This window comes from Carassius gibelio, chromosome B19 (assembly GCF_023724105.1).
Source record: "Carassius gibelio isolate Cgi1373 ecotype wild population from Czech Republic chromosome B19, carGib1.2-hapl.c, whole genome shotgun sequence".
NCBI lineage: Eukaryota > Metazoa > Chordata > Actinopteri > Cypriniformes > Cyprinidae > Carassius > Carassius gibelio.
In genome coordinates, this window is record NC_068414.1 from 12285689 (window position 1) to 12574046 (window position 288358).

Below are 288358 nucleotides of genomic sequence, written 5' to 3' on the forward strand. Positions count from 1 at the left end.
GCAGAGCGGACCGTCACCATCTTGGCAGCGCGTCACCGCGCGACTCTCCCGGACAATCAAAAATGGGCAAAAAATGCAGGAGCTGGTTGCTGAAGCCACGCCCACCTAGCACGACAGCGGCAATCCACCTGTCACTCAAGTGGCCACGCCCTTAATTCAAATTAATTCTTAATTTAATTCAAACTAATGAGTTATAAAAACAAATTCACCCCCCTAACAGTTGTCATGAAAAGCAAAATTAACTATATAGACCAAAATTATTTTTTGCACCAGACTATAAAAATGTTTTTTTTATGCTGTAAAGTTGGCCATTTTAACATGGGGAGTCTATGGGATTAACTCCCTTTTGCAGCCAGCCTCAAGCGGCCAGCCGATGAATTACAGTTTTAGTCACTTCCTTATTGGCTTCACGAGAGAGAGAAGTAGGTTGCCGCTCGATTGGTACCTATAATGTACATAAGTGTACCTTTTAAAAAAGGTACCGCCCCAGTGACAGCGTGAAAATTCGGTCAGTATGTTTCTGGACCTGTAAACATTGCAGGACAGTTGCTGTCTATGGAGGGTCAAAGCTCTCAGATTCCATCAAAAAGTGTTTCTGAAGATGAAAGAAGGTCTCACGGGTTTGGAACGACATGAGTGTGAGTAATTAAGGACTTCGGTAAAATAGTCCATGTGACATCAGCGTTGTTTACATTCAGCAGAAAGGGCGCTCATGGATGAACATGAACAACGCTGATTACATTAATTACGTTCTGGGGTCCCCTCCACAATCGCAGAAGACGGTAACTCAGGGAGAATATATATATTTGATATCATATTGAGACTTTTGTCAGCAGACTTTACAGATCTGAGCAGAAATGCTCGGGAGAAAATCTGAGAAGCAGCAGATCTGCACAGAAGTCTCCGTTAGTTCATTTAATCTCATTTCTGTCTGTAAGACAAATTTCTGACAAATCCCTGATATAAACAGAAAGCACAACTAATAATTATGCTTTACAGTATTCCCGTATCCTGGGAGCGCTCTGCGCAATCACTAAGGTAATTAAAGAACTTAAAGGCTGTCATTTGATATCAACAGCTTTGCAGACTCAACCCTGAAAGCACTTTGAGTTATGAACTTTTAAGCGGAGTTCGCCAAAGATGCTCACACAAACTTCAGCTATCACCTATTAGTGCCCCGGATTTGTGCCATTAGCGATTTTCCGCTCCGCATTTAAAAGCGTTGCCATCACATTTGCTGCGGAGGTGCTGAAGTTAAAATTAGACCGTCGAGCTCTCTAATCCCAACAAACAGCGTTTACTGTGGCACCACAAGAAAACATATCTGGCTTTTCAAATAACTCATTTATTAAGCTTCGATTAGATTAGGTTTAGAGTAGACACTGATTGAAAAACTGCATCCAACAAGCAAACCGTTCTGAGCTCCTCTGCACTTCTGTTTATATATTTCTGTCTCTTCAACTTTAGTAAGTGAAATTTCAGCCACATGACATGACCTTGCTGTGAGGAACAGCTCCACAAACGTCCAGACCAAGTAACATATGAACTCTTACCAGTCACTGAGGGAAGATATTCTTCACTTCCACAACTAGCTAAACGAGAAGGTGCTCTGAGGCATTTATCAGTCCTTTCACTGAGCCAACAACACGATGGAAATATTCAACAAGAGTCCCTCTCCTAATAATACCACAGAATATTCTTTGATTTATGAAATAAAATAGTATAAGGATGAGCAGAGAGAGGAGGGTGGCCAATGACTGATATATTTGATATCACACTACTTATTTAAAGATAGTAAAAACATATGCATAACTAACTTAATTTATCTGTTTTAAATGTAGAACTTGATAAAAAAGAAACATTTATTTACATGACAACTGCAATGAATTCATAGAAAAGCAAACGTTAAATTTCCGTCAAATAACTATGAAATGGTTATTTAAATACGTTTAAGCACACGTGTTTAAACTCGAGAGAAAGCAATGTAATTGTTGTGGGAAAAACACAAAAATAATTTTTTTCGATGTTTCTCTTCTCCGCCATGTTTAAAGTTTTATGGCCCGCCCAACTTATAAACTCGTTCATTAAAATGATCTCAGAGTTTTCCAGTTGTAAATACAACTTGAGAGGCCGAATATGTCCCATTTTTTGACTGGAAAACTCATTTTTATGATCATTTTGATGAACTGTTGCTCTGTGCGCTCATGTGCTGGTGTGTTCTGTGATGTCAAAATAAAAGTCCTCGTCCAACACATTGGCCAAACTGATCTCTCTCTCTCTCTCTCTCTCTCTTTGTGTTTCTCTCTCTCTCTCTCTCGATGTCAAGTATATATAAAAAATAAATAAATAAATAAAAGTGAAAATAAGTCGCATGCAATCTCAAAATAAAAAACTGTTTCCAACACATCATCCAACCTTTTTTTTCAATAATAATAATACAAAAAATTCCCAAATATCAGGATATTTATCAGTAATGTTTGAATAAAACAATCAAGTACTCTCTAAAATTAACATGGTCCGCTTCCAACACATTGGTGAAACACGTTTTTGCTGATGTCAATCATTTTAAAAACTCAAATATCAGCCAATTTATTTGCCCAGGAGATCAATCAACCACTATTTTTATGACAATAAATAAGAGTGAAAAAAGGGTGTAAAAAAGAGTGCAGAAACACTTTATGCATAAAACAGAGGGATTACAAAGCTAAATAAGCTGAAGCTAAAGAAATTAAATTGGTTGTTTAATGTTTAATTTACTATACGACACCCTTGTTGTCTGATTCCACTGCCGATTTGACATTGTTCAAGTGTAATCTTGATCTACAGTTTTGACTACTCTACTTGCTTATTAACGACATAGAAAACAGACACCCAAGGGCGTTACCAAGATGGCCGCCAAGTACAATGACATGCCTTCTAAGCATAAGGACAAGCTCTTTAACAAATCTTCAGAGCAAACTCTCTAATTGAGCCGTCTTTTTGTTCCCATTGAAAACCAAGCACCAGTTTGTGCATCTGACAACAGTTATTGATTTAACATCATTGAACTCTAAAGGCTCAATGAAGGTGAGGAGAATAAAAGTGGCGTGTTCCCCTAGAGCCGCTGGACCTCACTGATAGGACATCTAGCACAGCAGGGGCATCAATGATTAAGGCTCGTCAAATAAACATCTCGCTTATCTTGTTTTTGCCATTGATTCTGTCGGCCTCTTTTAGAGCCACTGATCCCAGAAGCAGCCTACAGATGCACTTTAAGGACGGTCTTTTGTACATTTGTCTTATAGTGCTATTTGGTTTGGTTGTATTTTGTGTTGGTTTAGTGACACGCTGAGCCAATATATGTACAATTATACATTTTATACATATGTACCATTACACTCTTTGATCAAAAAACATTTAAACTGACTGTAAAGACATTTATGGTGTTAGAAATGATTGTATTGTAATGTACTTTTTATTCATCAAATAATCCGGTAAACAACTATTTCCATAAAAATATGAAGCAGCAACACTGATAATATTAATAAATGTTTCTTGAGCAGTAAGTTGTCATATTAGACTGATTTCTGAAGGATCATGTGACACTGAAGACTGGAGTAATGATACTGAAATATAATTTTTTTTATTTAATTTGAAAATATTACTGTTTTTACTGTACTTCTGATCAAATGAATAGTGAACATTAGAGACTCAAAAACAATTTTATGTTTCAAAAAACATAAAAAATCAGCCCTTATAATTTTGAAAGGTAGCATAATTTTAATATAATTATAGATTATATATATATATATATATATATATATATATATATATATATATATATATATATATATATATATATATATATATATATATTTATTTATTTTTTTTATTTTTTTTTTTATTGTCTGTGTGTGATTTTTTATGGTTTTAGTAAATGTAACTATTTATTGATATTTTATTGGTGTTTTTTCCTTCTGCATTTGCACCTTTTTTACAGCAATAAACCACTCAAGACTGTGCATTACAATCATTTTACCACAGTCACATCTTACCTTTATTGTAATGCACAGCCTCTTGTGGCTTGTTGCTTTAGACAAGAATAAGGCATTATAATGAGCGAGTTGTGAAACTGTTGTGTGTAACAAACAGTAGCTGCATTCCTAAACAGTTGGGACGTCTCCCAGCGTTCCTGGAGAAGGGTGAGACAGGCGCGTGGCGTTCCCCTCCTCCTCCTGCGGGCTAGTGAGCCACAGCACTTCATAGCTCATTAGTGCTGAACAGATGCTGGGGAGAAAGTTGGCACGCAATAAGCCCTCTCTTCATATTGCACTGATCTGTGAGAGATAGCTCGCGACTGAGGGATGCCTCACGCTGACAGTTGGCAGACGAAGTTAATCAAAATGGATTAAAAAAAGAATAAAGGAGAGGCAACAAATCTGACATCCTCGATAGGGTATAATAATGAAATAAATTATCATATTCTGACAGCACTAAGTTAGCGCCCCGACAACCACGAATAACAGGCTCCAAATAAATCATTGATGCATTGGGAACAATTAAAGCTAAAGAAAGACTACTAAGAAACTAGCAACAAAACGTCATTAGCAGTTACACCAAAAACACGGAAACAGAAACATAACATTCAGAAGCATATACAGTGGTCATAAACAGATTTGAACACTTAAGCTGCACTAAAAACATGCCAATATCATTGAAATAGATATCATACTATCAATATCTGCACATAAATGATGCTAGAGGGAACTCTTCTTCCTTTTTTGCATTGTGTGTAAAAAATATTTTTTTTGGAGTATATATATCATATTTAATAACTGTATATTATATGCATTTAACATGATATATATATTTTAACTTTTGTAACTTTTTTTTTTCGAGATGAAGACTGACATTAAAGACAACACACTTAATTGAATGTACAGTTTGGCCGTCATTAGACAAAAACATCCAAAGATAGCACAAAAATCTAGTTTTTGAGAGAGTTGTGTAATATATGCATCTATTCTGGGTAACACTGTGTATACAAACATTCACACACACACACACACACACACACACACACACACACACACCATAATGTCAAATTCTGTGAATAAGTAATTATAAAAAATAAAAAAGTGCTCAGTACATCTACAGCCTCTTTTAGTATCTTTTTTCCCTCAGAAAAAAAAAATACAGTCACAAAAGCTGTCACATTTTCAAAATCTACACATTTGCACCTTATTCATGCCTACAGCTGCAAATTAGTACTATAAATGTCCATATTACTATCTAAAGTGTGCTTATGAGTCCTAAAAATGGTACGTTCCTAAATGTCCCTTTTGAAAGGTTACTGTCCCGCAGTGACAGCTGCTGTGCCTTCTTCTCAACAGTGTGAGGACCAACAGCAATTATTAGCTTTTAATAGGACAGTAGGACAGTACACATGTCCTCAACATAACAATGAGTTACGTTTCAGTTTATGACAAAAACATCTGGTAGACCTCAATAGCAACTCGGACCATTCTTGCTGTCATTTACATGGCAGTCCCGCCTGACACCCACCAACAATTTGTCCAAATTTACACAGCGATGGGTGTTGAGAATGAACAGCTGGTAGCAGCCTGTGCTGGAGATGCTGAGCTGATAGCACTGACATCTACACTCCCACCAAGACACCTCGGCTATCCAATCTCCCTTACCATCAACATCTTATTACAATAAAGCCCTAGACCCCAGCCGAGGGGGGAGGGACGCATGGGAAAGGAAAAAAAGATGACCTGAAATGCCCTTTTTATCTCTCCATAAGGAGAGAGACTGATCCTTCAATGGGGCTAAAATACTGGGAGAAGAGAAAATACATAATTTATCACCATATTATCGGAATATCCAGGCGGGCTAATAAAGAGACTGTTCCTTGTCTTATCATGTGAAGTGGAGGATGGGGGAGGGATTATCAGGCTGGAGCAGACTGCCGGCCTGGAATTCTAATGGTAATAATGGGGTCTCTGATGGTATATCTTCCCCAGCTTATCAAGCCCATTATCTGCCCTTATCGCCACAGTCATCGGGGCAAATTAATGGAGCTCTTTCAGTGCTCTCGCTTTATCTGCCTCGCAGAGGGCACGCCAGAGAATGGAATAGGCAAAATATGAAAATCCAGGGTGAATCGCCAGGGTTCAGATAACAGGGCAAACTCTGTTCAATTGGGAACAAAATGTAAAAAGAGAAAGGAGCGTCTCTAGCCATAACAACCTCTTTGTCCTTTGCTATGAAGCAGGTGGCTGGTGAAGCTGAGCTCTTTACAGGTGCTCTAGCCCACAGTCATTTCAAGAAGTCTCCGCTGTGTGCTAATGTTTCAGATCACTCCAGAAATATGTGGGACACGTCTGCAGATTGAGATATCACTACAACCGCCTGCTGTATAATGCAGACCTTGAAAAGCAGAAAACAGACGTGATGAGAGCTGATATGCCCGGACTGCTAAGCAGACAGTTTCATCACTACAGAAACTCCAGCGCAATATGCCGAGACTGAAAATAAATAAGGTGCTCTGGAGAGCTGCCTTGTGCTACATTTCAGTAACACTTGAAATTTCTCACGGTGTGGACCAAAGCACTTTCTCTGTATGATGCACCAACAGATACACTTGCAGATGTCTTTCAATGTATGCATTATTAAAAAAAAAAAAAAAAAAAGTTTTACTATTTTCAATGGTTAAATGTTATTTGTATTATTTCTAGCTTATATATATATATATATAATTAGTTAACTACAATTAATTATAATGGATGCACTGGATTAAAAGTCGCCAAACCCATAATGCACATGCTTCTACTTCATTCAAACAATGCAGCCGTTCATTCAAACACATCGAGAGTTTCCAAAGATCTCAATTCTGTTTTTATAGGCTATATGAAATAAAAGAAGAAGAACAATTAATCACAATTCTGATAAAGGCATCAAACTATAAAAGATCAACGAGCCTTTGAAATTTCTGATCCACATCGGACTGATCGACAATCGATATCAAAAATTTAACTGAAACATCAACTTCAGCTGAACCTTTAGAAACTACGGAACTGCTATAAAACAACCTGTCCTGTCATCCCAAAGAATGCACGAGTTAAACCCGCGATGGTAAACTCACGTTTGAATTGCTTGGGGTTGCTCTGCTTCCTCCGGGACATTCCTGCTCCGCGCGCTGGACTCACTCGAGATTACAAAATGAAACCGCGATGCATCCAAACCCAGATAAACGCGCTGTCTGTAAGCCCCGGGTGCAGTCTGAGTCCAGTCAGGGGTCGCTGGTCTGGTCGTGGAGAGGGTTAAGTTGCACACTGACAGCGCAGAGGAGCGCGTCTTCGGCTTTTGTTGCAGGAGGTTTGAGCGCAGCGGTGCGCCGTAGAGCTGCAGCACTCACACACTGACTCACACTGTCCACACACATCCACTGCACTCTAGATTTCACCAGCTGTTTTCTCTGTCCCCTCGGGATGTCCAGCTCTGCTGAAATATATGTAACTTCCCAGATTAGTAGAAGTTGGCTTGTGCACGAATGCAGTCTTGCCCTCTTAATTACAACCAGTGTTTATTGTTTTATTTATCATAGTAGCAGGAAAAATTAAATACAGAACAACACAGTGTAAAAGTTTAAATGAAACGGATTTACATTTACTCAATAAAGAGGCTGTGTGCAAAATTGCATACTTCCATACTTAGTGTAAAGAGCATATGCATGGCTTGAGCAGTGGTCATCTGAGTCCACACTTGCCAAAGACTGCTGTCATAGACTCATCTGTGGGGTCCTGCAAAGCCTATTTGGTACAGGACAGGAAAACTAGGATTTGTGCAACCCTATAACCTACAATAGGCTGTGTAAGAATGAACAGCAGCCATCACGTTTGTCATGTCCCTGTTTATCAGATTACAAAAGAAATAAAACAATTTTACATAAAATATGAACATTTTTTTTTCCTGAGCTGATTTCTTGCTAGATTAAACATGCATGTTGCACTATTACACACAAATAGGCTGTTTGCAGTGTTTTCTGCACAGCATACAAACAGTGTTCAAGTATCCCATTCTAAATGCATCACTATTTGCACCTGATTTTGATGCATTCTGATTCAGAAAGGGGTAAAAAAAGAAATACCTCCGGAACTGTTAATGAATGTGACTTCAGTTAATTTATTTGATATTCTGTATTAGTTGCACTCTGCTTTTTTAAATATATTGTGCCCTACACTCTCCAAAATCCTCCAATAGTGAGTTTTCACAGCAGTGCCACAGAAAAACCATTTTTGGTTCCACAAAGAACCATTCAGCCAACAGTTCTTAAAATAATCTTTAATATTACATACTGTATATCACTTTTGGTGGTACCATTTCAAAAGGTACAAATAAGTACCATTAAGATACTTATACCCTTCAGGTAAAATATATATACACTATACATGCACCCAAATGTGTACCTTTTGAAAGAGTACTCTCCCAGTGACAGCTTTTGTACCCTTTTTCTGAGAATGTCTGACTTTTATATTCCTGTTGTATTGTAAAACACTTTTGCTGCTTTTGAGGTGGGATACGGTTAAGGTTAGGGACAGGTTTGGTGGTAAGGTTAAGTTATATGTAACTACAGAAATTAACCACTGTTGTACTTATAATGTAAAAACATTTATGTACACAATAAGTGTGCATTGTATTAATTAATTTAAATGTAAGTACATAGTTAAAGACCATTCAATAAAAAAATGAATATATTTGAGTCCATCATTGCCAATAAGGATCCTTTATTTTTAAGAGTGTAAAGTGTTCTATATACACAAACACGCTGAATTCCTCCATAGCCAGAAGACACATTTCTTAAAAACCAAATGGCAGAAAAGTCTGTAAGTCTGTCACCAAAAACAGCCCCAGTCTTGTTTGTAATTTGATGCATTTTCAGACTATAGATGCAGAGATTTAGCAGGATGGGAATCATGTCTTCAATCTAAAGGATTTGCACCTTTCTTTTATGGGAGATATCAATAGAGAATTGAGTTCCATTGAGACGCGGGAGCGAGCGTGACAAGGGCGGGGGCGCGCCGCAGATGGATTAATTATGAGCGAGCATAGAAAGCAGGCTTATCATCACTTAGCACAGGAGACAGGCTCACACGATCACAGAGCACGGATAAGACGGGAACAATGCGATGCTACCTCACAACCCATCGCCTTACTTTTTTATAATTAAAAACTAACATGCAATTATGCCGTATCTTGCTCAACCGAGAGGGCGATGTAAATAACTGTGCTGTAAAATGATGGCAGGGAAAGACAGTCTATATAAAACACAGAGGACGCAGTGACCTCTGTGAAGCAGAAGATACAGAACGGGTGAAAGTGCATCACAGCCTCTTCACTCCTAAAACTAAAGCTTCTTTAGTGCCTCTTTCAATAGGCTTCTGTCAAGAATCCTCAGTCACTCTATAGATTGTTTTGTGTTGCTATACTGTTCTTTAGATGGTCGTTTTATTCTTCAGATCAAACCATTTCTGGATTATTTAGAGCATAAAAAAAGTTTCCTTTGTATAACTGAAAACTGTTCTCTTATGGTATCAGGCTTTAAAACACTTAAATATGCTTAAACTTTTATTTTGAAAACACATTTGCATTGTGTTTAAAAAATATTTGTGTTCTTTTTGATTAATTTTAAGTGTAATTGTTATTCAATATTACATTTAATGTTAATACATTTTAAACATACTCAACTTCATCATTACAAATAAGTGATATATTTTAACACATAACTGTAAAAAAAATACTGTGATTTTAACAGTAAAAAACTGTGAAAATGCTACAGTACAATCCTGTTAAATGGATAACGGTAATTTCCTGTAAAACCCAGAATTCTCTGCATTGCATTTAAAATTTTGTTTAAATTTGATGTCTTTTTTTTTACATTTTTCTTCTTATTTTTATGTTTATTAGGGTCTTATGTTACATATAATGTCGTTCAATTAATGTTTATTACGTATTTCAGTTTAATGAGTCTCACCATGATGGTGTTTAGTGCTTGTGTGAATGATACTGTGCACCTTCTGTGTATTTTATTATTTAAGAGCTGTTTGTGATGGGCTTTGTTTCATCACGTGAGTTTCTCATCACCACCTGCTTTTAATGATTATCAGTCTATTACAAAAGTACAAAACAGATTTCAGTACTTCAATACGTGGGTATATTAACATCATATCAGTTAAATTATGGTATTAAACTGTAAATTTAAGGTAAAACGGTGTTACCATATTTTTTACGGTATAATACTGGCAACCACAGCTGCCGGTTTTTTACCATATATTTTACAGATTTTTTTTGAATAGAAATGACATTAAAGAATATTCAGATTTCTTGTAAATGCTTGCCATTCAACAGTTCACTTTAACCATATTTCAGAAGTATCATAAAGATGCGAGATCATAAAGAGGTCCCATAATAAATTGCAATTAACACACAATTAAGTGTCCAAAGACAATACATCCATTCACAATTATGTCCATATTTTAGTATGCCATTTCACAATTATGTATATATTAAAGTATGCTATTTCTCTAAGAAGTTCTCTTTTTAAGGATACTTAATTTTCACTTCTGGAATGTCTTGCTCTCAAGAAACTTCAGCAAAACACTTCCTGTTTTGCATATTTCAGCGCCATGACAGTTCAGCTCCACCTTTATTTATCAAAAGCTACAACAGATTCATTATTAAGCAGTCCAATGAGACTTTAAAGCTGGAGGTGAGTCTCAAGCTGAAGCCCTCTATTTTCAACAGCAAGCCAGATCTGTTAACCTTCATTATATTCAGGGATGTATGAGCAGGTATAAACTTATACTTCCTTTCGGCATCGTCTACAAGAGTTGAAGTGCTTGAACTTGAACTCTACGATGCATTAATTATTCAAAATGGTATATTTGTAAGATTTTGAAAGTGTAGAAATAGAGGCGTTTGGTGCTTCACCGCTTTCACTATACATATAAGGAGAACATAAGGGTTAAAATGCAATAATTCATGACGTTTTGGATGTAACATCATGTCCTAAATGGTTAAAATGGCTCTTAGCTACCCAACAAACGAGTCTGAGATCTTTCTCCAGGAACTACAGAGGCAGGGACAGTTCTGGCTTCTGTCATACGGTTTTGCCGCGTTCATCTCCATGCTTTTTTTCCCATCTCTCTGAGAAGATTGACTCGAGCAGGCATAATTCATCCAGTTACTTTATCTGTCTTGTCTGAAGCCCTCAACTCCTTGCACCTGCCTTCCATCACCTTCACATTTCTGAAGACCATTAAAAGGATATCTGATAGAATTATAGTGTGAAATGGGGTAGGGTGAAGCCTGCGTAATGGGTTTTGCATATGTTTTCGCCTCTGGCGTGAGATATATTTGAAGTTCATTTTTAGTTCATTTGATAAAATAAATTGGCAAAACATCATCCCCGCCAACCTTTTACCCACCTGTGTGCTATCCATAAAGAGAAAAAATACATCTAAAATGGCCAAATCTGGCTAAAATAACTCAACTCCTGCAAGTGTGCTCTACCTCCCCCTAAAAAACAAAGCAGAAGATTATATTTACAGTAAGGCGAGCACATTTAGTTTGATGTATTTGTCTCTATTGCTCCAACATTGTCTGCGAGGGATATTTGGTAGACAATGTTATCCTTTCCTTCAAATTGAAGGCATATTATGTGAACATATGGGTCTTTGGTGATAAGCAGTGAATGGCAAAAGCTGCTTCCTTCTACCTCTGATGTTTACTTCTGTGGTCTTACCACATTTACTCAGTGCAGGGGGTGTAGGGAAACTGTAAAGGCTTGTTTCAATTAAACAGGAAACAGATGCGCCGGCAGAAGGTGGATGTTGGGAAACCGACGCGGAGAGGAAGAGGAAGAGGAAGCGCGACCGGTCCTGACAGGTGACGTCCAGTCAGGTGATGTCAAAGTTATCTTTAAAAACAAATGAAATTGTCATTACACGGTTCGTAGCGACGCGGATGTCGACGGGGCCTGCGAATCTCTCCCCTCCCCACGGGAGCGCCCGGTCCGCTTGTGTTTGCTGGATTAATAACTTCATTTAAAGGCTCCAGGCGAGAGGAAAGTTAACAGGGACAGTGGCTCAGGTTTTGCACACCCTCAACGAGCCATGAAATTACTGCATGCCCCCTGAAAACGCCTGCTGATGGAAAGGGAAGTAGCAAGTCCTTGGGGCCCTAAATCAGTGGCTGTCACACATGTACATGCCACACACAAACACACACACACACACTGTGGTCCTATCGCACATCGCTGATTCATGAGGAGAAAAAATAAAAAGAGTTGGTTGTTGCAATCTTGGATACTAAAAACGCTGCATGCTCTGAATCATTTTTGAAGTGAATATTATGTTTTGGTAAAGAACGATCACGAATCACATCTCTTTAATATTTCAGCTGTTTCCCCTTGACAACAGAGAGATCCGAAGGAGATCAGATGAAGATCTCATTTTCACCAACTAAAAAAAAAAAAAAGTCTCCAAAAGTCAAACATTCCTCATACAGTAAATATATATTTATATAATTTAATGGCAATTCAAGACTAAATGATCTGAGCTGTGCTAACAACGTGCATTTTATAGCATTTAAACTAGAAGTTTGGGGTTGATAAGATTTATAAATGCTTTTGAAAGAAGTCTTTTATTGTCACCAAGGGTGCATTTATTTAATTTAAAATACGGCAAAAACAGTAATAATGTGAAATATTATTACAAATTCAAATTACTGTTTTCTATTGTGATGTCTTTTAAAATTTAATTTATTCTGGTGATCAAAGCTGAATTTTTTGTATAATTACTGCAGTCTTCAGTGTCACATGATCTTTAGAAATCATAATAATATGCTGAATTGTTGCTCAAGAAACATTCATTATTAATATTAATGTTGAAAAAAAAAAGTTGTGCTGCTTCATAGTTTTGTGGAAAACCTTTTTTTTTTCAGGATGATTTTATTAATAGTTATATATTAATCTTTTGTAACATTATAAATGTTTTTACTTTCAATTTCAATTAAACTGGGTTTATCTCTCATTCCAGATAAAGCAGATAAAGAGGGCATCTGAATTATGAAAGAACCACATTTGATCAATATATTTTTGAACCCTTCTGATCAGTTTCTCCTGTGTTTAAATTGAAATCAGGACTTCTGGGATAGTCTCTTGCCTCTCAGATTCATCAGAGTCATCTCATGTTTCATTCATGACTGATTCATATTAGGTAATGAAAGACCTTTAATATAGGCTACATTAGTATACACTTCTGAGCTTTAACATGTGTCTGTGTTGTGCAAATGCCGCATGCATCTCCTGGATGTATAAACGCACGGTCCTATTTCGACTGAAAGGCTCACACTAAATGAGATTTTACTGACTGACCACAGAGAGAGTGAAGCGTCGGGCTCGTCATTATTGAGACATCACTTTAACAGCCTTTTGATAATTGTTATATTTCACTAGCTGCTAATGAGAATTAATTAATTGTGCGAATGCTACTCCAGAAAAGCATTATTAACACTCGCTTCAGGTCAAATCCAGAGGGGTTTCTGTGTGTCTGTAAATGAGAGCTTAATTAATTTAGGCCCTGCCTTAAGAATTGATATGAATTGTTAACACTGTATGTGGCCTCATTAATATGCGTCCCATTGGGGGTGGACTGCTAATCATCACACATACTAACAACCTGACAGAGTGTGTGTGTGTGTGTGTGTGTGTGTGTGTGTGTGTGTGTGTGTGTGTGTGTGTGTGTGCGGCCGGCCCTTGCACAGCCACGCTGACATTAGGTAATTAATCATTAAGAGAACAACAGTTGCACAGATAAATTCAGCCCCTGCCACGCCGCGCTGGAATATAGTCTTACACATCTTTAAACTCAGAGTCTATATAGGGAGACATTTAAACAGCACTTTTAATGTTTACATAACTAGTTTTACATATAGGGAAAATAATATAGTACAAAGAATTATCTTTAAAGTACCTAAATATATCTATTATAAATGCAAAAACATTCAAAAATGTAAAGTAAACTAAATATATGCATAAACAATTCAATTCAAGTTTATTTGTATAGCGCTTTTTACGATACAAATAATAATAAAAATGGTTAATGCATCAGCTAGCAATGAGCAATATCTTTGTTACCTTTGATAAAAATACAGCATGAAGATTAATAAAAGTCATTTTCATTGTTAGTTCATGTTAACTATAATGGTAATATTAACAAATTAATCATTATCGTAAGGTTTTACCAAATTTTATATCAAATACTCTGCATGCAAATACAATTAAATGTATGCATTTGGTTAAATAAAATCTCAGATTGGTCTTACGTGATTTAATTCTCAGTATTATATACTGTGATTTGAATAGGGATGACATAAAAACTAAATATTGGGAATTTAAGGTTAAATAATTCCACTCACATATAGATGTGAGTGGAATTCTACTTCATAAATTATTAAATAACATCTCCAATGTTTATAATAAATAATGCATTAATAAAAGAGATGTGTGCACAACTTTTTTAAATTAAGAAAATAAGCCATGGTAAATAATCTTTTAACTTTAAGAAAAACTGTTTATTTCGATGATTTAGATTATTATAATAAACCAAATTACGAAAGTATATATTGTCAATTTTATCTTAATGCTGTCTTCAAGAAGGAAAAGACAGAGGACGCCTTGAACAAAACTGAAAAAGATTTCAAGCACTTGCATGTTTATTAAAACTGGTTTCCCATGCAGGCGGTTTACACTATAAATCTGTTCATCAAAAATGAAGCTTACATAGATTGTTTCCTGACTTCCTCCATTTGTCATTGACATTTTCAGCTCAGATGAACTTTGGCCCATTATCGTTTCCAGTGAGACAGGTGCAGCTTAATGAACGCTCCCACTGTTTAATTAGCTCCCTGCGGGACAGCAGACAGGATTATCAAATGAACAACTCCATAATTACTATCCGTCAAACGCTCACTTCCTCTCTCTGAGAACATCCTCTCCTAGCGCTGCCACCGCAGTAGCATCCAGTGCATGGAAGCAGCGATGGGGGCAAGAAGAGTTGTCACGGGGGGGCGAGGAGGGTCCAGAGTCCTTCACAGAAGTGACCTGCTTCCTCATATAACACCCAGCACCTGATCATTAGGGGTTTGAGAATGGCACGCCACCATTACCATCCCAATATGCAGAAGGCAACATGTCAATTAGCTGCTGAGAGCTTTGAACTGAAGGCAGAGCATCAGTGTAGCGCTGGTAATTAACTTAAACAGTAATTAGGCTTCTGTCAGAGATTGCCGTGTCATAACAAAAGATAAAGACAGCTGTTAGCGACGAGGAGACAAAAGAGTGTCATCTACATATACCAGGATCTCTAATAGAGTCATGAAACATCCATCATTGTGTTGCTTCATGGTCTGTATCATACAATGAATATCTTTATTTCCCGTTTGTTTTTACTGCAATTTCAACTCTGATCATCCGACTCATTCTATTGCTCTCAAATAGCAGATTTTTAAACACTTGTTTCATTGCAGCAAAATATGAACTCGAAGGGCATTTATTTAAAAGAAAGAAAGATTGCGCAAGCACAATTTTTTCACATAAATAACTTTAAAATAAATGTATATTCTGTTCAAAATTAAAAAAATAGTTAATGTGATGAACTACACTTGGTTAAAAATAAAATACATTTTTATGAAAATATACTAATAATATTCTTAAGTGAAGACTGAATGTAATGTTTTTGGAGACTTAACTGCGTTATTTACAATTAACCTAAAAAATATATTTAGTTTAAATTTATATTAAATGCAATAAGTCTTTAGAGAGTTTTTTGACACACTTAAGTAGTCAAGTACATCTTTATATGTGATTTCATAATTCTTTTGTCTTTAAAATATGGGAAAACGTTTTAGTATACTAAAACATACTTTGTCATTTCTGAACATTTTATGTCACGTATGCCAATAATCACACATTTGTAATGATGAAGCTTTACAAAAAGTTGTGAAAAACTGAAGCGAGAGAGGAGAAAAGAAAAGAAAACAGCGATCAATCAGAGCTACGATCAATCAAAAGATTATTAAAACATTGAGTTAAAATGTACTTAGCAGTAAAACGTTTAATTTGACATTCTCACAAACAGCACTTTGTAAACATGCATGCAAATAAATTAAGGCTATTGTAAGTGTGGCTTTACCGTTTTTTTGTTGTTGTTGTTGTTGTTGTTGTTTTTTTTGTTGTTGTTGTTTTTTTATCATTTAAACCCTGACAAATTATTTTCATGCGTGAGAAGTGTCCTTGTACTGTATTTCTTTAACGTGGATCCACTCTGTTAGATCTTTTGCTATAACTAATGCAGTTCAGTTCATTATCAAAACCTTTTACTTACTTCTAGCAATTTTGTTGCTAAATTTAGCAACTTTTCAGACTACACTATCAACATTTTATTTTTTATTTTATTTGGCAACTTTTAGCAACTTTTGAGAAGTGACTCAAATGATAAAAAGACAGATTTTTCTATCTACACTCTCAGAAAGAAAGGTACAAAACTGTACCTTTTAAGGTACAAGTGGCCGTCGCTGGGGTGGTACCCTGAAGGGTACAATTTTGTACCTCTAGTCAGAGGTACAAAATTGTACCTTCCATCTTTGTACCATTTAAGGGGCAATTTTGTACCCCAAGGAACAATTTTGCAAAGAAGGCAAAAAAAAAAAGTATACCTTATTAAAAGCATCCTCAGGATACGGTCTAACCATTTTGATTATTTTGGTGTCTGTGTGCATGCATAAATAAATAAATACCTTGGCTAACAAATAGACAATTTTATTTAGAAATGTTCTTTTAAAAAGATTTCATTACATCTCACAACAGCAAGCATGTCAAGAAAAAACTAGCTATTCAATAAAAAATTCAGAAAAACTCAAACAAGTAAAACAGCCTTATTACACAGGCTACATCAAGAACTGCACATTTTGACGTTTGCAGCAGTTTGTCTTCAGCAAGTGTATCTTGTGTTAATAAATAACTTGTCATCAACGTGGTACGTGTCTAATGCCTGGTAATCAACCTCTTCACCTGGCAAGAGGACAGTCCATTCATTCTCACATTTCACACAGTATGAATAAAAATGACGACAAAAAGAAACCGGAATAAAAAGCTTGCCACACAATAACCAGTCTGTGTCTATGTTAAGAATGTACTTAATCTGAAAAAACAGTGGAACAGCTTCTGCATGCAGATGACCCACAGTAAACACATCTTTTACACAGTATTTGACATCATTAAGCACTACTTCTGTTACTCGTTGAAGTTCTTTGCCTTCAAAATTTACATGGCTGTACTTCTTATTTGCTTTCACTGAATGCTGTAGAGCCACAGGCAAAGATCAAAATGGTGTGCTCACACAACATCCAGCAACTCTCTCATATTCGCCCAACATATTAACAGAAGACAATTCCCAACATTGTCTGTGTTGATGTCGATTACTTAAAGTGGATGAAATGTTAACAAAATTTCTACACGTGCTGGCAACCTGTTTAAAATATTGATGTTTTCCTTCAAATCTTAAACACCATAAAGAACGCAAAGATTTGCCTGGCAGATTTCGATCCCATCAACTTTGATGACTGCAGTGACTCTTCTTGTAAACACAGTTTTCCAGTCAGTGGTCTCCTGTACTTGAACAGTAGGATATGGTGAGGATGGTTCACTCTAAATGACAAAGCACAAAACAGATTCTGTATCAGTAAAATTTTCTCAGCAGTTGACTTAACTGATGGAGAGAAAAATTGACATGCATAAAGACTAAGATAATTAATATTCACTCATTTGCATTTTGCCAAAATACAGTTTAAGGATTGCAGAGAAATGTAAAACTATATACGCACCTCTCCAAGCACAATGAAATGTTCAAGTTTCTCTCTGAACAAGGCTGGCAACATGAGAAGTGCTGCTTTAAAATCAATTCCTGGAACATAAAATGTGATACACAAACAAATATGTAAAAATCTATCAAAAGGCAAGAATTTAATAGGCTTAATAAAGTGCTAAATAGAGTTTAGGACCAAGATGGTCTTCACAGAGAGATTCTTCTCTAGCTTCTTTGTGCAGCTTTGCTAGAGGGGATTTCCCTTGAGCGAGCCGTAGCACGCTTGATGTAATGTGTCCAAAATGTTCTCGAAAATGGCGGCTCAGTTGAACACATTTATACAGGAAACCAATTTCTTGATAAAGCTGCAGTTAATTGAAAGACAAGCATAAGTAAATCAGAGAATTGTATACAGTTTTAGTGTGTTACATGTTAATGAGATTTTGTAATTTCATAATTATAATTTGCACACTAACCCCTGATGGACTCTTCAAGAATGGATATTTGTTGACGACATCTTCAACAGTCATACCAATAGTAATCTCCTGCCGCCTCCAGGCAAAGGTCCTCCTCATTCGATCTTCAACAATGTGAGTCTCTGGCTGTGTCCTTCTATATTGGTCCTGCAGGACTTTCACATGTCCCTCTATTGATGTAGCATCCTCTCCAACAGCATTAATCTCCTTGTGCATAGACAAAAACAAAACAGATAGAATTTTATTTCTAGAGATGCACCGAAATTTCTGTGCTGAAAATTATTGGCCAAAAATGCCATTTTCATTTTTTGGCCAAAAGAGAAAATGGCCAAAAATATGAGCTGAACATGTACACAGGTTTCACTCTCTGTCTAGCTGCTGTCACCGAACAGTGTGATGCTCCACTCAATATTTTGCTCCATAAAAATGTATTCCACTTGTGTATCGCTCCAACGAAATAACACGCTGACAGGAAATTTCTGTGCATCTAGAATTTTCTGTTTTGGCCAAGAACTTTTATTTTGGTGCATTCCTAGTTATTTCTAATTTTGGGCCGGAGAATAATGAAAATTTTAGCATTTTGTCACTTAAAGGGTTAGTTCTCCCAAAAATGAAAATTATGTCATTAATGACTCACCCTCATGTCGTTCCAAACCTGTAAGACCTCCTTTTATCTTCGGAACACAGTTTAAGATATTTTAGATTTAGTCCGAGAGCTCTCAGTCCCTCCATTGAAGCTGTGTGTACGGTATACTGTCCATGTTCAGAAAGGTGAGAAAAACATCATCAAAGTAGTCCATGTGACATCAGAGGGTCAGTTAGAATTTTTTGAAGCATCGAAAATACATTTTGGTTCAAAAATAACAAAAATTACGACTTTATTCAGCATTGTCTTCTCTTCCGGGTCCGTTGTGAGCGCGTTCACGACGCTGTTGACTTGTTTTCTTGTGCACCCAGTAACAAAGAAAACATGTCAGCAGCGTCATAACGTCAACTGTCACAGCAGTCAGTCGCACTCACAACGGACCCGAAAGAACAGAGAATCCTGAATAAAGATGTATTGGACCAAAATGTATTTTCGATGTTTCAGAATATTCTAACTGACCCTCTGATGTCACATGGACTACTTTGATGATGTTTTTCTTACCTTTCTGGACATGGACAGTATACCGTACACACAGCTTCAATGGAGGGACTGAGAGCTCTCGGACTAAATCTGAAATATCTTAAACTGTGTTCTGAAGATGAACTAAGGTCTCACGGGTTTGGAACGACATGAGGGTGAGTCATTAATGACATAATTTTCATTTTTCGTTGAACTAACCCTTTAATTTGAGAACAATACACTGGTAACAAGTGTAAAAATATTAATATTATAAAAATATGCTCTCACCAAAGGCCTTGTAATTTCTTTGCAACTGCTTTCTTCAGGTTGCAGAGACTTTTTTGAATGACCAAACTTCTGTTTAAGTCTTTTCACTTCTTCAACTTCAGCCAAAGGTGTCCGCTCAAATTTACTTCGGAACTTCAAAAAATGCAGGGAAAGCTGTTGATGGGCTGATATTACTATTGGCAAAAGAGAAAGTAATATTTAGACATTGCAGAGTTGCAGGTATACATAAAATAGCACAAATACGGTAAAGTAACTGTTTCAATACTGAAAAGACAAATAATTACATTAACAAACAAAAACACTAACTTCAGAATTTTATCAAGTTTTATTTAAAATATGTGCCATACCCATTACTTGATCATCTTAGTTGTCAATTCATACACTGTGGTAACCCAATAAATAATTATATAGTAAACATAAATGGTGATGCACCAAAAATGCTGGGCACACTGGGCTGAGACTGTACACTCTCCATGTAAAAGCTTCTGTTATCTTATCTGCTCAAGTTGTATTTTCTGTTGATATTTTTGACAAAGAAAATGGCAGAAATTTTAGAGCACCTCTAATACATTGTTGCAGATCCAAGAAATTAATAAACTAAGCACTAGTAAAAGTACAGCAAAGCAAAATGTAGAAGCATGCATGGGAAATAACCTAGCTACTTTTAAGATTTGCTTTAAGAATAGCTCTCTGAAACAAATTAAATATTATTAAACAGCAATTACCTTGCTCCAGCTCTTGACTGGCTTTCTACAGGCACAGGTTCAAGAGTTAATGTCACTGTCTCCTTCATCTCCTTCATCAATCTTTCATCATTTCGATGAAATTTTGCTTGTTTTTTAAATGATCCCTCAAAGAGGAATGAAATCATTGACTCAGTCAGTCCGATGTCAACAGTCTCTCCATCCACATCATTGTCTATAACATAAAAAAGAAGTATCATTTAATTACCCATCAAACTGAAGCATGTACTAAACCAGTGTTTTTGAAGCTTTTCCTATTAACATTAATTGGATAAGAAATCAAATACACTGTTGGATAAAATATATTGATATTCTATATATTAAGTATGAGTAAAAACACAATGCATTAGTCTCCAACCCTGCTCCTGGAGAGCTACTGTCCTGCAGATTTCAGCTCCAACCCCAATCAAACACACCTGAAGCAGCTAATCAAGGTGTTCAGGGCTACTTGATAATTACAGACAGGTTTGTTGGAGCAGGGCTGGAACTGAAGTCTGCAGGACGGTAGCTCTCCAGGAGCAGGGTTGGAGATCCCTGCATTAGTGTTCAGCGCTTAATCCATGATGTTCACGTTCCCTCATTTGGGATATGAATAAAAAGACTGCAGAAAAATAAAATCTCTCCGTGAACACACGTTACCGAAAAAAACATTTTAAAAGTGAGAGAGACACCTCCCCCGCTTACAAACATCTTAAATTAACGTTACTGTCATGTTTGTAACGAATAAATATTCGCTCAGATGCTGTCCTTTTACTTAATTAATCACTTGCTTTGCTGTATCTAACGTTACACAAAATGTTTGTGTGATAAGGAGTGCGTTGGGCAACTCTCCTGCTGCCCATTACAAAATGTTGTCATACTCGCAAAGGCGGGAAAATTTGCCTCAAAATGTAAAACGTCAATCACTAAGTAGCTACCGTACAAATGGTAATATTGCAAATATATTCCGTAGTGGCCATAGTTATTATTATTTAAGCAACAAGGTATGAGAGGCGGATAAAAAAAAGATCACGGATATCACCGGGAAAATCCTCAAGTACACACTTCAAACTTTTAAAAAATGTAACAGCATAACGTTACTCACCTCCTCTCCTCTTCAGTGACTTCGATACCAAATTGTATTAACGTAGACTAACCATGTTCCGTACACTTTTCGCTATTCACCGCACGCCAGTGACCACTCCTCCGTTGTAAAAAGACATACAAGCATGCTTGTGTGCTCATTCTCCGGGGGAATACCTATTACACAGTCTACACTTTGATTGATGTCTTTAGGACCAATAGTTTTTGAGAAAACTGGGGAAAAGTACCACCTCCGCAAGTGTACGGAAGATGATAGGGGTTAACGGTGTTCCGTACAGGCTTATAACGATGTTCCGTACAGCGCTTATTACTTGATTTTATCGGCGAAAATGGACATTTAACCTATCAAAAGTGAGCTGTTTATTTATTTTAACTGCAAGAAAACATAATTCCAATAAATATCAAAGATTATTACCTTTTTATTTGATCAAAATACAAGTTAATGGCTGCTTTAATAAAGGGCGCATGCGAGTTAGGCATGATTGTGTCGTGATATTAATTATGACATGTGAGTTAAGCATGAACTATGTGAAAGGTTAGAGAACATAATTTCCTTATCTTTCTGAAGATGCAGAAAACGAGAAGGGCACTGATTAATAAAAAAAAAAAAGGTTAACCAATGTGAAAACTTCATAAAGTAAGAGATCTCTGCCGCCAGTCTCAGGTGAGGGTGACTAAGTGGTTATCGCCCGCAATCGATGCTTAAACACTCCCATTTCAAAGCATTTATTCAACAAAAAGTAATATATTTAACAATTTGTGATAACATAATATTCATTTAATAAAGGCTGTAGTACTGTGAGAAACATGAGTGGAATAGAAATGTACATTTTCGCTGCTCAAGTTGTCTTCCTCCCAAGCTGAAGTTTTGAAGTAAATCTTCCCCACTGTCCATTTTCAAGCGCGGTGGGCGCAACGAGCAAACTTACTCAAATATTACTGAAACAAACAGCGGATTGGTCTCTGTTTAGATCGGGAGTGAAAGAGAGAAACATAAGGATGACACAGATATATAGTTTATGTACGAACTGTAATTATTTATTCTGCAATCGGCGCTAAAACGTCACCTGTACGGAACATCGTTTTGTACGGAACATGGTTAGTCTACGTTAACTCCTTTATTAATTTAGCTGTAGACATTCTAGTCAGCTCCATCCTGCAGGCCAACGAACGTTAACTTACACCAGCCAGTCTGACGCAAGCATTTTTAGCGGGCTAGAGCAGGGGAACATCAAGTTCAACAAAATTAACCGAACACTGCGTCCCACGTGTATAAATAAGATTATATAACATTATTCCGCATTTACCTGAGAAATATTAACTCCAAAACAGACTCCGCGTTGAAAACCGTGCGAGGTTCCGTCAGAGCACGTCCGCATCAATCGCCTAAACTGAACGGCTCAAGCCAAGCGAGGGAAATTTTCTTAAAGAGACATCAACGGTAACGTCTGCATGAGCACGTTTTGAATATAATTACTTGAGTATAATTAAATCTTGCCATTCCGCATTGTCCTTATTCCAAATGTCATTCAGCGTCTTAAAAATGTAATAATTCAAAGGTCAAAATTTAAAAGTTTTAAATTAATAAAAATAAATTTAATAAAAAAAGCTTTTCTGACTACTATAATATTACAACAACAACAACAACAACAAAACCTTAACAGTTATTCAAAAGATTTAATTTAATAATTTCATTAGCTTTATTTTTTTTATTATTATTATATCTTATATCTATCTCATTTTACAGGTGGGGGACAAGTACACTGTTTGAAAATGTATTTTTTACATTTAAAGAAATGTAATATGTATTGATGCTATCATGAGTTGAGGCACATTAAAGTAATAAACAAAAAAAAAACAAAAAAAGAAAAACACATAGGCCTACTCTAATTGAGGCTAAACTTTAAAAAAAATATATATATATATATAAGTAATTCCAAGGTACAAAAATGTACCTTTCACATCTGTATCCCAAAAGTTGTACCTTTATAACTCATTTTGGGACCATAATTGTACCCATAAGGACCTACTGTGTACCTTTAAAGGTACCATTATATTTTTTGTTCCCCTAGGAACAAAATTGTACCTCCACAGTACCTTTTTTTCTGACAGTGTAAATTAAACTAAATGTGGAAAGCAAAGAGTCCTAGCAGGACACACATCATGTGTAATAAGTTCCCTGCTATTTTCAATTGTTGAGTTTAATAATAATAATCTAATAATTGTTCATTTATGATACACCTTGTTAGCAGATTGTACCTGTGAGTGTTGATCAGTTAGTGCACTTAGAAAAATATCCATTTTCCGTTGTAACCTTTAACTCAAAAACACAAAATTTAATGCGTATTAATTTAAAATTCAGGTAAAAACCTATGGGGAAAACAATATAGAAAATGTTATCTTGTTAACATACAGTAGTAGATTGTGCTCTATGTTGCATATTTGTCTTAGAGTGTAGCATACTAACTTACTAACTAACTAATACACTGCTTCAAACTATAATTGTTCAGAATGTATAGTTTTACTAGTTGACTAGCTAATAAAAAATCTCAAATTGTTTCTAAAATGTGTAAATGTTAAATTGCATTTAAAAATACAGTTTTTTTAATGCTTGCACACTTTTTCTAAATTAACATATATAACATATATGTTTAGCTTTGATTCGATGTAGTGACACAATACTGTGCTGAGATAACGTAATGACCTACTTGCAAAATGACATCATAACGCCATTATCAACTCTAAGCAACTAATCACCCTTCCTTTAGCAACTTCCCCTGAAAACCTTGGGAGGAACAAAGCTCAGTTGGGAGGGCAATGAAATTCATTCATTTGTATGTTTTTATTTTTGGGTCACTGTATAAATACTTAACTGAACATTACTCAATCTTGTGTGTATGTGTGTGTGTGCTCTTGTTTTTGTGACATATCAGGACACAACTTTGTACAATGGCAAGGTGCAAACATATAGCTATCCAGAGTGTGCAACATAGCAATAGTCAAAAACAAAACAAAAATAAAATAAAAAAAACTTATGGAAATAAATCAAATTTATTTACAATATACAAACAAATGTATGTTTGGTTATGCAAATGTCCAGGCCCAAAAATACAGGTGTAATTCAATCTCTCTATACAACCCTTTTCTCTTTTCCTCCACCTGGATTTGCGCATCTTCTCAGTTAACAATGGCTCTGTGTAAGTGAAATCACGCACCTGATGGAATTTACCGCTGAATAGAGAACCGTCTTTATTGACGAGATGCGCATTTACGATCGGCCGATCGTGATCGGAGAAGCCCTACTATATAAGGATGGTATATTTTTGCCGGCATTTAGTTTGTATGTGTATCGGTGGAAAATGTTTTTAGTGTGCACATGCCCATGCTCAATCCCTTTACAATAAAAGTCCTAGGTCACAGTCAGTCACAGTCACCCTTTCACACTGCACGTTGGACCCCGCATATTGCCGGAACATTGCCGGGTCGCCTTCTGTGTGAAAGCAAACACGTCCCGGGATTGATTCCGGCATTGAACCCGGGTTGGGGACCTAGTAACATTGCCGGGTTCAACCCGGGACGAGCGCTGTGTGAACAAAAGCCAGATCTAATGCCGTGTCGAAGTGATGACGCGCGACTCTTTTACCAGCTGTTTTGAAGGAAGATCAACGTTTGCGACTTGCATATGTGCAAACTTCAATGAAGCAGAGATCAGTTAGGTCCTCATTTTCCGCGCTGACGCAGAGATCGTTCGCCAGCTTCAGTGAAAGTATAACGTGCCTTTTCGACTCGTACATTACACGTCACGCCCTGTTGTCACGTGTCGTTACGGGATCTTTACGGGTTGTGTGTGAAAGCACGCACATATAACGGGTCATCACTGGCAGTGACCCAGGAACAATTGCCGGAACACTTTACCCGTGTATTTGCCGGAATGGCAGTGTGAAAGGGGCTTATGACACCGGTATTACAAGGAGATGGTGACTTATGAGGACATAACCCATGTTCCCATTTTTCAAAATGCTTATAAGCCGTACAGAATGAGTTTTTTGGGGAAAGTAAAAATGCACAAAGTTTCCTGTGAGGTGTAGGATTGGTGCAGGGTCATATAATATACAGTTTGTATAGTATAAATACCAGTACGACTATGAGATGTCCCCACTTTTCACAAAAACAAACGTGTGTGTGTGTGTGTGTATTTATATATTTCTTTTTTTTTTTTTTTTGCAATGACAGCATTGCAACGAGACATGAAGAGACTTTAAGAAAGAAAAAAACAACACATTGAATGTGTCCTCTTAATTTTAACACTCGCCCCTCCCCAGATCAGTTTGTTCGTTGGTTTTGTAATTAAAAGGCCTCGAGGTATAAGAAAGCATGTGGCTCATTGTGGTTTTGCCCTTTTTCAGTATGGCTGTGTCTTGTAGGAGATAAACGCTGAGAAGGAAAATATGAGAGTAGCTAATCTTCAAATCCGTGGCATGCGGCGAGGTGACTGTGATAGAGGGAAGGGCTGCCGTCGATCGGGGAGCTGATGAAATGGAGGGGAAGCAGATGGGGGAATCTCACAGTGTGAGGTGAAGAGAGGCCGCTCTTTCAAATCAGCAGCAAAGAGAAACATGAGCAGACACAGAAAAACATGCAGAACACTTCATCAGCAGCTGCTCATAACCCAAACACCACTGGACCATCAGTCTCTCCATCTGCAGCTCATGGACAGCATCTGTCACAGGCTGTTAACAACAACAGTTCACAAGAATCCACTTGCTATGGAGGTCTGATGGCACTGCATTGGAATGGATGATAAATCTGTAAGGCTTCAATATTATATGAGAATTGAAAAATACAAAACTTACAATAACATGCCCACCTCAAAAGGACAATTTGTACAAATTCAGAGCTCGAACATCAGACATGTTTGGCTTCACACTTTTTATGCTTTGAAACACTGCAACCCTCAGGAATGTCTTGTTCCACAAACATTTATTGTAAGTTCAAATGCAATTAATTGCAATTTTTTATTTTTTCTGGTTGGTTAGTCGTTTTGTTCAATGCTATCTCACTATCTCACTTTTTAGTAAATTGGTACTAGTAATCAAGAGTTGTCTATAAATCTTAACCTGTTTGAACGCAGAAATATTTCACAGAAAATTGAGCTTTTCGGTTTATTTGGTCCTTGTAAAAGTGTAGAAATTAAATCAAATAATTTTTTTTGCCCATGCAAAAGCCACTGCCATGATGCTAGAGTGTTGGGTAAAAACATTGTTAAAACCCACTGAAATAAAGTCCCAAAGTATGGTTTTGGAGATCTGCTACACTGTTACACCAGATCAAGTACCGAGGTATATGAAATACATATAACACTGCACATATTACATATATAAAATAACCCCATATATAACATAAATCATCTCTTAACAGATCTATACAGGTGGAGCTGGGGAAGGTGGAGGTTTTCTGAAGTGTGCTGCAATGTGCTACAGCAAGCGGTAGATGAGTATTTCAGCTTATTGGCTGCTGATGTGAGAAGAAACCAATCAGCTGCACCATGTGATGATTGCAGACTGCATTAGCATCTGGCCTGCCCCATCTAGTTTCATGACAGAATTTTGTATTAATTCAATATTACAGGTTTTAATATTATGGTAACTTTTTAATGGCATGTTAGCTAACACATTCATCTCCTTTGATCATGTTAGTTTATCGAAATCATCTGCTGAAGTTTATTGCAGATGTAGATATTTACATATATTTGTATAACTACGGCTGCAGACACACAGTCAGCCTGCTTTGAATGTTCACAGATCGGCTTTGGCCATTCCAGTATGGTGGACAGCTTACATATAGTTGTAACGTTCGGCCCTATGAGTCGATTTAGAAAGATGAGACGGACAACAATGTTAAAAGTGAAAATCAAATATGTATTTACAATATCCTCAGGAGGTGTAAAACAACACCCTAGAAATCCTAGGCTGTTAAAAGCCTTTCAGATCCATACCATTAAAAGTGAATGTGAGAAGTGTCCACTGGTATATATACAATACTAAAAGACTGGTAATCCAATAAAGTGAGATTCTGAAAAGGTAAATCCTCAATCCAGCCTTTGACTTTAATATATATTGAGCAGGTTAAAACACAGTGTCACATAGTAGCCCATTCAACAGACACAAACTAACAAGTCACCTATATAAATCATTGAGGAGTGTTGCTAGAGTTTATTTTTTTATTTTTATAAATGTTGCTATGTGGTTGCTTGGATGTTACTGGGTTATTTATAATCAACATGGCTGCCAAAAAGCAGACCTCTTTAAATGGAAGTCAATGAAGACAGTCAATAAACTGCTTTTGTGTTGTAACAGTTCACTATATAATGCATTACATTCATAAAATAAACTATACCTTGCTTTTAATCTTTCACATGTAAGCCATGACACAATATTCTAGTAAAACTTTGTTAGGGTTTCCTTTGCTATTCTGCTTTTATTAGATTATGATTCATTTACTTTAAAGGACAGGTCACCCAAAAATAAAAATTCTGTCATCATTTACTCATTCTCATGTCGTTCCAAACCTGCATGAGTTTCATTTTTCTGTTGAACACAGGAGATATTTTAAAGATCGCTGGGAACCATATAGTCACTGACTTCCATAAAACATCATGAGGTTAAATAAATAATGACTTTAATTTTGGGGTGAGTAGTCCTTTAAAGGGGTCATCAAATGCAAAATTCACTTTTAAATGTAGCTTGAACATAAATGTGTGTTGGCCGTGTTTGTACGCATCCACCCTATAATGATAAAAAATCCACCAAGGTTTTTTGTTTTTTTCTTCATCCATAGATATTATATCCCATTTCTTAAATCAAGCCTTTTTCAGTTTCTCGGCAGTGTGATGTCACACAAACCCAGGCCACTCCCACAACCTTTGATTGACACTAGGGTCTTACCTTAGACCTGCTCTGAGTGACTGTGATCAGTCCACCATTGTTTCACCGCTGGAGCAGGAGTAGATCGAGGTGTTCTGTTGTTGGATGTAATAATCACATAGCAGTCGTCATTTACTCCCGACATCTGAGTCGCTGAAGACGCAATGGATTAGCTTTGTTTTTGAAGGGAATGTGCCCCTGATCTACATAAATGAGTCTGTTTGCTCAATTAATTTGTGATCTAGCTTCACCTCTGGGAAAAGTGAGTAAAAGGTTATTTTATGAATCTTTGCAATTCGCCTTTCCTAATAATGCGCTAGTTAACAAGTTCTGCAGCTAAAGTAATCAGTTTCATTAGAATGGCTCAGAGGGGCGGGGTCAGCAGAGCTCATTAGCATTTAAAGTGACATGCAATAAAACAGCTAGCTGTTAACAGAGCTGTTTTTGAGAGGGATAAAAAGGGTGTTGTTACACTACCATTGAGAAATTTTAACCAAAGTATTTTATAGACTTTTCATTAAGATCCTAATAATCATATCAACTTGCGGAAAATGGGCATCCAATGACCCCTTTAAGTCAATAAGATTTTTTGCCAATTTTAATATCAATAAAGTCACACTAGCAAATTTCATAGCATAAAAATGTAATTGTCTATGGTCAATAGTGTTGTGATGTATAAAGTGTAGCTCACACAGAAATACTTTCAAACCAGCTTTCTGTTGGTCAACATGGAGAATTCACATGATCCACTTGAACCTGGAGTGAAATCTGTGTTTGCACCTCTTCTCAGCAAACCACATCATCCAAGATATCATTCACATACATGGCATAAATGTCAATGACAAATTAGGCAATCAAGTTTAAAGCTTAACATTAGGGCAAATCACTAATTCCAGTTTGACCAGTATAGTGGTGCTTGCTCTAATAAGCCCAAATAATAAGACAGGAAACTCTTTAAAATGCAAACTCCTTGATACTGATGAAGTCTTGGCTAAAGAATGACATCAGACTAAACAAAGGTTCATTAATGGCAGGCTTGCGATGCGCTTCCTCCTTATCAAGTTAAGCCTGGCAAGAGGACTGATAAGAGACTAATGCAAATTCACTGATAAGAACTGAGTGCAAATATTTATGATGTACCTTCAGAACGACGCGTACGTGAACCAAAAACAAGAGCTTTCTTTGTGTGGTCTTGAGAGGCGAGCAGAAGAGAAGTTTAGTGGATGCTCTTTCCCTGCAGCCACTTTGTGTTTTGTGTGTGCATGCTTTCTGTGTCCTAAGCCGCTCATTTAAGGAGGGTAATTAGTTACTGTAATTACAGTGATGTCATTGGCTTAATTGTTTTTGAAAGTGACTGTATGCCTGTAAGAAAAGATTGCTGGGCCCTTTACAGGATTTGAGTTGGAAAACGTTCACTTCAACACCAAAGTCGTGTTTTTGTGGGATCGACTAAACAAGCTTTCTCTTAAGGAGAGATATGCATGAGAGAATCGGTTCATTTAGACTTATTAGCAAGCGGAATGTGTGTTCTTGGATTAGAAACATAAAATAGACCAAGGTTTGAAGGAATTAAGTGTTTTGAGCATTAAAAGTCTGCCGAGGCGAGAGCGAGTCAGTGGCTCACTGCTCCAGCGCTACAACAGACAACATAACATCATTTAACCTTTACAACGCTCGTATTGATTTGTTTTGTGTTTATCAGGCCTGCAATCAGAGCTCGCAGCTGGCTCTGATGGTGGGTGATTGGGTTAATTGAACGGTTGCGAGAAGACAAAGAGATCCACCGTCTTAGGGTTGCCAAGTCTGGGGTTTTACTACAGAATTGGGATACTTTTACCCAACTTGTTTTTGAAGTGTGCAAGTTCAAGTGATCTCTCTGAAACGCAAGAGGGAAAACTACTTAAAAAAACATGATTGGGCTAGTTTTGATTAGCAAGTAGGCTGGTTTTGTTTCAAAGACCCTGACCATCTTAGCCTAGCCTCTGAGAGAAGGTGAAGAAAGTTAGCAGTAGCGGTTAGCAAAGTACATCCATTGTAACAAAGCATGACTGTTTGGTCGCTTATCCAACATTTTATTTATTCCATACGATTTAACCAAAGTGGTTACAATATAGCAAAAGTGATTCAAACAAAACCCTACATCTGTTTTCCCTCTCCAGGAAACTTCCTCCAGGACAAAATTGGGAAGGTGCGTTTTAATTAAATCCCTTTTGCAAATAACGACTGACCATTATAAATCATTTGGTATCACATGTTTTACTATTTTACTCTTCTCTCTGTGGTGAGCGGAGTGAAAGGCCTTTTCAGGTCTAGATAAGTGTTAATAAATTACCCATGTTTCCCCGTTAATGGCTGTCAGCCTGCCTTGGAGAGATATCATTGTGTGTCATGAATATTTTGATGTTGTGATTAGATCAAAAACGCGGTGAATTCCTAAACAGCTCGACGCGGCGCCGCTGATCAGAAATGGCTATTTCACCCAAACAGATTATAGTGCTTGCATATCTGCAGATAGGGAATAATTAAATGAACCCAGGCCTGTATTCCGCTGTAATAGCCGTGCTACTTTAGCCTATCCCTGTGATCTGGAGACTGCAGGAATACGCACGTGTTTCTGAGACTCAATGCACCTTGGCAGCTGAGATAATGACTATTCTGATGCATAAGCAATTTGTATTTACTGGAGGAGGGGAGAAAGAGGAAAAAACACAATTCTCATCCCTGTGAGACATTGATTAGATACTTGCAGCCATTTGTGTATGGTTTCGTTGCCTGTCCTCATTATTTGTGGAAGATTATCATCGCGCAGCATGCGTGCACACCACTTGATGTTTTAATTGACAGGCACGACAAAGAAAGAAGTGAGCCGGGGATCTGAACAGCACTGCAAGACTATTTTTGTGCATTTATACTGAAATATCACATTTGCACCATACTATGCTCACTATTTCAGGTTGCCAAATAGAGAAAGATAACATAAGATCTTTTTTGTGTCTCTAAATAGCAATAAAATAAAGTTAAAATCAAACTGAAACTTTTGATGTAGTGTCATGGGCTTTTTTCCAGAGAAAAACACCTCAGTAATCTCATATGTCTCCTCTAAAGTTTTGAAAGAGATCTCAACAATTTGCCAAGATGCTAAATCCTGTAATCAAAAGTCTAAATGGCATAAAGATATCAATATGAACTCTGTGCAAACCGCATTTATTTTTTGTAGCTCAGTTTAACAATTGCTTTATCTGCAACTGTGGCATTGAACCAATTTTACATAAGGCTTTTATGGCTCATATATGAGATAACTGAGCCAACGTGGAATTTGGTGAAGTTGCTGGAATCTATACAACCAAAAAGTAAGATGAAATTTGAATAGTTTGTAAATCTGAATCATTGAGATGTTTATAACAGACTACTTACATAAAATGCATGATTATCAGTTGCCAATTTATATCTCCCAATAATATGTCTTGATATTTAAATACTAAATTCCTTAAAGGCCTTCAAAATTTGCATATAATGACATCTCCAATAATTTTCCTAAACTTTGAGAGTACTACAACCTCAGAGCAGTCAAATCACAAATTAGATTTCTTCAGTATCTCAGTCGTTTGTCGTAATCAGCAATGAGGTGAAATACACTGATATTTTTGCTTGGGCTAAATCTCCCGCCTCCCACAGTCTCAAGAAATTGTAGAAGAAACATCTGAGACGAAGATGCTTAAAAACATCTGAGCAATAAAAAATTAAATCCTCTGGGTTAATGCAAACACGCAAACTTTAAGAGATTAAGAAGTGTCTTGTAAATGATTCAACTTTCTAAAGAAACTTATTTTTAATTGTTAATTACTTTGCCCATATGCCACTCATATGCATTCACTTTAATCCATATGGTATGTGCTTTATAAACAAATATGGGAGTTATTCTGTACAGTCTACGATGGGCTGATCCACTCTGAGCAACAGAAGACAACAACAGCAAACTTCTAATTGTGCATGTGTGGAAAGAAACCAGTAATCTGTGCAGATGGCTGTCAAAATTGATGAATACCTCAAAAGAGACGCGTCAGTCGAGATTGGCACTACAGTATGAGACCACAATGCGGTGCCCCGCTCACTTTGTATGCTATTTCCCGCTGAAAATGAGGAAGGAGAAGTTGGAAAACATCTGGAAAAGCAAATCCCAAATGGCATCGTACGAGATTCTGCACTTGTCAGTCATCAGCCGTGATGGCGCTCTCTGGGTTGACAAGCTTTCATCAGAGAGGACGCTGTTTATCGCTTCAGCAAACTGACGCGTGGCAGCTGTGTACTGACTGCTCAAGGCACTCTGGGCCATTCGTGCCGGGACACTGAGCTGTTACTTTGCACAAATGGAGTTAATTTAAGGATATGGGGGCTAATTTAATTAGCACTGTTTACTGAGGCAAGCATTGCAGCTTCTATTGCTCATAGTTAGCATAGCATTAGCATCTCGCGCTGTTTACGAATGATGCCTCAAATCAAGTAACTTAGTTTGGAGCTTTTCTAAGATGTCAAACACACGGCTTTGTATGAAGGGCAATAAAACAGGCAGGAAAATCCCAAAACATCAACTTTTACGTGAGAACAGGTCATTGGTAACGTGAATGAGCGAGATTTCTGGTTGCTTCAAGTTATTTTACCTGTACTAAAACAACCCAGTCTTGTAATAGTTTTATTTTAGGTAACATTTTATTAAATAGTTTTCTCGTTTAGTGCGGCTAATGAATCGGAAATTTCACACATTCAAAGAAAATACTGTAATATTAAATACTGTAAATATCTTACTTTCGTGTTTCAAAATAAGTTGGATAAAACACTCACAATGCCCTGGCAGCGATCCAACCGGGTCACGGGTTTACATTATAAAAACGTTGTAGGAACATTGTTTTGAAATAGTTTCTAAAACGCTGAAATCGTCGCGATTATTTACTATTTAAAGGTAACAAAAATGTTTCCACTAACTTCCTTTTACCCAAAATATGACGTCATCTGAATGTTTATGTTTTAATATTCCAAGAAAAATTATCAGTTTTCTTGTCATGATTATAACGTTATTCAAGTACAAATTATATCATAAGGACGCTTTGAGAATATTGTTCTCTCAACATCATGTGAACGTAGGCTATATCAAGTATTAATAAAATTATTAGGCAGACATTAACAACATTTTGTCTTAACTGTTTAAAAACATTAGTGAAAGCTGTAAGGCCGTTCCCTGTTAGCTGGGGGAATAAAAAGCATATAGCATTGATGAAGTAATGATCTGAAGTTTTCTTCAGGAAATGTGAAAAATGAAGTAGGCTATTATTGCAAGTGTTATGTGTAGAGAAGAACAGCTTGTTACTCTGTCAAGTGTAGACTTGTAATGTGTGATACCGATAATTCTCTGCGAGTATCTTGAGCTGTAAATTCAGACAGATGGTTCACACAGAGTTCAGGGTCACTTGCTGATGTTTAATGTATCTTTCTCTTCTTCTAAGTCGTTCGTTCCCTTCCTCCCTCTCTATTTCTGCTTACCGTCTTATTGTATGGCAGCAGGGTTACTATTTTTAACCTTCCTCTAAAGACCCTTCATCTGAGCACTGAGATATGACTGGGGTGACATTTTATGGAGTCAACAGTCCCTTATCGAGGGCTGTGTCTTAAGCTTTTCTCTCCAGGGTTTACCAGCACTGAACCGCTCTGATCGCACCGCTGATCTTAACACAGGAAGACACTGATATGTAGAGTTCTGAGCCACTTACTCACATCCAACTTTCAGGGTGACACATGCTCGTTTTGCAAAAAGAAAAGTGTTGGAAATAATGAGGGATTATGACCATGCAACTCTATGGGAACATTTAATGTCATTTTTTTGCAAATGGTATCAACTGGAGTCTTCTCCTAAAAGTGCTTCTGTGAATCTTCTCTTATTAATGTCAGTTAATTCTAGTAATAATTTATATGTAGTTTTATCTATAAATATTAAATGCCCAAATACTGAGCTGTAAGGTATTATTACAATATAAATATTACTATTATTTCGAACTCTAAAAGTTTTATCTCTACTAAAAGGGCAGGTTTTTGTTCACTTCGGTGACATTCGAAGGTATATGTCTTGTTAATGAATGCATTCTGATGTTTGTTCATTTGTGAATGGACCAGCTTGCTGATGTTTTGATTCTTGACCGATTTAGTGATATGCTAAATGTCTTTCAAAGAAGATCTTGGTGGTATTTTGGAACAAGCCTGCTGGATGTGTTTGAAAAGCATTTCTAGCATTTATCGAGTAACACTGAAAAGGTCCTTGTTGATTTGAAAGTGATATGTGAAAATATCATGTCTCCTTTGGAAAGCTGTCAAGGTGTCTCTAAGATTGTGTTTATCAGACGTGTCTTTGCTTTTAGTAAAGAAACTGGTTGGATGTTGGAGGAACATTTTTAGACAATAATGAAGAGATGTCAACAATCAGTGGAGGGATGCTCTTCACTACAGCAGAGGGAAGAAACGGACAGCACAGCAAGGCTGACATCTAGTGAGCAAAAGACACACGAGCCTACAATTTAGAGAGAGGACTGGACAAAAGAAGGCCTTGTCTTGACTTTGGCATATTTTGGCACACCGAATAGCAAAAATTTGATACTCCCTCAAAATTTAAAAATAGTATGTTCCTGAAACAGGACATACTAGATCATTTTATTTCACATCTGGCAGATATTTTATAGAAAGTCCCTTCTTTTCTGTTAAAACATATACTGATCTTATTTTTTGAGTCTAATAGTACAGCTAACATTCAAATTAATTGTTTGAATATCATCATCTGTTATATTTTTAACAGAAACCCCAAAGTAACATGATGGGGGAGAAAATGAGAAGGGAGTGAAAAGTGTATTTTAATGACTTTGTGTTCATTTATGAAACATTATGCTCTCTGACAAAAAGCTTTGTGAGAAGCAAAACTGGTTATTGTAAAATTAGGTCGGAGGCTAAACTAGCGAAAGCAAAGTTTCTAGTGGGAACACAGCAACACAAATGTAATTTTGCCTCACATCAAATTTGTCATATATATATATATATATATATATATATATATATATATATATATATATATATATATATATATATATATCAAAGTAATTCAATTACATTTATTTGAAATACAAAATGCTATTTTGTATTTAAATACAGTAGTTTCAAAATACATAGTAATACTTTTTGCCAGTGAAACTCTTTATTCGACTGCTGATTGCCTGTATCAGCAAGTATACAAAAATACTAAAAACAAACAAGAAAAAATGACTAAGATAAAAAGTATTTAAATACAAAATACATTTGACTTTTTCCGAAGGTATTTAAAATACAAAATACAAAATAGTATTTCAAATACTGCCCATCCCTGATAGTCTATTAAGGAAGCTGATACCTTTTGACAACAATTTACGTACAGGTTATTACAAATTCCTGCAAAGGGAATTGCTGCTGTTACACTTACAGTTTAGTGTTGAACTCGTCTCTGGCTTTTAAGGACACTGTTTGTGTGTGTTTTACAGGATCTCGCGAGCTAACAACAAAAGCGCTAGCACAGCCAGCTAACGTTAGTGAAACACCGGTGTCTTTAGTCGTTTTATTTGGAAACCTATCAGTGATGGACATCGGAAAGAGTTTAGCTGTACATGTTATTACAAATTCCTGCAAGGGGAATTGCTGCTGTTACTCTTACAGGACAATCACATCCTTGTGTAGACTACTGACCAAACATTTAATTCAAATAATCACTTAATCTTTCATTTTTGGCCACCTTTCTACTATATGATGACACAGCCTTTATAATTTCTTCAACAAAAAAAGCACGTTGACATCAACCCCTACACAAATATACCATGGTTTTATCATAGTAAAACTGCTTAATTTCCTATGCATGATTTCTGAATGCTTGAGAAAATAAATTAGAGTCATAATAAAAAGATATAGACAATGTCGAGAGCTACAATTGTCATTTGTAAATAATACAATTTATCCATTTATTTATTTATTTTATTTACATTTTATCAAAATTCTATTTTCACCCCTATAATAGGTACTTTTTGTTCTTGTGGTTGTTGTTGTTGTTGTTTTCATCATATTTGAGGAAGGGGGGCACAACAATACAATCCTGCTTAGGGCATGCATTTGGCCTGGGTCACTATGAACATTATACACAGTGTACTTGAAAAGCAATTGATTTATGGAGCTAGAAAATTAAATGATACAAAAAAAAAAAAAAAAAAAAAAAAAAAAGATATATACTCCAACAGCTTTTGGACACAGAGAACATAAAATCCGAAACCATCTGTTTGCTTCCTAACGGATTTAACCCCGTGGTTGGACACAACATCTGTCACCCAGCGAGGGGCACGTGGGCCGTTTGAATAGAGACAGATGTTGGTTTTTCAAGCCCTGATGTCTGAGCTCATCAATCCTGGGGCGTTTGAATGCAGTGACCCCTCTGACTGTAATGACAGTGAGACCCCACGGTCACAGCCTGTGTTCAACAGAACCAGTGTATGTCTCTGTTATAATACACCCGTTGCACTGTTTCACAGGAGTCCTGGCTCCTCTGAGAAATGTAGAAAGATAATTATAAAAAATATTTTATGTTAATAGGCCGTTATTAAGTTAAAATGTGAACACAACAGGAATGCATAACATTTTTAATTATAATCATAACGTGTTTACAGCAAGCATGTTTCATACAAGAGGGCAGACAAATAAAAACCACTGAATTTGTACATTCAAAGCTCGTTTGCCTTTGATAAAATATTAAGAGTGACAATTCAGTCAATGTGTATTGACTCCCTTATGTATAGAGTGCTTATAATACTATGATACTTTTATAAATAATATGAACAATTCTATAACATTAACAATTACATTTAGTCATTTTGCAGATGCTTTTATCCAAAGCGACTTACAGGGGGAAACATATAGCGATTCTTCTTAAAGAGGCAAACAGACACGGGAAGTGCTTGTGATACCAACTTTTTGACATTGTTCAAGTAAGTACTTGCTAGAAAAAGGAATAAATATATCAATAAATAAATAAATATATATATTTATGATGAAGCCAAGTAGTTTCAAAAGAGATGAGTTTTTAGCTGTCGCTTGAAAATAGTCAGAAATTCATCATTCCAGATAAGGGTGGGAAGATCATTCCACCAGCCAGGAATGGTGAAGGAGAATGTTCTGGAAAGTGATTTTGAGCCTCTCTGTGATGGTCCCAAGAGGCGTCGCTCACTAGCGGATCTCAGACTTCTGAAAGGGATGTAGATACTGCATACTGAATCATTTGTAAAGGTCTAATTGTGCTTGATGTAAGTCCAGCCTGAAGGGCATTGCAGTAGTCCAGCCTAGAAATGACAAGGGCCTGGACAAGAAGTTGTGCAGCATGCTCTGTTAGGAAGGCTTTGTGATGTTATACAATAATATCAGTCAAAAGTTTGAAATAATTACGTTTTTTATTGTTTTTGATAGAACTCACTTCTGCTCAAGGCTGCATTTATTTAATCTAAAATACAGTAAAAATATTGTGAAATATTATTATAATTTAAAATAACTGTTTTCTATTTGAATATATATTTTAAAATGTAATTTATTCCTGTGATCAAAGCTGAATTTTCAGCTTCATTACTCCAGTCTAATGTCATGTTATCCTTCAGAAATCATTCTGATATGCCTTTCTAATATCTCGTAACATTCAAACGTTTGGGCTAATAAAGTGTTTTTATTTTTATTTTATTTATTTATTTTTTAAGATTTGCTACATTTACTTAGAAATTATGAATTAAATTTATCAAAAGTTAAAGACATTTATAATGTTACAAAAATAAATGAATTAAACAAACAAATAAAGAAAGTAAATATTTTACTGTTTGTGTGTGTGTGTGTGTGTGTGTGTGTGTGTGTGTGTGTGTGTGTGTGTGAGAGAGAGCGAGAGAGAGAGAGAGAGAGAGAGAGAGAGAGAGAGAGAGAGAGAGATGATTAGAGGGGGCCGGGGTGGTTGGTTTGTGGTGGTAAATGCCCGGCTGTAACAACACACATGACCGATCGGAAAGGCCAGAATTTGGCGTGGAGATTACAGTCAGAGCAGCAGACGATCACGCTATCGATTAAACCCGATATCGAGTTTATTTCCAGTCACGTTATTTGATTGGGTCAGACCTCAGCTCGTGTCATGATGCTGTAGATCAGTGTGTAGCTATATCTGTCTGGATTAGGCTTGTTTAACACTTTTAAACTCTCGGAATTAGCGCTTTCACGTCGGATCATCGATAGATTAGTGTTGATCTCGTCTCGGGCTTTTAAGGACACTGTTTGTGTGCGTTTTACAGGAGATCGCGAGCTAACAACAAAAGCGCTAGCATAAGCACAGCCGGCTAACGTTAGTCAAGCACCGGTGTCTTTAGTCGTTTTAGTTGGAAACCTATCAGTGATGGACATCGGAAAGAGTTTAGCTGCTTTAATAATTAGATAAATGTACATTTGGACTCCTAGGTTCATTAAATGAATCGATGAGTTGATATTTGTAGTTTAGCACAAGCCTGTTAGCATTAGCGACTCCTTTGTTGAGAAAACTGGGATATCAATCACTTAGCTTTTTATTGAGGGGAAATTTTTTATTTTATTCAGTCTTAGTGATTGTTTTATTGTTTATATCGTTCTGTTGTTTATCTAAGACGTTCGTTTGACTGCAGCATCAGTGTTTTATTAAGATAGGAAATGTTGAACAGCTAACGTTAGTGTCTCTTTTAATACTCGCCTAAACAACACGGATTTTGTGTATAAATAAGGATATTTAAGATACATAGTAGCATATCTTATCGAATAAAGCTACTATGGCTTACACTTCGAGCTTAAACCAGGTTTGTTTGCTGTGGACACATCTACTTCTCATATTCATGGGTAAGACACGTTATTTAGCTACTCAATATATCATGAAAAATCCTTATGTTAAGACAATTTCTGATTATGAAAAATTGTGTCTGTATATATTTAATGCTAAACAATGTTGTTTCATTGACATCACAGAGCAGTGCTATTTCAATGGTGTGCTGGTATCTCATGCACATACATTGTGGTTTCTCTAATGGCTAAATGGGGTTTGATTTAATTACTGGCACAGAATCGTAGCCAAACTCTCAAACACACTTTAAACATGTAGAGTAAATTAAATAACATGGCCTTTGTGTTTGAGATCAGATCCGGCTGAATGAAAGGAACAAAGACTTCTATTGTGAAAGCATGTTTATCTGTCTCTGTGATTGAATCCCATCATCTTGACTGGAAAAAAAGAAGAAAGTTTATCCTTTGCCCTTTGTTCTCATTGATTTACCCCTCCACCTCTCTCTATTTTGACCTGATAGGGAATTCTCAGTCCTAAATGCTTTGGGGAATTCTGTTTGTTTGTATGTTTGTTTGTTTGTTTTCAAAACCCTTCCTTTCACTTTTAATTTGGTATGGAAATTTCCCTTTTTCTAACCTTCAAAAAAAAAAAGCATACACTGATTTGATCATGTTTTCATTCTTAGTTGTTCCAGGATTATCTGAATTATTTTCTAACAAATTTGGCAAAAACCTCATGTCACCCAGCTGGATATCATTACCTGGGTCACATTTGCATCAGCACAATTCACAACAAAAAATTCATACACAGAAAATGCAAATTCACCAAATTTAAGATTGTCTTTCACTGACCCCTGGCCATCCTTATTCTTGCAGTTGATTATTAAATAACTAATTTATTTCTATAGTGCCCCTCTAAACCACAATGTTAGAATTAGTTTTTTTTTCATAAATGATTTCTTCTTTTTAATAGCTTGTGAATTATCTTAAAGACCAGTGCATCTGTTCCAGTTGCCAGATCTGTTGCTTGCAACATCACAACTGACCTATTGATATAGGCGAGCTGAAATATCCATCAGTTGTTCTACATTTGTTTGGCAGCGACCAGGTTTGCATGTGTTTCCCCTTCCCTGTGCTCCCATCATGCAGTCAGCTGCTGTTAGCAAACCAACATAAGGGAGGGAAACCCCAACAGATGATCGGCCAGCTCAAACAACACATGCCCTTCAGGGCTAACGTGGTCATGCATACAGAAAAGTAGTCTATTGTGAAAAGCATGCCTATAGAATACTGCACGAATAGAAGAGTGCCATGCCATTGGGACATAGTCAGATTTAATCGCCCTCGGTTCTATTAGGTCATGTTATGTTGCTATTAGATGGTTTATTTTGATCAGACTGTATTGATGTTGGATTTTGGTTGAAGGTGGCATACTAGAACATGCCAAAATAGTTTGCAGATATCACTTATTGACCATAGCAGTTTCGTCAGTTAGTCTCTCGATTATTCAGAGCTCCCTCATAAAATTTGGAATTGATATGAAAATACAAATTTAATTGGTTAGCATATTTTGGATAATGTAAATCCCACTTTTTTTTGCATATGGTGGTGACCAGATTTCCTAAAAACATATTCTATTTCTAAAATAAGGTGTATCCCAATATATCGCCTGGCTTACAGTATCGCAACCCCTGTGTTGTCCTGCGTATCGTATCGCCAGATTCTTGTCGATACACAGCCCTAGTGGCCATACAAGACTAAAAGCCCATGCACACCATGGACCATGACTACAAAGATAACGATAAAGAGATAGTTCTAAGAATCATTCTCAATATTAAAGAATAGCAGAGTCTACACAACAGATAAAACGATAAAGGCACGGACAAACTGGATATCGCTGGCATTACTTTCAGATTTTTTTTTTTTCAGCTGATGAACCATACAAACATTGACCCCCAATCAGAATCCATCCTGCTGTAATGAGCTCAAGAATTTAAAGTGGCATATGAGCATGTGCTTATAATAAATGGACAATATCGTCAGCAGGTATGACGCTAATATTTTTATTTTTATAGTTATCTTTCTTAGGGTGAATTGGCCTTAAGCCAGGATTTCAGTCCAATCCCTTTGTTGATAATAAGTGTTTTGAGATTTTCTAGCATTATGTCTTTCAAGTTTAGCAGTTGAAAAGGTTTGGATAAGCCGTGGCTTCGATCAGTCAGAACATGTAAAAATATTAGCCGAGGGTTATGCAGGCCTGATGTTCATGGCTTGATCTCTTAAATGCTTTAAAATGGTTATGCTGTTGGCTTTATTACAATGTAGGTTCAGCTGCATTCCTTTGTTAATTTTGAAGTGAAGCATTGTATCTTCTCAATTGTTGTGGGCGTTTGAACCAAATTTCGCAACAATGCGGTAAGCATTCTGGGTCAGTCTGTCACACACAAATGGGCTGTTTTAATATCGGTTTATAATGATTTCACATTGTTCCTACTTGCGTCCATCTGTAGATGAAATCTCAACCCTTGGTGTTCAAAGCCCTGCTGCTCACCAGATTAAATTTAACGGATCAGCTCCTTGCCCCCCTTTAGGTTTTCATGTACACATTATTGCTTTCTGCAGCAGAGTAGGGACATATGCATCTTCATTTCTTATTTTTTTTTCTGTTTTTACAGGAAACACAGTTTCATCGCAGCACAGCGAAAACGTGTATGTATCAAGCATGTCAAATGGTGAGTCCTGACTTCAGGTTTGATTTACAGACACGTGCTATATATCTTGTCTATCAACCTTCAAAGCAATATAGTGTTGATGACTGTTAACCAGAGTTAGTTTCTGAAGTCCTCAAACACAGCTTTTAAAGAATTGTATGTACCTCTGCAGATCAAAGGAATGTAAGACTCATAAATGCTCATGATATTTGGCCCAGATTAGTCTGCACATGTTACCTCTTGCCTAACTACTTACTGAATGAATACTTGCTTCTCTTTTATCCTCCCCATTTTATTAACAAGCATGTTGTTTTCCAAGAATTGCTTTGAAAGGGAGTCCTGGAACTATATTAGTGTACATCAGAAATTTTTTTGACCAGTATCCACTCACCACCTATAAACATTTCAAAACATTATTTCCCATTCTAGAGATAAAAAAAAAACAGAGTGAACAAAAACGGTGTGTGCTTAATTATTATGCATGTTAATATTCTGGTCTTAATCACCCATTATGTGTTGAATGTGCTTAACCTTTGTTTTTGTGGTCTTCTCCAGCCTGTGGAGATGTAGCGGAGCAGATAAGGGCGTCCAGTGGAGTGATCACCAGCCCTGGCTGGCCCTTTGAATACCCTTCTCACATCAACTGCAGCTGGAACATCAGGGCCAACCCTGGAGAGATCATCACCATCAGGTAACACCTCGCCACAATACTGCAATATTTGCCCTTCCACTGACGCAGTCAAGATCTGATCAAGTTTCTTCACAGTTTGCCTTAATGACAGGCTTAAGAGTTGTGGTCGTACTGATTCCCGCAGTGTTGGTGGAGTCTGATTCTCTGTACCAATGCACGCAACTGTGTTTGCTAAAACAATCGGCCTCTTTAGATACAGATGCAAAACTTTCTATTTATTTTTGTCACTTCTTTAAAAGCGATCTTTAAGGCAGAGCAGCATCTCTTGAATTATCAAGAGGTTCGGTTTGTAGTTTTGAGTTCTGTCTTAGTTTAAAGGAATAATCCTGTGGGTTTTTTTAAGCTGCTGCCACCTCAAACTCCCTTTGAAGGCTTTTTTCTATTTCTATTTTTATGTTGCACATCTGCTCTATTCTTGCGCTGCCTGTTAGCTTCAGCCAGAGTGTTTGTTTGCATCTTAATCCTAGAATGGTGTCCATGGTTACTGGCACAGAAATAGACCAAATGGGTATTTTTTTCCACGGGATGTGATTTTTGTGGTAAACGCAGCAACTTGCTAATTCAGCAAATGGGAACTGTCTTAAAAAGATTGGTTCAGTTTTCAGTGAGACGCATGTACCACAAGTATACCTTTCTTTTTATAGGTATTTAGTTTGGTGGAGTTGATACTACTTTATAACATTCAAGCCTTGATCTATTGATTTTTGAGGCATGTCATGCAACAAGATGCAATCGTGTGCCTAATGTTAATGGACTCTGGTGACCGGGATGCTGTTTTTCATACCGTCTCGTGCCCATACCCAATGTTCCTTTAATCAAAATCAGTTGTATTTTTAGTTTTCAGGACTTTGAAATTCAGAGCTCGCACAGATGTGGTTTGGACTGGATCTCCATTGGAACCTACAAGAACCTGGATGGGTACCGGGCCTGTGGCTCGACTATTCCTGCCCCATACATCTCCTCTCAGGATCACGTGTGGATCAAGTTCCACTCTGATGACAGCACGACTGCAAAAGGCTTCAGGCTCTCTTACATAACAGGTAGACCTGCTATTTATATCCATTTAGATACAGCCGTATCAGTACGGATGCTGTTACGCACTTGTCTCACACTGCCATGCGACACTCGTAAATTCTCTCACTCAAATTGTATTTGGTTACTGAAAAATGACCTGCTTTTCAAGAACACATTAACGTTATTCTTGAATTGGGTTCTTTCTAAGGCAAGCAGCACTGTTGTTATTCGTTAAAATTAGAGGGTTTTGGAAAAACTGGACAATGATAAAATGGGATTAGATTTCACAGACTTGGGTTGAATAAAGAAAGAAAGTCATGTTTAGAGACCAGAATTTGGGAGTTTGGCTATTTTTTGCTGACTATAGATATAAAAACTCATACTTTTTGCTGTTGCACATTACTATCCTCCTCTCAGGGTTTCTGCAGCTTTTAAAAAGTCCTAATTTGCCCTTAAACAAATTAGGGCCTTAAAATGCCTTATATTGGAGCAGAAAGTCTTACATTTCTGAAGTTATGGCATAAAAATACTGACAACTATTTTTCTTTTTTTGAAGTGCTTGCAACATTTTAAAGTACAAATATCTAAACATCTTTAAATCAAGATGGATTTACTTGAGATCCAAATTGAGCTTGTTTTTATTAGGCCTTGTTTTCTGAGAAATTGAATGAAATTTGAATTAAGCAGATTATTACATTTACATTAAGTCATTTAGCAGATGCTTTTATCCAAAAGTGACTTCCAAATGAGGACCATGGAAGCGATCAAAATCAACAAAAAGAGCATTGATAGAAAAGTGCTATTATTCAAGTGTATTTGTATAGCGCTTTTCATGATACAAATTGTTGCAAAGCAGCTTTACAGAAAATTAAGTTTCTGCGATATATTTAGTAGTATCTTATCAGTGGTGACTGTCAGTTTAAGGTATAGTTCACAAAATTTTATGTCTATCTGCTTACCCCCAGGGCATCCAAGGTTTTTGTTTTTTTGACTTTTTTTCTCTTCTGTGAAACACAAAGGAAGATTTTGAACTCAAACTGTTGCAGTCTGTCAGTCATATAAGGGAAGTGAATGGGAATCACGCAAACATACACAAACAAAAGCTAATTAAACCTTGCGGCTCGTGACGATACAGTGATGTGTAAAGACATGAAACAATCAGTCTGTGCAAAAAACTGAACACTATTTATATAGGTTTACCTCTGATTCACCGCAATGTCCGAACTGTTCTGAGCATGTTCGCGTCGTCTTCTTCAGCCAGTGCGTGACGCATTGTCGTCTTGTTTTACAGCAGATCGCAGACTTATAAGTGCATTACCGTCACCTATCTCTGAAATGGACCATTGACACTGCAAGCCAGTGCAAATTGATAAACAGAGGTGTGACGTGTATTATTTTTGGCTCATTAAAATATATTCTTGCTGCCGCGTTCTGAATTAATTGTAAAGGTTTGATAGAACTGGCTGGGAGACCTGCTAAGAGAGCATTGTAATAGTCCAGCCTGGACAGAACAAGAGCTTGAACAAGGAGTTGTGCAGCATGTTCCGAAAAAAAGGGCTTGATCTAGATGTTGAATAAAAAGCAATCTGCAGCACCAGGCAGTATTTTTTAAAAATCAGATTCTTCTGAGCCTGTTGGCAGATATTGGACCTTTTTAATTATATACGCTTCACTTCGATACATTTCTCAGAAAACAAGACCTTAGAAAGGCGTTTTTGTGTTCTAGTAAAGCAGTTTTGGTTTGTAAAATTGAAAGTTGTATTTTCAAACATTGAAGTGCTGCTAATACAGCTTATTGCATTCTCCTTAGTCTTACATATAGACAACACATAGTTCCTTATAAATTTTCTTCCTTTTGGTCTTTAAAAAAACACGTACGTCTCTTAAAATGGGTAATCTCTTTGTGTAATCTATAGGGAAATCGGAAGAAGCCAGCTGCAAGCCTGAGCAGTTCCACTGCGCTAATGGAAAGTGTATCCCAGAGTCCTGGAAGTGTAACACCATGGATGAATGTGGCGATAACTCAGACGAGGAGCTGTGTGTACAGCCTAATCCCTCCTCATTCTTCTCCTTCCAGCCTTGCGCCTTCAACCAGTTCCCTTGTCTCTCACGCTACACCCGTGTTTACACCTGTCTGCCAGAGTCGCTCAAATGCGACGGCAGCATTGACTGTCAGGACTTGGGTGACGAAATCGACTGTGACGTGCCAACCTGTGGTGAATGGCTGCGCAACTTCTACGGTACTTTCAGCTCGCCCAACTATCCTGACTTCTATCCTCCTGGCAGTAACTGCACCTGGCTGATTGATACCGGCGACCACCGTAAGGTCATCCTGCGCTTTATGGACTTCAAGCTGGACGGCACAGGCTATGGCGATTATGTTAAAGTCTACGATGGACTAGAGGAGAACCCCAGGCGTCTGTTGCGTGTGTTGACTGCGTTCGACTCTCGAGCCCCTGTAGCAGTGGTGTCATCTTCAGGCCAGCTTCGGATACACTTTTATGCTGACAAAATCAATGCGGCTCGAGGGTTTAACGTTACATATCAAGTAGAGGGTTTCTGCCTGCCGTGGGAAATCCCGTGCGGAGGGAACTGGGGTTGCTACACTGAACAACAACGCTGTGACGGCTACTGGCACTGTCCCAATGGCAGGGACGAGCTCAACTGCAGCAACTGCCAGGAAGACGAGTTCCCATGCTCGCGAAACGGTGCCTGCTACCCACGCTCTGACCGGTGCAACTACCAGAACCGCTGCCCGAACGGCTCTGATGAGAAGAACTGCTTTTTCTGCCAACCTGGAAACTTCCACTGCAAGAACAACCGCTGCGTTTTTGAAAGCTGGGTGTGTGACGCGCAAGACGACTGCGGGGACGGAAGCGATGAGGAGAGCTGCCCGGTAATCGTGCCCACACGAGTCATCACTGCCGCTGTAATCGGGAGTCTGATCTGCGGCCTGCTGCTGGTCATTGCTCTGGGCTGCACATGCAAACTCTACTCACTCAGGATGTTTGAGCGCAGGTTAGTGAAGATACTTCGCCAGACTAGAGCTAAAACAGAAATGGATAGTTCAGGGAAAATATTTATTATGGGGCTGTCAATCGATTATATTAATCTGATCACTCTTCAAATGCGGACAATAAATTTCCCACAAAAGATCATTTAAACCATTATTGTTACATGAGAAATTCATGAAATAGATATTATTAAAAAACAAAATGAAAGATTTTTTTTTAAATTAATGATTTTTTTTTCAGGTTTTTCTTTTTATTAATATTTAAAAAATATTTGAATAAAATTATAATTAATGAACAAACTGCCAGTAGAAGTAAATGGTGGAAGTAAATGTCTTAATGAGTAAGTAAGAGTCCTCCATTCATTTGAGTGTTTCAAACAGCTTGATTCATTTAGAAATTGTTCACACAACACACAACAGTTCTGTCGCTTTAATAGGTAATATTTGCGTTGGCAAAACATCGCTTCAGTGACATCGCACTCATTGCTTCTGTGATATTGCTTGGCTATATCCAGTGTTTCTCACAGACTTACACTCTTTGTATGGTGGCACTTCCCCACAGGATATTTATATAGGTATGCATGTTTACTGCATTAAACCTCAGTTGATTTTTATGGTGGTCTGAATGAAAACCGCAGAGAGGCTGACTGAATTTGGAGAATTTGGAGCAGCAGAAATAGCCGTTTCCCCGGTAAGGCTGTAATCAGAGCAGGGCTGTGCTCAACAAATGCTACTTTATCAGGCATTATAGGAAAGATGAGATGAAAATGACATCAAAACTTTTCTGAAGACAGTTGGCTTTAAATATACATTCATAATAACACCTGCCCTGCGTTTTGATTTTGAAACACGCATGGATACGCAATGAAATCTAAGCCTCCTGGAAAATCTGTTCGAGGCGGTCAGTTTTGATATTGTGGCAGTCTGCCACAAATAAATCAATGTATGGAAAACGCTGATATTATATGATATAAATTTAAGACAAAATCTCATACGGGATGGGCATGTTCTCCCAATCTCTTGAATTTAAAGGCGTTTAACTGCATTTTAGGCTGCATCATTTGGTGAGTTGATGCATGTATGCATCACCAATAAACTGTTTAGATAAGATGACATGCATAGGGTGGGATGTATATGATAATTGCATTTTTTTTTCATTGTTAATTAGATTAACTTACTAAACCAAAAGCCCTAATTTATTAATTTGATCAGTTTATGCTTCTGTGACTGTACCAACTACCAGTTAATGGGTTTGTTGTTCTTCCAGGTCCTTTGAGACTCAGCTCTCTAGAGTGGAAGCCGAGTTACTGAGAAGAGAAGCTCCTCCATCGTATGGGCAGCTGATTGCTCAAGGACTGATCCCCCCAGTGGAGGATTTTCCTGTCTGCTCTGGAAACCAGGTAAGAAGACCACAAGACCACACCCGATTCAGATCATCAGCTCGGGCTCCATGAACTCCTGTGTCAGATAAGGCAGACATGCAAAATGTGCAGAGCAGTGGTTGAAGAGGAACAGGACTGAAAACCACTGGTCTAAATTTTAGTTGGCGTATTGGCTAGATGAAAATGTATGAGCCCAGACAAGCCTTCTCTATAGTAGGCTTGGTAAACTTGCATCAAGGTGCTGACCTTGGAATATTTCCAGATCGTATGGAGCATGATGGCTGATCTCCATGTTTAGGGTGACCTTGGGTAACACTCCCTATTGTTCTTGCTTTCAGGCATCTGTTTTAGAAAACCTGAGACTGGCAGTTCGCTCTCAGCTGGGATTCACCTCAATCCGGCTCCCCACCACAGGACGTCACGGCAACATCTGGAGACGCCTGTTCAATTTCACACGTTCACGGCGCTCTGGTTCCCTCGCGCTGGTGTCTGCGGACACAGAAGAGGGTGCTGATGGCAGCACCTCAGCTCGTGAGCCGGAGAGGCTTGGCTCTCGCCGTGGACTCTTGCCCTTGGACTCCGACGATACGGACACTGAGAGTGAGCAGCATCCCCGCAGGGATGTCCCAGGAGCTGCTGGAGGCCTGATGGCCCCTCTGCCACAGAAAACACCCCCTACAACAGCAGTGGAAGCCATCGTCTCGGTGTCTGCCAGCTCGGCTCCACTCGTCAGCCGGGAGAGCAGCATCTCTGAGAGCATCTCGGAAAGTTCTGGAGTAACTGGATCCTCATGTACTACTACTGCTACCACTACTTCCTCAAGAAGCCCCTTTAGCAGCGCTCTTAGCCGGGTCACCCGCAGCCTGCGATGGATTCGTTTCTCTTTAGGGCGCTCTGGAGATGGAGGGTCAAGTGGCATTGGGCAGAATCACAGCCCTCTGCGGCAACTGGAGCAAGGAAGTGTGGGTTGCACTGGGGTTGGCATTAGAGGCGAGGATGAGGACGACGTGGAGCTCCTCATTCCCGTCTCAGATGCAAGCTCCCTGGACAGTGATGAGAGCTCCAGGCCGCTGCTGGAACAAGGCCTGGACCAGGCCTTCGGGCCCCACCTGACCCCCGCTGCGGTCTCTCTCAGAGGCCGGCTGGTGGGTAGGGATGGCCCCTGTGAACACTGTGGAATTGTCCACACGGCGCGGATCCCGGACGCTTGTCTGGAGGCGACTGCTAAAACAGAAACTAGTGACGATGAGTCACTGCTGCTCTGTTAAGACTCAAAGGAACTCCCTGACTCGATACATGACCCATATGACTCTAAAATGCCCCTGCTTACAGCTTGCCATTTCTGTTATCGCCCCTAGTGGAGCGGAGGTTTGATTGTCTTCAGACAAAACGAAGAGCTTCAGAAATCAGGTACTTTTAAAGAGAGGTCTGTAAAGATATAGAGTACAAGAGCTCCCCAGTCCCACTGTCCCTTCCACTGTGCAATATTAGTGTTTGTTGATGTTTACCAGGACAAAGTCTATTTTTCTGAAGAGTCAAACTAAGCTCACGTAGAGTCGAGAGTGAGCCGCTCTGCTGTTCTCAGTATGGGAATGCAGCACGAACAGATGTGTCTATCCTGGACAGTGTGGGACATCAAAAGACTGAACACATACAAGCTCTCTGAGAGATTTGTTACCTAACCTTTAATTTATTTGTACTTTTGATGTCAGACTTTTATTTTATTATTTTTAGGAATGGTTGACCCAAAAATGAAACGTCTACTCACCCTAATGTTGTTCCAGACATGGTTTCTGTTGTACAGTTATTGTGAAAGGTGTCCTAGCAGCTCTTTTCTACGTTGTGCTAGATTTGGTGAGAGATTTTTTTTTTACCATTAACTACAGTCATGCAGAAGTCGTATGGGCTTATTTGAGGGTCCTCTTTTGTTAATGGTTTTGTTCTACCCATGTAGTTTCACTGTGTGGAAAAGAGCAGCTTGGACATTCTGCAAAGTAGCTCAAAGTTTGTTTAGGGGTTTGTTAAATACTCCTAAATTAAAGTAATTTTATATTTCTTGTGATAAAGTCATACAGGTTTGGAACAGCTGAGTAAATGATAGCATTATCATTTTGGGTGAAATTATTCTGCTTGCAAAATTTGGGAGATCAAAGAGCGTTTGGTACGTTTGTCTACTTCAGTGTGAGTTTGTGTCCCTGCTGCAGTGGTACTTGGTGCATTACCTGCGATTATGAGCATGGGACATTTATTTATAACTTGATTATAATCGGAGAGGGAGCTACTATTTTTAAAGGATATTGCATTGTATAACAGCCTCTTTTGTTTGTTGTATTTATTGTTTTGTAACTGTTAACCTTTTGGTAACCTTACTGTTTTGGTACTGAGGAATCTTTGTGTGTGAGTGTGTATTTATTATTGGTTTTCATTTCGATAGCTTTTACTTGAAAAGCATGTCCAGCTGTCTTCTGCTTATATATATAATTCTATACACACATACACAAACTTGCAAAAGATATATAAATAAAGATGAAAATATAAGTCTTTACTGCACTAAAAGAATTAAAGTGTTCATCCCTCTTGTGTTGGACTTGTTTTTCTTTTTTTGTCTTTTAAGTGAGCCAAAGCCAGTTTACTTTTCTCCTATCTAATTGAGGCTTAAAATATATGTATTTGTCGAAAACCTCTAACTGTATCAATATCTAGAGTAAAAAATAAAATCTATTATAAAAACGGAGCACTTTCCAATGCCTTAATTTGCAGTGCCACACAGTGGCCATTCTTTTGACAGAACCATATACCATTAATGCGTTAGTTCACCCAAACATCAAAATTATGTAATTAATAACTCACCCTCATGTTGTTCCAAACCCGTAAGACCTTCGTTTAACTTCTGAACACAGTTTAAGATATTTTAGATTTAGTCTGAGAGCTCTCAGTCCCTCCATTGAAGCTGTGTGTACGGTATACTGTCCATGTCCAGAAAGGTAAGAAAAACATCATCAAAGTAGTCCATGTGACATCAGAGGGTCTGTCAGAATATTCTGAAGCATTGAAAATACATTTTGGTCCAAAAATAGCAAAAACTACGACTTAATTCACCATTGTTTCTCTTCCGTGTCTGTTGTGAGAGTTCAAAATAAAGCAGTTTGTGAACGAATCATTCGATGTAACTGGATCTTTTTGAACCAGTTCACCAAATCAAACTGAATCGTTTATAAAGGTTCGCGTCTCCAATACGCATTAATCCAGTTCTTATTCGGTAACATCGAATATGCATTACATCAGTGAAGATCCATTTTTCATAAAAACTCTCGGACTAAATCTAAAATATTTTAAACCGTGTCCCGAAGATGAACAGAGGTGTCATGCGTTTGGAATGTAATGAGAGTTATTAATAACATAATTTAGATTTTTGGGTGAACTAACCCTTTAAAACTATTTTACACTTAACAAAAACATATCATAGCCACTTCTCACTATTCCTGTGAGACAATGGATATTGTACATCTCAGTATACATTTGGTGTAGTTTCCATAGCTTAACGTTTGCAAATGTGGAAATTGCAGAATAATGTTTTTTTTTCAATTAGAATGCCCTTTAGTATATGAGAAAATGATTGATAGAGTAATCAATTATCAATATAATCATTATTTGCAGCACTAGGCATTTTTCATAAATTACGAGAAATCAATTAGCCAGCACTAACAAGTAAGATTAGTTAAACATTAAACAATAATTGATCTGCAAGTAAACAAACATTTTATTTTATTATGATTTATTCATTTTTAGCTAGATCATGTTCAATGCTGCAGTTAAACGGTTTCTTTACTATTCTAATATACTATCTAAAATATGAAAATGACTGATACTGTAATCCAACTGTGCAAACAAGTAAAAATTTTTTTTTTTTTTTTTTTTTTTTTTTTTTTGAGAAAACAATGTGTATGTAAAATGTGTAATGAGATTACTTTTTTAAACAAATGTCATCAGGGATTTTTTTAAAACTATTTTTATCATTTTATGTTTTACAATATTTCACAGCTGCAGCAGTGGGGAAGATGCATGAGATGTTTAATTAATGCCCACATTTAGGAATTGCATAACTAAATTTACAGTAGATTCAGTTCACAAACAACTGAGAGCCATGACCTAAATATGGGTTTATGGATCTGAGGGCAAGTAAACAACTGAAAGCCTAAAGCAAGTCATGGCATGTGATTGGCTGCATTAGCCAAGCCCACCATAAACACACAAAACATGTCCAACAAAGGAATAAAAGAACATATACAAAAACATAAACAGATATCTTACATATATTACAGGATTAATGGAAGAAAACATGAACGCACTGGTGGAGGAGCGACAAGCAATCTAAGGTTAATCATAAAATATCTCAGTTCACTAACACTATACTGAAAAACTATATGACAAAACTGAAACAAATCTAAAACAAAAATAAAAACCAACAGTGTGAAATCCAACTAAACAACATCAGGAGCTCAAAACCATTATGAAACTGTGTTGTTAGTGTTATTATCTGGTTAACCTGAAAAATAATAAAAAGAAACATTCATTTTATTCAAGTAGTTTAGTTTGTGACATCTAATTAGAATTGTAATATCTTCATGGATCATTTAGACTCATTTACCTGTCATTTCTGATGTCACCGGCTGAGACTGAAGGAAGCAGCATCTAGATGGACAGAGACAACCAGACTACAGCTTTAAAACAGATAAAAACATAAAAAAAAAATTCATAACACAGGCATGACATTCAAATCAACAAACATATCGCAATTTCTTATCAGTGTCTCGCTTGATTGTCTTGGGCTGTAAATGATTTCCATCAAAATCCCACAATGGTTTATTTTCAATAGTTAGGTCTTAAAGGTCTTTTATTTTTTATTTTTTTTTTCTTGTTTTCTTCTGCTCTTAACATAAAATTTTTCATCTTGTCACCCGGAGGTTTCTGAAGAGCATTTCTGAAGGGCAAAGTTGGCGGATCTGGCGGAGACCAAAACCACTCTCTCTCTCTCTCTCTCTCTCTCTCTCTCTCTCTCTTTTTACCATTTATTTATTTTCTGATGTAAAGCTGGGCATTGGAGCCTGTCTCTAGTGGCCAGTCAATGAATTGCAGTTTCAGTCACGTGTTGGATTAGAGAGAGACTGGAAGGTTTAATGCTTAAAGGGGGGGGGGGGGGGGGTTGAAATGCTCGTTTTCACTCAATCTCCTGTTAATCTTGAGTACCTATAGAGTAGTACTGCACCCTTCACAACGCCAAAAAGTCTTTAGTTTTATTATATTCATAAGAGAAAGATAGTCTGTACCGATTTTTCCCGGAAAAACCCGAGCGTCTGGAGGCGTGACGTGTGGGCGGAGCTAAAGAATCACGAGCGCCAGTAGACTTTTGCGTAGGGTGACCACCTGTCCCGCATTTTGCGGGACAGTCCCGAAATTTGAAGCTTTGTCCCGCGTCCCGCAAGTCATAAGCAGTGTCCCGCATTTTAATTTCGTCTTCGTCATTGTATTTAATCGTCCTTTAAATTACATTTCTACAATAAAAAAAATGTTAATAAGAAAACACGTACTGAACATGCGCAGCGCAGCCGTTATTATTGGTTCTAGCGGCTAGCCAGAGCAGGAAAATAAACACCGAGAAAAAAAAAAACCCACACAGACACACACACAAAAAAAAAAAAACACTCCTGGTGAAAGTGAACTACAGCTACACCTGCCAGGAGTTCTAATGACACATAATGAATGAGAAGGCCCTACTCTAAGCTGCCAGATCAGACAAAAAATATAAATTCAAGATGCACTGAATCCGGTAAGGACGCATTTAATCTTTCTAGTCTTTCCTAATGGAATTTATATGCTTATTTGGAAATGTGCTTTGTAGCGATCGGATTATTATTTTCACTTAATTATTTGGATTGAATACACACGTTCTGTTAACGTGCTGTTAACGTGCTATTTATGTTGATATTTATTTTACTGATATTACTATTAAATATTATTAGTGACGTTCACAGCGCCGGTCAGCACCGTCATTAACATTTTTATAAACCCTTTTAGCAATTTAAAACATGTTAACATCACTGCAAAAAGATATCTAATAAAAAAAATCAATATTTATTCACCTAGTATAATAATAGTAATTTATCTGCCTCGTGTCCCGCATTGTCCCGCAAAATCAGGTCTGCTGACCTGCAACAGAGCAATAGCCAGGTGGTCACCCTACTTTTGCGTTGAGAGCGTTTGGAAGCTGTGACATTACCTTGAGGAAAAAAACCATCATCCAAAACAAACCATGGCTAACAGTCAGATTCAGCCGTTTATTTATGATCCAGAATCAGATCCCGAGGCTGAAACTGAACGAGAGCAGCAGCAGCAACGTCTCGCTCTGAGCGGCATTTCACCCCGCCCCCTTAAACATCGACACATATGATCTGGAAATATTAACCATTGCTATTTTCCTCCAGTTCTAGAATTCTATTGAATGCTAATATGAAAAATAATATCACCAGGTAAGTAATAACAGGTAAGTAATCTCAAAAACGAGTTAGGCTACTCTATGTGGTCCTTTATTTGCTATTTGAAGCCCACAGGCGTACGGTAAACCATTGCAGGATTTCATACCCCTGGCTCTACTAGCAATTCAGAGGTATCCAGATCATCTATTCTGCATTTTTGGCATGTTGTAACTGGCATTAAGATATGTACAACATCATTTTAACTAGTCACAATATAGGTATCTTAAAGTGCATGCAGACAGATCTTTGCAAAGCCCAACTTTAAAACTTCTTAAGCAATCCTACCGTGGAAACTAACACATACAAATGTAGCAGGTTCCATCCGAGACTCTTCTGAATGGGAAATATTCTATTTGAAAGCATATGAGCTCTATATAGAATCAGTCTGACCTGTCTATCAAACTGTAATGTACTTAATACATTATCCCTAATACACATGCGAGTATGAATTTGTTCTTTGTTTGCTGAAATTGACATGTGATTTTTATAATGTATATCACCTGTAGTCTTCTCGTCGGTTGTTAAAAATATTAAGGCAATCAGTGTTTGATAAAATGGTAATTTTCCAATATAAGGTTTTTACATGACTTGTTGCACTTAAAAGTGCTGTAGGGAACTTTTGTAAAAAAATTTTTTTTTACATATTTATTAATCCTGTCATTATGTCCTTACAGTATAATATGAGACAGATAATCTGTGAAAAAAAATCAAGCTCCTCTGGCTCCTCCCAGTGGTCCTATTGCCATTTGCAGAAACTCCATCACTCCCGGTAAAAAAATAACCAATCAGAGATGCGGTCCGTAACTTTGTTTGTGTTCAAAATGTAGAAAAATGTATATAATAAGCGAGAACACAATGAATCCATTTTCCAAACCGTGTTTTTGTCTTGTCCTGAATCACTAGGGTGCACCTAAAATAAGTGTTTATATTCGGACTATTTTAGATTGCTTTGGGGGCACCGCGGCGGAGTAACCCAGTACCTTTGTGATTCTTCATAGACATAAACAGAGAAGTAGATCCGGCTACGATGTTCTTCCGCAAGACGCAAGCAGTTCTGTTTATTTACCACTAGAGCGTCAAAAGTTCCCTACCGCAGCTTTAATGAATCCTTACATGAAAAGTAAAGTATTCTCCCATTTGCACATCTGTTGCTTAATGTTTTATATTTAAGCTTTTGAATTACTGATGTGATGTGACTGCATTTGATTCAATTATTTTTCTTGGTATGCATTTAGTATGGTTTAGTAGTCGTGTCTAGATGCTTTATATCAGTGTGCTAAGTGGCCATGTACAGTTAATATTTTGGTGGTTTTTTGGAAGCATTTCAAGCAAACGAACACAGGGATTAGTAAATGAATTTTATTCTCTCAAAACAAGGAACAATTAAAAATTCATATTGTGTGGCAATTTTCCCCATCTCCACAAACTGTGACTCGCTCCTCATCCGACAAGCAGTGTCTGTTGCATTGAACAGCACAAGGAGAATGAACATTGTCCAGTCCTCTCCCAGTTCAGAGACTTCGTCCAGCACCATCCAATGGGATCTGTTTTTAGGACATTTTCTTTAGAACAATAATAAAATAAAATATACTTTCAACCTTGTTTCAAGTCAAACTTTAATAAATAGAAATTTTTTTCCCTCTTGTTTTTTTAGACGTTTGATTTTCTTTTCCTTGTTCTTTTTTCTTTTCAAAACGTCAAGAAAAGATGAGTGCCAAGAGGTGGAATGTTGCGTTGAATGTCTGAACCGTCGGCCACAAAACCTCAACCCCGACCTGAATCTGTGGACGACACTAGATCAGGGGACGGCCCAGCCTCTGGTCCACATGCACTGTACACAAAACTGCGAAAAATTCCCAGATGTCTCTATCAAAACATGCTGTATTACTCAGACGGTGTGCTCGATCCATGTTGCAGATCCTTTTCAACATGCTTGCTTTGAATAAACGAGCCATTCTCTTGTAACAGAACGGTAGAATCATGACAGACCCATAATCTACAGCTCCGTCTCCACATGAACACAGGATATGGCTGCATTTGAAGGGAGGAATGAACAATATTCCTGTTCGTTTTTATATCGGAATCAATACTGTACATTTATTGTTTTCCTCGACAATCCATTGCTTTTTTTCCCCTCTGTTAACAATATGAGCTACAAAGTCTCATCAGGCCACACCTGTAACCGAGATCTGTAAAAATACAGAAGAATATTCTAAAGGACGACAATCACATCGTTTTCATTTTGCATTCAGTCTCTTTGAAAATCATGCACTAGAGAATTTCATATTAAAAATAATACAAATTGTTGAAAATGGCTGATCTGGTCATCCTTAAATAAGTTTCTTCCCCTCTCTCACTCTCTTTTTTTTTCAAGTCTTGAGGAAAATAAACTTCTGATTTTTTTTTAACAACTGCATCCATGCAAAAAAAAAAAATAAATAAATAATAATCTCTTAAATTTCATACAGTACATCAACAAAGAGATCATTATACCGGAGCACAAAAAAAAAAAGTCTATTATTTATTAAATTAATTTCCTTTTTCTCCCTCCCCCAATCAAACAGGAACTTATCCATTTCTCATTCATCGCCGAACTCTGAAGATCAATCCAGTGGAGATCTCATTCCCATGAGAACGTCAAGTCTCTGTGGTTACCCTTTCCCTTTTCGGTCTCATCTTAGCCAAACGCTTCTCTCTTTATGGATCTTCTTTTGACAGCTTGGCTTACAGTAATGGCTAAAACGCTACTGTAGGTAAGAAACACTGACATCTCTCTGAATACAACAGAGAGGAAGCAGCCAGAGTACATCGGCGTCTTCCTTTTCCGGTGGAAATCAGCACTCTTAACGTCCTACGGTTAAGAGTCAGACTCCGCCGAATCCCTGGCTGCATCTCTTCAGCTGAACGGAGAGACTTTTCTGTGGCGTTCTTTCCCTGCGTGCGACAGCAGCATACATTTTCTTTTCATTTATCTTTTTTTTTTTTTGGCAGCAGGACGCAGGCCTTTTCTTAGCCTCTTGTCGCACGGGCTCAGAGGACACAACATCAAGCATGCAGTGTGACCAGGACGTGTCCCGTCCAGACCGTCTCCTCTCTGTCTGTAGCTGGAGCTACTCTCGCCGCTCTCTACGCATCTCCTCGCGCCGCTACGACCGAACGCTGGAACTGTCCAGGCCTGAACCTGGAGGTTTACTACTTAAAGGTGCCAAGGTTGGGTCCACTAATGAGGTGGGAGGGAAGAGCTTGTACCAGCCAATCACCATGTTGGTCAGCTCTAAATCGTCCAACAGGATCTGGGCGGCTCCCATGAAGGATTTGTGGTCCATGCGTCCATAGTCCCCCCAAACAATGATCTATAAAGAAAGACACGATTGGTAAAGAGTTTCAGGAGTATCTGGTGCAGTGTAACAAAAACAGTTGAAGTACATATATTTAGGGCTACACGATTAATTGAACATGTTTAATCGCAATTGTCATCTGCATTTAATTAGTTAAGCCGTTTTTTAGCCATAATTCTCTGACAAGCTATACAACATCGCGTTCATAATCGCAGGCGATATAATTGTAGGATTATGAAATCAACAAAATTGTTTGTGATAATTACAGCTGTATGCGTATCTTCTCAGTGAGCTATGGCTCTGTGTAGTAAATGCTGCTCCATCTGAAAGCATGTGAAAATACCACTTAATAACATGTTTTTACTCCAAATTTGCTTCATAATTTCAGTCGAATGTTTGAAATAAATCCTTCTGTGAAATGAATATGTATGGAAGTTTTAAGCGGCCATGCATTATAATTTTTTTCCTTCTTGTTTTCTAATTATAACGACTTAATTTTCTCGTTATCTCGACATAGCGAAAGTCGTTTTCTCGTTATAACAACTTAATTTTCTCGTTATCTCGACATAAATAAAGTCGTTTTCTCGTTATAACGACTTATTTTTCTCATTATCTCGACATAACGAAAGTCGTTTTCTCATTATAACGACTTAATTTTCTTGTTATCTCGACATAACGAAAGTCGTTTTCTCGTTACATAGGACCATGCAGGCGCTCTTACTGTAGCCTATATTTCAGCTATTTTTGCTTCGCCTATGTAATAACGTCTACAATACTGTACATAAATAAAGTCTGATCAATCACTGTTGATTTTTCCAGAGACAGTACACCAAACGTTTAGTTTCTGTAATTAACAAAAATGTTATAAATATATGGATGCAGAGTTGTTTATGAAAACATATCCAAAATATAATATATTTGGCACATTTTCATCACATTTATGGCTTACATGAAAAGTACACACATTACTATAATTGTTTTTCCAATGCTTGTTTATTGCAATTATTGTCCATACTTAAAGTAAGCAAATAGGATGTGGTCCTTGTGTCACCTGTAAAACCTTCCCCTCAGGATTCTCCTCAAACTGAAGCTGCTGTTGATAAAGAGGATCCAGTGTTTTTCTCGCCGTCCGAGTTTTCTTTTTGTTGATGCACTTCCCGTTGTCCAGCAGATATACTTTTACATAAGGTGCTGCAAATATTAGACCACAAGGACTTACATATAAACCTCACAGAATAGTAAAGGAACAGAAAAAAATGTGCATTGTGTCAGGACAAGACAGACCTGGCGTCTGTTTGTTCCCTGGTTTGCCCACCAGGCCTCGAGCCCGAATAACTTCAACATCCAGCCTCTCCTTCCTGTGCACCATACCGATCTGGATGTCACCTGCAGAGAAAGGCCACAGGCCAAGAATTCATTGTAGGCTATAATAGACATTATATTTCACACACTTTACGCTCTTTTATTTTCTAAACATAATAGGATTATACCAATGAATCATTCGGTTTGTAATGCATACAGAACCGATAGCCTCGTATTGAACAGTTCAATACAAATACTGTATAGTTACACCCCTAGTGAAAATCTTTCTGACCATTTTTTTTGCACTTTTGATGTTATTCCTAGTGAGAAATCGTTATTATAGTAATTGAATATTGGCTTAGAAATCACCAAAACTTGTTCTATTTTGTTGTAGATAATTTACATTTACGCATGTCCGAAATCAGTTTCGTGAGGTGCCTTCCTGTGCAAACGCCGCCTGCAAAGTCATTGCCGGCTAACAAGTCAGCTGCCTAGGTTTTCAGATGCAGCCCTTGATTAGCTGGATCAGGTGTATTTATTAGTTAGTTATATGAGTTAGAGCTAAACTGCAGGAAAGTGGCTCTACAGGAGAAGGTTTGGACATCCCCGGTCTAGACGAAATCCCAACACAAATGGTAACAGGAGATGGATGTAAATGGTGTAAATAGTAATTGTAATCGGGTCAATGAAAACCATCTTAAAACCAGTTGGATCCATAGTCTTGTTTATGGATGATGTTTCAAGGTGAAATATACTGATATAATATATACTGAATACATGAGTTGTTCACGCGAACAACCAAAGAAAACAGTAAGCAATGATACTAACCCATTGGGGGCGTGGCCAGTGTCTGTCTCCCTGCAAGCTGGGCGGGGCCAAGACCATCCAAAAACTCAGTGAACTGGCTATCTGATGAGATCTTCACTCCAGGGAAGATTAGACTTTGAACAGATAACAGACAGAACATCTATTAATCGGGTGCTGACAGCCTCTGACAAGACATCAATAGCCTCGTTTCCGATGTAACGATGTAAAAGACTATGCATGCAAATAATAAACGTTACCACAGTAAACATGGTAAATGCAACCACTTGGAGAAATCAGAAGTCAGCTTCTTATTCTCTATCACAATTGTGTAGCCTGTTTATTTAGTAATATATTTTATCTGTCATCTTGTCTCGAGTTTAGCTCCACGTAGCCTATCATTAAAATATAATAATATGTTTTATGTTCGGGAGCTTTTATAAAAATAGAGATGTGACGTATAGGCTACTGTGGCTACAAATAAACAGAAATAGACTCGACTGAATAAGCAGACTATTTTCATAAGCGTTAAAAATAAATAAATAAAATAGAAATGTATTTCTGTGTGATTAATTTCGAGTCCTGATGAATTAATTCATTATGATCAATGTATCACTTATTTTATACTGAAACATCGATGCTTTTGAATTTGAATATTTAACAATGCATGCAAACAAACGGCCGCTTTTATCATGTTTGTTTTGTGATCATGCTAGTTCCAGTGACTTATTCTTAGTTTTCTGATAACTTATCATTGTTGGTGAAATGATGAGGTTGCGTGATGTTGTTACTGAGAGGCGTGTTTTAGTGATGCGCAGCGGAGCTTCAGGCCTGACTGTGGAAACCCTGCGCCCGTTTTAAGCCCTGGCTCGCACTGGCCTGACAGTGGAAATGCTGCTACTGACACAGTGGTGATGGCATCATGTGATTTAGGAATACATGGACCTTTGTATTTAGAAGTAGATTTTAAAAGTACTTACTTTCCAGGTTTTGCCTTTTCACCCTCTTCAGTGGTCTCTCGGCTGGGCTGCCGTGTCATCCTGCTCTTCATCTCGACTGCTAAACCAGTCTCTACACTCCGCTGGATCGCCAGACGCACCGGCTTCTTCTTCTTACCCTCCTCTGAAAATGACAACAAGGGAAGGGAAGATGAGTAAATGTGTGACACTTCTAAAAACTGTGTCTTGAGCCCTTCTTGATTCTGACTCAGCCTAAAATCAGATCAAGTGCAGTGTTGAGTACTACAAATCTGCAGATATGTTTTGTGGTCTGTATCAACACACACACAAGGTCTCTTAGTGCAATCGTCCATCACTGTGCGCTGCGTAGGGCTTCATTCATACCGTAGGAATCATTCAGAGCCTCTTCCTCTTTCTGTCTCGTCTCAGAGTCCAGGCTGAGACCTGGGGAGGTTTAGTCTGACTTAAATGAGCTGGTCTCGGCTATAACACTGCCACTCCACACCTACTGTCATTGCTTGGGCAAACATATGGTACCATACCAAACTTGTGGCACAAGAGTTGCCAAATGTCGACATGTCAAACTTATTTAACAAACAGCAATGTTCTGAAAGTGCCACAGAGCAATAGTGTTCACCCTACAAATGGTCTCTTCCTGTTGTCTCTGCTTATCAAACTGGGTCGGAGAAAGTATTGTAACATCTGAAAGCATTACACATTTCACCCTTTAAGAAAAACAAATCATTGACAACCACTGAATGAGATGCTTTAAAAAAGACATGTTATGACCAACAGAGGGCTTCAGTCTGCAACTCTGAGCAGCGGCACAGTCCTGAGCATCCCATAGATCGATCTATCTATCTATCTATCTATCTATCTATCTATCTATCTATCTATCTGTCTGTCTGTCTGTCTGTCTGTCTGTCTGTCTGTCTGTCTGTCTGTCTGTCTGTCTGTCTGTCTGTCTGTCTGTATATACCAAATATATCAAACATCATATCCAGCTCTTCTGGCTTTCATTTGGTCATAAACCATTCACAACGAAATTCAATGCTAACAAAAAGCTTTCAAAAGAACTGTCCATAGCAGCAGCTGTCACACTTGGCAAGTGGCTTCATCCTTACCTCCGTCTGTCTTGTCAAAGGAGTTCATGCAGGGGAAGTAGACGGCCATTGCCTCAAAGGAGGCAGACAGGCTAAGCCGGCTCTGTGAGCGCTGCATTCGCATGCTGGGGAGAGCGGCGCTGCCATCCTGTCCTTGTCTGCCCATTTTACCACCCCAGCTCTCTCAAACACCTCTAACAACACTGAACGAGGACGGTAGATGAGTAGAGCTGATGCTGTGAGACGGTTCTGGAGAAACAGGTTTGGTAGAGTTGTGCCGCGAGTCTTGTTAGTTCTCAGGTTGATGCGGTGAGGATGACTGTCTGACTGTCTCCTCTGCAGCATGCTACTTCATCTGAGGGGTGGGAGGGGCAGACGGTGGCATGTGCATGTGGCCAATCAGAGGCAGAGAAACTGAGACCCCCTCAAACGCTTCTCCAGGAGGCAGAGCTCTGCCTAGAGATATGTTCGCACACAAACACATGCACATGACTTGCCTTCTGACTGCAGCTTCATCAGCCACCACACTGGAAATTATATACACACAATAGTGTTGGGAAGTGGTTAAAAGTAGCAAAGCTATGGAAACAATTTCAATGAAATGCTACAATGACTGTGTTGTATTGTGGACACGAGTGAACAGAAACAACAGCTGCCAAACAGTCCTTAAAATAAGAGATACATTAGACTTTATTTTGCAATATTACTTGGCATGAGATAACAATAAAACCTGATATTTCATTTCGTGATGAGTTTTTAGGCAAACAGACACAGCATGTGCTTCAGTGAATACAGGACCTTCAGCTTAAATGGGAGACAAAATGTACACTGCTGTAGCTATAAATAGTGCATTGTGTGTAAGCTGAAATCATCACCCTGCTCAATACTAGCTAAAAATAAACCCTTCCTATTAAAGTCTGAAGAATACATTCGTGACTCATACCACTGCTCAAACCTCGACATGTCAGACAGTAACACAAATAATGTACCGCACATAAATCCAGCAGAGCGCAACACTTCCCAGCACGCTTCTCTTGTATCGTTTCTTATCCAACAAACTTAAAATACCATCTAAGTACTTAAAATAACTGGGTGTTTGAAATCTGCAACGTAAACCACTGCCTAGTAAATATATAGCTGTCTATACTAAACACTAAGATTGCAATAGTGCAGAAACAGAAGACTGATATCAGACATTAGACTCACTGTGGTCACAGCATGTCAGAACAAACTGAAAGGATGCTGGTTTAAGTCACGGTCGCAGACAATGTGAATGCATAGAAGTGAAACACCTGTAGGGCTTTATGTCTTCATAAACAAGTTGTTAAAATGGCTCTTTACCATCGTATCATGTGCTGAGATATTGGCTTGTGTTGACCTATGACCCACGGGAACAGATGGACGTAGTGAGCGGACAGTGTGTTATTAACACAGCAAGTGGTTTACACAATCCTGTAAAACAGCCCATGACAGGGTGTTTAGAAAGGCTTGGCGACCGAACAAAGAGCTATATTAGGTTACAGGCCCTATTACAAGCACCTATAGGTGTGCACAACTCTACAGGCTGCTTTAAAATGCAGGTAGTCAAAATTGGGCTCGATCATATTTGACAAAAATGCACATTTTACACAGTATTTAAATGTTATATTTTTTGTGCTTACCGTATCATGCATTTAGCTTAGCAAAGTGCTAATAGATATTGGTGTGCACTATATGTATGGTGTATAATGCATCTTTGGTTGTTTGTCAAGCTTCATTACAAAATTAATTTAGCAAAAGGTTTATTCACAGGAACCATTTGAATGAACTGATTCATTAAAATGAATCTAAAATGAGCTCCTTTGGTAATGACATTAAGCAAGTGTGGAAAGTAGTTACTAGTGGTGCGTGTGCGTTGATTGTAAAAAGCTGTGTGTTTGTGATTAACAGATGTATTATTTAGATTAAGGAAGCATTGTCAGAGATTATAAACTCATTCTGGCCAGCAATGGTTTAACTCTCAGTGTGACACCACACATCACATCTACTTGGGCAAGCACCCGATCTCAATTTCTTCAGATATTGTAAAAATCTAGTTTCAATCAATTCAATAATGTGTATCTAATATTAAGGGCTTTAACTGAAATCCAGAATGTAATCCAAAACAAGTATTGGACATTTTTTATCTGTGGTTTCGTGTTAATATATCATTAAGTGCCAGTCCAAGGCATGTGCTCATGATTTTACATCATGCCTTACTGACGTACACAGCCAGTGTATCTATCCTCCTCCAGACTCTGTGTGTCTGTGTGTGAAAACTGAGTATTTTTAGCAGTATATGACTGATCTGGCAGGAAACAGAAAGGAGACGATCTTTTAATACGTGAGGATCAAGCACTGGGAGTGAGAACGAGCCTGTTAAGTGTGGAAACATGTTGATCTGAACAGCGGGAGAGTGAATCATTACTGCATCTACTGCAGCAGCTCTGATGCCACGAATATATTCTCTGACCTGTTTTAAGAGATCCTGGTGGAGGTACACAGCCATGCCTAACTACTTCTCCTGAACACAAAAGAAGATATTTCAATGAATGTTGGTAACTAAATAGTTTTGGTTATTTAACCAATCGGCAGATTTAATTTGGTGTATTAACATCCACTGAATGGACAATAAACACTACTTAAAATATCTTCTACGTACCACAGAAGAAACTCGTAGTATGGAATGCTATAGTGGCTACCGGCAACTGTTTGATTGCCAACATTCTTTAAAATATCTTCTTTTGTGTTCAGCAAAGGAATGAAATGCATACAGGTTTGGAACAAGTCCAGGGTGTGCAGTGCTTAATTTGTAATTTATTAAAAATGTAATTAATAACATTTTTAATTAGTAAATTTCGAGGTCCCGGAACAAAGCGTGGTGATCATCTGGCAAGCGTGGGTATTTTTCATCCGCTTCAGGTAGTTGTCAGTGCTGCCTACTTGCATTTCTTTGGTAAAATATAGGTTTGTGTATGTTTTATTGTTGTAAATCATTTTTTTTATGCAATGCAAACTAAAGGGGCAAGATGTAAATCACCTCAACAAATCACATCAGTCTTTTCGCGGCGATTTATTGTTTAATTTTTACTAAAATTCTTATTAAACGAGTTTAAATGCAAGAAATTGTATACATGTTTTAAAAAATAAGTTGTATTGAGAAATGTATTTAACAAAAATAAAGGCAATTATCCTGTAAACGTGGTTGTGCGTAGTATTTTACGTTTTGAGGTTTTAATTATCTGTAAGTAGCTGTTCATGTACAAAGTAAAAAAAGCTAGTATTTTTGTAAACAAACAAACGAACAAGAAAGAAATAAAATAAAAGAGAGAATTCGCCATTGTTTCTGATAAAGCTTGCTCCACACATACACACACACACACACACACACACACACACAAATCAGTGTCCTCCAATTACAGATGTAGTTTATTACCGTGGAAATAAAACCTGGCATGATAACACACATATCTAATTTCATACTTTTATTGTAATTTTACATTTAAAGGGGATAAAGTTACTGACATTATCATTATCCCTCTCAGGCTCAAATTAAGTTTTAGTAACTTAGTAAATTTAGTAACCTATAGTACAGTTTTTAGTACTCCAGATTCATAAAATATGTATCTGGAGTAATAAGGTTTTTAGTTACTTTACTGTTGCAAATCTGCAACACCTGCCTTGAGAGGGTTATTGTGTAGCATATGCATGCTTTAAGTCAGCATGAACGTCTTTCATTGGGGTGTGAGGGGATCTGCCAAATGAGGAGCCCGATCTGAATCCAGCTGGTTCCAGCACAAATTAAGCCCTGAGTGTGTGTAAATGACACAAATGTGCATTATGTCATATTGACAACTAATGGTTGAAATGTACATTGCAGTCCAAATTCAAAATACTGAAGAGAGCGGTCTCTTCCACTCATTCCACCTCAGACTCAACGGGTTGCCAGATTGAGGACACGCAACAAGAACAATGAGCAATGAGCCCTACTTTGTAAGTTGAGTTGATTTTCCCGTGTTTTAACATTCCTCTGGTTATAAATGTTTTTAGATGAATGCTGAGGCTTTTTAGGTCAGATAGAATCTGCAATCTCTGATCCAGTTTGTTTGCTAGCCTCAATGGCTGCAATATGCTGTGTTTTTCACCAACTGGCCACCCGGGGTGTTGAAATACTATTGGGTAGGGCTTAGCCTTCACTTGGCCACAGGTACTTGGGGCAAAAATGCACCTTAATTGGACAAAAATGCTCCTGCACAAACAAATATAATCTATTACGTCTGTTGCTAACAAAGTTAATATGGTGCCATTATTTTACAAACAAATATCGAGAGCTCATTATTGTAGCGCGAAAGCACATTAATACAATGTGCGAGCGCGAGTCTCTTTCCTTTGCTCTAGCACAAAACCAGATGCGCGTGCTCCAGTAGCGTAGCCAGAAAAGAGACTCTGGGTCTGCATATGAAAATCTGGGTGTGCCACATTTATTGTCAGATTACTGTGCAAAATTATGGGATAGTATTTTTGTCGCACTGCTTCCGTCCAACCATACTCCTGATTTGCAGGTCGTTTCAAAATGTAGTAAATTGTTAAATGTAATAATTTTCTTCCAAATAAGATAATTTTTAACTTCTGGTACATAACTTGGACATTTCCAATCTGGCAACACTGTTTGTTGATGTTGGGCCCGGGGAGGGAGAAACTTCTTTATCAGGTGTAACGTTAAGGCCTTGTGTCTGGCTGTCCATCAAGCCAAGGTTTTTTTGCTAAAAAATAAATTAAGAAAGGAGCTCTGCGACATATTGCTAGCTAGCAATGTGCAATCAAAAATTATCTGTTTATATGAAAGACTGCTGGGGGTCACAGTAAGCTGCTGTTTGCTGATTGGTTGGCAGTCAAAATGTCGTCAGATATATTTTAACAAAAATAATTTAAAATGTAAATTACTTTCGCGCGTTGGCTGGCGCTGAGCCAGAGATGGACGCGCTCAACTCTTGTCATATATCACAATTAATATGCAGTGTTTTCAACCACAAAATGTTTATTTTAGGTTTCATACGTTTAAATATACATAAACACTAGTAAAACAATACATTGGCAGTTTGTAAAATACACACTGATGTCCATGGAAGCAGCAAAATTTATCTAATCAAATGTAATTTGCAGACGTGTTTTATTCATATATCAGACACACATAGCAGAACAATAAAGTTTACTCTATTCTTCGTCCAGTTCAACAGCCACTTACTTTCATGTATTTCGGGAGAAACTGGGGAATTCAAGTGCTGTAAGTTAAATCCGGCTGACAGGACTCTGAACTGCAGCGCTCATCTCGTTATAGATCAAGATAATTTATAAAGGTTTTTAAACTAAGAATCTGAATATCAGATAGTTGACATGGTGAGCAAGTTTGTGTATATATTTTAATAAAAAATGAAAAACTAAATAAAACGAATACCGATACATCTGTTAGTGGCTACGGTGTGTCACGTGACAATCATGACGCGTCGCCATGGAAACAAGGGGTCAGTTAAAATATTTTTAATTTAAGCGTGAAATGGTTGATTTAAAAATCTATATATTTTCTAAGTAAACAACAATAGCCCAAGTTTAGTAAACATTTTTTATTGAGACTATAAAAATAATTCTGCATCTATTTTTAGGTGGCACAGGCACACCCTGGCACACCCGTGGCTACGCCACTGGCGTGCTCAAACACTGTTTTAAAAGGTACTATAAATAAATGTTTATCCAATCAGACCTCCACAACTGACCAATGAAAATACTACATGAAATATTATTGTCTGAGTAAACTGAACCTGGAATTCTTTTGACAATCAAATCTTTAATTTCTTTCTTTAACTTAATTTCCATTTTAATAATATTTATCAATGTTAATGAAATAGAAATGGCCAGGAATTGGGTGCTTGGATGATTTGCACAGCCTCTGTCCAACTGGTTGGTCTAAAACGCCTATGGCCCTAAAGACTTTATATAAAACATCAATGTTATGTCATAATATGTCAGATAGATAGCTCAACTGAATTTAAAATAATTGCATTCAATTCTCAGTTTGTATGATGGCAATAATAAGTAACAACTCCTCAAATCAACAACAAATGTTAAAATAGATGTAAATGATGCAAATTAAGATCTTTAAGAAAATCCACTTAATATTAGCTATACATTCAATAGCACTTCAAAGACTACAGTGATATGATAGGTATTTGTATTGTATGCAAATGCATTAAACCCATAGAATATAATGTTGTATTGTTATGGCAAATATGAAAATTTCATTACAGTGTTATATTTGGTCTCAAAATCTTAAGTATACGTTTAGGGAATAGTGCAACTGACCCATATCTAAATGGTTATTTACATATCATCCATACACGTGATTCGTTTCTAATATTATGACAAATAATTATTAAAGTGTAAAGAAATCACAGATCCATCTTTGAAATCTGAATGGTTAATAACTTTTGATTTGGTTTAATTCAGGTGTCCAACGGAAATCCATGCGCAAGAGATTTGCACTCATGCATTGTATTAATGTGCTTTCGTGCTACAATAATGCGCTCTCGATATTTGTCAGTAAAATAACACCATATATATGTGTAGTCAATTAAGATCTTCTCATGCTGCGGCGCATTTTATTTTAGGCGTTTTTACAGTGTTGCGCATTTCAACTAATCACACACAATTCTGTTGAGTTTAGGAATGCAACGGCCAATCAGAAGCGTTCAGATGAGTCTTCGCTGAAACTCATCAGTTTTGTTGAGAGTGTGTGCGTTCGCTGACTGAATTCCAGACTCTTGTGAATTCCCTCATCATAAACTACAAAGTTTAAATGTATGTACAAAGTAAGAGATTCATTTCACAGTTTATACATAGGCTACTTAAGTGATTATAACCATAGTTATTTTTATTTTTTTTTGAGAGTGCTTAAACTCAAGATTGATCAATGTTAGTGATAATGTATAGCCTATAATTTATTCAGTGTTTGAATAATCGTGGAAAGGAAACATTATATAGCCTAATTATACATTTCTGTCATTATTATTAAAGGTACATGTTGTAGGACCTGCCACTAGAGGGCGCACTATCAAAACAATAACAATTGCGTGGTTTGATGATGCTAAGAAGGAGAGTTGAATGATGGGATTTATTGTCTTCTACCCAACCGCTGACGGCAATCAAATCAGACGGAAACATAAATCATGGATTTAATGCGAGTTCAATGATTTGCGCGAGTAGATTACATACAAAGTCAATGCAAAGACGCGATCAGACTGTGGATCAGACGCATCCTCGCGCGGGTCTAGAGACGCGATGCCCCGCGTTTGGCCTGTATACCCCATAATACAGATCTTGTTGATCATTATAATAGCATACGTTTTCTGTAAAGATACGAATCAAAACAACTCACCTGTCGAGTAAAACACAAGCGATATCGGCATTTCTTTCTAGTTGAAGTCTGTTGAGAAATTACTTCTGCAGTTGTCCACGCACTGTTGTCATGTGGTTTCTACGTCAGTAAAGACGGTAACAAAGGGTAACTAACGTCATTAGATTCATATCCATTCTACATACTCCGATACAGTAGGTGGCGGTATGCACCTGATAAGCCATGGTTGCAATCTGCCATTAAACTAATTAGAAGAAGAACTATCGTCATTGACAGGCGACTGCACTGCCCTCTGTCACCGTTTAGAATGGGAATTTTCTCACGGTTTACAAGTAGTTGAAAACATTAGAGATATTGTTAGTAATCAGCTGGATAAAATATATAACACTAGCCTAGTGGTGTTTGGATATTTTACTGCGAATATCTTAGAAATTGTAATCTCATTAAATACAAATTCGGTCCCATTAAAAAAATATATATTTACCCTAAATGACACCCATGTCTGGTTCTTGCGTAAAAAGACGTGTTTATGATGTTTAATACATTTGGCTGCTTTTAGCCTTACTCTGGAGTTGGTTCACACTCCGCCTATGGTCAAGACATTACATACAACACCTAGTCATAAAAGGGAATGCATGCAAGCATGTTGTCTGATTGTACACACTTTACACAAAGCCAGAGAAACGCTGTGTTCTTTCCAGCACAGATGTGTCATCCAAGCGGTTAGTTTATATGAACTGAAATAGTGCTCATTTGCATCAATTATGTCAACTCACCAGTCAAATCAAAGCAAGCGCTGCAGGAAGTTCCTCCAGCAGCAAAGACCTTTTAAACTCAACAGTCTTCCCTCAACATACAGCAACAGGGCATCTGTGAGGGTAATTTACCCCCTTGTATGCTGTAAATGCTGTAAATCTACATTATCTAAAGGGAAGCTTTGACCAGTGTGTCTGATCTTAGATTTCACCGCATGACTACGCAGAACATCCGATTCAATCCATCCCATCCCAGCAGGTCTTTATGAGGCAGAGCGGGGCATGAGGCATGATTACACCAGTGGGACCCCCGAATCCTGCCTGTGAGCTGTAGAGAGGGACATGCACTTCCTCAAAGCTAACTCATATCTCTGAGTGTGTGTGTTCAGATGGGCCACTCACTGGATCACGACTTACACCACGGAAAAACTGAATGACAAGGTGCTTTTTCTCAGAAAGAGAGATAATAGGAGGTCATTTTGGGACATTAAAGCTATATTTTTTCGAATATATATATTTTTTGAAGGTAAAGTTTCACTTTTTTTGTGATAAGTACTTCTTTATCTTGCAGTTATTCATATTAGTTGGATCAATAAAGAAAAGTAAGAAAATTTTCCTTTTTCCTTTTAAAAAAGTGCCTTTTTATATTCATACTGGTTTTATATAGTTTTCCAAAACTTTGTTTCCATATATTAAATAGATAATTCTTTCAAAAATATTTATAACTGAAAAGCAATGAATATTTTCTCATAATTTACTTACCATTATGCAGTTCCAAACCTGAATGACTATATTGAAAAATGTCTGTTTGAATCATTCATCATTCTCATTTTTGGGTGAATTATTGCTTTAAATGATTTTGTCATATGGTGTAACCAAGTAAAATATATAATACACATTTCTTAAAATTTGAACACATTAGTGTATATACTGTAGTACATCTTAATCTTTTTTTGTGTATACATATCATGAAAATATCTAGTTTTTGCAACTTATATGATGCTGGGTTTATAACAAAAAGGATTTTTTTAATTTTTTTTTACTGGTCCAACTGGATCCTAATGATCCTGATTGATCTGAATGGCTGTGATGTTTGCTCAAAGCCAGCTCTTGCATTACAGTGTAGAACACAATTAAAATATCACATTGTGCTGGTACAAAAGCAATATTTGCATCAGATGGGATGTACTGTTGTTAATGGAAAGATTGACTTTCTAAAATTTTCTAAACTTGGGTTTCGCCAGCTAATGCCATAGAAGAACCATTTTTGCTTCTCCAAAGATCCTTTCAGTGATCAGTTCCTAAAAGAACCATTCTCTTTCTTAGTATGAAGAACATTTAAATATTTAAAGAACATTTGTTTTCCCATTATAACAAACCTTTTGTGCAATGGAAATATTCCATGGATGTTTAGGGTTCACGGTGGAAACACAAACATTTGAAAAGATTGACATGCGATCCATGATGGTGTTGGCAGCTGCCACATTGTAGTCCAAAGTGTGCCAGACCTTGAGACGACCAGACCTAGTTCATCTCCTCAACAACAAACACTGTGGCCTAGAAAAACATTCCGGCTTGTTCACGGTTCCTCTACATCTATCTGAAGAGTGGCACGTGAGAGCTTCTGCTCAAAGCCATTGTGCTGATAAACGCCGCATTAAACACAAAAGACTAACTCTCACTGACAGAAATAGAGAAACCACATCATCGTAGATTGGGCCGTTTAAACAGACCGAATCGGTGCATATTGATTGCATGACCTGCATTTACAATAGAACTGAATGCTCTGCAGAATACCTCATCTAAACATGGCCTTCTCTTTATCTGTTATTTAGGACATCAGCAAAACATCGTATCCACCAGACATCCTTATTCACGGCAAATTAACAGAGTTTCACGGAGATGTGAACTACATAAAGTAGAAGCCAATAAAAAAAATAATTGCAAGGCCATCTCCCAAAACACTGCAAAATTGAATTACATTTTTCTAATTTAAAATCGAAACGCTCTTGAATCAAAATGCATTTTCTCGAGAAACCAATTTTTTAAATTTTTTTCTCGTTTTAAGCAAAAACAAACAACATTTAGATTTTTTTTTTTTTTTCAGAAAACAAGACTCAATATCTTAAGTCATTTTGCTTCTCAAGTAAATGCATCTTGAATGCAGCTGTAGTTCCAACCACTTAAATTTGTGAGGTTGATTGCGAAAGTACATTTGAACCTTGGTTTCCGGAAACACATAATAGTTGAACTATGTTGGTAATGAGAGATCTTGCGACCACAGTTGGCTAACGATAAAGTTCAGCACACGTTTGTGTTTGTGTAGCAGCTCAGTTCACTCACGCTCTGGGTCCAGCTGGGAGGTGCTCTGACTTTTCTTCCCCAGTCCCACCATGGCGGCCATCTTGGCTCCGAAGCTGGAGCGCCTCTTCTTGTCGTCGTCCTCGTCGTCGTTCCTGCCCAGCGAGCACATGTCTCCACCCACACTGGAGCTCTTGGTGATGTTGGACCCCGGGGTGGCCGTCTGAGCCCTGTGTTTCATTTTAGATGTAAACTCACTGTCAGCCATGTCAGGTGCAGGACATACAGGAAGAGGAGGACAGGGACAGGAAGAGAGAGGAAGGGACAGCATTCAGCTACAGGGTTTAGGAAAAGGGTCAAAGGTGAAGGACAGACACACGGGTACAACACAAGATGGGACATCTACTGAGAAGCATAAACATGATGATGTATTTTTGAATGCCAAAACCCAGAAATGAGTTGCATTTCAGCACTGTCCTGAAATCACTGGGCTTTTGGTCGAATTCCTGAAATAAGGTCTCTGTGTTAACACAAACTCATCTCATCAAATCTTTTCTACAACATAAAATACATCTGTAATACCTCTTGGGATGTAAAAAAAATAAAGATTTTCCCTTTGTCGTTTGCTGACAAGTGTCTAAATTGGACTACAGAGTTATTTTAAACTGGACTAAACTGGTTATGTTTATAATCTTGCTCTTGTAAACTATTCCGTCTCAAACTTTCAGAGAAAATGGTTTCTAATAAAGATGGTGTAGTTTGTTTATAGCCTACTTGAAGCCAAGGCTTCACAATTCATAGAAGTGTTGATTTGTATAGATTATATGACATAAAAACATTCAAAACTCATAAACGTTTGATGATTACAGAGCTTATTTATGCAATTTTCCAAAAGCCAATGGAAAATCCTTTTGGGTTTTTGTCAAAGGAGCCAGGCTGATGCAAACATGTGTGGGTTGGTCAACAAAAACACACTTATGGCACCAAACAAGAGAAATCTATGAAAACTTTGTGAGTCCCGAGGCCTGATATACTGCTGCTGATCTACTGCAAATACATTTACATATTTATAAGCTTAATAAAAATACCCTGCACTTGTACTGTTGGTATACTACACTAGTACAGTCTGCTAAATTAGAACAAATAATTTTGTACCCAATGCAATTTAATTGTGCGAAAGTAGAACTAGGTGCAACTAAAGATGAACTGAAGTATATCTGATTGTGCTAAAGTGGAAACTATTGCAAACATACTTCAGGCACACTTTAAATATCTTGCACTTAAAGACCAATATTATACCGAAGTCAGAGAATCCTTACTAAACCCGTTTTAGATATTAAAACACCTTTCATGCATAATATGAAGAAATGTGCAAGTTTTAATTCTAATTTTATATCAGTAAGTTAATGGATTTGAAGTATACTTAATATGAAATAAATGCATTTTAAATAAATGATGGCATAGGATTTCGTTTTTTGTTTTTATACTAGGTTAATGTTGTCACATGAGGTGTAAAGACTGTGCTGATGTGTCTACTTTGAGCTCATCTGCCACAACAGACTGCTGTAAAATATAAAAACTCTGACTCCGCACCATTCATTTAATCAGTCAGAAAAGGTTTCCTTTAGCATATCTTATAGAAAGGTCAGTATGTATAGAGACTACACAGACACACAGTTTGCAGAAGGCTTATATAATGACCTATTTATATGACATCGAGTCGAACACGGACGTGACTCATCAAACTCTCCTGAGAAAACATGAGAGGACGTCTAATAGAAACCACAGATTACTCTTCTGTTGCTCTCTTGAGAAATGGCAAGTTTACAGGTGATTAGTTTTTTCTGTGTAGGTTTTTATGCACTGTGTGTGTGGCAGGAAAGGTGTGTGTTTTAAGTCTTGTCAGGCAAAAAGGAAACGGTGGGTGGACAGAAGGACTAAGGCTAATTTGTCTTTGATGAGCCATCTCCATTTCATCTTTTGTTGGCATTAACCTCCCGCTGCAGCAGCTCAGTGTTTCTGTGGAAACTCCAGAAAGTGATGAAGATGAGGAGCTGTTTGGGTCAGAAACTACGAGGTAACGCACAATAACAGACAGGAAATGACCTTGCCTGGCTTCGACAACAGCATCCGACTCCATGAATGAGATTCCCCATCATTCACCCAACACGAATTACCAAAAACATGTTTTCAAGAGCACGGCCGCTACTAAAAATGCAGTCTGTGGTACTCAACATCTGTACAAGCGAGTCTCTGGGTGCTGGTTATGTAAAAACTCATTCTACTGCAGTTGCTAATTGCCGAAAAATTCCGTTAACGACATTAAAATTCTTTTTTATCTTCTGTAGCATTTTTAATGATCACAAACACTTCATCTATATTCAGTTAGTGACCCACAAATGGCACTGAAAACCCATTGAAGTGGAAATGGCGGGAAATGCTTGAGAACTGAAGCTTTTTTTCTTGGTTCTGCTCTAATTGGAGTGGAGACGGCAGATGTTCATGTGACTCTCCCCAGGGTTACTGAGATGATGGTGATGTTGTGTAAGACACAAGCTCTTTTGGGACAGTACGATGAATTATAAGGCAGTGGAGAGATGTGTCATCCACAAGAGTGAAATGACGACGACGTTTCTTTTTTAGTGCATTTTTGATTTTGGTCTAATCGAGATTTATGCATTCTGGTGTAAACCGATTTTTGATTGTGTTTTCTAAAAGCAAATAATGCATCCCGTACAACACTACGTTGTCACCTAGTTGGTGAGACTCAGTGCTATAAAGTAAATAAACAGCAATGTCCCGGTCTTTTACTATCACGATAAGCTTATCATACTCGTTTGCTACATTAGTAGGGCCATATGATTTCAATGATGCAGAAAACACAGTTTTACTGAATTTACTGTATAACGTGGAATTTCACAAAATTTGTCTTATTTTTGATGAAGAAATAAAAAAAAAAGGTCAGTACACTTCAAATTTTATTAGAAATGTTAAAAGATAACTTTTATGTTAAATTGTAAAATCCTTTGCCTCCATTACATATCTTTGTCATGTGTTTGATCACCACATTTTGAGTGATCATTGCAAAAAAATGTTTATGTACATATATTCTGTTCACGTATTCACTGTGTTCTATATATAGTAACAGTCAAAGGTACTGTAATTTAAAAAATATATAATTTTGTACTGTACCATAAAGGATATCAGCTGATATATCAATATCAAACTTATTTTTCTCCTTAATATCGGTATCGGCCCACAAAAACTCATATCGGTCAGCAGTGTTGGGTATAGTTACTTTGGAAAGTAGTTAGTTAGGTTACAACGTTACCATCAATTAAAAGTAATCAGTTATGATACAGCGTTACCTATTCATAAAAGTAACGCGTTAGAGTACTCATGCGTTACCAAAAATTAAAAGCCGTTTGCAGCGGCTCACACACGACAGACACAGCCCCCGGCCCCTTTAAATGCACCTAGAAGTCGTGACTCCCGACAATGAATAACGTCAGTCATCCGACTAAATTAACACTGCAGGATAACAATAACAGGAAAGACAGTCAGCAATCGGCTATTCCACATGGCGTTTTATTTATTTATTATCACAGAACATATTATTAATCAAAATTCGCATCTACCCAGCCTGGGTAGCCTAGGCTACTGTATATTATGAGCACCACAAGATAACTCCTGATTTTTCTTTAACTTTAAATAATGCAGTTATCAAAGTACAAGTATGCTTACTTGTAAACACAACCTTAAACAGGCTTGCAGATTTAAATCCATTTAGAAATGATGAACAACCAGCCAGCCAACGATCTAACAGAAATTAACAGCTGACCTTCAAACAAAAATGATAACAAACCGAATTAAATCCTTCATTGCCACACAGGCAAATGACAAATCGCTTAATAGCCGAACTAATTATTATTAAAGTGTCACTCACAGTCACAAGCCTAAATTCGCTTTAACACAGTCCTCTTACATTTACTCTTCAGAGTAGTGATTAAAACGTAGCGTTAAATTTGAGGTAGAATTTTTGGCGGTCGACAGAAGCTTTTCACCAAAGCAGAGTGTGCATTTTACCGTTATGTTCTTTTCTTTTTCGTTGACAAATTGAAAATAATGTGAGTACTTCCATAAACCAAACGCTGTCCTCTCTGCCATCTTGCCGGGAGTTCGAAAAAAAAAAAAAAATCCCCCCACACACACACAGGGTCAGGCGCAGGGCACAGACGCATCACAGCCATTGACTTTACGATCACAGAGCTTCGGCTCCGCTGATACATCCGCAGGTGGCACAGTAGACCTAGGCATACTGTCTGACAAAAAGCAGGCTGCAGTCGGGATTTTCCTTTCCTTAAAATAACGGATTACTTTTTTTAAAAAAATAACGAAGTTACTGATTACTTACGCACGGAACTAACGCGTTAAGTTACAAATTTCAGGAAAAAAGTAATTAGAGTACTCTAACGCGTTACTTTGTAACGCGTTACCCACAACACTGTCGGTCAGGCTCTAATTACTATATTGACCAAGTTACATTTTAGCTTAAGCACACAGAAAACATATAATACATAAGTATGATCTTTATAATAAATAATCTTTGTATGAATATTGTTGTAAAATAAATAAATAAAGATTTTTAATTAATATAAAATCTAAATATAAGGTTTCAATCAAGCCATAAATATGTTATTTTCCTGTAACTAAAGAGATTTTTTGTTTGTTTGTTTATTTTATTTGTCCAAAAAAAAATATTTTTTTGTTTTTTCAATGTGACGTGTGCACACGAGAATGCACACTATATAAATAACTATTTCCTAGCTCTCCTCATTCCTAAACTCTTATTTCATGAGCTTTACATGGGAACACATCAGATCTTTACAGGCATGATCACACTAGCCGGGTTCATGAGACGCTTTGCCTCTAACCTCTCAGGTTCCTCCTGTTCTTCCTCTTCCTCTGGGTTGACTGTAGCCCCACCCACCTCCCCTTCAAGCCCCGCCCCCTCTGTGTTCACTGTAGTGGCTTCCACCTGCTCTTCCACAGAGACAGAGCCCTCCTCTCCCTGACTCTGAAGAGCCTCCACACGGCTGACACACACACACACACACACACACACACACACACACACACACACACACACACACACACACACACACACACACACACACACACACACACGTAAACCATGCCACGACACCATGAAAGGAAACATGCAAGACAGAAAAGACACAGAAAAGACAGATATGAGATGAAGATAAGAAAAGAAACTTTGAGCAAAATAAAAACAGTATGAAAATGTGACAAACGTGAACAAAAGTGATTCTGTGACAGAATGATGCTGTCGTATACTGTGAGATTCTCTTTGAGAGTTTCAGTTCTTCTGTTAATGGGTGAATCTTTTATAACTAGTGAAAAACGTCCAATCCATCAAAAATACATTTTAGGCTATAAACACATTGAAACATTCATGAAAAGTACGCTGTTTTTCCTCAAAATTATCATTCTCACTTGAGTGATATGAAAATATTTAATAATAAAATGTAATAATGAAAAAAGGGTTGGGCATTTCTTCTTGAAATTCACCCATACCAAGTTTGTTCAAAAGCATGTGATGTGGTCTCAGTCATTGGTAAACACACTCTTGGCAGGTTCAGAGGTTCGGCTCAGTTCACGAGCAGGCAGAGCCGAACCTGAACTCAGCAGAAGCACAGTAAGTGTGTTCCTGACTGCAGAGGCTTTACTGTGCACTTACCTGATCCTGCGGCCCGCTCGCACTCTTTCTGACTGGACAGACATGTGACTCGTGCTGCTGAGCCGAGACGCACTCGACATAGCGGACACGTCGCTTACATCACTGTCCGACGACCTCATGGAGAGACTGTCCATCCCACGCTGGGAGGGAGGAAGAAACAAAACAAAGCATGCTGGTTATTACATTCAAATAATACTGCACAAACTGCCTTTGTTCAACTACATTACAAAATTTGATTTGAAGCAAAAAAGTAAATGAAAACTGGACCAAAAGACGATCAAATTAAATTTGCTTATTATACATATAAAAACAACATATTACACATGATACGAATAGAAATATTCAAGTGCATTGAGAGCATATGGCGGCTGATTACATAATTTATGATGCTTCATGGGAATGGGCGGAGCTAGAAATCATTTGGCGCAATTTGCTCAACCAAACTTTCTGATTGGTGGGATTTGTTGTAGAGCATCAGGGGTAATGTAGTTTTCTAACATAAATACCACTGTCAAACATGATTATTTGAAACACTGTGAACAAATGGATGATATACAATCAACTAACAACATCGGCGCTTACAAGAATGTTTACAAGTTTTAAATAAAAATCTATTCCCTATGGAGAAAATGAGTGAAGTTTTTAAGTCTGAAACTGGAATGCTGCACTCTATGATGCTAGCATGCTGCTAAGCTAGCAATAATACGCTAAAAAACAAACCAATAAACTTTAGTCAGGGTACTGCTTGAATTTCTGAATTATATTTGTATATTTCTGACTTCATCAGCCATCTTTGATACATGTGATGTCCCGTTATATTTCATGTTTTTCAGTCCTTATTTCTAGTGGAAAGTGTGTTAAATGTTGTCTAGGTAGTCAGCTCTTAGGTTTTCAAACGGAACAGATAATTAAAAGGTTTAGAAAAGTCACTAAGTATGTCATATTCCAGAACACACACTGCTCTCAGCTGTCCAAAACCAGATTTGATATAACCTATACAATGACTCAAACAAGAACCGGAGGACAGGAACGAGATCAGCTGTTATGACGACAGGATTCACAGCGCTAATCTTCTCTTACAGTAAACTCAAGACGGATGATATATTTCAGCAGTGCACCAGTGTTAATTTCGTTGACGAAGACTATGACGAAAAATATTCGTCAACTAACCTTTTTCACGGACGAAAACTAAATAAAAACTAAATAAAAAGTCAGATATGATGACGAAAAACGTGACGAAATATAACTGACACTTTAGTCAACGAATAAAAATTTGACGAAAATATATGGGAGGGACGAATGGAGAAGAGATCCAATCAGAGCGAATCTTTGAGGGTAGGTTGATCTATGCAGAAGCAGCCGAGCCATTTTAAAAAGTCGCGGCAAATGCAAGCGCAACAGCTAAACAAACGCAGCAGCAGTTACACAGAAAAGAGAACAAAGATGAGTTTGCAGAAATTCGCACAGTTTCGAGGACGTTTTCATAACAGTTAAGTTGTTTACACAGGGAACTACACTGCGACCTTTTGAAATGCCATTTGGACCCAAATTTTTATGGGGTCGTAAATGTATCACTGATTATTTTTGTACCTACTTATGTGTAATGCTATGTTTTAATATGAGCATTTATTAAAACAGAAATGTGTATTTTAAGAATACGTTTTATAACGTGCTCCGAGCATTCAACGCATCAAGTTGGCTTCAGCCCCGCGATGCAGGAACGCTGAACTGAGCAGATGGTTACTCGCGCAACACTGAACCGAGATCTCCTTCAGGACGTTTGCGTCCTCCTGCACCTGAACGAACAAATACAAATCGCATTTTAAATAAACATAAGAAAAAGAGCGAAAAGTGAAAAAGCTCAATTCAGCAGCGCGGTGTTCTGGTGTTCAGGGAGCAAGCAGAGACGCGTCTCAAAGTCTTCTTGCTTTTGTACCGACAACAAATACATACTAAATATGTCGAAATACCCGTCTTGGAAAGTGTGTTCGAAAAGGTCTGTAGTTATGTCTTCAGTGAAAGTAAAGAGTTGGAAAAAAATCGGATGCGTATCTTTATAATGGATGCATTTGTCTCTTAAAGTGACCGCGCCTAATTTACTAGCTCTGCTGTCAGTGTCTTTAATGTATGAAAATGAAAGTAAATCACTCACTGCTCTTGATTTAATTACTTTGTAGTTTTAACAAGAATTTATCCAAAGTCAGTCCAAAAATCAGATAGAATAGATTATATTGTTTTACTAGTGACTAAAAAATAAAAATAATAGGGACCTGACCATGTTTTGCTTAAGTGTTTCTTTCTTTAATTGCTAATGCAACCTTTTCACACCACAGACTGAACCAAATTAAGCATTGCATCCGACATTATCAAGATGAATTTGTTGTTCTGACACAGTTTAATCCTGAGTTATTGTCATATTTTATTACCAATTTCTAAACTACAGGCAAATAAACTGTGATATTGTAAGAAACGTTGAAGGTGTCTGAATACATTTTGGTTTGATTGTGTATTTTATTTTACAGTGAAGACTATGCAGTGCTATTTTAAATGAACAAAAACAATCTTAAAAAAAATGTAAACTTTGTGTAAATAGCACAAATAAAGAAATAGAATGAACAAACAATACAAATATAATATATGTGGTTGTCTATTTCAATAATACTGTACTTCATCTTGAAAGAATGTCATATGCATTGCATATCATTCAAGACGAATGCATATCTTTTTCAGAGAGCATGTATATTTTTCATTGAGAGCAGGCCTTATGTTTACTTTATAAATACCATTCCATAACAGACTGATGGAAACATTTAGTCAAGTCAACTAAGTTGACTTTGTTCTACTAAAAAAAAAAACTAGACTAAGACTAAAAGACTTAAGACTAGACTAAGACTAAAACTCTTATGATATTTAGTCGACTAAAACTAGACTAAGACTAAAACATTTCAGATGACTAAAATGTGACTAAAACTAAATGGTGTGTTATTCAAAAGACTAAGACTAAGACTAAATCCGAATTCGCTGTCAAAATTAACACTGCAGTGCACATGATGAAGCAACAAACAGTAAACCCTTAATGATAATCTAAAGAGATTTTGTTCTCACTAACTGCAACTAAACACTGCACGTTAAGCCATTTTGGTGCTCTCTTGGGTTTTAATTGTGTCGTGCTGCACTGAGAAGCTCCGCCCACTGCAAAATCTCATTGGTCCAAAACTCACTTAACATGATGTGGCCACGAAAAAAAAAAAAAAAGGTCAGTGTCTAATTTAAGTTTACAAAATGTACCCAACCTTTTTTAAAGTTTGGGGTTGGTAAGATTTAATCTCTTAATCTCACTGAGGCTGCATTTATGCGATCAAAAATACAGTAAAAACAGTAGTGCTGTAAAATATTATTAAAGTTTAAAATAACTGTTTTTTACGGTAATATATTGTAAAAATTTTATTTATTCTTGTGATGTAAAGCTAAATTTTTCAGCATCATAACATATTTAAATATGATGATTTGCTGCTCAAGAAACATGATTATTATCATCTGTGTTAAAATTATTTGTAGAAATGATCATTTATGTTCAGGATTTTTGATGAATAGAAAGTACAAAAAACTGCATTTATATAAATATAAGGGTTTTGTAACACCATAAATGTCTTCACTGTTACTTGTAATCAATTGAATGCATCCTTGCTGAATAAAAAGTACTTTCTTTTTTTATTACCTAATCTTACTCACCTCAAGCTTTTGAATGGTAGTGTATCACAGGTTGTAAATTGCAGATTTAATAATAAAATAATAGATATACTATTTAAAATGAAAAGTAATGGTCAAATGTAGCCGGTTGTGTTAATGTGAATGTGATTCTCTACACACTGATTGAACACTAGAGTAAACTTGAGATAAACTGACTTCAAACATCTAATATATACTACCAAAACATCAGTTTATTAAAAATGTTTGCACAAATGTCTAATCTAATTGCTGCATCCAAATATCTGTAGGACCCACTGGATCCATTTGGCTTTAAGAGGAACTTCTCAATGCACCTGGTTGGTGACACTTTATATCATCTGAAGAGTTCATTCGGTATTGCCGGCTATTCTCAACCACAAAGACCAAACGACTGGCACTGGACATGTTTGTAAATGTGTTTCTAATACCAAGGGATTTCTATTGGCTGAGACATCTCTCTCTGAATGAAGCACACAAAACACTGAGGAAATAAACTCAAGCAATAAGAGAACGAAACATACCCTTGATGGATCCTTGATGGTGCCTGTGTGCAAAGACAAACAAGGGTTAGATGAAACTCATCACACAAAAGCACAGCATGTGACACAGCATTGTTGCTTGTTACATACAAATACACATCACACGCGACACACGGCTGACATAAACTTATGTGGACAGCATTATTCAACTGAATCTGATCCAGTCAACCCAAATAACCAGAAAGAAAACACAATGTCATTAACTGGCAGAATTAAAAGTCATTCAACATAACTTCTGTTCTGCAAGACTAAAGAAGAGACTGCATCTTTAAATCTTGTACTGTGTCTGCTAAACATTTCTTTTGTCAACTTTTAGGAGTACATTTGCATACACTGTACTGAATATAAGCTAAAACTAATACACATGAGCTCTAATGTTCCCTGTAAGCTGCGCGTGCGCGCCACGAAGAAGGAATAATGTGCTGCGCTCATGCATTTAATAAAAATAGAAACATTTTCTATTATATATATATATATATATATATATATATATATATATATATATATATATATATATATATATATATATATATATATACTGTAGCTTTATACTGTAACCAAATTCCCAGGTAACCTAAACTGTACATCATTTAGTTACATCAAGGTTCAAATCAAATATAAATTAACATTAAACATAAAACACTAAAATTAAAAGTTAGAGTTTGTTTTGCACTAATCAGTTGTTCCACAAGGGGGCAGCAATGGCCCGAGCTGTTGTTTCATAGTACACAATGAAACTGAAGAGACAGAACAACATCAAAACATCAGAGACTACACCCACACTGACAAGTGATTGTGAGGGGGTTGTGGGAGAGACACAACCACAAGCTAAACGTATTAATTTATTTTAAAGAAACTGACCTCAAACCTGTGAACGTTTGTGTAGTTGGGATGTTTTAAACTCCTTTAGCAATTTTACCCAATCATATACACTGCTTATTCCAACACACACACACACACACACACACATACACACACACACACACACACGTGCAAGTCTCCAAAGGTTGTTTTGAAGGGCTAAATGTTGGTGCCACACAAACTCAAGCCGTACCATACCTGCATCTCCATTCTCTGACACTGTTGACTCTGACACTACAGCTGATGTGAGGATGAGAGGAAAACAAGACAGTTTAGACGGACGCACAGTGTGATGATGGACACACACTCACACACACACACACACAGAGTTTAGATGAATTTCATTCCGAAACTCATCACTCATATCATGCCGAAACAAACTTAAAACAGATCTGAGAAATTCAACATAAAAAACAAACATAAAAAAAAACGTAAAAGATGTAAAGCATCAAAACAAAGAACTGATGCATACTTTGAGCAAAGCTTAATGAAACACACAAATCTCAGAAACACACTACAGAAAGACCACCACTAATAGCCTATTTTTCCAACTACATACTATAAGCAATGCTACGATTTACAAAGCATTTATAATCACTCACATGCTTTTGTCTCAATCTTATAAAGTGACATTTACAACAAAAAGGCCACTATCAGTTCAGTAGCTTTCCAAAATCCCACAAGCCTCCAACTTTTCCTGTTTTAGTGTTGTAAATGTAATGATTCGTGTAGTTTACTATTCTGCTTTTCATGTTTACTTCAATAATAATTCCAGAAAATAAAACTTTTTGAGCTTTAGCATCAATAAAATGAATCGTGCAAATGACTATGATTGTGGCCTTACTTCTACCACAAGTTTCTAAAGTGATGCCAAAGAAACAATTATCAGTTCAATTTGATGTCTCTACTTAAACCTTCCGAAGGTTCAGTCTTAAATGACACAGCAGCAACAAGAGCAGCGAGAGCAGAGAGCTGAAACCTAGATCCCTTAGAAGCACACTAGGATTGATCTACTCTACTAAGGGCGGATGAAGAGCACAGGTTGTGCCATACCAGGAGCTTTCTTCTGCTGGTCCTCCCATGTCACCTCTGAAGTTACAACACAAGGAGAAACAATCAATGCTCCTGCTGAACAAACTGTTAAACAGATGTGCGCAGTGCACACTGTATAAAGCACATTTAAGCATGTTCAGTTCGCAGTTTTGCACAATCTACCCTTATAGTGTTAAAAAGTTTTTTTTTAATTTAATTTAATTTAATTTTAATTTAATTTTAAAAAGTTTTTTTTATTTATTTATCTAAAAACAAAAAACAAACAAAATGAATTTAAAAATGTATTTAAAAATAGCAATTTATTATTTTAGTAATTCATTATTAGCATTTCATTTATTATGAATATATTTTATTTAAAAATACTAAAAAACATAGCTTTTGGTTATGAAAGTGAAACTGAATTTTCTTTTTTTTTAGGAGTGCTATTGAGCCATCTGCAGGTGAATGAATGCACTCAGTTTACACATGGGTACAGTGGCTTAAAAAACACAATAATAACCAATTATTCTCAATTAAATCCCACATAACTAGAACAATTGCACAGCTTGGTGTGAAACCTGAATTTATAAACATTTTCAATAACAAAATAAGTTTCTTAATGGCATCACCAACACAATCATATCATACTGTACTATATGTATGATGACAACCATACTGCAAATGTGTACATCATCTACTTGTGCTAAATCCATCCACACGAACATGACAGAGAGATGCACACGCTCACACACACTTGCCTTTCCTCCCATTGACAGGTGGGGGAGCTACAGACTCTTCCTGGGATTCTTATGTGGGAAACGGCAAACACATAAACAGAGGGTGAGTCCAATGATCAGTGTGTTCCACAGACACACAGGAACACTAACCAGCACACACACACACACACACACACACACACACACACTCAAGAGAAGTTACAAACACTTTTACAATAAAGTAAAAAATAAAATTGTAGTAAAAGTAAAAATAAAAATAAGTAAAAATAAAAAATTGCTGTGAGCTAAATAAATGATGTAAAGAAACAGGCACCCTGACTATGTTCAGAACAGTGTAGCTACTGTTTTTGTGCAGTGTGCAGTTTCTAACATACTTTTGATTGTATTAATGAAATAATCACAGGCAATTGAAATCACGATATGGACTAAAATCTGTGAATATTAAACAGCGGAAGACAAAGTCATTTAAATATGAAGTGTGCATGTTCTGCTTGTCTCTGTCTAATGCACATACTGAAGCATACATTACACATTTATGAATTCAACTGATTGAAATGACAATAAATTAGAATAAAAAAGAATATAGAAAAAACAACATTTAATTGGGCACTATTACTGTTAAATTTGTAAAGCTGCAGTCCGTAACTTTTGGTGCTCTAGCGGTTAATAAAGGTCTTGCAGAAGAACATTGTGACTGGAGTTACTTCTCTCACTTATTACAGGTGTACTGTGGTGATGCTGTGTCATGTTTCACTCGCTTATTATACAAACACAAAAATGTTATGGACTGCAGACTTAGATACATTATTAAAGTTTTAAACATTCCTGATTATTCATATATAATTAACAATTAAAACATTATCCAGAAAAAAAGTGTATACTGTGCAGTATGCAGTGCACAAGTATTTGTAAGACCCTAAGTGTATACTGTGTGGTATACAGTAAGAAGTACACTAGTATTTGTAAAGCCCTAAGTGTATATACTGTGTGGTATTCAGTAAGCAGTACACTAGTATTTGTAAGGTCCTAAGTGTATACTGTGTGGTATACAGTAAGAAGTACACTAGTATTTGTAAGGTCCTAAGTGTATACTGTGTGGTATACAGTAAGAAGTACACTAGTATTTGTAAAGCCCTAAGTGTATATACTGTGTGGTATTCAGTAAGCAGTACACTAGTAGATGTAAAGCCCTAAGTGTATATACTGTGTGGTATTCAGTAAGCAGTACACTAGTATTTGTAAGGTCCTAAGTGTATACTGTGTGGTATACAGTAAGAAGTACACTAGTAGATGTAAGGCCCTAAGTGTATACTGTGTGGTATACAGTAAGAAGTACACTAGTATTTGTAAAGCCCTAAGTGTATATATTGTGTGGTATTCAGTAAGCAGTACACTAGTAGATGTAAGGCCCTAAGTGTATACTGTGTGGTATGCAGCAAGTAGTACACTAGTATTTGTAAAGCCCTAAGTGTATACTGTGTGGTATACAGTAAGTAGTACACGAGTATTCCATTCCAAACATAGGCAGTGTGCTTGTGTTTAGCTCATCTGCATTGACACACCTGGCACAGAAGCCTGCGAGACGAGCGGTGAGGATGATGATGATGGAGCAGGAGGAGGAGGAGGAGGAGGAGGAGGGGCAGGAGCTGGAGTGGGAGGGGCATGTGTGGGTGGGGGAGTGGCAACTGAAGAAGCTAGGTGGGCGTGTGCAGGAGGAGGAGGATCATGTGCAGGAGGAGGTACAGGGGCATGGGTGGCAGCAGGGCCCAGGACAGGAGACTCCATCCCCACATGAGCTTTGATGATGACAATGAAGACAACAGGATTGGCAGAGACAGAGTTGTGGACAAAAAGAAACAAGAAAATTAACAAGAGGACTAATAAGCCTTAAAATAGTTACAGGCTACTAAAACAGATATTGTTAACCGAAGTTTTGACATGAGGAAAAAGCAGTGCCCATATGAAATTATCCACTTTAACTTATTTATTATAGTTTTATTAAAGTTTATAATATTTTCTTGTGATATAATATTTTATATTTTAAATAATTATACATTTTATAATAATGCAATTTCCCGGAGTATTTTTTTATAAATTTTGTTGTTTAGAAAAAATGTTTTAGTTGTTGTTGTTTTTTTACTCTGAGCTTGTGTAAAATGCACACTATTGCTCAAAAGTTCGGGACCTTACAATTTACTTTTAAATGGTTCTGAAAAGTCTCTTATTATCACCAAGGCTGCAATTTATTTGATCAAAAATACAGATACATTTCATATTATTGCATATAAATGTTTTGTAAAAAGCTAAAAGTTTTTACTGTAACTTTTGATCAATTTAATTCAGAATAAATTTATGGAAAAGAAAAGAAAGGTTTGAACAGTAGTATATAGACTTGCATGTAACAGGTTATAGTAACTTAAGAATAGAATACCGTTATTCCAAACAAAGTCTAGCATTTTTTGATTTTTGATTTTGGCACATCACCAAAAAATATTAGATGACACACACACACACACACAAACAAATACACAACGAGGCATTTGTGCCACTGTATTGTTATTTTTGTAAATTTCTTCTGTAGTTTTTTTTTTAATAATTATTTGTTTATTCTTATTATTTGATTAAATGGCTATCTTCGCTATGTAGCAGCAGCATTACCAGCCATTGCTTGTGTGCCTTGTGGAGGTGGATGGGGCGGGGCCAGGGGTTGTGAAGCCCCTCCCACCGCTTCAACATTCAGACCGAAATAAGAGTAGGAAAGATAAACAAATGTATGCCATCAGACATGGAGATGAAACAACACAAATGTGAAAAGAAAAGCTAAAATTATTTTCTATGCTAATTCACTCCACTCACCATACTATACCAACATACTAACTACTGTACAGCACAGTAACCTCAAATGCAAATATATAATTTTGCAAACTGAATAATTCAATAGTATAAAAGTGTAGCGACCCACTGAAATTGAACTATGCATAGTCTATCACCAAACTTTGATGTCAGTGGCAGAATATCAAGATCATATTTGCATTTGACTGATGTTAAGCATCCTGTGTGTCCTAAATATATGTTACCAGTCAGTATCTGTGGAAGCTGGGAGAGAACAGGGGGCGGAGCAGGAGGCTGAGGTACCGCCCCTGTTCCTGCTTCATTGGTTGATGAGTTGTGCCAATCAAAAAAGAAAACCAAAACCAAAACATCACTAGGTGACCAATAAACTGTGACTATCACTCTGTGACTGAAAGGAGCACTGATAGAGGTAGACTGCCATTTCTAAAACATAATATAAATATATATTCATCTCTAAACATAGCTTTCATGTCAGTGATTAACCCTTAAAGGTTGCAGAGCTGCTGCTATAAACATACCAGAACTTAGCTTGCAACTTAAATGCTGCCAGAAGATGCTACGAACATTAAAGCTCTGACATAAATTGCTTTTACCTCAACAAATTACAATAAGGGCACACTGATTTGTATGGAAGCAGATTTATGCTATAGAATAAAGATACCAAATAGGTAATTGTGTAATTTATCAATTTATATACCATAATATTGAGTTAACATAGCGCAATTCAGACTTTTTATTTGCTTTTATAATTTAAAGCTTACATTTTGCAAATTAGACTTTCTCTCCCAAAATTGAGACTTTGCAAAATTACGTCTTGAAATTTGGACTTTCTCTCTCAGAATCAACTTTATAACTTAATTTCCAGCAATTCATTTTTTTTTTTTTCTTAAGAATTTTACAACTATCGTTTTCCAAGAAAATAGTACTATTTATGAGACATAAAAATCACAAAAGCAAAAAATTTAGTCAGAATTGCAAGATACAGTAAAGTAAAAAAAAAAAAAAAAACTTTTTTATAGCCAAAACAGTCTTTTGATATCCACTGTAGCAGATTTGGACATTAATCCAGACATAGACGAAGTACACAGACATCTATAATGATACACGCACAGCACTTCTGAGTGCACTAACATAGCTGAAGCACAAATTAAAACATCCGTTCACTCGGTTAAATGAAAAGGAGAAGCTAGACCAACGACAGGTAAATCTCACAGGCTGAATCACACAGAGTAGATGATAAAGCCGTAATAAAGAAGACGGAGACGAGGCTAAACATACTAGAAGAAGCTAGTGCTTACAGACCTTCATAAGGTTCGGTAATGCCCTCGCCATCGTCTGGGGAAAAAACAATCCATGCTGTGTTATGTAAAGGAGAACTCTATTATTCTATTGTTAAATGATATTCTATACTCGACTGGTTGTTTATGCATAAGCCATTTTTTGTGAAAACCATTGTGCAAGAGTAGTTGTTTACTTTCCTTATTTGTTGGATTTCTGTCAGTTACCCAATGGAAAGGTTACTCTTATCGTCCACAATAATGCATCTTGTGACTCTAAAGTTTTCCACTCATGCGCCACAAACCAAGCAGTTTGGTAGAATCCTAGTTGGTCTACTCACTTCTGTCCACCGAGCCCTTCAGAGGGACTTGTGGTAGCTGGCGCCCTCTTCGACTGGAGACTGGCGTGCTGGTGGGACTTGTTTGGACCGATCCGGAGCGGATGTTTGCCCTGCGGGGACATATGGTGTGTCAGGAATCAACATAAAGCATTTAATCTAAAGAAGTGTTGGTGGTGGAGTCATAAACCTGGCCGAAACACTGTTAGACTAATGCAGAACACGCTGGTGAGAGGACACCAATATCATTTATAATATCATATCGCCAGCATCATTTAATGAGACAATAGTGTCAGAAAACACATTCCACTTGAATGCTATAAAAGGGACACATATCTTGTACTATTAAAAAAAACAAGTCAATATTTGGCACCGTTTTTTTCCCTGGGGTTAGTAAGAAACTTTTGGGGGAAGTAAACACATTTGGTAAATGATGTCCTGTAGATAAGGTGCATCAACATAAGCTGAACATTTAAACATCTGTAAAAAAACAAAAAACATTTACTTATCCCAAACCTGTGAACAGCTCTGTATATAAATTGTAAAGTTGCAAAGTAAAACATATTTTGAATACATATAAAAAAAAAGAAAAAATTATATATATATATATATATATATATATATATATATATATATATATATATATATATATATAATTTACGACTGTAAAAGAGCATGCATTTAATAAATATGCCACAGTCATGTGCATTTTAGCCAGGTAAATGTACAAATACATCCGTGTAAAATGCACATCAACTCCACAGTAAACACAATGATCTTTAAAGCACCTTTTGAGCTCAGTGTCACATCAGCTTTTAGTACATGTGGCTCACGTCTCAAAATCAGCTGTGGCACATCCGAAAGCTACCGCATCAGTGAAAGTTCATGCGTACATCTGACACATTCATGTCATTTCCTAGTGACTTATGACGTGCGGGGCAAATCGTAAGTCAAAAGCTGTGATGGCGTCTCAAAAGGTGTGATGGAGTCAGCATCAGGAGCTAAAGCTGCAAGGAAAGTGAAAAGGCCTGAATGCATGAGCACACGGCACTCATAACAGCCCATAACTCAAAGCATAAACTGTTAAACAATAAAAAAATAATGTTAGTAACATACACACAAATAATAATAAAAAGTCAACTGAAACTGTACGATGCCAGGTACACACCATTATATCTCAAGAGGATATAACAGGTGTGTCTATAATCCAAATGAAAAGACGTTAGTAGCAACCGTCATCACCTCTACAAATGAAGATAAAATCATAAACAGCATCGTTACACAGGGTTAAAATAAGAGGAAGTGGATAGAGGTGCATTCCAGGTGACAGGAAGCAGAAGGCATGGGTTCGGTTAACGCTTTAGTGCTTGTTGTGATGGGTCGGGTCACCTCGTTAAGGCAGGAGAGGGAGGGGCAGATCTCCCTGAAGGTAATGATGGCATGGATCTCATGTAGCCAGAGTCGGGCCGTTCGGACGAGCGGGAGCGGGTGTAGACCGGTCGCTCCATCATGGGCCGCTGGTCAGCTGACCTGGACCTGTAATGCTCATGTCTGTCCACCATGCTGCGGCTGTACCTGCAGAACGTTAGTCAAAAAGCCACGCTCAGCCGAGCCCCAGTGCATCATGGGATCACAGGGCGTCTCAGCTGTGAAATGTCATTACTTGGCTGATAATTAGCACACCAAACAAAAGTGGGTTGGAGTTTTAGCATCGGTTGCTCAGGGAAATCATAAAACCAAGGAGATTTACCAAACTGTTAACCAACAAATTGACATTGACAAACAGAAGATTCTGGAAGCTGCTGCAAAGAAAACAAGTCAACACAGTTGATACTAACACAACTATAGCCCCGTAACTACAGTCTACTCCTATATACTCCATCTATAGAAGTACTTGCACTAATTCTGCTGCATTACCTCAGATCGTCCTCAAAGTGTTCATGGTTAGCTGGAAACTCTGGGATATTGTCCTCTCTATGGATGTGCATAAGATAAGAACATAAAAGGCTAATTTAGAAGCTCTTATAACTGTCAGTAGTTGCTAAACAGCCTTATTATACAATTTACCCTTGTGAAAAAGTATCTGTACCTCAAGTCTTAAAGGTATCCTTCTGAAAACTACTTGCAGATAATATAATATTAATGAAACAACAGGCCACTTAAGTGTACTTAAATAGAGACACATTCATGACCAGTGCTGGGGGAGGTTACATTTAGAAGTAATGCATTACAGTATTGCGTTACTCAATAAAAACGTAGGTTACTTCTTTGAAAAAGAAACTCAGCAATTTTGTTGTAAATTTAAAAGTACTGTGTTACTTACTAGTAGAAATAAGTCATCATTAATGTTTGAGACTATGATTCTTAACACACTTAAGTAGACTTTTAAAAAGTGCTCTTTGTAATAATCTTTTATCATGTTTTAAATTAAATAAATTGCACCTCTATCATTACAAATGGGTAATTACAAATATATTAAAATAAAGAACAAGTATTAATAGTGACATTACATTTTAGTAGTTATACTTTAACCATATTTCAAGGTCAATAGAAGTAATTATGAAATGGGCTTTTAAATAATATAATAAATAAAAAGAAAACAAAATAAGAGGTTAGAGGTCATATATATATATATATATATATATATATATATATATATATATATATATATATATGTATATATATATATGTATATAATATATATATATATACACACACACATTTTTATCAAATTTAAACTATAATACATTTTCATTTAATTACTATTATTATGAAATTAAGTGTCTGAAAAAAATGCATTCAGTGCACACAAGTCTTTTTTCAAAGTATTTGTATTTTGTAATAAGTAATTTTTGACAAGGGGTATACTGATAAAATAAATTATTGTGTACTGTTCGAAGTGAGATTCAGAAAACTAAACTAAACTAAACTAAACTAAAACTAAATATTATTACATTCTAAAAACTAGCTTCCAAACTAAGATTCTAAGATGTTCAGCTGTGCTTCTGTGAATGCTAGTGACGTTTATGAAATATTATATTATATAAGAAGCCATGTTAAAGAATACTGAGAAGATTAAACACTTCTGTAAAAAAATGCATAGGTCACCGGACAACTACAGCATCTAAATCTGTCTGCACTGAAACTATTGCATTTATTATAATTATACCTTTCTGTATCTGTAGAAGGCTCAATTTCTATCCTGGGGCATGTCCTACTGAAGAAACCACCTCAGTGTGTTAGTGTCCCACTTAGTACACGATATTAAGCATTTATTTGTTTTAAAAGGTATTAACAGGTCAGTAAAGTAAATACATAAAATGAACTGGAGCCTCGGATCCATTACTGCCATCCGTTACTAGACAAAGCCTCAGTGGGAACATAAATGTGGCATCTGTTCCAGGCAGTTGATAACAGATGAGTAAAGAAAGAGTGAGGGATTGTGATGTTTGTGATGTGGGTGTTTATCTCTTCAGAAGTCTTACCTGTAGTCTCCACCGTTTCCATTCATGACATGATTGGGCCATGGAGTAGATACATGATTGGGCCCATTGTAATATCTTTAAATGGAGGATGAGGATTGATGGATTGGAATGAAGAAAGGAAAGTAAGATTAGAATGAGCAACAGCTGAATCAGGGCAAGGGCTGAGGGTTAACTCTGTAACTAGTATAAAGCAGTTCTATATTATGGATGCATGAACAGAATGCATGTCTCAACTAAAGTATCCGGATTTTACCTCTCAGGAGATTCATACGAGTCACTGTAGGCAGACATTTGTCTATCTCTCCTCATCCTCCTGAACACAAAATAACACACAATCAGATCCAATATGCCAAACATAATTTACCTGCTCAAAAAAAAGTTCAGCGCAACCCTAAGGTTCAATTCAAATTCATTCATTCATTCATTCATTCATTCATTCGTTCATTCTCCTGATATGTTTGATTCCTGTAGCTCAATTGGTAGAGCACTGCGCATCAAGCGCAAGGTTGGGGGTTTGTTTCCCCGGGAACACATGATAGGTAAAAATTGATAGCCTGAATGCACTGTAAGTCGCTATTGATAAAAGCGTCTGCTAAATGCATAAATTTAATTTAATTTAATTTATATCACTTGCTATTTTTCCAAGATAAGGACTTGGGGGCACTCCACTCAGGACCATTCCACCCATCAACCACCAGATGTCACTTGGACACTAGCATCTCTCATACTGTTGCACCACACCCGAACTACATTCCCCATGAGTCATTGCATCACAATCACCCTGCCACACCTGCACCTCATTCATCAGCCAAGGACATTAAGATAACGGCACATTTATGGGTCACAATTTAGTTTGGAGACCAAATCTCACTATTAACTTTGACTTTTGCCTCAATATACTCATAACTGCTGCTTATTAATAGTTAGTAAGATTAATACTTTTTTAAGATTAATACTCGTTATTAAGTGTATGTATGCGGTTGGATTAAAGGATCTAAAATATGGTCATACAGAATAATGGTGTGGGCACATCAAAAGCTAAGTTCATATTTGCATTACATTACTCCCTCTAGATTACTTGCTGGATGTTTTTCGTGTTACTCATGTAAATAAAAATCATAAAAACAATAAAAACTGTTTCCTGATAAAAAAACAGATGTATCAACAAGCTTTCTCTGATTGGTTTGCGTGACAAGGCGTCATGCAAATTTTCCCCTCGAGTGCAAGGAAGACGTGATTGAGGCGAATATCCAAATTTACGTAATTCACCCGGACCAAATTCGCAACTATTCATGTCTTTGCATTGACTTTTTATGTAAACTACTTGCACAAATAATTAGATTCGCTTTTGGTGTGCACACAACATAAGGCATTAATATGTGTTTTATAACTACTAATCAACAGCCAATATGCTAGTTATATGCATGCTAAAAAAACAACAACTAGTTAATAGTAAAACTGGTCCCTAAACTAAAGTGTTACCCATTTATGCATTTGGTAGACACTTTTATCCAAAGTGGCTTGCATTGTATTCAATGTATACATTTTATTAGATGCATGCATTCAGTAGGAATCAAACCCATGACCTAAGTGTTGCTAGTGCCATGCTCTACTGTTGGAGCTACAGGAATCCTCTCATTTACAATCATGCCTGTAGCAAATAAATGCATGGGACAACTTATTGTACAGTATGTGTCAAAAAATTTTACTTACTAGGAGCAGTACTAACACTGATGGTAGATTTAACAAACGCCATTTATTTATAACATACCTGTAGTTTAAACAAAAGCAATTCCAAAAGGTGCTAGCAGTACCAAGGTCATGGGTTCGATTCCCAGAGAATGCATGAACCAATAAAATATACAAATAACTCTGAATGAAATATTAACTGCTTTAGATGTCATGCTCATGGTTACGTCATAGAAGTGCAGCACAAGTGTATTAAGGTGCAGTGACATTTACTGCAGTAAGGCACATTTTACTGACGAAATCAAGCTATTTCTATAGGAATTTTTGTATAAGGGGAGATATTTCCCCATACAGATTTCATAAGCTGGTCATGTAAACACTCTTGGTTTGAAATACTCATTTTAAGTAATCAGAATGAACCCAATGAGATTTCATATTTTGTATATCTGATTATATGAACTCTTAACTTGACAATCCACTTTTCGTATTCATTTACACATGCATGACATGTATTCTGAACAAAACTTCATGGCACATACTGTGACCTATGACGTTAGCAAATATGTAGAAAATTCAAATCAGTCTCCTCCACTGTTGCATAAGACATAAAACTTCAATCAGATAATTTCCAGTCCACACCAGCCCTTTTAATCTTAATTTAAATGTTATTTGGATTGACCGTTTACATGAAGGCTTTTCAATCCGACTGAAGAATTAATCAGATTACTAATGGATTATTTGATTGTATGTAAAAAAATATCTTGAGCTGTGCTTCATCACCACGCCTGCAAAATTTTGCTATGTGACCAAACCAATTATCAATACCACATGAAAATGATACAAAAATGATATGTGAATCTATTGCACCTCAGGGCCTCTGTAACCAAAGCTGGCTAGATCGACAACATCGGAGTCTCAACTGAGCCTCCAAATATATCCTGCATAGATGAAATTCCACATCTCTAAATAATGCATATATATACATAAGCATGGTGAACATCCACTGTAGCTTGCAGTTTTTTGACTGGCAGTTCTGTCATAGAGTGACGCTAGTTGGCTTGGGACCGAAAGAGTGAGTGCTCAGTCATCAAAACAGCTCCAGCCGTCCAGAGAGCAGCGCTGAGGATACAATTCATTACGCCATGGAGGGGTGGGGGGGTTGGCTTTGATAAGGACACATTGCACACATTTCCTTTGGGAAATATTGCTGGCGTACTTAGTGGCGTAGTTGGCAAAGTTACAATCTGAACCTTAACATATACTATATGCTCCAGAGAGGAGCCGAAACGACTTCTGCACAAAGCTTTCTCATTGGGTGGAAGAGCGATGCTACAAAAAGCCTATTGTTTTATATTGTTTTCTTTTACACCGACTGGAAAGTTTCCTAAAATGGATTCTAATCTACACTTTGTAAATCTGGTGACATAAACGTAAGGCTGCACGATGAATTGCATTTTAATCATAATCACGATTTTGACCTCTCTTGATTTAAAGGGATAGTTCACCCCAAATATGACATTTCTGTCATCATTTACTCTCAAGCTTTTCCAAACATGTATGGGTTTCTTTGATTTTACATTATACTATACTTTGAAGAATGCTAGAAACCAAACAGTTGCTGGTAGCCACTGACTTCCACAGTTTAGAAGAAACACTATGAAATTCAATGGCTAACATCAAGTTTTTCATTACACACATTCTTCAAAATATACTCGTTTATGTTCCAGAGAAGAAAGAAATTCATAAAGGTTTGGTGCACCAAAGTGAGGGTGAGTAAATGACAAAATCTTACTTTTGGGGCTAGCTATTTCTTTTAATTCAGCATCTTGCATGTTAACAAGAGTACACAAGATTTAATTGTCATGATTGCCAGATGTCAAGTGTTCAAATGCCACAGTTTTTTTTTTTTTTTTCTTTAAATCCATACATTTTCATCCCAGTGCTTAATCTGCCCAACCTGCCAACCGTAAAGCACAAATGAGCTGGAAACACTCGTAAGCTGGAGTTTAGTGATCTCTATTGAGATTTACAAGAAACCTGCTGTTTGCAGTTACAAAATCTGTGAGCCAAGCATGCAGGTTGAAATTCTCTTGATTTGTGCAGAAATGAAAGTGCAATGACAGTATTTCATGGCTATATTTAAGCAAATTCATGATTAACCAGGTATCGTGCAGCCCTACATGCTGTAGATGTAAGGGGCGCAACTAGCTGTTCTAGTCCAAACTACTACCCACAGCACTAAATATGGAGCATCGTGCAAACGAGAGTGAACCGCTGTGGATTACTACCTGTCCATGCTATTGTAAGCCCCGTCTGAGTATGCACGGGCCATCCTAGTGGAGCGCAGTAACCTGACCGCATCCTCCCGATAGAGGGGGTACATGCTAGGAGTCAGAACAGAAACCAGAGTGAGGTTGTTAGAGTTGGGGGTGGGGCAAGTGGGCGTTATCTAGATGTTAAGAGGGCGGAGATTTTCATCCCCCTTCCTCTCTGAGGGCACAGGTGAAGATCGCACAAAGCACAAAAGTGGAAATCAAGTAACCTTGGGCCGCACCTGAGTATAAGTCGCATCAGTCCAAAAATACGTCATGACATTACCGTCTCCAGCCACGAGATGGCGCTCTATGTTTTCAGTAGTAGACTACAGGAGCACTGTGCAGCATAGAGCGCCCTCTGGCGGCTGGAGAAGGTAATGTTTTCTCTTGGTTCATGTCTCTTAGTTCATTTCTCTTGGTTCATGTCAAATTAATTTTGATAAATAAGTCGCACCTGACTATAAGTCACAGGACCAGCCACACTATGAAAAAACGTGCGATTTATAGTCTAGAAAATACGGTATATAATAAATGTTTAAAAACAAAGTACTGCCATATTAAAACTGTAAGTCTTGAAATGAGATGAATCATTTTGAATTTTTTCTGTAAGTAAAAACCATTTTAGCAAAAACAAGTGCAAAATGAGTTTATTACTAATTAAACAACTAAAGAGCATGTCCAAATGATTTTCTACAGTAACAGTTTGTCACAAAATTGTGTCGACAGAGGTTTGCTTGTATTGAAACGTGAGCTCTCCTTTAAAGTCTAAGAAGGCGAGAGTCTCAGTAACAGATGTTTTCTTGTGTAGAAACATGCCTCTGTTGTCCTAAGATGTGATAAATTATGTATGAGTGCGTTCAGTAGTCTTCTTTTCATACTTATAATGAATAAACAAAGTGAGAAGAGCAGCCTCTTATGCAGTGCTACGTGTGGGCAAGCTGTCACCTGTCAATCAACTAGCAGCAGGGGGAAGTGGGAGGGTGAAAGTGAGAGGAGCGCTGTGATTGGACAGAAGGGGGAGGTGGGCAGGGCTTCGTGACACTGACTGAATACCTGGGGTCCTGGATAGCGGTTTCGATGCTTGGCTGTCTGTGTCTGGTTCGAGGAGGGAGGGTAAGATACTGGCTGCAACCACAGGGAGTAAAGAACAGAAATACGGTTGAACGGAGCTACTGAATATGGAGCGATGGAAAGATAACAAAAGCGAGAGATTGGCAGATGAAATGAGAGAGTGATGTCAAAAAGAAAAGAGGAGGAATACATGTTTTCCTGCTTTCTATGGTGGATGTGGCACATCTTATTTCTCACACTGAATTTCTGTAATCACGTTCTATGAAATCACGAAGGTACTGTATATGGAGACATTCATTTATGTTCCCAGTATCAGCAAAGGAAATCTAGAAAACAGTCAAGCTTTTAAGGGCAAGCGCTGTATGTAAACCGTGGTATCTGAGCGTGTTTTGCGAACTCGTACCTGTCTGGTGAGTATCTGTCTTCAGACAGGCGATGTCGGGGGCCATAAAGCGAGGGTCCTCCTCTCACACCGTGGTCTAAACTTCGACTGAAGGAGAGGAGAGAAAATCAGAGCCCTGCTAACAAAGAGCGCTAGTGACAGTGATTTATTATTTTCAAATCAATTATATTTTATTTATTTTTAAATAACTTGTTTTCTGCTTTTGATTTTTTTTATGTATTTCTATGTAGCTTTAATTGTATTTTATTTCAAGTTATTTTAGTAATTCATATAAATTTCAACATTTCTTTTTTGTTGGTTTATTTCACCTAGTTGCCATGGCAAGATTTCTCGTTTCTAAAGGCCCTAACTGAGCAAAAAATATGCAATATGCAATTTGTTGCAGATGCTGATATTTATGTGCCCAAAAAGTACAATGAAATTCTGAAAGATTCTATTGTAAATCAGTGAGAACAGTATAGCAGATACTGTCATAAAATTATAGACAATCAGTTTTCACTCTGAATCACCCAACAATATGCAAATAATTTTAGATCGGAGAACACATATTAATTTGATTTTTGCCTCCTAATTTCCTACTTTGCTGCTTATTGATGGTAATTAAGGTAGTTATTGTAGTGGTGATGTCTAGGTATGGGCTTGGGTAAAGTGATCTAGGATATGTTCATGCATTAATATGCACTTTAGTAGCACTAATAAACAGCCCATATGCTAGCAATATGCATGCTAATAAACAACTAGTTAATAGTGAATAGGGTTCCCTGATGTTACTGAAAGTGTTACTCATAACAATACAAAAAAAAAAAAAATTAACACATACTGTACAAAATGCATATAAACCACAACTTGAAGATAGATGTTTACAATTATACTCAAATGCCTTATACCTGATATTGTCTTGAAAATCATTTTAAATAGTCAAAACATATAGTTAATAGCATTTGCCACTCAAAAATCACCATTATTACAGATATTGTAAACGTTAAACATGTTTAATTGTAACTTTGTGCTTTAGAGGGATGAGGTATCTTCTTTTAGGTTTACTAATAATTTCCACATTTTTGCCGATAACCGATAGCCGATACGGATATATTTTCCTTTTATCTGGAAACAACACCAAGTCTCTCTAGAAATTATAAGCAAATTATTTATAATTTTGGTTCGCTATTAACAAGAAAATATTTGTTAGAATTAAATAAACAATAACTAAGTTATTTTATAATGTAAATCTTTATTTTAAGATGGTCTAAAGCAAAATAGCTTTTATTTTTTTGTATTTTTAAAGATTATCATTTGTTTAAAAAAAAAAAAAAAATTATATATATATATAATTAATTAATTAATATAAATGTAATGAATAAAAAAACCTTGAGTTAACGTATTCCTCTTATCGGCAAGACATATTGACATCATATTTCATATCGGGCCAATGCCGATATTTACATTTAAAGCCATTATCGGCTGACAGTGCATCCCTAATTTATCCATTTGATGTCAGAAAGCTGAAGAATGATAATCGTTTTAATAACTCATCTTTTTGTCATCTTTGGAAGGAAGTCTGGGGTATGTTTTATGATATGATCTCTTGACCCATAAAGAACAGCCCTTATGCGTCTGTTTGTACCTTTGCGGTGGAGGCACGCTGGGTGAGCGCGAGCGTGTGCGGGACATGTCTGATTGGGAACAGTGATTGGACGACATCACCTGCTCCGGGACAGAGAGAGTGGAGCTCTGGAAATCCCTGCCATTGTGCCTGTAATCTGAGGCAAACACAACACAACACACATTTACTTCAGCAGTGCCATCTATCCACCAAATAATACCAAATTATAAATCATACATTCACTGAAGAAGGAGCAAAGTAGCATCTAATACACTGGCATTAAGACATTTTTAGGTATCCAAATACTTTTTTTAGTAGAACTTTATGTGGTCTACCACAGTGAACTTTATTTTATAGTGATATCAACACTTCATTCAGGAACATGAAAACACATGAAAAAGTGAAGAGAACCAATGCGGTCAGTGTGAAATGACGGTGAGGATTTTCCTTTTGCTGAATCAGGAGATTTAAGTTCACAGTAATCTCTCTAACAATATCCTTTAATTTGATTTGTTGATAAGCATGTTTGAACAGGACATCAAAAAGATCATTACAGACACAACTGACATTTATTCAGATCAGATTGTACCCCATTAAATCAGTGTTTGGCTGTGTATTTAAAAGTTTGGTCTCAGTAAGATTTTTTAAAAGAAATTAAAGCTTTTATATAAAAAAAGACACATTAAATTGATCAAAAGTGAAAAACATTTATGATGTTACAAAAAGATTTTTATTTCAAATAAATGCTGTACTTTTGAACTTTCTATTTATCTGTGAAACTTGTTCCCACAAAAATAGAAAGCAGCACAACTGTTTACAACATTGATAATAACAATAATAATAATAATAATAATAATATTAATACATTTTTCTTGAGCAGTAAATCAGCATATTAGAGTGATTTCTGAAGCATCATGTGTCACTGGAGACTGGAGGAATGATGCTGAAAATTCTGTAAAATTCAATAAACTGCATTTTACAATATATTTATATAGAAAAAAGTTGTTTTTAATTGCAAAAATATTACACAATGTTAATGTTCCCTGCCAAGGGAACTTCGAACTGCGTCCTCTGAAGGGACACTATGGGGAACACCTCGTCGTGACCCGTGTCTGAAACATACTTTGAAAAACGCCAATGTGTTGGCCGGCGACAGCCTCTGACGTCGCTACCGGCGCGACTATAAATACGCGCCCGTAGGACCCATCACTTATCTTCTTCGTCTTCATTGACTGTTTTGTTTGAAGCGTGCATCTGAGAAATGACCAGAACGGTAAGAGCGATCTATTATTGTTATCATGGCATCCACTAGCCAGGCGTTTATACAGTATGTGCATCCATGTCAGCGTTATTTGACACCTGATGACACACACAGTCTTTGCACGATGGATGTGAGAGAAAAACGGCCTCTTCCATTCCTTTTCGACTTCTGCATGTTAGTCAGGCAAGAATGGGAGGCTCACCTGGGCTGGTGGGCTATGGTCAGACAAATAACGCTCATCGAGGCGACCTCGCGACGTTACTGTGATCGCTCTGGCCACGATCATAGGCTTTCGGCAGGCGGCCGTGCCGTGTGGGTTCGCCCCCCCCCCGGGGGGGACACCCACCGTGGAGCGAGTCCCGCATGTGGGAAGCAAGCGCTCTGCGGTTCCCCGTCACACACCCCCTCCCGAGGAGCCTGGCTGATTGTCAGAACTGGCACAGTTCTGCAGGGAATTTCATGGATGTCTGGCCAGGTCACCCTAAGGGGCCGCCTGGCCGCTTGGGCATCCGGGGAGGTGGTAGTTACGGAGTCCTTCTGTATGTACTGCCTCAGGTGATGCTCCCCTCGCTTGAGGGTTGGAGCTCGCCTCTCCCATGCAATCCAGCGCCTTATGTGATGCTTAGGAACCTTTCTGTACACACGCTAAGCCTGTGTACTTTCTCAAAACCACATGGTGGTCAGTGTGCACATGAACACTTTGCACACTGTCTCAAATCCATGTAAGTGTGCACGCTTTCTTACGCGCTCTGCTTCGTTCCCTTTCTGAAGATGATTAGCCTTGGGGTCCATGGACTTCATTCAACCAGTATGTATTTGTTATACACCCCAAGCATCGCTTCCCTCAACATGAGGGGCTGTGTGGACTCCCACATATTGTGGTTATCAGGTAGTAGGCTTCATCAGGCCTCCCTGATGGTGAGCTCCCACATACTGTGGTTGTCAGGTAGTAGGCCTCACCAGGCCTCCCTGGAAATTTAGCTCCCACATACTGTGCGTTTCCACTAAATAGCATATTGTGATTTTTCAGATAGTAGGCTTCACCAGGTCTCTCTGAAAGCGAGCTCCCACATACTGTGGTTGTCAGGTAGTAGGCCTCACCAGGCCTCCGTGGAGATTTAGCTCCCACATACTGTGCGTTTCCACTAAAAAACAAGCTCCCACAGTTTGTGGTTGTCAGGTAGTAGGCCTCACCAGGCCTCCCTGGAGTCGAGTTCCATATTACCTTCCACTGAGGTTGTTATCTGGTAACAGGTATTAGCAGGCCTCTCTGTAGGTGAACTCCCACATATTGTGGTTATCAGATAGTAGGCTTCACAGGTCTCTCTGAAGGTGAACTCCCACATACTGTGGTTGTCAGGTAACCTTTCAGTACACACGCTAAGCCTGTGTATTTTCTCAAAACCACATGGTGGTCAGTGTGCACGTTAATGCTTTGCACACTGTCTGAAGTCCACATAAGTGGTAAGTGTGCACGCAAGGCTCTGCGCACTTTCTGGAATCCTGTCAGTAAGGGTTACGCGCTCCGCTTCGTTCCCTTTCTTGAGATGATTAGCCCCGGGGTTCCTTGGGCTTCATTCAACCAGTGTGTATTTGTTATACACCTCAAGCACCGCCCCTCAACATGGGGGGCTGTGTGGGCAATTCTCACGGTAGTTTAGCAGTGCTCCCCTTTTCAAAAAGGGTCGCCTATGAGCATGCTGCTCGGAGCTCGGAGTCCTCCTCTCATGTGAGACTGAATTCTCGTTTTTTTCATCAGAGCGCTCCAGTACTACATACTGTTTTGAGACGCACTGTGAGAGCAGACATCCTGCTGAGGCAGGGGCTGAGGCTCGGGGAATGGCGCCTTCGCACCAAGGTGTTGAAGCAGAGTTGGAGTGGTTGACCAGACCTGGGTGGATCGGTTTTGCGGCTCAAGAGAGCGTCGCACTATCCCCTCTGGCTTCCTCTGACTCAACCAGCTCCATTGGGGCTAGACGCCATGGTACAGGCATGGCTGAGGCTTCATCTGTACGTTACGTCCTCCAATTGCTCTGCTCCCGGGCCACTCCATCTACGAGCTGCTCTATCAGAGTGCCACGAGAGCCCCTCTTTTTGTGACAGGCAAGACTTGGTAATAAACAGTGCTAGGTTCTTAGCCGTATCCCTTTCGTGATTCCAAGCCTTCAGCTCTACTCCGGGCCGAGGCCCTACAGGTAAGTTGGGTATGTAGCTTAGGCCTTTGGCCATAAGGGATAATGTCATGGACAGCCGTCGAACCATCCCAGGGGCGACTCCCGGTGAAATGGTAGAGTTGGTACTTAGTGTTTGCCATGATTCTGGCCTGCACTCCCCTCAGCATGGCGGCGTGGGTATACTGTTCCCCATAGTGTCCCTTCAGAGGACGCAGTTCGAAGTTCCCATGACAGGGAACGTCTCAGGTTACGAATGTAACCATGGTTCCCTGAGAGGGAACGAGACACTGCGTCCTCTAGCTCCCTGCCATGCTTCGGACACAAGCTTCACGAAGAAGATAAGTGACGGGTCCTACGGGCGCGTATTTATAGTCGTGCCGGTAGCGACGTCAGAGGCTGTCGCCGGCCAACACGTTGGCATTTTTCAAAGTATGCTTCAGACACGGGTCACGACGAGGTGTTGCCCATAGTGTCCCTTCAGAGTACGCAGTGTCTCGTTCCCTCTCAGGGAACCATGGTTACATTCGTAACCTGAGACGTTTTTACTGTATTTTTGATCAAATAAATGCAGTCTTGGTGAGAAGACGGTTCTTTCTTAAACATAAAAATCTTACTGACCCCAAACTTTTGAACAGTATTGTATAGAATTACATTTCACTCATATTTCACTCAAAAAAGTTCAAAAAGAGCCCTTAAATATAGATGTTTTGTGTTTGTTACAAATAAATATAATAGTTATATAATACACATATAGATGTGTATGTAATGATATATAAAAGATCCCTGAATTTAACTGAAAAGGAGTGAATAAAACGTTTCCAAGCAGACTCAGATCTTCAGTTTTGTAAGTACAGTGTGGTGCTAAAGCAGGTGACTTACCTGAGATAACACCAATCCCGTCTTCACAGTCGTAATCAGAGAACTCGCTGTCACTGATTCTCTGTGACCCTGAGAGAGGGAGAAACAGAGAAAGGGACCACAAGAGTCACGACGAAGAAAAGACCCTCTTAATGTGACTGTGTTGGAAAACATGTTGAAAATCACACTGATAACACACTGTGTTCAGACTCAAATATTACACAGCAAAAACCACAGAAAGGTTTGTGAGAGGCTGGGAAAAGCGTGACTCAGGACTGTTAACTAAGCTGCTTTTCTTTATATTGTAATTGTGAATGCGGCAGAGAAGCTGTACTATGAGGACTGGTGGCATGTAGCAGCAGCGATGGGCGTCAGTGAGGGACAGCGTGGGTTTCTGAGGAGCATGAGGAGGAAGTGAGGGGAGATCACACTTTGAGAGTGTAGAGGAGAGAAAATCACACGGCTGGCCAATCACATGCTAGCTGGAGCAAGCAGGGCAAAGTTACCTGAGCTGTAAAAATATGGGCCCTTGTCTGGAAATGTGTCAGTGGCGGATGGACAGTAATGTTTTAGAAGGAAACAAAACATGAGAACAAGAATCATCAACAAAAACAAAATATGGAAATAAAAACGATACCGAATATAACGGACATTTTGTAACAGAGCAGGCCTGTAAATGTGTATTCTGATTTTATGTACATTTATTTTCAAAAACTTAAAAGTTCTTTAAATTTTAAACAGATAACAGACTACGGTTCAAAAGCATGGGGTCCATTTTTTGTTGTTGCTGTTGTTTTAAATTACCTTAATACTTTTTAATCAATACTTTTATCATTTTATCAGTATGTTAATAATATTAATTTTATTCAGCTAGGATTCATCACAAGTGTGATAATGACAATTATGTTTCTTGAACAGCAAATTCTGAAGGATCATGTGACAATGAAGACTGCAGTAATGATGATGAAAATTGAGCTTTAAATCACAGGAATAAACTACATTTGAAAATATATTCACATAGAAAACAGATATTTTAAAGTGTAATAATATTTCACAATATTTCTATTTTTACTTTATTATTGATCAAATAAATGCAGCCTTGTGAGCAGAAGAGTATATTTTCAAAAAGATTTAAAAAATGAACAGTATGTGTGTATTTTTGGATATCTCTATGTATAGTAGTAACACAGTGAAATTCATGAATTATTTTATGATTTACACAAATAGTAAACCAAAGACAAAATTATGATGAATGACTGACGTAAAAAAAATCACACAGAAGTTGATTTCCACATATAAAAACGGTCTGGAATTCATTTAAAAATGTGATTTTTGATTTTAACAATCAGACTCGGATCACATTTCGAATCGCTGGCAAAATGATTAATCGCCATTAATCACATCCAAAACAAAACGTTTTGTTTACATAATATATGTATGTGTACTGTGTATATTTATTATGTGTATATATATATATATATATATATATATATATATAAATACAAACACATGCATTCAGTATATATTTAGAAAAAATTTACACGTATATACATTTATATATTTATATTATCATATGTTATATATAAATATATTTGATATACATATTTTTTTTCTTAAGTATATACATGGCATGTGTTTGTATTTATACATACATAATAAATATACACAGTACACACACATATATTATGTAAACAAAAACTTTTATTTTGAAAGTGATTAATAGTTTGACAGCACTAGTTAAAATGTGTCACTAAGGAGAAAATAAATAGTATAAAGATGTACCATCTAGCCTATCTTAGGGTCAGCTTTGTATTTCTTACTGAGAGTGTGTGTTTGTGTTTTCTGTATTGTGCTTGTGTTTGCTGTAACAGTACGTACTCTGTAGCCTGCGTGTGGGGCTCTCTCCGTGCAGGAGACGTCTCTGCATGTAGGGCGAGGGGTTCGGCAGCGGCATCGAGGACAGGTCGTGTGTCTGGAGCTTATACCAGTGAGGCTGATCGTCCAGCAGCGCCGTCTCCAGCTCGATCAGAATCTACACACACAAACACACAGGATATAAACTAGGGCTGGGCGATATGACGAGACAGAGCTCCAGTCTTAAGACCAGTCTTGAATCGCTGAGGGATATTTGTAGCAATAACCAACAATACACGGTATGGGTCAAAAATATTGTTTTTCTTTTATACCAAAAATCATAAATACATTAAGTAAAGATCATGTTTCATGAAGATATTTTGTACATTTCTTTCTGTAAATATAGCAAAACATAATTAGTAATATGTATTGCTAACTTTAAAGTCGATTTTCTCAATATTTAGATTTTTTTTTTTTGCACCCTCAGATTCCAGATTTTCTAATAGTTGTATCTCAGCCAAATGAACACCATTATGAATGGTTTTGTGGTCTAGGGTAACAAATACAAAAGTTGCCCCGCTTCCAGGGGCTTCTGATTGGTCCACTGTTATGTATCTGACATTGATGAGCAGCACTGCATGGAAAAGTTTAAATACTATTCACGAGCGAGACGCTGCAAAAGACGCAAGCGCAACAGTCACATCAATATAGCGCCGACTATGTAGTATGTTTTAAGTTAGAGTTTCTTAAGTTTGATTTTAATTTTTCGATTAATCATCCAGCCGTACATCAAACACACATCCGTTTATCATGACTTGTAGTGTTTTATGAGTTTAAGATGCAGTGCAAATGTTAATGCTAAGCGTTCAAACATTGCAAAGTAAGGCTCATAATAGTTTTATAATTGATGTTACTCTATTGAAGTCTGATATTGTTGCACAACAGCGGTCTTGCATGAGATCTCTCTCTCTCACCTCTCCCAGGAACTCGCTCTCCTCCTCTCGGACTCGGGCCTGGTCCCACAGCGTGATCTCCAGCATGCGCTCCCTGAACTCTCGTCTGTGCACCGGCGAGTACATGAACGTCTGGTTCCACTTGGGCTCCAGAGATTTCTTCACTGTTTTCGTTCTTCTCTTGCTTTTATCACTGAGAAGAGCATGTAAGTTCATAATTTAGCACTGCTGATGTGACTTTACAAACCCACAGAGACACCAAACCAATCCCGATTTGAAACGTTTTAATTAAATGCACACATTTTTTGACATCATTACACCTAATTATTCATTAATTATTATTATTAATTTTTTTCAGATAATATATAAATATTTTCTTTCTTAAAAATTGAATGTTTAGCTTTATAGTTATTATTTTATTATCTGGGTTGCAAAATATTTCCCATTCATTTTCCCCAGGTTAAAATCCCCTCTATAAATGGATGATTCTGAGGATTGCAAAGTATTTCACTAGGCTTTGAAGTCTTGGTTATTAAAGTTTGCGGTCTTCTAAAATACAAAACACACTTTGTGTCCTGAAAATAATCATTGGGTTTACTATAAAAACTGATATGTAATTATGTCAGTGTGACTTTGACTTTGAAGGCTTCTTGTGCTCACTGTGGATAGACACTATACTATATATATAGACACATATTCACTTTAGCTTTTATTTTCTACTCTTACGATTCTCCAACCTCAGATTATTATTCAGTTTTAGAGACTTCAATATTATGTGCTTTGTTATTACAAGTATAGAAGCAATCACTGATGTTATGGCATAATGCTGCTGCTGTTGTTATTTTGTCAACCCCTCCTCCTAAAAAAAAAATAAAATAAAAAATAAATAAATATTATTATTATTGCACATAACTGAAATAATTTTAATATGAATATACATTCATTGTTTTGATATTTTATTTTATTTTGTTTTTTGTTTATTTATTTATTCTTGGATAATTGCATAAACATATATAATCAGTTTTTTGGAATTTCTAAAGAATAAAAAAAAAAACAATAATTAAGTATATCAGAATGTTTTCTGAAGGATCATGTGACACTGAAGACTGGAGTAATGATGCTCAGCTTTGATCACAGGAATAAATTACATTTTAAAATACGTTCAAATAGACAATGGTTATTTGAAATATAAACCTTCTGTCGGGGAGGAAGTAGATTTTGACGTATGGATTCCTGGGTCGCCCGTCTTCCCTTGAAGGCAGGTCTTTGGCTCCCAGGATAGTGAGGATGAGCTGATGTCCTGCTTTATCATACCACAGCTTGACCTGCAGAAGAGACGGGCTCTGTTAGGAGGTCTGTGAGGAGAGCTCACCCCAGAAGCGCCCCTTATGCAATGTGTGCAGCATCACATGCTTGGCAGATCTTTCCCAGAGGAACAGCTCCAGCACACACCAACTACATCAAGCTGACTACCTCTCAGCTCCTCAGTCTTTAACCACCAGCTACATTCACCACTGAAACGAATATCAAATTCTACTATTCTAAGCACTGAATCACATAGTTTGACAGCACAACGTTTAAGGAGTTTATACGGTCCTCAATATTCCAGGTTAAATACAGATTCATTACTATAGATAATCATTTTAACTTGTATCTCAGTTTGTAACCTATTATTTATTTATTTCAACAGTACTGCAATTACTACAGAAAATGGCATTGTACTAGGATTCAAACTGAGGGAAGAGTTTCTGAAGTAATCGGCAGTATGCCACTAATGGAGACCAATTGACTTAAAATGGCATTCAACCCAGAATATTCTTGTCTATGATTTTGTTGGGCTGCAGGTGAGAGGATGTGAACAGCTGTTTGTGTGCTGTGGATTACCCCCTCCCTCATTGGCTGGCCAGGGGATGAGGGCGTGTCTGCCACAGGTCTTGTCCAATCAGATGACCCCAAAGTAATCACAATTTGTCAGATTTACTCTAAAACTGACAGACACTAGCAATCCAAATCAAATAACATACCACACAGCAGAATAGGAGGAAATGTAACAAAATGAAAAATACTCAAACTTTTTGTGATTATCTGGTTTTAACCCAAAGCAGAATTCAAATCGAAGCAGCTTTGAAAGTCTCAGAGGCAGCTATCTTGGACCGAATTCAACTAAAGAGTCGATCTCACACATGCATCTATTTTTACACCGTAAATAAATCCTAAAAACAAAACCTGGTAAAAACAGGAAGCGCAAAAACAGGAGGACTGCTGGATGAAAATAACTCTCAATAGATAATCAAATTCATCCAAAAATGAAGTTAATCATTTATTTTGAAATAAATCAAAAGTTTAATGCACTCATTTGAATAAATCCTAAATATTTTTTAGAAATAATTAAATCAGTGTTAATTATTTAAATCTGCCTATTTATTTATTAAATAATTAAATGCACAAATTTCTTTACAATATTTCAATGTAATGTATGTTATGTAATAATATAAATGTTTTTAAATATATTTTCAAATATTTTTCTACATGCACAATAGTATTTACTAAATTAATAAATGAACACCACTAGTTTTATTTCCCAAATGACATTTAATTATTTCATCTCGCGCACTTCTCAAGTGTTCATTGATAGAAATGTGCAGTCTTCCCAGTATTTGCCCTTCCAGATCACTAGAGCTGAAAGAAACACACATCTGTAATGCACCTTTAGAGAGAACTCGCTATTCTAGATGGGTACTTCAGTCTAATGCATGCAGCAAAGCAACAGAAAGAGCTCAGTACAGACTAGAGCAATCCAGGAAGCTTCCATTGCAAAAAACAGCAGGGGGAAGGCTTCAGTCCAAACAAATTGTACCGTTCGATTCTTCTACAGACGTACCCAGGTCTGTGCTTTTATTAGTTGACTGCATCAGGAAACAGTATGAAATATATATATATGTATATGTATATCACTGCAGGTATAATGTCAATGACATCTTGCCAATTTTAATCTTTTTGCATTCCACATAAGAAAAAAAAAGCCACACAGGTTTGCCTAAATAGTCTTTGGTACAATTTGTTTATTAACTATGAGGTTTAGAGAAATTCTCTACATTGGAAAATGCAATATCATCTCAAAAGTGTGGTAAATAACATACTGTATTTCTTCATTGTAACACAGAACATTATATTTGATAGTACTGATCCAGACCGGGATTCATTTGTATTAACAATTGTAAAATCATGAATTTCTCATACTGACTTTAAACTAGGAAAACATATGCATTTCATACAAACTATTGTCTATACAACATAATACAAATATAATGTTCCATGTTACATGACAAAGAATGAAAAAAAACTTTAACAAGCGATGCTAAAAACATGGCACATTTAAAAAGTTTAAAAACTGTTTATAATGCATGCAGAATTTTTCAGCCTCAGCAAGATGGCCATCCAATTAATTAAGCAAATTTTATATTGTAATAATGAAACAGCTCTTATGAATTGTGGTTATAAATCGGAAGGGCAATGACATAACGTTGGGGGGAAAAAATTAAATCTGAAACAAAAAGCAAAGGGGAAGAAACTTTCCTGCAGTGCATTTTCCAAGTAACGCACAGAGAGAGAGAGAGAGAATAATGAAAGATTGAGAAAGACTGCCAGAAATGAAAGAAAAGATTAAAAAAGGGACTGAGCAGAGAAAGAGAGAAGTCTGACGATGTTACCTGGACCCTAGGGACAAAAGGCGTGGTTCTTCTACTAAGGCATGGACTCTGGATAAGCAAAATTAACAAAGAAAACAAAAGCAATACAACTGAACCAAAACTGCACACAGGCACAGAAATCAAAACAACCATCTGAGAAGAGATTTAGCCTAACTGAGTGACATAAGACAGCTGTTCAATTATCAGACTATTTCACACTCAAACATTAACAAAATCGTACAGCATTAATAAACTTAAGTCTATATGTGAGTACTGAATGTGTCAAAACATAATTCATAATGCAACACAGTGACATATAAACTATTTTCAAAAAAATGTAATACAAAAATAGTTCCATGAAATGTGACAAAGAATGAAAAATGTTTGTCTAATTTAAACTCAATGTTAATAATAATAATAATATTAATTAAAAAAAACACACATTTAAAAAGAGAGTAAAAAATATCACATTAAACTATTAAATGATTACCCTTAAGGTTGCGTCTAAACATGTAATGCATTGGTTGTGTTTCTCAATAACAACAACATACAGCAATAATCAGTATATGTGTGTGTTAAGTATTCTGACTTCAATATTTTAGGATAAATCTCCCTCATTCCAAACAAAAATAAAACAAATTTACTAGGGATGCACGATATTGGATTTTGGCCGATACCGATACCGATATGGATATATTTACATTTATTTGGAAAGAACACAAAGTCTTCCCAGAAATAATATGCAAAATATTATTATTTGTTTGGTTAGTTTTTAACAACTTTAACAATAATGACGTTTTTTTTTTTTCACAGTACTTTGAAGCGGTTGTAATAGCTTTAAATAAACTATACATCAACTGCTGCATTGTTTTCACAGAAAGATGCAGCGTTAACCCTAACATTTTATTTTAAGATTTAACATTTGTAGGTCGTCTAAAGCAATGGAGCTGTAAAACAATTATGAAACTGTTTTAGAGTTTATGATTTAGTAAAAAATAAAACATATTACACATTAATTAATAAATCAGTATATATAAAATTATTTACATTTGCAAGCGACAAGTTCATGTAAGCTATAGCTTCTGACCTTTAAATGAAAACATACTTATTATTTTATGACATCATTTACTGCTTTATTTAATCAGAAATGCAGTCTAAATGTTATTTATGTAGGCTATTTTCTTTTATCATAATTAGAAGGACACCAGCTTCGAGCGCAACAACACAAAAATGAGCAAAGAAAGCAAAAATACACAGGCATCCTCAAAACCAGTGCCAGAAGAGCTAACAGCGAGACGTGGGTCAGCTTCTTTAGCCTGGAGATGGCTTGGTTTTGACAAAAAAGACGAGCAACAGAAGTCGCCCAGCTTTAGAATTGGTCGCAAGCAGATCGCCGTATAGCACCGTACCACAACCAACCTCTTCCATCATCTCCGTACAACGCACAAAACACAGTTTGAGGAGTATTAAAGACTTCGTGCTGAACAAAACAGCACTGCTGCTACAAATGCCATCTGTGTTATTTTGTTCCTTTTGTCTTTTTTTTTCCTCATCTTTTATATTAATATAACATATAAAAATGTTAAATTGTGTTGTGTTCTAATGTTTACATTTTACAAAACACACATTTTTTTTAAAGAGGTAGTCACGTTGTTAGTCTATTACTAATAGAGTACTGTTTGCAAAGCACAGTTAATTTATTACGTACATATATTGTACTGAAAAAGCACTGTTCTTGTATTCAAATAAATATTTAGTACAGTAACTTCATGTTTAAATCAATAATGTCTCATATCTTTATGTACTAGTAATTCCATACAATAATAGGTCAAATGCAGCAAGTCAAAAGACCAACTGGACCTCCTTTGCCAATATGGATTGGCAAAGGATTGCAAAATTATCGTCTGAATATTGACATCGAGATATTGAAAAAAAAATATCGAGATACACATTTTTGTCAATATCACCCACCCCTATTTAAAGCCATTATCGGCTGATTCTGATATCAGTCTGATAGTGGTTAAACGGATCGTAGTTGACCTGTGATCCCCACAGACCATGCCCAGCAGTTCGGCATACATGTGATCCGCAGATTAACTGCAAATGTAACCGTAATAAAGTACAAGTTTATCATTTGTTCGTATTTACACAAGCAAGCAGATTTCAAACAATTCCAGAGAGAAAAGGCGAAAGGGAACTCAATCCGTTACTCACGCGCTGTTCTCTACGCGCACAAACGTGAAGTGCGCACATGCGTCTCAGACGGCACACGAACACCAAACTGAATTCTCTTCTGAATCCTCTGAACTGACACATACACATAAAACTATGTTTCAAGTGAATGAAAACAGCTGAGAAAGAAATCAGTCGGATGTGATGTGTATCATTATATTGTATCTGTGCATCAGGTCTTAAAGGGACAGTGGCCTATGATAATCAAACAACAAAACAGCGGTGATAAAAATCTATATTTGATTTATTTAGTCAACACTATGCAGTGTTATTTTCCTTAGTTATTGCATTTCTGTATTTGAATACTACTTGAAAACTTAATTTCTATTTGTACTGGAATGTTGTCTTTAATCATGTTTAAACTTTCTTGGTTAAACTAGTAGTATTTGCTGTGGTATCAAATAAGTACTTTGCTTTAAGTAGTAAATGGAAATAAAGTTAAATTGAAATATTTGTATTTTCTTGCTGATCCAAAAAAAATTCCCATCTGTGGTTCAAAAACCATTATGTGATCCGAACCATGAGATTTGTAATCCATTGAACCACTACAGTTAGATAATATCGTGCATCCCTAAATTTTACAAAAGCACAAACCATAATGAGACATTAAAGCATCGCCCCGGAAAGAAGAACAGATACACTTCAGCGCAAAAACAGAAAAAGCACATCCATTATTAATATCAATAATCAGCATTTCCTTTTACATTTAGCACGTTTAGAGTGATGGCTACAGCCCATTTCCTTAAAACAATTAAATGGCACAATAATGGCCAATCTGTTTCCATGACTGAAGCACTTTACTGTACTGTGTGAACACCTAGGTCAAAATTACCCCGCAGACGTCTCAGGCGTACAGTTAGAGACACTGATAACGCAATTGGCGTGAATTATTCATACGCTATGTTTCAATCTGCAGGTTGATCATTCAAGTAAATGCAACAACTCGAGCAGAAAGTACAATAGCTAGTCTTTCAAGGAAGTGCTTTTACCTTACATCCTGATCTGCAGTGCTGTGTCTGAGCAATGTCAATCAGGTAACAAGCTTGAAAACTAAGAATACTTTTTCCCTTTTGGGATTCTTTCCAGGACCCGATCTGGTCTGATGGACACTGTCTAGCACTGACACACAAGTGTCTAGAAAACACACCTGACTAGTAAATACAAGATGCATTTATATATATAATACTGAGTCTTGTGGAGTGACTCACAATATCTATTTCTAATTGCTCAATCTTTAGAGAATCCTTAAACATTTTTTAAATTAGGTCACCAACAGCAAGTAAATAAGAATTTTTTATGATTGTAAATTAGGAAGAGGGAGAATTTTAACTCTTACAATTAATCAAATATGTAATATTTATGTGGAGATATTGTTATAATTATTGTATCGGCAATGACTATGTGAAATATCTGTATTTGTCACACTGGAAGACCATTAATATTGTAATGTGTGTAAACGTACTCGGTCTGCTTCTAAAAACACTGTTCAAAAGTTTGGCGTCAGTAAGATTTTTAGCTTCTTATGCTCACCGAGGCTGCAAATGTTTGATCAAAAATACAGTAAAAAAATATATATATTCTAAAATATTATTACAATTTAAAACAACTGTTTTCTATGTGAATATATATTAAGATGTAATTTATTTCTGTTATCAAAACTGTATTTCCAGCATCACTACTCCAATCTTCAGTGATCCTTCAGAAATCATTCTAATATACTGATTTGCTGCTCAAGAAACATTTCTGATTATTATAAATGTTGAAAAAAACTGTGCTAATTGTAATTCTGGATTATTTGTTGAATAGAAAGCATTTCTTTTAAAAAAAATAATCTTTTGTGGCATTAGACATTTTTTTTTTTTACTGTCACGTTCGATCAATTCAATGCATCCTCTCCCAATTTCTTAATTTTTTAAATAAAAACAATTTTACGGACCCCAAACTTTTGAACAGTACTGTAAATTCTAACTTAAATTCTTAATGTTAAAAAAGTAGTCCGTGTCCATTTGTCATCTCTGCACATGTTCTTTTCTTGTGTGATCTTATTTACTAGAACCCCTTGGTTTTTGATATGAGCAATGATACGTTCTGTGCAAATGAACAGTGAACACTGGAAAACTCAGTACACTAATCGCTAAACCTCAAAGCTAGTGGCATTTCATCAGTGAAGCCCTGAGATGAGCGGCCAAAGAAAAGCACAAGAAGTGCAGAGATCAGGCACATGTGCGGACGTGTGCTGGTACTCACCGAGAGCTGTCCGGACAGATACTGAGGGTTGTCCCGGAGCATGCCAGGACTCATGGGGGACGTGACCGAGATGGACGGACCCATCTTTTGCGATTCAAAGGAACTTGAACCTGAAAAGAATCGTCAAAAAATGCTCAAATTATTCCCCTGCTGGCAAATACAGTGCTCAAGTATTGATCCGTATTATAGATCAAAACTAGCTAAACTTACTTGATTCCAGTTGTCCATGTGTGCTCTCTGGTATTCTAGGGACATCTCTAGAAGGAAACAGTGAAGAGCATAGGAATGATAGCAGGTGTGTGTCTGTAAATAACAACTCAGGGCTTCCCTCCTCTATATCAGAAGGCTATATCAGATGGATGATATACTGTAGCTAAAAGGTTAAGCTTTGATGAATTTAAATATGAATCCTGGTATTTATTTATATTCTCTGCAATGGTTTTAAACCATAATTTCAACCAGACAAGCCACTGTTGTCGAAAAGATTAACATTTTTAAATCAATAAGTAAAATAGAGTACATGTAATTAAAATGAATTAAGACATCCAGACTGTTTTTTTTATTTTTTATAAATTGATATTTATTTTATATACGCCGTAGTTTATAAATGGCAATATTTACAAACATTACTCCAGGCCAGAAGTCTGGGATAATTAAGATATTTCTGAAGAATGGCATTTTCAACATTGATAATAATACAGATTTTTGTTTTAAGCTTTAAAACAGAATATCAGAAGGATTTATGAAGGATCATGTGACAAAAGACTACAGAAATCATGCTGAAAATTCTGATTTGATCACAGAAATAAATTACATAAAAAATAAAACAGTTATTTTAAATTGCAATAATATTCCAAATATAATTTATATATATATATATACATTTTATTTTATAAAAAAAGAAAAAGAAAAGTACAGCCTTGGTAAGAGACTTATTTCAAATACATAACAATATCATAATAATTTTATGACTGGCAGTGTATATTTTTACTAAAACATTTTAGCGCATGAGAAATGCCTCATGGGAACAGATTGAGTGATTTTTTAAATGATTAGCTGAATTAAAAATGAACTTCCGAAATCTGTTTGCACTTTTGCTACTGAGGATCAAATCAGAGAAAACATTAAAATATTTTAAATATTTTACAATATTTTTACAAACACTACTGCACTGGCGTTGGTCGGTTTTATTGAAATATAATTCCCAAATAAAAAAATCATTAAAATATTCACAGTGCTAGGTCCTCTGTCCTCCCAAAGCACAGACCAGAAGCAGGACTTTCATTTCAAGCAGTGGATATGTTTGTGAGTGTGTATGTAAATATAAGCATTCATATGTTGGGCTCCCACAGGCTATTCTTCTTCATAAAGCTCTATTGTCACAGAAAATGTGCTCTGTGTCCCTGAACTGACAGGTAGAGTACTGTAATGACCACTCACCCGATGGGCCGTGAGACCACCAGCTCCACCTGCGGCTCTGGCTTGGACTCTAGAATGATGTTGTAAACTTCCTTGAATGTGGCTCCCTGTAAGACCCTCCCGTTCCACTCCAGGACCTGATCCCCTGAGGAAGTTAAAGGGATAGTGCACCCAAAAATATCAATTCGGTCCTCATTGACTCACTCTCATGTTGTTCCAAACCCATAAGACTTTCATTCAACTTAGAAACATTTTTAATTGAAAACTGAGAGATTTTATCCCCTCCACTGGACGTTCATGCAATCGAAACTTCAAAGCTTCAAAAAGTTCATAAAGACATAATAAAATAAATCCATACAGTGTCAAAAAGATCCTGTTTTAACTTAAAAACTTGAGCTCAACTGCTGCTTTAAATTTATGTATAAGCAACGGAGTTAAGACTAAATTAGGTCAAATGAATTGAAAATGTTGAATTATTATTAAAAGTTATTGTAAAAATGTACATTGCCATGACGTGCTGATCAAGTCATTTGTTACAGTGTATGAATCGAGCAGTGTCAACAAAACAAATGAAGATATTTTTAACGAAACTCTACTGAAAATCAATTCCACCCAAACCTTCAGTCTTCAAAGAGTACAAGAAGACATAGTAAAGATAATCAGAATAAATCAAGTAGTTTAACTGAAACACAAATGATGATATTTAATGAATAGTGATTTCTATTCCTCAATCGAAATTCCACTCCACCAAATCTTTCAAACGTCAAAAAGTACATAAAGACACTGTAAAAGTAATCTATACAGTATGAGAGTATTTTTGTATGAACTTACCCTTACCCTAAAAACATAGAAAGGACCCTCTATATATTAAGTGTCCTCAAATACTGTACATTTAATCATGTGAAATTAATCATTTGATACAATGCACTTTGCACAGAGGTGCTTTGCAAATCAACATGAACACAATAGGTACATTGTTCCCAACAATTCATTACTTTATTATTAAGTACATTGTATTTAAAGGCACTTGATATAAAGCAGGACCTAAAAACCTCATCTACAGACTCTCATAACTCAGCAGGACTGTTAAAGCAGCAGCTCTGACTTCACATGGTCTCTGAATAGATGTGTTCACCTGGTCGGAGATGGCCGACAGTGTCTGCTAGACTTCCTCTCTTCACCTTCGTAATGAAAGCACAAAGTCTGCCAGACTCGGTCATCTTCCCTCCCACCACCTGCAATACAGACCATGCACCATATTTTAAATATATTTTACATCAAGTTACCAACTTAAAAGGGCTTAAAAGGTAATTATTGACGTGGAATTTAAAGGCTGAAAGTTTGACCTGTGCTATGAAGAAATGATGATCCACATCAGTACCATGTGTGATAACACTAAGATTGAACTGGAATTGCTGGTAGCGTCATTTACAGTTTTTGCATGCTATTCTGCATTGTTTTAATACCCCACTCACTAAAAGAACAAGACAAATCAAGCAAACGCACCCACTAAATAATGCTAATCACAGTTTGCACAGGAAATATTGGCTCTCTATTCACAGAAATGTAGTCAGATAATGGCTGGAAGACAGTGAGTGGGCAAACTTACAGGAACTAAGGCACACCACCACCAAATAGTACCTTAATTTACCATTTTGTGGGAATAGTTATTGCTTAACTGTAAGAGAAAAGGAACATAAGTAACCAGTTTATAATTAAGGGTGTAACGATGCACCAATACCATGGTTCGGTTTCCGGGTTTGGAGCCACGGTTTGGTTGGGTTATGTTTGCTGTAGGGGGTAGGGTTCATGGCATGGCACCAGCAATGCGAAAGAACACTTCATTTTTAACTTAATAGTAATGATAATAATAATGCTCTGTTAGTTCGTGTTAAATAATTCATTAACAAACGAGACTTGAGAGATCTCAGATCATTAGCATGGCTTTGATCGAGTGATGTTTGACGGTGTTTGGGCATCCTTACCTTGAGGCCCAGCAGTGCCCCTGTGTCTCTGGGCACCGTGCCATCTTTCATCCGCTTGTTTAGCACCACCCGCCCTATTAGGCGCTCTCCATCTTTGGATGGCTGCCATGTCACCGGGTGCTACGGGGTCAAAGTTACAATACACCTCTGGTTTTTATACAAGTTTACACACACAGCACGTTACAAACATACGCACACATGCACAGGCTCAGGAGATTAAAGGAGGAGCTCAACTCTTGTTTGCTGTGGTGTAGGATAGGGTTTGATTTAATCCATTGGGAAGTGATAGAGTCATGACAAGTTGGTGTTACAGGCCAGAATGGAGTTACAAGATTGGTAAGAGAAGATGGTAACACTTTAGATTGGAGAACACTACTATTAACAAGTTGCTTGTAAGAATGAATATTACTAGCACACTGCCTGTTTATTAACACCTATAAAGAACGATGCATAACACGATGCCTACTACAACAACTGCCTTACTGACTATTAATAAACAGCAAATAAGTAGTTTATTGAACAAACATAATAGCTAGTCTAAAGTGTTACCGAGAAGATCTGTAAAAGAGAGTAGAGATAGAGATTTGTAACGTCAGCTGAAAACAAAAAGTTATTTCATTTTGATGAAAAAGTATGAAGACAAAAACAGGCACACATGAATCTTGTCAATAAGACCAGGAACACAAATTAAGCACATAGGGACTAAATAAGATTATGTTTGTATTTGCAATAAATACCACAACATTTACAGTATTTAAAAGAAACAAAGTAAAATTCAAAATCCGTTCATCATTTTGCACTCTCATGTCATAAACCAATATAAGTTTATGGAAGTTTTCAAATCTGATTCACACGGTGCACCAAAACACAATATTGGTGCCATATTTGATGTCAATGTACAATATTTTATTTTTATTTTTTTCTTGGCACACTATGGTGTTAAAACTTATACCATACGTGCACCATATGTGAATTGTATGTGATTTAAGATCTGGTCTGCACTGTAAAAGAATAAATGTCTATTAACTCTAAAATACAATGCTGTTTCCTACAGTCTTAGAGGTCTGGAACGACACGAGGGTGAGGAAACGATGGCAGGATCTTGGCATTTGCTAACAGCGTGAAAGTAATTGTCTTCAAAAGAATTTCCCACACTATGGGGTTTGGTTTGAGAATTTATTACAGACACAACAGTCAGGACAAGGTGAGAGGTATCAAGCACACAATTCTGGATAAGCAGTAAACTAGATCAGCAGTTCTCAACTGGTGAATAACAATACTGTGTGGATAGGACACTTATTAGTCGTTTGAAGCAATAACCTCCTAGAAGCAGTGGTTTACAGTGATTTTAGAACGGCTGTGGGATGTTTCTACAGAACGGAGGGGAGTTGCATTGAGTTGTACAGTAATACTGATTTAATAAGGTCACAGGTGTGTGTTTGCGCAGTATTTTATTATGGCTTCAAGTTCAAACATTGCCTAACCAATCATAAAGAACCAGAGCTATTTTATAATAAATAATGCTGAATCTGACTGCATTTCACAGAACTAGAAACCACAGCCACCACAAGTTTAACTACTTGAAGTTATGCCCCCTACAAGGAAAGAGCCAATTGAATTTAGTAATCATGATTGTTTTCCCCTACTTTTTAAAGTATTTTAGTTATGAAACCCTACAGTTACTGCATTTAACTGCAAAACTGAAAATTTCACTAATAGCAGTTATTTCATACGTGACAAGATTTGACTGTTTAATCCTATAAACATTTTACAAATAAAACACAGCATTAATATATCATATACTTGAAAAGATTATTTCAATAGTTGTATCAACGACATCCACAAGCCATTTTTTCTTTGCGGAAAGCGTAACTTGTAGTCATCATGGTTTGTGATACTTTGGAACGCAGGCATAAAATGAAAAATCTAAATAGAATACTTAACACTAAAGAGAACATCAAATATTTTGTTATTGATGTCAAAGTATATACATCCAATCCAATCTAACTTTTTTTTTTTTTTGCTCAGTTTTAACATAAATCTTCACTCACTTGATTCTTCATATACTTGTTAAAAAGTTCCAACGGATTCCAACATGGGCAAGTTGGCAATACAATAGTTCCCCTCAAAATAATTAAAGCTACATAAGAGTAAAGGAAGATACAACTCAGTCTACAATTAATTGTTGGTGTCAACCATACTGTGTGATTTTTTGTGATTAATTAAAGTGAACTAGGAGTGCTGTGAAAGGTATCCAGCAACAAGCAAATTGTATGTCCAACCTGAATGAAAAACGTTGATTTGAATCACAGCCAGTCAGAAGACATTTAATATTTAATAGGCTATATGTGGTGGAGGATTTTGGACCAATAAGATTTTAAAGTGGGTGGGACGATGCAATGCAATGCTGCAAAAACTAAACCAAAAAATTAACAAAATGTTAGAGTACCCGTTAGTCAGCACAAAATCTCAAAAGTTATGCTTGTTGCTTTATCGCATCACATATCGTTTGCAAATACACAAATATTAACGATAACACTATTTTAACTAGTATTTACTATTTGCTTATTAGCATGCATATTACTAGCATACTGGCTGTTCATTAGTACTTATAAAGCACATGCTATTCTGCATGACCATATTTTAGATCCCTTAATCCATCCCAATACCTAAACATACTAACTAGTCATCACATTAGGAGTTTATTGAGACAAACGTCACAGTTAATATTAATTTATTTAGCTAAATAAGTTAACCAATGGTTAAACCAATTCACAAATACCAATATTTAATTTTAAACAACAAAACCAGTTGAGAAGCACTGATCTAGATCAATCCACTGATTAAGCAGTAAATTGCTCTCACACCCTCAAGCAGTATGGATGTAGCAAGCTATTTCTATTCGCTATCGCAAAAGATGCGATGAACGAAACCAATGATGGGACAGAAAAGCAGAGCAGGAAGAATGAGACAGTGAAAAGGGGAAAAGAAAAACAACTGCTTAGTGCGAGATTGATTCCCACACTAGTCTATCCCCCGTGTTAAAGCTGAGACTGAAGGATTGTGTGGAAAAAAATCATGTCAGGAAATCCCAAAGGGGGGAACAGCGTGAAAAGGTGACGTGACCAAGTGAGGAAAACAGGTTAGCAATCAGAATGGAGTATCTGTCCGCATCGAGAAGCATGCAGCATATGGAGCAAACAGTGCCAGGAAGTTTGTCATTCAATCTTTCTGAGTGTTAGGATGCGCTACAACTTTGCAGCCAAAAGACAGTGGAGCAAAGCAAACCAGAGTGTTTTCCTCTCATTTGAGAGGCGTGATTAGAGCAGGAAACCCTCTAGGGGCAGAAACAGACAGTCGAGCAGGTCAGTCACAGGAAGTTAGAGGCAGGCGGCAGGAAGTAGTCTCAGTACCTTGTCACTATGGCTATGCTCCTCGTTTAGCGTGGTGCTACTGCACGTGTCAACCCCTGAATCTTTGACCTGCGGTTCGCACCACTCCACATCTGCGTCGTGGGAGAGCTCCCGAAATCGCACCACTGTCTTTTGCCTCTCAGACGGGGCATAACTGGCGTCCAAAAAATATGCCTGCTCATTTGTTTTTCTTTTTCCCCTTTGAATGTTGCCTAAAAGTTATGGATGATATAAAAAAAGGAGGAGAAACAAAACATGCAGAGGTGAATTAATCGAGGGGAAATGGGGTGAGAGGGTCTCAAGCCTCACCATAGACATTGAGGAGGCCTCGCTATGCCAAGACGCATGGTCCCACCAGTGACCATCCATATCTCCTGAGGACAGCACAGTGAGAGGACACACACGCACACACTCGTGTCAACAAGATTTCACTTATATAGGCAAATGTGCAACATTCATTTACTCACATGCTTTCTCTTACAGCTCTTTGAAAGGTGTAGTTGAACAAAACTGAAACTGCTGCCATTATTTACTCACCCTCACGTTGTTCTGCAAGCGTACAACTTTCTTTCTTCCGTGAAATATATATTTTAAAGCATGTACTAGCCATTTTGTTCCATGCAAATCCAATGAACGGGGACTGCAGCTTGCAAAAAGGATGTTAACGATAAAAACTGCAATGCCTGGTTCAAGAATGGATCGTTCTTCTGTGTTTGGTTCAAGATCTGGTTTGCGAAATTAAACCACTTGATTAATAATGAAATGGAGTTATAAGAACAACTTATGTGATACTTTTATAGGGCTTTTGTGAAACCTTCAGTCTCCATTCGTTGCAATTACATAAAAAAAAGAACTAATGCATTTTTTTTTATCTTGTTTGTTTTTTGACAGAAGAAAGAAAGTCATACAGGTTGGTGACTAATGAGGGTGACTAAATTGTTGGGTTAATTATCACTCTTGAAATAAACACATGTAATAATTGCCCTCATTTTTCTTAGTATACACTTATCCATAAAGCTAATAGAATGAAAGAACATATACAGATATTTTAAAAGTGTATAATGTAAAAAAAAAAAAAATTAAAAAAAGAGCAACACAACTGCAACACAACCAAAACTACAAGAAAAACCCTGTCCAGCAATTTAAGTCACAAATATTGGCTTCTTATTTCAACATCTGAAAGTACATGTTCTGAGAAAGCAAATTACCTGAGTGCCATACATCTAAACAGCACTATTTCTGTTGACAGAGGTTGAAGACACAGACATTAAAATCTAGTGCTTAAATGACATATAAAAGACATATTTTTTTTTCAGTTTGATACTGCTCAATGCTTGAATAATTTACATAGCACCATAAAATGCATCCCATTTTGCTGATGTTGCATATGGGATATTAAACACATACATATATATTGTGCATATTTTCTGTTATGAACACATAGATATTCTCACTGTATTCCTGGGATGTCCGGCTAGTTATAGTATCAAGGAATCATTTAAGGCACAAAACCTTTAAACACACAAATGCCACAGAGAGTTCATCATCAATAAAAAAAAACGTTAAGCATATAAATTTGTGTTATAACATTAGTTAAAAAAAAAAAAAAACTTTCACTATTTGCAAGCCAAGCAATATAACTCCATAATAGAGATTCAGGCAACTTATGGTGAGAAAGCAAACATTTCCATTAAAAAGTAAAGTTTCCCAAGTTCCCAACTCTAACTTGTAAATTGTGTTAGTATTTTATAACCTTACTTCTTTTGTCTTGCAATTATTTACATGGGGTGGCAGGCAGATGGATTTGCAATGTGGAAATATTGTACTGATACTTCTTAGCAGTGTAAAACAAAGAACACGGTCCAGTTTCAAGGTCCTTTAAAAATAAACTGGACTGGATTTGTGTAAACCATCGTCATAGGACCCACTTCATATGTGCAAAATAATAGCTAGTTACATCTGCCTGTGTCATCAGTACAATATATTTGATTAAGAAACCAAGCTGTAGTTTAAAGATGAAAAATATGGTTATTATGCATCCATAATTTTACAGCCAGATTCAGTGTAATATCACGATGGCACTATAATAAATTGATAAAATAATTTGTATCCATAGCACAGAAACTTTAATATTGCAGACGTCTGATTACTGCTGCCAACATTGCATCACCCTGTCCCCAATTTCCCTGCCAGCATGCAGTGATATCAATATGCAACCATGAAAAGAATGAACGCTGTAAAAACTTACTTCTCTAGACATTACTACTGCCTTAACATACACCATGCCTCACAAACCAGAACCATTTGCTATTTGTCCAAGCACCATGTGCAGACTGTTCCCAGCGTCTTCAGGAAGAAAAAAAAATTGTTCTGTGTAGTCCCAAAATATTGTTGATAATCCGTCTTTGCTGCACCACCCCTTCCAAACCTTGGCAAGTAAAAGTTCTGCAAAGCTGATTTATTCAACTACATCCACCGGAACAAGGACTAGAACTCAACTACAGCTCTTCAAATCACACTTGGGTCAGTCTTTAAAGGTCTTGCACATCCCCTTCAAAACAGACGCCAAACCCGGCTGTTAGCCCTTTTTTCATTGTCTTTCTCTTTCACTCTCTCTATCTCCTTGCACTGAAATGGAGTTCATGCCTTAGAATAATGAGCTTACCGTTATTCTTGTAAGCCAGCTCAAACACCTTGCCCTACATAGTCCCCACATCACAACAGACTGTTTCCCTGAGTTTGCCGGGCTGATCCCTGACTCCAAGAACCTCTACAGTTTGTTCATGGCTTCATGGAAGTAAGCATTGGCCTCAATCACTTGCAACCAACCAATACAACGATTCCTTTTCTTTAGATTTTCCAACCTTCCGTTTGGTGGTTTTTACACAAAAGTGAAAGTTCAGAGCAAACAATTAAGTTAAATGTCTTTACTGCAAAGTGCACAGCAGCAGAATAGTCACCACTCCAAATGTTGGCAGTCTGATGAAATATTGACTTACCACCATTTTCCCAGGCTTCACACAGCGTGCCGTCTTTGTGTGTGCCTCCACTAGCTTGCTACTTTGACCAAATCCTTTTCTCTTTCTGCAGGTGGGGAGGGAATTGACCACTTTGAACCAATCAGGTTGGGTTGTCACTGACTGATTGACGTATGTCCAATGGCACCCATTGGAAAGACAAGCTTGTCAGAGATCAAGCTCCTTTCTGTCTACAGTCAAGAAGGTGTACCACTCTTATGAGGTCAGATGGAGTGATTGGATGCTAGATTTGTGGCAACTCTAGAGTTTAATGTTGGATTGGAAATTTTGGGAAACATTCACTGCCTGAACAAATGCCAACACAGTTTCCCTACTGATCAAACATTGGGATTTGTAGATTTGTTGGTGTTTGTTGGGGTGGTGTGAACTAGCCTTTAGAAAGCTGACTGAAACAGAGACTGAGTTTGAGCAGGATGAAGGTTTAAGCAAGTGTCCTACTTTCTTCTGCTCCACTGTAGCCTCTTGAGCGCATCAAGTAGCTGTGGTGGAGAGGTAACAATGACAGATGCACTGGTGCAATTTCACTTACTGAATCTGACATGGAAGTGACCCTCTACCACTGCAAAGCTGCTGGGACTCCCTTTACCTACTTCTGCGGATGAAGGAAGGCTCTTGGGAGCTCTCTAGAGACTGCTCCTGTGCAAAGAGGCTTATCCAATTGAGCTAATTGTGACCCTGACAACATAAGAGCTTTTAGGGGAGGGGAGTATATTACATGGGAGAAAGGAAAAGGAGGAAGAGGAAGGACAGGTACTTCACAGATACCAAAGATAGTAGCATTCCATGTCCATTCCTGGAATCCTAATGATAATGAGCACCATGAAACCAAAAGAAGTGAAAATAAATTTTTTGCTGGTAACGTAAGCAACCACTGATCAGTGGGAGTTTTTAAGAGTCCAGTTGTGTTTTCAGACCTCCAATCTGGTGTATTCTCACTCATTTCAAACTGACCTGGCTCTTAAGTCCATTTCACACCAGAAGAGAAGTGCCACACCACGCTGTTGAGACACTCTCAAAAAACTGAAATCATATCTTTAGGAGTACAATAGCTTGTCACTGGGATAGAACCATTAAATTAGTATTCTTACTCCTAAAACCATTCATAGTAGTAGCTTAATGCTGTGTTCACACCAAACGCGAATAGAGCGTCAAATTTGCGTCTACCGTGTCTAGTTTGCCACTTGACCATTTTGAGATCATTCACTTCATTCGCGCGTGAAATTAACTTCACAACAGATGTGAATTCGCGTTGGGGGGGGGGGGGCTTCTGCCAGCTGAGTTCACACATTTTCAACCGCCATTTTATTCGGATAATTTTCAAAATATTACTGTTATCGTGTCATGAAATGTAGTTAGTTTAAAAGTATTTCAGGCGAGAATGTAGTTGCTTTAAACTCAAATATGCGGTTTATTTATAAAGACAGCGTCTATTTTAAAAAATGTGTTTCGCTGATCAGTGGGAGCTCAGAGCTCGTGTATCTGCCGAGAGCAGCCTCACCTCGGCTAGACCTTCTGACATTTGCGGCTGGCTCTGATGTCTCTTTAGTGGTTCAAAATAAAATATAATTTGTTTGGGGTAAAACGAAACGTTTCTTATCTTTGGCCTTTATTCAATTAATCTATTAATATGCTTTATATATATATATATATATATATATATATATATATATATATATATATAGTCGTAAACGCACCTTTGCATTGACTTAACATTGAAATCATTCACGCCAGACGCTTTATTCGCATTTGATGTGAACACAGCATAAGAGTACACATTATTACTTTAAGGTACCAATTTTTAGGGGTAAAGCCCCGATGACACATACGATGTGCAACTACCTTTATGCAACTTTATGTCTTAAACGCTCCAATTGAGCTTTCCTATGAGTAAGACTCTTTATTTAAAATGCACATGATGGGACATGAATTGCAATTATTTCATGTAGTAAAAAACATGCCACAGATATTAGTTTGAAAATAATTTAGAATAGGGCCGGGACTCGATTAAAAAAATTAATCTAATTAATTAGAGGCTTTGTAATTAATTAATCGAAATTAATCGCATTTTAATCGCATATAAATATTTGACCTGAGAACAGTGAGAAGTAATTTTTTTCACATGGATTTATAGTATACCATTGAATAATGACTGAATACATTGAGTCAATGATTAAAATGATTGCACCAACAAAATAATACATAGTTCAACATAAAGTGTAAAGTCCACGCTAGCTGCTATATGTTTTGCGTTGAGGTGATACTTGAGGCTCGATGTGCTGCGGTGATATGTGAACGCTAGTTGGTGCTCCAGTATAATCGGTCCGCCGAAACTCATCCAGTGAGAAACGTTCCGCGGTGCAAAAATAAGTTATTAAAAATGCGGGAATGTTTTTTTTCTGTAATTAATTAATCTTAGTTAACGCGTTATTTTTTTGTGTAATTAATTAATCTCAATTAACGCGTTAAAGTCCCGGCCCTAATTTAGAATTGTGCTGTACGTCAGTGGTTCTTAAACCGTTCCTAAAGCCTCCCTGACGTGCTGCCCATTTTGAACCTCTCTTTTTTTTGACAGATCCAGTTCAGGCTATGGAGTACTTTACTACTCAGTTGATTCAGGTGTGTTAAAAGAAGACATCCAAATTGTGCAGTGCCCTGGAGATTCAGTCTGAAAAGCCTGGCTGTATGTAACAAAGAAACATGGGCATGGCTGAAAAAGGCAATTTGGTTAGACATTCTAAATATCTTACATCTTAAAGAATCATATTAGATGTTATACATGTCAAGATGTACATTGCCTTGCTCTTAGTTCTTTGTCAGACCTACAGGGCATCATGTCAGCTGAGCTCATAGTAATATTCTCACTTTGAATGTCTAACAGCAAAAGCTGTAGAAATTCCTATTCTAACAGGATACTACTTAACAGTGAACGGCAATGCATGACTGTATCCTGTGTCCCCATTCACACTCTAGCATCTTCAGCCGGCTTGCATTACATAATTAAACCTGCTTGAATAATGAAACACCCTCCATGGTTTAAACCCTGGTCATGTGACTCACTCCATGTTATTGCCAGCGTGAGTGGATTCACCTTTATCTTAGTGCAGTTTTAAACTGAATTTAGAGGAGAAATGTCACAAAATAACAGACATGTTATAACTGATCTCAACAACCTCAAAGCACAGAAACTAAAACAAAAATAATTACCAATAGAACTGGCATTTTTACTGAATCTGAGGTCAATGCAAGTCTTATACTTAATTTGCGTTGTTTATGGATGCTCAAATTGGTCAAACTGAGAAACTGCAAGGAGCTTTTAACATGTACGAAAATCTGTATGCGACAGACACAGGTTTAAAAACCACTGTTTGCTGCTTTTTTCAGCCAATTTCTTTGCCTTTTCCCCCTTATGAAAAACATATTTACGTACATGATAAAAGCTCCTTGTGGTTACTTACTTTGACCGATTTGAGCATCCAAAAACCATGCAAACATAGGCATTTAGAATTTCTGCTAGCGATTCCTGTACAGAAAAATCACTTCCCGTCCTCCAGCTGCGTTTTGCGTGTCATCAGAATCACGTGACTGCAAACAAGCTATTACACTATATTTCACAGGCTCGAAATAATACATACAACAGCATTGAACTCTCTGCTGCCCCCACCAGGTCTGGAGCAACATCGTGGTTACCATAAAGCATTGGCTCTTTCTTGGAAACTGATATGATTGGAGTCACATCTGAGATTCCAGAAACATTTAATGCAACTTTTCTCCCTAAAACACTGGAACGTTTATCCATCAGCAATTCAATAATTCCATTCAGAGTCAGCACCGTTTACCTTTATCGCTGAAGGACTCACTCTCCAGCTCCACATCCTCACAGCTGGTGTACTCTGGCGTGGTTGCCAGCTCCTCTTCTGAGCTGCTGAAGCTACCCATGGTTCTGAGCTTGCCTAGGCGTTTGCTGCGGTACGGTCGAGGTGGAGGAGGACGAACCGACTCGGATTGGTCCGAGCTTAGAGAGTCATTTCGTAGAATGATATCCATTTTGTCCTGTTTGTTCCTACGCATGGCTGAGCTAGGGTCCAAGTGGTGCTGTTGGGAAATGGGTTTCCTCGTTGGCTCTGCCAGTCCTCGCCGGCTATCGCCCAACACAGGGCTGCGGTGTGGTGTTGGTGGGCTGTGATTAGACATCCGATGTCCCGGTGAACTCCTGTCCATGGAGTATGAGCGTTGACTTGGGCCTCCCAACGAAGGGAGGCGTGATTGCCGCCCACCGGGCCCATGGAGAGGCTCGTCAAGTTCTGTATAGGCGAGCGAGACATCACTATGACGCCGCTCGTGCCGAGCCCGTGACACCTGGGCATGGATGCGCATCTGCTCCTCGTAGGGCTGGGGTTTGACTGGGTAGCGCGCCAGATTGGGGTCGCTGCGGTATCGGGCCTGGTATTCCTCCTCACGCCGTCTTTGGAGTTCATAGTCCTCTAGCTGGCCATCCAAACGTTGGCCTTGCGAGTGCCAGCGTCCTCGGCTGTCTTGATTACCGTCCACCTCATTGTACATTTTTGAACTCCTCGGCGAATGGCCAGGGTCACGTCCGTAGTCGGACGGAGAGCGGGGCATGCCTCCTTCAGCCGGGGCATACTGCAGTCCTCCTCCCTCCTCCCTTTGGTTATATGCTGCGTTAGGATCCCTAGATGCTGATGGGCTTCTGTTTCTAAGAATGTAAAAGGAAATTAGGTCAGTGTAAGTGGTCAATGCAGTGAGGTGAGGCTAAAACTTTATTTAAACACAAATAAGCTTATGGCACCTTCATTTCTCTTCAAGTGATTCACACTAGGGTTGTACAAAACTACATACATTCGAAGTTACCAAGAGGTGAGTTGTTTGAACAGACTGACACAGACTAAATTGTTGGACGCCACCAGTCACCTCAAGTTCACTGCCCATGAGTCTATCCCCGCTTGGCTTGAGGACTCTCTTGTTATCTAGGCATACGTCAACAAGCATCGCTGTTGTTCCTGCCCTGGAGCTCTTTCATCGTGAGGAGCCCACAGGGCTGTGAAGCTCTGTGAGAGAGGCCAGTTGGATGGGGTTTGGTGGTCTGTCTGCCATAACAGACATTTGAGCCATGGCGTTCATAGTGTTTAACCTGTAAGGGCCGAGTGTTCGGCTCTGGCCAGAGGCATGAGAAGAAGCGTGTCACACTGAGTAAGAGAAATACTGCAGTGCCAAGACAGAGCCAGATGCATTTAGTTCCACCCCTTTCTGTTTCCCTCTCATTAATTAAAGTATGTTATATGACGCCAGACAGTCCCACTTACAGTAGATGCTTTAACTCTCCCACAGCTGGAAAGAGATTGCTAAAATAAAAACCATTTTACTATTGCTCATACTTACAGTTTGTAATTTGAACAAAACCATAAGCTTAAGTGGTAAAGATGAGAATGTGAATGATCTCTCAACGCTTGTTTTATAGGCAGGAATGATACTACAAATCGTGTGGTTTGTTGAGAAGAGGAGCAAGGTTATAATAGTTAGCTAAAACTATAACCATTTAAAGAAATTGTATTACCTGATGCACTAAAATAACTAAAACTGAAATGAACATTTATAAAAACTGCAGAAATTAAAAAGATACAAATATTTATATTAAATATAAATTAAAAATAATTAAAAACAAAAAATTTTATTATTACAAAAATTCAAATGAAAAAGAGACCCAAAATAAGCAGCATCTCTCATTTCAGTGTAGATCAACTTGATGCAGTAAAATAACTAAAACTAGAACTTAAATAAAAATATATAAAAACTACAGACATTAAAAATAAACGTTACATTTTTAAAATAGAAATGAAAAATTACTAAAAAAAATTACGCAACTTAAGCAACATCTCTCATTTCAATTTAGTTTAGTCAACTTTATGCACTAAAATAACAATCTAAAACTGAAATAAAAATTTATAAAAAACTACATAGTAATTAAAAATAAATGTAATTTATTTTAAATACATTTTTAATTTTTACTCAAATTAAAATTAAAAATAAAAAAAATTACAAAAGCAAGATATCTAATTTCAACGATGTACTAAAAAACTCAAACTAAATCTTAAATAAAACTTAAAAACTACATATATATCAAGAATGTACTTAAACTAAATTTTAACTTAACTAAAATTAAAATGAAAAACTACTATTATACAAAAAAAAAAAAAAAATGAAATGTTAATAATACTGGCCTTACATTTCTAAGTGATTTGACTTGCAGACTGGTGGATAAAAATATCCTGTAGACCTAAAGTAATATAAAAAACAATCTGCATCTCACTATAAAATACAGATAACAACTTGGCAACCACGTAAAAATGCCCTAACCACCACCCTTAATACCTTACCATTACAGTGCTGGCTTTTGCATGGGCGAACATCTTATCTTTATTGATGTGGGCAACACATCATTAAATGATTGTCAGCAGCAGTACCATATTGAGCTGCACCAATGATTGCTGAATGTCTAAATGTAAATGTGACATCATCCATTGTGTCATCATATGCATGCTGCAGTATGTTTAACAATGAAGCAATATTATTCAATGATTTGGGCCTGTCGTCTCTATGTAAAGCTTCTCAAATCAGAGCAGCCCGACACACAGATACAGCTGAGCAGGAGAAACAAAACTCAAAGACAAAATCATTACCAGATTCAGCAGCTGTTTCCTTTAAAATAAAGGCCATTTTGACATTTTGCTCACAGCTGAGACTAGACTGTGCACATAATGGTATTTTCTGTTTGCCAGATGTCAGCTCACCCCACAAAATAACTAAATATTGCAATACATTACTGCAATGGTCATGGAAGTAAAGATCCCAAACAAAAATTCCTCATGCACTGAAATGGTGCTGGTGTTGAAAACAATATATTAGCATCCAAAGTGATTTTATTCTAAGAAATTCTGCCAGCAGTTATGTTCATTAAGTAAAAGCCATGAAGCTATTTAAATACATTATTAAAATTCATAGTAATAAATTCACAGATGATATATTTAAATAAAAACTAAATGTAATTACTTGGGAATATAAACTCACTGGAGCAACTGTGCAATGTTACAAAAATAGGACAAGTGCCAGTCAACTAAAAGTGTCACATCACACATTAGAACATGTAGATTGAAATGCTAATGAAAACACAAGTGGTTTTAGCACCGTCTATTTTTATTTGCTGTTTGAGCTGTTATAGGTGTCAACAGTCAAAATCAAAAATGATCATAATTGAAACTTTGAAAATCTTCTGAGCACATGTATGTCTGTAAATGCATATTTACTGGGGAAAAAGCTCTGTTAAAAGTACCTATGGAAATATTTGCTATAAATATAGCTAAAACTTTAGGAAATGGACTTATTCTCACTATTAATTAGTTGCTTATTAGCAAGCTAATTATTAATATATTGGCTGTCTATTAATACTTACAAAGCAGATATTCTGCAAGACCATATTCTTTATCCCTAATCCCACCCAATACCTAAATTTAACTACTAACTATTAATAAACAGCAGATTATGAGTTTATTGAGACAAAGTCATAGTTAATGATTTTTTAATAGCGAGAATTGGACCTTAAAATAAAGTGTGACCTAGATTTAAAAAAAAACAAAAAACAAACACAATATAAAAAATAAAAAATAAAACAACCGCAAAAGATTTTCTTCTGTTCAAATGTACTCTTTGCTTATATGATCATACTATCCTTCAGTGTTTTGGGATGAATTATTTAATATCTTTAAGTCACTTTTGCACACCAGGGCTCCATTTATTTAATTCTAAATACACTGTGAAATTGTGAAATATTATTGCAATTTAAAATAATTGTTTTCTATTTGAAAATTTTCTAACGTGTAATTTATTTCTGTGGTGTAAAGCTTAATTTCCAGCATCATTCCTCCAGTCTTCAGTGACCCTTCAGAAATCATTCTAACATCTGAAAAATTCTGATTATTTCCACTGTTAAAAGCAGCTGTGATGCTTCATATTTTTGCGAAAACCATGATACATTTTTCTGCATTCTTTATTTGAAATAGAAATGTACGATTTTAAGTGTCTTTACTTTCTCTTCTGTTCAATTTATCCCATCTTTGTAAAACAAAAGTATGAATTTCTTCAATCTTACTGACCCCACATTTAGAACGGCAGTGTATATTACAATAATAAGCATGCATTTCATAAAAGGGGACTCAAACCTATAATGATGCTCCTAACAGCATCACAATGGAACAAAAAGAGGAAAACAAACAGAATAAGTGTTAAATCTATACACACAGCATGGCATCACGAGCCTTAAACCTCATGCATAATAATCTTTCCCAACTGAACGGCCAGTTCTGTGTAAGCAATACTCAGGCGTTATAATTACTCCTGTAGGAACATCTGCATGCCTGTCACAAAACTGTCAACTAAGCAGCATTCGGCGACGATCACACAAATGATGCACCGGCAAAAAAAACAATCCTCCACAGCCGAGCGAGTCCCGTGTGCACGCACCTGACACTCAAGAGCTGCACATCTGGAGCAAAGAGCCTAATCTAGAAAGCCGAAGCGGGCCGAGAGGTGCCGATAGGCCTGAACGCATGAGGTGCAAAGGCCTCTGAGAATGGAGAGCGGTGTTACCGTTTAATGCTGTTATCACAGGCTGTATATAGCTGGAGGTCAAGCAAGACTTTACCCTGCAAGGAGGATTATGGTACTTAGCTGATTACTGGCTGCATGGCGGTTATTGCTTAGCAATCGTACGGCCCGGGAACTCCTTTCTCAAGCTCCAAGTCTGGATTTCAGCATAATCATCTTCCTCTTTGCCCCGGCAAACTCAAGGAACAAAGCAGGAACAATATCCCAGTCAAATAAACCTCTCTGGATATGATGCATCAGCATGTAGACGTTGGCTGTCTCAGCATGTGTGCAGTAAATGCATGTGTGTGTGGGCACCTTTCCCTGAGCGCATGTGGGCGATCGAGCATGTGTGTGTTCACAAATATTCATACATTCAGTGAGTGTGTGTGTGTGTGTGTGTGTGTGTGTGTGTGTGTGTGCATGGTCTCTTTCCCAAGCGGACAGATCAATTCTGAGCCTTGCGGGCATGTGTGTGTGTGTGTGCATCTGTGTTTGGTTGAGAACACAGCGTCACCTAAAGGTTGTGCACGATATTACATGTTAGCTGATTAGTGGAAATTAAAAGGGTGTCTCACAGCTTTATAAAAATGTCGTGTGTAACTTAATGGCTCAAGCAAATATCTACAAAACAGGGTGAAATATAGTACATGAGTACACAAACATGCTGGAATTTAGGGGTGTAATAAGATTTGGGGGAAATCAAATGGCTGTCGTTCTGATAAAAATTGTGATTGCCATTTAAAATGTGATTTAAAAATGCCATTTTTTGCTCGTAACCAGTTCTCATCACAAAAATGTTTGGCACCTTTGATGCCAAATGCACATTAAAGCGACCCAAACTCAAAGCAGATGCAAAGATGGAGTTCATGTGGAGCAGCATCTACTGTAAACCCGAACCACATTGAGATGCTGAAACACAGGGTCAGGTGTTTTAAAAAGTGTAAACGAATACATGAGCGCTTCACTCTGAAAGATAGGGCGCCTTTATTTATTTAATTAAATCACAGCCTTTGCAATTTGATACTTGCACTAAGCCGTATCACAATTTTGGTTTTATTTGGATAAGTCGTGCATCCGTGCTGAAACTGTATTCAGAACCTTCCCCAGAAAGTAAATTATTTTTTATAATTTTCATGTTTTTAGGTCAGGTCTTGAACACATGCGTTTATCTGCCGATGTGGATGGAGCACTGTACCAAACACTGAATCTACAGGGCCAGAGAAATTACATTTGATCTTGAGGTTTGAATTGAATGTGAAATATTAATATTGCATTGCAGGCAGCAAGAAAGTGAGCAAATTACTCTTATGACCCAGCCCCCCCCCCCCCAAACATCAAAAACACTTATGAGTTATTGGGAGTGATTACTGAATTAATTACTCGCTCACTGAATCACAAGTCAGATCAGTTTTATTTGTGTGACTGATCCTGTGTTATGTTGCATTCAAGGTTTATGTTTTTAAGGACTGAATAGTTGTGTTTATGACAAAGTGTAGTTAAAGATGCACATTACATTAGTTATATAACATCTGTAGTTATATAGTTAGGATAGCACTTATGTCAACCACTGTGCTCCATTAAAATTTGTTTAAAATGCATTAGTCGGTGTGAACACAACAGCCTAGCAACCACCTAGAGCATCTTAAGCAACTGCAAAGCGGTACAAACCTCCTACGTCTAGCTTGCATCTACAAATCTAGTCATTTGTGCAATCCATTTGGAGCTGCAAGTGCAGTAATTCTCAGCCTCTTTGACTCCAAAGCCCTCATTGTCCTAAACAATAATCAAACTTTTCCACTAAATAAGGATTGTATTTGATACATCATGGGTTTATGGCTCATATAGAAGCTCCATCTAAGCAAATGTATGCCTAGAAATAATGATGTCTTGAAATAAGTCTTGAAATGTTATTAACAATATAAAATTTACCCCCAATCCCAATTCTAGTTTATACCCCTGTGCCGACCCCTTCCCCTGGGGCCTTGAAACAGAACCAAAATGCCAAAAATGCTTCTTGTTTGCTTGGACCGCTGTAACCAGATTACGCTGAGATAATTCTCATGTCCCTTCGTTTTAAGTGTGGTCCCGAAAAATCTTCATTTGAAGGGCTATCTGGCCTTTACCCTTACCCCTCCAACCAAAAGAGAATCGAGACACCTACCCCTTCATGTGAATGCATGAAAACAGAGGGGCAGGGGTAAGTGTAGGGTTAACAGGTAGAAATGGTATTAAGCCTAAATCTTACAAAGATTTCACATCAGAAAGCAAGAGACGAAGGGGGACATTTGTAAAAAAAAGGCATTTGTTTGCTAAAAAAATCAAAAGTATCAATCAGAGACAAAAGGCATGTAGTAGATTGTTTATAAAAGGTTTTTTAGCAAAATGTTGTTCATGTTGATCATTTAGAAGCCGTATAAATTTGCATCAAATATGTTAAGAGTATGATTTTAGGGTGAAACATTAGGCTACACAGATTCAGGTTTTTTAAAACAGAGGGAACCCTTGTTCTTAAAAAAAAAAGAAAAAAAATACAAGACATATCATTCATTTTAAGTCGCCCTGCTGCACTAGTTTGAATGACTGCACCTTCTGACCTGCTGTTGCCAACCTTGCAAGGTTTATCATCCAGTCCCACTTTATCCCACAGATGGTATAAATCAACATTGATTTGAGCGGTGTTGTGAAGGGCCTGCTGGAGCCTCCACACAGCCATCAGACAGCAGCGGAGATCACAGCTTCTCACCGAGTGGGATCTGACTGACCTGCTTCCATGTAAACGCTCCAAGACTGCCTTATTAGCTTCCCAAAACACACACACACGCACACACACATGCCGTAAGTAGGGCATACCCCAGTAGAGCGGGACACACTGCACGGAAGAGGTGCAGAGCAATCGAGGAAGAGCAAATCAACAACTGTTGAGGTAAACAGACCTGCCAATAAGATAAAGCACAGGCAGGCAAATACTGGACACATGAACCTTAAGAGGCACACAGACCATTAGGAATGCACTAATATATTGAACATTAATTGGTATTGGCGAATAAAAGCAATACAATTTGACCCTACAGTATGAATCACACGTAGTATAAGCGTAGGGGTTGCCAGAAACAATATTACATTAATATGGTATATAGTAATTCAGTATGGCGGTATATATCAAAGTACACACAGTATTAGCATCTATTACTATCACTATATATATATATATATATATATATATATTTTTTTTTTTTTTTTGTCAAATTCAAAATGCACATTTGAATTTAAAAGAGTTTCATTTGAATTTTAGTGCTACTGCGTTGTTAAAGCTGCGGTAGGGAACTTTTGACGCTCTAGCGGTTAATAAACAGAACTGCTTGCGTCTTGCGGAAGAACATTGTAGCCGGAACTACTTCTCTCTGTTTATGTCTATGAAGAATCACAAAGGTACTGGGTTACTCCGCTGCGGTACCCCCGAAGCAATCTAAAATAGTCCGAATATAAACACTTATTATAGGTGCACCCTAGTGATTCAGGACAAGCTAAAAACACGGTTTGGAAAATGGATTCATGGTGTACTCGCTTATTATATAAATTTTTCTACATTTTGAACACAAACAAAGTTACGGACCGCAGCTCTGATTGGTTGTTTCTTAACGGGAGCGATGTATTTCTGCAAATGGCAATAGGACCACTGGGAGGAGCCAGAGGAGCTTGATTTTTTCACAGATTATCTGTCTCATATTCTACTGTCAGGACATAATGAAAGGTTTAATAAATATGTAAAAAATATTTTTTTACAAAAGTTCCCTACTGCAGCTTTAATTAAAAATAATGCAGAAAAGAGTTGCATGTTTACAAATCAGCGTAAAATTAGAATAAGATAAACTTTTCTTGAGAGAAAAAACTTTTCTTGAGAAAAAGGGGACGAACCGAGGGCGGGGCTCAGTGGGTGGGGCGTGAACATGAGACCCGCAGTGATGGGTTGATTGACAGCTGCTGTCAAAGTCGCTAAAATGGAGAGTGACTATAGTAACGTAAGCAGCTTTGCAACAGAGCGTTCATCTGAAATAGAGGACTTTTCTCCCCCACATTCACCGCCATATCAATTCGAGCAGTTGAATAAAAACTGTGGTCTTTAACTCCCGCACCGCATCGCTTTTCAGCACGAGCTGTGTGGAGAAGCTCATTTCCACCTCCATTGCGTTGGAAAAGCAATCCTGTGTAAAATGCAGTTTGCACACTCCAGCTCTAGGTGGGATGTGTATGCAACCACTGGTGCCTAATTTTAAAATTGAAAACTATGCAGTCCAACAGTGCTGTTGCAACCAGCAACACTACACCTACGTACCATCCTGACCACTGTACTAAATACAGATAAATCTACGCTAACTTAAAGCTATCCTAACTGATGCAATACTATGCTACTAACTAACTATGCTTCTAACAATACTAATGTTACACTAACAACTATGCTAATTAACTACATAGGCTACACAAAATAATCTAAATAACTATATAAATGGTATGTTAAATAGATGCTATAATACTCTATATTAGTCGTTTTCAATACTCGCAATTCCAACTCCTGACTCACTACAGTGATTTTGATGGAACAAGATGGAGTGGTGAGCTGGAAACTGCTTACGTCACCTGCCACCGCAAACATCCACTAGGAAAAATCAACTACATTAGCCACCGTTCAACCCGAAGAGGGCAGCACGATAAAATTCTATCTAGTGCTTTTTTTAAATCGCCACAAATCAAGTGCTTTCTGAGATCAAGCCATTCACAGATTCTTTGCTGTGTGATGTCACACAGACCCAGTCCCCTCCCACAACTGTTGACTAATGCCGCGTTCCAGGCAACCAATAACCCGTGTTTTTGCAAACTTAAACCCGTGAAAGTGCACTTGAACGGCGGTCAAACCCGTGACTTCCCACCCGTGAACTCGTACTAGATCAATGTACTCCGAGTTATGACGTCACACAGCATGCGAAACAGCAATGGCAGCCCCCATGGATAATACTGCCTACGGACGTTATGTGGTTCACGTAAAAAAAAAAACAATTTTAGGACAATGTAACGTTGCAATACAATTAATAATCTAGCTACAATTCCTTGCACCCAGGAAGTTTGGCGTGACTTGCCTGGAACGGTACAAAGTCGTGGTTTGAAATCGTGACTTACGAGCTCAAAAACCTGCCTGGAACGCAGCATAGACTCACGCTGAGTGAGCTGTAAACTGTCCGCCATTGTTTCGATGCCAGAGCAGGTGATGAAAAGAATGACTCCTAAATTAAAGAGTTGTTTTGTTCTGTTGTTGGATGTAGTAATAAACAGCAGTCGTCAGTTATTCCCAACATCCGAACTGCTGAAGACGCAGTGGATTACATTTGTTTTTGAAGGGAATGCGCTCCCAATTGACATAAATGTGTTTATGTTCGTGCAAATCATTCATGATCCAGCTTCACCTACAGAAGTTAGTTGTTTTTAATGAATCTTTGCAAATCTCCTTTCCTTATATACTAGTTAGAAAGTTCCACGACGAATGCGGCAAAAGTTAAAATACTGTAGAGCTCATTATAATCAGTATAAACACTGGATGCAGCGCGACAAGTCTAAGGTAATTTACAAATGTATTTTAAATAGTTTTTGAGCAGTTATAACTGCATGAATAAGAATGGGGACTTCAACAGAAAAGAGGGGCGGGGTTAGCAGAGCTCAATAGCATTTAAAGGGACATGCACTAAAACGGGTTGAGCTGATATTTACCAGGGAAAAAAGGGTGTTGTTTTACACTGCCATTGAGAAATGTTAACCAAAGTAAAACAAAAAAAATACTTTTTGAGCACAAAGAAAACAAAAATAACAAATCATTTAACTATTCTTCTCCCCCAAGTTACGTCTCCCGCTATTTTGGAGAGTGCCCAAGAGCGTAATCGACGTAACAAACACCAATAATAATATTTCTAGGTTAAATCACAGCTGACTGCTCTGTATGGTTATAATAAGCTTCACCATTAGTTAGATTACAGAATGCTATAGACCTGTCATTTATTCCACTCCCCCCCACCCACCCCCACACACAAAACCACCACCAAAGCAAAAACAACATCCAGAGACAGTAGCACTCAGAAATGTAACTCTGCGCTAAGTGTGGTGTGCCAGACATGAGTCATACTTCAGAAGGCAGTGGCGAATGCTCCAGAACGCTGGTGCAGTTCTCTGGATCTATTAGTATGCTCGTTGTGTTCAAAATATGCACTGGTTTTAATTACCTACTCTTCCCATCCAAGGTACATCACTCAAACGCTGCACTTCTGATGGAGTAATGCTGTTGCTGGAGTCCAAAGCCCAATCAACTTCCTCTCTTTCAACAGAAGGTGAAGCCTTAAAGAAATAGTTCACACAAAATATGAATATTCATATCTAATCGGTCATTGTTTATTCACCATCATGTCTTTCCAAACCTGTATGACTTACTTTTATACAAAAATGTATATTTTTACATGCTTTCCCTTGCAATTACACTACTGATCAAAAGTTTGTGGTCAGTTAAGATTTATTTATTTTTCTCATTATTTTCAAGGATGCATTAAATTGTTCAAAAGTGAGAATAAAGAGATTCATAATGTTACAAAACATTTTTCTATCAAATTTAAATTGGTTCTTGAGCAGCGAATCAGCATATTAGAATGATTTCTAAAGGACTACATGTAAATTACTTTTTTTAAATATATTTAAATAGAAAACAGTTACTGTAAATTGCACTGATATTTCACAATATTAATGGTTTTATTGTATTTTTCATTTAATTACTTAAGTCACATAAGGACTTAAATCAATTTTTTTTTAAACCCTAATTTTTTAACAGTAGTGTACAATGAATGGAGAATTAATCTTTTCAAACTTCAAAAACATTATGTAAGCAGTGCATATGACTTGTGCACTACATTCTAAGTCTTCTAAAGCTATTACAATATACAATAGCTTTGTGTGAGGAACAGAAAAACATTTTCATTGACAGTTTTTCTATTGAGATGGATCTCTTTGATGAATGATCAGGTTCACAAAATCATCTGAAAGTGATCAGAAAAAAAAGAGTAATATATATATATATATATATATATATATATATATACATAATTTCAGAATACTTGGAACAAAATCCATACTTTCGTGATGCTTTTATGGTGAAAATATGGTTATGGTTCCCACTGCTTGAAACCGCGTGTAAAAGAAGTGGCACTTCAGAATTTCTCTTATAGTGTCCCATTTAAAAAATAAATAAATAAAGAAAAGTCATGCATGTTTGGAATGACATAAGGGGTGAGTAAAATGCACTTCGGGTCTTGTAAGGATCGCTCTGTAACTAATGGCCACTCCAGTGTGGTGGGATTTGAATCACTTAGTCCAGCGCCACACACAGACCGTCTCTATTTTGGGCCCAGACAGGCAGGTCATGGGGCTGTAGAGTGCCTTGCAGGCTGCTGAAATAAATTATTTGTTTCTTTATATAGTGGATGGCAGCCGAGTCGGCAGCCTGAAAAGAGGATGCGAGGGAAAGAGTACAAATGAAAACACGTTGGATCCTCTGACGCATGCAATGCAGCACAGCGCTGCGAGAGACGTGGGTGAGCGGCGCAGTCAGATGGGAGACTTTCTCATCTCGTTTTAAAAGAAAACAGATTTTCTCTCTCTCTTCTCTCTCTGATAAACACTGCCCAATTCATGCACTCCAGTCAAGCCCTTTCCAGCACTTTCAATCAGATTTCACACAAAAGAAAAATGCAGTGCGACGCACAATGGCTGAAGTGCAGAAAATTGCAGCGGCACTGAGCACAGAGAGCTAAAAATGCGTTGGCGGCCCGCTCGGAGCCAAGTACCACTGTTATTTCTATAGCAAAGTTTGTTTCTCAAGGGCAGAAGTGATGAATATTTCTTTGCGTATTATCAAAGGCTGAGAGATGTCATGCTCTGTCAGTGACGGAGAGGACGGGAGCTCTGGGAGGATAAAACGGCTGCGGGTTTGGGAAATGACACTCTACAGTGTTGAGTGCAGCCTTTTCATGTGGAGTCAAAAATGGCAGGGACGTAGGGACACACTGATTCTGAGCTTGTACTTGATAATATATATCATATATGCAGCACGTGCCTCGGAGACACATGACAAATGAAAACAACAAAATCTGCTCAAAATATCAGACATGTTTGAAATCCTCTGGATGGATGGGTCCGTGTCCATCATACTGCTCCATTTTCAGTGAACTCCAATCTGCAGATTTCTTCAGATTTCCTGCAACTCCAGCGTCAACTGTACTGAGACTATCGTTTTGGGCTGGTTATTGACAGCTTGTTGCAAATTGATTTCGATCTTAAATCAGTTCCATTTGATATTGATACATTTGGACATACATGCAATCAGGCATAGAGCGTGTCAATTGTTTTTCAAGGAAAAAGTCTCTCTATATTCAGGGGTGTTTAAACAACAAAATTTTATGCATTTTGCCTGTTCATTTACACAATGGCAGCATTTTAGTAACCTGGAAACAAATTTAAAAGTGTGCGGTTTTGATAAATTATCATAATGCAAATTTGTGAAAATGCGAATGTTATGCACATGTGTATTACATTTTCAGCCAACAGGCATCAGGTTTCTTTACAAAGTAACATCATCTACTGGTCTGATATTAATGATACAGCATTTTAGTTCTTTTAATGGATCTACTCAAACATAGGCTACATAAATATTGAAGAACAGGTTGAATAAAACTATAATGAACATTTAATATAGTGCATATTTTATCAAAATGCTCCTTATTTGCAGCTAACATTTATGTAGCTTACTATCTGAAAGGCTTTTCTGATGTAATGTTGTGTAATGACACATTGTGTACAAGCTGTTTGATCTGTTCTTGTGCTGTTTGAAGCGAGGTAGCTACATTAATGTGTCACGCTCTATTAAAGAGTGCTAAAACGTTTTTTATTGTTTGAATTTCATAGTAAATTTGACAGAATTTAAAAGCTGACACTGTTACATATCAAAAGTAACGAAGCACAAAGCCTACTGTGATTTATTGGATGATAAGCAGGCTACAAATAATGTTTCTTTAAAGTTTTGTTCACGCATCAACTAAAATGACAATCGATTCAAATCAAGAAATTGATATTTCAGCCCAGGCCAAGCAAATATCTGGGAAAAAATGTATAGTGTATTCCAGCCTTTAGCCAAATGAGAGTGAGAAGAAAGAATGCAAAATGTTACATCCCATTAGAAATAACAATGTATTGTTATGTTATTTACTCCTCCAAAAAGTAACACTTACATACTACAGATATTACTATGCACTGCACAAAGTGAAGAAAAATGTCTCCATCTCATGTATCTATCTTCACATGTAAACTACATATTTTCCCTTCCTGCACAACTCAATCTTACAAAGGTAAAAAGATAATCTAAGTATTTGGCTAAATAATATGATGAAATATTATTGGTAGACACTGGTCTGTCCTATAAAAATAACTCCATTCGTGATCTGAGAACCCTGACCTACTAATCAAAGGTCAAGCAGCCTCCCATCGCATGAATTCATCTGTTCCTGTTGACTAAGCAAGGCCACTGCTATCTAACTGACCGTCTTTAATGCTAAACGTATCTTCCTCATCAAACACAATGAAGGAACCAGCATCCCAATAGTGCCATCGTCTCTTTCGGTTCTTCAGTGGCTACTTATTGTAACAACGACTGTGACAGAGGCTCAGAAATAATCTTTCTCATTGGTGTAATTCACTCAATAGATTCACAATGCTGTTAATCAACCAATCAATGATCTTATTAGGACAAATATCCTGCTAGCTAAATGGCGTCATTTAAATTTAACCTCAGCTTAAGGATCAATAAACCAACACCAAACTCCAAGTCTTGATTTATCTTCACCTTGTCTATTTCTTCTGCCCTGACCTTATTAGTGCTGCATGATAAGGCAACTCTCACTATTGTTATTGCTATAACTCAGACCACACTGATTAGAAATGAACAGCGACTCAAAAGTGTGTGACTGGTGGCAGACGGCAAATAAAAGTGGAAAAATCCCTTAAACTTATTAGCTATGTTTCAACGCACTTGAATGCACATCTTGAGATACTGCATTATCATTTTGCACATTTAGCATTCAGCACATTTTGAGATATTGATGGACATGTCAAGATGTGTATAAAATCTTAAAATGTGCATTAAAAAAACATTTTGGAGAAGAAATCCATGCATAAACTATGATGGAAACAAATCTACTAAATAAATTCCTGGATGCGCAAGAAAAAATCTCACTTTGAAATCACTTTGCCTCACAGTGTTGGGGAGTAGCTAGCTACAAATAGCAATGCTGCTAACGTATGTACATTTTTCAGTATCTTGACGGTAGCTCCGCTACTTTTAAAACAGTGTACCTTTACCAGAAGCAAACTACTTTTTCCAGTAAGTAGCTGTGTGGCACGACCAAACACTACAAGCCTCTAATGAATTGAAGTCTTCTTCTGGCTAGTTCACAAACTACATTTGTTCATTACCACCATCTGTGGTGATATCACGCATTGTGTGGCTTTACAGTCCTTCCACCAACAAGAGATCGTCTGATGATTTTGCAAACAGGAGTGGATGTTTCATATGGATCAATTGTAATTCATGCAACTTAAAGCATATACAGCAGGTGAATATTAGCCTTTTTAAACGGATTAATCTTACTGATTTATTGCACTCTATATCAAATGTCAATTATACAATGATGAACCATCATAATACAATCTGTCCCCCCACAGTTTTGTAATGAAGACTAATCGAACAGAAAATAAAATCGCGATACAGTAGCGTGCTTATCATTTGTCAAAAGATGGTTGTGGTGGGATTTATGCAAAGTGCAGTTTTGACGCGCGCATCTGAAGATTAACGTCTCAATTCACAGTCAGTTAATACTGCATGAGCTGTGAGTTTAACATGCTGCTTTTACAAACCCTCCATATCTAGTTTAAGTTGCTTTCATTTTGTTCTTGCGTTGATGTTACGTTTGTACCAATTTTGCACATTGACAGTCAATCTGAGATAATGTATATAGCTATATTTATTTGTAATGTTAAAAAGTAAAAATACAATAATATAATTTATTATTATAAAAATTGAAAGTAGTTTCAATGTAGCTAGCTACTTTTTTGACAGCAACTTGTAGTGCAGCTATCTACTTTTTCAGAAGGGTAACTTGAATGTAGCTTAACTACTTTAATTTACGAATAGCTTGTAGCTGGTCAAGCTACAATTTCAGAGTAGCTTCCCCAACACTGCCGAGACAGATCATGTGCCCGAAAAGAGCCCAAACTCACCATAATTCATCGTTCAGATCTAAAGATATCTCTCATAAAGCTATAACACACAAAACAAAAACAAAAAAAATAAAGGTTGCAGTGTTTTAGCTCATAACTTCATGAAAGAATCATAGAAAAACTGAAGAATTATCTTCCAAAAATTATCTTGATTAAAAAGAGCCCAAATCTGTCAATCAGATCGAAATATTTCAGTCATAGATCTATTTACACATGAAACCAGACATGCGCGCTTTAGGCGCAGCAGAATAAATTACTCTACTTTCACTTTACGGTTTTATTTGTAACTTCATGAAACACGTATAGATCTCATCATAATTTGTTAATTATATCTGAAGATATTCCATACACATTAAACCATTAAATTAAGAAAAATATAGGTTACGTTTTCATTCATAAAATACATAGAATCCAAAATCAAAGTAATCCATCTTTTGTTTATAAATAACACCTAAACCCATGAATTGAAGAAATTAGATGGAAAGCTCCATATAACACGTGACTCATTCCAAGCATTTTGATTGACTTTCCTACCTGCCTGTCAACATATGCATTAGCATACCTCTGTGCACCCGGTTCGTACAGACAGAACATGTAATCAGCGCATTCATGTACGCTGTGCAGACAGAGTGAGAATGGCAAGAAAACATCAACAACCTGATTTTCCTTCCTGGTATTGTAGTACTCTAACTAACTGAACCATAAAGTTCTCTAAGCAGTAAATGGCATATAATGTAGCCTCTTGTAGTAATGTTGTCTCTGGTCATCTGATATGTTTACGTACTTCACGTTCATGCATTCAGGAGGTGTGGCTTTGGACGGTGATTTGCAGGGAGGGTGGGAGGTTCGCGCTCAGTGCCATCAGGCTAAAGTTAGCATTATCTCCTATTGCACCTTTAACTTGTGGGCCATTTTTAGGAGGGCCTTTCATGCACAAGACCAGACATGAACACAAACACAGCGGTCAAACAAATCCATCAAATATATGTTCCCACAGAAAAAAAAAAAAAACAATGGAAAAGCAGCACAGTGTAGTGTCAAAGCCTGCTTCATGTGTTGCATTTGGAAAATAATGTTTTAATAAACAGAATATTGAAATTTTTAGGTTGACTAGTTAAATGTAAATAATAATAATAATAATAATAATAATAATAATAATCATCTAAATCATTTTCTTGAATCTGTCAAACATCAAGATTTTATTATGTGCCCTTTCGCCCAGCCCGGGGAGGGCTTTTATTTGATGGGCCAGTAAGTAACCACCAATCACAGCAATGCACACACAACACCATGGAAACTGCATAGTAACACTCAACAAAACACTCAGAAATCCTTATAACACACACACAGCGGCCTTTTTTAGCAACACCTCTGCAAACACCTACAGAACCCCAGCACTGTTCCTCTGAGATCAGCACAGGTAAACAGCACACACACACATCTTCAGAAAATATCAAATCACTTTGTCTGAAGAACTTACAAGATAAAGACTTCATTAAACATTTCGCTTTAATCACGTAGAGATTTCAGTCAAGGATCTGCGCAAGGTGTGCAAGAATAAACAAACTGCATGCTAGAATTTTCAAAATCATTATACAACGTAATAATATAAGTTACTGTTACAATAGATGTAAACCAAGAAAACATTTTTAAAAAGTCTCTTCTGCTCTCTTAGGTCGCATTTATTTGATCAAAAATACATTAGAAACAGCATTTAATAGCAAAATAATTATTACAATTTAAAATAACTTTTCTATGTGATCTACTTTAAAATAGAATTTATTTCTCTTATCAAAGCTGAATTTTCAGCATCATTGCTCCGGTCTACAGTGCCACATGATCCTTCAGAAGTCATTATGATATGCTGATCTGATGCTCAGAAAATGTTTCAGATTATTATCAATGATGAAAACAAATATATGCAGTCTTAGTGAACAGATGAAACCTGAAACATGCCTCTTATAACATATGGTGCATAATAAGCATGTTTACTTTCATCGTTGGAGCTGCAGCTCTTTGACTTTCCACCACTTGAAAAGAGAGAACCATCCAGTCCAACATTATAACAGCTCCAGGCCGCAGCGGGATGGGCTGCTCTGACTGTCCATCGATCGGTTTGGATTCCCATTAAAAGGAGCTGGCGCACAAGGCCTGACTGATTCAGAGCGAGTGCTTTTGGGAAGAGAGTACACTAGAGAAAATACAGCTCCTAAATAATCAATGATTGAGGGAGTAAATCAGCCAGAGTGAAAGAGGCCGAAATGTGGCCGGCAATTAATTAGGACATCTGAGGGAGTCAGATTCCATTTCTGTAGCCCACCACTCACATGCAATATCAACAGCATTAGCACAGAGACCGGGATGCGGGAAAATGATTCGGTCCATTGAGATATGGGTCGCAGCTAAGTGGGTATAAAGATTTCGCAAATACATTATCAGCCGGGATTTTAAGAACACAGCACTGGGATATGTGTAGAAATACTGCTATACACGCCAGCATAATTGCATATGTATTATTATTTATTTATTTGTGAGGCTATTGAATATGCTGTAAAATAAAATGCTCTTAAGTTGTAAATAAAACAAATTCAGTATTTCGACTTCAAAATGGCATTTTTTATTCAACATGTTACTTTTTGTTTTTGTGCTTATTTGTGAAATTGACTGAGTATTTTTAAATAAAAACATTACTGTATGTAACGTTTATGTACAAACTATATTTGGAATTACATGAAAGTTAAAAAACTAAGGTTTTAGGTTTACAGAACATATGTATGATAATAAATGGATATGGAAATGGAAGTAATTCAATGATTTATTTATTTATTTTTTTAATTTTTAACATACGAATGCTCATTTTGAAGCAAAAGAATAAGCATGCATTGAGGATCTCATTATCATTATCACACACACAAACTCACTGGAAGTCAACTGTATTAAAGTATGTCATTTTGCCAATACACAACTTATGTATCGGAAAACATTATGCAGCATAAGTGAAATTATTTGTGGGTGATGGGTGAAATCTCTTGAAGCTGATCTAAGTAAACCAAAAATAACCTCTGAATAAAAGTGTACATCACCACAAAATAGCTAAAACAATTATGTGGCTCAATTTTTTCCACTTTGTGTGATTACATTATCCTAATAACAGTGAAATGATTTAATACACTTTAATTTATGCTCAAATCCTCCCCATTTGGATGTCTGAGTCAAAAGTGAATCAACAATGACTCTATTTACTTCCCTGAAACATATTCCGGGTCTTTTTTATTATTTTTAAAGCATTATACAAACTAAAAAAAACACTTGCATTGATAATTTTCATCAAAATGTAAGAATTTCACTATATGTAAAGGTTTAAAATCCTTTACCTAATTTGGGGTCCCTGGTCAAAAATGACCAACTATATAAAAAAAAAAGGTTTGTCAATCTTTAATGATACTACATTATCACCAAATCCTGGGGTTTGTATTTCTCTTTTGGAGCTGAGTGATTGTAGGCCTCTTGATTTGAGCTCATGCACCTCAGATATTGAGTAAAAAAAGCATTACCTGTGGATAATATTGGCTATATTTATTTTAAACAATGTAGTGAATGGCTCAAATCAATGAAGCCTACAATCAATCACTTCCAAAAAGAAAATTGAAATAAAAGAAACTGACAAAGAAATATAGCATAAGAGATTTTTAAGCAATATTTGTTATCAAAAATTATTTTCTGAAGTTATTATACCCAGTTTGAGTAACATCAGTATTTTTCAATCCAATATCTAGCAAATGAAGGGATAAAATGAACGAACATTGGATTATTCTGTTGGTGCGTTTCATTTGAATAAGTGTGAACGCTGGCATCCAAACCTTAGTGCAAAACAAACAATCTTCCAAAGGAATTCTGATATGAACACAATGCAGATGTCTAAACTACTAAAAAAAGGTCATGACATTTCAAAATGCATGTGACCCTAAACATTCCTGCCACTGTTTCGCCTCATTTAGACATTTTGAAAGCTCTTTGTGACTTACAAGCTCGTAAAAATACTATCATACCTCATTTAATATTATTTTTCACTGAGAAACGCATCAGATTAATTAATTACTGGTAATGAGAATGCCATGTCACTGATTTGAAGTAGAAAATTCAGCGCATGGTTTCTTCAACACATGCAAACTAGGCAGAGCCACACAATTTTAAGCATGAGTGCAAACACTTAAGACAAGCCTTACTAATCTGTATTATTTGTGTTTTTGCGGTTATTATTTTACATGTTGTACATTTTATGGGACTATTGCAGACATGCAATTTTTCAAATCCTTTTTCATCTTATTTAGGCGTTATATGCAGATGACACATGCACATGACAAAGTGCTCCTGTGAAACACAAGACTCTTGTGAAAGGCGCCTGTGAATAAACCCATCCAAGAAACCATGACACTGTAGCCTGCATGTTGTAAATAATAATCATAAAAAAACACACTGCTGTTTGTTTGTATTATGATATAACCCATATGCACTGTTTCCAGCCATGCCGTAATATTGCTTAATAAATCAGGATTTCACTGAATGACTCACTAGGACATTTTCCCTAAAGCAAGTTATTGTGATTGAGTTATAAATAGCTCAAGGCTCCTCATAGACTGAATTAGCATCGTAAAGAAACTCAAATCCACCCCAGCAAAGAATCAGCTAAAAAAGCATGAGGGAGAGCAATTTAATGCAAAAATAAACTTCTATAGAATATTGCACAAGGAAGAATTTAGACAACAAAAGAAAAAAAGCATAACAATGCACTATTTGCATTGTCCCATTGCCCTATAAATCCAATGCAAGAAGCATATAATAAATAAATAGCCTAATGAAATAAATGGCAGCAACATTATCAGTCAGCAGTGTTACATGCTTTCTTTTAAGAATATTATGATTCAAATTGCTAAATGGCTACATTAAGTACATTTTAAAAGTCAAACCAGCTAGTTAGGGTAAAAACCACATCTTTTCACTTTATTACATTGTGTGCAAAGTAGTCTAATACCCTAATATTAAATAATCAGCATTCATTTCTGGCACTTTACTTTAGGTGTAGTATATAAATAGCAATATAAATCATTTAATTTGCATATAATAATTAATGGGCATTGAAATAAAGAGTGTTCCAATATTCTCAAGCAAACATAACAGTGTATCGAATGACACACATGCCAATCTTAAGCGATAACTAGTGATAAAACACGAATGTCAATGTGATGTATTTCTGTATTTGTTTAGCTCCGGTGTGATGATCGATCGGTGAGCGGGTATCGATCGCCTCACCTGCCGTTTCGCGCCTGTCCCACCAGCTCCGGCTTCGAGGTGTTCTGGGGTGGCTTAAAATGCGATAGAAAAGAGCTACAGAACTGTCGCAATGTCCCAAATTGCATTTTCAGCTAACCCCCCTCCTCCCTAACCGATCCCAGTAGTGTTTCACTCGAGGAAGAGACAGCAGCACACCCACAGCCCCGCGACCGCTGCATCCGACGCGCTGCCGTGTCGATCAAGTCCCATATTTTCCCGGAGATCTGATGGATGTGCGCCTCATGCTCCAGCCCTGAGGTGCTGCTGCGGCTGCTGGGAGCGGGGGATGGATCCTGTCTGACTGCGAGCCAGAGAGACAGAAAACCAGCGCTGCATTTTTACCGGCTGCAGGAATATCTGGAGCTGCGTCCATGCACCACCGTCTCGCCTCGGAGAATCAGACAAACTGGAGCAGCACAGACTCTCTCTCTCTCTCTCTTTCTCTCTCTCTCTCTCACACACACACATAACATCATTCCTGATGTGCTCGCATGGGCTGCTTTATTGCACGGCTCTCAATGAGAGATGCGCAACGGGAGTGTACTGTTACAGTGATCAGCAAAATATCGAGCCTAAAACTGCATTTGTATGTGAACGCATATGATGTCTATGCAGTCAGCTTAATAGGTTTCGAGACACCGTCAGTGCGCTGGACCTGATTTCAGCGACGCACAGAGCGATGGGACAGCTTGCTATACAGTGCACGACTGCTATAAATCAATGCGGTTCAAAATTGCTCACATTGGGAAGTGATATCCGAAGAGGATCTGGCAACCGAAGGGCGTCTCTGTACTTCATTGAATCGAATCTCCTTTGGCGTTCTGGGACGTGAGTACACGTTTTCATTTCCAAGCGCTGCTACAATCATTTATCACATTTATGGACATTTTCTCCGTTTTACATTTGTTTTCTCTTTTCCTCTATGCCATCGTTGTTATAAAAGCTAATCACGACTGGCATCGTCATCATGATTATTACAACAAAGGATTGTCACTCAAGCAATAGCCTACTTCATCTAGTACAAAAATAGTACTCCTCTAGAAAGTGACAAAATATTATGAAAGCACAATTTAATCAATGGACGATAACATTCTGTATAAGCCCACGCTCCCGTGTTTTGTCATCGGTCTCTTTAAATGCTCATGCTCTTTAAATTTGGGTGGATTCTGATTGGCTGCCTGCCAATGGTTTTCATACTTAAAGGGGGGCTGAAATGCTCGTTTTCACTCAATATCCTGTTAATCTTGAGTACCTATAGAGTAGTACTGCATCCTTCATAACTCCAAAAAGTATTTAGTTTTATTATAGTCATAAGAGAAAGATAGTCTGTACCGATTTTTCCTGGAAAAACACGACCGGCTGGAGGCGTGACGTGTGGGCGGAGCTAAAGAATCACGAGCCCGAGTAGGATTTTGTGTTGAGAGCGTTTGGAAGCTGTGAAGGCTGAAACTGAACGAGAGCAGCAGCAGCAACGACTCGCTCCGAGCGGGGCTCGAACCCGGGTCTCCGGCATGGGAGGGGACGCACTAACAAGGAGGCAGAGATATTTGAAGCAGTTTTACTCACCGCCTGCGGTTCCAACACACGATCGTGACCCTTTTTCGTTGGAATTGCATCATCCTTAAGAAATAAACGACACGCAAATCCGTCGTCAAACTGGGCTTTGTTTGTAAAACAAGCATTTTAGAAATGCAGGGAACAAACACAAACACTTGCACAACTCCGTTGATGCTCTGTAAAAATAAACTCCATCCACTGGTCCCTTAATGATTTTTTTTCTTTGGTAATCTGTGCAGGGTTGTCTTGCCCTGGCAACCAAAAACACACTCCTTTTGTGACTTTTCGCGACGCTCTCGCTGGGATCAGTGAAGTCTGTTGTGCTCTCAGTGCTCTGCTATACGGGAGCGCGCGCTCTTCCGGCAGAAGTGCCCTTAGGACCCATATAAGGAAATTCCACTCCATCTAACGTCACACAGAGCCATACTCGAAAAAAACTTTCCGAAACTTGTGACAAACCGGAAGGACTATTTTTGGAACAGAAATACTCCTTCAAACGTACAACTGAATTTTTGAAACTTTGTCCATGTTTAGCATGGGAATCCAACTCTTTAACAGTGTAAAAAAACTCAGTATGCATGAAATAGCATTTCACCCCCCCTTTAACTAAAAAAGAGATCATTCTGAAAGTAATTCCAACCATAGCGTGTCTCTGAGCTGTTATTGTTGTGGAGTAAAATTTGCAGTTCTCTTATTCATAGTGATAGTTATCATAATTGGTGTGAATGGGCTTTATGTTGTGACTGGTCGAAGGAATAGTTCACCCAAAAATGAACATTTCCTCAGTGATTACCCTCAGGCCATCCATGATGTAGAGTTTGTTTGTGTTTGTATTGTTTGCTTGTTTTTTTTTTTTCATGCGAACAGATTTGGAGAAATTTAGCATTACATCATTCAATGGTTTCTCTGCAGTGAATGGGTGCCGTCAGAATTAGAGGCCTGATAAAAACATCACAGTAATCCACAATTATTATTAAAGCACCCAATAATGATGTGAAACTTGTGTCGCATGTCTAAAGCAAAGTGAACTTCTCTTCATCAGCTCACCTTCAATGACAAACCACAAAAATTTTAATTTGGTCTCTTCACATATGTGCCTATCAGCAGCTCATTGGTCTTCGGTTCAGTCCAATGCTAGCTGGAGAAACTTGTGTGCTGAATGAGATGGCAAAAACAGCATCATAGGATTGTATATGATGGTATAATAAGCTAATTTTGAGAAGCAGTGACTGTCAGGCATTTGAAAATGAGTTTTAAATGAGTAACTAGTAGATCTGTGCTGCTTGAGCCACAAGCTGTTTAAGATGATTTAGACGATTCTGGTTCAAGTAGTTCACCAAAAACAACTTGTTCAAAAGATGGATTTGTTCTCAAACTGGACATCACTACAGATGTTTGACCAAGGCTCTGGATTACAGGTAATAATGTCATAAATAATTTTCAGGGTTTTTTTTTTTTTTTTTTTGTCAGGTGTCTTTGACATTAATTTTTTTACTACTATTATTATCAGCCGCTGATTTGCACCACTTAGGACCACGGATTCAGGTAAAAATCTTTATTTATGTACTGAAGAAAAAAAAGAGAGCTAAATCTTGACAGCTACATAACAGCAGATTTTCATTTTTGAGTAAACTATCCCTTTAAAAACATCTTGATGGATTGGTTTCTTACAAACATGCAGCTTTTCTTTTCACAAGTTACTCCTTTAATATGGTGGTGTTTTGTCTGCAACAGTAATATAGAGACACTGCATTCAAAAACAGCTGAGCACAGCTAAATGAAACCGAAACCTTGAGAAGAAAGAAAGAAATGTAACTAATGCATATGTACCAACATTTATTTAAAAAAATGTGTTTTCCTAGTATGGAAGTCAATTGGGGCCAACACCTATTTGATTACCAACATCCTTCAAAATATCTTCATTTGTGGTCAAAAGAAGATAGGAACTCAAATTATGTTTTCAATGGGATTGGTTGGGGGGATGGGTCAAAAAAGTACTTTATAGTTAAAATAACTGCATTTGATACAATTGCATGCAGTTAATTCTCTAAAAACATTATATTCAGTTCACACTTAAGTATATTCCTTTAAAGAGCCACACAGATGGGAAATCAAAAATGACCTGTATTACAGTGTATGATGTAGCTGTCCATCAGTGTAAATAATGTGCAAAGTAATTTAACCAAAAAAGTACATGATTTATAAAGTTATTGGCTTCTAAAGTAAGGAGTCGACTCTGAATCGCTGAAACGAGTCGTTATAGATTTCAAATCTTTTGCCCATCTCTATGTACGTCACTAGGGACACTTTGCATAAACTCTGACCCCCCCCCCCACCCCCCACACCCCCCACACGGACGCTCTGGTTGGTGTGAGAGCATCATGTCGAGGAGACAGTGTGTTTATAATTGTAAAGGCCAGTTTGTTTTATTTTCACTGCCAAAGAATGAAGATCAGAAGAACCAATGGCTAAAATTCAGTTTTACCACAATACCAGAGCAGTACAACAAATCCCTTTCACTGATGACTGCTTTTCTAATCTCGGTGAGTACAAGGCAGGATTTTCAAAGCGTTTGGCCATAAAAGAGGGTTCATTACCAATTTTATTTAGAGCAACTAGCATCTCCGAATCACAACGCGAAGTATGATTATGAAGTTATGTGTCTGTTTTCTCCCGAGCGTCTTATCAGTATGTGTGCTGTCTGCAGCCTGTCTGCGCTGATCGTCATGAACAAACACGTCATTAAAATGAACTGTAACTCCGTGAATACTCCGTGAAGAGACATGAGAGAGATATCTATAGAAAGCTTGACATGTCTACTTTAAAACTAAACAAGTGCTGCCAAAAACCGATATTCTGTGATAAAGTAATACATATGAAAACAACGCAATGTCTGTTTCACGTCTCCTTTCGTTATATGTGACCACGCCCCCGCGCTGAACGCGCTATTCAGATTCAAACTGATGCGCGCGGCTTGAATACACCCACACAGAAGAAAAAGCAGCGAGACTGTTCAAGTTTTTTATTTTACTGTTTGCTTCGCGATGAGAGTAATAAGACATAATTCATCCCAAACAGATGCTAACGCATTGTATACCGTGAAGTTGTGTGCGGAAACAACCAATCAAAACTATGTCAGTTGACCAATCAGAACACAGTATGCTACCGAAAGGTGGGGTTTACGGAAACTGAATCTTTTTAACAGCTTCGTGCGAACCGTTTGGGGATCTCTGAGAATTGAGGTAATTTTAAAATGATATTTTGACAAAATGACAATGTTTTTTAACCTTGGATGGATTTAAACCTAATGTACAGGACTTATAAACAGTGATAGGAAGCTTAGAATTTTCATCTTACTGGCTCTTTAAAGCATATTATTCTTTAAAAAGAATGCTGAAATGAAATTTTTTTTAGAAGGGTAATATCATAATAACCATAATATAACAAGCGGGTATCACTCATATTCACTTCTTAAAATGTAACAATGCAGTTACTACAAAATCCATATCCATTAGTTTGAATCTTAAGTACCTCTGATGCAACTGTGACTGTGAACTGAATGTTGCTTTGAATGAGAAAGTGTTATCCAAGATCTGTCAGAAGATAATTAAGGAGCTCCTTCAAAACCCTCAATGCATGGGTGTGGCTAAATATTACAAATGTTTGCAGTTTCCTGTTTATTAATGCTGTTTTGACTGATATTCTTAATTATCACATACCAAATGAGAAATATCCTGAGAAAAGAGGTAAGAAATATTTACTAATTTCTTTAAGAAAATAACAAATACAGGTGCATCTCAATCAGTGTTAATTTCGTTGACGAAGACTATGACGAAAAATATTCGTCAACTAACCTTTTTCACGGACGAAAACTAAATAAAAACTAAATAAAAAGTCAGATATGATGACGAAAAACGTGACGAAATATAACTGACACTTTAGTCAACGAATAAAAATGAGACGAAAATATATGGGAGGGACGAATGGAGAAGAGATCCAATCAGAGCGAATCTTTGAGGGTAGGTTGATCTATGCAGAAGCAGCGGCAAATGCAAGCGCAACAGCTAAACAAACGCAGCAGTTACACAGAAAAGAGAACAAAGATGAGTTTGCAGAAATTCGCACAGTTTCGAGGATGTTTTCATAACAGTTAAGTTGTTTACACAGGGAACTACAATGCGACCTTTTGAAATGCCATTGCGACCCAAATTTTTATGGGGTCGTAAATGTATCACTGATTATTTTTGTACCTACTTATGTGTAATGCTATGTTTTAATATGAGCATTTATTAAAACAGAAATGTGTATTTTAAGAATACGTTTTATAACGTGCTCCGAGCATTCAACACATCAAGTTGGCTTCAGCCCCGCGATGCGGGAAAGTTGAACTGAGCAGAGCAGCTGGTTACTCGCGCAACACTGAACTGAGCTCTCGTTCAGGACGTTGCGTCCTCCTGCACCTGAACGAACAAATACAAATCGCATTTTAAATAAACATACGAAAAAGAGCGAAAAGTGAAAGAGCTCAATTCAGCAGCGCGGTGTTCTGGTGTTCAGGGAGCAAGCAGAGACGCGTCTCAAAGTCTTCTTGCTTTTGTACCGACAACAAATACATACTAAATATGTCGAAATACCCGTCTTGGAAAGTGTGTTCGAAAAAGTCTGTAGTTATGTCTTCAGTGAAAGTAAAGCGTTGGAAAGAAATCGGATGTGTATCTTTATAATGGATGCATTTGTCTCTTAAAGTGACCGCGCCTAATTTACTAGCTCTGCTGTCAGTGTCTTTAATGTATGAAAATGAAAGTAAATCACTCACTGCTCTTGATTAAATTACTTTGTAGTTTTAACAAGAATTTATCCAAAGTCAATCCAAAAATCAGATAGAATAGATTATATTGTTTTACTAGTGACTAAAAAATACAAAAAAATAAATAAATAAATTATGGACCTGAGCATGTTTTGCTTAAGTGTTTCTTTCTTTAATTTCTAATGCAACCTTTTCACACCACAGACTGAACCAAATTAAGCATTGCATCAGACATTATCTAGATGAATTTGTTGTTCTGACACAGTTTAACCCTGAGTTATTGTCATATTTTATAACCAATTTCTAAACTACAGCAAATAAACTGTGATATTGTAAGAAACGTTGAAGGTGTCTGAATACATTTTGGTTTGATTGTGTATTTTATTTTACAGTGAAGACTATGCAGTGCTATTTTAAATGAACAAAAACAAACTTAAAAAAATTTAAACTTTGTGTAAATATCACAAATAAAGAAATATAATGAACATACAATACAAATATAATATAGGTGGTTGTCTATTTCAATAATACTGTACTTCATCTTGAAAGAATGTCATATGCATTGCATATCATTCAGGACGAATGCATATCTTTTTCAGAGAGCATGTATATTTTTCATTGAGAGCAGGCCTTATGTTTATTTTATAAATACCATTCCATAACAGACTGATGGAAACATTTAGTCAAGTCAACTAAGTTGACTTTGTTCTACTAAAAAAAAACTAGACTAAGACTAAAAGACTTATGATATTTAGTCGACTAAAACTAGACTAAGACTAAAACATTTCAGATGACTAAAATGTGACTAAAACTAAATGGTGTGTTATTCAAAAGACTAAGACTAAGACTAAATCCGAATTTGCTGACAAAATTAACACTGATCTCAATAAATTAGAATGTCATTGAAAAGTTCATTTATTTCAGTAATTCAACTCAATTTTTGAAACTCATGTGTTAAATAAATTCAATGCACAGACTGAAGTAGTTTAAGTCTTTGGTTCTTTTAATTGTGATGATTTTGGCTCACATTTTACAAAAACCCACCAATTCACTCTCAACAAATTAGAATATGGTGACATGCCAATCAGCTAATCAACTCAAAACACCTGCAAAGATTTCCTAAACCTTCAAAATGGTCTCTCAGTTTGGTTCACTAGGCTACACAATCACGGGGAAGACTGCTGATCTGACAGTTGTCCAGAAGACAATCATTGACACCCTTCACCAGGAGGGTAAGCCACAAACATTCATTGTCAAAAAAGCTGGCTGTTCACAGAGTGCTGTATCCAAGCATGTTAACAGAAAGTTGAGTGGAAGGAAAAAGGAAAAGGAATAAGAAGGAAAAAGGAGCCCTTACCAAGTATTGAGTACATGTACAGTAAATTAACATACTTTCCAGAAGGCCAACAATTCACTATTTTTTTTTTTTTAATGGTCTTATGAAGTATTTTAATTTGTTGAGAATTGGTGGCTTTTTGTTAAATGTGAGCCAAAATCATCACAATTAAAAGAACCAAAGACTTAAACTACTTCAGTCTGTATGTATTGAATTTATTTAATACACGAGTTTCACAATTTGAGTTGAATTACTGAAACAAATGAACTTTTCCACAACATTCAAATTTATAGCAGTGAGGTCGTTTTATATATATATATATATATATATATATATATATATATATATATATATATATATATATATATGAATTACATGAATAATAAAAATGTTTGATTTGAGTAATTTTACTGTCTAAAAAAACTATTGGATCTCAAATTTATATAAAAAATTATCCTCAAAGCATCCTATCTGAGACACAAGACTTCGCAAAGCATCAGACTCACAATTTTACACTGTCTGTAAAAGTAAGATGAATAGGGTATGAATTTCTGACCTGCATGGGATCCCTGAACCGTTTCTGATAGGGTCCTGGTTTGCTCTGACTGGGCGTCCCCTTACTTTGGCTTGGGGCCCTGATCTGGAGCCCTCAGGACCGCTGTAGAACCACGCTCCCGACTTGGTGAGGATTTCTTGTTGTTTTCGGCACAGGTTGCATACCCACATTACCTACATATAAAATGACAAATTAATACTGTGATATAAGAAGCAAAACAACAATACAATAGCAAACCAAGACGTGCAGTTTTCATGGAGGATGGATGGTGTTCTTCTTACTATATATTGTTTTATAATACAGATGCAACAAACATAACACAGGGTTAGAGGACCTTTGTGTAAAACCCTGCATATATAAACTATCACATTATCTTCTACTACTGCTAATAAAACATCTGTCCATCCATTTTCCAAACTGACTGCCCTATGTATTGTTGTGGTGATGCTCCTGAGACCCTGCATCCTCATGTGAGGACATTATATTTTAGTGAACTTCTCTGAGACTATACATGCCACAGTTTTAAGTCTAGATGTCCTGTACAGAGCGCATTCAGGACTGCTCAGAGATACCAATAATTAGATGTTTCATCATGACCACTACCTCTCTTTCAACATTAATTTAGAGATAAAATGTAACACTCTTATGGAAATATGATAATATTTTTAAATTATCATTTAAATATGACTAACTGTTTGTCATAAATCAACATCTCAGGAAAATGTAATGGGGTTACAAACCAAAATATGACTTTCTGTTACGAAACAGGACATTGATTTCATACACATACTCAACAAAAGCATGTTTATTGCACATTTTGGGAGACACAACCAATGAATAGGAAAAGAAAATATATTTCAATATCCCTATGAAATATTATATATTAATATGAAAATCTTGTAAATTATAACTCCCATTAATATACTTCATTTTTCATTACATGTTTCCCCAAAAACAGATTACTATGCAAATCAGATACAGTTTATGGATACATTGTATAGAATGGGGAAATCTATTTGTGGTCATTTTACGCACATTTTGCATAAAATTTTGCATTTTCACTGGGAACACATGATATGATATGTAAAAATGTATAGCCTGAATGCACTGTAAGTCGCTTTGGATAAAAGCGTCTGCTAAATGCATAAATGTAAATGTAATGTAAATGTAAATAAAGAAAAATTGTATATTAAATCAAAGTTTGGCATAAAAAAAAATCCTGAAACCTAACAATTTATTGATTTAAAAAAAAAATATATTGTTTTAGCCAATGCATGTTCATTCATGTCTTTTAATTAATTTATTTAATTATTAAATTGAGTCTACCAATAAAAAAAAGATATGAGGGCAAAAATGCTTCTGTATGGGTTTTTGTCTTATATATAGTTATATAGCAATATCATATGAGTAAGAGCGCTGTTTTTCCCCGAATATCTGCATGATTGCAAATGTGATATTGAATTTGTACAACATTTCATCAAACAATAAGCACTTAAGACGTGTTTGCTATATTTCAACAAACGATCATAGTTTCAACCAAAGCCTCAACAAAACTGTACTGAATCTGTGGTTTTGAACGAATCAGTGATTCGAGTCAGTGATTCAGTGATTAGAGTCAGTGATTCAGTGATTCGAGTCAGTGATTCAGTGATTCGAGTCAGTGATTCGAGTCAGTGATTCAGTGATTCGAGTCAGTGATTCAGTGACTCATTCATAAAGACAGTCACTTGCTTCGTTCCTGAATGAATCAGCCATTTGAACACATCAATAATCTCCTTAAAACAGTGACTTGCCACCACCTACTTGTGGCTTTAATTTCATATTAAGAGTATCATTTCATTAAAATAATAATAGTAATAATTTCTTATTTCAATATTAATTTTTACACCAACTCTGTAATTTCTATTCTATGCTTTTCTTATTCAACACAGTTATAACTCTAAATGATATTTTGGGGGTAACCTCTCAGCCCAAATTGATATGTGATTAATTAGATAATCAGCACATCATAAAATTAATTAGATTAAATGTTTTAATCACTTAACAATGCTAATTTAAATACAAGAAGTACACGTTTGAATAGAAATTACATTAAAGTATATTTTAGTTTATCATACATGCTTGTCAGTACATTCAGTAGTTTACTATAACCATGTTTCATAGACAACAGAAGTAGTTATGAAATTACATATTAAGATACTTAACGGAATCAAATGCACTATAGTTCAGCAAGTCTTTGTTAATTTCACAAAAGATCAAGCTATATTACATTTTCATTCATTTAAAGTGTACTTGCATGTAAGTGTTTGAAAATTAGTGCACTTAGTATATTATTTGCTAAAGTACTACATGCTAAAGTGTGCATGTCTGAGAGAGAGAGAGAGAGAGAGAGAAAGAGAGAGAGTTCAAAAGGGCGCAAACAAGTTTGTGTGTGAATGGCTACTCGATTTTTTAATTTAGAGGAATACAAAGAAACCACTGACTGTGAGCAACATAAAATATATATAAATATATTTTTAAACTTACTGATTCATAGAAACAGTGCAGAGGAAATTAACCATGTGTGTGCTAGTTTACAAGTATAGAGACTTGATTAAGTCATTGGCAGTGCTTTATGAAAGTGGGTGGTCACTGCAGAGCTTTCTTGGCACCAGTTGTTTGCTGCAATTCTATGATTGGTGGTAGGGGTGCACAAAAAAATCGCTAATGTGAACGGAGTCATCGGACCCTGGTGCGCACTGGGGTACGGAACCCGAGACTACCTGGAGAAGGTGGTCTGAGTTCGGTAGCTCCCGAACTGTGGCACGGTTTGCGTGAATGTTCAAGCAACACGGACTCGGGAGCGCACTTGTTCAGGAAGTAAAGTACCCCGCGCATGCGTAACACTGTCCATATCATTGTTTCCTCAACACACGAGCGAGCCGAGGTTGATTTCACACAGTCTTAAAAGTCAAAATTAAAATTTATTACAATTAAATAATTAATTTTAATTATTATGCTGTGCAAAATAGCCCCAAAATAATAATAAAAAATTATTGTTGTGTTCTCCATGCATTTTCCATGTGCATTTGCGATAACGTAAGGTGACTGCAAACACACCTGGGTTTGATACAACTATTGAGTGTGAAAGCAGACCAACGCTGCGGGCGGCGCCGGGAACAATCACGCTCGGACCGCAGCAAACGAACCCAGTGTAAAAGCTCTCTCTGTGTAGTAACAGCTGCTCTATGTGAAATCACACACCTGATGGTATTTACTGCTGATTAGAGAACTGGCTTTACTGACGAGATGCGCATTAATTATCGGCCGATATTTATTGTGCACCACTAATTGTTGGATATTTTTTTGAGGGATCTTGGGTAGTGTAGTTTCTCACAGGAAACTTCACTGTTAAAATTATTATTGTTGTTATTATTTTTATTTAATATTTAATTTTCAGCATCACCTCTTCATTATCTGTGTGTGTGTGTGTGTGTGTGTGTATTTATCATCTGATGTTTTGGGACTACGAACCAAAAGAATGTGAGAACATACTTCTCAGTGGCACAGACATTGATATTGCTTAAAAATGTATATAAAATAATGTAGACTGATAGCTTCAGAAAGTATATAACAGATACACAATCTCAGATCTTATGGGAGATTTTTATAGGTGTATAAGTTAGTGTTAAAAGATGATGACCATAATTATTATTATTATTATGGAGGACATGGAGGTTTTAGTTTCTTTTTTTTTTTTTTGCACAAAAATTGTTGCATGCTAATGCTCATGAAGAAAATAGTTTACTAACTTTTAATCAAATTAATTAATTAATTAATGTATTTATTTATTTTCCGGGAACGTTATAATACTATATGGGGTAAGTTATCTCAATGGGAACCTGAAATGTGGAAAAATAATAGTTTTAGACAGCAAATGCAATAACACACACACACACATACACACATATATAAGACTTTCCCTGGCCTGACTTTTATGAAGAACAAACTTTTCAGGGTATTAAAATAGACAGTTAAAATCTGTCTGACGTACTATAACGTCTATGTATGTCCTCAGTTTGTTCACTTGATTACATAAAACATTGTATTTTGTAGGGCAGAACTGAAGAAAACAAAACTAATTCATTTTAAACTGCTAGATAAAACTCACATTTATTAAACTGGACTTTTGACTTCTCAATTAAATAAATTGAAAGTTAATGAGATAGCCTAGGCTATATTGTTGCAATCTGTGACAACTAGCCCCGCCCCGGTCTCTCCTACAATAATGGGATGTCTCGAAAACATTTAACAACAAACTTTACGCGTAATAAATTATTTTCCTACCCATTTCGTCCTTGCGAGTCATTTTGTGTCAGTCGAGACGCGATGTACGGCTACAGAGAAGATCTTTATCGCGTTTAATGGACTCCGCTGCTTCCGTCAGAACAAGAAACAAGAAACTCGGTTCTGAGAAGAGCACGAGAAGTTCTGCGCATGCGCATGTCTGACAGCGGAACCCACCTGCCTTTAGAGGCTGCATGCGCGATGAAGCTGAGGAGAGGAACTCGCTGCTCTTCGCTTTAACCTACATTATTTACGGATCCTGCCGCTATCAAGCCACTAACCCGGAATTCAGTTCATTACGAATGCATGCCGCCTCAAACCGCCCGAAAAAACACAGGTAATAATAACAGACACGGAGCTGCAGCCAAACGCAGTAAACACTAAAAAGCGGAAAAACAATGTTAAGTGAATGATCCTCCTCAGGAGAATTCATCTCTCTCAAAAGCTGTAATGAAGTTCACCTGACCTCACAATGTGTGAATGACTTCTAAGTAGACTTTGCAATACAAATATTGTTGTTTTCACTAAATACATTTAATTGAAATGGCAAAAACATCACTACACTGTTAGCATGAGGAAAACTAGAAGTCAGACACCATTAAACTCGCTTCATTCTCACCCAGCACTTCACAATGAAACTGAATCAGCTCTTATGTAATCTGTTTGAATTCATGAGGAGAAAAATGGCCCCAGTTTACCAAGGAGAAGTCTAATTGGCATAATGTTGACTTCAAACAAAACAACTAGTTAAAATAATAGCGCATCAACAGTAAATAGATCGATTCCAAATACCTATTTACACATTCCCATCTGTCACAGCAGATGTGTTTGGAGCACAAGAACCAGAGCTGATCTAAAACATGCCTTTCTGGTTGTGCAAATCTCGTATGCACACATACACATACATGTCTGAAATAAGTGGAAACAGCTGATCTAAAATCAAGTAGCCTTCAGGGATACTCGGAAAGCACATCTGCAAAGCAATAAAAGTTAAAAGGGTACAAACTTTATGATAATTTCTATTAAATTAGTAATCCTTAAGAAAAAATAAGGTCGGTTCGGATATGCATCTGAAAATATAGGTAAAAGTTGAATTACCTTGCACAGCTATTTTATTGTCTAGCTATATAATAATGTTTGTTAGCACTAAATTGACATGAAGCTAATATTCACCCTATTTTTTTCTATTTTTTTGACCTCGTATTGTTTAATCAAAAAGTCATAACTGGACCTTTTCAGTGAAAACAACAGACTTCCAAGATGTAGAAGAGTTAGTTTGTTCATCTGAACAGATTTGAAGATATGTAGCATTACATCACCTGCTCTGCAAAGGATGCTCTGCAGTGAATGGGTGCCGTCAGAATGAGAGCCCAAAAAGCTGATAAAAACATCACAATAATCCACAAGTAATCCACACCACTCCAGTTCATTAATTAGTAATTTTTTACTTTAAACTATCTCTTCTGGCCAAAATACCAGCTGTTTTTCTTTTTGTTGTTTTCAGCTGTTTGGATTCTCATTCTGACGGCACCCATTCACTGCTGAAGATTCATTGGTGAGTGATGTAATGCTAAATGTCTCCAAATTATTTTTTTCCAATGAAGAAACAAACTCCTCTACATTTTGAATGACCTGAGGGTGACGATTTTCAGCAAATCTTAATTTTGCATTATAAAGGCATTTATAATATTATGTTACTATGAGGTTGCTAGGTCGGTTGCTAGGGTACCTGGGGTGGTTGCTAGACACCTACTAGTTGTCACAGATTGTTACTGTGGAGTTTTGTAGAGTTCTTAGCCTGATGTAGCACTTACTGTAGGTAATCACTATTAGCATGTAGCTATTCACTGCTAGCATGACTAGCATGTTTGAAGTCATGTTTGCTAGCATGAGTCAGAAGGACCAACTCCCACGTCTGTACAATTTTCTGAAGCAAAGATATAAGACTTACTATATGGTTGCTAGGGTACTGTGTTTGGTTGCTAGGGAGTGGCTTGGCAGCCGCCAGTAATGATACTCCAAAGGCTAGTTAACAGTATGAATGTATCCAACCCCTATGTCTCTATGACATTCAGGTTTGAAGATATGTCCGTGTGGGTTTGGGTTGCTAGGGTGCTCGATAGTGGTTGCTAGGGCGTGGCTAGGCGTGGTGAAGGCGATTCATGATTGGCTGTTTCCTCTCTGACACTGTGATCCAAACATACCCATCTGGGCCTTTATAATGGCAGTCTATGGGATCAGTTGTTAGGGTTCTCTAAATGGTTGTTCATAATATTGCACATTTTAATGCATTAGATCTTTTCATAAATATGTCCAGCCACAGTATATAACTATATATAGCTATGCATTTTAACACATAGCACACAGAACTGGGTGTTGATCCTTTTAAAGTAGAACTCAATTAGAATTAGTATGTGCAGTTATTCAAGGTATTGATACCCAATATAAATGCAGTAACAATGCTTTTCATGGTTATTTAATGTCATTACAATGCTCATTATTATACAGTGATTTTGTTTTGTTTTGACTTTTTTGGCACTACTTCCATATGAAATGCTGTGTGTGTGTGTGTGTGTGCGTGCGTGCATGTGTGCTCTTGTTTTTGTGACATACATGTATAATGACATGGGTATGACACAGGTATTACAACAAGGAGAGGGTGACTTATGAGGACATAAACCATGTCCACATTTTTCAAAATGCTTATAAATCATACAGAATGAGTTTTTTTGAGAAAGTAACAATGCTCAAAGTTTCCTGTGAGGGTTAGGGTTAGGTGTAGGGTTGGTGAAGGGCCATAGAATATACAGTTTGTACAGAATAAAAACCATTACGCCTATGGGATGAACCCACTTTCACAAAAACAAACGTGTGTGTGTGTGTGTGTGTGTTTAAGGGTGTGGCCCAAGAGCTCCATGACATCACAGTCCCAGCGCTGAAAAAGCATCTGGTCACTGAAGCACTGAAGGGGAACTCAATCCATGGCCTCACGAACACGTGCAGCCACTGACACTGACATCAGACACAGCAGCGCCAGTGTCCATGACAGCCTGCTGAGCTCCAGGCAGCTTCCAAAGCCCAAATCCATCACCACTCACTCATTTCATTTCACAGAATTATCCCCCAATCATCCATATTGATCTCAAGCCAGGGAAACTAATCGAACGAAACCTCATGTGCATAAACAGTTTATCTAAAAACTTTACAAAATACATATTTTGGTTTGCTGTCTCATATGCTTCAGATTTAAAACCTCAGCACTGAGATCTCATCAAAAAGCACTATACTGTTTCCATGTGACGCTTGAATTAGACTTACACACAGTCTTTGCATCCACCGGCAAGAACTCAAGCTGGGTGAGCATTGCTAACATACAAGTGCTGTTTATCACAGTGTTATCTCATCAGAAGCATCATGTACAGATCTTCCTGCTGCTGTGCCCTCACTAAACACCATGCATTATGCACAGCATTCATCATTCATGAGCTGTGAATAGTGCATTAGTCACTGATTAACAATTGACCATCAGTAAAGTTATTTTCCACATTCTTCTGCTCCTCCCGAGGGCAGAGAGCACAGGCGGCCGACAAATTAGGATGTAAATAATCTCCATCCACCGAAAGCAACTGTCTGGCTGAAGCAGCGGTCGGAGGAGAGCTAATCTACACAACTAACAGAGCTCAGGATCTGTTTTCACAAACCAAGTGATGCTTGTTTAAATAAATCGGCAGAGTTACGTATGTGACCCTGTTCTGTGGACAGATTTCCTCTTTTATTTCCAGTCTGTCACTTTAGTGTGACTTATATATAATGGTATTTTAAATATATTAATAGTCCTAAGCATTTAATTTTCTTTCACTGTCTAATGGGACAATAATCTGCCTGCAGCATGTGACAATTAAGTGCATTTATTTTTGGATGCATCCAAATGTCATTGTAATTCACTATTATACAATATTAATGGTCCCTAGTAAAAGGGCTTGTGAGGATTTAATCCTAATGATCAAACCATAAAGAGGACATAAACACTAAGAAAATGAGGAGCCGCTGAACAATTTGTCTCGCTGCTGTAAATGAATGCGAGGAAGTGAGAGTGTGATCAAATGGAACGCGTGCGAGAGATTACAAAAAGAAAGAAACCGAGAGGAACGGAGGGAGACGTACTGTAATATTAGTATTGATTCACATATTCAAGTGTAAATCAAGTCAATGGTTCACTGAAAACTGCAGTTAGACAATAATTTGATAACGTGTTTGAAATCAAACATGAGGCACAGAGGAAAGAATAAATCACGGAGTGGGGTTTAAAGGAGACGATGCACACTAATGGAAACAGTACTGAACAAGCTCATGTTAAAATAGACTGTATTTCTAAAAACAAAAAAAGAACAAATGGTTGATGGCTTGCAAAAAAAGACCTAATAGCCTACTATTATGCTGAATTAAAATATCAATAAAACATTTCCATCATACAGTAGCATCCTATTTAAATCAATAAAGAATTACATTAAAAAGTAGTCTGATTATATCGCCTAAAATATGTAATATAATGGATTATACAACTAACTAATTTTTTTGTCATGTAAGTTGGAATCAGTAATGGACTACCCAGCACTCTCAGAGACTTGTGTCCTCAGATCAAGAGCCGAGGAGGAGGACAGTAGAAAGACCACAGCTGCAGGGCTTTATTTTCTTGTTGCATTTCAGCATCCTCTTGTGGTCATGAGATGAAATGGTCCTGAGTAACCAAAAACTACAGAATTCATACTGTAGAGTACAGACACAGACACTGTGGTGAGGGGGGTTTTCTACAGACTCTACAGTGAGAGAGAAACAGACGTACTCTGTTGGAGCGGAGGGAGACGCGTCCTCCACAGCGCGCGCAGAACTTGGTTTGGCAATAAGAACAGACACGGCCACAGCCATCGGCAAACTTGGTTTTGTGGCAGATCCCACAGATGGGCGAGTCTCCCTTCTGCTCGGGGTTCTTCGGAGCCTCCTCTCCGATCTTCTTCACCTGGTCCTTGTACATCTCAAACTGCTGGTGCAGCTTCCTATGGAGAGCAGAGAGGGACATTCAGTGCTTTCTTCTAGCTGCTCTGAGTTTGACATCTGTTAATTAACACATGCGCAAAACACGTCAGGAATACATCGCTCAGCATACCCTACAAAATAATTATAATAATAGCCTGTTTTCCATTATGTGTCTGTTAATCCAAAGCATTTAATATGTGCTTTCCACAAATGTGATGCATGGGTGTTATGATACTTGTGAGAAGAACTAACTTTAGAAAACTGTTTTTGTCCCGCTCAGAGGTCAAACTAAATATTATGAGCTGTTTTTATTATTGTTTATATGAGGGTAGGGATTTGTGGGGCATGCCATAATACTGTTATTACATTGAAATTTTTTTTTAATAATAACAATTATTTTCTATAAATAAACGTTACGTTGAAAAAAATGTAAAGGCTCTAAACTAAAATGATTCACCTTTCTTATAGAAATTGAGGATATGGATTGACTTCCTTGATGCATAGATATTGTTAAATAGGATAACAAAAACAAAATTGTTTAGCATGGTAAAGAAACACAGGTCAAAACAACTCCGTCTTAGAAAAGGTTGAAAAACTCTCATGGCAATGTATAACTATATTTTATATTTTGGAGAATTGGTTGTTAATTTGTATGATTTCAATCATAAATTTTTATATAGTTTGCTTAAACAATGCTACAGGAGTGGACTGTGTGCTTGTTTTATTTATTGTATATATATATATATATATATATATATATATATATATATTAGTTAGAAAAAAATAAGGAAAAAATTGGTACAAGGTACAATATGGGATTTCATAAATTTAATTTATCTATTTTGAAGCAAGGAGTCACAAATCTCACACACATATATATGAAAAAGTTACATTTTGTTAGTTAAATTAACATTTAAATGACAAACTTATAATTAAGTAAAAAAATAGAAATGTTGCCATGAGGGTGTAAACTGAAATAAGTTTAAGTTGAAAATTAATAAATCTAACCTGAAATAAAAATAACGTAAAGCTAAAGAGTAAAAAAATAAAAATAAATAAGGAACATATAAATACCAAAACTAATAAAATGTGATCAAACAGTATAAAACTAAATTAGCACTAATTTATACAACATTCAAGTGCAAATAGTATCTATACATAAGGAACATGTACGAAAGCTATCACAGGGTGGTACCTTTTAAAAAAATATATTATTTATTTACCTCTAAGATATGCATATTAGTACCTTTTAAAGGTACATACATCATTTCATCATGAAATAGTATAGACAGATTTTGTTTCTTTCCTTCTGAGAATGAAAACAAGTCCATAATTGTTTAGCACATGAGTGTTGTGGTTCTTTTAGAGAAGTAAAATAACTTTTAGAGAGCACTGGGGATGGAAACATGACTTCAGTTCTTTATTCAGTAGTAAATGCATTAATATAACAGGCTTGATCCTCTGGGTTAATTCCTATTCTACATTCATCAGTCAAACCGTATTGATTTGACAGGATCCAAACCTAAAGCAGACAGACTTCATCAATAATCTATCCCGAGAAAACTTACTCCTCAGATGTTTATTGTTTAACGGTGAAGTATGTGACAGGGACAGGTTTTACTGTACATCTGCACATCATGATATTCAGTGAAACTCGATGGTGTCCACACTGAAACAATCCTGTCTCGAACACAAGATGTAGATATGATCATTCATTTTGACTTTATATCTTATTTATGAAAAGATTATTGCATTATACACAAATGCTTCAAGTAAAATGTTACTTGTTTCTTATGTAGTATAATTATAGTGACAAACCACTGACTATGGGTCGAACACACTAGAGCACTGGACTAAAGACTAAAAGTTTGCTGAATCAGGCCATCCAAGATGTAGAGGAGTTAATTTCTTTATGGGATGAAATGTAGCATTACATAACTTGCTCACCAAACGATGGGTGCCGTCAGAATGAGAGTCCAAACAGCTGATCCAATCCAATCCATAAAGATATTTTTAACTTCAAGCCAAAAAATGTGAGTCCTTTATCTAAATATCATTTTTTTTCAGTGAAAAAAGTTGTCTCGTCTGAATCGGGAGAGAAATCTGCACAGATCAAGCCCTGTTTTCAAGCAAAAACAGTCCAAAACACTTGAACAAATATGTGGATGAAGGATTATGGAGTTTGGCTGGCTGTTATGGTTTAAAGTTGAAACGCCATGATGGATTTGTTTCTGACAAACACACAGCTTTTCTCTTCACAGGATGTTAACTGATGGACTGGAGTGATGTGGATTACTGTGATGTTTTTATCTACTCATTCTGACGGCACCCATTCACTGCAGAGGATCCATTGGTGAACAAGTGATGAGATTTTTTTTTGCTTGGACAAGGAATCCCAAAACACTTTGTTGAACTTTGCTGTAATGCTTGATTGTGACTGTTATTCACCGTATATGTTGAATCTGATCTGTTTCTTTCTGTGTTTAAACAGAAAGTTCATTCAAAAATCACTCAGTTTCATATCACAGCAAACCTGAACACATTAGATTAGGGGATGCTCTACAAACTGTTTAAACTACTGTTTTTCAGCTTGGATATAGCCTAATATTTCCTTTTGTGCTCCAAAAAAGCGAGTCAAACAGGTTTAGAATGACATGATGATGAGCAGAGTTTCACTTATTAATAGACTATCAATGTTTCAACTATGTTTAAAAAGTTTGCGATTAAAACTATTTTTTTGTATGTATGAAGTGTATTTGGCAAAGATGCATTGATCGACCTAAAAGTGTCATCAGAACACATATATTGTTGTTGTTGTTGTACTTCAGAACAAATGTATTTTTGTTGTTAAGACATTAAACCTTTTAGAGGATTTTTTTTTCCCCTTTTTTTGTTTTAAAAATAAATAACAAAAGGTATATTCTTAAAACATTTTATTATTATTATTATTAAATTATCTTTGTGGGGGGAGTGCATGTACAGTTCTCTCTCCACCTTCAATACCACGACTTAGGTGCCCTTGAGCAAGGCATCGAACCCCCAACTGCTCCCCGGGCGCCGCAGCATAAATGGCTGCCCACTGGTCCGGGTGTGTGCTCACAGTGTGTGTGTGTTCACTGCTCTGTGTGTGTGCACTTCGGATGGGTTAAATGCAGAGCACGAATTCTGAGTATGGGTCACCATACTTGGCTGAATGTCACTTCACTTTCACTTTTCACTTTTCACTTTTGATCCAGAAAATTATGAAAGCCTCATCAGAATAGTCCATCTGCCATCAGTGGTTCAACCGTAATTCAGACTGTATGAAGTGACGACAATATTTTTTGTACGTAAATAAAACATTATTACAATGACTTTATTCAACAATTTGTCTCTGTAGCACCATTTTGGAGAATATGAGCTCTTCTGTGTCCGCTGTGCCACAAGCTTTTACGGGCTTGGAACGACATGGGGGTAAGTGATTAATGACAAAGTTTTCATTTTGGGGTGGAGTATCCCTTTAAAGATATAGTCTCTTAAAACAAGTCTAATGCCACTTAAGTAAACTGATCTTGTTTGATGGATACTCACACAGTTTAACTTGTAAATGAGAGAGTAATGCATTAGAATTGACTGAAAAGAGATGAGCGAGTATAGAAACGGCAGCATTAGAACAGAGAGAGGAGAAAGCAGAGTCTGAATCACAAGAGGACAGTTAATGTTGTATTACTGGACCAACTACATCACTACAGCAACACAGATCTGCTACTGAACAGATAAAGAGGTTAGTAGGGTGAAAAAACAGGAACAGTTTCGGTAAAGGCAACTACAGGGAGAAGGGTATTCCTGCACAACCGGAGGCTGCAGTTACAGGACCGCAATTTTGTGACCGCAGCTTTAGGACCCTAGTATTTTTGTGACAGCGTCACCTACTGTACTGAATCAACACTAATTAAAGATGGACGACGTGGACAGCAACCAGACGGTGAGTATCGATATTTAATTAAGTTTTATTTTATAACGTTTAAACGGTGCAAAGTTTACATAGTGAGAACTGCTACCTATGAATTAATAATTAATTCCCACCAAATTAAGAATTTGTGAGCTAGTTTTATTAATTACTACGACGTTAATTCGTGGCTATGATTTCATAAATTATAATTGTGTTTTAATGACGAAGTATCATAAGTGAATCTAGCCTGCACATTAATTGAACTTATCAGATGACAAGAGCATGGTTGTTGTAAGGTTTGTAAGATTTACCTGCAGCTTAATGTATTAGTGTGAATACTGGCTTAATAGTCGTTGTTTTACCATATTTGTGTATAAAATATATTTCATAATTAAACTGCACTGACTGCCTAGTTGCAGTATGTGGTAGCCTGTTGTTTTGGCGTTGTTTTGCAATGATAAATTAGGCATTTGGCAATTTTAATAGTTTGTTACAATTTGGCCTAATCTGCAGGTCTATTCCACATACAGTTATACATTGCTATCATGTGTTAGTTTCTGTCATGTTCTGCATGGCCAATATGAAGTGATTTTATGGATTCAATCATTGTAGGACAGATGATTAAAAAAGGCACTAGGGATATTTTCATGATCTCAAAATATTCTAACAAGTACACTCTCACTTTTTCAAGATACATATAACAATCAAAAAGGGAAATCCCTGCCCGAATTGAAGAGATGCACCACATGCTGCAAGGACTTTCACTCTTTCACTAGAGTTGAAGCCTACAGCCATTCTATCCATGCAGCAACTGATGGAAAAGGGGTTCACTTTGGTGCTGTTGTGATGTTGTCACAAAAATGACATGTATATACTGTACAGACTAAGAGTTTGGACACACGTTCTCATTCAAAGAGTTTTCTTTATTTTCATGACTATGAAAATTGTAGATTCACACTGAAGGCATCAAAACTATGAATTAACACATGTGGAAATATATATGGAATTATATACATAACAAAAAAGTGTGAAACAACTGAAAATATGTCATATTCTAGGTTCTTCAAAGTAGCCACCTTTTGCTTTGATTACTGCTTTGCACACTCTTGGCGTTCTCCTGATGAGCTTCAAGAGGTAGTCACCTGAAATGGTCTTCAACAGTCTTGAAGGAGTTCCCCGAGAGATGCTTAGCACTTGTTGGCACTTTTGCCTTCTGTCTGCGGTCCAGCTCACCCCTAAACCATCTGGATTGGGTTCAGGTCCGGTGACTGTGGAGGCCAGGTCATCTGGTGCAGCACCCCATCACTCTCCTTCTTGCTCAAATAGCCCTTGATTCCTTCAGTGTGAATCTACAATTTACATAGTCATGAAAATAAAGAAAACTCTTTGAATGAGAAGGTGTGTCCAAACATTTGGTCTGAACTATAATATATATATATATATATATATATATATATATATATATATATATATATATATATATATATATATATATAATATGTAATATGTATATAAATAAACATTCTTGAATCATTCTTGTGTCTTGTCTTGCCTCTCAACCAGCCGCGGCGCTACCATCCACCCATTTAAGGTCCGGGCCCACCCATTTTGACCCAGGCCTATGAGTAGTGAGTGATTCTCATTCTAGCGGTTCATCCAATAAGCAGCCCGAGGAAAGCTTTGAGCGAAAGCTTCTCAGCCAATCAGCGGCTTCTACCCCACCAGCAAGTGATCCAATGAAATGAATGACGTTGGCGGACGGAAATAGTTATTAACCAGCTGAACAACGTAACAAATGAACAAATAAATGGAGAGAGAAACAGAACGATTTCAGAAAGATTTAATTCCGTTTCAGTCTTTTTGTGTATTGAACGTTCATAGGAGATAAATGAAGTTAGCTTACTGCCAACAATTAAGGTGTACTTATTTGTCCGCTTGCCTTCAGCACTGAGCTGAGGACAGCGATACAAGTTGCTGTCCTCCTCAGTGCCGCAGAAAAGCGCTGGACGGAGATGAAGGGAAACTGTTTTCTTTGGGGGGGGGGGGGGGGGGGTCATATTTTAACTGGCCCATCCAGTTTTCTGGAGGCCTACCTACAATAAAAATCCTGGCGCCCCTTCTGCTCTCAACAACTTTTAAAATATTGGCAGTAATTTAGTGACTCCATATGCTGATTCCAACTTTAACTTACCTGATAATGAGCTAATTCACCTTAAGGAAGTGAATCAATATACTGTATAATTCAAGAGACAATTCAAGACTTTTAAGGTTCTTCATTTTTTACAATTGTTTTAACATTGATATACATCAATTTTACAAAATTTATATTTCATTTATATTTTGTGTAAATTCATGTTTAAATTTAAAATTGTGACTCAAAGCACACTTAGTAATTTAACTCTGCTGCATTTTGAATCAGAAATCACATTTAAAAACATGCTACTGAGATTAATATATTGATGCTATATACAAAGTAACGTGACTGCAAACTAAACCAACAGGATACTAGAACTGCGTTCCTGAAACTGCAGCCATCGCTATATTGGCCAGTACGGTAGGTGGCGCTGTCAGGAAAAACTAGGGTCCTAGAACTGCGGCCCTGATCTGCAGTCCTGAATCTGCAGCCTCCGGTTGTGCAGGAACATACTATTGACTACAGGACATCATAGAGCCGAATAACTGATCAGGGGTCAGCTCTGAGGGATGTGTCTCAGACAGCGAAGGGTGGGAAATGAAGAAATGTACTCACTGAGCTGGCTGAGGCTTTGTGTCTTCTCTAGTAGCTTCCCTAAAAAGACATGTTCAACAGCTCAGCACACACACACACACACACACACACACAGGGCAAAACAACCAACTACATCAGACACTGACACAGCAGAAACAAATGAAATACATTAATAAATCAGGGCTGCCAAATTATTCTGTCAACTTTATTATTATTACGTAATATTAATAAATAATACATTTCATTAATTTAATGCAATTTTATTTTAGCTAGTGCTAGGCAATGATTAATTGCATCCAAAATAAAAGTTTATGTTTATATAATATATGTGTGTGTACTGTCTTTATTTATTATGGATATAAATACACAAACATGCATGCAAGAAAAATGTTACGTTCATATATTAAATATATTTCTGTATAATATACATTATATGAATATAAATACATGTAAATAATTTCAAAACATATACAATATGTATTTATATATACATAATAAATATACACAGTATACACGCATATATTATATAAACAAAGACTTTTATTTTGAATGCGATTGACTGTGATTAATCGTTGCCCAGCAGTGAATTTGCTAAGATGAATGTAAATTAGCTCATTTATTCATCTGAGTTGTATGTAAATGTATCCTGGAAATGGTTCAAGTTCCTCTCATGGTTCAGATGGTCTTAACCATTTTAATACATTTTACATTTTAAAAATAGTTTTATTTTACTGCTATTCTGATTTCTTCTGTCATATTCATTTTTAAGTAAAACATTTACATTGTGTACGAAATCTGCTATATAAATAAATATCCCTTGCCTATATTTTGATACAAAATTAACCAAATTTAGCATTCGAGAAGCAACTTCAGACAATTATAAGATCAATAAAGCTCTATCTAATGGCAGCCCCAATACATAGGCAGATGATTATATACATTAACATAAATCACACATGAATCAAAAAATCACATAATGAAAAAAAAAAGTTTACATAAAGAGAATAAATCATACATAATGAGAGAAACAAATGTTTTGGTGTTGTATGTGATGTGCTTTAAATATTAATCTTTAATCTAAAGACAGCAATGCGATGTGCTTAATGTGGCCTACCAGGTGTTTAATAAATAAACTGGGTACTTCTTTAGTTTCTTGTTATCAGTTATGTGCATTAGAATGGTATGTTTTGTGTTTTTGTATAAGACATGTGCACCTAGAGTTTACTTCAGCTTGTGATAAACTTCGAGTCATCACTTGTCTTTTTCACACCAGCTGTATTTTATAGTGATTGGCAGTATATTACAAAGGTACAACCATTTTAAAATTTACTTTACATCAGTTAATGAAATATATATAGTTGTATATTATTTTCCTGTAAATTTAAGTTAAATTTGTAAAACCTAAAATGCTGCTATACTATATGTTTTTTTTTTACTGCAAAGCAACCACACCTTACAATATTTCACTAGTTTTTTTTTGTTTTTTGTATTGTTATTATTATTTTTTCTGACTTACAAAATATATTTTGCACATAAATTATACAGCAACTTTGTAAGGCAGAGCCAACGAGCACGGGTTACTATAAGCGTCAAACCTATTACACAACAGGACTGACACAAACTCATTACGTGAGAATGAGATCTCATAAAAGCTCATCCAAAAGGTTGTGTTTACAGCATCATATGGAGAGAGAGAGAGAAAAAAAAGAAGAAATTCCTGCACCCTGCACTGTCATATGGAAAGTTTATAGTCAAAGAGCAGTCCAGAGGAAACCCCAGTGTATATTTGTCCAGCTAAACACTATGACACAGAGATCAAGAGCGTTTACACCGTGTAGCATCATTCATACTGGAGCACTACTCTTCTGAGGTATGCAATATGTATATGTGTACAGTATGTGTGCTCTGCATGAAGGGAATATACAGTACTGTACAGTTTTACAAACTAGCATGCAGTATACCGTAAATACTGCACAGTGTGCAGCGAGCAGTACATGAGTGTTGCATCTAGGGACTATAAACATCATCAGCTGTGTTCAGCTCATTCAGATGTTATGGACAGGTTGAGCGTGTGTTGTGAGAGTACATGCAGACATCCATTTGCATGGCTTTTAATATAAAGCCAGTTTGGATGCAGTGAAATATGAATGATTGTCCAAAATGTCCTGTTATTAAGGTTTCACTTCATTTCGATGGTCCACTTTACTATAAGTAACTTTGCAATTACATGTCAGCTAGAGTATTAGGAGACTGACAGAGTAAAGGTTAGTAGACGTGTACTTGAATTAAGCACAGTTTGATGTTGTACTGTATTTTGCACAGAGGATATCAACTAGGACAAATTCCAAAACTGAAAACACTATTACAAATGTTTGATCAGTTAATATTTGTTCAGAATTCAAGGAGAAAACAAAACACATCTACTCTATTCACATTTAGTTCATGTAGTGCTACACAATACGTCATCACTGCAGTACTCAATAGAGATATGATATATGATATGATATTACCGTCTGTGTACTAGTGCTGTCAAACCATTAATCGTGATTTATCGCATCCGAAATAAAAGTTTTTGTTTACATTATGTGTGTGTACTGTGTATATTTATTATGCATATATAAATACACACACAGACAGTATATATTTTATTTACATATATGTTATATTCATAGAACTTATATTATATATAAATATATTCATGTGTAAACTTGACCTATTCTTCTTAAATATATACTTGCATGTGTGTGTATTTACAAATACATAATAAATATACACAGTACACACACATACAGGATATTATGCAAACAGAACCTTTTATTTCGGATGCAATTGATCATTTGACATCATCATAACTGTGTTTATTAGGATATTCACCAAGACTCGCATTTTGATGTCATTTTGTCTGTATTTGTTCATTTGTTTCTGTGGCTCAGTGGTAGAGAAAATGTATAGCGTGAATGGAAAACTTCCCTTTCACGCTCATCTTGTGTCTTCAGGTGGTCTTATTATCGAGTCCCGACAGGTGAGTTTGAACAAAACACACATTTTGGCAGTAATGCATACAACAGATGGACCTTGCATGGCTGAAGCAGGCTCAAACACACCCACTTGGCCAGATCAGGTCAGACACAAATGTTTGAATGGAGTGTGACTGGAATATGCCTCATGTGGCTTTACTCTGATAAATGTCAAGTGATCAGGGACCATTTAAAGCAACAGTGTTTCTGGCTAAGCAGCCAATCACAGAGCAGCAATGTGTTTTTAGACAAGACTAGTTTATTTGTCATTTAGTAGACATGTTTTCCCAAAGCATATTACATTGTGCTAATTGCGGGGACTGTCCCGCTGGAGCATGCTGGGGTTAAGTGTCTGACCCAAGGGCACAGCGGTGACAGACGTTTCCCAGTAATTCATTTCGTAAATGACTCTACTTGACCCCAAACCAGCAACAGTTACATTACCAGACCAGAGCCTGAAACACAGCAGTCCCCAGACATAGCAAACTCAATCCCAGCATGGATGAAGCAGCGTCAAGTGCATTTTGCATTAATGTATTCTGCTGAACCATGTGCAGAGAACATTAGCAGACATACTAATATGATGCTTCCACTAAAAAAACAAAAACAAAAAAAGTGTACAATTTAATGTGAAACAATTGTCATTCAGAATTCTGAAATTGCTAGTACAATAAATAAATAAATTGACATAAAATACAATAAAATGTCAAATGTAAAAAACAAATAATAAGGCACAATGAAATCCATATTTATTTTTTGACAGATGTTTTACCGGAGTTTTGAAATTCACACCGCATTGTGTTTAGAGTTAACAGAAATGTCCACAAAATTAATAGAAAATGTCACAGTAAGCTGCCAGTACTATTTACAGATTACTATTTTACAGATTTTTTTCTTGCAGTGTTTCACAAATAACTACAAAGAAAGTTCAAGTAAAGCCACGTTCACCCCAAGAACGATAACTATAAAGATAACTATATTAGCGTTCACACCAGCGGATGACATCATCTGTTTATTCCGAGCGCACGTGCGTCTGCCGCTTTAAATCCTCGAGCTCGTTACAGCAGGATGGATTCTGATTGGCTGTCAATGTTTTTATCGTTCATCAGCTGGAAAAATAAAATCGTTCTGAAACTGATTCCAATGATATGGTTTCTCCGTGCCTTTATCATTATATCTGTGGTGTGGACTATATTCTGCTCTTTTTTTAATATTGAGGACGATTTTTAGGACTATATATTTATTGATATCTTTACAGTTATGGTCTTTGGTGTGAACTGGCCTTAATGCATTGAATTAAACATTATGAAACAGAATGTCTAAAAGAGTATTTTATTATAAAGTACTTCAATAATCCAACTTTAAAAAATATTTTTTTAACACTGTAGTAAACTAGATGTGAGTATCTTATAAAATAAAAAATCTTTTTAAAAAGGCTTTATTGTATATTTGTACTAACTTTTATATGTTTATTTTAACTTCTTTCTGCATACTGAAGTGTAAAGACGTAGTATACAGTGGTTTTAATTAATGTTTCATTGTGAGCTTTCCTTTTTTTTTTTTTTTTTTTTTTTTGACCCACTTCGGATAAATTGGGATTGTCAAACAAGCAAACAAAGTTTTGAAAGAGACGCATGTTTACGCTTAAGTCAACCTATACATAGCTTACAGCTGACTCTGAAAATTTAACCTGGAAGAATTTCTAAAACCAAATGCACAAGCATCTGTATTGAACATGTTTTTCCAGCATCATAGGTTTATCAGACCACAACACTGTTTTGTTCTCTATCTGAGCACAAACGCAGCAGTCCAGACACGTCTTAAAGCAAAGTGTGTAAGACTTCAAAGTAGAGACGGAGATACGAACTCCAGCATGTTGCAGTGGGCCTGCACTTACTTGATTAATACTTAACCAGCACATGACTGACTTAGCAAAAACTCTTTAATCTTCATAAGACGCCTCATTTTTCCAAAGATCATCACTCTGAGCACTTAACAAACACTCAGCACTAGATATGATGAACGTATCTGCTAGAAAGCACCGTGTCACCTCAGATGACTGTTTGTGTGCTGCTCTGCCAAAAAACTTTTCAACATCAGCCGCTGATTTCAGCGATGTGCAACACTACATTCAAAAACAGCTACGGAGCACAACAGAACCCCACAGATGGCAGGAGTCTTTTTAAAAAGATTGTGTAAATTGCATTTATACATGCAATGGCTAAAGATGTTACTCTGAACTTATTTAACTCAATGTTTTTGTCTAAACATAGTGCATCTTTACTTATTCTGATGCCTTCTTGTTCAGATCAAGCTTGAGTTTATTGCATTTTTATAGTATTTGGATACAAATATATGAAGAGTTAATGAAGAGTTAAGAAGAGTTAATTTGCAAAAACAGAACTCAAAAATTCACTTTTTTAAAAAATCTTATTTTTTCCCTATGCATTCATATTAATGTCAAACAAACTGCAATTGGGTTATTTCAATTAGGTTAAAAAATAACTAAAAACACAGGTAACTAACAAAATAAAACACAATAAAAACATAATATAATTAAAAAAAAACATGATTTTTGAGTTTTATCTGTTTTTGCAAATAAACTCTTCATACATTGAAAATGAAAATTCATTTATTCACTCGCACAAAAGAAGAAATTTTAAAGAATGATGATGTAACCAAACAGTTGACGGTAGCCATTGACTTCCATATAATTTTTTTTTTGCCATGGAAGTCAATTGCAACTGTCAACTGGTTACCAGCATTCTTTAAAATATCTTCTTCTGTGTTCAACAGAAGGAGGAAACTCATGTAGGTTGAGTAAATGATGACAAAATCTTCACTTTTAGCTGAACTGTCCCTTTAAGATGGGTGTTTCAGTGTATGTTTTAAATCCAAATGCTATTAAACTATCATAAATTCAAGCTTGACTTGAACTTGGAGTAACATACACAAGAAACAACAGTAGACTAGGAAAAAAAAAACAGCAAGCTCTTCTTAAATGTTTTTGTTAAGAATCTATGAAACTTAATTACAGATTTGTGTGTAAGACACTGGTGAACTACACAGAGAATACTAATAAATAAGACAGATCAGATTAAGCCGCAGTATCTAACCCAGATCAGAGAGACTGACATCTGACCGAGTGACTGTGAGTCTGCAGTGGCACAGGTCTTACAAAACTGTGTCAGGCAAACAAGTTCATGTCAGCCGCCGATACTGCCATAGACAGAGATTAAGAAACTACAGTCTGTCCAACTGAATAACACAACATGTTAAAACACATTGATTTTTAAGCTATCAATGTCCTATTATACTTTCAGCACAACAACAGTGTGAACAGATCATCTGGGGTGGAAGTGAAAATCTCAAACTTTGCAGATTTCATATGAACATATGCATTCGAATGTACTCTCTCCCTCTCTTCTGCTCACTGAGGCTGCATTTATTTGATAAATATTAATAGAACCATCAATTCTCAGCAATCAGTTTGTCTCTAGTATGTCCAAAGCAACATCTAGTGAGTGTGTGTGTGTGTGTCTGTGTGTGTGTGTGTGTGTGTGTGTGTGTGTTTACTGATTATACAGAAATACCATATGACTGTTTAACAGTGGACTCCAGGCCATGAGTAGTTCATGATCATATGACTCTTTGAACAGATGTTAAGATGCTCAGAATCGTTCTCAAATCATGCTGGAAAACATGAACGTCAGGTTTCATACAAACTTGAGAAGCTCAGATGCTGCAGACATTAGAGCAAAATAGGGATTTTTTCTGAATCATGCTTATTTTATATGCTAATAATATGTGCTGGAATTCGTATTAAGCTGTATTAAGACTTTGCATTAAGACTCAATCCAGAAGAACTGTGGCAGCGTCTCCAAGATGCTTCAAGAGAACTACTTGAAGCTCCCTGGAAAACTATGGACAAGTGCATCGAGGGCAAAAACTGCTTTAAACACAACGGATGGTCTCACCAAAAGTCGCTTTGATTTAGTTGATAGAAGTTTAATTGATAATGAAAATCTGTTCATGACATTAGTTTTGACAGCATCCTAAAAAAGTGCCTAAAACTTTCAACACTAATGTAGCTTCGCAGGTAGTTCTCTTGAAGCATTTTGGAGACATTGCCTCAGTTCTTCTGGATGGAGTCTGTCTCAGTCTGTTCTGTTTCTTCATGTAATCTCAGACAGACTAATGATAGTAAAATCAGATCTATGTGTGCAGCACACAAAAATCTCCCTGGATTATTACAATTACTGGCTAAATGAATGTTTGGAAACATAAACTGATATTTCCTACTGGCACACTACAACAAAAATAGAAATAACTGACTTCAAGTCAAGCCAAGTCAACTTAAAACCATTTTTTAGCAGATGAAAATACTAGTCTTTTATTAATTTTGGCTACACTCACATGCATACAGATGCATACACAAACAAAAAATAATCTCTCTCTCTCTCTCTCTCTCTCTCTCTCTATATATATATATATATATATACATATATATATATTAGTATAGTAATTAAAGAAGAATTGCTGTCCAGTGCTTTTCCAGACAGGCTTAGAGGAAATGTTTCATGTCACACTGCAGGAAACTTTCACTGCTTGATATCAACTAACTCTATACACACGAGAAACACAGGTGCACGCATGCAATTAATAAAGCCTGTCATGCAAACACACACACATCTACACCTACACGTTTGTTTATGTGAATTGTGGAGACTTTCCATAGACTTCTATTACTTTTAGATGTGTTCTCTAAGCTAACCCTAAACCTACCTCTTACAGAAAACCTGTTTGCACCAATTACTATTTTTAATCTTTTTTTTTTTTCCTTGTGGGCACCAAATGTCAAAAAATCCAGGTTTTACTATCCTTGAGTAATATAGCATAAATATCATACACAAGCACACACACACACACACACAGGAAGGCTGATCTGTCAGGGAAACACACACACATCGCAGTGGACAGCGCCGTGGTGCTGAAAACACCGCGCGAGCTCCATGGCAATCGCGCAAGCATCGCCGCGCTAGCGTCGCGTTTATACCTAACGCCTGACCTGTTCGACAGCACGCATTCAAAAGTGTAGTAATCTTTGGTTTAAACGGCGGCTGAAGGGATTTTAAGCGAAGATGGCGCCCACAGCTAACCCAGCCCACCAGAGGCGAAATACTACATCCACACGCGGCACGCGAGCGACGACAAGCCGCCAGGCGCGTGACATTGACCCCTCTGACGGCGAGCTCTTCTGTTTCGTCCGCACTCGTCTCAAAAATAGCCTAATATTGACAGTCGACGTAAGCAGACGTATTACATTTCAGGAGACAGTCATGCTGAAAATGACAGGAGGGAGCGCGTTTAAAGAGACAGGTGCACTCCTCCTCGCCCCCTGTTAAGAGTGCTGAACACACGCTTACTTCAGCATTGACTGCTCCTTCTCCTCCTCCTTCTTCTGCCGCTCCATGACCGACAGGATGATCCTCCTCTCGTCCTCGGTGAGGTGGCTCAGGTCCGGCGGAGCGGGAGCCGCAGGGGCCCCCAAAGCTGACATCTTCAGGAGCGGATGCTGCTGAGAGAGCCATGCGTGAACATTAAACACATCTCTAGTGTCGTGCATGAATGTATTGCACTCATCTGCATGCATTACGATGATGAAGACCTCTGACAGCTAATGGTTTGATAATCTGACACCTTCACACCCTGCACTGATAGATTTAGTGGTGCATTATTAGCTGGAATCAATATGCATCCCAGTGACAGCATGGGACACGCATGTGCACAATGTAAGCTTGTCACACTTCCTTATAAAAACAAGCATCTTCTGAGAATAAGGTGTGAGGAACCCCTCGGGCTTCTCCCAAGCTTTAATGAGTGTGTGTGTGTGTGTGTGTGTGTGTGGAGATAAAACGGGCGCTTGCCTTTTATTTCGCAGTCATGGTGAATGCAGTCTAACCCATGTCTGCTGCTGCCTCTGCCGCGATCCTTATTGCGGTTTTGTCGGCGGACTTCCCCGCGATCCCCTCTTGCTGTTACTGCTAACTCCAAGAGATTTCTTGAATGCACAAAAATGGATGCTGTGGGGATACGGTCCGACAGGAGAGCGGGGCGGAGCGACTGTCTTACGTATAGGACAAAGATCAGATGGTCCGGTCGCACTTCCGCTGCCCCGCCCTCCGCGTGCATCAACGGGAGGAGAGTGTTGGGCATGTGATAGGTTACAGACTACAAGTTACCCTATTCAATGTGTAATAAGAAGTTTAACTATTTCAATAAATGTAATGGGTTCAAGTTATATTAAGGTGTCCCTGCTACTGTTTATTAACTACCCTATTATAGGGTTATGGTTTGGCTTAGGGTTACCTGCATGTAATTATGCATTATTAAAATAGAAGCCCATGTAGCCTACCTGTAGTGTTATCAAGTGGTGTAACTTATTATATGTGTTTAGTTTTCTAAAATTAAAATTATATAATAATTATAATTTCAGCTGTTAATCATTTTGGAAGATATAAAGCATGCAGGGTTAACCTTGGAGTAGTGCAGGGCTACTCAACACTGATTACTGTCAGGTCAAAAACCTTCATCACCTGAATTAAGATTTAAAAAAAATTTATTTGAAAGCATGGCCACCACAAAATCAGACTTTAGCAGATATGCTTACTTTTAGATCGTTTTGAGGTTAAATGCAGATATAACAATATATAGTTTATTAGGCCTAGCTGTGATGCTGGTTTTTTATTTTTTATTAAGTCTTTGCATATCAATGATGGGACACATTCGCATCTAATAATACCTTGAGGGAAACAAACAGTTAATCTTAAAAAATAAACCATATAGCCTACATAAATCGAAACAGGAAATAAAACAGTTATTGAATAAGCATTTGTGCTATTCTGTGTCCTAATCTCCTGAAATTTCGGCATATTTTGGATGCAGTCTATGCAGTTTATTAAATAAATAAATTAAGTGTGTGTGTGTGAAAATATTCAGATGTAACCACCTTTGTAAACGTAAACATTTTCACAAGTAACTGTATTTTAATTTAATTTTTTTTTTAATTCTCTGTAACTTTAATTGATTACAATTGAATTTATTTTGTAATTAAATTACGTAATACCATTACATGTCACTACTTCCCAACACTGGTGACAAGTCATCAACCATATTATTAGCCTATTATTATTAGCCTGTTATTTTTTAATTATTATTATTTTTAATTTATTATTATTATTATACGGTTTGTGTTTCAGACTGTGGTGAATTAAAACTCTTACTCCCAGTTTAAATTCTACAGACCTCTTTAAAAAGTATGTTACCTAACTTAATGCCATTGTCATCAAATCATCCACGTGTTTTTGCAAGGGCATTATAAAACTAAAAGGCATTAAATTACCCAAACATTTTTAAATAAATTTTACATTTCCAAATTATAAAAATGCAAATCAGATTTTATATTTGAGCTTCCACCTTATGATGTACTAATACTACTACTATAATCAGCATCAGCAATTATACTTTAAAACATTGAATCATAACCCTTTAGGTCAAAATGTCATATAAACTGTATATAAAAATGTGAATATACATAAAATATAAAATGTATCTGGTGTTTTCTTCTTCTTCTTTCAGATTGCTGTAGCCTATAAAATAATAAAAGTTTTTGGAAGTAGTGTGGAGGAGAAAATTAATTAAATTAATTCATTAATTCATAATGAATCATTAAATCATAAATTCATTAATTTTGAGTTCCTTGAATATAAAGGCCTACTATAAGGCGTCGTAATAGAATATAGTACTAAATAGTATGTGTAGCAAATTTATTATAAATATATAAATAACAGGTTACAGTAAATATAGTGTAATAAGTCGTCGTCAAATATAGCTCACGCTCAGTCTCAAAACAATGCACTCGCGCACAGATTTCTAGAGCCCTGTGGGCTGATCTCTGAATGACGTCACATCATACGTGATGGGGATTGGCTGCTGCGATGCACGTCGCTCCGCCCACTGAGCAGCGTCACCACGCTCTGTTATTTACCTTCTTGTTCTCCCGCAGGGGCAAGAAGCGGAGGTCAGGCGAGCGGTCGCGCTTAATAATGGCCCAGGGTTGGCTACTGAACTTAACCGGGGGATTGGTGTTAAAACAGTGTTAATTTGCTGCTGTTTGCCCCCCAAAAGTGTATTTTACCGACTCTTGCCGCTCAGGGAGTCCGTCTCTAGCACGTAAACAAACATGACCGCCGCCGTCTCCAGACAGAGACACGCTGCCGTCGCTGCAGACTCCTCGGGATCCTCTCTTTCCCTTTCTGCAAGCCTCCGTCGCCTCTCTAAACACATCAAATATGAAAACCTTGCTGCTGGACTCAGTGGGGGTGTTATTTCCACAATGGTGTTGCACCCCCTGGATCTGATCAAGATCAGGTTCGCAGGTGAGGAACGTTACGTGTTTATCTCTTTATAATACGTTACTCTTAAACCTATACAGCTGCCTACATTAATGGCCAAAAATACTGCTTAGACAGGATTTTTAATTTAAATAAAAAAGTCTCAAACCCATTACATATTAAAAAAAAACGAGTAAAAACAATAATATTATTAAATATAAATAAATAAATACTCCGTTTTTCTGTTATTCCTGGTAAATAAATGAAATTATAAAATCTTGTACAAATAGCAGAGAAATAAACGCTGTGTGTATCCAGTTTCACAATCTTAAAAACTGTGTCATGCTCTCTAGGATTTGTAGTGCTGTCAAACGATTAATTGCATCCGAAATAAAAGTTCTTGTTTACATATATATGTGTGCATACAGTGTATATTTATTATGCATATATAAATGCGCGCACTCACTGACCATATTTTGACATGATATTTTGAAAATATTTACATGTATCATATATGTTTATATATTCATATAAATTATACTTTATATAAATATGTATATGTGTAAACCAATCATATATTTGCATGTATGTGTATTCGTATATAAATAGCACACTCACATGAATTATATAAACAAATACTTTTTTTTTTTTTTGGATGCAATTAATCGTTTGACAGCACTAAGGTTTTGAGACACAGCCCAGAAAACTAGAAACGCACACAGAGGGCATGAAACAGATCGCCTGCTGGTTTTACCTTTTTTAAAGAGATTTTTAGATTATTTTGTTGTTTCCCCCACTGTTTCTTACTCGTTCCAGTAAGTGATGGTCTGAAAATGCGCCCCCAGTACGATGGCATGGTGCACTGCATGAAGACCATCTGGAAGCTGGAAGGGATTAGAGGTCTCTATCAGGGTGTGACCCCCAACATCTGGGCGGCCGGGGCATCGTGGGGCCTGTACTTCCTCTTGTAAGTAGTCAGAGTTGTGTGGAAAAGGGAAGCACGGAATGGAGTTTCCTGTTTGAATGTAGTTCTTCTAAGCACAACATCACTGTATTGAGTGTTGGGAAGGTTTCTTAGGAAATGTAGTAGGTTACACATAAAAACATCTGCTAAATAACTAAATGTAAATGTAATTTAATGTATTTTTTAGTAACTGTAATGGATTACAGTTGCATTTATTTTGTAATTAATTTACATAACGCCGTTACATGTAACTAGTTTCTCCCCAAACACTGACTGTATAGTACACACAGTACTGTATAATAATATATAAACCAGCACAACTGTTTTCAACCTGTATTAGTAATCAGAAATGTTTCTTGAGCAGCAAGTCAGCATATAATACTGATTTCTGAAGATCATGTGACACTGAAGACTGGAGTAATGAAGCTGAAAATACAGCTTTGATCACAGGAATAAATTATATTTCGTAATATATTTTATTATAAATAAGTATATCAAAATAATATAAATTAATTAGTAATATAAAACAGGTTAATAGAAAACTAATTTTAAATTGTATTAATATTTTGCTATATTACTGTATTTTTTATAAATGCAGATTTCTTTCGAAAGCATAAAAAAATAATTACTTATTCCAAACTTTTGGCCAGCAGTGTATATGTACTGTATATTTTAACTTAAACATTTTAAAGCATGAGAAATGCCAGATGGGAACATTTTGGACACCTCCACATCCTTGAATTTTAAAACTATATATATATATATATATATATATAATGTATATGTATATATATATGTATATATATATATGTATATATGTATATATGTATATATATATATATATATATATATATATATATATATATATATATATATATATATATATATATATGTTCTTTTAAATTATAATGATATTTCACAATATTACTGTATTTTAAGTCAAATAAATGCAGCCTTGGTGAGTAGAAAATACTTATCATTAAATGTTTTAATAGTAGAGTAAATGTCATTCATCTTGACTATTTTTACAAAAATAAATACAAATAAACCTATTAATCAATTAAAAATATAATAACAAAATAAGAATAATGTAGAACTTTCTTGAAAAGGCACGGATCCTTTAAAGTTCACAGGCCGAAAAAAGCCTCCTCCAGCAGTGCTGTGTCACTTGATACTGTATGAGTTATGAAGATACTCCTGGAAATCATCTGACCTCATTTCAGATCAGGATCACTGGCAGACAACGTGTGTATGTGCAGCTTCACCCGGGTGCCAACACTTCTATATAAGCTGGAGATCCTTGTTGATTTGGTCTTTGTCCTTGTCTAATGTCAAGAAGAAGATTTCTCCTAATATTTAGTTTATAGAATCAGTCGTGCTGTGGAAAAAAAGATCAAGAGAGAGGCAAATCAGGAGAAGATCTGAGCATAACAATACATCTGGAGAGAGATTTATATCCAGCAGCACTGACCCAGAAATAAAAACGCTTGATTTACAGGTTGTACTAATGACATGAAATTGAGTAAATGATGATGCTTTTCATCCTCCCTAATAACGGTTAGATAAAGGACGGTCAGTTTCCATCGCCGTACACTAGACATGCATGAGCTGAATGACTCTAATGTGGCGTTTTCTCCTCTTCCTGCAGTTATAATGCTATTAAAGCGTACAAGCAGGAGGGACGGCAAACAGAGCTGAGTGCTGGTGAACACCTGGTGTCTGCAGCGGAGGCAGGTCAGTTTGAGAGCCTGACAAACTAAACGCAGCTAAATCTGGAGCGCCGCTATGAGACTGGAACAACAGTCATTCCTGTTATGCCCAGACTTCAGGCCTCGCCGCACACTCTGGGCCTATCAGATGTTCACCACCTGTTTACGCTTCTTTTAAATAAAATAGACCAGACTGAATATAACAGGTCAAAATCAAGAGGCTTAAACTTGATTATTTGCACAGAGATAAGCAAACAAACAGGATGGAAACTGCTGAAGTCAGATAGGCTTTTATTAAGTAAGGACATGCTAAATCGAACAAAAGTGACAGTAAAATTCTTATAATAATACAGAATATCTATGTTTCATACGAATGCTTTTGTATCCCTTAAAGAAACCAATGTATCACAGTTTGTACAAAAATATGAAGCAGCACAAGTGTTTTCAACATGGATAATAATGAGAACTGTTCGTATTAGACTGCTTTCTGAAGATCATGTGACACTGAAGACTGCAGTAATGATGTTGTAAACTCACCTTTGATCAGAGAAATAAATTACATTTCACAATATATTCATATAGAAAACAGTTTATTTCAACTGGAATAATATTTCAAATTAAAAGAGTTTTACTGTCCTTTTGATCAAATAAATGTTACCAAATGAGACTGCGTGAAGCATTGGCCTTGATTCTGATTAACAGTCTCGGCAGATTTTAATCACGTTACTGCACTCAGTCCTTTAAGAAAAACTATTTACAATATCACAATTCATTCCAGTCAAGAATGCAAGAATAATATGCAGAATATCCAGTGCTGTTGAATATATATATGCAGAAATTCAGTTTCAGAGAAAGCTTCAAAGCATTATGAGACATTTTTTTTCTGACAAAGTATGCCAGAGTAGCAGTGATTTGGGAGGACAGGGCGTAATGAAGTGTCAGTTGCCAGTTCTTCATTTAAAATGAAGCTCTATATTTACTTTATTGTATGGGGGAGGATGTAAAAACAGAAACTGCATCCTTCCATTATTCAAAATGGCAACTATTATGGCAATTATTTCAGGTAATTGGAACTTTATATCTTGTAATTATGACTTTATATCTTAAAGCAATGTGACTTTTTCCTATTTTAGACTTTACCTCACAATTACCAGTTTTAGGTTTTACACAAACGTTGAAATTGACCTATGTTTGTGATATTTTAAAAAAGAATCGTAAAACGAATTTAATTTCTATCCTGTTTCCATACTGTGTTTATATATATATATATATATATATATATATATACATACATACAGTGGGGCTTGAAAGTTTGGGCACCCTTTGCAGAATCTGTGAAAATGCGAGTAATTTTCAAAAAATAAGAGAGATCATACTAAATGCATGTTATATTTTATTTAGTACTGTCCTGAGTATGATATTGTACATAAAAGATATTAACATTTAGTCCACAAGACAAAAAAATGCTGAAATTATTAAAATAACCCCACTCAAAAGTTTGGGAACCCTTGGTTCTTAGTACTGTGTTCTGTTACCTGATGATCCTCGACTGTCTTTCTGTTTTGTGATGGTTGTGCATGAGTCCCTTGTTTGTTCTGAACAGTTAAACTGAGCAGCGTTCTTCAGAAAAATCTTTAAGGTCCTGCAGATTCTTCAGTTTTCCAGCATCTTTGCATATTTGAACCCTTTCCAGCAGTGACTTTATGATTTTGAGATACATCTTATCACACTGAGGACATCTGAGGCACTCAAACACAACTATTAAAAAAAGGTTCAAACATTCACTGATGCTCCAGAAGGAAACAAGATGCATTAAGAGCTGGGGGTGAAAACTTTTGAACACGATGAAGATGGCCAAATTTGTCTTATTTTGTTGAAATATAATTTGAAAATTACTCATATTTTCACAGATTCTGCAAGGGGTGCCCAAACTTTGGAGCCCCACTGTATATATGTATGTATGAGGATATGAAAGTGCATTGCATAACAGGAATGACCAGCTTCAAAACAGTTTTCTATGAAACTGACAAAAAAAATAGAGAAGAAACAAGATTGTGGTATCAGCTTAGGAAGTGAAACAAGCATCTTTTTTCAATTCATCAAAAAAAAAAAAAAAAAAAAACAGAGGAAGAAAATAGTCCAGCAATATCAGTGCAATATCACTCACTAATAGAAAATGAACACACTTCAGCTTTATCAGTATGACCAAAACCATACTATAACAAGCCCATCCTGCACTTTTAGACTCATAATGATAATACAGCACTGTTTTTAATTTCTATTGGTCTCTTTTACATGTAAACAGCTGTCTCAGCTGTCAGACAGAGCACTAAGGTGGAGTGACTAGTTAAGTGTTGGTGTGAAGGTCCCCTGTTCATGTTTCCAGGCATGCTGTCGCTTTGCCTCACCAACCCAGTCTGGGTGACAAAGACCCGGCTGGTGCTGCAGTACAGTGCAGAGCCGTCACGGAAGCAGTACAAGGGAATGATGGACGCCCTCGTGAAAATATACCGTCACGAGGGTATCCCGGGACTCTACAGGGTACATCTACAGATTTTAAATAGAGATTTAATGTGTGCTGATCTCAAGATTAAAGTCAACATGAAATTACACATTTGTCCCAATTGTGCCTTAAACACACGCTCTGTACACAATTCCCTTTTGTGAAAAAGAAGCACTTCAGCATACTTAAAATAATAATAATATAATTAAAAATATATATGTTAGTGTAAATTTAATTTATTGTTTTCTTAAATGCATTGTAATAACAATAAAATGAAGATGTTGTTGGTTAAATTTGTATTACTTTGGAGTGCTTTTTAACTCAATAAATCAGGATGTAAGCACATCTTCATTAGTGCTGTCAAACGATTACTCATGATTAATCGCGTCCAAAATAAACGTTTTTGTTTGTGTGTACTGTGTATATTTATTATGTAAATATAAACACAGTCTGTATATATATTTACAAATTTTTGTATAATCTTTATTATAAATAAATTTAATAAACAAATATAACAATTTTTTCTTGAATACGTACTTAATGTGTGTGTATTTTTATATATATATACACACACACACACACACAATAATTATTCACAGTAAACACACACACATAAGTAATCAAAAACTTTTATTTTGGGTGTGGTTAATCGTTATTAATTGCGATTAAACGTTTGAAAGCACTACTCTTTATATATAATTTCATAATTTTTACTTCTGTTGTCTCTGAAATATGGTTAAAGTGTAAGCATTTATGGTAAACTAAAATATACTTTAAACTTAGATGTTGTGTATTTAAATATATTTATAACTACACAAATAATGATGGCATTGGAATTGAATACTAAAGTATATTAACTTGAAATGTAATATCGAATATCCCTCTACAGTTCAAATTATAATCGATCAATAGACTTGTGCTTTATTATGTGGGTCACCTTATCAAAATATGTGTACTTTTTGAAATTAAAATATGATTTAAAATGTACTTTAAAGTAAAACTTTTGACATCATTACATAGTGCATAAAAAAAAATTACTCCGTTATGCGTCACATTATTGATGTTAAATGAATTGCATTTCACGTTGACTTTAAATAGTGGGCTGATCCAATTTTCTTTTGCTTTGTAACATTGTAGTTTTGTGTAGGGCCACAGGAGGGTGTGATTGTATCATGTTTAGAGGATTGATCCAGCTCTTAACCTCTGCTTCCAGTTAGGCCTAAATACAGTATAGCCTTGTGAGTCACGCCAGATTGTCCTAAAATGATTACGTATTGAAGTAGGCTTCCTTCTCATTTAAGTCTAGCTGAACACGATGACGTTGCTTTTAGTCTGAGGTAACTGTGTGATTGTGGTTTTGTGAGCCTCAGTTTGTTGTTCTGCCGCTTGCAGGGTTTCGTGCCTGGACTGGTGGGGACGTCCCATGCTGCACTGCAGTTCATGACCTACGAGGGGCTAAAAAGAGAGCAGAACAAATACAAGAAGATGCCATCTGAATCGCTGCTGGTGAGGAAATAAAAACAGCCTTACATTTGTAGCACACACTAGAATTAGATGCAGCACTGTCATTTCCATATCATTAAAACGTTTTCCTATGCACTTGGGACATTTTGCAGCATATTTTGGCCAAGTTTGCCAGATTTTGACAGTAATGGGACATATGACAGAAATTGTATCATTCAGTGAATAATGTATGTTGCAAATTTCCAGTCCTTCAGTATAACCGAAAAAATTAAAGATATTTCCGTTACTATTTCAGATTTTAATTAAAGGGTTATTTTACACCTATTTCTGTTTATTTGTAGTCACAGCATTTATCACATTCAGAAAGACTGATCATTTCTATAATTTTTAAAAAATATCAAAAATATTACCAGAGTAGCAGAGGGAGCTCCCAAACAAAAACTATAAACTATAAAATAAGTTACTAAATAAATACAGGATTGTTATAGCCCTCATGATTTGTCTGATTTATTCAAGCGGTCTTATTTAGCATGTTTACTATGGTAATTGTTAGCATGTGTAGTCTTTTGCATCGCATATGAGTAATTCTGCCCTGTATGGTGATCATAATCCACATCGGATCTCAAACAGAAGTTATTTCAAACACTCGCTGCTGTTGGAAAGTGAGTTTTGAGTGTGTTGAAGGTGATTTTAAAAGTCTTTAACCCTAAGAAGGACAAACCCATAAAAAGACATCAGAAAATCAATGTATCGCTTTTTTTGGGGGGGGGGGGTGGCTGAGGGGGGTTGGTGCGGCTATCTTTTTATCTTATTGGGACTCAAATGATACAATAAAAAAGTAAAAACTTGACTCTTATTGTTAATAACAATGTTTGTATCCCCAAGATCCATCGCCTCTTTGGGGATGTAAATTGACTGAAAACAGAATACTTGTTTATCAATGCTTGCTAAAGTGAAAGCATTTTTTTAAAATAAATTATAAAAAAAGTTATAAAAGTTTAAGTTTACAGTAAAGATAATGAAGTATACTAATATTTTTATATAAACAAAATATTTTATAAAATATGTTGCACTCAAAAATTATGTCTAACAAATTTATGTTCCAAATTTGAAGTTGATATCACAAAAATTGTGGTTTCTGTGCGATTTTGTTTGGGCACTATCCAAAAACAATAACCACTGGGTTACACTCAAACTACTGTATATTGTTTTTGTGCGTGTGTGTGTGTGTGTGTTTTCTGCCACAAATCAATAATTTTCTCTCACAATATCACTTCTATTAGAAAACCGTTACCAAATATTGAACCTTGACTGTCAACCTTTCCAACGAAATCTGTTTCTGATTACATTTTCTAAAACACAAGCCACAAAATCACAGTCTACATGTGTTTTCATAAATTGATTTATAGCCCTAAAAGGATGATGTACCCCATGAGATACAAACAGTTACAGACAGATTACAAAAAATGTAAGCATTTAATTGATAAAATGTCAATGTAATCCTAATAAGCTAATGCTGGACACCAGCTTGTTAAACAGGTAAGTCCCCTCCAACATGTGTAAATATATGAAATAGATCAACTAGATCTAGATAGAGCAGGATATTTTTTTAATAGAACTAAATCTTTTGTCTGAAAGAAGAAAGAGGGTGAGTAAATCATGGGGTCATTATAATTTTGGGTGGAACTATCCATTTCATTTCAATGACATTTCTGGAAACCTTTGTAGAATAATATTATCTAATAAAAGCTCAGACAGTGTCATCCAAATTGATTTTCAACATTTTATGAGGTACCATAAAGGCACCACAGACAGGAATGAGCCGTGCGATTATGTGGCGTTTTTACTGTATATTGTAACCTTTAGGAAGAGTGGTTTATGAGTAGTGGAGGCAGTAATGATCTTTGTGAGTCAGTCTCTCCGTCCCGTCTGTCTCTGCTTTAGTCTCCATTGGAATACATCACCATGGCTGCCATTTCCAAAATATTTGCTGTAGCAGTGACCTACCCGTACCAGGTGGTGCGCGCTCGCCTGCAGGACCAGCACAACAACTACAGCGGCATCGTGGACGTCATCCGCAGGACGTGGAGGTATGGACTCAAAACTGAGTCAAGCAAAATGATTCATTTGGATTCCTTCATAGAAACCCTTTTTAGAATGTAAAGTTTTATCGCTGTTTTCACTTCATCATAATTAAATGAATTGTAATAGTATTTAATGTAGATATGTACACTACCATTCAAAAGTGTTAGTGAGTCAGTCAGTTCATTTTTATTTTTATTTTTTTAAAGTAGTCTCTTAAGGCTGAATTTATTTGAACAGAAATACAGTAAAACAGTAATATTGTGAAATATTATTATAATTTAAATTTCAAATGAACAGCATTTGTTTGAAATATAACTATAAATGTCATTAATGCATCTTTGTTGTTTAAAATACCAACCCTAAACTTTTGAATGTTTGTCTCATTTTTTTTTTATGTTCAGTTAATACTGCTTTGTAAATATTAATAATAATAATTTAGAATTACAATAATAATTGCTAAATGTTAATGGAGTCAGTGACTTATAGGAGTATATAATAAAGAAACAAAAATGGTAAGGAAAATCTATGAGAAAACCCTTTAAGAATCTAGTTTAAAATGTATTCTTTGTTAATTAATGATAATTTGATATGGTTTAGAATTTTTTTTGTGAAAGCTGAAAATTCAAAAAACTAAAAACTTTAAAATCTAGTATAAAATATATGTTCTTAGAAATCTATTCTTATATTAATTAATGATAATTTAACATGGTTTAAAAAAAAACTAAAACCTAAATATATGTATATATATTGATTTCACCTTGATTTGGCTTTTGGTAAAATAATAATATAAATAATAATAATACATATTTTTAACTAAGTAATAATTAATGATTATCCCAAAGTACTTAAAGGTTTTCTTGTTGAGATTTTTCTTCATTATAATGTCATTACAGTTGAATCATCCTGGCATTTTTAATGTTATGCATAACAACATTCATTTAACCGTACTTAAACCTTATGATTCCTGATTTTTGAAAGACATTGCCTTCTTAAACCTCTTCATTTGTTAGCAGCTGCTCTTCATATAGACTGGATAGGAATACTGTGACTCAGCTCAGTATGTTTGTGTCTGGCTCTCTCTAGCAACGAGGGGATCGAAGGCTTTTACAAAGGCATGGTCCCAAACCTGGTGCGAGTCATTCCAGCGTGCTGCATCACATTTCTGGTGTTCGAAAATGTGTCACGCTTACTTTTGGGCGAGTATCACTAAAGTTTCAAACACAACCACGGACCAACACGACACAATATACCAGGACTGTGTGTGTGTGTGTGTGTGTGTGTGTGTGTGCAGAACTAGCATGGAGCTCATGCTAACTCGTGGAAAAGTGGATTCAAGCCATCCTGTGACAATGCAACCGCACACAGTATTCACCAAACACACGGTTTTCTTTTTTTTTGTAAGATATTTTCCCCAAACAGCTGCTATATTTGCTGATCTACGTGAGAGAACGAAGCCACTCAGCAGATCTCGGCTGGCTCAGGAAATGATGTCACACTGCAGGATAATAGCAGATTTGAACCAGATGTGTGTAGATGGCATCTACTGGAAGAGAGGAACGCTTTGAGTAACTGAGAGGCTGTTATGTTTGTATATATGAATGTGCTTTTGTTAGTGACGCACAATGAAGAGCTGATGTACGTTTAAGCCATTTTTACACATCCAATAAAGGAATATATATAACAAACACAGACTATGTTTTTAATAATGACTCCCTTCTCTCACTTGCCGTTTATGCTCAAATGCTGAGGTTTTGTGAACTTTATTGTATTGAGTGTGCTTCATAGTGTACTAGCTGCACTTGAAGATAATATGATATCAATCAAATAAATGGCCATTTAAGTGTGCTTAAAGACTTTAATCATGGCTTTTAATTAGTGCTGTCAAACGATTAATCGCATCCAAAATAAAACATTTGTTTTTTTTATAATATATGTGTGTGTACTGTGTATATTTATGTGTATGTATATAAAAACACACACATGCATGTATATATTTCATAAAAATGTTTATATATTAAATATTTTTATAAAATATATACTGTATGTGTGTGTGATTAATCATTTGACTGTGTTATTTTTTAACACACTTAAGTAGACTTTCAAAAAAAAATGCTTTAGTAATAAACATACATTTTAATTCATGGTTAAAATTTTTGTTGTGCTTTAAAGTAGTACACTTACTTATTTTGACGTGTTGACTAATATATTGAAGCACATGTAAAGTGCTTGATTATAATTTATACTGTAGCGTGTAGCAGTATTTGAAGTTCATATATTTTTATCATTACAAATGTGTAATTACACATTTAATTCAATATTAAATACACAACATACAAGTGATATAACAGCATTTTTTGTTATTTAATGCAGAGATATTTCAACATATGACTTGTATACTTCTATGGGCCAGTGTGTCTTAACCTGTAGTAGCAGGAGTCTGATTTCTCCTAATATTGAACACTCGGGAGCAGCTGTGAAACTACTTCAGGACCACAGACATTCCAGTCCTCAGTCAAGCTGCACACACTTCAGAGCACTGCCTTTTACATCTACACCCCATTTTATGATGCTCGTACTTTTGGCTTTTTTCATCGGCTTTTTAAGATAATTACCAAAACTTTTGTTTAAACTAAAATTTAAACTTTTAAATTTTAAAATTGTAAAACTTTTTTAATATGTATAAAAGTGTTCAAATGGTTTTTTTTTTAGTTTTTTTATAATTCATTTTTAAGAAAAGCTCTTATGGTTGCATTTATATATATTTTCAGGATTCCTTTATAAATAAAACGTCAAAATAATTGATTTTTTAATTATAAACTTTGTAACATTATAAATGGTTTTACTGTCATTGTGAGTATATCTTGATTATTTTATTGCATACTTACTGAATAACAGTCTTTCTCTCTCTCTGTGTGTGTGTGTGCATGTATCAGTCTCATACGTGTGTCTGTGTGTGTGTGTGTGTGTACTTTATATATATACTGTATATATAGACCAGAGAATCTTGTTTCTCACAGTCTCAGCTTTTTTTGCTAATTCTAAATGTGTTTTATGTATCTTTACTGAAGATTGAGTTTGGCCACACCGACACTGCCTCTAAGCCCAGATCTGTGAAGTACTGCAGTGATGTTTCCTTCTGTAGGTTTCTCATATCTCCACATATGATCATGGAGCTCAAATAGAGTGACCATCAGCTTCTTGATCACCAGTCTAGACAAGGCCCGTCTCCATCAGTTTCTCAGTTTGGCTGGGCCACCAGGTGTAGAAACTTCTTCCCAATGAGAATTATGGGAACCATCAGTGCAGCAGAATTATTTTTGTAGCCTTCCCCAGATCTATGCCTCGGTACAATCCTGTCTCTGAGCTCTGCAGGCAGTTCTTCTGACCTCATGGCCTGGTTTCCGCTCTGATCTGTGAAGTCTTTTACAGAGAGCCTTTCCAAATCATGTCCACTCCATTTACCACAGTTGTACTCCAGTCAATGTGTAGAAACATCTCAGCAGTGATCAAGAGAAATGGGAGGCACCTGGGCCACATTTCAAGTGATTTTACCTGCGGTGTGTGTGTGTGTGTGTATGTGCGTGCGTGTATGTATATATATATATATATATATATATATATATATATATATATATTACAGTAGAGAAAATGATGAGACTTGTTTTCCCGTTAAGTTTTTATTTTTGAGATGAAACATGCCCTGACTTTTCTTCATACTTATAGGTAATAAAAACAAAAATATGAGTTCTAGTCATCAAGGCACAGGAAGGAGGGAAGAGCCACTAAATAAATATCAGCAAAGGAAGGATCATCTTTGTTGGACTCTCCTTAAAATGGTGGTAGCATTGTACAGTTGATGACCTCATATATTATCACCATGTTTGACATGATAGTTACAATGTACAAGGTATTTTTCTGCTAATTTCCATTATGGTAGTGTCCAAAAAAAACATAGCACAAACAAGGTGCTTCTATTTTGTCTGTACTATCTAAACCGAGAATTCTGAATTCCTCAACTTTCACAATGAGAATAATAATGGCATGACTTAAGAGCTGCACAGACTCAAAGCAACTCTATTAGCTTTAATTTGTCCCATTTCTGTGAAGAAGGTCCTTTCTGTGACAGGAACACGATGTCTTCTTCTGCCGCGGTGATGATGACAGTTCTGAAGATGAAGAGCTCATTTTGGAAGCTCTTCGATGATCACTCGGGATACAGAGTTCCATCCTGTCGATGCGTCTCCACGAGGATAATCAGCACATGTGCCCACCCAGATCCCAACATCCACCAGCCCGGCCTGGATCCCATCACAGAGCCCCTCCACTGACACACACACACACATACACACAGCGTCAGCAACACTGTATACTCTAAAGCACAGTATGTGTTATTATTATGTGTTATTCATGTTTTGTCATTAATATAAATAAAATATAAACACGCACATAGCACAAATAAATGTTTTAAAGAAGAGACCTACCTGTATCTATCTATCTATCTATCTATCTATCTATCTATCTATCTATCTATCTATCTATCTATCTATCTATCTATCTATCTATCTGTCTGTCTGTCTTCCTGTCTTCTATCTGTCTATCTAGCTGTCTGTCTGTCTTCTATCTGTCTGTCTGCTTTCTATCTAGCTATCTGTTTTATATCTATCTGTCTGTCTATATATCTATCTTTCTGTCTGTCTTTCTGTTTTCTATCTGTCTGTCTGTCATCTCTCTATCTAGCTCTCTATCTATCTATCTATCTATCTATCTATCTATCTATCTATCTATCTATCTATCTATCTATCTATCTATCTATGTATATTTCTGTCTGTCTGTCTATCTGTCTGTCTATGTATCTATCTATCTAACTGTCTGTCTATCTATCTATCTCTCTGTCTGTCTTTGTCTGTCTTCTATCTGTCTGTCTTCTATCTGTCAATCAATCACCTTTATTTATATAGTGCTTTAAACAAAATACATTGCGTCAAAGCACTGAACAACATTCATTTGGAAAACAGTGTCTCAGTAATGCAAAATGATAGTTAAAGGCAGTTCATCATTGAATTCAGTGATGTCATCTCTGTTCAGTTGAAATAGTGTCTGTTTTTATTTGCAATCAAGTCAACGATATCGCTGTAGATGAAGTGACCCCAACTAAGCAAGCCAGAGGCGACAGCGGCAAGGAACCGAAACTCCATCGGTGACAGAATTGAGAAAAAAACCTTGGGAGAAACCAGGCTCAGTTGGGGGGCCAGTTCTCCTCTGACCAGACGAAAACCAGTAGTTCAATTCCAGGCTGCAGCAAAGTCAGATTGTGCAGAAGAATCATCTGTTTCCTGTGGTCTTGTCCTGGTGCTCCTCTGAGACAAGGTCTTTACAGGGGATCTGTATCTACGGCTCTAGTTGTCCTGGTCTCCGCTGTCTTTCAGGGCTGTCTTACTGTCTGTCTGTCTTTCTATATGTCTCTCTGTCTGTACGTCTATCTGTGTCTCTCTTCTATCTATGTGTCTATCTATCTATCTGTCTGTATGTTTGTCTGTCTGTCTGTCTTCTATTTGTCTGTCTGTCTTTCTTTCTGTCTGTCTGTCTGTCTTCTATCTGTCTTCTATCTATCTATCTATCTATCTATCTATCTATCTATCTATCTATCTATCTATCTATCTATCTATCTATCTATCTATCTGTCTGTCTATCTGTCTATCTGTCTGTCTGTGTCTGCCACCTGTCCATCCCAAACAGTTTTCATATGGATTGGCCAATTTCTTTTTTGTAAAAGTTACATCAATTATTATTGCTATTATTTTTATTTGTGCATTGTGCAGTCAGTGTAGTTTTGCTAAATGAATGCACACTGTATCACAGATCCCTTTCCGCTAGTTAAGAGCAGCTTAGATGTGTTGGTCATGTGTAAGTGTGGACTGAATGCTGGGATGTGAGCTGGTGAGAAACCACACAGAGCTCTCAAATTCCTCCGGTCTCTCTGTAATTGCAGCATAGATGCTTATGAAAGCTGCCAAACTGCATTCAACCACACAAAAGAACACTCACAGGAATCCATGTGACAAAGACATCTGTATAAGAGACTATCTCTACTCTCCAAAAATACAGCGTGTGAGTCTTGTACATAAAACAGTATGATTATGCAAAAATTGCATTTTAAACAGAAATACATTTCTGATCACATGAAAGTGTTGGTTGTGAGAGAATGAGCACAAAGAAAGTGGACTAATTTTATTAAAATCATGAATTTTCAATATAGACACCTTTTGGTGTAATGTAAGTAAGTGGAATATATAATTTATTGGAATGTATATGTTGTGAGTCCAATTGATGTTTACTGTGTACCACTACCCTATTTTTAAAACCGCAAGGCCATAAATAGGAGCATAATTGCAGAGCATAAACAAGCCATAAACAAGCACTATGATTAAAAAGATTTTATAATATCATGCTTTTTATTTAAGAACATGTGGGAATGAATGAATATATATAGGCTATGTAATCAGTTCAATACTTATCGTGTGAATGTAAGATCAAAGCAAAAGTTTGAAATATGTGTTTAATATTTGTATTGCCAATGTTTAACAAAATATCTCATGCACAAACATTATATCATACATTTATATTAGTTAAGTGTCTATATAGTGTCTATCTTATTTTGACTGTGTATATTTTGTGTGAGCTTTGCAATCTTATAAATGTACTGTCTTATAGAAAACAAAAAATACTGATCTATGGTTACCTGTGGAGGTCCTGTGTATGTTAATGGTGGAGTTGAGTTCGGGGCTGCCCTGGTCCAGGTAAATGATAGACTCTATGGGCAGCGGTCCAGTGCATTCTGCCCCATTAAAGGTGAAGTACCAGCGCTGACAGCAGGCCGTCTTACACTTGAGTCTGAGAGAACCGCTGAAGAGCACACGCAGAGCGCTGTCCGATCGCTGCTTGGTGAACGTGCACTCCTGTGAAGGAAGAATCAAGACGCCTTCCACTGTTAAATCACTGATGAATGAATAATCACTTATAACTGAAACTTAAACCTAAATACGAATGTCTGTAGTCTATAGTGTGTGTTATAGGCTAATGTCTAAGTCAATGGGTTTTTTCATGTTTTTTACAATATTTCCGACCCATTTTTGATGGGCAAACTACAGTACCTACAAGTCATGTTCCTGTAGCTCAAGTGGTAGAGTTTTGCATTATCAAGCGTAAGGTTGGGGGTTCGATTCCCTGGAAACACATGATAGGTAAAAATGTATAGCCTGAATGCACTGTAAGTCACTTTGGATAAAAGCATCTGCAAAATGCATAAATTTAATTTAATTTGCCTGTTGATTTCCTGTGTGAACACTGTAGCATGTTTGCTGTTGCACAACACTGCTGTTTGAGCAGTTTAACATATCATTATCCGGCTCAACCAATGGTGTGAATTCAGAGCAGGGCAACCTGCTTGTCCAAACCAAGAAGTCAAGCTACCTTTACACTATTTCAGCATTTTCAGATTTGATTTGAGCTTCAGTTCCAAAAAAATGTTTGCTTAACTATTATACACTTTCACGAATTAGTGGATCATTTGAATTAATTTGTATCTCATTTGTACGTTTTCATGTGATCTGCTTACACCATGCTAACTTTAAATTATTATTATTTGAAATCATACATTTTCATGCAATTCTTATTTTTCAATTGCATATGAAATTGCCATGAGCTCTTCCATTACAGGCAATATACTTACAGCAATTTTGCCCAGATCAATGCCGTAGTTCAGAGAATTCCAGGCGCACTGTTTGAAGTTGGGTTTCCAGGGATCCTCAAACCTCTCAGACTCACACTCTCCCTTCTCGCCCTTCAGTCCGTCTCTCCCAGGGATTCCTGGGGTTCCTGGAATGCCGTTTATCCCCGGGTTCCCATCCCTGCCCTGCACTCCAGGTACTCCCTGCATGCACGTCTGGTACTAATGACAAAAACATGAAGCACAGAGGCATGTCAGTAGTCTGCAGAGGCGTTGGCGTCTTGTTAATGAGAAAGGGACTGATTCACCACAATGCACAGACCGCTGTGGGTGGGAAAGTACTATGGCCCAGTTTTCTTTGAGATGGACACGTTTGTGCCAAAATGAAAAAATAAACTGGAAGGAGAATTGGTGTAAAATCCCCCGACCACAGTCACAGTCTGTTCACTTTATTTAAGTTCTGACACAAGACAATTCTAACTTTTGGATTTAATACTGTTCTGTACTTATACTGTTAACATATATAATAAAAAGAATAACATTTCGTATCATTTTGTTTATAGTATAAGTACTGCACAGTATATTAAATACTGTATATTATAGTATTTTAAATACTATATGAAATAGTCTTTGTCAGCTCTCATCCAGTGAGTAAATGTAATCCACTATCTTGTGGTTTTCCAATAATGACAGTTCTCTGTTTCTTGCGGCGTTTTTACAGACCAAGCCCTTCCCATCCAGGTTTTCTGGATTATAACCCATACGTGTGAACATCAATGAGGCATAAAAACCCCAATGAGTCCCAGTGCTGTGGTTTGTTTGCATCCGCTGATAAAAATGTGGAAAGTACTGTACAGTTGTGTGTTTATTTAGATATTACTCAACTGTGATTGACAAATTGAAAGTTAATCCAACAAAAAGCATCTCACAATTCACCAATATTAGGTAGCTGCTAAGTCAGAGCCGCCAAAGAAATGTAGCGCGTGGACAGGCCATCTTGATCACTCGTGTCCGGTGTGGGAATGAACACAAGCTTCAGTCACCGCATACACACAGTCTCCCAGTGAGCAGCCAAATGAATCAGATCACATGAGAGGAACTGAGTGAATCACACAAGATGTAGCTTGATTTTAATTACATTTATTGATTTTACTTTTTGGACAGTTAATTGCTGTTTTATCATGATCATAATTCATTTGCATAGAGATACAGACTGTGGAGATACAGACTGTGATTTGTGAAGTTTGTGTGTGTGATGTGTTTCTATAAAGTACTTTGGATCTGCTTACAACATTTACACATGTCGGCTTAAAATGTATTCCCACGAATTCCTAAGCCAAATCTGGATAGCAGTTTCTTTAAAGAGTCACTTGAGGAACACACTTAGAATAATTTTGGCGAATCAGTTCATTTTAATGAATCAAAACGATTCTTTTGAGTCACCCTAGTGTTTCACACCTTGTTTTTTATGCTTAATTAAATCGACTAATCGACTATTTTTCGACTAAGTTACACACTTCTCTGTCTGAGTACATTACAAAGTTATTATTCTGATCCTGATAACATTTACAAATGCACTGCGAGTCGATTCAACTGAATGATGAAAAAGAACCGACTCTTCCGCGATTCGGACATTACTACAAAGCCATTGTTTAACACAGCGTGCTTTCATTGGATCTTGGTATATATTTAAATCCACGAGCAAGAAAATCACACGGAACCTAATTATTTAAATTTTAAACCTTTTCTTGGAATCCATTAAGAGGCTGAATAGCCTAACGTTACTGCATTTCCCTACAAGCTATTATTTTCTTGAATCGTTCAATCAAATGTAATTACCCTAATCATAACCAAGTAACGGAGAACAAAAAATAAAAAATAAATCAAATGAACCCTTCAAATTCAAATAAATGTAACTTTAACAATGGCTATGATTTACAAATTAGTACTTTCTCCTTCCAGAATCAGCCCGACCATCTTAAACACATTTTTAGCCTAAATGGATAAAATTGGTGACTCTACGAAACCTCTGCTTTGACCCGGATTAGATTTTTAACATGCAAAAGTTTAACGCGTTTCTTCAGATTTCTACAATCTTACCTTGTCAGTGAACTCCGCATCTCTGTGGCGGCCGCTCCTTTCTTTGACTTTTTCCGTGACACAGAATGGCAAAGTTATCCAAAAGCAAAGGAGAAGCTGAGGCAGTTTAGTGGCCATCGTTGCCTGACTGTAGCGGGGGTCACACATGCGCTCCTGCTCTGAACAAGTTTCCTCTCAGACTCTTCTGTGTCCTGCAGGGGGCCGAGAGAAGATGAGTCCGCCACAGAGACGCATTCAAACCTCGGTGTCACGGGACACATGTGTGTATACTTCAACGAAGAGGACTGATACATATAAATGAAAAGCACCCCAATAATCTTTACGTTATTCCGTAAAGAGCTTCATCCACTAATCACAAACGACTGTGATTGATCCTTCCACATCTATCTATCTATCTATCTATCTATATACACTTTGATTATAAACAATTATTTTTTGCAGAAACCAGTATTCCGTTTTTTCCCCCAAAATATTTCAAATATGCACTTAATTTATGTTACAAACAGTGAAGCTAAATTAAAAATATTTTTTGAGATAGAGAACATATTTAGTTTCAACCTTCACATACTAGAATACATTTCTAAATGTATCTCAAGAGCAAGAAAATACATTTCAGGTCTAATAGTATAGCCTATATTTAGGCTAAATACAAATTTGGATGGCCTACTAGAAATACAAATTTATAATGATTTAATGATGTTTGATTTTTTTTTTTTTTTTTTTTTATGGAGCATTTTAAATGAAGTATCAACCTGATTCTTATGTTTTTGAGCTTCTGAAGTAGCCTTTGGAGTCTCACAGGGTTAAAGAAAAGACTTCTGGAACTCTTGTGGCAGCTATTTCAGACTTTTAATGACAGTCTATAGTTATATAAACTGAAAAAATGAATAGTTGTTTCTGAACAAGTAGTCTATTCATTCTGTGAGAGGCCATATGTTTCTTTTCCCTCTCTTGACCCGGAGAGACAGCGTCTGCAGGGGTCTCAGTCCTCAGCGGAGGTATTTCCCTGTCAACATCCTCTAACCCTGCCTCACATAAACACACTGACACTGGCTACATTCATAATGTGATCTGAGGAATGATCAAACAGGGAATTAATAAACTACATATTGTAAGTTAAGGTTAAGGTTAGGCTTTGGTTTAGAGCTATTGCATGTAATTATGCATAGTTAATTGTTATTATTATAGTAACGTATAACAAGGGCACCTTAAAAAAAGTGTTACCACCATTTTCATTCATTAAAATAAAGCTGCAATAAGATCAAATATAAATATTAGATGAAAAAATTTTAACTTGCTGTTGCTTTGGCAAGCTGAACATTACATAAACATATGTGCGTGCATAAATAGATAAATAATCAGTACATAAGCACAGAAATGAACACTGAAAATATAAAATTCAATTCAAAATACCAACAAATACTATCTAAATAATACTAAAATAGCACTGTTTAATTATTAATGTTATATTTTCCATACAGTTTTAACCATTGCATCAGCCATGTTATTTTAGCTAAATAATTGTATGCAAGTTTACACGTAGACACAGACATGTCTTTGTTTACTTTAAGAATTTAAATGAGTAAATATGGTAATTAGTGATAATTGTAATTTGTTTTCATGCATTTATTTAGCAATTTCAATTCTGACATTCAGATAAAAAAAAAAAACTATTATGAAACTATTATTTGTTTATTTATTTCATACTGTTTTTACAAATGAGGACATACTCAAAAGAGAGGTTTTGTCAGTTTTAGTTCACTTCCGGGTATACATTTGTCCCAAAATATGCTAGGTGTACACATTTACACTCACACAAACCATATTCAAGAGCAAAAATGTGCATATATATGAAGAAAAACTTTCTATAATTTAATTTCTATTTCTTTAAAATATGGTTGCAGAGAATTCAACCGACTTGAATGACTTATCATCTCAATTTCTTCATGAACACAGGAAAAGGAACCAGTAGATGGCAGAAGTGCTTTGTTACAAAAATGGCACATAAGCACATGCAGACAGCTTGGAAACCTCAATGAGGAAACAAAAGTTAGTAGAAGCCAAGCTCAGTAAACTTGCAGAAGCGATATACTTCATTTTGCACATTGAGCAGCGTTGAGCTTCGCTGCCTGACTCTTACAGTAGAGATTCAGGATTCAACTCTCTTGATTTGGGACAGAAATCAATCACCCAGAACAGCTTTTCTAAAGACAATACACCAATCTAAAGCCCACTGCTCAATATCTGTCAGCACACATCGTGTGTTGTGTCCATGTGTCCAGATATCTCCTGTCCAGTGACTCACAGCAGAGTGGGAAGCTGCTGATTAAGAAAAGTAAGACAGTCTGGTTGTAATACTGTTCCTATGCAACAGGCGGAGAACACACTTTGCATTTAAATCACACTTGCCAGTTTCAGACAGCTTGTTAGTCCCATTACAAGCAAATACAGCCACCCTCGCTTCAGTTTGCTCAGTTCAAAGTGACTTTGTTTGTTCAATTCAAAGAGAAGCACAATACGGATAATTAAAGAAGAAAGGAAAGCAAATGGCATTAGTTCTTTTGTTAGCATCAAGGAGAGGTGGAAAGTCTATCACCAGAGCAGAGTTTGTTTATCTGAGTAAATAGAATTACTGGGAAAAGAAATTAGAGTCATTTAAATACGTCAAAGCTCCTGGTGGTCTATTGTTTTTTTTAATTAACACAAATGATGCACTTATACAGAGTTTGTTTGTTTCCTGCTGAGAATAAACTCTTTCTAATCATTCTGAACTTCTCTTATAATTGTGTTCTCCTTGTAGAGGAAAGCCCTGGCGCAAATTGATAATTGTTTGCTGAAAATGCCATTTTATGCCGCTAATCCAGTCTAACTTTGTTCCACTCAGTGTAAAAACACAGAGAAAGCAAGGAACTGTGATCCTGGAGCACAAAAGCAGTCATTAAGGGTCAGTTTTTTGACATTGAGATTTATACATCACCTGAAAGCTGAATGAATAAGTTTTCCATTGATGTACTGTATGGTTTGTTAGGACAATATTAACAAACTATTGGAAAATCTGAAATCTGAGGGTGCAAAAAAATCTAAATACTGAGAAAATCACATTTAAAGTTCTCCAAATGAATTCTTAGCAATGCATATTACTAGTCAAAAATTAAGTTGTAATATATTTACAGAAGGAAATGTACACTATATCAGTAGTGTATAGTTAGCTCAAACGTGTGTTGGCGTCCACGTGGCTGCGAGTCTTTAATAGAGTGGATCGTTTTTCTCTTTCTATTATAGTTGACAAAAGCAAAACTGAAGAAGCCACCTTGAGGTAAAATAGTTTTCTACTGAACTTCATTTGTGCACATATCTTGAGAAGAAACACAATAAAAATGCTGGGGAGGAAAAATGCTGTGACGCTGTTGGAACAAGGTTGTTATAACCTTGTCTGGGTGAGCTGTCTGTAACTATGAGTATCATTGGTATTTTGAGCTTTACAGCACATCAAAGTAGAGCCCACTGGGAGCAAGCGACTGGATGCATGTGCTGCATAGAAATTAAAAGTATTGTGCAGTTTTATGCATATGCTAATTTAGGAAAATGTTTGCTTTTCGTAACGTAAGGCAATGAGATTGAAATAAATGATTTATAAATGAATCAATTTATTTCCAGCAACATCAAAGAAGTGACAATGAGATCAATAAAATGAATAATAAAACATATATGTATTTATTTACAGCAACATCAAACAAGTAGCAATGAGATCAAGATCCCTCTTTCCTCAGATGAAGTGCCTTAATTGCACATGTGCAAGTTTTCTTTTTTGAAGCATCCTTAAAGGAACAGTTCAACCAAAAATGTACATTTGATAAAAATGTCCCAGATGTAGATGAGTTTGTTTCTTCATGAGAACAGGTTTGGAGAAATGTAGCATTACTTGCTCACCAGTGGATGCTCTGCAGTGAATGGGTGCCGTCAGAAAGAGAGTCTAAACAGCTGATAATAACATCACAATAATCCACAAGCATTTTTTGAACTGCTTCGCACGAGTCATTTATGAATCGTTCAGAAATTAGGTAAAATTACATTTATTTTCTGAGAAATCGAAGATGTTTTTTGACCTTGCTTGCATGTAAACCTGTTTTAGGAGACTCATAAAACAATATTAGCCACCTTAAAAATGGCATAATGGTGGATTTTTTACTTACAAACTCGATAATAACTCTTCTACATTTTGAAAGTGAAGTGACATTCAGCCAAGTATGGTGACCCATACTCAGAATTTGTGCTCTGCATTTAACCCATCCGAAATGCACACACACAGAGCAGTGAACACACACACACACACACACACACACACACACACACACACAGCAGTGGGCAGCCATTTATCATTTATGCTGCGGCGCCCGGGGAGCAGTTGGGGGTTCGACCTAAGTCGTGGTATTGAAGGTGGAGAGAGAGCTGTTCATGCACTACCCCCACCCACAATTCCGTCCGGCCCGAGACTAGAACTCACAACCCTTCGATTGGGAGTCCAACCCTCTAACCATTAGGCCACGACTTCCCCATATAACCTTAACCTTAATAACCTTAATCACATTCTCTGACATTGAGTTGTTGTTGTTGTTTCTACTGAGTTGGTGTTTTTTGTGCAAAACAAACCTATAAAACTATGTTCATCTTTTTGTTTATTTGGCAAGTCACAGATATTTCTCTCATTAGTAGCTTTGGAAAGTGTCCTGGATTCATTGCAGTCTTGGCACAAATGACTGAAGATCGACAGGACGATGGCAAATCCTCAGCATACAGCAGTGGAAAATCAAACTACAGTTTTAACAGGTTTAGACAAGCCCTTTGCCTACTAACTTCATCTTCTGCACACCTTCTAAAACTTTTCCAAATGTGCTGCATCAAGCTTTAGCGTTTGTTGCTCTGCAGAGGCTTTCCCGTCCCTGACAGGTGCTTGTTGAGCAATACTTAGATCAGATGATGATTATATTAGCTCCGAGAGCGTGCCAGCTTGGCACAAACCCTGCATATTTTACAAATTATATAAGATTATACAAGCTGCTATATAAGTGGTTTCTGGTGACATGCTTTAATTAGGCATCCAGTGTCAGAGTAAGTTTTCAAAGCACACAGCGGTTTTTAAGATAATATGACTGTGTGCATCTGATGTTGTAGAACAAAACATGAAAGCCAAGTGAACCACTGACATTAATTAGTCTAAAACCCACAAAAAAATCAAAACCATCCGAATTTCCTGAGGGAGCTCGTGTCAAATTAGCATGAAGGACTATGAGTTGATGAGTGAACAGCTTTTTGTGCTTGTAAACTCAAATTTTCTCTAATTAAACTTGTGTTGAGTGCAATTTTTTGGCAAATATGATTTACATAAATATATAAATATTATCTTAGTTTTACTCATGTTTTATTTCAGATTTATTTGGCTTTGTAGCTGATGTTCAGTAAATCTGTTAACATCTTTAGTCCATCGTTTTAAACACTCAACTTACTGCCATAGCTCAGTGCATCATTTTGTTCATTTATGTGTTTATATCATTGCATATTTAGACGGTCATCTGCTGAATGCAACACATCTGTTGTGCTATTCATTATGTGACATCTTAATGTACGTATTTTGTGTTTTAAATTCCCTATATAGTATGCACATTGCCATATTGTTTGGACGGTTCAGTTTTTCTGTCATTATTGGTAGCTGTTTCTCATCAGAAATAATCCCTTGGCATATGTTCCTCTTTGTTTGCTCATTTAAAATCAGGTCATCAGCATATAATATGGTTGCAAAGCATCTTGTTTTCAGCTACTCACCATAGATGAAGATTGTTTGATTTTGCGACCATGATATTATCATCAAAAACCAAATGACTTTAATCATAGGGCAAAATATTGGATCAATGCCTTTCAGCGAAGAACCAATAATTACTATCACTGAATACCAGAAAAATGATTCAATTTTGATTACATGATATTAGCAGCATAAACACATAACATCCACTTTGGCAGCTGTGATGACTGATTACAGGATTAATTTGGCTTTCTTGTTGAAGATTATAATAAGTCAGTATGTGTTTACATCTTAACTGATGGATTACCAATTACGGTTAATACACAACAGGTCTATCTTAGCACAATTTAGAGATTCTATCTCTTTTTATTTCTAGCGTAATCCAGTCCAAGTTGGTCTAAAATGACCTCTCAGTCTGGTCAAGATGGTACTTAGCTCGTTTAGTTTAGTAAATAAGACTAGCAAACAAATTTCAGACTATGTTCTTCTATGTATTTTTAATGAACCATAATCTCATAAAGATGATTTAATAGTTTGTTTTGTCAAAATGATAAGCATTATCAAAACCGTACATTCCCTCAGGCTTTTACAAACATTTGAAGGCCACTGATATCATACAGTGAGACATTAAATCTGTCTGCATCATGTATGAAACCACGAGCTTTAAAGCCGTATTAGTTTAATCTTCTAATAGATGGTTTTCTGAGCACAAACATCTGTAGCGCGTGTATAGAAAGTGGCTACACATTGCATTTGTGTATTCAGTTCTCTTTCACACGCATAAGTTACAAACACAGTCGGTTATGTTTGTGAAGGTAAACATTTGAGAAAGAAATCACATGTTTATATTAAATCTGTGTAGTAAGTGACATCAGCATAATATATAGTACATACTGCTGTCTATGCGATTAATATGACCCAAAGAATAACATTAAAGCACAGAATCACTTACTGCTCTGGGCTGAATAACTTCTATAGCCTTAATAAGAAGACATTTCTTACTTGAAGGGCAGTGTCTCGGCTAGATTACGGCAGTGTCAATCAACAATCGTGGGTGGGGATGGTAAATTGTGAGGTCAACCATAACCCTTACCCTAAGGTTAGGGTGATTCCAAGGGCCCGGTGGAAGAGGGGGACCCCAACAGCTGACATAAATTTCTAGTTTAGTTTCCAAAACAAATTTGTGATGTTGTTTACGAATGGATTTGGGAAATACCAAATTATTATAATATGTTTCTACTGACAAATTTGCAACTATTGTTGGAAAAACACACCTGATGTCATGGAGAAAACATTTGACTATTTGACAATTATTTTACATTGTTAAAAAAAAGAAAACTATCTGTTTTAATAAAATAAAATAAAGTTAAATTAAATTAATATTCTTTAATGACATTGACGCTGCTATGAAGAATCTTTCACAACAATGGAACCTTTCAGTTCCACAAAAGATTCTTCAAAGTGGAAAAGGGTTCTTTAGATTTTTCAAACGTTTTAAACACAAACAAAGAACTTAAGAACAGATCAATAAATGGTTCTTTGGGGAACCAAAAATTGTTCTTCTATGCCATTACTGTAAAACAAACAAAACCCCCTTTAAAGCTTTATTTTTAATTGTGAACCTGCGTGGAAATCCAACCTAACAAGAAAACATAACTATTTTGTGATTTGCCAGTTTCACATATGATTTGATTCATGCAAAAACATGATTTTTAGAACAAAACAAAAAAAGTGGGGCGTAAGCAAATCATACAGAAATGCAACAGGTAAAAAATACAAAAAAGACTTGCAAAAATGACATAAGTGAGAGAAACAAATCAGTTATTTGTCAAAACCTAAAAAGTTGTGAATTGCCATGAGAGTGTTGATGCAAACGTGATTCAACAAGCTTATATAAGAAGGTAAGCGGAAGCAGTCTTCTGCAAGTGGTGTAAAATCTCCTCCATTGGCAGACTGTAGCTGGATTAGAACTAGAAACCTACGGTATGGAGACCTAGAGCAGATGCGATTAAAATGCTTTGCTCAAGGGCACAAAAGCATCCCTCCGTCAGAAGAGCTCATGGTGGGATGTAAACCTGCTATTTCCTGTTCATGCAGCGCACTCTTCACTGATTCATCCTCCATACCCACACAACCTCTAGCTTCAGAAGGCCATGCTTTATCACTTAGGGCCATGCCCATTACTCTATTATTCACCGTCTCCACACTGTTCTGTCGTCCTCTTTTCCATGGCCAATTAGCCAAAACACATCACTGTATCCCACAGATTCTTCTCTCATAGACTGCTCCGCCACGGTCCATGAGCTCAGCAGAAAAGCCACGGCCTTATCCAGAGATAGCATAGTTAATTAGCCCTTCTGTTTTAGAGAGAAATTTTGGCACAGCTCGCTGGAGAGAAACAGAATAGTGGGAAGAAAATGTGAAATCAGCTCCAGACATTGTTACGGTGCTGCGGAGGCTTTGTGCTTTGAAGTGTGATTGCCGAAGCGGTCTCACATCCATTACTGGAGCTCTCCAGCATGTCTTCAGACTCAAACAATGCTGACATTTTATAGGGTTGTATTTATCCACATAGGAAATGTACTTGTCTCACATTTTTCTTTGTTATGTGTTTGATAAAATTTCCCATGCTGTATTTCTGGCTACAAGAATTGTTCACTCAAAAATGAAAATCCTGTCACAGGAGAACAAGCCTGTTCTCTCGGTAATGCTTTGTTTAGGGACCTAGTTGCTTATTAGCGTGCATATTACTAGCATATTGGCTGTTTATCAGTACTAATATTCTGTACTGATGTCTGATTCTGCATGACCATATTTAATATCCCTTAACCAGTCCTACCAAATCCTGAAAAAAAAATACTTAACTACTTTACGAACTATTGATAAGCAATATATTAGCAGTTTATTGAGCAAATCAGCACATCACTATGTACTGTAAATAAGGACAGAATTAATGAAAGATAAACAGAACTAAGAGCCAAAATAAGACTATAATACTGTATAAGAATATAAATTTCCCTGCGAGACACAAAGCCATTTTCTGTAATGGTTCTGGACATTATAGGGATAAAAACAGAAAAAAGAAACTAGAAGCATTTAAAAGAAGAAAGAAGACTGCCGATAGTCTTGAGGGTTGGCAAAAGGATCGCAGTGATGAATGACAAAGCTAACGGATGGTTTTACAAAACACACGTGTGTCTGTGACAGGCAGCCCTTGGCTCTGTAAACATAAACCAGAAACACTTCCAGTGGTTTGAGTCCGGGGATAGACTTCCTGTTTGTCTGGATAATGGCTGGAATATGAAAAACCTAAAAACAAATTCTTTTTGACAATCCTTTTGGTGACACTATTGTTTAGTGCAGCTTTATAATTAAACTGTCAGAGAGTCTGCCAGCCATGAAATGCCACTTGTTAATTACCCAATGCTTTAACCTTTTCTGAATATTACGGAGGAGGTTTTTTGGATTAATTAAAGCACAGTTCTTTAACAAATAATTTGCCCTAAAGGGACTTTTTATTTGAGTCTCAAAGATGGAAGCCAATGGAAGAAAGCTTATCGGTGAAACTCCATAAAAAGAATGAAAATAAAAAGGGGGAAATTCAATGGTTTTGGCCATTGTTCTCCACGGTATAGTGTTCAGTTTCCTTCCTTGTGTTTCGATTAAGCCCAAACCAATCTGGAGCTCAGGTAATGGGCTTCAGAGAAACCATCTGTGTAACCCATCCAAGGTTGGCACTCAGTCCAGCCCTACACGCTTCTTACAGCGTCTTCTACAACACAGCAGCTGTTCCTGCCAGCTCTCAGAGAAGAGAGACATATTATAACACATCATTGATCCAACTCCAAGAGAGATTAAACAGAGCCAGCTCTGCTGAGATCTTCACCTTCGTATGGGTAAAAATGTCTTTAGTACAGAGTAGAGAACACACACACACACACACACAAGCTGAATGGATTAAATTGGGTTTAACGACATGATAGAAATTAAACTAGATATAAGTACTACATAAACAAACCACTTGAAGAGCAGATTTAGTATTTTTTCATCTGTGTGCCATGTCTGCATTCATTTCTTATGTTTTTCTTATTGTTCTTAAGCTTGACGAGCCTTGATGCTTTGACAGGCATTGTTTCTTAATGCAAATGTTTTAAAGATTAACCAATGACCACATTATGTCCACATTATGGACTAATTCTGCCCAACAGACCTCAGCATGTTAGGTCAGGCCACACCTGCTCCACTACCATCACACTCAACACCGGCGTACCACATTCACATTAGTGGGATAGTCGTTGAACATGTCTCCAGCTTCAAGTTCCTGGGAACCACCATCTCGGAGGACCTGACCTAGACTACAAACACCTCCAGCCTGGTCAGGACACCTGGTGAACTTCTAGCGGTGTGCGATCGAGAGCATCCTGACCAGTTGCATCACAGTCTGGTATAGGAACTGCTCAGTGGCTGACCGCAAGGCACTGCAGAGGGTGGTGAAAACTGCCCAGCGCATCACAGGGTCACCACTTCCTGCTCTTGAGGACATCCAGAGGAAACACGGTCTACGTCAAGCTCGCAGCATTCTCAAGGACTCCTCTCACCCTGACCACGGACTGTTTAACCTCTTGCCCTCCGGGAGGCGCTTCAGGAGGACCAGCCGATTCAGGAACAGCTTTCTTCCTACAGCTGTCTCCTTGCTGAACTCTGACCTCTGACACCCCCCCCCCCAAACACACACACACACACACACACAGCACACACACAGACTCCTCACCCCTCCTCATCACTACATCTGATGTAATTTTATTTATTTTTTACAAACAAGCAAAAAAACAGTAAACTTGTTATTACTGTACATGGACTGCTGTCTATTCATCCAGAATACTGAGTAATCCATTTGCACACTGAAATATTTTCTATGCACTTTACTGTCCATTGCACTAGTGTAAATGATGTACATATATCAGAGTTTCTGTGTATAGTGTACATACACTTTTACATAATCCATCTGTATAGTATGTTCTTAGTACACCTGATCTGAGTATATCATGCTGATAGTATTTAAAATCTGTAAATTATGTCCATAATACTGCCTTATTTGTATATTTATTGTAATTTGCAACATATTGTAGACCTTGTATATTCTGTACTTACTGCTTATTGCACTTCTGGTTAGATGCTAACTGCATTTCATTGCCTTGTACCTTACATGTGCAGTGACAATAAAGTTGAATCTAATCTAATCTAGTTAAACACTCAAGTAGCAACAAAACAAGCTCTTAGTCTATCATCTAGACCAGCACCTGACCCCCTAAAAAACTGTTTTTGAATAACCCAGTCAGATTTGGATCATGTCTTTTCCCCCAAAACATGGTTAAATGTATAGTTCATCCAAAAATGAAAACGTGAAACAGAGTTCCATAGTATTTTTTATTTCATTCAATAAAAGTCAATGGCTACTCTCAGCTGTTTGTTACCAACATAGTTCAAAAGTCAAAATCTTTTGTGTACAACAGAAGAAAGAAATGCATACAGGTTGCATGAAATGTCCCAACAGTTGTCTAGACACAGCTGCAGCACTAGCAGAAAGCATGTAGCAGACAGTGTATGAAGAGATCTTGAGTCATGCCAGCGGAGAGCAGCAGCCAGCGACTGAGTCCAAACAAGAGCCGCCCGAGAATGTCCAGATTACTGATGTTCACGCTATGGCACGGAGAAAAGCAAAATATGAACCCCTGTGCACTGGGATTTTGAGTGTGTCTCACCTCACAACTATGTTCTGAAACAACATTAAGCAATGCCATTGCCAGCAACAACGGGAAAAAATAAACTCTCATGCACACTGGCTGACATATGCAAATCTAGCACATTTGAAATTTTACAAATACGATATATATTATAGATTACCCTTTATTGCGGTCATGTGATCTTCCCATATTTATCATTGTGACACTCAAACTGTGGCATGTAGTTGGAAAGAGTCATACAAGAAAAAACAAAACAACAGATTAACATTTTTAGAAATACAGTGATTTTCCAGAATTGAGGGTACATGCCAAAATTCATCATCAGTTAATACAGTTTTTTATGTATTTGAGAATTGACTTACCTTCACTGCTGTGATAAGTTAGCCTTCTTGATGCTCAAACTCTGTCATGTAGATGGAAAAATCATGCAACCAAAGAATGTGCTCAAAAAAAGTAAAAAAAAAAAAAGTTAATACAGATTTTTAATGCTGTTATTACTTACCATATTGTCATGGTGATGACTCAAACAATTGCATGTAGACACAAGAGTCATGCAAAAAATAAAAAATAAGGAGGAAATTGTTCAGAAATAGTGATTTTCTGAAAATAAAGGTTTATGCTGGAACTTAACATCCGCTAATACGCGTGTTAATGTTTTTAGAAAACTTTGAAATTTTAATTACCTTTTATTGCGGTCATAAGTTTGCCATTTTGATGCTCATACCATGACATGCAAATGAAAAGAGTTATGCACAAAAAGAAACAAATGCAGTGAATTTGCACTTTAAAACAACTAAATACATGTATTCATATACAAAACATTCAGATTGGGTGTAATTTATACTGCTGTCAGATGATTTACTGTACCTTACCATGTCATTGTGGTGACTCTCATGTAGATGGAAGTCATGCAAAGAAAGAAAAAAGAAGAACATTCAGAAATACAATAATTTTTAAGATATATAAAAAAAAGATTCATGTTGGAGTTAATACATTAATACAGTATTTTCTATGTATTACCTTATTCACCATTGTGACGCTCAGACCATGTCATGAAGATGGAAAGAGTAATGCAAAGATTGAAAAAGAAGAACGTTTTCAGAAATACACAGATTTTCCACAACAATAAATAAATAAATCATAAATGTATTTTCAAGCTAAACACATTGTAAAATCAAGTTAATCTGTTATTTTCGTCTTTCTTGCCTTGCATTTCAATGACATGCAGATGAATAGAAACAAAGATTGTTGAAGATATTCTTTTAAGAACAAGTCGATAATTTTCGCCATATTAATGTATTTTTTTTTAAGATTTACCTTAATAGACAGAAACCTTGTTCTTCCAGTCGAACACATGATCCAAAGTGATCATTAATACTGCATTTTAAGTCCAACATCATCAACGCAGAAGTCAAGCCAGTATTCTGTTTGACTTGTAACCATAGCGACAGCTACTACAGTAAATATAAAAGATGGCGGCGTCCAAAACTGCAAAAATCTGATCACAATAACTGACACGACAGAAGTTCAATCGAGATGCTACAGGCTCACTTCACCACCCAGCCAATCACAACGCACCACCTCGCCCGTAATCAGCAGCACCTTATCACGATTACCCAATCAGCTCACCGCCATATATAAGCACACACCTCAATCACTCATTTGTTTGATCTTGCAGGTAACGTTACTACATGGAACTCTCCTGGATCTAGCTACTTGTATTTGACTCGCATGTCTACCCATAGACTCCTGTGTAGAGTGTATCTTCAGTGATCCTTCAGTGTGCCTCGAGCGATCGTTTTTGGGGATTACCCCACCTGCTTTACGGAGTAAGCCCATATCCAACCGAGTCATCCAAACTGTTCTTCAGTTCCTCCGGACTCATCTGCCTCTCACCAGTTTCATATGCAAACCTGCTTTTATAATAAACAGTTTGGAACATAACCTTCTGTGAGTCGATTTGTTGCAATTATAAGATTAAAGTTGTAATATTTTGAGTATAAAGTCAATGTTGCGAGAATAGTCGGGATATTACGATAATACTTTTTCACATATTTGGATTTTTCATTAAGAAAAGTTTGATTTAATGAATCGTTTCACATAAATACAGCGATCTGATCATTTAAAAGCTTTAAAAAAACGCTATTGTACGATATAATGTTTTGCTACAAACGGATTTTTAAATCTGGTATATTAAAATTAAAGCACGAAACTTATTGATATTGGGTGGCTGGTGCACTACAAATAACGAATGGAATGAAAGATATCAAATATTATTTCCAAGCATACTGATCTCTCGAGTACAACACGTGGTATGATTTCTGCTAATAATCACTCATATTTGCAGTGTATAAAGGGATGGTTCACTTTGAAATTAAAATTTAGTATGTTTTAGCTTACCTCAAAGCATGGCCGCGGGAAGTGGGGGTGCTGGGGGTGCTGCAGCACCCCCTAGTGACGAGAGGGAGATAAAAAAAAATGTAGGCCTATTAAAATATTTTGCACAATTTATAAATTCCTTATGAATATTTTAGAAAATGATTTTGACACACGTAGGCTATTACGTATATATTTTGGATTTTAATTTCATATTTTGAGGCCTAATCAACACCGGTTCGGAAGTTACGTTGTCAACGTCAGGCAGGCAGGTTTGGTCGCCGAGTAACGAGGTTTCCCGCTTGTTCCATGCAGAATACATCCATCTTTATATAATACAGCGCACCTCGACATTTGGACACCTGTAACCAGGGCACCCCGCCTGCATGTAGCTCAGGTAAGAGCATTGTGCTGCCGCGTTTGTAAAATTTATTTTTTTGGCAACAAGTGTGGGATCAGCTTTGACTAGCGAAGCAATTGTAAGTAGTACACTATAGTATTTTTGTAAGGTGATGGAGATGGAGAGTATTATTTCGTTCGTGTGTTCTTTGCGTAATGGTTGTGGAGAACTGTTAAATAACGTTTAAATAGTCTGAGATTATTTCCTTTTTGTTTGTGTAAAAAGGTTGGAGATGGAGACAGAAAGCTTTATACTGTGCGTGTGTTCTTTGCGTAATGGATGTGGAGAACTGTTCAAAAAACAAATTGCTTAAATAGTCAGAGATTATTTCCTTCTGGTGTGCGTAAAAAGATTTTGGAGTTAATAGAGTTGCGTGTGAAATAAACGTGCAGTGACTCAAGCCAGCTGACCAAATCGATTGCATTGTTTTAGCGTTATTGTGAAGTTTGATTAATATTATATTTTGTTGTAATATTATTTGTTGTATCTAAATAAGTTGCATGTATGTATAGGCTATCTGAAATTGTAATGAAAGTAATTATTTCGTTTTCTTTCGATTATTAAACTATTATTTCTGATTCTGCTTCAGATTAATAATGGATTGCGCATATCTGAGAACTGATGTCTGTGTGTTTCAGACCCTGGCTGGCTGTGCACTGTAGTGTATATGACAATAAAGTAGTGAATCTCAATGTATTTATTTTTAAAATGTATTTTAAATAGGCCTATAGGCTCATAGGTTTTTTGTCAAAAAAAATAAAAATAAAATCACAGCACCCCCTGTTCAAAATTACTTCCCGCGGCCCTGCCTCAAAGGCATCCAAGATGTAGGTGTCTCTGTTTCTGCAGTAGTTTCAATTTTGATATTTTTAGGTCAAACAGTTCTTGTCTGTGACTCATATAATGGAGGTCTATGGTCACCACCTCGAGGAGCATGCAAAGATAAGTCATTTATACATTGTGTGGTATAAATGATATGGGAGGAAATAATGGAAGAATGTTTTCTCTATACTATAACAAACATCAAAATCCTATCAAATAATATTTTTCATATCAAACACCTTTTTTTTGGATGTGCAAAAACAAACAGCTTATTTGTTTGAGCAATTTCAATATGGCTTTCGTCCCCACCATAGTACAGAGACTCCTTTTGTTAATATTACTAATGATCTGGTATTGGCAGTTTATCCTGGTTTACTTACAATACTTGTCCATCTCAACCTAAGTGCGGCATTTAATACCATCTTGCATAAAATAATCCTTGACAGGTTGGTTTCTATAGGGGTCACTGGCACCCCCTGTCCTGGTTTAGGACTTATCTCACCGGTCACACTCAGTTTGTTCAAATATTTTTTTTCTTTTTTATCAAGACCATCTACTGTTACCACTGATGTCCCTCAGGGTTCTGTTTTGGGCCCACTCTTACTCCCCCTTGGCCATATTGTCAGGAAATATGGTATCCATTTTCACTGCTATGCCGATGTCACCCAGCTTTACCGGTCTTCCAAACCCTCTATTTATTTTCCTCTTCCTTCCTTGACTAGATGTCTAGCAGAAATTAAAGATTTGCTTTCAGCCTGTTGCGATCACCAGCCAAAGTGCACACGAGCTCCGCTAGAGGGCACCCCATTCCATCCCTTACTGTCACCACTCTCCCTGGACTCCATTTCCCATTACCCTCTGCTTAGGAGCTTGTTATCAGACTCCAGCTTACTTGCTTTTCTTCTAAACTTCTCTATAAACTCCAGTTAGTTCAGAATTCCACCACTCAACGTTCTTTCTTCATCTGTTGAGCACATTTCTCTAGTTCTCCTACATCTACATTGGCTCCCAGTACAGTAGTTCGCCATTGATTTAAAAAATGTTCTTCTCATGTTCAAGGCACTTAACAATCTTGCTCCACCATACCTTACTGACCTTGTCCCAATCTCTCAGACTCGATTTCCTTTGTGTCGCTGTAAATACGCTTTTAGCTTTGTTCACCTGTGGAACCGCCCCACCCCCACCCCGCTCCCATTAAATATAAAAAAATATTGGAAACCCGTTCGTTGTGGTGGAAGTGATGGCACAAATGTGGGACTCTATTTTTAAATGTATGAATAGTGTTTAATTTTATATGTAGTAAGTAGTAAAAAATTAATGATGAAGGGATTCGACATAGTTTCCAAGTTGTAATATGACTTCATACAATAATAAGAAAGAAATAAAATGCCCTGGGACATAAAAGTTGCAGAAACTCCTTTAAACATCTCAGGGAATACTTTAAAGTGCAAGTGTGTGTCTCAGCTCATTCATGCTGTCTTCTGTCAGTTTTCAGTCATTTAAACTGACAGTCAGCCTCATCTCCTGCCTCTCTCATCCATACTCATATAAAGTGAGTCATATGCCACAGAAGATCAAATCTGCTGAGCTTTTCTGGTGCCCCAAATACAGAGTCTCACATTCTCTGTTTTGGGGAAAAAATATGGAAGAAATACCTTTCCAGACAGGTCCAACTAATGTGCATGCAACAAACAAACAGAGGTTCATGATTTTCAAGTCCACTGATTTTGTCTTAGTGATATTCTCCTCCCCTTATTTCTCTGTGTGGATTTACAAACATATTATAATCCATGGTGGATTTCTAATATGCTCTGATGTCCCTGAAACTACCAGCTGACAGACAGTACAAGCAAGAGGAACAGTAGTGTTTTGGCACTGTTCATGTCAATGCCAGCAGCATGAATCTGGGGAAGGAGATATGCATGATCGTGTTCTCACCATCATCCTCTCAGCTGTGCAGACAGTCTCTCCACTCATGCATGCTCTGTTAACACTGGGTTTAACTTACCAGCAAAGACCACTGAAGCAGCACAGTGTTTGGTCAATCATCTACATTGGATAAACACTACCCTGATGAGTAGATGACTACTTATCTAGACTAGTAAAGCATTCATCCAACGTCTAAAATGGGTACTTGTGAGCAGCTGTTTCTGTGACATAATTTGGGAAGAACAGTTCCCAAAGGGGCACAATCTCAGTTGCGAAAAACAAAGATTTGATTATAACACAAAATAAAATAGAATAAAAATGCATATTACATCTGTTAACACATACAGGTCCTTCTCAAAAAATTAGCATATTGTGATGAAGTCCACTATTTTCCATAATGTAATGATAAAAATTAAACTTTCATTTATTTTAGATTAATTGCACACCAACTTAAATATTTCAGGTTTTATTGTTTTAATATTGATGATTTTGGCATACAGCTCATGAATTTTCTCAAAAAAATCCAAAATTCCTATCTCAAAAAAAGATAGCATATCATGAAAAGGTTCTCTAAACGAGCTATTAACCTAATCATCTGAATCAACTAATTAACTCTAAACACCTGCAAAAGATTCCTGAGGCTTTTAAAAACTCCCAGCCTGGTTCATTACTCAAAACCGCAATCATGGGTAAGACTGCTGACCTGACTGCTGTCCAGAAGGCCATCATTGACACCCTCAAGCGAGAGGGTAAGACACAGAAAGAAATTTCTGAACGAATAGGCTGTTCCCAGAGTGCTGTATCAAGGCACCTCAGTGGGAAGTCTGTGGGAAGGAAAAAGTGTGGCAAAAAACGCTGCACAATGAGAAGAGGTGACCGGACCCTGAGGAAGATTGTGGAGAAGGACCGATTCCAGACCTTGGGGGACCTGCGGAAGCAGTGGACTGAGTCTGGAGTAGAAACATCCAGAGCCACCGTGCACAGACGTGTGCAGGAAATGGGCTACAGAGAAGCAGCACTGGACTGTTGCTCAGTGGTCCAAAGTACTTTTTTCGGATGAAAGCAAATTTTGCATGTCATTCAGAAATCAAGGTGCCAGAGTCTGGAGGAAGACTGGGGAGAAGGAAATGCCTAAATGCTAAAAACACAGTGGACCAACACCAGCAGCTGACATGGCACACCACTGGTAAATGGTTTACTGACCATGGTATTACTGTGCTCAATTGGCCTGCCAACTCTCCTGACCTGAACCCCATGGAGAATCTGTGGGATATTGTGAAGAGAAAGTTGAGAGACGCAAGACCCAACACTCTGGATGAGCTTAAGGCCACTATCGAAGCATCCTGGTCCTCCATAACACCTCAGCAGTGCCACAGGCTGATTGCCTCCATGCCACGCCGCATTGAAGCAGTCATTTCTGCAAAAGGATTCCCGACCAAGTATTGAGTGCATAACTGAACATAATTATTGGAAGGTTGACTTTTTTGTATTAAAAACACTTTTCTTTTATTGGTCGGATGAAATATGCAAATTATTTGAGATAGGAATCTTGGGTTTTCATGAGCTGCCAAAATCGGTATTCAGTATTAAAACCAGTATTAAAACAATAAAAGACCTGAAATATTTCAGTTGGTGTGCAATGAATCTAAAATGTATGAAAGTTTAATTTTTATCATTACATTATGGAAAATAATGAACTTTATCACAATATGCTAATTTTTGGAGAAGGACCTGTATGTGTATAATGGATGCCAATGGAAAAGGTCTATAGGAAAAAGAAAAATGATTCTAGCACTGAAAGATACTGAACCAAATTATATCTGCAAAACTTTTGTTTTTGCCCCCATTTTTCATGAGCTTTACTCAAAGATCAAATACATTTTCTACGTACTTTTTGTCTATGTAGGCCTATTTCTCTCAAATATTGTTCACAAATCTGTCTAGATAATCCATCCAGTTCACAGGTGTGGCATTTCAAGATACTGATTAGACAGCATGATTATTGCACAGGTGTGCCTTAGGCTGGCCACAATAAAAGGCCACTCTAAAATGTGCAGTTTTATCACACAGCACAATGCCACAGATGTCACAAGTTTTGAGGGAGCGTGCAATTGGCATACTGACTGCAGGAATATCCACCAGAGCTGTTGCTTTAGAAGCATGTTCTCTTTACAGATGAATCCCAGTTTTCACTGTACAGGAGTGGCCCATGGTAGCGGTGGGGTTATTGTATGGGCAGGCATATGTTATGGACAATGAACACAGGTGCATTTTATTGATAGAGAGATACCGTGAAGAGATCCTGAGGCACATTGTTGTGCCATTCATCCACAACCATCACCTCATGTTGCAGCAGTCCCATGTTGCAAGGAGCTGTACACAATTCCTGGAAGCTGAAAACATCCCAGTTCTTGCATGGCCAGCAAACTCCCCGGACATGTCACCCATTGAGCATGTTTGGGATGCTCTGGATCGGCGTATTCGGCGTATACCACAGCATGTTCCAGTTCCTTCCGATATCCAGCAACTTCACACAGCCATTGAAGAGGAGTGGACCAACATTAACAAGGCAACAATTAATAACAGCCATTAATTTATTCATTTGGCTTAATAATTAATTATTTACTATTTAATTTCACTACAGAACACAATGTATTCATGTTTGAAAAACAAAAGTTTGATTTGTCAAATCAGTGTACTGCAGTAATAAAACTACATAAAAAAAATATATATATATATATATATATATATATATAATATATGAGGAAAATAACTTTTTACAGCAGGGTTACATCACATTATATATTCAGAGTCGTTAAAGGTATAGTTCAACCAAAAACGGAAACTTGATGTTTATCTGCTTACCCCCAAAAGCACTTTATTAGTTTTTTTTCGAAAGTAGATGCATTCAGGAAGCTTTAAGATTACTTACAACAGAACAGGAATTCATTTTATGGACGACCGTTTCGTGAACCAGTGGAGGTAATTCAGATTTTACTACGACAATCTGGTGCTTCTGAATCAGCTACTGTAAGTATGTTTTGTTATTAGTTTAAGTGTCTGCTATTGAATGTTCAAATGTGGAGTTTTACATGTCGTGTGAGAGAGAGTGACAGGGACACACAGTGGAGTCAGCTGTCTTAACCGTCTGTGGCTTGTTACTGCAAACACACACGAGATTCAACACTGTGTCTGTCACGACACTGTTCCTCTTTCAGGCTTGAACTGATGCTAAAACTAAGGACATTATTAACTGTCTCTACATTTATTTTCAAAGTTGAAGCTTGCGATTATGGAAAGGGGCGTTACATTTCTGACGAGTGCTTGCAGTGTTTGGCCAATCACAATGCACTGGGTCAGTTGGCCAATCAGAGCAGACTGCGCTTGTCGGAAAGGAGGGTCTTTGTAGAAAAAAACGCATTTGAGAGAGGCTGGGCATAGAGGACCTACAGTAATGTACACTATTTGAAAAATTATGTTTTTTGAACATCAAAGCATGTCAACAATATTCTGTTACACCAAATACACAAAATAATGATCTTTGAAAAAGATCCTATGACCCATTTAAGGTTGTATATAGATCATTATTTTTATTTAATTTTTTTATTTAATTTTTTTTAACATTCTGTTTGTCTAACATTGGTTTTTATGTAGTTAAAAACACTGCAAGTTTATGTGACTGAAAAGGTCCAATAAACTGAAATCTATTTAGTTGTTCACAGTGTAAGCCTATTTGTAACTCACTTTGATCTATCATTATCTATGTCTTAATCTTCAGAAAAACTGATGAAGAGGAATTTTGATGAAGTCTCCAGTAGTAATCACAACATTGCACACAATTTTTGTACTTTCAGATTGCAACGAGAACATCGAATGGCTTATTGGTTTTTGCGTCTGTTCACTCAATACAGCATGTAATAAATTTCTAAAGCTCTTCCGCCTATGAAGTGCAATAAACCGTTAGGTCTTCCAATTTTCATCCTGGTTTTCAGTCGGGCATAATGACAGTGGAGGTGTAAATGACTGCATGTTTATCTGCTCTGAAATCATAACCCCTTCTAAGACTTTTTTAGCGTTTAATTAAATTCTGTTCTGTAAATGAATTCTGTTTATCGTACCTTGCTGTGTTTGGTCAGAGTGTTGACTCTGTGTAGCGGTGGGGTGACCCCTTCAGTGTGTCCTTATTCACAAGGTAATCCTGGCTCACTTATTTTCCTATCACTGAAGGCTTGCATGCCACTCTGGTACAGGCTCTATGGAATTCAGACACCTGGGTATGATTACTTTTTCATGTGGTATTCCTATAAAGTAGACTGAAATTTCCTCATTTCAAGCTGGTGTTAATGGATGTTTGCACACCAAATGAAAAGGCTCTGAGTTGAACCTAATGAATATGGCAGTATTAGCCTTGTCCTAAATGCATTTCAGTTGTGAGAATAAGCTGGTGTTTGATCATTTGGGTGTCAGGATTAGAGTGATATGACTGTCCTGAAAACATGGGTTGATTACATACAAACTGAAGTCCTTTACTGTTTATGAATTACATGATGAAAATTGTAGTCAGTAATGTAATCCATTACATTACACATTTTAGATCAAACTACTTTGATTCATTTTGACCCAGTTTGTCAATGAAATTGATTTTAAATAGGATAATCCAGCCTGATCTCACGTCAATTCATACATAAATGCTAAATCGTACGTATTTTATGAGTTGCACAATTTGTATGAATTTGCATGAATGACTACATCTAACCCTGCCCCTAAACCTACCACTGGGGTCTAGACAAATCGTGCAAAATCCTACGAGGGAGGTCGTACAAATTAAACGCCTCATAAAATACGCACGAATTTGTTGTGAAATAGCATTGGATAATCTTGTACCATACTGATCTAAAAATACAAGAAGTTTAAGTGTTTGTGAAAGACATCAGTAGTAGATTCAATGTTAAAATGATTCAGAAACCCCTCTTAAATTTTAAAAGAATATATATATATATATATATATATATATATATATTTTTATAATTTTTTTTTTATTGAAAATAATGTTAATAACTTTAAATACTACCAGCACAGCTGATATCATAATAAAAAAATAAACCTCACTAAATGAATTCGATTCTTAAAATTAAAATCTTATCAATTCATTCAAAATTAATTAATTACAAAAATGTTAAATTTTTGAAAACATTTTGTCTGACAAATCAAAGTAATAATTTTTTTTTTTTTTTTATAATTCATTAGTTGTTAAAAACACTTTGTAAACTTTGAAAAATATATATTTCACATTTTTAATTAATGCATTCAAGATGTAAGTGAAATACTACTATTTTTTTTTTTTTTTACTTCAAGGTTGAATTTGAGAATGAAGACAAGACTCTATATCTAAATATACAAGAATTGTCTATACCTCAATTTTAGGACACTTAGATATGTCATTTTTTTTCAGCATATTTTGAATATTACATATTTGTTTGCATCAAATAAATATGAATTACTGATTACTAGGGCTCTTTTTTTTACCTTTAATTGGAAGACACAAAAATCATAAAATCCAAAATTTATCAAATATTACAAAAATTATCTTGAATAAGTTTTACGTAAATCCTGATGATCTAAAAAGTGACATGAAATGTTTTTTGATGATTATTTTTCACTCTTGCCTGTTTTAGGGTAGTCAACCCCCCAAAAAAATTATCATTTACTGAGTTTCTTCTGTTCTGGAAAGTAATATGTTAGCCAACGGCTACTGTTAACTGTTTGTTTACCAACATTCTTCAAAACATCTCCTTTTCTGTCCAACAGAAGAAACAAACTCACACAGGTTTGGAACGACTTGAGAGAGAGAACTATTCCTTCAAGGTCACATTAATTTCACAACCCTTGATTTCTGTCTGTGTATACATGAACAGTACAGTTGTGTCCAATTTAATATGTCCCATACCCTCAGGGTCTGATCTCTTGTTCAGAACAGAATCTCATTTTAGTTGGACATATTTTGTTGGCTATGTGGCTATTTTATTTGTATTTATTTATTTATTGTCAAATTAAATTCCCATACCAGTAAAGCAATATGCAATTGAGTTCAGAGAAGTTCCAGCTGAAGTGAAGCGCTTCGGTGAGATACTGTAATAACTTTCCACAGCCATTTGCTTCCACTGTTGATTTACTGGATGCAGCAGTTGGTCGATTATAGACTTAATGTTGTTCCACTGAGCAGCAGAATTAAAATCAGGCAATTAGAGCTCAGATCCTGAAGGACATTGTTATAGTTTCTGGCATGATGCAATAACACAACAGTACTATTCTTTGAATATAGAGAAAAAAATATATAGTAACCTAAATCTGTGCTTAAGGTCTTGATCTTGTATTTCATTTTCAATCTTGCAGTTATTCATTTTAAGGCTTCAATTAAAATAAGAATCTTATTTGTCAATCATTTTCCTCATTTTGTCTACGGTGCTTCTGAAGTATGTTTGTACAGCTAACACTTTATAATGGGTTCATGCGAGTTTAGATGTAATTCTCCATAACTGCTGCTGTCGTCAGCACATAAAAGGCCAGGTGTTAATTAACACAAGATGTACGAGAGTAGATAATGCCATCTCAGGCCCCGAGTCAACAACAGTCTGCCTACTGAACACTTCACGTGGGTCGAGGAGCATCAAACACTTCTGATTACAATCAATCACTATAATGTGATTTCCCATCGCCTACATAAACATAACTGTATCACATTAAATTGGTCAGTCACACTTACAAACAAACTAGTGATTCCTCTCTCTTCTAGCGATTTCTACTAGCATTTCTGAGTAAAATTTACTAGCAATTTTTAAGTGAAAATTTATAGTAAATGTTCTATACCAAATTTAATTGTATACTGTATACAGTACATTTTTTCTATCTGAGTCTACCTTGATTTGTTTTCTAGTGAATAGCCATGTAGGAAACTGGCCAACTGTGAGAAATTCTAGAGTAAAGTCTCATTGATATATAAATATTAATAACTCATTTAACTCATGAAAAAAAATCATAAGGGTACATTTTTCAAAATTGAGATTTATACATAATCTGAAAGCTGAATTAATAAGCTTTCTATTGATGTATGGATTGTTAGGACAATATTTACTTGAGATACAACTATTTGAAAATCAAATGACTAATTACTTTTACTAATCAAAAATTAAGTTTTGATATATTTACGGTAGGAAAATTACAAAATATCTTCATGGAACATGATCTATACTTATATCCTAATGTTTTCGTCATAAAATAAAAATTAATAATTTTGACCCATACAATGTATTTTTGAATATTGCTACAAATATACCCCAGAGACTTAAGACTTATTTTGTGTGCCAGGGTCACAAATACATTTAAGATATTAACTTATTTTTGTACATTTATAAAATGGTTAATTCCAGTCTAAACTTTTGGAGAGATGCATCTTTCAAAGGTGAATGTGGGGTGTATGGGCGCTTGATTTGATCGACTTCAGCTCATCTGCGGCTGCAGGACATCAATCGTCTCTCACTGTGTTAGTGTGATCCTGGTCTATTCTTCTTCCAGTCTCAGTTCAGTGACTGTAGTGGCTTTATTAGCAATTCCAGCTGCAGTGTTGAACCGATTACAGTCACTGCATTATCCTGTCTTCTTGTGCATTTGTCTTAAATGGATGACCAGCCTTTTAGGGAGCCTTGAATGAATTGGTGTCATTGTAAGGCAGAAATATTCAAGGAAACGACAGTTTTGAAATCACAAACTTCTCTTTCACTGGCTGAAAGGGTCACACTGTACCTTTGGCCTTCATCTGGACTGCTTCCTGTTGCAGGGTTTCAGTCACCTTAGAGTACAAATAGGAGGAATGCTGACAGTTAAGTGTGGTTTGTCATATAAATATGAAAATTAGCACTAGGTACCAGATTAACACCAATAACTTGGAGGTATCTGTAAAGCCATCTACAGACTGTGAGATTTCAGCAATCTTATAAGATCATTACAAATCACATTGTGTGACATGGGTCTAATAAACTTGGGTACATGTATGCAGGTTATGTTATGGTTAGGTTATGGTGCAAGTTACTATTGAAGAATAGCCATGCTTAAGTGATTTCAAATTTCTAATTGAGATTTTTCAGAATTCATCAGAATTAATTTATAAATTATGGTTAAAAAACAGCCGGTTAGGATAACTTCAAATAGGACTAGCTGTTTGCCGTGTTTACATGGGTTGTTTTTTTAATCTGCAAGTTAAAATGATCTTCCCCCACCCTTGAACACTATATTGCCAGAGGGGAAACCCCCCTAAAAAAACTGAAGAAAAAAAACATGATTTTGAATAGCAATTGGACTGGTTTTGTTTTGCAGATCTGGCATCCCTGTAATGCAGTTTTAAGGAGAAAACTGTTTATAGGCAAACTGACCGACAAACGAATCAGACAAACAAAATTTATTTTAAAAAAATGACAAACTTTGAAAGCTAAGACCAAAGTAACCTGCTCTGTCTCGCTTTTTATTAAACTTCTCATGGACCGATGCAGTGCAGCACACACCGAGAGACATCAAACAGCTGAAAGATCAAAGACCATTTTCAAATAATTCCAACTGAATTCATCTGAAAGAAGAAAGTCATATTAACTAGGATGATTTCAAGGTAATTTATGGCCTAATTTTCATTTTTGGGTGAACTAACCCTTTAAGTCCACCGAAGTTAATCTACTCTCCTCTCTGATTTGTTTGTCGGGCAGGATGACAGATTTATGATTGGTCAGATCGGCTGTCAATCAAGTTCTTCGTGACTGGTCAATTGGATTGGCTGATTAGTTTGCACATGATTTGTCTTGAAGCATATAAAACACACCAGACAGACGTGCAAACAACATTAAAAGGATGATTTTCACCACAGGGGTCTCAATTATTTCTGCTGCACATATTCCCAAAATGACAAGAAGATGAGGTAATCGTTGAGTTCAGAATAAAAACATATATAAGAGATGACCCCGGTCTCCTGTACACAGTCACGACTCGACTTTTTTTAGACATCTTATCAGTGAAAGTTTTTAGAAGCTATGGCAACCATATTGGATTTCATATTTGTAGCTGCAGCAGAGCGGTGGATGTTTCCTGCTGTGCTTTTGTGTTGGAAAGATCTGGTTCTTTTGTGTCCTACGAATGTGTTTCCTCTTCTGTTTCGCAGGCTTTAATGAGTTAATGCTCAGGCACCTCGTGAAATCTCAGCATTAATGCAGCTCTGCAGTGGCTCAAGCCCGCAAACATCAGGACGCGTGTAACTCCACAGCTGACTCTTTGAAGCAGAGATGGATGTCACCATGGGCAACCGAGACCACACACACTGCCTCTCTCTCAAGGGCTGCAGACTTCTGAAATCAGCCTTTCTGACCATGCCACTAATTCTTATCTCAGAAAGAGAGGTCCATTAGTTACACAGTGAGCTTTTGACAATAACCAACCTTCCATTCAGACCTTGTTTTCCCTTACTCTCTATTTAACCCTGGTGTGTTTTATACAGCGGGTGTCTAGTGGACGACAGCTGACTGGATTCATTTGAGTCCTTCATGCATTAGAGTCTTTTTTTCTTTTCATTTCTCCAGCCCACCACATCTTATAAGCTTTCAGTGTGCGAACCACTTCTTGAGTTTTGTTTCTACGCTGTGTAGGAGACTTGTAAGTGTTAGGGGGAAGGGATTTTCAATTTTTTTCATTGCAGAAGAGATTGTGCATGAAATAAAAGATGCACTTTTTAATTCCTAAAGTGGACAGTTTCTGCAAGATCTTAAATGGTCAACAGAAAAAAAACACATAAAAGTACATTGTACAAAAGTTAACAAAATCTACAAGCACTTGCACATTTCATGAATAGGAATATGTAACATGTATTTTGAGAGTGTAGTGATTTCCAAATCAGTTTGAAATACAGGAAGTTATATTTCTGAACAGTTTAAAGGATAGCTGTGTCATATTAAGTTTCTTTAGGTTGCATAGTGGAACATCAATTTTGCAAACCCTTTTAGAAAAGAAGTGCACTGAATTGTATTGAATGTGGACTTGTAGTAAACTTCATATCTCAAAAATATATAATAATGATAAAAAAGTGCACTTAAATGAGTGTTTGTTAACACACTGAAATACGCTTCTATGTCATTATTAGAAATGTTCTAATACTGGCCAATTAAAATATGCATTTAAGTGCATTTTAACTCAAGTTTTAAAAATCTTGTCATGCATTATAATAGTGTGAAGTTTGAAATTACATTTGAAGTTATTATATTTTTAAATATAACTCTACTAAATTGCGACTTCATTACAAATATGTTATTACAAATTTTTTATAGAAATGACATTAAAGTATGTGTTATTTTATCAGGACACTTTAACCATATTTAAAAGACAATAAAGTAATTATGACTTAAGTCCTACTTAAAAAATCACTCTAACTGTATACTTTATAAATTTAGACTGTACTACATTTTCATTTATTAAATGCCTGTTTTTCTAACTTCTTGTTGTTTTTGTATTCCACGTCTTACAGTCTTTGTTTTGTGGTGCATTTAATTGTGGGTTATTAATTTGACATAGTCACATGTATTTTTATTTTATATTATATGTCAATTTAGCTCCCTTTTTAATAAATAATTTAGCTGCATGCTTTATATAAGCCCTTATAAGTTTTCTGCCTCTTCCTGTATTGTATATACATTTAATTCTTTAAATTAGCTAAGAAAATTTTTTTTAATTTTTTGTTTAATATTCAGTGCTTTTTTCGTGCATTTTGGAGTACATATACATAAAATATTCACTGTACAGTACATTAAATGTTATTAATGTAGATACCTCGTACCCTGCAAATATGGACACATTAATATTATTACATTAAACACTGGTGGTTTACACACACATTTAGATCTAGGTAGGATTCTTCCCACACAAATGATCCTGACATTACTTGTGGCGATGTGTGATGAAGGGTCACATGCTTCAGGCTGTTATCATCGCTTCACACTGAAGGTCACTGCAGAGCTCTCAAATAGTGCTTTGTGTACCTCGTGCCCTGAAGCAGGAGCGACGTGCAGAAATGATGATGGCTTTAAGAAACATCAAAGGAAGTGTCCGCAGGGAAAGAACACTCACAGAGACGGCTGCTGCTGCCGCCAATGAAAGGGGAATGTTTACTCTTTTTATTACAATGACATAACTCACATGATGTCTTCTCAGGAGAGCATTCATCTGAAGCCTAGATACAGAGCCAAGCAGTAGTTCTGGGAAATGTAATCACCTTCTTATTAAGCTGTTGAAAAGACCTCGCTTTATAAAGGTTTAGGAGAAGACCTGAATTGATTGTGATAGACATTGGTGTAGTCGCACTGAGCAGGGACCTCAAAAAGAAAGATATATTGACTGCAATACACAATTTCATTAGAGACTTAAATGAGATTCAAGTTTACCAGACCGTTGAATTCTGGAAAGTTGAGTTGCCAATAGAAGAGTTTCTGAAGCAGAACATTGAACGGTTGTAAATAAAAGTTTTGTATTTATTTATTTTTCTAGTGACTGTCGAATTCCTCTGGCTCCACTTTATACTGCCTCTTTTATCATGAAAGGCTCTTTCGTCTTATTATCATGTCATCTCCAAAATGGCAAATGATTATTTAATTCATTTCACGGCTTTATTACCGTACCAGCATGAGTCTGTGTATCCCATTAATGGAATAACCAGGACAGACCTTTCTATTAAATGTAAAGCCCTTGTTTATTTTACAAGTAATGAAGAGAGGTAGTGATCACATCATAATGATGTGTATATGCTTTAGCAAAATCATATTCATGCACTGAAGATATGATTGGTGAGCTCTGACCCCATTAGGATTTTAACCATTTTTAAAATAAAAAATAAAATAAACATTCAATTGTTTTTGAATATGACATTTTAAAAGGACTGACTAATATTTGCATGGTTTATGGTGATTTATGTCAGCTGGTGCATCAGCAAGAAGAGCATTTATCTGAATTTACTAATGATATATCAATTGATCGATCTCAAGGGATGGTTACACTTTATTTTAAAGACTACTTCTCATTATTAACTAGTGCTTAAGCATGCATATTACTACTAGCACATTTGGCTGTTTATTAGTACTTATAAAGCACATAATGTATTTTTGGTATCACTTTAGTAACATTAGGGACCAAAATATGAATTAATTACTTATTAGCATGCTTATTATTAAAATACTGGATGTTTAAAGTACATATTCTGCATGACCTATCACTAGTCCTACCCAATACCTAAACTTAACAACTACCTTATAGCTATTAATAAACAGCAATTTAGGAGTTTATTGAGACAAAATAATGTCAGTAATGTCAGTGAGAAATGGTCTCCAAACTAATGTGTGACTGATTTATGATAAAAGCATTTAATTTAAAAGGACTGACTAACGTTTTTTTTTTTACGAAGTCCTTTCATGGTTTACAGTGATTTATATCAGCTGATGCTTCATGGACAAGAAGAACATTCATTTGAAATGGTTAATTATATAAGCTGATCTCGTAGAAATATTTCACTTCAGTCTTTTCAGTGATATCTCTCACTCTTTCGGAATTTTATGCATGGCATTTAAAGGGACAGTTTACTCAAAAATGAGAACTATTTCATCATTTATTCACCCTTATGTCATTCCAAACCTGTACGAGTTTCTTTATTCTGTTGAAAACAAAAGATGATATTTTGAAGAATGATGGTAACCACACACTTGCCATACTTTTTCTATACTATGGCTACGTCAAATTTCTGCTTACCAGCATTCTTCAAAATATATTTTTTTGTTTTCAACAGAAGAAAGAAATGTAAATATGTTATGAACAACTTGAGAGTGACTGAATTATGAAAATTTTCATTTTTTTTTTGTGGTGAACTTTGCCTTTTTTTAATTAAAGGCAAGGGATGATGTCAATCAGTCCTAAAAATAAGATATAGAAATTGTTTTGTAGTGAAAGCCAAGCCGAAGTGTAATAATATAAGTGTGTAAAATATGTCCATTTTGTTAATTGATACATTAAATTGTTACACTTAGAGCCATGTAACAATGAAAAATGGACACAATCATTAGCTTCATTCTCATATTTTAATTATACATGCAACCAAATACATGAAAATAAGATATTACACAGCATAACACAGATGCAAAGAGCATTTTTCACAGTGTGAGGAGCAATACTTCTGTTCACTCAAAACAAAATGACTTACCAGCTGTTTCACCCAATACAAAAATTAGATATACATGTTTGTTTGTTTTTTCATATTTCTGTAGTGAGAGACACTGTCTAATAATTGTCTGTGGATGTGAAACCGCTCCAGAGCAAATTTCAAGCTGTTTTAAGTGAAACAGTGAGGGGTTCAGAGATAGATTGTAATTGATTCTTCATGGAGAGCCAGCAGACCTGAGCAGTAAATGTACCACAGTGAGACCGAGAGGACAGATCCGACGACCTCCAGCTCATTTTGACAGCACAAAAGACAGTGAAGGCACATTTTATGATTACCATCATGAGTCCGTTTAGGGAGACGTGACATTATACTTCAGAGACTAGACGGTGATTGGAACTGAAATGATCTAAACCACTTTGAACCAAAATGAGGAGGAAAAAATCAAGCTGACGAACAGCCAATCTGAGCATATTTAAACTGTCCAAGCTATACCAGAGACTAAATACTTACACGTCTAAATTCTGACTTCATCTGAAGTGAAAACAAGACAAGAATCAACTAGAATACAGGAATCCAACTGTAAGTTATATATAAAACATTTCATAGAATGTACATAACATGAACAGCCTCGAATATGAAATTGAATTTACATTTTGAGTTTCTGGAGGAAAACAGGGCAAGTTGTCATAAGGGTTATATCTTAATAGGTTATAACTTAATGTTCTGAGTCAAAAGTCTATTAAACTGTTTTCTTAAACCACTAGTTCAAATCATTCATACAGTAAACATTCATACAGTTCATACAGTAAATGTAGTTCCCTTTCAGTCGCTCACTTTCGACGTCATGTCAACACCGACAAATTGTGGATCTCGCCAAAGAGACCAATCTGCTTTGAGTGTAAACTAAATGAGCCAATGCACATTGGCATGCGATAATTGCATCCAGCTGCAACTCATTGAAATACAAGTATATATGTGACCCTGGACCACAAAACCAGTCGTGAGTGGTGAAACTGAAATTGAGATTTAGCTGAATGAATAAGTTTTACATTGATGTATGGTTTATTAGGATCAGACAATATTTGGCCAAGATATAACTATTTGAATATATGGAATCTGAGGGTGCAAAAAAATCTAAATACTGAGAGAATCGCCTTTAAAATTGTCCAAATGAATTCTTAGCAATGCATATTACTAATCAAAAATTAAGTTTTAATATATTTACATTAGGAAATTTACTAAATATCTTCATGGAACATGATCTTTCCTTAATATAATTATTTTGGGCATAAACGAAAAATCTATAATTTTGACCCATACAATATTTTTTTGGCTATTGCTATAAATATACCCCAGCAATTTAAGACTGGTTTTGTGGTCCAGGGTCACAGATAGGCAGCAGGTGCAATGCATACTCAGGTTTTCGTCTTTGGAGCCGACCGTTTATAGTTAGAGATAGTTTTACTCTTCCAAGAACCTTTGGTATTCGTTGAACGAGCTATGTTATGTATATGCGGGTGTTATGGCGCTGCTTTGGGTGGTCAACAAGGTGCATGCACTCTAGATGAAAGTGGTTTGTGGCAACTCCACATTGATTACTCAGTGGAAACATGTAATTTTGTCCTCATTTTATTTCTGGTCATTTGTTAGTATTTAACTTGAATGGCACTGATTGAATGCAGAAACAACAACCAAAAAAACACTTTTACCTCCACCTGTACAGATTTACTTTTTCAGTGGCTGTAGACAGTAAGCAGCATAATGACAAACAACAGAAACACCAATTCTCACCCTGAAACTTCATAGCCAATACACATCTATAAAAATGATTTTTTTAAGCCATAGAAATTGTTATTACATTTTTACAGGGTCAGTGGTAAATACATCAAATAACTGCAGACCCCGAACTTCAAGTACACATTCGTGCTTACTATAATAATATATAATCTGCCAGCATATCCACAAATGCTTAAAAGTCAGCAATACTAATGATGTTTTGTTTTGCTTTTCAGTTGCACAGTATAGAACTTACTTTTCTGTTATGCTTTTTTGTATCATTATAGAAGTCTTTTTTATTTTGCTTTTGCAGCTACCTAAATACACACACATTATTATATAGGCATATAGGGAACATTTCAGTTCCATCTATTACAAAACTCCTGACGACTGTAGAAAAATGGGTTGTGACATAATAGGCCTTGAAACCCTAAGTAAACATTTTACTGTCAGCATGACAGTAAACCCATATTTCTCCATGTTCTTATATAAGTGTATTTCATGTTCTCTCTTGTAATATGTGTATTGTGCCATGTAGTGGCTCATACTTTCTCAGTTTCAATGCCAACCACGGAGTGCATTTAGCAATGTAAATTTCATGCATTATTACAGTTTCAACTTACCTATACAACAATACATCAGGCTGTGTTTTGCATGGTTAATTTGACAAATGATTGCACTTGTTTTTCCCACAGGCTTTGATCGACAGCTCCTGCGTGTCCCTGGAGACTGGGATATTCAATCACATTGTCTGTTGAGGATTATATTGTTCCATAGTTCTAAGGCCTCCTTAATTCTCCAACAATATCTACATATATTATCAACAATCGTCTCATTAGGCAATTCTATTTTGCATCCTTTGTGCATTGAAGAGCGCTTGCTTAATTGTCCAAGTTTTAGAGAGTATCATCAAAAAAAAAAAAAAATATTTTCCATCTAGTTCAAGGCCAGGTTGGGACATCCTCTCAGACTTCTTAAATTCTTGTGAAATTATAATCCATCTCTTTTTTTGTAGGGGGGTGTTTAAAACTACCTGGACATTCCAAAGACGTTCCTCAGGCTGTAGCAGCAGATGATTTCCTTCAGCGTTTTCCGCATCTCCTGACTCCTGAAGGCGTAAATGAGAGGGTCAATGACCGAATTGCACATGATGAGGATGAGGTACATGTTGAAGTGCGACATGAAGCACATGCAGTAGAGGTTTCTGGGACAGGAGATCATAAGGATGAGGTGGAGAAAGAACGGAGCCCAGCAGACGATGAAGATCCCCAGAAGGATGGTCAGGGTGACAGCCGCCTTCATGCTGGCTCTCTGGTGGATGGAGTTGTAGCCCGGCAGGGCGGCGATGCGTTTGACGTGAGATCGCGCCAGCATGAACATGTGGCTGTAGAGAGAGGCCATGAGCACGAGCATGATGAAGAACATGGAGACCAAGCACACAATGACAGACGTGTTGTCAGAATAGATAATGAAGACGATTCCACAGCCGGTGCAGAAGGTCCAAATCCCACCGATGATGAGCGCGGCCCGGCGCACCGTCATGATGTTGTGATATCTTAACGCATAAAAAATCGTGACGTAGCGATCAACGGCTATAGCTAGAAGACTACACATGGATGCCACCACAGAGATGCAGATCATAGAGTCAAAAACGTTGTCCATCTGTCTGATGAAATGGTCCTCCACCACCAGCTGGCGGTTGGTGAGTAAGTAGATGACGATGGTCTCCCAAGCGTTGGAGACGCTCACCAGCATGTCGGCCACGGCCAGGCTGCAGACGAAGAAGTACATGGGCGAGTGGAGGTTTTTGTTTTTCACTATGGCGCAGATGACCAGGATGTTCTCCAGCAGACTGACGATGCCAAGGATGAGGAACACCTCGGTGGCTATGTTGAGCTGTTCGCATGCTTTGGGCTTGGCGTGGGATGGGTTCTCGGTGGCGTTGAGGAAGTATGAAACGGGACTGGAGTTGACATGGATGGCCCACAGGGACAGGGTGGCCTCTGAAGTGTTCATCGTCGATGAGGGATTCATTGGGAATGTTGTAGGCTTTTCTTGGAGTCACTGGGTTGGTGGATTGGGCATCTTTGGCCTGTGTGAAATGAAACAGATAATGTTTAAACTAGGAAGAATATCTTAAAAATGAAGTTCTTGATGGTTCCATGAAGAACATTCATGGAACATTTCTATGGGGATTGCAGAAGCCAGGGTTAAAGAATGCAAATATAATATAGAAACGCATTTGCAGATGCATTGTAACTTCCTTACAGGGCTCTGTTGTTTTTAGCTGATTTGACAAACCATTGTTTACCTGATTCGTACCAGAGCACTTCACCTCACATAAAATGCTGTATCGCGTGAGCTACCGAGCAAACCTCTACTGCGTTAGAAAACTCAGACATACAGAGCTGTTTAGGTAACACAAATGTTTAAAAGTATCAGTTTTCAAATCTCGCATTATGTTGAAATTAGTGCTGCCAAATGATTAATCGCGATTAATCGCATATAAAAGTTTTTGTTTGCATAATATATGTTTGTGTATTGTGTGTATTTATTATGTATGTATATACATGCATGCATGTATTTAGAAAAAAATATTTACATGTATATAATATATATTCGTATAGTTAAAATAAATATATTTAATGTATAAACATAACATATTTTTCTGAAATATATACATGCATGTGTGTGTATTCATTTCTACATAATAAATATACACAGTACACATATATTATGTAAACGAAAACTTTTATTTTGGATGCAATTAATCGCGATTAATCGTTTGACAGCACTAGTTACATTTGTTACGAAGTCAAAACATATTATTGTGCAAGGAATTGCACGCAAGTCAGGTTTTTTAATCAAAACCCTGAACGTGTAAATAATACTTTTTTTGTGTAAAGGAATAAAAGTTTTCAGTTTTACTGTTTCTAGTGCTCATTTCAATTGGAACATGCAGCCATTTGTACATGTATATGTTTTTTGAGTTTTAAAGAAATGTAGGTACAGGCATATATTTCCAATGAGCCTGCATGGGTAGGGAATCAAGGAGAAAACCCTTTTTTTTTTTTTAAGAGAGTGAATTGGAAAATGTGAATGGTGCTAGCTCATGCAGAATTTGCATCCGAATTTTAGGGTGTTTTGGTTAACAGGGCATTGATGTTTGGTTGCTAGGGTGTTCTGAGCAGTTGCTATATGATTGCTTACCACTTCAAGAGAAAAGCAGCCACACTCTGACATTTTAGATATGTCTTGAAACCCTTCATCAGTGAAAGCCCATGGGAATTTTCTCCTGTTGAACCATCTATCAGGGGGAAAAAATGGTAACCTGATCTGATCAAAAGTAATAGCTCACTTTTTCCCGAAAAGCCTCATGATTTGAGAAATTAATTTTGTGTGTAGCACAAAGGCTGCAGAGGGAGTTGGAACTGAAAGTCCCCTTGAATCAGAAGACAACCAGTGGTATGCTGTGTCTGGTGCTTTTACTGTTTGAGATGTTAACTTAATTATCAGTCATAACCCATAGGGCAAAGAGGAAACATTCAGGCTCAGCCAGGATTAAACCAGAGACCTGGCTGTAAGGAAACAACACCACCCACTGAGCCACAATGCCACCCACGGTAATAGTATTATATGATGCAATTCATATATAAGTGCAGTTCAGATGGATCTCAGTGCTTGGAATTTGTTTATTTTATTTTATTAAATAAAAAGTGCAAAAGTCTAAATTGGAAAATGCATGCATTTACATAAAATATTTGAGTTGGTATATCACACTAATGACTACAATTTATTTGAACATACGGTGATATATTTGTGTAATGTGTAGATGCATGCTAAAATGTGATTTATTCCTGTAATGCAATGCTCCATTTTCTGCATCATACCCAATACAACTACCTTACTAAATATTCATAAACAGCTAATCAGGAGTTTATTGAGGTAAAAGTCATAGTATATGGTTTGTTAAAAGTGAGAACTGGACCTTAAAATAAAGTGTGACCTAACTGATAGCAGCAGCGAAGTCACTAAAAGAGCATAAAGATCACAAAGAATTCAGGATAAAATCCAAATTGCACACATTTTTGCTAATAGAGGCTCCACTGTACGGTGTTTTGAAAAAAAAAACAGGGTGTTATTTTCTTGCTTTCCTGGTTGTCGCCCACATCCGGAGGACAACCCTTTGATCACGCACAGACCCAGACGATACCTAATTACGCTTATGAATTCTTCTCTGGCACTAATTCATCATCTCGCTCTCTCTTTAATCTTTGAGATAGCACTTTGAAAGGTTAAGAAAAAAAAAAAAACATGACCGTGCCCCAAGGTCTTCCAACGATATGAAATCTGCACTACGCACATCCTCAAAAGCATATGATCATCCGTTTCGTCACAGATAGCCAGTACAGTTCTGAAACAAGCCCATTGTTCATAAACACAGCCCTGCAAGTGTTTTACCAGTGAATTACTTTTGCTGTGAAAAAGGAGATTTATTGTGTGTTCTGGTGAGCATCGCACAGGTCTCTGGATAAAGGATCCTCTATCTGAATGTGTGCGTCAGAAGGCTTTTGCTCAATATTAGTGTGCGTCTACTATCTGCTGATAACTCTACAGTAAATGAGTCACTGCCCGACCGAACCGAGAAACAAGAAAGTAAGAAGCACACAGACTCACAGCCAAATCAAATGACTGTATTGACGGGTTGATAGTGGGAGAGCAGAAAATAATGAGTGCTGAGAGCTGGACGAGTCAAGCAGAAACACAGAAATGACCAAACCTGTTGTGTCACAGTCTCTCCGTCCTACTAATGACTTCCTACAGCTCCGGACCATTTCAGCATGGACTAGTTCAGTTTATGAGTGAATGAGCCTTGCACAAGGGTAATACTAAACTGTTAAGACATTCATTTCTGGCGCTGAATGTACTGCCAGGCCCATAAGGAAACCTTAAATGTAGTTTGATGTATTTTCCATTGAAACTTGTATGGCATTAATTTTAATATATTTGTAATTACACATTTATATTGATTAAGTTGTAATTTTGCATTTGTGTTAGCTTAAAATAGTCAAATAACACAATACACGGTTGAACTGATAATCAGGCGTGCTTTATGTTAGTCAACTCATCAAAATACAGTAAGTGGACTTCTTTCAACAAATCATTAAAAATTATTAATTGGACATTATATATTTTATACATTACCAGTCAAAAGCTTTTGAACAGAGTCTCTTCTGCTCACCAATCCTGCATTTATTTGATCCAAAATACAGCAAAAATATTTTTACTGTTTTCTATTTGAATATATTATAACATTTTATCAATTCCTGTGATTTAATTTTTTTTTTTGCATTATTGCTCAAGTCACATGATCATTCAGAAATCATTGTAATATTTTGATTTGCTGCTTTAAACACATTTGTATTATTATTATTTTCTTTTTTTTTTCTTCTTTGAAAAACAGAAAGTTCAGAAGAACAGCATTTATCTGAAGTAGAAAACTTTGGAATATTAAAAATGTCTTTTGATCAATTTAAAGCATCCTTGCTAAATAAAATAATTATTTTCTATCATTTTTAGACATTTTTTTTAAATTAATTTCTTCTCAAGGATGCTTTAAATTGATCAAAAGTATATAAATACTACTTTGAAAATAAAAACTTTATAATGTTTATATATTATAACATGCACCTTTAAAAAGTGTATTTTAATGTCATAGCTGCCTTTATTTCAATAATTTCAAAGTACAGTTTTTAAATATACTGTATACTTTTAATAAGTGAAGTATGCTACAAGTGCACATAAATTATATATGTGTGTGTGTGTGTGTGCGTGCATGCTGTGGGCATAAATAATGCTACAAATCATATATCTTTTTGAAAAAAAAAAATGAAAATCAAGAATAAATCCCATAGAGTTACATTGACAATCTACTGTGTAAGGATGCAAACATCATAGAGACTGTAGCAACAGAACAGTCTTTCAGTGCGCAGAACAAAGCAATAAATGAAGGAACATGGGGTTATATAACAGTGTTATATTATAATAACTGTAGAAAAGTCCTTTAACTAAGGTCATTTGTGAAATGCCCTGCAGTGATGACTCACACTCACAGCATCAATAAAACTTGAGTGTGAGACAGCGACAGGGTTTCAGTCCGTACATCTCCTAACATCTTTATTGTGCATGGAAGTCTGTTTCATTTTAACAGAGGAGACTATAGAGTTCAATTGCAAAAACAGATAATTATGTTTTGTTTTAGTTTTTTTTTTAAATCATGTTTTTTTTAAATATGTTTTTGTGTTTTATTGTGTAAGCTAGCTGCTGTTGTTGTTTTTAGCCTTGTCAGAATAACTCAACTGCAGTTTGATTGAGATTAATTGGAACGCACAATGAAAAATCATGATTTCTGAGAACTGTTAAATACAGAGTTATCTGAACTCTTCATATCCAACATCGAATGAAATGCACGTTTAACATAATAACTGTGATTTGGACAAGTAAGACCTGTTTCGGCAGTTCATCCATCAAGTACCCTTGCAATCTGAGGGAAATTATATTGGTCCTGGAACATGTCATACTCGAAAAATGGGATACTTGAGTGCTTAGCAGCATTCTCCGAAAAGAAAAAATAAGAAAGCCATCACTGGGGCAGTGCCTTTTAAAAAGGTACATATTGGTATCTTATTTACCCTTAAAGTACATTAAAGGTACATATTAGTTCCTAAAATGTACATATTCGTGCCTAAACAAATGTGCACCTTTTGAAAAGGCACTGCTCCAGTAATAGCTTTTGTACCTTGTTTTTTTCTGAGTGCATAATTCAAATGACATACATTTATTTTTTTGTTTTTTGTTTGTTTGTTTGTTTTCTAATCTGATGGACAGATGGCATATTTTTCTGAATCGAGGACGAGGGATGTAAAATCATAAGTATGCCAACAACATTGCACTGTGAATATATGATGTTTCTGTGGGAATATTTACTTTGCAAACTTTACCAGCGACGCCAGGTGAAATAAAAAAATAAAAATAAAAAATGCTGGCAGGTCCCAGGTGGCAGAAGAGAAAATCTGGGATAGATTGTAGCCTAGTGCAAACACTTTAATATCGAGATTTGACATTTCAAAGGATTTCATGTTTCATTTTTCTCTCTCTCTCGCTCAGAAATGTGTCATCAATAGATAAAAGCAGAGCCTTCTCACTCCCATTCATGCATGGACTTACACATACTGTAGATCCAATGCTCAAATCCTCATTCTAGTTTGATTCAAATAATAATTTCATCATTTCATTTCAGTGGCTTATACTATTTTTGATGTAAATGATTCCAGAGCTTCACATTTGAAGATAATAATAATAATTAGTTTAAATAACTTTGTTAAAATGAGCTGAAGCAACACTAAAACATTTGTTGAACATTTTGTCACATGATTTTTTTAATTATTACCACATTACTATGTGGTTTTAAGTTAATGATTTTGTGTTGAGACTACATTAATATTTAGACATAACTAACTCAATGGATCTAGTTTTCAGCATGCTTTGCATTGTGTTAAAATTAAGTGTAATTTTATTTTGTTTTCAGTATTACTGGAGATTTAGTAAAGTTTCTATTGTTTTTGTCATTTACATGTGCAGAAACGTGAACCCTAACTGTTTTTAACATGCTATAGTTATTATCTTATCCTAATTCATTTTCTCTTATCTAGCAGGAACTTAATTGGATCTAGGTGATTCAGCAAAACTTGATTTGTTTAATTGAACTTGTTTTAGTCTTGTTGTATGGACCTCAACTAACTGAGTGGATGTTTTCTTCATTTAATTATGTTTATCGAGCATATTAACTCTTTTTTTTTGGTCTGTGTCTAATGTCTAGGCCATTACATGCTTTTAAAAGTCCTCTAAAACAGATGCTGTCAGAGAACATGATTAATTATGAGTGTCAGTGCTGGCAGATGGTGGAGCTACAGCATCTTCCAGAGGGGAATAACAGAACCATGCTGACCAGCAAAACCCTGACCCTAGAAGAAGAAGAAGAAGAAGCCCGGCACCGCTGGGACATGCTACCACATTAATAAACTACACCTGATTCAACATCTGGGCATATTCTAGCTCAATTCATTACCTGCCCGCTTCAAAGGTCCACCCATCTTTGATTATCTTCACACGATTTTGAATCATTTTTATAGTTTTCAAAGAAACTGCTGAATTTAGAGAAAATGTTTTTCTGGCCAGATAACACTACTTTTATTTTTTTTTTTTTTGTAAACCAGTAAAGATTTGCTGAATGGAGAGAATATTAAACAGCATCCATTCATCAGGCCACATTCATAATGTGCACTTAAAGGGCAAATGCATCTTTTCACTTTTAAAATAAATGGCTTTCCTTTCTTACATATATTTATCTTTTTTAACCCACTGGACAGCGTTACTCCCATCCATGGAAAAACAAACTCTAAACCCACGCGTCGATCAATTTACTGATTACAAAAATGATTTGTGTTTTTACAAACATACTTTGCTCTGAGACTGATCTCAAGTAGTACTAAATACAGAGTGGAAAAGTGTGTCCTTGGGGAGCATTTGCTTCTTTATATAAAGCCTGTTTGCCTTTTAACTTCGCACTTTTGTAGTTTTCTAACAGAAGTGAGCTAAAGTGAAGGTCTGAGAACATTAACTTGGTTTTCTATAATGAAGTTGTCTCTGGCATGGACAGACAGTTCTCTGTGTAACTCTTTCCCACCACACTGCCTTGTGTAAGGGATAATGTACATCCACGCGGTTGTAAAAGGATTTATTCTGCGATATGAGAATGGAAATCACTCTTTAAAAGAGGACGTGTTGTAGAACAATGGGAGGAATTATCTCCATGCTGCCAACCATCTATGTGTGTCAAACCAAAGATTTAAAACCGCAACAGATGTAATCAAGTGTTCCAGGAAAACAAGCAGAAAAAAAGGATTTACATAGAAATGAAATCTTTCCAGAATAAAATGGCAACATTAGCTTGAGCACATTTGTATCCAGCTTGCGCATGTGCTACATGAAGCATTAGCAACAAAATTAAAAAAGCAAAAATTGAGGCTTGGGGGAAATCTGACAGCAAAAGCTTGATGGTTAATTTGATGGGTAATTTGATGTTTAAATTAAATTAAATTAAATTAAATTAAATTAAATTAAATTAAATTAAATTAAATTAAAAAAGACAAAAACTTTTTTGCCTTTTTTTATAAAAAATGGCTGTGAATATTGCAGTGAATAAAACATTTCTTTTTTGCTCCACATTCGGGTGCGAATTTAAAAATAGCAGATGGTTTCAGGATCCTCATTAGAAAGTAGTGTTTTGACAGCAAACATAATTTCTATTCACCCCGTTATCCAATCTCTGTCTCCTCGCGTGATTCTGACCTATACCTCAGAGACCATCACCTGCATTCAGACTCATCCCGCATTTATTCAGCTCTTACAGAGCTCCTAGGAAAGGAAAGGATTTCATTCATTGACACAGACACACATTCTTTTGCAGAAATCTAATTGGTCTGTTCTGCTCTGTATAGAGTATTTGAATCACGGAGGCTTCTGGGACCCCACACAAAGACAAAGACTGCAATTGATCTGCCAGCATTGTGCATTTCTCATCGCAATGAATCACATTCAGATACAGAATCATTTTATGATCGCATGGCCTGTTCTCAGGGGTGAGACATTTCTTGGAAATCGTGTTATAAGAAAGCTTATAACACACCTATACAGTATTCAGAAACTGCAGTGGAGGCATGCTGTCTGCGGAGTGATGGAGGATGAGTCACTAACCTCCAAAGTAGACGAATCCTGATGAATAAATAATAGCTTTTTTCAAGCCAAATTTTATGATGTGTGGCTAGAAGCAGACACTGGGTCATTATTGTTATGGTTGGGATCTGAACTCAGGCAATAAAACATTGTTCATTATTACCTTATTATAATTTAAAACTTTTTGAGGTTTTGCTATTATCTTCCCTTGGGGAAAATGTAGTGTTTAACTGTTGCTAATCTTAAAATTATATTTAAAGAAAAAACTGTACTTGCAGATAATAATATTAAGTATGATATGATATAATATTATAATAATATTAAGGTTATTCTGTTTAAAAAAAAAATTGATATGCAGATTGAAAGTCTCTTCACATCCCAATAGCAAACACTAAGTTAAGTGGTCTGAATATATTTATATATAGCCTGTTTATATCATCTATGGGCTGCAGTCCAAGGGCAATGTTAGGCTGTCCTATAATTTAATTTATAAACATTTTCAAAGGGTTACCAATTTTTTATCATTTATCAGGAATGCTTTAAAGTGATAATCCATCAAAATTGTTGCTAATATTTACTGATCCTTGTGCTGTTGTTTTCCCTCCAAAAACCTCAGTTAGTTTAGCACAGTGCACATAAACAGGTATTTTTTAATACATAAATTAGACCAAAACAAATAGAATAGAATAGAATAGAATAGAATAGAATAGAATAGAATAGAATAGAATAGAATAGAATAGGTAAGTGGTAGTATTAATAAGTCAGGTGAATGTGAAAAAGATGTGCCTTTAGATGTTTTTTGAAAATGGCTAAAGACTCAGCTGATCGTTCCACCAGCTAGGGACAGTCTAGGAAAAGGTCTGTGAGAGAGAAAAGAGCATTACAATAAAGAGAACAAGAGCTTGGACAAGGAGTTGTGCGGTCTGCTCTGTTAGGAAGGGTCTAATCTTCCTAATGTTGTATAGGGCCTGCAGGACCAGGCCGTTGTAGTAATATAATCTGTGAAACTTTACTGATCATTAATCACAACTCCAAGGTTCCTTTCTGTCCTGGAAGGAGTTATAGTTGATGAACCTACAGTAGCTGTATAGAAAGGTTGTTATGAAGTGCTGGGTTGACTGACACCACAAGCAGTTCTATATTAGCAAGGTTGAGTTGAAGGTGAATATCATACAGCCAGAAATGTCTGTCAGACAGGCTGTAATGTGAAAAGCTACTGTTGGATCATCTGGAGAGCAATGATAGGAATAGCCATCCTTTGAATGACAGATCCTAAAGATGACATGTAGATGGAAAAAAAGAAGTGGTCCAAGCACAGAGCCTTGAGGAACCCCAGTGTCAAGAAGCTGCGACTTACAAACCTCCCCCTCCAAGACACCCTGAAGGATCTATCTGAGAGACTTTAACTATGGGAGTGTGGTCCTGAGATGTCCAACTTCATGAGGGTGGACAGAAGGATCTGGTGGTTAACTGTGTCAAAAGCAGCAGACAGATCTAGCAAGATGAGTTCTGAGGATTTGGAAGCAGCTCTTGACATTCTCAGGGCTTCAGTAACAGAGAGTAGGGCAGGCTCAGTTGGGTGGCCGCTTTTGAAACTAGATTGGTTGCTGTCCATGAGGTTGTTCTGTGCAAGAAACATAAAGAGTTGGTTGAACACAGCTCGCTCAAGTGTCTTTGCATTGAACTGAAGAATAGATACTGGTCTGCAGTTTTCTAAAAGTGCTGGATTAAGAGAGGGTTTCTTAAGCAGTGTGGTAATATGTTGTTTTAGTAGTGGAGACACTTGCAGAGAAGGAGGAGAAGAGTGACTGATACACACTAAGGTCTGTCAAGTTTTTTGATTTGAGAGAGCCAGGGGGCAGAGTATATGTGGTAGTATGTGTTGGTCTAGATAAAAGGGGGCAAAAGCTGTCTAATCAAGATGTTAGAGTGGAGCAAAGAATGTAAGTAGCAGTGTTTGTGTCGAGTGCTGAAAATTGAGAGGGGTGAGGAAGTGAGGATGAAACCATAGAGGATAGGTGAGTGGGAGAGAGTGAGCATACGGTATGCTGAAAGGTGACCTGTGGAGGAGTGTTGTTGTGCCCGGGGTCAGTGTGAGGTTAGAAGTGATGAGGAAGTGGTCTGAGGTGTGCAACGATGTAACTAAAGTGTTGTCAGTTGAGCAGTAGGGTGTGTAGATAAGGTCCAATTGGTTACCTGATTTGTGAGTAGCTGTAGTAGAATGAGACAGGAAGAGTGTTGAAGTCAGCATCCTGTGGTTTATCTAGGTGGATGTTGAAGTCACAGAATAGTACACAAGGGGAAATGTCCTCAAGGAAGTTTGAGAGTAACACATCAAACTCATCTAAAAAGTTACCTAGTTAACCTGGGGTATGATAAATAACTACAAAATGGATTTTAATAGGTTAGGTTATAGTAATGGCACGTGATTTAAATGAACTGTTGCCAGTAAGAGATGGTAGGCCATCCATGTCCATTCTTGGGAAATCAGTAAACCCGTCCCTCCACCCCTCAAAATCGAGAGTGGCATGTGGGAAAAAGTGAAATTAGTGGAGAGGACTGCAGGGGTGGCAGTGTCCTCAGGTTTGACCAAGTCTCAGTTAGGGCCACGAAGTTGAGACTTGAATGAGTGGCAATAGATAAAAGAAAGTCTGCTTTGTTTAAAGCAGACTGGCAGTTTTAGAGACCAGTTGGAGTAGAGGGTAAAGTAGTAGAGGACATCCTTTGAATGACAGATCCTAAAGATGACATGTAGATGTAAAAAAAGAAGTGGTCCAAGCACTGAGCCTTGAGGAACCCCAGTAGCAAAAAGCTGTGAATTACAAACCTCACCCCTCCAAGACACCCTGGAGGATCTATCTGAGAGGTAAGACTTTAACTAAAAACATGAAAACTCAAGTGCCTTGTAGGTGTCCTTTCTCGGTGGAGTCACGCAGGTCCACGTAATTCAATTCAGCTGATCACACCTTACTACTTATCAACCGAAACTGCAAAGCCATGCGATACACACAAGAACAAATGCGACACAAAAAAACGCACCTACTGTACCACAGTAAACACAGTAAGCAAAACAATGTGTCCCAGCGACGACAACCACGCTAAAATCTAATAAGAAATTATACAAAACACTTACATACTGCTGTCCTCTTCTGCTGCTCGACTGCTTCTACACAAATAATATATTAATATTGTATAAATATTCCAAATATAAATAAAGACTGTCCAATAATACAGTCCATTTTCCTTTCAAATCTTCTTTTTTTTTATTAGGCTCCCATAAATATAATAAAAAAAAATAAAAAAAAAGGCATTCAATTGCCTTTAAAGTGAAATTACTGAACATAAACATGGCAGCCTGATAAAAAATGCTTATATAAAATAAAAAATCTCTGCGTTTTTGGTTTTTGCATGTAGTCTTCAACTGTAATATTCATAAATTCATTATTACCCTTAATAAAATTAATATAAATTTTAATGAATCCCTATGTCTGTTTTATATAGCTTTTTCCTCTGTTTTATAAAAGCATACACCATTTGAATGATCCACCTTGTTATTACATAGCATTCACAAGCACAAAGATATAAATTAATAATGATCTTGGCTTGACGTCACCTTAAATTAACCCCTATGCACATGGAACACACACACACACAGAATGTGTCATATGAGAATTATAATAACTGGTCTATGCGTCATCTGTTTCAGATCATCATGGTCACAGAGTTATGAAAGCACTGAGGTCTCCACACATTTAGTGGCTCATTCTTGTGGTTTGTTGCTGCCACAAACACTGAGCTCTTTTACAGATCAGTGAGGAGGGTTTCGGATGCTGCCTCAGAATTAGTTTTGCCAACTTCAGAAAAGGAAAATAAGAGACAATCGGGGTTTTTCATAGAAAAATAAGGGACAGAATAAGGGACACAGGCCTATTATATAAATATATAAACAGGTATATCTTTAGATATGTAATGTTTTAATGGAGTCTCTTATGCTCATCAAGGCTGCATTTATTTGATTAAAAAATACAGAAATAAAACAATAATATTGTGAAATATTATTGCAGTTTGTAATATTGTTTTCCTCTCTTATTATACTTTAAAATATAATTGTTTCTCAGGCAGCACTGAATTTTCAGCATCATTGCTCCAGTCTTCATTGTCACATGATCCTTCTGAAACCATTCTAATATGCTGATTTACTATCAGTGTTGAAACTGTGGTGCTGCTTAATATTTTTGGAACCAGTGTTCCATAAATAAAAAGTTAAAAAGAACAGAATTTATTTTTAAAAAAAAAAAACATTTCTAACAATATTACTTTTTATCAATTTAATATCTTAATCCCTGCTGATTAAAAGTATTCTAAAAGTTTCTTTAAAAAAAAAGGAACGGACTGATGCCAAACTTTTAAAAAGTAGTGTATATTTAACAAAATGTTTATTTTGATTAATATTGTTCTTTCTAGCTTTTTATTTATCAAAGAATTCTGAATAAATATCACAGGTCTGTGTCCAGCACTGGTAATAAATCAGAATATTAGACTGATTTCTGAAGGATCATGTGACTCTGAATACTGGAGCAACGATGCTGAAAATTCAGCTTTGATCACAGAAATAAATTATATTTTAAAGTATATTAAAATATAAAATGGTTATTTTACGTTGCAATAATACACTATTTCACAATTTATGAAATTTACAAAATATATGGTTTTATTCTGAATAAAGCTTTAATACAGCAACTGGATGCACGTCCATGTATAACGCTTCTTATTGCTTTGTGAAAATAAGTGTATAAATGGAACAGTTTTTTGGAGCTGATCTGACGATCTGAGAGAGAGAGAGAGATGCAGAGCAGGGCAACGCAAGGAACAGCATTGAGAACCGCTGCTTTAGAACATTAGTTTTGAAACTTGTGAATTAATTAGAATCATTAGAAGGGTTCTTTGTTTTGTGTTCCCGGGGGCGGGGTTTATCTGGGTTCGTGATGTAACAGAGCTGGGAAGAAGCTTGTTGTAGTCTCTTACCAGCGGTTTTTGTAGGCATTAAACTGACAAAATTTCAAAACCCATCTCTGTTTGCATTTAACTTTCAGAGCTGCAACAGTTTTACAGATATTGTTTATGCTCAAACAGCAACATTACACACTATCTAACGTTAAAAAAGTGAAACCACAATCAACCGACCCCATTAATTCTAAATTTAGAGTTTGTTATTCGTAAGGTCTAGGTGATCATACAGCATTTGCCTTAAATACGGGATAAAATGCTTCCTCTAGAGTTTTGCAGTTTGCAACCCTACTCAGAATATTTCACAATGAATGTGTTTGTTTTCTATTGTGTCTTGTTGTGGATAAACATGTGCAGAACAGCTTGTTTTCTAAAGAGAGCTTCAAAATGTCCTGGTGGGCCACTTCATGAATAAAACATGTTGGGAACACCTTGTTCTCCTCCAGTCTAATGAAGCTGAGACCTCGTTTCTGAGTACTGGGATACTGAACTGTCTTGTTTACTCTTCACAATCCTTTACCCCTCAGCTTATGCTTTTGAAATCAGAAAGAAATTAATATAAAATGAATGAATGACAGATGACGACAAGCATGCAGTATGGTAATCAGGGTACATTTCTATTCTACACGTTATCCAAAACATTTTAAGGTGCACTCACAAGTTTTTGATGGAATCTGCAATGCATACATCTCACACTTGAATTTCAAATAACCATGCAGCATGAATGGACAAATAGTTGTTTCAGTCTTTTGTCTCACTAGCTGTTCTACTGCTTTTTCTTAGGAGATGCAAAAGCAAATCATTGAAATGAACAAGAAACTATTTTTACCACACTGTTTCCTGAAAACATGGAGTTTCATGAATTATGGAAGTAAATCCATTTATTTAAAGCAATTTCAATTCAAATGACAAACGTAATTAACATACTGCTGCTAGCATGTGCTATTAAATAATATATATTTTTAATTAACTAAACCCTAGTGAAAAAGAACTAGCCCTTGTGAAAAAAAAGAACATTAGCATTCGTTTAAAAGAGTATAGCCTGCTTAAAAAATAAATGATATACTTTAAAATAATAAATATAAGGGTGAACTGAATGTAATTTAATTGCATGTTAATTGCAGTTCAGTGAAAATGCGTTGTAGTTTATATTTATGCTAAATGCAATTAGGTGCACTAATGTAGAGTGCTTCTTATGTGGTACATGAAATGTAAAAAAATGTTTCATATATTGTCACTGAAATATGGTTAAAGTGAACTGTTAAATTTACTGACAAGCATTAATGATAAACTAAAATATACATTAATGTAATTTCTATTGAAACTTGTGTTATGTATTTAAATATATTTGTAATTACAGATTTTTAAATATGAAAACTATATTAATTTTAATTAAAAAAAATTATAACACACTACAGTTAAAATCATATTCAAGTACTTTACATGTGCTTTATGTTAGTCAACACATCAAAATAAGTGTACAGTACTTCATAGAAAAACATGACAAAGTATTATATACAATTATTTAAAATTACTTAAAAGTAAAACTTTTAATTTGATTTATTATTACAAAATGCACTTTTTAAAAAAGTGTTAGGAAAAAGTCATGAAACTGAACTCACTATTTAAACGCCCTTTTATTTCATTACGTTATCTGCAAAAATATACTGTTAACATTAATATACTTTTTCACACGGGTGTGTGTTGCCTTTAACATTTTTGCTGATCGTCAATTGTTTTGTTACAGTAGTGTGACAGCGTGCTGATATTGTTTATCTCGGTATCTCCTGTACATAATACAGAAATATACTGGAGAATACATAAATCCAGATGTGCTGAAGAACAAGTATGAGGAAATGATGCAATGCACTGAAAGCACTGCTATTATATTCTGACTGACTTGTACCTTTTAGAACAGATTCAGGTTGCTTTATTTGTCAACATTTGGGACACTTTAAACAAACAACACAGACAGTGGACAGCATAATAAATTATAAAAGTGCTCCAAATTCCCATCATCACTTGCAATATTTCAAGATTGTGCAACTGAGTAACAGCTGCTGGAACAAATATCCGTCCTGCACTATGGGACTATAAACCTTCATCCAGAAGAAAGAAGCTGGAAGTCACTGCGCAAAGGAGTCGTATCTTTAAGATCGAGCCATTCATCTGCTGTAACTGTCTGACAAACAGAGACACTGGGCGAAGCTGCAACTCCCCAGCCAGCCTACTACTGTAGATCACGTAACAAAAAATGATCTTCTTTAAAGACAGATTTCCAAACAAAGATTAAAAAAAAAATCTATAAAAGCACAACAGAATAAAGTCATCATGGTTTTGTCAATGACTGTGAAAATGGTCAACTTTCATAATTTGCTTCAAAGTTCAGTTTTTCGTCAATAATTTCCCCGAGATATTTATAGGATTTCACACATTCTACAGGTATGTGTGAACAAACCATTGTTGTCAGAAGATTTTACAGTTGAGAAAGTATAACATACTATATACTATAACATTGTGTTATTAACTAGAATCATGTATACAATAACCTACAAGCTACATTTGCAGGAATGTGCAGCCAAACGGCATCTCACAACCCATCTAAAAATATCAAAGACACATATTTTGGCTATTTTTCTTACATAACACTGAACAGAGAGTCCTCACATACAGTATGTGGCAGTTATCAAAGATGTGATGCAGATCTGTGTTGATTCCCCAGGGCTCATTAAAGCAGGGAGCATCTGATTCAGGCCTGTGGATTTAGACCCCGCTCCAAATAAACAACCTCCTTTATCTAGAGCTACATGGATGTTTATTGCTTTTTCTTAAATAAGCTCAGAGGACCTTCTTGACCTTCAATGAAGCCTAATGTTCCTGCTGTGGTTTGCGTCCATGCACCACTGCAGCAGGCACACACACACACACACACACACACACCCACGCAGCTCTGACTCTGCAATGCCTAGCACAGGATGCGTCTCAAACCCAGTTATCCACCTACCAGCATTTTTGGCATCAGAGGTGCTTTCCAAGTCATTCTCAAAATCTATTTATGCCACGCTTACAAAGACAATACAAAGAGCACATAAATAGTACAGATACATACAGAGAAACACAAGCAGCTGAACTGACTCACATCGCACCTACTGTATAATGGTCGAGAGTATGCAGTCTATTAGCAGGGAAATGCCAAATGAGAGAACCACTTGATCAATTAACCAATTACAAAAAAACAGTTAATTTGAGGCATCAGTCAATAGCATACCTAGAATTTCCTTTGCAGTGTTTTACACCTTTGTACTGAATCAAATATATGTATCGTGTTGACACGATATAACCTACTGTATAGATTATATTACGAAAATTCACCATGGTTTTATTATAGTGAAAGTGTTAATGTTAATGGTTAATGTAGTTAATTTGTGGTTACCATGGTTTAACTAGACTAGTAACCATTTTGGCTTTATTTGTGGTAAAAACCATTCTTAATCTATATCTATAATATCTATAATAACCAAGTCGGTTGTGTTGTGATACGCCTATCGCGATTTTTTCTTGTAGTGACACTTAAGGTCTTTTGATGCTTGAGTTATTATTTATACATATCTAAACCCCCGAGTCATAGTTCTGTTAACACGAAGAGCAGGACTAGTGAGCGTGCGCTGTAGCGCGTCATTCACGGCGGACAGAGACACGGAATAAAAGTGAAGAGAAGCAGACTTCACTTTGAAGTGTTGCATATACAGTGCTATCTCTCCAGTCCTGCATGAACACTTCTGCCACATCTTGAAATGGCACATCTTAAGAGCGCTATTCCGACTTCAGCCGCTGAAACAGATCCAGAGATTCACTGAACCGAGTCATTTGCGCATGGGACTTCTGCTTTCTAAGGTTTTGAGGTTTTGAGACATACCCACACGCCGTCAGTACCCTCAGTTTTTATCAATAGTAGTCCAACAAAAACTAAATACAGTCTTCGAAAACAGTTTTCGATCCCTGAACCTAATGAATCCAAGCAAACAATCAAACCACCAAAGATGGATGGATCAAGCACCAAAATACACAACATCATTACACAATGTCAAAGTTTTTAAGTTCAAAAACACCAGAAGTTTGCTAGCTTGTTAGCTTATATTAAGTTTACCTGTCGGGGAGGAGGCCTAATGCTGGCATGATATCATTTATGCCACATAAACTGCATTTAACATTTAGCAGCAACAGCATAATAGCTACCAGCTTTTCCTACTTATTATATTATTATTCCAACTTATTGGAATAAGTATTGGAAGTAACCATGCAATTTTGTGTTTTTCTACGTTTGGTAAGTTAGATATGTAATTTTATGTCGCTGAGCGACAGTAAAGTATACGCAGTTTAGATGAAATCTTGATGAATGAATATTGAGATTTCAGCACTAGAGAGCGGACAGCGCCGAGTCCGTGATCCGCATCAGTGTCCCTTCTCCAGTAAACTGACAAAATACAGGCTGATGTACTAAAGCCGACATGCAGAGTTCACATGGTTAACAAGCTTACTAATCACAGTAGGCTATCTCCCATTGCTCTATTCATGCAAACGACACGGTGATGCTTTTTACAACGAATGAAGGAGTGAATATACTTCATTACGGTGCGACAAACGAAAATAGATATACTATTATCTGTCAAAATAATGTTGCATAAGTTTCGGTGGGACGTAGTGCACCTCGAACACATTTGGGCACGGCAAAAATGACAAAGCTGAAGTTTAATAATCGACTCACCTGTTAGGAGCAGGAGTTGTTTTGTGCTAAACCTGTTCACTGCTATGAATCTCAGAGACTGTGTGTTTCCTTCAGTCCAGGGGCGTTTATTCGCGCCGGAGGAGGATTTATAAAGATCTAACGGGGCTCTACTGCATCAGATGCATATATAGGATCGGGAACAGCGACAGCTCCTCCTCCAGAGCTTCTGAAGCTTTCAGAGCATCCTCACACTACAGGAACCAGGCTTCATTAAACACTGCAATCAAACTCCAAGTCTCTGAGTTTTTTTTTTTTCATATTGCAAGACTAGAATGCTAGCAACTTTCCAGAAAAGAGCTGGGTGAAATATTTCTTATTAACTGTATATTGAGTTGGGTATAGTACTATTTTTCACATTTAAAATTCCAGTTGAATTTTTGTTTGTTAACACATTTTTATTCTTTATAATTTGTGGCACCAAACAGAATTGCAATAACAATATTAATGATAACAAAAAAAAGCATAATAATAATAATAATAGCAATATAAATAACAATAATCATCTATAATTTCCTTTCTTTGCAACAAGCTGAATACAAGAAGATGAAAGAAGGCTGCAGGGGATACGAGCAATTCAGTCATTAAGAGATTAATCTGCAAATTTACTGAGTCAATCATTTAAAAGTAGACATGATATAGCTGGCAGAATTTGAAGGGATAGTTCTCCCAAACATGAGAATATGCTGAAAATTTGCTTACCTTCAGGCCAACCAAGATGTAGTGGGAACAGATTTAGAGAAATGTAGCATTACATCACATGCTCACCAATGGATCCTCTGCAGTGAATGGGTGCCGTCAGAATGAGAGTCCAAACAGCTGATAAAATCATCACAATAATACACAAGTAACCCAGATGACTTCAGCCCCTAAATCAACACTTTGAGAAACAGAAAGCTACAAAATAATAATTGTTAATAACGTTTCCTCCAGTGAAAAAGTCCATCCTCTTCTGATCTCTCACATCAAAATCCACCAACATATTCGCTTCGAACTTTGTTTTCGCTTGTTAACAGTGCTTGATCTGTGCATATTTCTCTCCTGATTCAGACAAAATTACATTTACAAAATTCACAAAATGCCTTGATGGATTTGTTTCTGACAAACTCGCAGCTTTTCCCTTCACAGACATTAATGGATGGACTGGAGTGGTGCGGATTACTTGTGGATTATTGTTGTGTTATTATCAGATGTTCGGACTCTCATTCTGACGGCACCCATTCACTTCAGAGGATCCATTGTTATGCAATGCTACTTCTCCAAATTTAGACTTCATTACTCTTCATTTTACAGAAATGAATAAGTAACAGTGATTTGTCTTCTTCCAAAGAGGATGGGGCCTCCTTTGCTGACTGCACTGATGACAGAATGATGTACAGTCTAAAAAACCTACATATAGCTTATGAATTAGTTTGTCTTATTAATTTACTTATTCACTTTAAGTTATAAGAAACTACCTGTATCAGCCACATTTCTTATAATGTGTGGAGAACGATGGACACCAGTGACGCTAATTTATGTAATGTGACATGATTTATTTTTGTCTTGGAATTCCTGCATTAATTCTTGAAATTCTCTGGGTTTATTTTAAGATAGGACTTTTTTAGGTCATCCAGATTCGTCAGATGAGTGACAGCTCAACGTCAGGATCAACATGTGAGAAATGTGCTCAGACTGAACCCATGACTGTTCCTTAGAAATGGGAACAAAAAGCGCATTGAGAAGACCGTACCAGGGTGATCTCTGTTACCACTGCCTGAACAAATTTCAGTAAATCCCACACAACTGTGGAAGACAATTACTGATTAGGGAAGCAGAAAAACAAGGTGACTGCCATATGTTTGATTATATATACTTATATGCATGACACTAAATGTTAATTATGATTATGGCTCTCAACAAGCTAATGAGAAACTTGTGATCGCAGTCACAAGTTTGTTCTTTTGAAGTCATCATGGATGCATAAATAACTCCTTTTAGAGTTTCATCCCTTGGAAAAACTTCCCCAAATCAACCACTGTGCCTGATGAATATTTGGATATTCTTTTTAATGTTACTAAGACTGCGTTAAACGAGTTTCCTTGTGACAAATGGTTTTTGGGCCCTTCTGTTTGTATGTTTGGTGTGCAGAAAGTTTTTTTGATGTTGTCTTGTGGTTTTCTGTTTGACATAATACTTTTTTTCCACCTTGATGTATTTTTGTTTTCATATGCTGCTACACAGAACATCTTCCCTTCGTAGATAGCATGCTACATGGTCCTTTTTATATTATATGTGAAGATAAAGAGGCAAAGGAAATGACAATAGCATTGTCCAAAGCTTTTTTCGATGTTTTCTGGTGAAGTTATTTTTAGTGGTCCCTAGGGTGGACAGGCAATTTCCTCCATTAATAACCTTCATTTCTTTTAGGTTGGATTAATCTCTTCATCTCTAAGAGAAACACAACATTATACACTTCACAAGTGATTGCATATGCTCTTAAAATGAGATTACATAATATATTAATGTATGGTTTGAGTAAAATGCAGATTACATTACGGCTTTCAGTTGATTAACAATTTTCATTGAATTAATTACATGATGTTTCAATTAATTAATCAAATTAATCGCGAAATGCAAATTGTAGCTTTAGAAAGAAATGTTTGGTTTTATTCAACATAACATTTATTATACATAACGGCCTAACATAAACAATGGAACATCAAAGAAAATCATTTGAGAGACATCTCAGTATTTTTGTTCATATAATGAAAGTCACTGGTAAACAAAACAGCTTTGTTACCAACAGTCCTTGAAATACCTTCATTTATTTTCCACAAAAGAAAGTTTTAGAACGATATGAGGCGGAGTAAACAATGATTATTGTTTTTTATTTATTGATTATTATAAACAATGACGTAAACAATTATTATTTTTAATGAAATGATACTCTATAAGAAACTAAATCCGCCAGCAGGTGGCGGTAAATGTCTTTATGAGTCATTCATTGAATCGTTCTGACGGCTGATTCATTCAGGTATGAAGTAAATGGCTCTCTTTATTGTGTTTAAAATATACCACTATATTAACTTGTTTACTGAACTGTTGTATAAAATCACATTTAAATGTGTGATATTCGGGACAAAATCACCACTTGTCTGATATTGCTCTTGCTGCTGGTGTAATATCGATTATCATGTAATATAAATATGAGACAAAAACACATACGGGGCATATACGTGTAATCAACAAACTGACAATTCCAACTAATGGCATTAGTTATTCATGGTATGATGCTTGCTGGGAAGATGGAGAATTCATTATGTTGGATTGACACAATAATTTCTTCATTTCATTTCTTTTCCGAAACTCTATCACACTGGCCCCAGACCAGACAGTCATCTTTATTGCTGAGCCCAGCAATGCCCTACTTACCACCCAATACATACAGTTAGGTCAATATATATTTGGACATGGGCACAATTTGTATTATTTTAGCTGTTAACAGTTATATAATTTAATACGGGCTTAAAGTGCACACTCTGAGCATTAATTTGAGAGTATTCTCATCAAAATTGGAGGAAATGTTAAGGAATTAAAGCTCTTTAATATGTACCTCTCCCTTTTTTCAAGGGACCATAAGTAATTGGACAAATAACTCAAAAGCTGTTTCATGGACAAATGTGGGATATTTCTTTGTTATATATACAACAATTATGCCAGTAGAAGTTCTGGGGTTAATTCTAAGTGTGCCATTTGCATTTGGAAGCTGTTGCTGTGAACCACATCATGAAGTCAAAGGAGCTCTCATAAAAAAAAAAAAAAACACAAAAAAAAGTACAACAGTGGTGGATGATCAGAGAATCCTCTCCATGGTAGAGAAAACCCCTTTCGCAACATCCAGACCGAGAGAAAAACACACTTCAGGAGGTATGTGTGTCACTCTCAGTGTCTACAATCAAGAGGAGACTTCACCAGAGCAAATACAGAGGGTTCACCACGAGGTGCAAACAAGGCCAAATTAGACTTTGCCAAAAAAACGTCTAACAAAGTCAGACCACTTCTGGAACATCATTGTTTGGACGGCTGAAATCAAGATCAACCTGTGTAATAACGGGAGGAAAAAACTACAGAGAAGGCTTGGAAGAGCTCATGATCTAAAGCGAACAACATCGTCTGTGAAACATGGTGAGCAGTGGGATGCATGAGGGTTACTGGTGTTTACTGATGAAGAGACAGAAGACAGAAGCAGCCGGATAAACTCTGAAGTGTACATGGATATACTCTCTGCCCAGATTCAGTAAAACGCAGCAAAGTTGATTGGACAGGCACTTCAAAGTACAAGAGAATAGTGACCTAAACATACAGCAAAAGCAACCCAGGAGTTTTTGAAGGTAAAAAAGTGGAATATTCTGCAAAGGCAAAATCAATCTTCAGATCTCCACCCGATTGAGCTGCATTTAACTTGTTAAAGACAAAACTGAAGGCAAAAAACCCCCTGACATATGATATTAACATAATTTGCAAGGTCCTCCTGTTATTAAATGTTATTTAGTTATGTACTGTTATTAAATGTTATTTAAGATCCTGTTATTAACATTAACTTTGGTTCACATCTTCATCCGAAGTTGTAGTTGAAGAGGCATCCTCTCAGACTCATTGTTAGCTATAGTAGTCAAATAAAAACACATAAAATGGGTTTTTTGCACAGATAACGCCACAGTATCATGTCCACAAATAGAGGTTTAATAATAGTACATACGAGTTAGGATTATAATTTTTGGATAGTATTATGTCACATCGTGAGTCTATATCAGTACTGTTTGTTGTTTTCTTGTGGCATGATGCATGAGATAGAGCATTTGGACCTGGAAGCAGCGATGTGTGGCGTCAGACTTAACAAGTGGAGACCTAAGGAGCGCTGCTTCTGCTGAAGGATGTTGAGATTAACTGCAGTGTACTAGTCTATCTGAAGATCACAGCAGTCAAGTGATGTTTCTGTTTGATCTCTTCATAACAGCCTTACTGTTTTCTACAACTTTCAAAATGTCCCAAGAATATTAAAAAGGTTGCCGTTATATATGGTTGGTTATATGCATGGATCTAAAGCATTTTTTAATTAGTTTTCTCTTGTTTTTTTATCATTAGTATTCCAAAGCGGCTGATGTACTTTTCAGACCTTGCAATATTACCATGTACTGAGCCAACATATGAAGCACTTTAACACAACAAACTAGCACATTAGAGAATAATATGGAAAAAAAGCACATTGTTATTGTTTCTAATTAAATCTCTTTCCTTTTTTCTCTTTTCACTGAGAGTCTGCTGTTTTGCCCTTAAACACAAAGGTCAATTGCACATTATTAAGAATGATAAACAAACGTCAGACGTTTTACCCTAAGTGCACATTTAAAACATAATGACCCTACATTTCCTGAACCTAATTAATTTCCTACATAGCAAAATTAATTATATTTCACAATGACAAAAGACAAATGTGTTGACCGTGAGCCATGTGCAGAATCAATTATACATTGTCAAGCACACAATATGAGTAATTGGCTTGACACAAAGGAAACCAAAAGGATCCCAAAGGAGGTTGAAGGAATCACTTCAGTGTATTACAGCAGCATTAGCACAGCAGAAAATTATCAGTATAATTAATTAGTTGCCTTGCTGACCGCTTATTAGAAGCTTGACAGCGGGCTGGGAAAACAAGAACGCCTGAATGCTGATGAAGGATTCGAGTAATTGCTGCTTTTATAAGAACCTTTTTTTATATGTGCAAAAGAAAATATGCTGTTGTCTTTCTCTTCTCTTTCCGAAGACAATTTTCTGTGAAGCACTGTACTTTCACCTCTTCAAGTTATGAACGAGAAGTACCTTAGAACCACTTCACAAGGCTAAAGCTCTGGATGCATGTGTAATAAGCAAAAAATTATTCCATGACTTTGAATTAAACGCACAGTACTGCTTGGTAGTTCTTATTTTCATCACAGGACAACCGTGAGAAAGAATAATAGAATGGCTTCTTGTAGAATAACATGCATCAGGTGCAGAAAACGATGCTGTCATAAACACTTGCTTATACAATATGTATTAGGATTAAAGGATTAGTTTGCTGAAAAAAAGATATCTCATTTGAACCTGTATGTGGAAAACAAAAGATATTTTGAAGAATGTTGATTATAAACAGTTTTGGTGAGCACTGACTTCCACTGTATGAACATTTAACACACATGCTCTTCAAGTCAAGTCAAGTCAATCACCTTTATTTATATAGTGCTTTAAACAAAATACATTGCGTCAAAGCAACTGAACAACATTCATTAGGAAAACAGTGTCTCAATAATGCAAAATGACAGTTAAAGGCAGTTCATCGTTGAATTCAGTGATGTCATCTCTGTTCAGTTAAATAGTGTCTGTGCATTTATTTGGGATCAAGTCCACGATATAGCTGTAGATGAAGCAGAGATGTATAAAGTACTAGAGACCCATACTTGAGTAAAAGTACAAGTGCTCTATCAAAAAAGTGACTTGAGTAGAAGTTGAAGTGCTCTTTAAGCACCACACTTAAGTAGAAGTACTAAAGTATTCAACATTTTTGTACTTAAGTATTGCAAGTAGTCTATTTTAAAATTTACTACTCAAGTACTGAAAGTAAAAGTAGAAGTATTGTGTTATGCAGTTATTAAAGAAAGTAGTCAAAAGTTTATACATATTGTTTTTACTATTTCAAATGATTAACCTAAAGGACAATTACAATTCCTTTGACTGTAACTTTTTGTTAAAAAAAAAGAAAAAAAAAAAAGGGTTATTTCGCCCAAATTGCAAAATTATGTCATTAATAACTTACCCTCATGTGGTTTCAAACATGTAAGACCTCCGTTTATATCTTTGGAACACAGTTTAAGATATTTTAGATTTAGTCTGAGAGCTCTCAGTCCCTCCATTGAAGCTGTGTGTACGGTACATTGTCCATGTCCAGAAAGGTAAGAAAAACATCTTCAAAGTAGTCCATGTGACATCAGAGGGTCAGTTAAATATAAAAAATAGCAAAAACTACGACTTTATTCAGCATTGTCTTCTCTGTTTCTGTTGTTAGACAGTTCAAAACAAAGCAGTTTGTGATATCCGTTTCATGAACGAATCATTAGATGTAACCGGATCTTTTTGAAACAGTTCACCAAATCGAACTGAATCGTTTTAAACGGTTCGTGTCTCCAATACTCATTAATATGACTTAAGCTGTTAACTTGTTTAATGTGGCTGACACTCCCTATGAGTTAAAACAAACCAATATCCCGAAGTAATTCATGTACTCAAACAGTACATTGACTGAACTGATGTGAAGAGAGAACTGAAGATGAACACCGAGCCGAGCCAGATAACTAACAAAAGACTGACTCGTTCACGAGTCAAGAACCATTCACGAATTCGTTTCCGATTCGTGAACTGAGGAGCTGATGATACTGCGCATGTGTGATTCAGCGTGAAGCAAACCGACACACAGCGCGCTGGACCGAACTGGTTCTTTTGGTGATTGATTCTGAACTGATTATGTGCTAATGTTATGAGCGCGGGTAAACCGAAGGCTTGCAATCAACGCCAATGACGTCATTACGTCGAGCGCAAAAGAACCGGTGAACTGTTTTCTTCAACTGGTTTATTGAATCGAACTGTCAGAAAGAACTACTGGTGATCCAGAAACCGATGCAACCGGTTCTTGACTCGTGAACGAGTCATTATCTGGCTCTGCTCGGTGTTCATTTCTCTCTTCACAGCAGTTCAGTCAGCATGCGCAGTCTTCTTAATCGCTTGATTCACTCAATGATGTGCCATCTTCATCAAACCTGCCATCTACAGTTCTGGCAGTGGTTTGTAATGGAATGATTCGTAACATTTTTATAATTGTAACGAGTAACGATGCAGCACATAAAAAAATATCGGAGTAAAAGTATTAAACTCAGCGAAAATATGTACTGAAGTAAAAGTGGAAGTAGGAGAAAAAAAATAATACTCTAGTAAAGTACAGATACCGCCTTTTAGTACTTAAGTACAGTAGTGAAGTAGTTCTACTTCGTTACTATACATCTCTGTTAGGGAGGGACTAAGCAAAGACCATACCCATACCCAAATGTACAAGAGTCTTTAGTACCAGGAAATATTTAGAATTGATTCCAGTGAGTTGTTTTCCGGTTGCTCATCTGAACTATTGTCTTTTTCTGTAGTAGGGTTCTAAACTCGTTGGCTCTGGACAGGGTCTTTAACTATGGTTATACAAAAACCTAAATATTTAGGAAGATGCCAACATAACTGTAACACCTTCAATTAAAATAATACACACAAATCTGTTTTTACAACAGCAAAAGCTTGTTACTGTCGTTGCAATGTTGTACTGAGTCACGTTTATTAAAAACACTGATAAAAGCACACATACCCCCACTTTATTGCTATTTAAATAGTATATGTTCATGCTGAACTTTATTCTTGACCAGATGACGCTGTATTAAGCAGTCACACATGGGACCTGAAAGGATGATTACTAAGGGCATGGTACCTAATGGCACTTGTCCACTGTGTTACGACTCAGTACGACTCTTTAAAGAAAAATCTTTTATAATCTGAGGAGCTTCTTTCACCATAAAGAACCTTTTGTGAAAATGAAAGGTTCTTCAGATGTTAAAGGTTCTTTACCCAGTGTTAACTATTTGAAGTGTGAAAAGAGAGAGAAAAGGAGACATTCTTCAAAATATCTTCTTTTGTTTAAGTGTGACAACAACTTCATACTTAGTTATTCAGAGTATACAGACAGTTTAGGAACTTGGGATCTGATAGCGTATCAGACAATCATATTCAGAAGCATAAATAATGGAAGTAAATTGGTTGGAATCGTCCGCTATGATCGATTTCACTGTAATTAGCATGTGTCCGTTTTCTCAAGACTGGCGCTTTCATGTGCTTTCGAGGACTGTGGGGGATTCATCAGACCCTCATGAACATCTTGGTACACCGCTGTCTTAACACACACTGATAAAGCCTGCAGGCAACATCCAGACTGTGAAGGTGACTCATGAGTGAGCCAGTGTAACTACAGTCAGCTGACTGAAGATGAGCAGGAGGAGGGGAAATAGGGACCTTCTGAGAAACGATTGAGGATTATCGGCTGTATATGTTTTGATCTCCAAGGAAATCATGTTTGTCCTTTGTACAGGACGTGTTTTGCGTGCATGCTGCAAATTAAAAGATTTTACACAATAGTTTTGGCCATGAGCACATCCCATCATTGGTTTTAAAAATGGCTGACATTGCAATGAAAAAAAAAAGACACAGAAGGTCTGTTGTTGTGTAATTGTATAGTTTTGTTTGTTTATTCAGAGAATGCCTAAAGCTTTGACATTTTGTCATAAAAGCCTTTGACGTCAACAGTCATTAGCCATGACCGAGAAATGTATTATTTTTAAGATTATAATAGACTCAATAAAAGTAAAAGATTTCAAAGGCCTATGTTACGGTCGTAACACCTAGGCCTAGTGATTTTATGGAAGGAATGTTATAATTGTAACTCTGATCAGATATATCATATTTACAATGCATTCATGAAGCAATAAGAATAAATTAAACATGACATATGCATGCATGTATAACTGTTGCAAAGATAGAAAAACCAAGGATTTGATGTAATAAAATTATTTAGTAGAAGTAGAGAAACTTTTTACTTTTGACTTGAGTTAACAATCTCAAAATTGCTCAAAACTTAATTAAACGTACAGACATGGACTGAGTGCTGTTCTGCATTCATTTGATCAATTTAATAAGTATTCTACTCTTGAGCATCAAATTGTGAACACTTTTTCAATATTTCTTTATTACTCAAGGTGTGCTGTAGAAAAATAATATCCAGGAGCCTAAAAGATGATTGGTAAATGGAAAAACATTATTTTGCATGCAGTGCCTTACATTTGATAATCCAGAGAAAGCAATTGCTTTACCACTATTTTGCCTTTAGCTAGACATTAATTCTTTCTACGTAATTCTTTACGTTTCATGAAATGTAGTTGTGCTGATGAAAATGTCTCTTGAACCAATAGTGAGGAGGATGAAAGTTTAAAAAGCATGTTGCCGTAATTCATTTTTCTGAAAAAAAAAAAAGTTAAAAGCATTCTCAGTGGATGTGCAAGTCATATAAGTTCCTCACAACATTCAAAAAAAGTATGGCTAATTGCATTTATTTTAAATGTAAACTGTTATAAAAGAATTTTCAAAGTGTCAGAACTCATTAGATTTTCTTACATTTTAAACTATTATTTCTGTACGCTGTTTTTAAATGCATGCTTTACTTTATCTCAAAGGAAACGACTAGAAAGTGTGCTTAATTAGCTTGAAAGTAATATCACAAAACTCTGGTCTTGTGATATTTAAACATGAAGCAACAACATTTTAAAATAATATTTAAAGAAATAAATCTTGTGTAAAGAAATTAATTAAAAAATCTGCAACAAAGAGTAAACATGATCAAATAACATCAAACTCTTGTTCTTCAGAAGTCCTGAATATCTGCTAACACTTTTTAAAGGAGAACTGGGGTGAAGCTGTTTCCCATCTGAAGTAAATCAACAGGCTGTGTTAAAGCTGGCATTGATGGGGAAACCACAGACGGATACTAAATCCCACCAACATGTTCTCACAGCCAGAGGTATGAATACAACATTTCTCCCGTTCTCTGTGTATTCATTTCATAAAACAAACGCAGCATATTACACCAGCCGCATATGCCTAAACTAGACTTTTAAAGAAAACACCAGCTTGTGCTGTCTGGCCAACATTAGGCTTTGGGGCATGTGTGGTAAGATGGTCGATGCAATGGCTAACTGACAGCAAAAGAAGTGGGAAAACTCCAGGAAAAGTCCATGGAAAGTCCTTTTTTTTTATTCTTGGGATCCACAAGTTTCAAACAGACATAGCAAAAACCAAAGCAAACTATCAAATAAATGGGCAAGTTGAACCCAGGAAAAAAACAAAACAAAAGAAAACATATTTAAAGTACAACTCAGGACATAACAGAAAACTAAAGAAAAAACCTAAATAGTTGGCTACTGTTCCAACAAACACCCGTCCCTCCATTCAGACATTTCCACTACTCTTTTATACCCTTGGCCCCCTCCCCTAGTATTCAAACGGACCGATCATAACACTCCATTTGTTAAACGGTACATTTCACACTTCACATAGACTTTCAGCCTCACAAGTCACACCCATAATGAAGTTCTCCTTTAACCAAAGGCTTCCCTCCCTAATAATTCATCAAAGTATACATATACAAGACATTTTAATCCACACATCCTTAATTGTGTAACTCCTCCCCTTCAGAATGCCATAAACTGGTTTCCTGTTCACGGGCCGCTCTTTTTGGGCTTTCCAGGAACCGGTAAGACACAGAAACGAAACACATGTTACTATTCACACATTTCTTGACTTTAACACTATATTGAATGTTTCACATTACCAGCAGTCACCATGGAATGTGCACCTTCCATGTTACTGTTTCTAAGTAAAACAAACAAAATAAAGATCTTGCCAAACATGTCTATGGTGTTTTCATTTGACCCATGTGTGCCACATCACATTTTCCCCCTTCTTCCCCATCTGGATGATCTAAATTTGGCAAACGGGACAAATAATCAGCAATAATATTTTTCTTACCTGGACAGTGCTCAATGGTAAATACATAGGGCTGCAGAGTCAGACACCAGCGCAGTATCCTTGAGTTACTATTCTGCATAGTTTGCATCCACTTCAGGGCACGATGATCAGAATGTAATGTGAATTCACGCCCCAGTAAGTAATACCGCAGGGAGTCCACAGCCCATTTGATGGCAAGTCCTTCTTTCTCAATTGTGGAGTATTTCCTCTCTCTTTCAAAGAGTTTTCTGCTCAAAAATAGAACTGGTCTCTCATCATGAGCCTCTCCTTGGACCAGTACGGCTCCCAAGCCAACATCAGAAGCATCCACCTGTACAATAAATCTCTGGGTGAAATTAGGGCTCTGTAACACTGGTTCATTGCATAACAGATTCTTCAGGGCCTTGAAGGCTTCTTCACACTCACTCGTCCAACAATACTTAGCAGGACTCTTTTTAGTCAGATCAGTCAAAGGTGTAGCCAGTGATGCAAAGTGGGGAACAAATCGGCGGTACCAGCCGATTAATCCAAGGAAAGATCTCACTTGCTTTTTAGTCTGCGGGCGAGCAATATTTTGGATAGCCTTAAGCTTTTCCACCTGTGGTCTTGTCACACCCAGAGGCGGCTATGCTTTGACTAAGCCACACCCCTTCTCAACTTCCACCTCGAGGAGGTCCCCAAAGCCAACCCAATGGCCAAACAACACGAGAACAAGTAAGTGATAAAACAATCTTTATTTAAATATTTAAAAATAGCTTGGGGAATAGGGAAAGGGCAATTAAAACTAAACTCTGACTCGGCCCTCCAGATGGGCTATGGCCGGGAAGAGGTCAGGGAGGATCCGGGGCGTGGGACTCGGGGCCCGGCCAGAGTCTTAGGTATCCGTAGCGCCCTCCTTCTTCCTCCTCTTCGCTGAATACAACTCACGATAAGTACTGGTTCACACAGTTCGTTCTCGGGGTGCTCACTCTCTTTCTCTTCCTCCACAGGCAACGGCTGGGACGCAAAGGCACAGTTAATTCGGCTTGGTTTTGCTCTCACCTCTTCGCTGATTGCAGCTCACAGTAAGTACTGGTTCACACAGTTCGTTCCTTGGGTTCGCTTTCTCTTTCTCCACAGGCAGCGGCGTAAGTACAGGTTTCCTCGGTCTCTCCTCGTGTTACCCACTCTCTCTCCTTTTCTCTCCACAGGTATCAACTTGGGCACAATAGCACAGTTAGTTTGCTTTGAATGGCTCTCACCTCTGGGCTGGACACAGCGTACTGTAAGTACAGGTTTCGCTCTATTTCTCCTCGCGTTATCCACTCTCTCTCCTTTTCTCTCCACAGGTATCAACTTGGGCACAATAGCACAGTTAGTTTGCTTTGAATGGCTCTCACCTCTGGGCTGGACACAGCGTACTGTAAGTACAGATTTCGCTCTATTTCTCCTCGCGTTATCCACTCTCTCTCCTCCTCTCTACAGGTATCAACTTGGACACAAAACACAGTTACTCTGCTTTGGATGGCTTTCACCTCTGGGCTGGACACAACGTACTGTAAGTACAGGGTTCGCTCTATTCCTCCTCGTGTTATTCACTCTCTCTCCTTTTCTCTCCACAGGTATCAACTTGGGCACAATAGCACAGTTAGTTTGCTTTAAATGACTCTCACCTCTGGGCTGAACACAGCGTACTGTAAGTACAGGTTTCCTCTGTTTCTCCTTGTGTTACTCACTCTCTCTTTCCTTTTCTCTCCACAGGTATCAGATTGGACACAAAGCACAGTTAGTTTGCTTTGAATAGCTCCCACCTCTGGGCTGAACACAGCGTACCGTGCTATCTCCGGAGATCTGAAGCACGCTCACAACATATACTGTACTGAACTAGGCTAGAACCAGCAGTCTCCTTGTCCTCCCGCGACGGAGTGCGTGAAGGCGGGGGTTTATCTGACAGGACACACGGCAATACACAGCAACCCACAGCAATATACAGCACCACGTCAAAATTATAGGTTTTCACAGCACGAAGACTCACCCACCACACTCAGTGTACGAAAAGGACACCCGTCTTCCTTCACTTCGCTTGGTTCGGATCTGGCGATGGAATATGCGGCCTAGCTAGTGATGTCGTCGTTGTGACTACTTCAATAAGTATTCCTTCGGCTCTCCCACCACGCTATATTAGGGGTAGGGCCGCCCTCCTCCTCCTGGGGAGATCTACACAACGCCAGGTCAATATACAGGGCACTTTCGGCTTGCTCTTAGTACTCACATCAATGCCGCTTCCAATCCCCTTTTTCACGTCGTCTCAATTCGCCGTATAATCCGTTCACTTCTCAACCTTTAAGGTTCGCGATGTCTTCACAATCATACAATTCCAGCCTGAGGGAGAGAGAGAGTTAGACAGCCACCAGCAGCGCGCCAAGACGGGCACGACACAGTGCTTCACACACACCAGAAAGAGCTCCCAGACTGTGAAATAACTTGGCCTTAAGTACTGCCTTGTCCAGCGTATCCTCCAATCACCAACCGCTGTCCCTAACTAGGCACAGGTGCATCGAATTCCCTGATTTTCCCTCTTACGGCGCTACCGGACGTTCCGGTGTTCTGTTTTTCCGGTCCGGGCGGAAACACTTCCCGAATTTTGGTTCCGCCCCTAAAGATCGTCACCTTGTGACAGTCTGATCTGACCATGTCCCAGTAAGTACCCCAAATACCTGACCTCCGTCTGAGCCCATGAACATTTGGTGGTGTTAATGGTGAGCCCAGCTTCCTGAAGCCTCTTTAGGATATCCTCAAGATGCCTTAGATGTTCTTGCCAGGATCCACTGTATATCACCTCATCATCAAGGTATGCGGCTGCATACTGCTCACACCCCGTAAGTACACGGTCCATCAACCTTTGGAAGGTGGCTGGTGCTCCATGTAATCCAAAAGGCATAACAGTGTATTGATATAACCCTGAAGGAGATCGAAAGGCTGTGTAGGGCTTGCAAGAAGGATCAAGGGGCACTTGCCAATAACCTTTACACAGATCTAATGTGGTCATAAAGGATGCTTTACCCAGTCTCTCAATCAACTCATCAATACGAGGCATCGGATAAGAATCAAAGCATGAGACACTGTTTAGTTTTCTGAAGTCAGTGCAAAATCTAACTCCTCCATCCTTTTTAGGGACCAACAGGATGGGACTTGACCACTCACTTTTCGAGGGTTCTATAATCCCCATTTCCAACATGGTCTTGATCTCAGTCTTTAACTGTTCCACCATCTTCTCTGGGACTCGATAGGGCTTCTGTCGTATGGGAGTAGTGTCTTTCAGGATGATGTTGTGTGTTAGGATCTCAGTCCTTCCAGGCCTCTTCTGGAAAAGAGAGGGAAAAGATTGAAGTACCTCAGTTAGTTGCTGTTGTTGTTGGTTATTTAAGCTTGAATAGCATTCTTCAGCAACGAACGAACTGGTTCCATATCAGTGTAACACCAATGAGCGGATGGTATTCAACCATCTGTTCCATGTTAATGAACCCTGACCCTTTTGACACATTCTACACTCAAAGACCAGAACGTGAGTTAAAGAAAAAACAAGGACTTTCGTTTTACAACCCTCTTACAACATAACTCACCACCCTGGGCGCCGCCATGACGGCAATGTCCTGGCGGGGATGAGAGTTATAACACCTTGGAGACTATCCAGAGATGCGATATCGAACTTCAAAAGGGAAGACAAACAACCCCCCTTCTTGATCGCACATTCCAGTGAAACAGACGCACATACACTCAAAAACAGGCACAAGCATTTTTGCTGGCCCATGGACCTTCTTGTACTAAAACTACCTCTAAATGTATTTTAATGTCTCCCTTTTTGTGCTCAAATGTATGTATGCGGCATAGTGGAATATCTGAATGTTACTGTGTGTTTAATGCAAACTTTAGATGCATTTAGTTAATAGTAAGTCTGTATCTTCGGATACGGGACTGGTAAAAGCCTAGTTCTTAGTGTCGGTATAATCGTAAAAACGCGACTGTAACGAATCTTGATAGCAAATTACAAAAAGATGCATTGTGTCAGAGGAACGATCTTGCTTAAGAAAAGTGTTTAACTTTGACATCGCCATAAATTAGACCAGTGGGCGGAGATCAGCAAACAAAGAAGATTTTTCCCGCCTTAGTTTGTTTACACTTCATTGGCTCATACTAAAAAAAATAGGTGTAAACCTAGATTTACTTAAAAGCTCAGGGAAACCTGTATTCTGGGCATTCCGCCAGAGAGAAAAGAGGATTCCCAGCTTTGCAACCGGACTTCAAGAAGTTCTCCGTTATTCTTCTTTACTTTTCGTTTCATTCTAGTTTTTCTTTATTGTCTGCTGATATTTGACTTCGTTCAATTGCCTTCACGAGCCAAACGAACTTAAGTCTAGTCATCTTTTGGCAAAGTTTACCTTCGCGTTAACCATCGAGCTCGCGTATCATCTGCTCTGGAAAGAACCACGCTGAGGCCGCACAGACCGGACAATTTGAGCGCAGCTACGCACAAGAGCCAGATCAAAGCAAGTACTTTCTTATATCGCAACTAAAATTGCTGTTTAAGGTTGTCTAGGCTATTCCATGTTTGTGAAATCATTCAATGACTTGGGGTCTCTTGCAAAGTTAACTGTTTGAAATTGCCACGCTGAGATTGCTTTTCACTTTCACTTTCTCTCCCTCTCTCTCTCTCTCTCTCTTTATCTCTATCTCTCATTTATCTCATTATTATTCTTGTTCATTTACCTTGTTTAAATTGTATTTTCGTTTTGCTATATACTCATATTTACTCCGTGTGAATTGTAGTTATGTACTCTTTAGTCTGTTTTTATTAAATCCTATAATTTGCTTGAATTGAATTGTTTTATTGCTCATTGAGATCGAAGTCCCTGAATCGTCTGATCTACGCTACGAGCTTTGTTTTATATGAATTCATTTTCAGTAATCTTAGTAGTACAGACACAGAAAATATTGTTTTTTCCTGATCAGAAGATTAATATTTCTTGGAGTTTGTAAGAAGGGTATTTTTATTGGATTTTGATAAGGAAGTCTAGCTTCCAGTTCGCTGGACGAACAGATTGTCTAGAGTAACTTAAATTAATTCTAGTAAAGGTTACCTTTAAATGATTAAATATTCCCTCTTTGGGTAATTTAATATTTGTAAGCAATAAGCACGTTATATTCATAGACTCATGAATATTCACTTCATTTGAGTTAATTATTCCCCAGAAAGTGATTGTTGCTACATTAAATGGTGGAGTTAAATTTGGGCAGCGTTCAAACTTTGTTTTTGTGAGCAATATTCATTTTCATTTTCATGAGCATTTTTGGATGTTAATATTATGTATGCGCATTTTTGTATTGTGAGTTAAGTCGCGCTTCGAGCGAACTCATTTGGCACAAAGGCAACTGTTCAGCACAGCAGCCTAACAGTTTCTAAAAATACCTATAGTCACTGTTATTTTAATAAAAATAAACTGCAGTAAATGTTAAAAGTCTCCTGTCAAGAGAAGACCAACATTTTCATATGAATAATTAAAAGATGAAGAAATCTTTTATTAATTGTAATATGTAAATCTGAACCTGAGCGATGTTCCTCTGATTCAGTTAAAAAGGCCTTGCATATTAAGTATCGTTATTGAATTTCGTGGTGAGCCACAGTGATATTCAAAATTTAAACGATAAAAAACTCCTGGTCTAAATTGGCTTAGCTACCCGATTGTAAACCTAAAACATTTAAATCATAAGTGCTGTTTTGTTAAATGTTTATGGGAGGTAAAACAGATGGACAAAATCTGTTATTAACAGTCTTGTGTTGGTTAGAGAAAAGCTCCGGCCTCACGCGCTGTTTAATTTAGCACCTCAAGGGGCATAAAACCTTTGTCTGTTTGTGAGTTGCGATTTTGATGCAGAGAATCAGCGCTGATGAGCGCACAGAGATTAGATCATAGTGTAACTGACTGTCATTCCGCTATCTAAACACCAGAGGGAATTTTAGACGTTTCAAGTTGCCCTGTCTTCTGATTCCAGCTTGCATGAGTGCCATCTCTGGCCGTTTCAGATAAGGCTCTCGAATTACTAACCTCTATTTCTCTCTGTGATTTATTGAATTAGCTGTCTAAATTATCAATAATTATTTGCATTAACAGCTTTGCTCGTGCGAATATTATTTCAGCATTAGACAATTTTTGCCTGTTTTTGTTCACATTTACTTTGAATTTGGTTCAAACATGATTTGAATTAGAATTTAATTGTTTAATAGTGCAAATTAAGTGTCTCAGCCCAACCACTGATTAACCCATTTAGAAGGGAGCAAGCCATCTAGTGGCAGTAACCTGTTAAGTCAGTTCACAGCTTGCATCTCTCTGATCTCTTTCTTTTCGGTTCTGTTTTGAATTGCTTCATCTACTTTTACCCTTTCTGATTAATTTCATAATTATTAATGATACATTACTGTTATCGTTGGGTATTATAGGGCATTTATTCCGATTTTTCCAATTAATTCTTCTCACCTGCTTATTTTAAATTTAGATTTAAACCAGTTTTGAATTTTGAATTTGAATTAAGTTTTCTGCCCACCAGGTTAAGCCACAGAGAGTGAATACGCCCCTTTGTGGTGAAAACCAGCTTCTTCTTCTCCCGTGCTCATTCCTGTCTTTTGTTATTTATTTTATTATTATTATTATTATTTTTTTTTATTATTATTATTATTATTATTATTTTTTTTTTTCCTCTTTAATTTTTTTTTTTATTATTAATTTTTATTATTATTATTTTTTTTTATAGTTTTATTCAACTTTTTATTTTATTTTATTCTATATAGCCCTTTTTGTTGTTTATCTTTCCTCTCTCTTTTTGCTTAGATTATTTTGATAATTACCATCATTATCATAAGCTTTTGTTTTTGTTTTATCATCATTAGGTAAAGCTGTTTACCTCTCATTTCTACATATATATTTACTCAGTTGATGATTAAACAAACCAAACCTTAATTCACTTTAAGTTTCCTTTGTTCATCCTTTGTGTATTTGATTGTAGAACTCCGTTGGTGATAGGACAGTCATCTCAGGTTTCCAGTGAGCAAGGGGGCCAACCGGCGTTGCCAACACTGGCCGTGAGTGAAACTCGGTCCCTCTTATCTCTGTTCGTTTGCGCCACGCAGTGGAAGACATCAGCAATTTGGCACTCCAACGGTGATCAATCAGTCCAGCTGACACACGACGCAATCTCTGGGACCAGTACCTAAACCGGGGGCTAAATCGGGGCCCACTTTCTTTTCTAAAGAGAGGGTTCTGGGGAACAGCCCAATTTTGTAGTGCTGTCTGGCGGTTGACATCTTGGTGTTGCCGGTTGTGTTAAAAGTCACAAGCTGTTTGAGAGGGCGCAACGTCAGAGTAACGGAGGGCCAGGGACACTGCGGTTGAGTGTTTGGGAGCGCCAGGGAGGCTGACCGTGCTGCTGGATTCCACCAGGTGAACCAAAAGTGATAAAACCTATCCACTTATTATAAGGCGCAGAATATTAGATATTCCCCCTGATATTTATGTTAAGTGTTTGGTCCATTTTCCTCTGTAAGCCACACCCTTTCCCTAGGTCTCTTACTCCCCTAGCCGCACGTGCTGTAGGCCCCTAGCAGAAACTCTTGTGAAAAACAGCAGGCTTAATTTTTTTTTTTTTATTCTCTACCTAACACTTCTAGCGTTCTTATTCATTCCATTTCATTGCAGACCAATTTATTTGGTGTTTTGTTTTCACGGTGCTCTTTCCTATCTTCACCTTTTTGCATGCTGTTGTGATTCTGTTTCTTGCAGTTCACCGAGAGACCCCAAGGAGAGCTAAGTAGTAGAGCGACAACCGAGCAGCCGGTGTCACCAGGTGACCCACGAGGCTATCCCCTGTCAAGTCTCTATTTTGGGCCGACCCTAATTGGACCCGCCTCCCTGTCTAACTGTCTGCACCAGTTAGCCAAAATTCTTATAGACGGCATAGCCGTACGATAGCTCGTTAACCAGAGAACGAACTTGCATTGGCCTCTTTGTGTGTGTGTTGTGCTTCTCTTGTCCGCAGTGAGCCAAGATGTCGCGTGCATCCAGTCCCGCAGTCCCTTGGGATCAGCTAGCGACATGGCTGGAGACGATGACGACCTCCTTCCTGCCAAAGGACACCAGTGACCTGCAGCACTTGAGCCAGGGACAACTGGATACTGAGATGGACCAGCTGATGGCGAACGATCCGACGCAGAGTTACACCCACAAAGAACTTGCCAGGATCACAGGGACCCTAGCTCACCTCCTCATCGCCCAGGCAAGGATCAGCGAAAGGAGCAACCACGACTTGGAGCAGGAAGCCGCGGCTCTGAGACTTCGAGTGGAGGAAGCCCTACAGCATCAGGCCCACACCCAGAGTCGTCTAGATAAGCTACTTCTCGAGACCCAAGACCAGCACGAGAAAGAGAACGCTACAGATCCAGAACTACAGAAAGAAGTGGAAAGACTTCAAAATGCCCTGGAAAATCTTCGTCTGGACACAGACCAAAGAGAACATTTGGAGAGAGAAATCCGAGAGAGACTCGAGGCAAAGCTCCGACAAGGTGACGCTCTCCTTGAAAGGGCTGAAATCGAACTGAAAGAAAGAGATGCTAAAGTGAAGGCCTATGAAAATCACCTGGAAATGGCCCGAGCTGAAATCCACGACCTTACACAGCGTAAAGACTCTCTAATAGATGAACTTGACATGGTTCACAGAGAACTGAAACATTCTTATAGCCTGCAACGTGAACAGAAAGAGGAAACACACTCCACAGAGTTTCCCCTGGCCAGTGAACCCCAGCGTGTCAGCCAAGAACTTCGAGCTGGAAAAGGGGGTGAAAGCCTGCTTTTCAAAATGTCACCAGCCAGCCTCCACGAACCCCTGTCAGCAGTGGGGGAAGGAAAACCCTTCCAGAAAGTCCGGGTCACCAGCCACGGACACATAACTCCAAAAGAACTGGACAAGCTGGCTAGAAACATCCCTACGTTCAACCCAGATCCTGCAGGAGGCCACGACATTCACGCTTATTTACAAGATATAGACTTTCACTTGCAAACTGTCACCAACGTAACCACTTGGGACAAATTGTACCTGCTCAGAATTACGTCCAGTCGTGAGGTACGCAGTTTCTTAGACCGTCAACCAGAGACTGTCAAAATGGACTACCAGCAACTGCGAAAAGCTTTGGTGCGTGAATTCTCTGATCCAGAATCAGACCAAGGGCTAGTAACCGCAATGGACCTCAAGCAAGGTCGACTTGAAACCCCACCTAATTTCTACAACCGACTGCGACGTGCCTACTTCGGAGCAAGGAATGAACCAGGCATGGAGGAAGACGTCAACTTCCGAACTTTGTTTCTGCGAAACCTCCATCCTACTGTCAGCCACCATTTGGGAGTGTTAGCGTGCCCGCGTAGCATGTCAACGCAACAGTTACGTGAGTTGGCACATAAGGCCTACACCAAACAAAAGACTGTGTCAGAAAAGACTGTAAAACACCCAACTATTTGCTCTGTCTCTGAGTCCCATTCAGAGTTGACCCTAGAGGGCGCCCAACAGCACCCCAGTTATACACCCATCAACCGAGAGTCAAGACCGTTCCAAGCCAGCAGAGGGCAGCGCGGTCGCGGTGGTGGTGCCCGTCCGAAGCACCAGAACGACCGCTCTGGAATATCCTGGGACCGGCCTCGCCCCTCCCATAACCAAAAGGGGGGGGGCACCTGGGAAGCCGGCCGGCGACCCAGAACTAGCCAACCTCCAGCCTCCAGAACACCAAGCCCAGGGAGGCGGGAGGGGGAACACTCTCGACGTGATACTTGGAAACTCAAGGCTGAGCCCACATCTAAAAAGGAAAGTGCAGCCACATCCGAAGCTGCAGAACTTCTGAGAATACTGAGAGAGTTCCTTCAACAGAAACCTCACAAGGAGGACAAGAAGGATAAACCAGACACCGCATGACTAAACCTTGTGCCTGAAACCAGCACCACTCCCAACGTCTCCACAACTGAACCAAGCACACAGAACACTGTTTGTCAACCACGAACTATTGAACTAGCTGTTGCCTCATCAAACAATAGCAACACCCACTCAGTCCAGCTGACGTCTGCACCTCCTGACCAAGAAAGCATCATCCCACACACTGAGGTGCCAGAAAGTGCTGTTTTGGTTATCTGTACCCACAACGAAACACACAAAACATACCCTAACTGCTTATCGATCAACACACAAGCCCCAACACCAAAACTCCTGGGGAACCTGATCGAGAAGGGAGTGGCTCGGAAACTCTACCTAACCATCACTTTAGAAAAGGAAATGAGACTCGAAGCCCTTGTGGACACAGGGTCAGACCTCACGTTGATTTCGGCTCAACTATTTAATAAGCTCAAATTTGAAGCTCAGAGACAGAATCGAACTCTAAATTTTCACACTTGCAAGCTGAATGTACAGTCATACAGCCAAAATGACATCCAGCTCAGAAATGTAGCTCCCATCCACCTGACGATCGGACCTATGAGCCTAGTACATCCTATTTATGTCTCACCAATGAACAATTATTCATTTCTCATCGGGAAAGACCTGCTTGATCGCTTTGAGCCTTTACTAGATTTCAAACAGCTGAAAGTCTGGGCTCAAGTGCGAGAACCTCTTCCCCTCCAACCACACAGGTCGCCGGTGCCAGACGGTCAGGTCACAGAGGTCACGAGAATTCCCACAGAGCCAGACTGTCGGGTCACAGAGGTCACGGGAACCCCAGCAGCCAGCCATAGGTATCCAGCCTCAACAACAAACCAAGGCTCAAGTTCGATCCTCTGTACCTTCAAGGCCACTAAATACTCTGATACCTACTGCCCCAAGGTCAAAACCGAACTGCAGCTGCAGGATATAACAACAACGGACAGTATTCTGGCCATATGGGCAGACAACTCAGCCATTAGTCTGTCACTGTACAATGCAATCACTGAGAAGACACCTGACCTCCCTTATGCCAGCAAGCGCACTCGTTTCCCTTTGAACTCACACCCATCGTCAATGGTGTCTGCTAGAGGAATCTGCGCTTTGCATGTGAAATGGAATTATCGGTGCCTGACTCATTATTTTCTGGTCCTTCCGGACCTGCCACACGATGTTTACATTGGAGCAGACCTCTTGATTCGCCTCAAGGCTCATGTGGACACTTTTAATGAAGTTGTATGGGCCCCATTGACTTTGCAGCCACACGTTTCCATCAACCATGACAACCTCATATCAGGGCAGACCATCCCAGAAGTCTGCACTTTAGTCAACGAACAGGAAACCGTGGTACCAGCTTACACCAAAGGGGTCGCTGTTCGGCTTAACATGCGATGGGGTCAAACCTTAAACCACACGCTGGGTTTCTTCCAACCCTCACCTGAATGTGTGGAACTTGGACTCACACTGGAAGCCACACCCCTCACTGAAGTGTCATCTCGTGTAGTCTACATCCTGTTCAACAACTGCACGGCAACTGACATCAACATTCCCAGGGCCTACCGGCTGGGATGGCTAGTAAGCCATGACTTTCATGATTTTGAACTTGTACTACCTGTCATTGGTCCCATTCCACCCGCACTGATACCCGAAGGGAGTACAGACAGTACATTGTTCACTGCACCCTTCAAACTCATTGCCATCACATCTGTTATGTCGGTGCCTAAAGACCAAGTGTGCAGAACGGAGCTGACCGAGGATGAACACCTCACAATATACACAGTCTCCCACAAGAACGTCGGTGAGGCTCATGAACCTACTACACCTCTCAATGCCAACCCGACTGATGACACACCGATGGAGGAGCCTTACCCAGGTTTTGAATCTCAAGTGCAGCAAATTCTACAAGACGCTAATGCACTTCAAAGCGATACAGATCGTCAAGGACTCAGACAAGTTCTGTATAAGTTCAAAGAATCCTTTGCCAAAGACTCTCTAGACTGTGGTCTCACCAACCTCCACACGGTGCGCATCCCTACGCACCCTGATGCTCCTCCCACTTTTGTCAGACAGTACAAGATTCCCATCGCCTCACACGAACCAGTGCAGGAGATCATCGAATCTATGCTTGAAAAGGGGGTCATCCGTCCATGCAACAGCACCTACTCAGCCCCCATCTGGCCCGTCCTCAAACCTAACGGCAAATGGCGACCCACCATTGACTACAGGAAACTGAATCAACAGGTGCCGCTGTCACGATGGCCCATGACCCAGCTAGAACAAGAACTACCCCGAATCAGAGGAGCCACAATCTTCTCTACACTTGATGTGGCCTCTGGATTCTGGACCATTCCGGTGCACCCGGAAGACCAACACAAGTTGGCATTCACATTTGGCAACAGACAGTTCACCTTCAACAGGTGTCCGTTCGGCTACGCCAACTCACCAGCTGAATTCAACATCTTTCTGAACAAAGCCTGCCCAGACGCTAGAATGAGAGGCAACCTGATCTATGTAGACGATGTTCTCATGAAGAGCACAACGGTGGCCGACCACCTGAAAGAAATAGACTATGTTTTGAACCAACTATCCACCGCGGGAGCCAAGATCGCCCTCCACAAAGGACAGTGGTGCCGAACTAAGGTTAACTACGTGGGCCTGCTCATCGGATCCCAAGGCATTGAACCTCAGTCAAACCGCATTCATGCCATTCAGAACATCAAGCCTCCCACCAATGTCTCTGAGCTGCGGAGTTTTCTAGGGGTATGCAATTACTCTCGACAGTTCATCGAAAACTACTCGGACATTGCCAGACCCCTGACAGCTCTGCTAAAAAAGGACTGCCCTTTCGTCTGGTCAGAGGCTCAAGAACACGCCATGAAAGAACTAAAAAGACATTTATGCACAGCTCCGTGTCTTGCTTACCCCGATCCACAAAAGGAATTCTACCTGGAAGCTGGGTTCTCCAACCAATGTCTCAGTGCTGGCCTGTACCAACGGCATGATCAAGACAAGAAAGTAGTTGCCTATGCCAGCAAGACACTGCTTCCACCAGAGTGTAAGTTCTCAGACTGTGAAAAAGCTCTGCTCTGCACTGTATGGGCCATTCAGCGATTCTCCAATTACATTGGGGCACAGAAAGTTATCATAGAGACTTGCCACCAGCCAGTAATGTTCCTCAACAGCCAGCGAATCCGAGATGGCGTGGTCACCAATTCACGCATAGCCACATGGCTAATGGCTCTCCAAGGACGCAATGTTGAGGCACGGTATGCACAGAATCACAAGTCTGCACTGGGCAATGGCCTGGCCGCATGCCAAAACTGTTCTGATAACATATCTGCAGAAGAAATGGGCGTGCAAGAACCCCAACAGCAACAACCGACCTGTCACAGGTACTTTGAAGAGAATGCGTGTCAGGGCATGCTCACAGCCTACGTCGATGGATGCTCCTACAACCACGATGGCATCCTCAAGGCAGGTGCAGGAGTGCTGTGGGTCAACGACCAGCCATGTTCCCCACAACACTTCAAGTTAGGTCCCCAGTCATCACAATATGCAGAAATAGCAGCCATTCTCATAACTCTGCAGATCGCATCAGCCCATGACATCAGAGAAATCCTCATCTGTACAGACTCTAACTATGCCAGACTCAGTTTTGTGTGCCACCTTACCGGCTGGAAACAGAATGGTTTCAAAACGGCAAACAACAAGCCAGTCAAACACCAACACCTGTTCCAAGAATGTGATAACATCACCGAAATGCACAATATGACTGTGTACTGGAAGAAGGTAAAAGGACACTCTAAGCTACCAGGGCTGGACAAAGACTTAAATGATAAAACCGACGCCCTCGCCAAAACAGGCGCACTACACGGGGAGGTGTGGTCACCCCCAGAACCCACACCCAGCCCCGATGTTGCAGTATTAACCCGCAGCAAACGACCTTCACCTGTGGCAGTGCCCGCCTCACAGTCGCTATCGCTAACTCCGCAGATCTCCAACAACGACATTGCGGATATGCAAGCCTCTGACACTGCCATAAAGACAATTCTTAACCACCTCTCTGACCCCTCCAACCACCCTATCACTGAAGCTGAGCTCAATGATGACTCGTGCCTCCGACACCTGTATAACACCAGACACATGCTACGTGTACAAGACGACATTCTGTGGTTTGCACCTGATGACAGCACATCGCCACGGCTCGTGGTGCCACGATGCCAAAAGGGGGTAATGCTAATGTACGCCCACGACACACCATGTGCTGGACACCACGGTGCCAGAGCCACGTATGACACACTGAGACAGGTGGCATTCTGGCCCGGCATGCAACAAGATGTGGCAGAGTACGTCAGAGAATGTCTTGTGTGCTGCCAGTTCACACCAGCAAACCCAAACCACAGAGCCCCACTGCAACGCAGAGGGATCACGTTCCCGTGGTCAGACCTCCAAATCGACTGGGTAGGGCCCCTGCCCAGATCAACAAGAGGCAACAAGTACTTCCTCACGGTGGTGTGCCAGTTTACCAAGTGGGTAGAGTGTCTGCCAGCACCCAATGACACTGCCCAAACCACTGCATACCTCCTGATGAACCATATCTTCTCCCGGTTCGGATTGCCACTGAGAGTCAACTCAGACAGAGGTACCCACTTCACGGCCGAGATCATGCAACAGATCTGGAAATGCCTAGGGGTACAAGCTAAACTACACATCAGCCACCATCCAATTGCATCCGGCCAGGTAGAGAGATCGAACAGAGCGGTGGTCGCCATGCTGAAAAAGTATGTGTCTGCTAATCAGAAAGACTGGGATGTGAAACTACCCCTTGTGTTGATGGCCATCAGAGCCACCCCACAGGAATCAACACGGGTGTCCCCTTTTGAACTCATGACTGGGCGGCAGATGACCCTGCCACTACACTTGCTGTATCAACCAGGAGACTCCAACCTTGTCACTGCTTACACCACATTCCAGTACCTTGACGAGCTCCATAGACACTTGAAAACAACGTTTGCTTTTGCCCAGCAACACCTGCAAAAAAGCGCTGAAGGCCAGAAAGCATACTATGATCGGAAAGCGTCACACCAGGAACTGAATGTGGGCGACAGGGTCTTGTATTACCGCTTCACCCCGCCAACTCAGACAGGCCCCCAGCGGCTGTCAAAGAAATTCCTGCCACACTGGACGGGACCTCATGAGATTATGAACAAACTCTCCCCAGTTGCGTACCAAATCCAGCTAAGTCGGGGATCGAGAGAACCAGTTCTCAAATGGGTCCACCGTAACCAGATTAAGAGACATGTGGCCACTAGCAGAGAAAGACAGGGAGGGGCCAATGCAAGCTAAACACCAACCGCCGCCATCGAAGCGAAAAGACTGTCCCATCCAACCCGGGACAAACCTCACTGACCTGTTCCCTCTCTCTCTTTTCCCTTTTCCTCCCCATCTCTCTCTCTCTCTCTGGCCTGTAACAGGATGCTGCTGTGGATTCTCATCCTGTGCCTCCAGTCAACCAGAGGCCAGCCGTCATCAGACATTATCACACCGGGTCCTGCCTCGGGCATTGTATTGAGAGAGCAACCGGGACTCCTGATCACGAATTGTCGGACGTACACCCAGAAAGTATACGTTCGACTCGACCCCCGCAACGTCTACAGAGCACACTACCCCCGCGCAGTAGCCCAGTACAGCTGGGCCGGTGCCCGTTGGACAGAGGATTCCCTCCAGCACGCCGAGGCCGATGTCAAGCACATGCTCAACCAACTTGAGAAGATGACTGTTACCCAGGCGGAACTAGGTGGACACAACCGCCGCCCCAAACGTTTCCTGGGAGCGCTGCTCGGAGCCGCCGCTGCTGTTGGAACTCTGTTCAACATCGGTATGTCCAGTGTCAATGCAGTAAATATAGCCACTGTGAGACGGCATGTGGCTGAAATTCAGACTGAACTTCCACAGCTAAAAGAGCAACTCACTACACAGAGTGCATCCTTGCAAACCATTGGAAAGACTTTGAAAGGAACGGTGGTCATTCTCAACACCCACAGCGTGCTTTTGAACCAGACCATGAACTCCATGAAACAGCTGTTCACTGTGTTCCAGAATGACTTTGCCCAAACGCAGCTGGTCACAGCATTAATGACTGACATGCTACGGGAAGTGAGTTCTTCCATCGACAGTCTAGCCATGGGAAGAATTCCACCATACCTGATACCCCTAAGCTTGGTGCAAAATGTGCTGGCTTCCGCCATCACCACACCCACTGATCCTATGCAAATCCACCTTGCCTACTCTCTAGGTAGTGCTATTCCCCTTTACGTGGATCCTGAGCAGAAGGAGATGAGTTTCCTCCTGAACTTACCCATCATAGAGTCAAGCCGAATCTACAGACTCAAAGACATTGTTAATGTGGGGTTCTGGAAGGATAACACTCATATCAAGATACGTACCCCTGAGGTGGTGGCGTACCATGACAGCAACACCCAGCTGTACTTAGCCCCAAACCTGCACATGTGCACCCTAACTAAAGACATTCACTACCTCTGCCCCAGCAAGCCATTTCTCAGAGACAATACTGATGGAATCTGCGGGTTGCAACCCATGATCAGCGACACGCGTTGCCCTGCCGATGCCCAGCCTCGCAGCCACGTCACCGAGACGCAAGCTGAGATTGTAGGTGATAGATGGCTCGTTAACACTCCAGTACGTACCACTACACTGACCTATGACCAGCATGACACAGCCACCCGTGTCAATCTGCTCGACCAGAGCATGTGGATTCAAGTCCCACGAGGGGCCATCCTCCACCTCGACGATCTGGCCTTATACCATCTTCCGAGTGAAGAGTACCAATCAGAACTAGAAATCCCATCCTTCTTCAAGAACTACAACTTCACCCTAGGTCCGGAGTTGGAACTGTGGATTGAAAAAGGCGGGCCTCAGCTCATTGACATTGCTCCCGTCGACGCAGCCCTCCAAGCCTTGTCTCGATTACCCATCCTGAACACCTCACCTGTTGTCCAAGCCTGGACTGCAGCTGACACAGCACTGTGCATCTCCATGGTCGTCGGCCACACCCTGACCCTTGGCGTGGCCTTAGTCCTATACAGGAAACTCAACGAGATGCGAATCTCTGCAGCTAAACTCAAGACAACTAGGATTGGAAGTCTCCGATGGAAACCCCGAAGGGAAGGTAACACACCAGAGACGGATAAGGACCTCATCGAGTTGAGTCCTCAGCCCTAACAAACACCTGCTACCCGACTGTCAGGATTCACCTGCCATCCGACCATGGTGGTGGGTGTTGTCCGATAATGACCACAGGGCATCATCCGACCACAAAGGGGGAATGTAACACCAATGAGCGGATGGTATTCAACCATCTGTTCCATGTTAATGAACCCTGACCCTTTTGACACATTCTACACTCAAAGACCAGAACGTGAGTTAAAGAAAAAACAAGGACTTTCGTTTTACAACCCTCTTACAACATAACTCACCACCCTGGGCGCCGCCATGACGGCAATGTCCTGGCGGGGATGAGAGTTATAACACCTTGGAGACTATCCAGAGATGCGATATCGAACTTCAAAAGGGAAGACAAACAACCCCCCTTCTTGATCGCACATTCCAGTGAAACAGACGCACATACACTCAAAAACAGGCACAAGCATTTTTGCTGGCCCATGGACCTTCTTGTACTAAAACTACCTCTAAATGTATTTTAATGTCTCCCTTTTTGTGCTCAAATGTATGTATGCGGCATAGTGGAATATCTGAATGTTACTGTGTGTTTAATGCAAACTTTAGATGCATTTAGTTAATAGTAAGTCTGTATCTTCGGATACGGGACTGGTAAAAGCCTAGTTCTTAGTGTCGGTATAATCGTAAAAACGCGACTGTAACGAATCTTGATAGCAAATTACAAAAAGATGCATTGTGTCAGAGGAACGATCTTGCTTAAGAAAAGTGTTTAACTTTGACATCGCCATAAATTAGACCAGTGGGCGGAGATCAGCAAACAAAGAAGATTTTTCCCGCCTTAGTTTGTTTACACTTCATTGGCTCATACTAAAAAAATAGGTGTAAACCTAGATTTACTTAAAAGCTCAGGGAAACCTGTATTCTGGGCATTCCGCCAGAGAGAAAAGAGGATTCCCAGCTTTGCAACCGGACTTCAAGAAGTTCTCCGTTATTCTTCTTTACTTTTCGTTTCATTCTAGTTTTTCTTTATTGTCTGCTGATATTTGACTTCGTTCAATTGCCTTCACGAGCCAAACGAACTTAAGTCTAGTCATCTTTTGGCAAAGTTTACCTTCGCGTTAACCATCGAGCTCGCGTATCATCTGCTCTGGAAAGAACCACGCTGAGGCCGCACAGACCGGACAATTTGAGCGCAGCTACGCACAAGAGCCAGATCAAAGCAAGTACTTTCTTATATCGCAACTAAAATTGCTGTTTAAGGTTGTCTAGGCTATTCCATGTTTGTGAAATCATTCAATGACTTGGGGTCTCTTGCAAAGTTAACTGTTTGAAATTGCCACGCTGAGATTGCTTTTCACTTTCACTTTCTCTCCCTCTCTCTCTCTCTCTCTCTCTTTATCTCTATCTCTCATTTATCTCATTATTATTCTTGTTCATTTACCTTGTTTAAATTGTATTTTCGTTTTGCTATATACTCATATTTACTCCGTGTGAATTGTAGTTATGTACTCTTTAGTCTGTTTTTATTAAATCCTATAATTTGCTTGAATTGAATTGTTTTATTGCTCATTGAGATCGAAGTCCCTGAATCGTCTGATCTACGCTACGAGCTTTGTTTTATATGAATTCATTTTCAGTAATCTTAGTAGTACAGACACAGAAAATATTGTTTTTTCCTGATCAGAAGATTAATATTTCTTGGAGTTTGTAAGAAGGGTATTTTTATTGGATTTTGATAAGGAAGTCTAGCTTCCAGTTCGCTGGACGAACAGATTGTCTAGAGTAACTTAAATTAATTCTAGTAAAGGTTACCTTTAAATGATTAAATATTCCCTCTTTGGGTAATTTAATATTTGTAAGCAATAAGCACGTTATATTCATAGACTCATGAATATTCACTTCATTTGAGTTAATTATTCCCCAGAAAGTGATTGTTGCTACATCAGGTTCATCCTCTTCCTCCTCTATGGCCCTCACCATCATCACTTGGTCTTTGACATCCTCTGGACCTGTCAGATCAGACTCCCTCTCCTTAAATTCTCTCAGGAGATTGACATGTAGGACCTGCTTAGGCTGTTTTCTTTCGGGACACAAAATCTCATAGGTTACTGGACCAAGTTTTCTGGTCACAACATACGGCCCCTGCCATTTTGCCAACAGCTTGCTGGTACCGGATGGTAATAATAGCAGAACTTTCTGCCCAGGTTCATAGTTCCTTCCCCTGGCATGTGTATCGTACCATACCTTTTGTTGTCGTTGGGCGGCAGCTAAATTTTCTTTAGCCAGAGTTCTAAAGTTCTCCAATTTGTCCCGCATCTGTAAGATATATGAAGCAATACTGCACTGGGCTGGTTCCTCTGATGTCCACCCTTCTTTGAGCACGTCCAGGGGCCCACGAACTTGCCTGCCAAACAAAAGTTCAAAAGGTGAGAATCCGGTTGAACACTGAGGGACCTCTCTATAAGGCAAAGAGAAGAAACGGAATCCATTTATCCCAATCCCTCCCAGACTCATCGACAAACTTCTTCAGCATGTTTTTCAAGGTACCGTTAAACCGTTCGACAAGACCATCGGTTTGAGGATGAAATGGTGTAGTTCTAATTCCCTGAATGCCTAGCTGTTTATACAATAGCTTCATCACTTTAGCCATAAAGTTTGTTCCCTGATCAGTGATAATCTCAGATGGAACTCCAACCCTTGAAATCAAGTCTACCAAACATCTCACGATG

General features: G+C 37.3%; 6 protein-coding genes and 2 long non-coding RNA genes across 12 annotated transcripts in view; 3 read left to right on the forward strand and 5 right to left on the reverse strand.

Moving 5' to 3' along the window:
• The window catches only part of LOC127978807 (zinc finger protein ZFPM2-like), a 48841-nt gene extending 41466 nt beyond the window's left edge, over positions 1 to 7375 (reverse strand). The window contains exon 1 of the mRNA XM_052583718.1: positions 7130 to 7375. Within this exon, the coding sequence (XP_052439678.1) occupies positions 7130 to 7169 (40 nt within the window). The 5' untranslated portion in view covers positions 7170 to 7375. The remainder of the gene's footprint in view (positions 1 to 7129) is intronic.
• Positions 7376 to 38487: 31112 nt separating this feature from the next.
• LOC127979128 (low-density lipoprotein receptor-related protein 12) lies at positions 38488 to 50793 on the forward strand. The gene is made up of 7 exons (XM_052584317.1): positions 38488 to 39462; positions 42078 to 42134; positions 42669 to 42804; positions 43642 to 43844; positions 45735 to 46836; positions 48099 to 48231; positions 48552 to 50793. The coding sequence occupies exons 1-7, from the start codon at positions 39396 to 39398 to the stop codon at positions 49479 to 49481; spliced, it is 2628 nt and encodes an 875-aa protein (XP_052440277.1). The 5' UTR covers positions 38488 to 39395; the 3' UTR covers positions 49482 to 50793.
• A 5298-nt stretch (positions 50794 to 56091) lies between these two features.
• LOC127979182 (regulating synaptic membrane exocytosis protein 2-like) lies at positions 56092 to 183875 on the reverse strand. Of its 3 annotated transcripts, XM_052584442.1 has the most exons (41): positions 183613 to 183875; positions 168320 to 168530; positions 159151 to 159323; positions 129387 to 130264; positions 122513 to 122724; positions 119100 to 119219; positions 118250 to 118349; positions 117136 to 117259; positions 115906 to 115952; positions 115696 to 115805; positions 111238 to 111285; positions 108722 to 108852; positions 107549 to 107720; positions 106599 to 106752; positions 105227 to 105253; positions 104742 to 104810; positions 100449 to 100584; positions 98825 to 98911; positions 98404 to 98475; positions 97324 to 97419; positions 93600 to 93659; positions 93347 to 93421; positions 93031 to 93075; positions 91779 to 91835; positions 89865 to 89974; positions 89549 to 89581; positions 88471 to 88542; positions 88052 to 88120; positions 86956 to 87189; positions 85415 to 85462; positions 84678 to 84713; positions 83823 to 83864; positions 82746 to 82768; positions 78496 to 78635; positions 77669 to 77830; positions 72777 to 72964; positions 61171 to 61312; positions 60215 to 60327; positions 59369 to 59470; positions 59136 to 59275; positions 56092 to 58099 (listed from the first exon to the last, which is right to left on the reverse strand). In XM_052584442.1, exons 1-41 carry the CDS (start codon positions 183837 to 183839, stop codon positions 57893 to 57895), a joined length of 5292 nt encoding a protein of 1763 aa, XP_052440402.1. In that variant the 5' UTR covers positions 183840 to 183875; the 3' UTR covers positions 56092 to 57892. The 3 variants fall into 3 exon arrangements, with proteins under 3 accessions (XP_052440402.1, XP_052440403.1, XP_052440404.1); XM_052584443.1 differs by lacking the exons at positions 122513 to 122724; positions 129387 to 130264; positions 159151 to 159323; positions 168320 to 168530; positions 183613 to 183875 and adding exons at positions 122822 to 122886; positions 125512 to 125580 and having other exon boundaries at positions 93031 to 93078; XM_052584444.1 differs by lacking the exons at positions 72777 to 72964; positions 77669 to 77830; positions 78496 to 78635; ... (31 more) ...; positions 168320 to 168530; positions 183613 to 183875 and adding an exon at positions 62274 to 62576.
• LOC127979183 (uncharacterized) lies at positions 163501 to 167237 on the forward strand. Of its 2 annotated transcripts, XR_008158741.1 has the most exons (3): positions 163501 to 163813; positions 164981 to 165031; positions 166373 to 167237. It is a non-coding gene; the product is annotated as an uncharacterized LOC127979183 (long non-coding RNA). The 2 variants fall into 2 exon arrangements; XR_008158740.1 differs by lacking the exon at positions 164981 to 165031.
• A 2353-nt stretch (positions 183876 to 186228) lies between the features above and the next one.
• On the forward strand, positions 186229 to 196989 carry LOC127979688 (mitochondrial folate transporter/carrier). Its single transcript, XM_052585287.1, has 7 exons — positions 186229 to 186624; positions 187396 to 187546; positions 189192 to 189277; positions 191639 to 191793; positions 193148 to 193261; positions 195164 to 195309; positions 196388 to 196989. Exons 1-7 carry the CDS (start codon positions 186429 to 186431, stop codon positions 196512 to 196514), a joined length of 975 nt encoding a protein of 324 aa, XP_052441247.1. The 5' UTR covers positions 186229 to 186428; the 3' UTR covers positions 196515 to 196989.
• A 1984-nt stretch (positions 196990 to 198973) lies between these two features.
• LOC127979422 (collagen triple helix repeat-containing protein 1-like) lies at positions 198974 to 205369 on the reverse strand. Its single transcript, XM_052584874.1, has 4 exons — positions 205131 to 205369; positions 203034 to 203252; positions 202044 to 202260; positions 198974 to 199628 (listed from the first exon to the last, which is right to left on the reverse strand). The coding sequence occupies exons 1-4, from the start codon at positions 205275 to 205277 to the stop codon at positions 199486 to 199488; spliced, it is 726 nt and encodes a 241-aa protein (XP_052440834.1). The 5' UTR covers positions 205278 to 205369; the 3' UTR covers positions 198974 to 199485.
• Positions 205370 to 216337: 10968 nt separating this feature from the next.
• Positions 216338 to 217854, reverse strand: LOC127979750 (uncharacterized). Of its 2 annotated transcripts, XR_008158860.1 has the most exons (4): positions 217692 to 217854; positions 217034 to 217559; positions 216832 to 216882; positions 216338 to 216627 (listed from the first exon to the last, which is right to left on the reverse strand). It is a non-coding gene; the product is annotated as an uncharacterized LOC127979750 (long non-coding RNA). The 2 variants fall into 2 exon arrangements; XR_008158859.1 differs by lacking the exon at positions 217692 to 217854 and having other exon boundaries at positions 217034 to 217604.
• A 20245-nt stretch (positions 217855 to 238099) lies between these two features.
• Positions 238100 to 256940, reverse strand: LOC127978813 (melanocortin receptor 5-like). The gene is made up of 2 exons (XM_052583728.1): positions 256770 to 256940; positions 238100 to 239294 (listed from the first exon to the last, which is right to left on the reverse strand). Exon 2 carries the CDS (start codon positions 239234 to 239236, stop codon positions 238232 to 238234), a length of 1005 nt encoding a protein of 334 aa, XP_052439688.1. The 5' UTR covers positions 239237 to 239294; positions 256770 to 256940; the 3' UTR covers positions 238100 to 238231.
• Positions 256941 to 288358: the final 31418 nt, after the last annotated feature.

Excerpts from the sequence above, each read along its gene's own strand:
- LOC127978813 (XM_052583728.1), bottom strand. The coding sequence starts at position 239,236 with ATGAATCCCTCATCGACGATGAACACTTCAGAGGCCACCCTGTCCCTG.
- LOC127979182 (XM_052584442.1), bottom strand. The coding sequence starts at position 183,839 with ATGCATGCAGATGAGTGCAATACATTCATGCACGACACTAGAGATGTG. Across the intron at positions 106,753-107,548 it reads AGAGCGAGTTCCTGGGAGAG|ATTCTGATCGAGCTGGAGAC; the intron begins GTGAGAGAGAGA and ends TTGTGTGTGTAG. Across the intron at positions 61,313-72,776 it reads CTCCCAGCTGGACCCAGAGC|AGGAGGGTAAGAAGAAGAAG; the intron begins GTGAGTGAACTG and ends TGTCATTTTCAG.
- LOC127979422 (XM_052584874.1), bottom strand. The coding sequence starts at position 205,277 with ATGTGTGACCCCCGCTACAGTCAGGCAACGATGGCCACTAAACTGCCT. Across the intron at positions 203,253-205,130 it reads ATGCGGAGTTCACTGACAAG|TACCAGACGTGCATGCAGGG; the intron begins GTAAGATTGTAG and ends TTTTGTCATTAG. Across the intron at positions 199,629-202,043 it reads CATACACAGGACCTCCACAG|TGGAGGGGCTCTGTGATGGG; the intron begins GTAACCATAGAT and ends TGTGTGTGTCAG.
- LOC127979688 (XM_052585287.1), top strand. The coding sequence starts at position 186,429 with ATGACCGCCGCCGTCTCCAGACAGAGACACGCTGCCGTCGCTGCAGAC. Across the intron at positions 187,547-189,191 it reads TGGGGCCTGTACTTCCTCTT|TTATAATGCTATTAAAGCGT; the intron begins GTAAGTAGTCAG and ends CTCTTCCTGCAG. Across the intron at positions 189,278-191,638 it reads GGTGTCTGCAGCGGAGGCAG|GCATGCTGTCGCTTTGCCTC; the intron begins GTCAGTTTGAGA and ends TCATGTTTCCAG.
- LOC127979128 (XM_052584317.1), top strand. The coding sequence starts at position 39,396 with ATGGCTTACACTTCGAGCTTAAACCAGGTTTGTTTGCTGTGGACACAT. Across the intron at positions 42,135-42,668 it reads TGTATCAAGCATGTCAAATG|CCTGTGGAGATGTAGCGGAG; the intron begins GTGAGTCCTGAC and ends GGTCTTCTCCAG. Across the intron at positions 46,837-48,098 it reads CTCAGGATGTTTGAGCGCAG|GTCCTTTGAGACTCAGCTCT; the intron begins GTTAGTGAAGAT and ends TTGTTCTTCCAG.